Source organism: Falco biarmicus, chromosome 1 (assembly GCF_023638135.1).
Source record: "Falco biarmicus isolate bFalBia1 chromosome 1, bFalBia1.pri, whole genome shotgun sequence".
Lineage (NCBI taxonomy): Eukaryota > Metazoa > Chordata > Aves > Falconiformes > Falconidae > Falco > Falco biarmicus.
The window spans coordinates 8,814,034-9,057,826 of NC_079288.1; the positions used below are offsets into that span (position 1 = coordinate 8,814,034).

General features: G+C 46.1%; 10 protein-coding genes and 1 long non-coding RNA gene across 13 annotated transcripts in view; 1 reads left to right on the forward strand and 10 right to left on the reverse strand.

Annotated features, from left to right (window-relative positions):
• The window catches only part of LOC130143783 (myosin heavy chain, skeletal muscle, adult-like), a 17,120-nt gene extending 15,679 nt beyond the window's left edge, over positions 1 to 1,441 (reverse strand). Inside the window, exon 1 of the mRNA XM_056326679.1 lies at positions 1,064 to 1,441. The gene's annotated coding sequence lies outside the window, so the exon portion shown is untranslated. The remainder of the gene's footprint in view (positions 1 to 1,063) is intronic.
• Positions 1,442 to 40,200: 38,759 nt separating this feature from the next.
• On the reverse strand, positions 40,201 to 56,988 carry LOC130143777 (myosin heavy chain, skeletal muscle, adult). Of its 2 annotated transcripts, none has more exons than XM_056326666.1 (38): positions 56,782 to 56,988; positions 56,549 to 56,692; positions 56,299 to 56,455; positions 55,401 to 55,428; positions 55,191 to 55,302; positions 55,005 to 55,097; positions 54,818 to 54,881; positions 54,627 to 54,725; positions 54,417 to 54,520; positions 54,177 to 54,315; positions 53,421 to 53,539; positions 53,173 to 53,322; positions 52,193 to 52,363; positions 51,240 to 51,545; positions 51,007 to 51,078; positions 49,829 to 49,916; positions 49,617 to 49,734; positions 49,165 to 49,288; positions 47,684 to 47,820; positions 47,324 to 47,579; positions 46,686 to 46,928; positions 46,291 to 46,467; positions 46,062 to 46,207; positions 45,882 to 45,972; positions 45,404 to 45,793; positions 45,125 to 45,251; positions 44,827 to 44,945; positions 44,167 to 44,363; positions 43,575 to 43,758; positions 43,323 to 43,488; positions 43,026 to 43,150; positions 42,513 to 42,821; positions 42,209 to 42,412; positions 41,813 to 41,938; positions 41,547 to 41,717; positions 41,356 to 41,460; positions 41,117 to 41,212; positions 40,201 to 40,478 (listed from the first exon to the last, which is right to left on the reverse strand). In XM_056326666.1, exons 1-38 carry the CDS (start codon positions 56,986 to 56,988, stop codon positions 40,323 to 40,325), a joined length of 5,820 nt encoding a protein of 1,939 aa, XP_056182641.1. In that variant the 3' UTR covers positions 40,201 to 40,322. The 2 variants fall into 2 exon arrangements, with proteins under 2 accessions (XP_056182641.1, XP_056182640.1); XM_056326665.1 differs by having other exon boundaries at positions 51,007 to 51,080; positions 51,236 to 51,545.
• Positions 56,989 to 62,824: 5,836 nt separating this feature from the next.
• On the reverse strand, positions 62,825 to 77,111 carry LOC130143778 (myosin heavy chain, skeletal muscle, adult-like). Of its 2 annotated transcripts, none has more exons than XM_056326669.1 (38): positions 76,905 to 77,111; positions 76,672 to 76,815; positions 76,422 to 76,578; positions 75,524 to 75,551; positions 75,314 to 75,425; positions 75,128 to 75,220; positions 74,941 to 75,004; positions 74,750 to 74,848; positions 74,540 to 74,643; positions 74,300 to 74,438; positions 73,859 to 73,977; positions 73,611 to 73,760; positions 72,631 to 72,801; positions 71,678 to 71,983; positions 71,445 to 71,516; positions 71,080 to 71,167; positions 70,868 to 70,985; positions 70,430 to 70,553; positions 70,207 to 70,343; positions 69,864 to 70,119; positions 69,226 to 69,468; positions 68,831 to 69,007; positions 68,602 to 68,747; positions 68,423 to 68,513; positions 67,945 to 68,334; positions 67,666 to 67,792; positions 67,368 to 67,486; positions 66,710 to 66,906; positions 66,118 to 66,301; positions 65,866 to 66,031; positions 65,569 to 65,693; positions 65,056 to 65,364; positions 64,752 to 64,955; positions 64,356 to 64,481; positions 64,090 to 64,260; positions 63,899 to 64,003; positions 63,660 to 63,755; positions 62,825 to 63,021 (listed from the first exon to the last, which is right to left on the reverse strand). In XM_056326669.1, the coding sequence occupies exons 1-38, from the start codon at positions 77,109 to 77,111 to the stop codon at positions 62,866 to 62,868; spliced, it is 5,820 nt and encodes a 1,939-aa protein (XP_056182644.1). In that variant the 3' UTR covers positions 62,825 to 62,865. The 2 variants fall into 2 exon arrangements, with proteins under 2 accessions (XP_056182644.1, XP_056182643.1); XM_056326668.1 differs by having other exon boundaries at positions 71,445 to 71,518; positions 71,674 to 71,983.
• Positions 77,112 to 82,658: 5,547 nt separating this feature from the next.
• On the reverse strand, positions 82,659 to 98,524 carry LOC130143779 (myosin heavy chain, skeletal muscle, adult-like). Its single transcript, XM_056326670.1, has 38 exons — positions 98,318 to 98,524; positions 98,087 to 98,230; positions 97,837 to 97,993; positions 96,200 to 96,227; positions 95,990 to 96,101; positions 95,804 to 95,896; positions 95,617 to 95,680; positions 95,426 to 95,524; positions 95,216 to 95,319; positions 94,976 to 95,114; positions 94,160 to 94,278; positions 93,895 to 94,044; positions 92,908 to 93,078; positions 92,248 to 92,557; positions 92,025 to 92,095; positions 91,150 to 91,237; positions 90,938 to 91,055; positions 90,233 to 90,356; positions 90,010 to 90,146; positions 89,651 to 89,906; positions 89,013 to 89,255; positions 88,618 to 88,794; positions 88,389 to 88,534; positions 88,210 to 88,300; positions 87,732 to 88,121; positions 87,453 to 87,579; positions 87,155 to 87,273; positions 86,497 to 86,693; positions 85,905 to 86,088; positions 85,653 to 85,818; positions 85,356 to 85,480; positions 84,843 to 85,151; positions 84,539 to 84,742; positions 84,143 to 84,268; positions 83,877 to 84,047; positions 83,686 to 83,790; positions 83,447 to 83,542; positions 82,659 to 82,814 (listed from the first exon to the last, which is right to left on the reverse strand). The coding sequence occupies exons 1-38, from the start codon at positions 98,522 to 98,524 to the stop codon at positions 82,659 to 82,661; spliced, it is 5,823 nt and encodes a 1,940-aa protein (XP_056182645.1).
• A 13,738-nt stretch (positions 98,525 to 112,262) lies between these two features.
• Positions 112,263 to 116,812, reverse strand: LOC130143787 (uncharacterized). Its single transcript, XR_008819870.1, has 3 exons — positions 116,562 to 116,812; positions 115,498 to 115,655; positions 112,263 to 112,370 (listed from the first exon to the last, which is right to left on the reverse strand). It is a non-coding gene; the product is annotated as an uncharacterized LOC130143787 (long non-coding RNA).
• Positions 116,813 to 118,120: 1,308 nt separating this feature from the next.
• On the reverse strand, positions 118,121 to 154,453 carry LOC130143784 (myosin heavy chain, skeletal muscle, adult-like). Its single transcript, XM_056326680.1, has 43 exons — positions 154,233 to 154,453; positions 153,169 to 153,326; positions 149,936 to 150,043; positions 134,793 to 134,934; positions 134,538 to 134,575; positions 133,744 to 133,986; positions 133,517 to 133,660; positions 133,267 to 133,423; positions 131,924 to 131,951; positions 131,714 to 131,825; positions 131,528 to 131,620; positions 131,341 to 131,404; positions 131,159 to 131,257; positions 130,950 to 131,053; positions 130,732 to 130,870; positions 129,875 to 129,993; positions 129,628 to 129,777; positions 129,106 to 129,276; positions 128,305 to 128,614; positions 128,077 to 128,150; positions 127,321 to 127,408; positions 127,109 to 127,226; positions 126,811 to 126,934; positions 126,589 to 126,725; positions 126,232 to 126,487; positions 125,225 to 125,467; positions 124,834 to 125,010; positions 124,603 to 124,748; positions 124,423 to 124,513; positions 123,945 to 124,334; positions 123,661 to 123,787; positions 123,384 to 123,502; positions 122,648 to 122,844; positions 122,056 to 122,239; positions 121,804 to 121,969; positions 121,507 to 121,631; positions 121,039 to 121,347; positions 120,735 to 120,938; positions 120,316 to 120,441; positions 120,050 to 120,220; positions 119,859 to 119,963; positions 119,625 to 119,720; positions 118,121 to 118,394 (listed from the first exon to the last, which is right to left on the reverse strand). Exons 6-43 carry the CDS (start codon positions 133,948 to 133,950, stop codon positions 118,239 to 118,241), a joined length of 5,826 nt encoding a protein of 1,941 aa, XP_056182655.1. The 5' UTR covers positions 133,951 to 133,986; positions 134,538 to 134,575; positions 134,793 to 134,934; positions 149,936 to 150,043; positions 153,169 to 153,326; positions 154,233 to 154,453; the 3' UTR covers positions 118,121 to 118,238.
• A 1,337-nt stretch (positions 154,454 to 155,790) lies between these two features.
• LOC130143782 (myosin heavy chain, skeletal muscle, adult-like) lies at positions 155,791 to 173,684 on the reverse strand. Its single transcript, XM_056326678.1, has 38 exons — positions 173,463 to 173,684; positions 173,232 to 173,375; positions 172,982 to 173,138; positions 172,391 to 172,418; positions 172,181 to 172,292; positions 171,995 to 172,087; positions 171,808 to 171,871; positions 171,626 to 171,724; positions 171,419 to 171,522; positions 171,194 to 171,332; positions 170,103 to 170,221; positions 169,855 to 170,004; positions 169,148 to 169,318; positions 167,415 to 167,724; positions 167,235 to 167,305; positions 165,620 to 165,707; positions 165,409 to 165,526; positions 165,037 to 165,160; positions 164,446 to 164,582; positions 164,100 to 164,355; positions 162,468 to 162,710; positions 162,194 to 162,370; positions 161,963 to 162,108; positions 161,783 to 161,873; positions 161,305 to 161,694; positions 160,951 to 161,077; positions 160,737 to 160,855; positions 160,233 to 160,429; positions 159,657 to 159,840; positions 159,405 to 159,570; positions 159,108 to 159,232; positions 158,608 to 158,916; positions 158,304 to 158,507; positions 157,885 to 158,010; positions 157,619 to 157,789; positions 157,428 to 157,532; positions 157,193 to 157,288; positions 155,791 to 156,062 (listed from the first exon to the last, which is right to left on the reverse strand). The coding sequence occupies exons 1-38, from the start codon at positions 173,667 to 173,669 to the stop codon at positions 155,910 to 155,912; spliced, it is 5,820 nt and encodes a 1,939-aa protein (XP_056182653.1). The 5' UTR covers positions 173,670 to 173,684; the 3' UTR covers positions 155,791 to 155,909.
• Positions 173,685 to 188,266: 14,582 nt separating this feature from the next.
• Positions 188,267 to 224,615, reverse strand: LOC130143776 (myosin-3-like). Its single transcript, XM_056326664.1, has 41 exons — positions 218,777 to 224,615; positions 214,262 to 214,310; positions 213,506 to 213,711; positions 212,126 to 212,269; positions 211,885 to 212,041; positions 211,079 to 211,106; positions 210,889 to 210,997; positions 210,332 to 210,424; positions 209,940 to 210,003; positions 209,760 to 209,858; positions 208,289 to 208,392; positions 208,070 to 208,208; positions 207,393 to 207,511; positions 207,051 to 207,200; positions 206,433 to 206,603; positions 205,490 to 205,799; positions 205,246 to 205,322; positions 204,174 to 204,261; positions 203,965 to 204,082; positions 203,036 to 203,159; positions 202,808 to 202,944; positions 202,476 to 202,731; positions 202,061 to 202,303; positions 201,507 to 201,683; positions 201,281 to 201,426; positions 201,103 to 201,193; positions 199,642 to 200,031; positions 199,411 to 199,537; positions 197,024 to 197,142; positions 196,317 to 196,513; positions 195,929 to 196,112; positions 195,518 to 195,683; positions 194,750 to 194,874; positions 194,241 to 194,549; positions 193,952 to 194,155; positions 193,695 to 193,820; positions 192,204 to 192,374; positions 192,010 to 192,114; positions 191,842 to 191,937; positions 191,581 to 191,718; positions 188,267 to 189,903 (listed from the first exon to the last, which is right to left on the reverse strand). Exons 3-41 carry the CDS (start codon positions 213,707 to 213,709, stop codon positions 189,880 to 189,882), a joined length of 5,829 nt encoding a protein of 1,942 aa, XP_056182639.1. The 5' UTR covers positions 213,710 to 213,711; positions 214,262 to 214,310; positions 218,777 to 224,615; the 3' UTR covers positions 188,267 to 189,879.
• Positions 224,616 to 225,456: 841 nt separating this feature from the next.
• LOC130151549 (protein SCO1 homolog, mitochondrial) lies at positions 225,457 to 232,203 on the reverse strand. Its single transcript, XM_056343967.1, has 6 exons — positions 232,024 to 232,203; positions 231,847 to 231,937; positions 230,768 to 230,965; positions 229,752 to 229,844; positions 229,519 to 229,634; positions 225,457 to 226,880 (listed from the first exon to the last, which is right to left on the reverse strand). The coding sequence occupies exons 1-6, from the start codon at positions 232,171 to 232,173 to the stop codon at positions 226,752 to 226,754; spliced, it is 777 nt and encodes a 258-aa protein (XP_056199942.1). The 5' UTR covers positions 232,174 to 232,203; the 3' UTR covers positions 225,457 to 226,751.
• ADPRM (ADP-ribose/CDP-alcohol diphosphatase, manganese dependent) lies at positions 232,188 to 235,520 on the forward strand. The gene is made up of 3 exons (XM_056343955.1): positions 232,188 to 232,866; positions 233,380 to 233,496; positions 233,755 to 235,520. The coding sequence occupies exons 1-3, from the start codon at positions 232,224 to 232,226 to the stop codon at positions 234,048 to 234,050; spliced, it is 1,056 nt and encodes a 351-aa protein (XP_056199930.1). The 5' UTR covers positions 232,188 to 232,223; the 3' UTR covers positions 234,051 to 235,520.
• On the reverse strand, positions 235,461 to 240,633 carry TMEM220 (transmembrane protein 220). The gene is made up of 6 exons (XM_056343982.1): positions 240,483 to 240,633; positions 240,274 to 240,303; positions 239,476 to 239,536; positions 237,365 to 237,488; positions 236,493 to 236,552; positions 235,461 to 235,632 (listed from the first exon to the last, which is right to left on the reverse strand). Exons 1-6 carry the CDS (start codon positions 240,552 to 240,554, stop codon positions 235,500 to 235,502), a joined length of 480 nt encoding a protein of 159 aa, XP_056199957.1. The 5' UTR covers positions 240,555 to 240,633; the 3' UTR covers positions 235,461 to 235,499.
• Positions 240,634 to 243,793: the final 3,160 nt, after the last annotated feature.

The window sequence follows — 243,793 nt, forward strand, 5'->3', positions numbered from 1 at the left end:
TATTAATGATGCAAATATTTGCTAATTTTAGTGAGTTCTTTAATACAGGCATAAATAGTTACAGTGCCTGACAAAAGAAGAGTAATGCTGTTCCAAGGCATACTGACATAGCTCCATTTCTGTTATTTTCTTTTGGGTTTTTTTTTCTTCTTAATATAATTTTAAAGGAAAAAAAGGTTACATGCAAAGGTTCAAAGCTCAACTCAGGAATTTAAAAAAACAAGGATTTTTAAAGCCAGTATTAATTTATCTGAAAAATTACTTTTCCAGCTTTTTTTCCTCCAGAAAATAACAATGGGCAGCTTAGACAAAAAGACAAACATTTATGTATTTCTATCCTGTATAGAGATAGGTACCTAATATTTACACCACCTTTAATATTCTGTTATATTTGTACTAAAATGAGGGAGTAACATGATAATTCTTTATTTGTCCCTGAAGGAACAGGTGGTGGCTTACTGAGAAGGAGAGCTGCAGCTTCCTTTTTTTTTTTTTTTTAACAGGCAGAGTAGTAAGGGGAACAAATGGCAGCGTTTTACAGAGATGACAAGCAGAGTTTGTTTGCTCGTAACTGTTCTTTCTGCTCTTTAGTGACTCACAGCAAATTTTGGACAAAATAACACATCCATTCACGTGCTCTGAGACAAAATATTGAATTTTGCACTTTTTCCTACTGTGCTCATATTGGTCTAGTTCTACTGCTGTGACAGCAGAGGTGGGAAGCCAGCACGCCTCGCTCCCTCTGAGGTCCGTTACGCAGAAGTGAAGAATGTCCCCGTGGGGAATTTCTGGTCTGCCGTCAGTGGTCAGAGACCTCAAACACAGCCACTTAAAGATTGGACCAGATGGTCTTTTGATGTCCCTTCCAACCTGGTCTGTTCTGTATTTCTAAGATTCACCTGAAAGCCTTACCAGCCTTGGGCACCCCCCACCACCTACTGTAATCAGTTACACTGGGTCTGAAAATACAGGGTGAAACAGTAATCATTCACTCAGCCATCTAGAAACCCCACCCAAAAGGATCTTTCTCTTTCCTCTAAGAATTAATAAATCAGGTTCTTACCTCTCGTGACACCAGCTGGGGTCTTGCAGGCTGGCAGCTGGTCGGTACTGTGAAACAGAAATGGCAGCTCCCTACTTGCTGCTGCACAGAAATCCAGAGTGAAAAGGTGCAGGTGCCTTGAAAGCAGATTTAAACCCTAAGCTGAGAAACGGACTCCCCTCCTGGAAATGAGCATCGGAGGCAGCAGGAATGCTGCAGCACATAAGGGCACCATCCCCTTCTTGCAAGCCTGCCGACCCCATACACTTACCTTGAAGCTTTCCGTGGAGACAGGGCAGACTTGTCACAGGGACATTTTATACGATCTAGTCTGCAGATGCTACAGATGCCTACTCTTTCTTCGGTCAAAAAATTTTTGGCAAAGCATTGTCTGGCAAACTGAACTAAGGGCATAATTGTCATTTGACATGACTAGATATAATTAGAAAATTTTGCTGTCTTACTGACTATATGAATGCATCTCCTATAAATAATTTGACAAGGGTGTTAAGGAGGGAATCTGGACTAGTCAAGGCACTTAGAGAACTTGGATGCAGGACTTATGGATTCTATTGCTGGCTTTCCCACCGACTCACTGTATGACCCAGGGTGGATTGCTTGGTATGTGTGTGCTGCAGCTATCCCAGCTGTACAATGGGAATGACAACATTTATCTTCCCCATATGATGGTATGAAGCTTATAAGAAATGCCAAAGAGCAATACATTAAGCAGGCCACTAAGTGGGAAATAAGTATTACTAAAAGCATTTGGAGGTTGTGTTGGTAAAATTCTGAAAATAGAGGAGTAATCTGAGTCCTTCAGTGTGATAGTGCCGGTGCCTGAGAGTCATAGACATGGCAAGACGACCATCCAAGAGACAAAGATTGGGTCATGGCAATAGGAGGCTGTGGTCTAGCTGCACTGCTGGGTTGGAGTCTCAGAGAGAGATATGAGGTCACTTCTGATGTATAAAAGGCATAAATACACTCATGGACATATGCCCAGCCTTACACTTGAAATTTCAAAAAAGGGGGAGAATCTTCAAGAAGAGTTGTTTAATCCTGTGCATGAATTCATGCTAAGGGAGATATCGTAAGGTATGCTGTGATTTCTGCTATGTAGGTCAGTGCAGCTGAACAACAGATGCTCCTTTCTTTTCTTGATGTCATAATTCATTAGCAAATATCCATACTGGCAATTCAGGAAAGGACCTCAGTTCTTTCTTTTGCCTTTTTTTCCAGGTCTGACCTGTCAATCTGTACCATAAATAAAACAAATTGCTGAGGTAAAGATTTGGGCCTGTGGAAATCTATGCCATCTGAATGTTCATACCACTTGTCACAAGAAGTGCTTACAGGTAGTTACATAGGCTACATAACAATCAAGGCGTCTTCGATTCCTACAGAAATTTCTGCTCTTGCGGCATTCCAGAGCTCTCCCACCATCCCAGAGCTCAGCTCACACATCCAGAAGATGACCTAGTTGAAGAGACTTGCATTCCTCAGTTTACCTATCAATATGCAGCACTTCTTTCCAATTCCTCCAACATAAACCACAGTCTCAGCCAAAGCCGGTCTCCCATGTGCATGCTCCCGCTGTCAAATTCACCAACTGGGAAAAAAACAAAGGTGCCTTCAGCCTTTCCTACCCACAACTCCCAGAAAGTAGTGTGTTGCACATTTACACCTTCATACAGTTCCTGCAACAACAGTTATCAACAGGTTGCTGCCTGTATCAGAGCACTAGAGGTGGTAGACAGTCCTGATACTCTGAGAAAGGGGGATTTGCTGGTAGTCCTGGACGGTGACTCATCTGGTTTTAGGGAAAGGGCACTGTTACTTGAGCTGTGTTAAATGCTGTCAGATTGAAACACACTCTTCTGGTCGTTTACATTTGGTTATTGAAAGAGGACAGGGACACAGGACCAAGGTCAGAAAAACGAGGCATGGGATACAAAGTAATATCCAACATCAGACAGTACGCTGTGCATAAAGACCTTGCTCCAAGAAGGGGTCTGACATTGCAGCACCCAGATTTTGAGTGGCTGGGCCCCAGCCTGGAACCCAAACCCAAACCTGAGGCACTGGGGTGCTATGTGGTGTCCAGCAGCCCAGTGAGTTATTGCTCCTGGCCAAGGAGGGGACAGGAGGACCTTGGCAGATCAGAGCATGGGGTTAAGAAGACCATGGGAGGAGCAGGAGTGACTGAGACTTCTCCCAGGGTGTAAGAGCTGAGGGTTTTCTCCCATCAGACTGGGGAGGGAACTCTGGTCTTCCACTCCCAGGGAAGCTGTAACATCAAACTGTAAAGGCAGCATCCTCTGGCAGCAACAGGTGGAGTACCAAGTAGAATGACCGAATGGTCTCCATTGGAAAAGACCTTCAAAGACCATCTAGTCCAACACCCCTGCTGTGGACAAGGACATCTTTCATTAGATTACATTGCTCAAAGCCCTATCCAACCTGACCTTGAACACTTCCAATGGTGGGGCATCTGTGACTTCTCTGGGAAACCTGTTCCAGTGTCTCACCACCCTCGTCATAAAATACTTCTTAGAATCATAGAATCATTTAGGTTGGAAAAGACCTTTAAGATCAAGTCCAACCATTAACTCAGGACTGACAAGTCCACCACTAAACCCTGTCCCTAATCACTAGATCTACATGAGTTTTAAACACCTCCAGGGTTGGTGATTCCACCACCTCCCTGGGAAGCCTGTTCCAATGTGTGACCACCTTTTCAGTGAAGACATTTTTCCTACTATACAATCCAAACCTCCCCTTGTGCAGCTTGAGTCCATTTCATCTTGTCCTGTTGCTTGTTATCTGGGAGCACAGTGACCCCTGCCTGCTACAGCCCCTGTCAGGCAGCTGTAGGGAGCAGTCAGGTCCCCCCTGAGTCTCCTCCTCTCCAGGATGAACACCCCCAGTTCCCTCAGCTGTTCCTCATCAGACTAGTGCTCTAGACCTTTCACTAGCTTCATTGCCCTCCCTACAGGAGAGTGATCACTGCCCTGGTCCTGCTGGCCATGCTGTCTCAGACACAAGCCACGATGCTGTTGGCCACCTTGGCCACCTGGGCTCACTGGGGGCTCATGCCCAGCCGGCCGTCAGCCAGCCCCCCCAGGCCCTTTCCCTCCGGGCAGCTTCCCAGCCCCCTGCCCCAGCCTGCAGCGCTTCTGGGGCTGCTGTGACCCACGGGCAGGACCCGGCACAGATCCAGAGCCGTGTTGAACCACCTACAATTGGCTTTGGCCCACCAGTCCAGGCTGCCCAGATCCCTCTGTAGAGCCTTCCTACCTTCAAGAGACAAACACTCATGCCCAGCTTGAAGTTATCTGCAAATTTACTGAGGGTGCACTCAATCCCCTCATCCAGATCATCAATAAAGTTATTAAACAGAACTGGCTCAAATACTTTCAACAGAAGTACAAGTGAGCCCTATTCTTCCTTCTAGTTATTTGAAATCTACCCTCCTTCAGTTTAAAACCCTCACTTCTTGTCCTGTCACTACAGGTTTTTTTCCTGTTTACAGATGCTTTTCTCCATCTTTCTTATAAGGCCCCTTTAAGGGGTACCAAAAAGCTGCAAGGGGGTCCACTCTAACTTTTCTCCAGGCTGAACAATCCTGAATCTCTCAGACTTTCTTCATAAGAGAGGTGTTTCAGCTCTCAGATAATTTTTGTGGCCCTCCTCTGGACCTGCTCTAACAGGTCCATGTCTGTCTTGTGCTGGAGACCCCTCAGCTGGAAACAGTACTGCAGGTGGGGTCTCACAAGAGTAGACCAGAGGGGGAGTCTCACCTCTCTTGACCTGATGGCCATGCTTCTTTTGATGCAGCTCAGGATCCAATTGGCTTTCTGGGCTGCAAGTGTACATTGCTGGTTCATGTCTGTTTTTTCATCCACCAATATCCCCAAGTTCTTCTCTGAGTAGCTGCTGTTGCTTTTCTGTGGGGTCCTGCTCTCAGTGGTACGTAGCAAGCCTGTCTTCTGCAGTGTTGCCAGGCTGGGACAAAGTGCCCTCAGGATGTGCCTGGATCTCCAGAGGCTATATGGAGAGTCTAGCTGAGTGTGACTTTGGGGACTGAAAATCTTTAACTTCCCAGTGGCCAATGACAAAGCCAGTCTTCTCAGTAGAGCTCTTCTGGGGTTTTGCTGTTGTGTTGTCTCAGATGTGGACCCAGCTGCATCACAGGCAGGAGTGACGCACACGGCCAGGCAGCTCTGGGTGTGCAGTCAGCTGAGGGAAGGTCTGGTTTGAAAGGGAAGTGGACAGTGAGTAGAAGTGTCTTCAAGTGTTGACAGTTGCTAGCAGCGCTTTTAGCAAGTTTCGATGTAGCATCAGGTCTTTTCACTAGAGTTTAGAAACCAGGAGCCTTCCACGGAATTAGTCCCAGCCCCGGTAGCTTCTTAATGTGTGAGCTAGGCTGCGAGAAAGAATTCCTTACTCACTTCCTAATATCCTCTCAGTAGTGAGATGACATTTCCTCTAGCTGCAAATCATTACAATTTTTTTAGTTAAAATTCAGGTGGGTTTGGTCAGTGTTCCCAGGAGAATATAACTGTACTCTGTGTGCTATTCCGCAGTTATATAGCAGAAAATAACCGTACCTACTTTTATGACAGTATTGCATTAAAGGTTCATGAAAGATATGCCAAATTCCCCATTTTACTTAAGGAAAAATTCAGTGTTGTGTAAATCTCTTTTCTGTGTAGTATATCATGAATATCAGGGATGATAAATGAAATAATATTCATAAAAATTCTGAAAAAGTGAAAACACTCTATCCTTAAGCTTTGTATGCCACAGTCCTACAGTATCTATACGTAAGTATATATGGATATTCAGGTCTTAACTCTTACATTGCTTTACAAGTTTTCTGTACGTGAACAACATGCTGTTTGCCAATGTATTTCACAGTCCTAAATTCAGGTGACATCCTGTGTTGTTACAAGTAGAGTTACAGTGTTTTGTCTTTTCAAATACTCTGAATTCTCTGGATTTGTTTTTTTTTTTTCAGTCTTCATCTTCGCTTAAAAGTCTGCTTTACAGAACTATCTTTTTATGGAATTGTATTGTCATACTCAAGCAATGGGCAGTTTCCCCCACTGTGGCTGTCTTATATTGTCCAAAGCCAATGCAAAAAATTCAAAGTACAAAAGGATGAAAAACTTTTGGTTAGCTTATGGAGCCTCACACAGTTTCTACACACTGAAATTGATTTGGAGGGAGTAATAGCAATTTAAACTTGATCATGTGTATGTGCCCTCAAGCACAATGTCAAATTCAGTTGATTTTCTATCTGCAGAGAGAATATAAATGTCTGTGCTCTGCCAGGAGAGTTGAGGAAAATGCCTATGAACTGGGCTCATCCAAAATAAGAAAGCTTCTCATAAAAGAAACTGTCCCACGGTCTTTTCCAGAAGCCACATGGTCTAGTGCAGCACTGACCTATCCTCGCAGTATGACCTTGAAAGCCTTTTGGGGCTCTTTTCAGGTTACAGCAACAGCTGAGAAAAGAAGTAGCTGATTCCCACTGCTGCCAGGACCGAATGGAAACTCAGCAGGGTATGGCTGGAGATGTTAATTCCTTCTTATGTCCTCTCTCTGATACTCATGTGCCCCGCTCTTTGCCCCCATTCCCAGGGTGACATATAACTGAACCATTTTCCTTATCCCTCTCAAGTCTCCTTCTGTGTACAAGCACAGTTTCTGAGGGAAATAATACCACGTTAAATGGGCGCAGCTGAAATTTGTAGTGCAGCAGTCTTTGCTTCACAAGATCCAGGATCCAAGGTAATGGAGACGGCCACAAGAGGATACATTAATAAAACTGAAGCTCTCTGGTACATTTATTCTTACCCTAACTCTGGTCCTACTGAAGAGCAGCTAATTTTTGTTCACTTAAATAGATACAGCTGGGGCAGTACTATGTGTATTGAAGAATATGGGGTTACATTTGAGGCAGTTCTATCTGTCCTATAATTGAAAGAGAAAATTCAGGGCAATTAGAAGTATCTTAATGATGTTCTGGTACCAGCACCCTCTGTCCACCTGAGCAGCAAGAAAAGCCATAGTTCCCAAAGATGAGGGAAAGTGCACTACCACCTCAGTGGCCATTGCTGTTAAACATGCTGCTGCAATGCATCCAGTGTCTTGGCAGGAATGGGAAGCTCTCTTTCTTCCAAAAGCAGGTGGTAATTTAGAGGCAGATTAGCTAAGAGCTCGAGAGAAAATCAGCGTTATGTCTTGGAGGAAACTTTCAACTATTTGACCAACTCAAGGACCGATTAAACTCTGACTTCCTACAAGCTACAAGTGTTTCCTTATGTAATAAGATTTAAATAATCATGGTTTCAATGTCAGAACAAAGAAGGAGCATAACTACATAGCTGGAATGTAAAGCTAAATTAGCTGGTGCAGATTTATCTCATTCAACTTTGTGTGGTTGACACAGATGCCAAAGTCAGAAGCTCAGCCATCATCAGTTCCCTGTATGCTCCAACAAACCAAGATGACTGAAAAGGCATGGGCAGGCAGCGTATCTATCCATTCACTTTGAGCATGTTAGAGGAAAATCTCATTGTTGCATTTTTGAGTACCCTATAATTACGTCCCAAGCTACTGGAAAAACGTTCAATATAAAAAGACATTTGAATGTGTTATTGTTTAGGAGAACCTTCATTTGTCTTTGCAAATCCAGTCGCCTTGGTCTCACAGATCACAGGTGACAGCCCCATCTCAGTGACACATCACAGTTCATTTCCTGTTCTAGAGAAATCCACTTGCTGACATTACATTTGACACATTGAGAATAGAAAAAGAAACATGTTAGAATTTCTATTTTTTAATTTTCCAGTTGTCTTCTACCTTCACCTGAATAAGAATATATCAAAAGGAATAATTATTTACTTGATATTTTAGTAGCCACCTGTAAAACACCTTGCTCATTAAAAGAAAGGCCTATAGACCTTTGGAAAATGTTGCCAACATTTGACATTTCGACTAAATAAAACAACAAGTATAAAGCAAAAGAATCAAGATAAAAATTGTAGCTTAGTTACATATCTTGCTTGTAAGTGTATTGGTAAAATTATTCCCAAACAGCATGGTTTCATGAATAACTTGCATATATGTTGGAAGTTTCCCAGAACCTGCAACCCATGATACTATCACAGTGCTGCATCAGTCTTCCAAGAGTAGGTTTTTATATCATCAGAGTCTTCACAGAGGCTGGCTGGCTATTTGGCTGGCTGTCCTTGCCCGTGGGTCACAGCAGCCCCAGCAGCGCTGCAGGCTGGGGCAGGGGGCTGGGAAGCTGCCCGGAGGGAAAGGGCCTGGGGGGGCTGGCTGACGGCCGGCTGGGCATGAGCCCCCAGTGAGCCCAGGTGGCCAAGGTGGCCAACAGCATCCTGGCTTGTGTCTGAGACAGCGTGGCCAGCAGGACCAGGGCAGTGACCATCCCCCTGTGCTCAGCACTGGTGCAGCTGCACCTCAAACCCCGGGTTCAGCTCTGGGCCCCTCGCTCCAAGAGGGACGCAGAGGGGCTGGAGCGTGTCCAGGGACGGGCAGGGGGCTGGGGAAGGGGCTGGGGCACCATCTGATGGGGGGCATCTGGTAGCTGGGGGTGTTCAGCCTGGAGAGATGATGGCTCAGGGAGGACCTGATCACTCTCTACAGCTGCCTGACAGGGGCTGTAGGCAGGGTGTGTGTGTGTGGGGTCTCTTCTTCCAGGTAACAAGCGACAGGACAAGAGGAAAATGCCTCCAGCTGCACCAGGGGAAGTTTGGATTGGATGCTAAGAAAAACATCTACACTGAAAGGGCAGTCACACATTGGAACACTACCAGGGAGGTGGTGGAGTTACCGTCCTTGGAGGTGTTTAAAAATGCATAGCTGCAGTGCTTGGTAACAGGGTTTAGTGGTGGACTTGTCAATCCTGAGTTAATGGTTGGACCTGATGATCTCAAAGGTCTTTTCCAACCTGAATGATTCTATGACTGTATAATTCTATTTACAGTCTTGGTTAAAAGCACTTGGTGTCCACAACAAAAACGCATTTATCAGGAGCTTAATCAGTATTGTCATTAGTGTTTTGAACTGGGGCAACACACAAAGACAGTCGAAAGACAGAGAAGAATTATGGAAGAGTAATTTAGCTTGAAAAATTTAACTAAAATGTATGGAAACTATAGACTGAGGCATTCTTAGCTAATCTTTGCCGAAATACCAGTGATTATTTTTTTTTCTTTCTGAAGCTTTCAACCAAATGGCAGAATATTTAACTGGGGGTTTTTAATTAATTTTTTTTGGGTCCATCTCTGCTACTTGGTCACAGGCTGAGGATTTCAAGAAGTAATCTGAATGATTACTACCACGGAAAATAGGCTAAACATTAGATTCAAGTTTTCCAGGCATTAGACAGGGAAAAGTAATGTGGACTATGTTTATAGAGGTCAAACATAGAGATGAACATCAGGTGAACATAATGGAAAAACACTGGATATCCAGGGCTTCTGTGTCACTGGAACTACCAATAAAGGTAGCACTTCTTTAATTTCCTACACTTGAAAAGGCATAGTGAAGTCAAAGGATATTTGTGGGCAAACTTGAGTGTTTTTCTTTAAGAAGCAGAAATGGTAGAGACTCATGTTCAGTCGCTTGGCCGCTCACATAAGCAGACCCTGAAGGGGTTTGAGTTACTCAGCCTTTGTGGCTGCTTCGTTTTCTTCCACAAAACTGATCTTTCTTCTACCCATGATTAATTTATATTTCCTGACGTGTTGTCCTGTAAGCTTCTTGCAATTAAGTCATCTATAATCCAAATTCCTTATTTCTATTTCTTGTCTGCTCCAAGTTCACAGACATTGCTGGAGAGAAAACTCCGTCTTGTGGTATGTCTTCACTAGTATACTGCACTATGCCAGGGAACATTTGCAGATACGGGAAGCCAGTCACTTATACTGATAAAATATTGGCGGATTCCTTGTCAAGCTTTTGACCTGTGCCAGCTACCCATTTCCTAAGCAGATTCAAAGGCATAACTGGACAGCTGACATTTTCTTGGACCATTTCCAATACTGCATGTATCCAGCCTCACCATTCTTAATACAGAAATAGTTCACTCCTATAAGCATAAGGAGTCCTGTGACAGTTGGCTTAAATTCCTGGACATGTTTAATTTCCCAGTGTAGCTGTACTGCTCCTGTAGAAAGGTTTGAGGCAGCCACACAGGTATCTGTCCTTGGGAAAAGAAGAACCTGCTGGAAGAAGAAACAATACCTTGATGGAAAAAGTGAAAGGAAATGGATCTGGACTCTGTTAAGTTTCTGCCAATGCTTCCATGTCTGCAGGGCTGGACCCCACTGCAGCTGAATGCAAAGCACAGCAGAGTCAAAAAAGAAGAGGCAGAAGGAGAGCAGACCCTGGATACAGGCTGTCTTGCACAGCAATGCGACGTGGGCAAGGCCCTGCAGTGCTGACATTCCCGTGGAAGAGGGAGGAGTTTGGCATGCTGAAAATAGATCCTTCTTGAGACAGAGACCAGGCAGCTGCCTCACTCTCTGCTACCCCTTAAGATGTGGCTTCCCCTCTGCCATGTTCTGTGACTGTCTGAGAGACCAGGAGCAAGAAGGCACAAGTCAAGTGGGAAAGTGGAGACATCTCCAGACTGCTAGTCTGGATCCCATTAGGACACACAAGACCCTGCATCCGCCATCCATATTTTTTTCTTGGTGTCATTCATCTAATGAACTGGAAACTTTACTTTAGCAGAAACAAATGTGTAGATGGGAAGACAGTAGTAGAAGTAATACACCTTGCGAAATACCATGCTAAACAACTTTAGGCTTTGTGTAAAGGTGTAAGAGGGAATGGCTTTAAGCTGAAAGAGGGTAGATTGAGATTAGCGTTCAGGAAGAAATTCTTTACTGTGAGTAAAAGTTCTTTACAAGACACTGGAAGTGGTTGCCCAGAGAAGTTGTGGATGCTCCATCCCTGGAAGTGTTCAAGGTCAGGTTGGACAGAGCTTTGAACCTGACCTGGTGGAAGGTGTCCCTGCCCATTGCAGGGGGGCTAGAACAAGATGATCTTTAAGGTCCCTTCCAACTCAAACTGTTCTGTGATTTTGTGATTTTCATAGTATATCTTGCAGGTGTCTTATTTGGAAGCTGAGGTTGTATGGGCTGGACAAATGGGTTGTTGTGACATTCAAAAATTGTCTGAACTGTTCAAGGGGTAGCAATCAGCCCCTAATTAGTAGCTGACTGACAGCTGTTAATGAGAACAGTACCCTGTGGTTCACGAGGCCCTTATCTTTCAAAGTCTTCCTCAGCACCCTGAGTGATGACACAGAATGTACCTTTGGCAAATTTTCAGGTAACACTAATCTATGCGGAGTGGCTGAACATCACAAATGGCAGAGATTCAGTCCAGTGGGACCTTGATAAACCTGAGGGTGAATATGATGATTAAAAGAATATGTTAATTAAATAAACTAGTAGAAAGTCCCAGCATGAAAGAGCTTGGCTTTCTATCTCCTGCATCTTGAACAGGACCAGTTCACCAGAACGGAATGTCACCAACCTCCCTGTTGCCCTGGGACAGACAAATCATTGAAGTCTTTTTTGGAAAATGACTGGGGGTTGTGTGCTGCTTTATGAGGAAATGACAAGAGGTATGATGTAATTTTAAGCTGGCAGAGTTCTTGCAATAACACTGCTGGGACATGGGGAATACCTACCAGCCCTGTGGGAGAAGCCTCTACTACTCATTCAATCCCTTGTATCTAAAAAGAATCACAGATACACCAAACTAGCTGTAGTTCCTGGGTAATCTGCACCATAACATGAACATTCGGATTGAATTTGTTGCTGCCTTGACAAGTGAGATGGTAACTGCGTATTTGATCTGCATGTGCTGTGCAACACTGTGGTAAATACAACACTACCCTATCAGTTCAGAGGTAAGATGAGAGCACAGCAGAAAAGACTGACTGAAAATAAGAGGTCAGAGCATTACTGGAAATCATGTGTGCTGTGGGTTTCCCAAACAGGCACAGTGATGTTGAGTGCACCAGCTGTGGTACTTTGGAAACTGTTAGGGGAGCACTGATGGCACTGTATAAATGAGTGACATAAAAATATAGTGACACCTGCTCTGAAATATTCTGTACTGTCCCAGCCATACACATTCAGTGATTACTGATTCAAGCTGTACAGTGTGCAAAGAGAATTTGTGAGACCACAGGGGAACAGAGAAGCTCCCTTGAGAGAGGAGCCTTGGAACAGCTCAACTTAGCAAAGGCTTATTATTACAGGGTAAAGGGTGAGGTGGGAAGAAGCACTGTAAATAAATCTGCATAACTCTCCCAGCAGCTCTTGTTTGGGACAGCAAAACTTGGGTCCACTCCCAAGAGATCACTGCTACATTCCTGTTTGTTGTCCCACTCAGGAAAACCGAAACTGCGAGTGGGCTCCCACACTTACAAATGATGACGCCAACGTCCAAGAAAACCAGAGCTGCATGCCAGGAAAAATAGGAGAACACAAACCACCTATCTCTTCCTTCAGAAAGGACAGGTGTAAGCTTATTAAGTCAGTTGGGAGAGGACTATGGTGACTACCCTATGCCTAAAATAACAAATACCTCCTTTCTAATATGTGATTGCCAGGGCCCAGGGATCTGTGACACGTCTTGAGAGGCAATAAGACAACCTTGAGCTTCAACTGACCCATACAGGAACTGCTCACCAACTCCCTGCTCGGCTCCAGACCAGGGCGATGTGCTGCAGGGTGGCCATGTCTGTCCAGCTGCCACACATTCCTGCCACCATACTTGCTCCTGCCTCTGTCTGATATGGCACTTTGCTGGCCCCTCAACACTCCCAAAGGCAGTTGAACATATCTCAGGCCTGCCATCAGTCCCAGTAATTCAGTTCCTCCTCTCTCCATGATGTGTCAGCATACTGTCCCTCCTCCAGAGCTGCTACTCACTTCTGGGCCTTGGCCAGCGCTCAAGGGACACTGACAAGCCACCCACGTGCTTTCAGAAGGGACAGATCCTTACAGAACGATCCTATGGGGTGTTGCCTCCCAGGGCTCTTCATCTCATGCACTTCACATCAATGACTTGCCAAATTCAGAACCAACAGCAGCCTGGAGCCAGTATCACCAGGCGTGGCACCAGCTACCTTGCCCAGACAAAAAGAGGGCCTCAGCTAGCCATGGCTCCAGCAGCTTTCCACCCACTCCATGAACGCATGGAGTGCTTTCCCCCCGTGTGCACGCTCTGCCCAGTGCCACACGCAGCGGCTGCGCCTGGAGCTGCCTGTGCCCAGCCTCCTGCCCGTGCAGGGGGGCATCCTCCCTCCAGGGAGCAGAGCTGCCCTGGCACCAGAGCAGCAGCACCTGGGCTCCAGGCTCTCTGTGCCTCTTTGCCGGGTGCTGGCCCTGAGGGGACCTGCTTGTCTTGCTGCTGCACGTTGGCTGGGGGTGACGCGTGTCAGGACATGGCAGTTGCTCTGGGTCAGCCCAAAGGCCAGCCCAGAGCAGCATCTCCCTGGCAGAAACAGCCTTGCTGGTGTCCGAGGCTGACAAAGTCCAGGAACTGCGGTAACAGGCGGGTGTGCTGAGGCTCTCCCTGAACACTGCCCCGTTCCCCAGGTGCTCCTGCCTCAGGCACATCCCAATCCTGATGCGCTTGTGGTGTGTGGGGTCAGGGGTCTGCACCTGGTTCTCCTCCCATGGATTTGTGTGGCAGCTTTTTGAATGAACGGAAACATTCAGCAGCAACTTCATCAGTCGTGAGGAGCTGTGCAGATTAATTACGAGTGGTCTGAAGAATATGTGACACTAAATGGTCTCCAGAGGATTGTTCCTCTCATAGTGAAAGCACCCTCTGGGGCTGTGAACATACTTTCTGGAGCATCTGTTGTTTTCACCTTGTAGCAGGCTGAAATGAGACAGAGTTGTTCCTATTCCACCACACGTGAACTGTGCAAGTAACTTTTTCAAATTTACATTGCTGGCTTGGAAGGACCGAATGACATCTAATTTGATACGGACATCCCTAGTGTCTTGAACTGAGCAATTCTGTCAGTGATACAACCCTGAAGATCCCAGACCAGACAGTTATTTTTATGGATGTTAATATCATTGCTCCTTGGGGTTGGATTTCAGCAACATGGAGCTTATCTTTATTGACATTTTAAGATTTGAGGGGGAGGTTAGAACTCTCTAGGCAGTGAGCACAGCATTTACTGTCAGCTGCACAAAGAATATATGATCTGTGCCTATGATAAGAACATAAGGTTTTATACCATTCAAGACATCATAAATTAAGATAATTATTTTTTTCTGCATTCAGGAAAGTACACACATGGAAAAATGAATGTACATCCACATTTGTCCACACACTGTTTACAGTACTCTAATATTTTCCTTCTATGTTGGTCTTGCAATGACAGTGCAGAGCTTGGAGTCTTCCTGGGAAATCTCTGCATGAATATCCTGAGTGATGACTTTTTCCTGAGAGCACCATGATTGTTTCTGAACATGAATTCTGTGATTCCACCCTGTTTTATCTTCCCAGTCCTCACTTATTGCTGAGTAGATTCATCCAAATACAACATTTTTGGTAAGAAAACAGGTTCTTTTGTGTTCAAGGGATGAAAACCTTCCTGGGCTGATACAATGAAAGACTTCCTGGAAAAGAGATTTCTCCACTCATTTTCCTCTTTGGCAACTGGAGTGAGGCGGTAGAAATGTCCCCCATGTCTGGTGTCCATGGAATTCACATGGAGAGAGGTCTCCTACATGGCATCGGAGTTCCTCAGGGAACCAGGATCGTCATGTGTTGGGCATATCACAGGTACCCCTGGAGAAATGTCTGCAGCAGCTTCTCTTCCCGCCCTACCCCCTGCCTCCCCCCCCCCCCCCCCCTGCCCCCCCCAGTCCCCCACGAGTCTTCAGTATCAAAAGACTGTAACAAGCACTAATTCAGCAAAGTTGTCAGAGATTTTCCTAAATTTTACCATGGAAGACTTCACACAGCAGCGTGCTTCCATACTTCGGTGTGTCCTGCCCTCCCTCCATTGCAGACTTACCAAGCAGTTCCCAGAGCTTTTGGGGAAAGGAGACAGTGAGTGGGGCTGTGGTTTGGGAAAGCCGGCCCTACAGCAGCAGGAAGGAAAGAACGAACTTTTGCAGTGATGGGCTGGCTCCCCGCACTGTGGGGATGGACTCCAGTGCCCTCTTCTGCGGTCACCCCAGGCCCATTGAACAGGGAGCAGTGGGAAAGCCTGGAGACTCACTGCCACAGCCAGCCAGAGTCAGCCGGCTCCATCAGCCCTGGGGCACAACAGCATCAACACGCTTCTCCTAAGTGGGCAGGGATGGAAGGAAGGGAAAACTGGGCCAGAGAGGAGCCTTAGAGCTGCTTTGCTGCTCTGGTGCAGTGCAGCTGATGTAACACACCTGCTCCACTATAAAAGCATCGCTGAGCCTCTGTCAATCTGACAATCTTTTCCTTCCCAGAGAAAATTTCTGGTCCCCTGCCATGACAGGACAAGCCTGTTGTGGGTCTCCCCATAGCTGTAGGGAAACAGGGCTGCTGATGGTGCCTTGCATTTAGCTCACAGGAAGGTGCTGGGCTTCCATCAGTTCACCTTTTCAAGCAGCAGTTCCTACACGTGCTCAGCACCCAGGTGGCAGCCCTGTCGGTGGCAGTCCCGAAGCAAAGGGCTTGTTAACATGCCCGGGAAAAAATCCCTGCATGCAATGGCTGCTTGGATTGTTTGGGAAGAGCCTGAGTGGCATGGCATCTGCTAAACAGTAGATTATCTGCATAACAAGGAAGTTTGGCTTCTGCTTTATGCAGAGCATTCAGGGCTCTTCTGATGCAGGCCAACAAATCGTTAGGCATGTGCAGGCAGAATGTGATTCCGCTTTTAGTGTCACAATCCGCGAGTACAATGTGGCATGAATGAGCCCTTTTTGTAGCATGGTATTGTATAACCTCCAGCTAACAGAAGAGAACGCAGGTGGGTGCCAGAGAGTACAGGGAGCAGCAATCTCCTGCTGCTACTTAAACAAAGAGAAGCAAGTTAAAAAAAAAAAATAATGAAGTAATGATGTGCCACGGTATATTCTGGAAAGAAGCCATTGTATCAGTCATTGTCAAAGAACAGATGAAAAGCCACTGACAGCCAGTGCAATATTCCCACCCCTTGTTACAAATTCAGTGTTTAGAAGGCACATGGCTCTTCCCCTGGCAATTCTCTCCATAAGGGTGAGAAATGTTTTGCATGTCATTAAAGTTTTTGTTAAATTATTTTTGTGACATACAAATTGCTATTGCTGAGTGGGCATTTTGGCATATTGATTTGTCTACCTAGTAATAATACAGTTCGTGGCCAGACAGAGAAACTTGACAAGTATCCCTGTCATTCATTTGTTACCCATGACAATGTCACAACTTTTTGAGCAGGACACTTGTACTCCTGACAGTCCGGCTGGGACCAAAAAGAAGGTTGAGCTTTAAATCAAAAGCAAGAGTGCTGTCATTTGGAAAACAGAAGGATAAGAACATTGAGCTAGACACCTTCCCGGTCTGTCTGTATCAATCAACATGTCTTACAATGAATTCCATAATCTTATCATGTCCCAAATTACTGCCAGTTATAATGAAGAACATTACAAGTGTGGAAAAAAATGTATGATATAGTGCTCACCACTGCAGTGACCAGAGTTTGATGGCAACTTTCCAGTTCTCAATTTCTATAAAATGTATTTGTTTACCTCTAAAATTCTGAAAAGATGGATCTAGCATACAGATGTTTGAAAATCAGAAATGTGCCTCTAAGACTCAGAATGAATTAACATAGGGTCCTTTCGCATTCATTCATCTTACTCCTAATATTTTTTCTTCAGCATAAAGAGATTTTTTTCCTCCTTGTTTTTTTCTCCTCAGTAGTTATACGAATAAATCCATCTTGTATCATCTTTATCTTACTAGACTAAACAAGCCAATCTTTTCAAGTCAGTCATCATAAACTAGTTCATCCATTCTCATGACCATTTTAATAATTCTGAGCTGCACTTGTTCCAGATAAGTGAATCTCTCACTGTTGCATCAATACTTGTTTTATTGAGGTGACTCATTATGATGAATGCATTAGCCCTACTTTTCAGTACAGCTATTGCATTATTTTATTTTTTTTCTTTTTTTTTAATTCTTTTTTTTTTTTTCTATAGTTGACTCCCAGTTCGATTGATTCACATGATCACAAAACGGCATAGTTTCTCAGGCTGGGAATGATCAGAGCCACATTTTCTACTTCACAGGAATGCGTCTGTGTCTTCAGCGCAGGCAACAGAACTGACATACTGACAGATGTTTCTGTCTTCCAGCTGGAGCCACATGCAGCAGGAAGGCAGAAGTCACAGGCCAGAGAAGAAGGAGCCAGAGGCATCAGGGTAGAGAAGAGACACCTAGGTCTCACTTCTTGTTCTTTCAAATATGCATACATCTCATGCCTACAGCTATGGAAAAATGGAAAAAAACCCCAAACATGTAACACAGGTTTTAACATCAAAAGGCATACTGCAGGTCATTAGCCATTTTTTATTGCTTAACATTGTTTCAGAAGTTAAAGTTCTGACTTGCAATCCCTTTTCAACATTTTTCTACAGATATCCCTGCATTTGCTGTTCTATGTACCTCTTTACCACCTTTTGGAAAGGAAGACAGACTAGGTGGGTTTTTTATTGTTATTATTTTTATTCTCTCTTTTGTATTTTACTGGCCAAAGCAGCTTTATCAGACATCTCATGCCTTTTTATCAGGAAAGCTTGAAACAGGATTATGACAGCAGTGACAACACTTTTCTACATCTGCTAAAGCCACGTTCAGTCACAGAGATCAAGGCATATCTCCTTAAAGCCCCCGTTTCCCCACTGCCCTCTGGGAAGGATTCCTTGCATACTTGTTAGTGCAGGTCTAAGTCTGAATCAGCCATTATAGTCAGCTCAAGTATCATGCCTCTGTTTGCAAGAATCCAAAAGAGCTGCTTTCATAACATGATTTAATATTTTAATTCATATGGAAATCTTCTCAGACTGTTGTTTTGCTATGTCATCATTCAGACTGCAGAATTTCTTGTCCTTCTCATGTTTTCATCAGCTCTTTGTCTGAAAGCTTTATTGCTGTGCCTTTCTGCACTTGTGAAATTATAGGATCCAGTCAGTTCTGGGCTCCAGTTCTAATAATAATATTATTCTCTAGCCATTCATAAGCTTGGTGACAATGTTCCTCCCTTTGTCTGTTGAATAGTGGCCTGCACTGATCTGTCAAAACAAAACCATGCTGAAACAGTCTGTGACATTTTGAGAGGCTCTCAGGATCGAATTAGTGAAACTTCCGAGAAGTCCTGCTATTTCCTTAAAACACATGGACATACTGGGGACATAAAGATTGAGATCGAAATACTAAGGAAACCCCTCTGCTGAAACAGTAGTAACCACACCGTCAGTGTCAAAATGGAAGAAGGTCCGTGTTGTGCAGCAATGAGTCAAGATAAGCATTGCCAGTAATGTATGGATGGCAGATTACAGAGTTTTCACGGTGAATTTTCGGGTGGTCCCAACAGTTAAGAGGCTGCAAACAGACTAGAAGGCAGTGCTGAAGAAGTGACACTGGAAAAATAAACTCACACCATCCCTGCAGACAAGAGATGTAACTCCATAAGGACAAGCACAAGCTATTCAAATTACGAATAAACAATAAATTGCACTAGATGGAAAGCAACTGGCTAGGTCTCATTTTTCACAGAGGGAAGCAGAAACGCTGCTGCAGCAGGGGCCGGGCATTCCCTGGCAGAGAGCTCATCAGGGATGCCCCAGGGTGCACGGCCCAGGTTATGTCTCTAAATGGTGATTGATTGTGAAGTGCCAAGAGGCAGCGCTTAGAGCTTCGTGTTCAGGCAGAGCAATCCGTCCTTCACAGCAGAGAGAGGCAGAAGCCTCAGCAGCGCACGCTGTGACAGGAGTGTTACACTGGCAGCGCTCTCCAGCTCTCCATTGCCACACGGAGTGACTATCAGGCTTTGGTTGGAGAGCAGATAAATGGGGTGGAATAGGGAAGACAGGGAGACAGAGGTGTACAGTAGTAAGCAGGAGGCTGGAAAAACCAAAAAGCAGTGGAGAGGGGAGTGAAAGCAAAGCTGGGTGCAAGCAGTGGAAAAGCCTTTACTGCTCAGCAGGAACACTGACGCCCACTTTTCAGAGAGAAGGATTTCTTTCTTCCCAAATCAATCCCCTTAGTGACTCGACGGTCACTGACTGACAGTGTTTTCCACTCCACCCAAGACTCCCCAAAACTGATTCTGGACAGAATGGGCTCCTCCAGTGGTCAGGCTGGTGTTGTGAGGGGGACCACCATCTCCCTGCTCTGTGCTTCATGGCTGTTTGCACAAACGTCACGCTGAGACTATCTGCACCTCAGAGTTACCTGTTTGTGAAAGAGCTGCTCACTCAGTGCCCGGTGTGCACACACTTCCTCAGCTATTCCAGGAGTGTCCTCCCAGTCCCACCAGTACCTCTGCTTTCCCTTCCTTTGTTGTTTTTCAGGCCTTTGTTTTGGCACCACAGCTCACCAGGACTTGGGGTGCCAGGAGGCACCAGATGCCGCCCACCTGCCCCTCCTGCAGTGCCAGGGCAAAGCAGATATTTGGCAAATGGATCTGTTTCCCAAAGCACTCTCTCAGTACCCAGCCAGACAGGCACTGAGGTACTTACTTGAACGGGCATGAAATGGGTGGAAAAACACAGACTGTGCCTGCATCTGGTAGGTCTTCTCTTCAGACGTTTCCCAGAGATTCACCACCATTCTTTCTTTTGAAGTTATACATTTACCTTTAAAGATTGCAAACCCCCACTCGTCACTGCTTAAATAATACACATTCATACAAGTACTCTTTATTTTGAAAGAGCCCAGCAGCATGTGCAAATGGTGAACATTCCCCACTGTGAAAAATCCTGCCATTATCAAGCCTTAAATTACATCTCAGGAGTCAGATACAGTTTCTTCCTGGGCATCAGATTACTGGGGTTAAAGCAGTTTCACTGGTTAGTCTTACAGAACTAAAGTGCCTCAAGAAAAAATACTTTCTGTGGAACCGAGACATGTTCATCTAACTCTGATGGTAGGAAAGGGAACGGAGCTCATATATTCTAAGAAATACACATCACTTTCACATCAAGATTATTATGGACTTGGAAGTCTATGCAATACAAACAAGGTATCAGATTCATCTATTTTAAACTTTCTCTCAGAGATGTTAATTTATGCCTATTATGGATCCATGTTTTTCCCAAGATCAGTTACCTTTGCATCAGCACTTACCAGCTGACAGGCAGGGTGACTCCAGAAATAGTGTGTCAATGCAAAGTGACTCCTGTCATCCATGTACGGCAGCAAATCACAAAGCAAGGAGAAATTAATTTTCCATTCCACCTCTATTAATATTCCATTTTGATCCTGATAATCCTTTGTACTTTATAGGGTGTCTAGTGGAGTTCTGCACAGTGTAATGTGTGGGAATTTAGTGTTTCCTGAATGTACTGTTTATAAAAGAAAACCCAACTGATATGTATATTTTTAAAAAATTGGAGTTTTCCTATACAAAAAAAATCCACAGTCTCAATAGTTTGTGCAAAACACTGCAAGATAAGAATTTATTAATAAATGAATAAAATCTGTGATTTAAAATATTTTGTGATTGTCATAAAATAAATGTGTATTCTTTGTGACATCATCCACAATAAGCAGAATCGATTATGGCTAATTATAAAGTATATCTGCCCTTCAGTAAATAGACTTAGACTTCAACCTTTCCTACACTTCAAATACAAACGTTTTTAGAGATTCACAAGAGTAAAATGTAAACTAAAGGCTTCACGTTCTCTCCTTTATTTTACTCAGTGTTACGGAAGTCTGTGGGATGGCTACAACCATTTCAGTCCCTCTGGTGTTATAAAGGACTTGTATTGAAATACCAAATATTGTCGCTAGTGCCCAGTAACCCTTTATGGAGTTGAACTTGCCCTCTATAACCTTAAATAAAACAAAATTATATGAAATCATGGAGTCACAGAATTATGAGGTCCTAACAGGTCTCAGGGCATTATCTGTCCAGCCTTCCTGCTCAAAGCAGGGTCAACTAGAACAAGATGCTCAGCTAGGTTTTGAATATAAACCTAATTTTATAAGTATAGTATATAAGTATATATACTCTAAGTATAGACACTGCACTGGGTAAACTGTTCCAGTGTTGGAACATTCTCACAATAGAAAACCTTTTTCTTATGTTTAAGTGGAATTTCTTAGCATTTCAATCTGTGCCTATTGCTTCTTGCTCTGTCACTGCATACTGAGAAGAGTCTGGCTTTGACTTCTTTACTCCCCCCACAATCAGATATTTACAAACATCGACGTCATTCCCTTGAGGATTCTTTTGTTTGAAGCTAAATGATCCCAGCTCACTCAGCCTCTCTCCATAGTCAGATGCCCCAATTCCTTAGACATCCTTATGATCCTTCACAGGAATTGTTCAAGGATGCCCACTCCTTTCTTGCACTGGGGATCCTAGACCTGGACACAGCACTCCAGATGATGTCTGACCAGAGCTGAGTAGAGGGGGAGGGTCACCGCTCTCAGCCTGCTGGAAATGGTTTTCATAATGAAGCCCTGGGTGCTCTTGGCCTCCTTTGCCACAAAAGCACATTGCCAGCTGACATTCAGCTCGGTGTCTGCCAGGTCCTTTTCTGCCTTCTGGCCACTCAACCCCAAACCTGCAGTACTACATGGGGATATTCCCCCTCAGGTACAGGCTTTTTCATTTCCATTTGCTGAACTCACGTCAGCCTGTTTCACCATTTTGTGAAGCTCCCTCTGAATAGCAGTGCAGCTATGTGGTGTATCAACCACTCCTCCCAGTTCTGTATTATCTGCAAGTCTGCTGAGAGTGCATTCTATTCCAGCCCCTAGGTTGTTAATGAAGATGTTAAAGAATATTCACATTTGTTTTGGCCTGTGGAGTATCACGCTATCTTTCTGAGAAACCTATTTTTGCTTGTTTGTTCACAGCCAAGAAAGTCAACTCATGAAGAACATTAATACAAATCAGCTGTGAAGGACCACAAAAGTGTGACACACTGTTGTTCCAGACATTTCGAACTGACAAGCTGATTTCAGGAAGGCAAAATGGTATGTCTGCTTTTGCTGCTGTGTTGGTGACCTTGCATACCTTGCACTACTCTTCCTAGTTTTCCTACAGAAAGACAGATACAAACATTTAGAACTGGATTTCAATCTGAAGGGTTTAAGGCTCAGCTCAATCTGATATCTTGGGAGGGTATTCTTGCTGGAAGGACAGACTCCTTATTCCTTATTCAGCATCTACTGATATCCTTAAAGAACATTGTCCTCAAGACAGGATGCTCAGCAACCAGCTCCCAGGATCATACAAACTGGATCCTATATCTTTTAGCTGCAGTTATTATCTGCTGGCTATCATGACTGCCAAGATACTCAAAAATAGCACTGCAATTCAAAATAGGTGACCTCTGCCATGGAAGCATCCAACAGGGCAGCATACAAATCACAGCCTTTCAATCTGTCTGCTTGGTCAAGTACTTAAACTGGTCTTCAAACTGCCATGGAGTCAGATCATTTCAGTGTTGTAACAAAAATAATTTTTCAGGAAGTTGTTTTTTTGTTTGTTTTGGGTTGCTTTTTTTGTCGATGCTAACATGGAGAAAATTATGCTGTAAAAATGATGCTTTTATAATTCTGTAATGATCAATATGACAAAAGAGTAACCACAACCAGGCTGATTTCCTGGCACAGCAGTTCTTATCTCTGTGCAAGGTCCCACATCGATGTACATTCTCAAACCTTTGACTATTCTGTGAAAATGGAAATTGCTGTAACTCTCAGCAACAGGGTTCTTAATAGCACAGTTTATGCTTCATAGCAAGAGTTTATGCTGTATCAGCAGCAGTTCACTAGACATGGCCTGTTAGTAAATCACAGAAGAAATTTAACACCATATTTGACAGTAAAAGAGGAACAGGTGCATCACAGTAATATCTCTGCACTCCAGCACATCTTCAGGAGTATTTAATTTCATTCCACAACAAACAAAACAAATCTGAGCAATTCACAGATTATCCAGTAGCTCAGTTCTCCTTTAACAAATTTCTTTTAGTCAATTTTACCTCTGTAGTTACCCAATTAGGCACGCTAATATTTTCAGAGGGGGGTCATGAACATAATCAACTGAGACAAAGGTTGGCAAAGCACCAAAGCCATTCTAATGTGACATTTCTTCTTTTCAGTCTTGAACACAGAAGTGAGGCATAAACCTACATAATATGTTCTCATGAGTCAGAGGGACACATCCAGTTGAGACACCACTGGGCACTGGAAGGTTTCGGGCACCAGGTGGCATAATTATCAAGGAAAGATGATTCTCTGCCATCACCAGGTTCATACTCAGCTTGAGCACTGATTTATGAAAAGGATGCAAACAAAACCAGAGGAAAGACAAAACAAAAAGGACTAATGATGGTCATGATGAGTCTGAATGTAGAATTGAACAGAGAAACAAATCATGTGGTCCTGTCCAAGTCTCCTGTGAAACAGCAGGAAGGAATCTGAGTGTGGAGAAAAGCCAAAGGACCTGCTGCTGGGTGACAACAGAGGTCATAGCTCTCAGAGAACAGGTATGGACAGAGGACAGCTTGCAGGAACTCTTTTCTGACAGCTAATCCAGGAGGTAGTTCTGATTTTAGTTGTCACTTCTTCTAGGTCAGACCTAACTGTGTTTGGTTTAGCCTTGGTTTGGAGCAGCGAGTGACTGAGACATTCAGACACGTACCCTTTCCACACAGCATGACAGACTGCTGAGTATTCCAGGAGGTACCTAGATGTCACAGGAGCTCAAAAAGGAGTCAGAGAGTGAGTAGGAATAGTGTAGTGAGAATAACTATATCCTGTCCTTCCTGGTGCCCACAAAGACCTCTGATGGATATTTTACTACGTGTTCAGTAATTATATTCCTGGATACAGTTTCTTCAGATTTGGGTTCCTTAAAATAATTCTTGAAACCTTTTAAAAACACTGGTGCCTCTTTTTCCATACTTTGGGTACTAAGGCAGAACGAAAGCTTTTACAACACACCAAGTAGATCTGAAACTGCTAGCTCTCCTGGGAAACCACCCTCCAAGGTTAATGCACTGAGATCTTGGCAAGTTATCAGGTCCCAAAACGTCCTCTTTGGCTGCATCTGGAAGGAGTTTGGGACTGGATTATCTTTGAGCTTCCAGTATCTAAAATTCAGATTTCCGAGTCTGTCATTAACACGGTTCCTTGCACAGTCAAAGGAGAAAAAAACTGAGACAAGTGTCTAAGACCAGATGGACTGTCAAATTTTATAGCCTGATTAATAAGCATAAGCCTCTTAATAAATCGACAACAGCCAAATAGGGAGTCATTACAGCAGTGATAAATGAGGTAATAGTGGAAAACTCAGATTCCACTGCCTCGGTTCAAAAATTACATTTACAGTATACCATCACATGAGTTTGATATCTCATATTTGGTTTAACCACCCAGGCTAATAGGAATTGTCTAATAAGGCAACGGACCTCAGAAGACATGATGGATAAATTGCTGTTTTACTGTGCTCTACTTTTTTGACTGTCTCATTTGATATCTGAAAATGAAAGTCCTCCACCCCTGGCCTCCCATCCTCTGAGCAATATGTTACTTTTTTCTTAGGAATTAACAAAAACCCCTAACGATATGAAGAGACAATACTCCGGTATTTCCATAGAAGGCAACTTCAAATCCACCCAAGAAACACTGCAATAGCCAACTCTTATTTAGTATCAAACTTCCCACTTCTGAATCTATGAGAAGGCAGAAAAAGGCAGCCAAAAGCTATGTGAACCAGGATCATTATTCTGAAAGTAGCATGGTCTGGCTGGTGGAATGAAAACAGCTCTTTAGGGGCATTGACGGATGGTACCCTGCTGACAGTAGGCTGGTGCAGAAATACCCACGCTCCTCCTCCACAGCTTCAGCGCTGCCAGACGTGGTGGTGGTGCTCTGCTTGAAAGAACTGGCACAGGCATGCTGCAAAGTGACCTACAGACTTCCAGGGGGGAAACACAGAAAAGGCAGACAGCATATCTGCTACCAGATCCTGCTCACAGTCCCACAAGACCCAGTTCTCACAGTACATAATTAAGGCAGCAACATTAATTTTGTCTCGTGATATAGAAATACATCACATTATCTCAATGGAAAACAAATCATAGCTATATAAATTATACCTTGTAATCAACATACCCCCTTTAACCACATATAAATACATACAGTGTAATTTATGTTTCAGCTTGCTTTGGTTGCTCAAGCCACAGCCTGTTGTAAATCAATGTTATTATTATGATCCTATATTGTAAACCGGTCTCAGTGGGTCTAGAATATAGTTGTTTGATATATGACACATATGCAGGAAAACATTTATTATAAAGATAGACATACCATTTTTTTTGCCAGGTTGGAGAAGTTTTCCTGCCAGAATTGATATAGCCACCTACTCCTTTGTCTCAGATATTTTAACTATGCTCTTCTCCACTTATCCTACCTTAACTGAATGCAAACTTTGTGTGAATTGCTTTCTAATAAAGGATCATTTTCTTAGTAGCAAACAGATGTGCACCAACGTTTACTTTGAAGGTGTCGAATGCATTTAAACAAAGGTCTTTACCCTTAATTTGTGCTGAGTTCCTTACACTATTGACATGCAATGAAGTGGTTTTGAAGCTGAACTCCAACACAGATCACACAAAAATTCCTTCAGGATCCTGAAGAATGACCGAAGCTGTTCATATACACCCATGCAAGGGCAAGGGTAGGAGTCCATTGCAAATATTAAACCATCATCCAAAGGGTCAAGGGGTGAAGGCTGTAACAGATATACCTTTAAATTGTTGTAGCCCATGATTTGTGTCACATAATACAGGAACTGTTATAGCAGGAACCACACAAACCAGTGAAGGACTAGATTCACAAGAAGACATGCAAGTGCAGCAGTGAGCCAACCTGAGCTGGATTTGGTGCCAAATAACTCCAAAATACACACAGTCTTTCCTGTCCTAAGTGACCACCATAATAGATGGAACCCGAGTCATGGACTAATGAACTCAATGGACATTTTATGTGTATTTTATGGATATTTTACAGGGTGGCTCACAGACCATCCCTGTCATAGGAAGTTACGTTTGTATATATATCAAAAGATGAGGAAAGGGGTAGTGGTTAATAAGGATGTATTGGACAGTGTGAGATTAGTGCATGACTTAAATGGTATGAATAAGGGGTGGAGATAGTACTACCTTTGGCTGGGGTGGTGACGATGGAAGCTTTGACAACCTCATCATTCCAATATTCTTTTTACATTCACCAGACTTCATCTAGACAATGCAATGAAGAAAGACCTCATGGTACTAGCGAGTCTCACTTTGACAAGCCAGCAATGTGATTCTAGCATGAAGGAAGCAGAGGCTGTCTCTAGCTGTATCAGTCAAGAAGATTCACTTGATTCACTAACAGTGAATGAGCATAATGTTTCACACTATAATTACGACTACAGCCTCCTGTGAACCCCAGAAAGTATTATCCTGCTACATCTGTGCCTATGAATCCATGTTCACTGCCTGAAAGAGACAGTAGTGTGCTTTTGATAGATATAGGAAGTGGTCTTGTCTGAATAATCTAGCCAAAATTAACTCTGAATAGAGATTCTGTTTAAAAAACGGGAGAAATTTTAGAGAAAATCTCTCTCTGAGATAAATAAGAGAAATTGAACAAAAGGGCTCTGGATCAGAATACAGTTACCAAAAAGGCAGAGAACAAGATCTTTCACACACAAACTACAGTGCCTCATGGGCTCCAGTAGCTTTGCTAATGGTGTGTCCCTACTGCACCCCACAAGCAGAATCTGCTCAGCTGTGAGCAGGCCCAGCTGTGCTCATCTCAGCGTCTGAACCCAGTGAGCATCCAAGGCCATGGCTCAGCAGCCACGAGATGATGGATGCATGGAGTGCCACACGCAGCGGCTGCGCCTGGAGCTGCCTGTGCCCAGCCTCCTGCCCGTGCAGGGGGGCATCCTCCCTCCAGGGAGCAGAGCTGCCCTGGCACCAGAGCAGCAGCACCTGGGCTCCAGGCTCTCCGTGCCATGGCCTCTTCTCAGCTGATCCCAAGTGGGACCTGTAGCTGTCAGTCAGTAGTAATAATGACAACAACTCTTTTCAAAGAAAATACTGTTTCTTAGAGGCTTATGTCATGTGTTTACCGTAGGCAGAAGGCGCAAAGGACATCCTGGAAGTGCATGAAGTCACAGTAGTTTTGAGTTGGGAGCATCCAAGTTGTGCCTTTCCCTGCCACACAAGAAGCGTACAATAGCTTCTTAAAATGGACCAAGCTGAAATAGGGGCCCTGCAGGGTCTGACATGTTATGAAAATGCTTTTTCTATACTGGGCTCAAGAATCTAACAACAAGTACTCCTGTAAGGACCCCAGCCCAGACAGTTATTTTTATGGATGCTAGTGTCATTGCTCCTTGGAGTTTGGTTTCAACAGAAAGAAGCTAATGTTTCGCTGACATCTTAAGATATGAAGGAGAGCTTTGAGCTCTCTGAGGAGTGAGCGAAACATTTGGCTCTAACAGCTGCACATGGAATATGATCTGAGCCAAATATAAGAACTGAAGGATTTATAAGTTTGTTTCAGACACCCTAAGTTCATTTTAAGAAATATTCTCCTTGCACACATGCACACACATGTACTCACTTACACCCACATGTACCCACACATGACTTGTGATACTCCTAACATTTTCCTTCAGGGTTGGTCTTACTGTTGCTGTGCGGAGTCTGAAGTCTTCCTAGGAAGAAATCTCTATGTGATATACAGACCAGCTACTTTTCCCACAAACTTTTCTGAAAATGCCCATCAGAATTGCCCTCTTGTACCCTGTTCCATCACATCCTCAGCTTTCTTTGCTAGGAAAAAATGTTCTTTGATACAGGAGACTGAAGATTTTCTCATGTGATCAGATAAGAAAGTGCCTGGGAGAGAGATTTCTCCACCACTTATTTTGCCCTGAGGTGTGGATTTCCCTTCTCGACAGCAGTATTGAGGTGGTAGATATGGTCTCCAAACACACACTTTGTCCTCCCTTGAATACTGCTAGAGGGAGGTCTTGTAGGTGGCATCAGTGTTGCTTAGAGAAGCACCAGCATCATATAGTAGGCAAAGCACAGGTACAACTGTCACATGGCTGCAGCACTTTCTTTGTCCTTCAGCCTTTAATACCAAATGCCTTACAAGCCTTAATTTAGCAAAACCATGGGAGAAATGTTCCTGAACTTCACAATGCAAGATATCACTTATCAGCACGGTCTATGCTCAGAAACACTTTGCTATCCCTCCGTTAGAGGTTCTTGGGAGTACAGTTGTAGTTTTGGTTACCTGTTCCTACAGAGGAGGAAGAACAACCCTTTCCCATTGTCCGTAGCAGGAACATTATGGATGGTCTGAACAGCTATGCTTGCTGAGTTCCCAGTATCTGTCTGCAAGGATACTGTTTTCTGGTGAGCGGAAGCTGGTACTCCCTTTCCCTCAAGAGATACCAAACTCTTCAAAGTCAGGCCAACCAGCATTGTAGAGAAAGAGGAACACTGCATATCTTCTTTTAGCCTGACTTATGTTGTCATAATCAAACACCAAGAAGTACACACATTGCTTCTGGGGTGTCAGACAAGTCTAACAACACACAAGATCAAGGTTAACTCATTCACAGGCCAACAAAGAATGCTTAGTCTGCATTGAGGCAGAAAGATGTACAGACTGTTACTTACCCAGAAATACCCAGTGAGAGCAAGACAGCTCTCCCCTTGCAAGATGGGACAAAAAAAGAACCAATTTTCTTTCTATCCCAGGTCTTTTCTTCACACACGATGTATGGAGAGCAGAACAGCAGACACCCCCAGGCTAGTATTGTCTGTACTGCTGTTATGCCATCTCCATTCCAGATCTGATCCCTGGGAGAGAACACAGTTTTGTGCCATCCTTTTGTCCACACAGTAGTAACACAGCAGAAGGAAAGAATATCAAAGACCTATGGAATTATTCAGATGACACTGAATTAGAACAGAACATTTTTAGAATTATGTCACAATAATTGTCCAAAGGGGACCATTGCACGTATTTTGTGCAAAGATTTGGAGTTCATTGGCAATCATCCAGACATTGCCTCACACAGGCATCCAGGAATTTCTGTTATTCAGAAGACAAAATGCTTGAGAATTTGATGAAATTTTTGCTTAAGTTGTTTCTGAAACTCAACAACTCTTGACTAGAAAAGAGTTCTTGACTACATATGTATCTTTCATAAGCCAAATGATCTTTAGATGTCTTCTCTATCTGCACTGATACCCGAGGGAATGGGTGTCTAAATGTGTCAGAATTTGGCTTAGTAACTCAGACTGTATTAGACAAGCAGACATAAGACTCCAAAGTAGGACAATTTGCCTTTCTGAATCTTATCTATTTTGAAGAGTTCTTCTCCCTTCTTCTTTGACTGATTCACTTTTCAACAAGCTTCCTATCTGTCAACACTGACTGGTTAATTAGTGCGTTTAAAATAGATGAGAAATGCTAAGATTCATGTCTTACGAGCCAGTCAGACTGTGGAGCTTTCCAAACATGCTTGCCATTCACTAGTTATATAAGACACTGCCAAAACATCTTTAGTAGTGGTTGTTGCACTTCTTCCAGGCCAGCTAAGGCCAGCTAGAAGGTTAGCATTATCATAAGAAAACAAGCCTAGAGGGGGAGTGGCACAGGACCACTGAACAAGCAGAGAGTCGCACCCTCTGCTATTATAAACCTTGATATTACAAGTAGAGGAGATTGGCAACTGCCTAAATTCTATTAAATGCAACACTGACGGCCTTTTCTGTAGCGCTAGTTAAACCTCGTATTGCCTAAATAAGTGACAGCTGGAACTGCTCTTAGATGTTTAGCATTAGGTGTTATGTTCACCCAGAAGCAGCCTCAACCTGGCAAGACAGATGCCTTTTTGCTCACTAAATCGTTTGGGATCTAGGTCAGATGGAATGTTATCTGAAAATCTTATCGGGATTCCAGGATATGTAATCAAGTGTATGGTGCGGAAACGCCTAGCAATTGCAGCACATGCTGAGACAGTGAAATGGCTGTGTTGTGGGCTCTCCCTAGCCTGAGTGACCAGCAAATAACATACTGTGGAAGTGCTGTAATCATTAGGATACAGGCTGCTTCATGTAGACCAGTGTTCAACTTTGAAGATTTGTGGACCACAGCAGCAGACAAGAGAACAGTTAGCAGACCTGGGTCTGTTTCCTGCTAAGACGTGGCTGCTTAGCAAGGTATTGTGAAGGAGCCGAACCCTAAGGATGCCCAACAAATGTGCAGCTGCAGTACAACTGGCTGATTCTATATCTGCTTGTTTGACGGTTTGTTTGTGACAAGATCAGGGGTGTTAGAGGGTATAAAAGGGAAGCATTTAGGGATGGGAATGGTGGAAAAGGGAAGAAAGATTTTTTTATAAGGGTAAGATAGCAGGAAGTACAATGATTTCAAGCACAAAAGCAGAGTAGAGCACAACTTCACACACAGTTGCTGTAAAACAGGAAGAAACTGCTCAGTAATGAGGCTGCACAGACAAGTGGTTACAGATATGTTAGGTAGGTGTATTCAGGATCAAAGATTGCTTGAGCAAGACTCATTAGCCAAGAAATAAACTGCTTCTAGACGTTATCTAAACAGGTTTGGTATACATTCTAAGAGCAGCAGGGCAGAATGTTAATGTTATTGTTCATAGAGAAAAAAGCATTGTGATGGAAAATTCTGAAAGGGCTAATACTGACACAGATCAACGTTAACACACCATGAAGGAAGGAAGATTGGAATTGTTAATTCCAGTTCAAATCATATAAACCCAGACTGGGCAGTCATTGTCATTTCCATGTAGCTGAAAGCATTCAGCCCAGCTCACACTGAAAACAAATTTTTTTGAATAAAACCAGAATAGCAAAAGCTATAGCTGAACAAAGGCAAGATAAAGCAAAAAAAAGTACAGGATAGAACCAGAAGGAACTGAAGACATGAGGAAACCATGATCAAGCCACTTAAAGATCACCAAAGGAGATCTGAATCTTTGAAGTAAGAATTACAGGCCATTATGCCCAGAGATTTCTTCAAAGTCCAAGAAGAATGGCTGTACACCAGTTTTTGAAGCAAGCTCATGGGCCACAAATGTGGTTGGTTTTTTTTTATTATTGTCATATAAAGTTAGCTAATCTACTGGTAAAGAGGGATTCCTAAACCACCTGATCTATACTCCAGCAGAATGACCTAAAATCCACATCAAAGCCAGGTAAACATCAGGATGCTTTATTCATAAAAGGTTCAAGAGCCCAATCCTTTGCATAGAGAGAAGGGCAGATCTGAAGCAGAGTATTCTCTCAAAAAAACCTTGTGTAATAGGCATTGCAGTAAAGTTAAAAATCCAATCAACCATGGCTCTGGCAGTACTACAGTTGTAGCACTCCTGTTGGATGAAGAGACTTTTCAGTTGCTGATGAGGAACTGTATTATTCTTCCTAAATATTCAATCCAATAAGCTGTACTATGTCTAAGACAGCCAGCGGGTACGAGGTTGGTCTCTTTGTTCATGCACCAGTGAGTTTTTGCTGACCACGTGGTCAAAAGAATGCAAGGTCAGAGAGATCCACAGATCTCATTGGGAATTTATGGGAAGGCAGTCCTAAGTCATGTGGATCAAGTCATTACATACGTTCAGGTGTTATGTGATGACCTGACATTCACAATGGATCTGGAACAAGACCTGTAAGGTTCAAAAAGTGTTATATGATAAAACCACCTAAATATTTTTAAAATGTGAATGCATACATTGCAATGGAAAATGTAAAGGTTTCAGACATGAAGGGGGAGGTTGAAATGAATAATGTCACCTATGGGATTAAAAATCCTCAGAGCTAGGTCATTCAGCTGTTATGGATGAGTAGGTTAACACTTCATTGTGGCAGGGGTAAACAGAGTAGGCAGTAATGAGATACTACAGGCTATAGACATTGCTAGATCTGTGTACTGACAGTTCAGAAGAAATCACCGTAAATCTATGATTTGAGGAAAAATTAAATAGAAAGAGAAACCATAAGTTTTGGCAGAAGGATCAGAAGACAGTTTTTCCTCAAGCCCGGTTTAACTGATCAGAGGTTCACGTCATTCTCCTAAGAGACAGCCAATAGAAGTTGGAGTGTATCCAGCTGTGGTGTTTTCAAGGGTAGCTCTGTAAAGAATATTGGAACTAGAGGTTATGTCTACTTACTTCATGCTTCCTCACTAATTATCTAAGAAAAATGGGAAGCTAAGGTTTTGAGCAGACTTCAGAAAACTTAACAAGGTGACTCTGCCCAGTTAGTATCCCATAAATAAAATGACTCATCACAAGGGAGAACAGAATACTTCTTTATGTGGGGTTTAAGACTATTGACAGATCACATTGAAAAAAGAGTTTTCAGGAGATTAATCTGCATTTACTATTGACATGGGGCAATGAGTTGAGTTTAACACAGTTCTTTCTGGATAGCAAAGATAATTCCATTTCAGAGATCAGTCAGCTGAGCGTAGAGTACTTGTCCTTGCTACTCCTGGTAGTTCATCCACAAAACACAGCCTACCATTTTTCCATAAAAAGGGATCTGGAACAAAATCTGCATTATCTTGAGCTGATTGGTACCCTCATTTCAAAAAGTGTATCAAAAAGATACACCCAATCTTTGGGTGACCTGCAACTTGCAAATACCAATAGCCATGCTCTCAGAATTACAAGAGCATGTTGGAAAGATCAGTATTGCCTGTAAACCATCAGTGTATGTGGTATGATGTAGGAAGTGTAGCTTCATTCTGCTGTTCCCTGGGTAAAAGGAGAGCTCCTAGGAATGTTGGCAGATGACATACAGAAATGCCAGAACACTAATCCTTCAGAGCAAATCTTCTCATTGCTACACTTCAACTAACATGCTGCTCTGAACGGGACCTGGAAATGGTAAGGACACACTTTCTTCATTAGATTTGATAAGTATTGGATCATATTAAATTAATTACAGGAAATACCTTCTATATCCCCCATGGAACTCATCTGTTAAATATGGAGCTTAACATTCTGTATTACCTTCTTAAGATGCCCTCTAAGAATCTGTTTGAATGTTCCTGATAAAGACTTCATGTGCTGGGGCAGGGCTGGGGGAGAGATGAAATTTTGAACCTTCTTGAGATAACCCAGTAATTACCATTACTAGTGTGAGGTGTGGAGTGATTCTCTAGGAAGAAAGGTAGTTGGGACCAATAATATTTGTACATATGTAAAAGTCAATGTCTGGGGCTAAATGCAAATCTCCCAGGAATATTGTTGATGATGACTAGCTTGTGCTACAGTTCATACAAGGCAGTAACAAACACATCCATCCTATTTTCTAATCCTGGTCTTGCCCTCAAGAACTAGTATCTGCAAATGCAATACATTGTGCATTTGTAATTTAGCCTTACCACATAAAAAGGGAAGCAAACATTCTATGTCTTCACAGTGGGAATTTGGAAAATGGACTTTCATACACATGAAGTCTTCGTTTTCCAGCAATAACTCTGTCCCACGCACAGACTAAAGCAACTTAGTGCCTTGGAAAGGTCCTGAAACAGCCATCTGAGATTAGAAAGGTAGAAAAATGTGCAACCTGTGATTGGAAATGGGCAGTACTGAACGTGCAGCCAAAGTGAACAATGCACACACTCCTATTTCCACAGCAGATACTAAGTAATTCTTAGGTGACATTCAGAATGCCATTTCCTTCTCACAAAATGTGAGCAGCTGAGTGACTCCAGTTACAAAACAGGTGAATGAAGTAAAAAGGCTTAGAAGACTCTGAGTAAAGTGCAGAAAGCAGAGGGACAACAGGTGGCAAAAAAGAGTCAGAGAAGGACAGAGAGGTGGATGGAAGGGAAATTAGGGTTGCTAACATGATATTACTATTAGGATGCAAATGTCTCAGAAAAAGGTGTTAGGCGACATGTTCCTTAGCTGACCCTCTGTCTGTCACAGAATTGGAGAGGTATCATGATGCAGGCAGATTATCATAACTCTGATGTGTGACTCTCAGACACTACAAATGGAAAGTACAGCTAAATTACCCTTTGCCTGAACCTGGTGCGAGTATTTCCTATCCATCTCAAGCTGCAAAGACTGCTTCGTTCAATCACTGCTTTACCAAGCGTGCTGGTGCAACCTTTGCCTTCTGCATCCGTGTCAGCTCCCCGATGCTCCCTGAAGGATTTTTCCAGCTCGCCTGTGTCCTCCTGGAGCAGGGTGACCTCTAGAGGCCTCCGGGGAGAGCTGGCATGGAATGAGCATGTCAGTGCTCTGCCGCACGCCCTGCCTTACATATTCGCAAACCTTGGATTTTGCCTATTAGCGTCCTCATTCTGAGGCCTTTATGTATGTTGAATAGTCTGTTCATAGCAGCATTGTCGTGTCTTCCAAAGGGCTACGCGGGTACGTAGGATAAGATGCTTAAACAGACTTCTACCTTTGTCTCATTCATGAGAAAGACAGGATCTTTTTCAGCCACTAGTCTCTTCTGGAGTTTGAAGAGACTTGCAAGACATGAAGAACTGGATTGATGAATTTGGCCTGTCAGAATTCGTTGAGTAGAAGTTGGTTTCTGTGGAACAGGCATATTTTCAGCTAATCTTATTCTGCCAATGAAACAGTGCTTGTTCACTTAGAAGGCACATCACTGATGTCTGTATTATTATAGTTCCAAGAGATTTTGCAATCCATGCAACTCCACTGGAGTACACCAGCTGCATCTATTTAAAACTTTCTCTCAGAGATGTTCCTTTATGGTAATTATGGACCAGGAGCTTTTTTCAAGGTCAGTGACCTTTGCATTATTTACCAGCTAGTAAGCAGTATGACTACACAGGGTGTTTATACAAGATGATTCTAATCTTCAAGGTATGGCATCAGACTATAAATAAATGAGAAATGAAATATACTTTCATTTATATGAATGAATGAGAGGTATTTCCCCAATATAAATAAGGGCCATTTCCAGATTCAGAAGAACTAAACAAGTATATAAGACATAATGACAGTAATTAAGCTATTGCTTGACTTCTTCTGGGCATATCCAGCCTGGCAGAATACACAGGTTGAGTTGTTGCTATTGAACACCATCACCACCATAAGTGTTCAGCATGTTAATCACTAATGTAGTTTAATATTTTGCTTTTAAAAAAATAATAAGAAAACCTTTAACTATGGAGTACTCATCTTCTATTCAAAGAAATAATCAGATGTAAATTCTGTAAATTTATTTGCAAACTAATATGATGGCTCTCTGTACGAATGCTGTGAGGTCTGCTTATTGGATTCAAAACATATTTTTTATAGTCAGTGAACAAATAAAAAACAGACTGGGAACAAATAGTTTTGTAATAATAGCAACCAAATATGTTTTATTTTAGTTGCTAAAAATATAATTTCAGAGTGACAGGCACATACTTCCCCCCCAAATTATACTAACTGTACACAGATTTTAATTTACATATTCAGAAATGCTAGCATAGAAAATGCTAGCCAGGAAAGTTGTTTTTTGGTTGTTGTGTTTTTTTTTTTTTTAAACAAAAGAGAACTCAGTTGCCAATATATTTCTTCATAAACCTTTTCCTTTATCCAAGATGCTTACAGTGACCTTAAATGCTGCTTAAAAAAACAAAGATACGATCTTCCTTATGTCATGCTATTTGCTAAAACTGTCTTTTACTAGTAAATGAAATAAAAAAATCTAGTTTTAATAATGTAATAATTATGGCTGTAAAAGAAGAGACTCGAACTCTTATGGGTTACTCTAGGTTTGCAGTTTTAATCAGTCCAGCAGCGTTGGGTCACCTCTGCAGAGAGTGACAAGCTTACAAGATTTTCAGTCACATATTTATAGTATCTACCTAAACATTACATAATCTCTTGATTCCACAATAAATCTTCTATCAGTTCCTATCTTGACAGTCGGCTCCACAAGTTGTTCTGTATCTTGATCACCTCGCTATTTTGCTTCTTCTTTCAAGGATGATTGCTTCAGGTTCCGTACGTCCCAGTTCTGAGTAATCACAATAGACAATCTCCATCGTTTCAGCCTTCTAAAGGTCAGGGTCTCCTGTTCTAAAAAGCTCCTTTGAACTGTCAGGCATAATCTTATTAATATTAAACTTTTATTGTCTAGCATCTATCAGCTGACTGTGCTTGCAGTCCTGGTTTGGGCTATACAGGGGACAAAGCTGAGGTGTACAGCCTACAGTAGCACTGATCTGGCATTTTCCTCCAACAATGGCCATAGTTGCTTATACAAATCACAGTTGTGACTGTTTCACATAGTTAAAGACAGCCTCAAGCCTATCAATTATTACAATAAAGAAAAAAATCAGCAAATATTCTTGTGACTTTTTCCCACCTCTAACCTGTATTCCTTTACTTTTGGTGTCACCCTGACTTGTAGCAATCTTCCAAACCCAACATTTATCAGTTTTTCTTATTTTTCTTTCCCAAAGCAAAGTCCAATCTCCTTCTTATCGCCAAATGTCCTTGCCCCTTTTCTTATCCTTTCCTTTTACATATAACCCCAACTTTCCAGCCCATATCCCAGGTATTTGAGCCATTGCCAACTCTCCTTATCATACACCTCATCTGTGCGTGTCCAGTTCCACACAACTCTTATGGTTATTTCTGCACCATTCAGTTCTCAAGCTATATTTTTATTTCCTTCATGAGCTGCTTGGAGCCAGCTCCAGCTCATTATGCTCATATAACTAATTAATCAGGACCTAATATCTACCTAAAGGTGCCCATTGGAAAATTCTGATTGCACATAGGTTATACCAGACCTTTCTGCCTCTGGATACCCAGGTCCCTGGCAGGCTCGTGCTGCTGGGACAGCCTCAGCAGCTGGATCACAAAGGAAATGTCACATTCCAGCCACAGACTCCTCCTTGGGGAGGGGATCCACAGAGCCAAGGCCATGAAGCACAGCTCACCTCAATAAGGCAAGTATCTGTCCCCGACCTTCCAAAGTCCTCTCTTCCTGCAGTCATGGATAGCTCGTTGCCATGTGCCAGGGCAGAAGCAGAGAGGAGGCTTCACCCCTGTCAGCAAGAGGGAGGAGAGGGTCTTAAGGCACTGCAACCCGAGGGCACTTCTGCACCTGTAGCCTCGGCTGCAGAGAAGCTCCCAGGCTGGACCATCCCCTTTGGGATATTGGGGGTGGCTGTTGCCCGGCCCCTTCCTCACCTGGGGCCCACGCATGCCGCCACGATGCAATCAGCATTAATTGCACGGGGAGCCTTTGAGCATGTCTTTATTAATACCAAGTGTGAAACAGGAAAATGCTATTGAAGCAAACCTGCCTCTTGTCCCACACCTTGTGTGCCGGGACACATCTAATGTGCTCCTACCTCAGACAGGCATTCAGCTCTTGGGACTTTTGGAGCCCCACAGTGTTTGTCCCCAGCCAATGTGGGTTTTTCTTCCAGTTGCTGCTGGAACCATTGTTTCATGCAAGTGTTACACGTACTGTTAAGTTCAATAATTAACACATCCCTGGCAAAGTAATAAGCCACCCCCAGAAACATCAAAGGTTGGGATGGAGTCAGACCATCTCTCAACCGTTTCCAAAATGCTTCCGTAATGCAGAGCTGCATCTACCACTCTTCTGCTGAGGCCAGAAAGATGGAATAACATTTGTGGTTCTGGTAGATAACTTTGAAAAAGCATTCCCTGTGGGATTTGCAGCATGCCGGTGCTGTTATCAGCCATGCTCTCTGGATTAGCAGAGCATGCCTGTAGGGATCAGTGCACCCTGTGAATCGCCAGCATGCTGTGCAACATGGAACATGTAGCTTCAAGCTAGTGTGTAGCAAGGTAGACTTGGCAGAGAGCACTGGCTGCTGAAGCAGGACCTACAGCAGAGGTGACATGCCAGTGTCTCACCAAAGCATCCATAATCCCTTCCTTCCTTCCTCCCTTCCTTCCTCCCTTCCAGATTTTTAAATTTGATTCACAGAGAGTATTTCCTGCTCACAGGTTTAAGGGGACGGTGTCTCTTGTGGATGATGTTGCATGGCCCTCCTTAGCTGAGAGAACAAAGATACCGTAACCGTCCATTCAGTAGCAGGTAGGGATTGCATTTGTTCAGCACTGAACCCAAGGTGCTTAGAGGTGAAGCAAATGCGTTTCCAGCATGAGCAGAGACAAAGGATGTTTGAAAACACCCACTGTAAGAACTGCAGCTTTCAAATGGGACTGTCAGTTATACTGGAATTATTTGTTAGGCGTGCTGAGCGAGATGTTGTCAGACCAAACAGTTTGACACACAACGCCCAGCCTCCACTGCAGCAGTGCTTGTTCAGACAGCAGTCCTCCATGTAAAAGAATTTCCAGGAATGCTAGGCCAAGCTGAACAGAAATGCTGGCACCTTCATCCTTTGCAGAAAAACTTCTCTTCCCTGTCCTTCTGCTAAAACATTGCTGAGTGCTAGAGCCTGTACATGGTACGGACACACTTTCCTCATTCAGAAGCCTGTTTATGCTGCTGATGAGCATTGAGTCACATGGAACTAAATGAGGAGTGCTTTCTCCATGCCCAGCATAGCATGTCTACTCCACAAAGATGTTTGTGGGATATCTGGTTAAGATACCTCACAGGATACTCAGGATAGCCATGAAGAGATGGGGGTGTCCTTTTTCCATCTCCTCATGCTGTTTCTCCACTCAGGGACCAGTTTCTGCAAGTCTTCACTGAACTCACAGTAGGGAAAATGGAAGTGAATGCATCTTTCCTTTAGAAAGTTTGATTCACCGCTTTTTCTGCTGGTTGTGTCTTCACTTTCCAGTAATGACATTCTTACATGGCTTCCTGCAGCCTGAAAAAGACTGAGCATCTCTCAGTGAAGGACCACATTGTTCAGCTGGAATGGTAAGTGGAGTGGCTAGAAAGACAGACCTGTCATTTGAAGTTTGGCTGCACTTGAATGAATGCCCAAGTTGCACAGTTACTCAGACATCTTCTGTTCTCAGCTAACAACTCCGGAAGGAATTGCTGTTGGACAGTGGGTCCTAGCTGAGAAGGTGACCTTCTGAATGCCCTTTCCATCACCCATCAAAGCAACAGCTACAGGGCAGATGGGGTAGGGAACAGCCCTCTTGGGTAAAAACAGGGAAGGAAATGGGTCAAAAATGAATCAATGATGATGATATGCCACCAGGTAGCCAGCAGCCATAGTGTCAGGGTGCCATAACAGTGCTTGAATCTGCTGCCTGAGCTTTTGTGGACACTAGTCTGATTTACAGGAGTTAAAGGAATTATCACAGAGCTATCACCAGCTTTCTCCAGTTTTAGTCCAAAGAGATGTGATACTCTTCATGGTGCCCCTATCTAATTAAAATCATTAAGAAAACAGTGCAGACTAAAGAACCAACTTCTGTCGGCTTCCAAAAATCCACATATTCTGTTGGTTATCAGCCCTCAACAAATCTGCCTTAGACAGTGGCCAGTAAAAGAAACAGCTTACACTGAATGTGTTGCACAGCTGGAAAGTGCTAAGATACTCTATGGGTAAATATAAAGTATTATGTTCTTTGGGACAGAGCAGTAGGATGGCTAGACTGGCAGGAGTCACTGTCAGGAATTATAGTCCTTGATTTCTCTTCATTGTGAAGTTAAATTTCTATTCTTGCCCCAGTCACTAAGTAATAAAGAAGGGATAAGTATTTAGGAACTAGATGACAAAAGGCTGTGCTGTGATGTAGGGACACAAAAGGTATAACCCAAAGCTGTGCCCAAAAGCTAATGATGATATAAACCTAACCAGTAAAAACAGAAAAAAATGAAAACTGTTGCTCATGCATATGCAAAGGAAATTACGGTCTTTATTCTCTAGACACAATTACAAAGACCAATTATAGAAGAAAGCGACCAAGAGGTTCACATTTTGTGCAGTCCTCGGGTCACTTTTCTGCCTCATGACATCCTCACTCCTCCTCTGCTATCTTCTTGCCATGAAACTCGCGGCTCTTCACTCGGAGCTTGTTGACCTGCGACTCTGCAATGTCAGCCCGCTCCTCGGCTTCCTCCAGCTCGTGCTGGATCTTGCGGAACTTGGAGAGGTTGACATTGGACAGTTCCTCCTGTGTGGGGAGAGGGAGTTGGTGGTGAGGAGCCCAGGGCAGGGGTTTCACTCCACCTGTGCCTTGGCCTTCTGGGGCTGTGGCTCTTCCCTGGGGAAAGGCACAAATCTCCATCCACCACCCATCACTGCTTACACGTAAGCCTCACCGTGACCTCCTCATCCTCCCTTACTCAGGACCCCTCTGTGAAAAACATCACCGGTCCTGTGCCACTCTTGAAGAGCAATTTTGTCACTTGCATTTGTCATTTGTGTACTTATCTGTGTACCCTGTGTACTTGCTGCCCAGCCATCAGTGTGATTTTTTAAGGTGAGAAAGACCCTGAAGCCTTCTGCTGATCCTTACTAGCAGAGATTCATGACCTCCAGTTAACTTCAGCCAGTGGATATGGCACCCGGGGCTGTTCAGTCTGACCTCCTGTATACAACAGGCTGCAGACCTTCCCTCCGTTCGTCCCTGGCTGCCGCAGGGTGCCCAGAACTCAGCAAGGCCTCGTGACACCGTACTCAATGGTGTGGCCAAGACTGCTGTGTCTTGGGAGTTTCTGTCCTGCCCCTTTCCTGCTATTCATAGCCATCTCAATGAGCGTGCTGCCGTACTGGAAGGTGTCTCTGGCCCATCCTTTGAGCAATACTTACAGCCTCCTCAGCTTGTCTCTTGTAGGATTTCACCTTCATTTGCAGCTTGTCCACCAGATCCTGCAGCCTGAGAATATTCTTCCGGTCCTCCTCAGACTGGAGTGGTTGGAAAGCAGGAAAGAGCGTGAATTACTGGTTCTGCACTGGATGAGGTTAACAATTCCCCTTGGGGATGGCGTGCACAAAATCTGACTTGCTGTGAGAAAACTCTGTCAGCTGAGGGAGGCCTCCTGCCTTACCTGGTAGGTCAGCTCCTTCACCCTCCTCTCGTACTTGCGCACGCCCTTCACGGCTTCAGCGCTGCGCTTCTGCTCAGCATCAACCTCCCCTTCCAGCTCCCGCACCTGCAACGAGAAGCCCATCTTTGGAGCTTCCCTGCTGGCTGCTAACGTGGCGTGCTCACTCATGCACAAAGAAAAGCCCCACGCACTCTGGCCTCCAGCTTCTGGATTTGCTTCTTGCCTCCCTTCAGAGCCAGCTGCTCGGCCTCATCCAGACGGTGCTGCAGGTCCTTCACCGTCTGGTCCAGGTTCTTCTTCATCCTCTCCAGGTGGGCGCTGGTGTCCTGCTCCTTCTTCAGCTCTTCTGCCATCATGGCTGCCTGATGAGAGCAAAGGGTCAAAGCCATTGTGGGGCTGGAGACCATCTGAGGGAAATTACTCCCACCATCGGCACTGAAGGGAGCCCCCAACTCACATCTGTGATGGCCTTCTTGGCCTTCTCTTCAGCATTGCGGGCTTCCTGGATCGTATCCTCCATTTCACTCTGGATTTGGGTAATGTCTGTCTCCAGCTTCTTTTTGGTGTTGATCAAGCTGGTGTTCTGTGCAACAGGAAAGACGGGATTTGTACTGTCAGACCTAATGCCTCAACACCAAGAGCTAAAAGTGTGAGTATGGTTTCTTGAAAGTCTTTAACACAAAAGTCCTCTTTAGGGCCATAGCTGCAAACCAGACATGGGTGGCTGTCTGGAGCAGCCCTATGACGGCGTGGCTCTCAATGTGTTTACACAGCAAACACTCACAAGATGCGTAACAATCACATTCTGTGTTGTGCCTTATGGATGGGACTAATTTCCAGAGCAGTGCCTGACCTGGGTATGGAGGAGCTGCACTCGTTCAGTGGCATCCAGAAGCTCCTGCTCAGCCACCTTCCTTGACCGCTCCGTCTGCTCCAGGGCTGCCCGCAGCTCCTCAATTTCAGCCTGCAGCAGGTTTGCTCGGCGCTCCACCATGGCCACCTGCTCCTTCAGGTCCTCCTGCGTCCTCAGAGCATCGTCCAAGTGTATCTGGGTATCCTGTAAAAGGGACAAGAGAAATGGCAAGGTGGCAGTGCGCGCTTGTGCACCAGAATTGTAAGGGACCGCGTTTCTCTCCCTGTTGCTTTGCTGAACAGACCTTGAGCACGGCCTGTGTGTTTCTCAGGTTCTTTTGTGCCTCTGCAGCCACGCGGTTGGCATGGCTCAGCTGGATCTCCATTTCATTCAGGTCTCCCTCCATCTTCTTCTTCAGCCGCAGGGCCTCATTCCTGCTCCTGATCTCAGCGTCCAGGGTGCTCTGCATGGACTCCACAATTCTGAGGTGGTTCCTCTTCATCTGGTCAATCTCCTCATCTTTCTCTGCTATCTTCCTGTCAATCTCAGACTTCACCTGGTTGAGCTCAAGCTGGAGGCGCAGGATCTTCCCCTCTTCATGTTCAAGGGACGCCTGAGAAAGAGTGAACAGGAATACTTTTCATAAGACAAATGTTGACCCCGAAGCCCTGAGTATAAAGGAATGCCACGTTTAGATAATATTGCCACGCTTTTATACAAACACTCTTTTCCTCCTGTGCCTGGCAATGACTCCGCAGTGTTTACAACGAGACAGAGATCCAAGACATGTAAGAGAGCCATAAGTAATGCTGTGTACCTCAGCTTCCTCCAGCGAGGCCTGGATTTCAGATTTCTCCTGCTCAATCTGCTTCTTGGCTTTCTCCAGCTCATGAATGGCCTTGCCTCCCTCTGCAATCTGCTCTGTGAGGTCACCAATCTCCTCTGTGGGAGCAAAGGCCAACGGCACGGTCAGGCACGGAGCAGAACGGGAAGGGCCCTGCCGCACCAAGGTGATGGGCATCTTTGCAGACACGCAGGCACAGACCCCTGTGGAGCGGTGGGTAGTGGTGGACAGTGGGAAAGCCCAGCCAGGAGCGGAGGGCCAGGGACTTACGCTGCAAGTTCTTGTTCTCACGCTTCAGCGTTTCCAGGTGGTCCAGGGACTCCTCGTAGGCATTCTTCATCTTAAAGAGCTCCGTGCTGAGGGAGCGAGCCTCCTTCTGGGAGGCCTCCAGCTCAGCCTGCGTTTCCTCATACTTCTGCTTCCATTCTGCCAGGATCTGAAGGGAAACGGCACGTGAGCGTGGATGTGGCAATCGGGAGGGGACGCTCTGCCCAGGAACCCCAGGGCTGGAGCCCACAAGACCTTGTCAAAGTTCTTCTGCTTCTTATCCAGAGCTGCGCAGGCAGCATTTGATCGCTCCACGTCAATCATCAGGTCCTCCACTTCATTCTGCAGCCTCTGCTTTGTCTTCTCCAGGGAGGCACATTTGGCATTCACAGCTTCAACGTGTTCCTCTGCATCCTGCAGGCGCTGGGCCAGCTTCTTCCTGGGAGGAGATAAGTACAGCTCCAGGTCAGAGACCAGAGGGCAGCCCATTTTGTACTTCGGCGAGAGGGCAGCTGGCCACTGCTGGGGGCTCTGAGCCCAGTGCCTTTCACAGTGTTTTTTCTGTTCCAAGACTGCATGCTGCCTACAGGTTCTGTCACTCTGTGTCCTAGCACCTAAGGAGTATTCAGCCTGGTTCCGCATTTCTAGCCCTAAGGGCTACGTTTGTCCTTCCAGTTTGCACTTTTTCCACAGCACGCTTTCCTGTCTCTCCCTCTGACCCCTCTACCACAAAGACAACAGATCCCTGCCTTTGTCCCACCCCTGTCGTAACCCACTCCCAGAGACTCCACTTTCCCTTGACAGCCTCAGTCTTCTCCAGCCGTTTGACATCCCGCTTCCCACGTACTTGGCCTCCTCCAGCTCCTCCGTGCGCTGAATAGCGTCCGTCTCATATTTGGTTCTCCACTGGGCCACTTCACTGTTGGCCTTGGACAGGGCGCGCTGCAGCTCCCCCTTGGCTTCCTGCTCCTCCTCATATTGCTCCCGCAGCAGGTCACAGTCGTGGCGAGCAGACTGCAAGGCGTGGGCCAGCGCGTTCTTGGCCTGGGGAAACAAAGGGATCGGTAACCTGAATACTTGCCTTGAGATGCCTCTTGACAGTAAAACTGGCAGTGAAATTAGGCTGAAACTCTAACTAGGCAAATGCAAAGCTGGGAGCTGATGAAGCCTTCATCAATGGGTTCTGCAAGATCAGGATGTGTTAGTGACAGGGGCTCTGGGGTCAGTAACCTGCTGTTGCTCTAAACGCTTTGACACACGTGTCTGCATCCTGTCCTAGAGAGTATTGTCAGGATCTCGTGAAAGCCTTGTGGACTACTTCCTCCAGGGTCCAACCCATTACGCTTCCTTCCCTCTCTAGTTTAGGAGTGAGGGCATGTGTGTTACTGGTGTTCCCTCCCGTACTACATGTGTTTTGGGGAAAGAATATGAAACCAGTTTGGATTAGACAGGATTCTGCGGATGTTTTGAGGTGATGTAGGTTGCGGACAGCAGGGTGTTTCCAGACCTTTATTTCTTCCTCTAGATGTCTCTTGAGCTCCTCAATCTGCTGCGTAAATCCTTGCTTGCCCCTAGACAGCTGAGAAATCAGAGCATCTTTTTCCTCCACCTGGCGTGAATATTCACCTGGTAAGGGTAAAGAGAAAAAAGGTAGCCCGACTACTATCAATACGACGGTTCCTGCATGTAAGCCCACGTCATCAGGAGTGGCTGGGAGAGGTTATAGCAGGAATCATCTTGCACCCTGTGGGATCCTCACGGCATGCAGGTCCTCACAGTGAAGCTCAGGAATGAGGATGTCTCACCTGATTCTGTCTGCAGACGAGCTCGTTGAGTATTGAGGTCATTGATCATGCGCTGATTCTGTTCCTCCTTAGTTTTAATCTCACTCAGCTGGTCTTCCAGAGTGCGGCACATCTTCTCCAGGTTTGCCTAGAGAGCAAACGGAAGGAAGGAAAGGAGATGAACACCTGGACTCTGCCCTGTGCTGACAGCAAGGACCTTTGTAATGAGAATGTGGCTGGTAGACATAGCCTATGTGCCATACATCGGCCCCGTGAGCATGTGCCACCGCAGTTCAATACCTTGGCTTTGGAGACAGACTCCATGTTACTGGCCAAGTCGTCAATCTCCATCTTGAGCTCACTCTTCTCCTTCTCCAGCTTCTGCTTCACTCGCTGCAGGTTGTCGATCTGCTCCCCAAGCTCAGCGGTGCTGTCCGCGTGCTTCTTGCGCAGGGCCGCAGCCGTGGCTTCGTGCTGCAGCGTGGCCTCCTCCAGGTCGCGACGCATCTTCTGAAATTCTGCCTCACGCTTCTTGTTCATCTCAATCTGAGCGGCGGTAGCCCCTCCGGCTTCTTCCAGGCGCTCGCTGATCTCCTCTAGCTCCCTCGACAGGTCAGCCCGATGCTTCTCGGCTTTTGCCCGAGAGGTTCGCTCTGCCTCAATTTCCTCCTCCAGCTCCTCAATACGAGCCTGGGGAACATTAGGCACCCTTCGCACCCATGCCCTCCTCCTTCCCGACCTGAGACTGGCTGAGAGAGGGGAAGGGCCAGACACTTGCCTGCAGCTCCTTGATCTTCTTCTGTAACTGCATGCCCAGGGCTTGCTCATCCTCAATTTTGCTCTGGATCTGGCTGATTTCAAAGTCTTTCCTTTGGGCAAAGCAAACTGTGTTAGCGTCTGAGCAAAAACCCGCCAAGCGCACCAGCCCCACAGTCTGGTGCCCCACAGCCACGCTTACTTCTTCAGTTTCTCATCCAGCTGCTGCTTGTCGTTCTCCAAATCCATGATGCTGTCCTGGGCCAGCTTCAGGTCTCCTTCGAGTTTCCTCTTTGCTCTCTCAAGGTCCATGCGCAGTTTCTTCTCTTGCTCCAGGGACCCTTCCAGCTGAATAGAAGATAACCATCAGTGCTCTACCAGCCAGTTCTATAATCTGTGCCCGCCCTGTTCTTCTGGACAACCGTGCTTACATCGTCCACTTGCTGCTCCAGCTTGGTCTTGGCTTTGGTCAGCGTATTGACTTTGTCCTCTTCTACCTGCAGGTCATCCAGTGTCTGCTGATGGGCCTCTTGGAGGGCTTTCTTCTCTTTAGTCAGCTTGGCAATGGTCTCGTCCAGGGCCGCCATCTCCTCTGTGAGGTTTTTCACCTGTTGATTGGAAGAAAGTGCCAAATGTCTGTGTAGAAGACTTGACTGCTTGTGCAGTGGCATTTTCCCTTTGCAGTGCTTAGCCAGGAGCTCGTGTATTTGGGCTGCCCCACTGTGGTGCTCCTGGTATGTCCCAAACCTAGCTCTGTTCTGAGGATGCCAGGCTCATCGGGGAGGCATCTGTCCTTTGCCCTTCATGTGACTCCCCATGTTTGTACCTTGTTTTCGGTGGCATGTTTTTCCTTCTCCACTTTGGCCAACGTCAACTCCAGGTCATCAATATCTTTCTTCAGCTCTGAACATTCATCCTCCAGTTTTCTCTTCTTGGCTGTCAGCTCAGCATTGATTTCCTCCTCATCCTCAGCCCTTTCAGTCACCTCCTTAATTTTGGCTTCCAGCTGGATTTTGGTTTTGATGAGCTGGTCACACCTTTCCTCAGCATCAGCCAAGCTATCGGCTTCCTGGTGGGGAGACAGAGATTTTTATGGGTTATAATGTTTTGAAGTATCTCCACCCTGTCTTCTGCGTTACTGAGTAGGCATGTGTTAAAATGGGGGCTGAACCTGACTTCCACTCCAGCAACTGGAAGATCTTGCCTACTGGCCCACTGCAAGCCTTGTCATCTGGAATCATTATCGATTCCAAGGTTTCTGTGTCTCTTAAAAATGCCTCACAGAGAGGGTAGCTATGACAATACCTCACGCACCCACAAGCACGACAGAACAGCGGTCACTTCAGTTACTACTTTCAGCAGGAGCTAGGGCTTGGAGTCCTTTTGCCTGACAGAAACGGTATTCTGAAGCACTCTGACTGTATATTGTCCTTTTCCCAGGGACAAACGGGCGGTGACACTCACCGCCTGCACTTGGAGCTGCAGGTCATTCTTCTCCTGCAGCAGGACCACCATTTTCTCCTCCAGCTCCTTCCTCTTTGCCTCAGACTTTGCGAGCTCTTCCTTGGTTTTCTCAAACTCTTCCTTCATGTTGGCCATCTCTTTCTCAGACTCTGCACTCTTCAGCAAGGGCTTGATCTTAAAGTACAGCTTCATCCAGGGCCAGTGCTTCACATTCATGAATGCACGAACATTGTACTGGATGCAGAAGATGGACTCCCTGAAATGAAATTCACATGGTTATTACAGAGCTTCAGTGTGATGAATTTAATTTTTTTTTTAGTGAAGTACCATGAGAGCAAACTAAATATGAAAAATGTCTACCTCCTCTCCACCATTTTCCGATACTCCACTCTCATCAGGAAGCCTCTGCACCTGGCTTGTATCATGGTCATAATCTCTGCTAGTTTTTCATCTCTCATCTCCTCCAGCACACCTATCAGTCCAGCTTTGAAGAACACCTTAAGAAAATATTGCAGTATGACTTTTTCAGGTAATACAGAATAGGGGCACACACTCTGTCAGGATTCTAAGACACCTTAATTTCATGACCAGCTTTACCCTGAGCCCAAAAATCTCTGCTTTGTATAAGCTCAGCCCTAAGAATTCTGTCCCTGTCTGAGCTGTGGTATGAGTTCTGGTTTCTAGTTCAGCTGCAGCCTCAGCCACACCTCTGCCTGTTCATAGACCCCAGTGAGCTCTACTGTGACCTGAAGACTTTCTGGCTTGATGTTAGTTTGATGTCATTGCTGTGGATCAGTCCAGGAATTAATGAGTGGGCCCGGGCCTTGCAAGCCTGTTTATATCAGACCCTGGCCAATCTCAGAAACCAAGGCTTTATGGCTTCATGTCAGACCTTCCTTATTGACACAAACCTCTCTGATTATCTGGATTGTTGGTTGAACCTGACTACTGTTCAAGTGGCTTCCCCACTTAGAATCATAGAATCATTGAGGTTGAAAATAGCCTTTGAGATTATGAAGTCCAGCTATTAACTCAGGACCGACAAGTCCACCACTAAACTATGTCCCTGAGCACCACATTTATATCTTTTGTAAACACCTCCAGGGTTGGGGATTCTGCCACTTCCCTGGGCAGCCTGTTCCAAGGCCTGACCACCCTTTCAGTGTAGACGTTTATCCAACTATCCAGTCCAAACCTCCCCTGGTGCAGCTTTAGGTCATTGCCTCTTCTCCTGTCACTTGTTATCTGGGAGAAGAGACCCCCCGCACACACACACACACACCCTGCCTACAGCCCCTGTCAGGCAGCTGTGGAATGTGACCAGGTCCCCCACAAGCCTCCTCCTCTCCAGGCTGAACACACCCAGCTCTCCCAGCCTCCCCCCCAAGACTGGTGCCCCAGCCCCTTCCCCAGCTCCCTGCCCATCCCTGGACACGCTCCAGCCCCTCTGCGTCCCTCTTGGAGCGAGGGGCCCAGAGCTGAACCCGGGGTTTGAGGTGCAGCTGCACCAGTGCTGAGCACAGGGGGATGGTCACTGCCCTGGTCCTGCTGGCCACGCTGTCTCAGACACAAGCCAGGATGCTGTTGGTTTTCTTGGCCACCTGGGCACACAGGGGGTTTATGCCCAGCCGGCCATCAGCCAGCCACCCATGCCCTTTTCTGCCAGGCAGCTTCCCAGCCACACTGCCACAAGAGTGCCTTGCTTGAGTACTGTGGGGCTGAGTACCTGCTGACTGAGGACCCAATCGTACCAGTTCTGTTACTGTGCTGTGCTCCCTGCTTCTGACAGAGCAGCCTGCCCTTACCACTCCCTAACAAATTAACACAAGTATTTTCTCTACCTTGGTGTGACCAAATCTGTATTGTGTGTGGTCCACATCAATGGACCCAAGCAGCTTCTCAGAAGCCTTCTTGCTGTCCATGAACTGTCCCTCTGGGATAGCACTGGCATTAAGCACTCTGTATCTGTGAAAGTAAACAGAACATGCAGAAATTCCCATCACCAAAATGACCACTGTGATTGAACACCCTGTCTTCTCAGACTGCCTCATTGAACCAGTCTCATGCCTGAAGATAGTTCATCCTTTCAGAACATGATATAAAGACTGTTCTTACCATTGACTCTAAGTGCAAAAGAATCCTGATCTCAGCAATGTCCTATCACCATGAACTGCTTGTGAAACATTTCTACCTTACACCTCAGTACCAATTTAAAGTATAATGTTTCAGATATATTGTGACAGTCATACTCCTCATCTTGGTCTGAATGGGGAGGAAGGCGGAGCGCTGTTACCTTTGTTTGAAGTCAGCATACAGGACTCTGCTGGGGAACCCTTTCCTGCAAATTCTGATCCCTTCCAGCACGCCGTTACACCGCAGCTGATGCAGTACCAGCTCGTGCTCCATGGCACCTAACAAACGCCACCGTTAATGACGTCCCCATTGTTTGATACTCAGGGAAAGCGCTTCTGTGGCTTGAGTTTTCCTCCTATTGCATTTGCTTACCAGGTGTTTTTGTTTCATTTGGGATGATGCATCGTACAAAATGGGGGTGAGTGCTGCGAAGATTTGTCATCAGCTTGTTTAAGTTCTCCTGTGAGATCATGAAATAATGTTTATATTATTAACTATAAGCACCAGAAACTGTACAGTGGATGCATCAAACTGAGTGTTTCAGGATGCAGTCCTGGCTTCTCTAAAACACTTTAAAGAACTCCCAAAGGGAAACTTGGAAACTGAAGGCACACTGATTTTTGGTTTTGAAATTATTTTCTAGATTAATGGCTACTATTACTTTTCTGTGATCTCCTTATACAAATACAGAGCTGCCATCTCACAGGTTTCCTTCCATCTGGTATTTCTTGAGGTATTTAGTAGGGCATTTTAAGTGGATGATGCGTTCTCTTGGTTAAACGAGACTAGCATCTGATTTGACATCAAAATGGGTTCTTTTTAAATGGATGGGATATTTGTACAGCCCATATAAATTGACATACTTAGTTATAATTCAGTCTCCCAAAATGTCTCCACCTCAGCCAAATGGAAACTTTGAAAACATAACTGAAAACTGACCTCAAAAGTAATGAATTTGATGTAATGTAAAATTCACTCTCCTTCCTAAACAAAATAAATCATTGCCTTACAATTTTAAAATTTCAAGGCATTTTTTTCTATTTTGATCTTTGATCATTATTTTCACATTATTTTCAAATTCTGCAACATGTCAATACTGAACAATCTTCATCGATATGAAAATTAGGTATGGGAAATATATCTTAAGTCTCCAAAGAAAAGTCTAAGGGAGATCAGCTGATTTGTTATTGACTCTACTCTAAGTAGGTGAACTTCACCCTTATGAGTTTTTCGTAGAATATTCAGAAAGGTAACAGTAGAAAAAAAAGAAGTGGAAGAAATCAGCCAAAACATAATGACGCAATATCAGTAGTTAGTATAGAAAAAAAAAAAGTCTAAGAAAATTGTGTAGGGAGTTGCAGAAGGCTGACAATACCATTCTATCCCCTGAAACAATAGGAAGACAATGCAGGCATTGAGGTAGAGTTTTATGGTGTCCTAATAGGGTAATTCTGTAATTTCCAAGGGTGGCAATGGAAGGATTCTCAAAAATGTCAAAAGCTATTTCAGTGGGTATTTTTAATAGTGAGATAGTGACTTCTGTCACTTACCCGGAAAAGAGCTGAGACAGTCTGGAAAGAAGAACCCTTCTTCTTGCCACCCTTTTTGCCACCACCACCACCCTCTGCAAACGGAAGAAAAGAAAAAAAAGCATTAAAAGATAGATATTGCATTTTAGAGACTGCAGAACACAAAACATCTTTAAATGTTCAGTGTTTACTGCTTTAATTCTGCACCAACAGTATCCCACACTGAAAGTACAATTGTTACAGAGCTGACCTGCATCTGCTCCACCATAGTTGGCAAAGAGTAAGGCCAGCGTCTTCAGGGATGATTTCTGGTACAACCCAATGACAGTTTCATTCAGGGGGTCCTTGTTCTTCTCCAGCCAGCCGGAGATGTTATAGTCCACCGTGCCAGCATAGTGCACCAGGGAGAAGTGGGCCTCCGCCTTGCCTTTGGCAGGCTTGGGCTTCTGGAAGTTGTTGGACTTGCCCAGGTGCTGGTCGTAGAGTTTGTTCTTGAAAGAGGTGTCAGTTGCCTTGGGGAACATGCACTCCTCTTCCAGGATGGAGAAGATGCCCATGGGCTGGAAGGTACCACAAGAAGTGACAGAGAAAGATGATAATGATGTGAAACATGTGCTATGATCATCAAAGGTACCACTCTGTTGTTGGTAGCACCTCAGCCTGGGTAAGGGCCTAAGTTTCTCAGGAGCTGTTTCTCAGCCAGGGAGCTTCTTTCTGCCTTCCCTTGCCTTCCTGCAACGCCTCTTCATGGAACTGGTAAAAACAGCTGTCTGGTTCAGGTTAGAATTGGGAGTCGAGTTGGAGGGAGAAGTGGTAAACAGAAAAATAGTTGGGCAAGTAGCTACAAGAGGCCTAGCAGTTTTGGGAAACCAGGCAAGATAAAATTTATTTCCCAGGTTTGTGTGTGGAGTTCTGATTTGAGTCTTCAGTGGAAAAAGAAAGGGAGGCTGACTCCAGTTTGTTTTAAAGAAGTCTGTTGGTAGGAGTCGAGGCTATCTTCTCTGTGCTTGAAGGCCAGGTGCTGCAGGATTGATGACACAGATATGCCTTTCCTGATTTCTTTTTGCCAGACTGAACTAAATCTCAGTGCAAAGTTGTTTGTTTAACTGACACTGAATGTCTGGCTGTGAGTTCTTTCTGAGCTGAATCTGACTCAGAAACATCACAGAGTCTGAAAATACATAGTACACTTGCATGGAAAAGGTACCTTCTCAATGAGCTCAATGCAGGCAGCCAGGTCCATCCCAAAGTCAATGAACTCCCATTCAATTCCCTCCTTCTTGTACTCCTCCTGCTCCAGCACGAACATGTGGTGGTTGAAGAACTGTTGCAGTTTCTCGTTGGTGAAGTTGATGCACAGCTGCTCAAAGCTGTTGAACTGCCCAAAGCAAGGAGAGGTTTCTCAGGGTGTGGCAAACACCACAGGGTTTTGGCAGCGTTCTCCTAATGCTGTTTGAAGTTCCCCAGCTGAAACACCACTCCTAACCGTACTGCAACAGCACGTGTACCCGCAGCAGCAGGACTTGTAAAATTTACCATCCTCAAAGGATTTTATTATTATTATTATTACCTTTGGAATCCAGCTAAAAGTAACAGTCCTTTTCTTACTGTGTTACTCAAAAGCAAATCCTTTGGTAAGCTTAGCTGCAGCATTGCGTAGGCGTCTCAGCCCTCTGACCTCCCAGAGAGTGGAAACCTCCTCGGTGTCCTACCCAAGAATTTCTCTGCCCTCAGACCAACAGTCCGGGGGTTTCTCTGCTCTGACAAGAAGTCCTAGCATCAGCACTGCACTCAAAACACAGGAAACATGCTGTGAACTTTCCCATGGCACTTCCCTTCCCTTGGCAGCCCAAGAGCATCCACGGCTTCAGCCCACATCTGCGACCCTTAGCCCTGGAGCTGCCTCTTTGTTTGCCAGACCTAAGGCCTTTGCAAGCTCAAGGGCCTCTGAGAACATTTGTCAGAAAGCAGAACTTTCTTCTACATGTTGACAGCATTGAAATCAAAGTGCTTGTTAGCAAAGCCCTTTGAGGGTGCTACTGTGATGGAGGAGAGGGAAGGGTTTCTAGAAAACTGCACATGAACAGGATAAACTTCTGAATCTTCTTAGGAAGAAGTGTGTTTCTGAATCCTCATGAGCCCTCCCTGCCTCGCCCTTGGCTACGGTGCCACATCCTTGTTCCTTACATCAAAGATCTCAAAGCCAGCGATGTCCAGGACACCAATGAAGTACTGTCTGGGTTGCTTGGTATCCAGCTGTTGGTTGATGCGAACAACCATCCACAAGAACATCTTCTCAAAGACAGCTTTTGCCAGGGCGCCAACTGCGTTGTTCACCTAAAACAAAGAAGCAAGCATCAAAGTTACTTCCTAGGCTCAAAGAAGAATGCTCAAGTACTCTTTCAAGGCATGTATTTTCAAACTCCACATTTTACCTGTGACACATTTTGACCTTTGGTCACATACTCATTCCCAACCTTGACGCGGGGGTAGCAGAGGGCCTTGAGCAGGTCAGCTGAGTTCAGGCCCATCAGGTAGGCAGCCTTGTCAGCCACTAAAGAGGCACGGAGAGAGAGAGAAGCGTTTCTCCTTAGACAATGGCTAAAATTTGGCCAGCGTGAACAACTCTGCTTCTCATATTCTAGAAGTGGAAAAGCACTGGTCTGGTCTCATACAGAAGGCCTCGGTAGGAATGCAAAGTCTGGAAGCTAATGATGGCTTTCTTGGAAAGGAAGAACAGGTATGGCTTGGGCAGGAATACCTTGAATCTGGGAGTTCCCAGAGGAACCCCAAAAGCCTCTGGGAATTCACGAGGCACGCATACAGCACATTCCTTTTCTGTGGGAAGTGGATACTTTCATAGCAAACAGTGCAGGATGTATTTCACCAAACATATGATTGCACGTCAGGGTGACCAGTGGTTGAAGGTCTTACAGAGAGAGGTATCCTATGTTGAAGCTGAAGTTCCCCCTTTCAGGCTGTGTCTGTTTGGGGAGTATCCGTTGGATAAAATAGTGGCATTTCCCATGATCAGGGAAGCACCTCTGCAGTCAGACAATGACCAAAGATGCTTTTCTGCAGTGTTTGATGTGGTGACTCAGGCCAACAAAGGCCTGTCTCTGGAGGCTAACATGCCATCTCTGCAAACAAAGAAGTTCTTTGAACGAGTCAGACACTGAACTTGCTGGTACCTTCTGTGCCATCGGGCTCTGCCTGCTCCTCTCGTTGTTTCTGCTTGAACTTCAGGTTCCCGTAGTGCATGACAGCCCCTGTCAGCTTGTAGATGGCTGTCTTCTCATCAGCAGTGAAGCCCAGGATGTCAATGGCACTCTGCAGTCAAAACAATGAAGGAAAATGCATGTCCTTAGTAGGCCACCTATGTCACCATCAAAACAAGTGTACAGTAGGTACCTCTTTTCTGTGTCACTTACGTCTGTAGCCATGAGCTCCTCCTGGTCATCAATGCTGGGAACAGTGACCTCACCTTGACTCACATAGTGGAAATCAAAAGGGTTGGTGGTAATGAGGAGCATGTCTGAAAGCAGGAAGAGGCAAGGCAGACGCTTAGATTTGCCAGCCAGGTAACAGCGGGAACTGCTGCTCAGCAATCATCCCCAAAAAGTCATAAAGACCCTTCCTACCAATTAGCTCCGGCTTCTTGTTGGACATGATCTGATAGAATATGTGGTAGCTTCTTTCTGCTGGGAGCTGGAAAGTGACTCTGGACTTCTCCAGCAGGTCTGTCAAGGAGGGTAGCAAGGGTCAGGCACTGGTACTCACATGGAGCTGGGAATTTAGGAAGGAGTGGGATCAGGCCAGGAGAGCGGCTTACAAGTTTCAATGTCAGCAGAAGCCAGTTTGCCTGTGGCCCCAAAGTGGATTCTGATGAATTTGCCCTGTTAAGGAGAAGCAGCGGCATTTCAGCCTGGAGGCGTTTCATTGCTGTCTCCTTCTGTGAGAATGCCACTAGCCCATCACTACTGTTACAACAAGGAGCAATTTCTCCTAAAACAGCTTACAAAGCGTGAGGAGTTGTCGTTCCTCACGGTCTTGGCGTTTCCAAAGGCCTCCAGCAGTGGGTTGGCGCTGATGATTTGATCCTCAAGCGTTCCCTGCAGGATGAGAATTATTGCTGCTTATCCTTTCCAAAAATCACGTCAGGAACAGAGGAAAGCATTGATTCCAGCCAGCACCTGTTACTTTACCTGCATTTTGCCTGACTGCTCCTCTTTCTTCTTATCCCCGCTCGCTGCAATTGTTGCAAAGTACTGGATGACGCGCTTTGTGTTCACAGTCTTCCCGGCACCGGATTCTCCGCTGTCAAACCAAAGAGAGACGCAGAGAGCGTGTGGTCAGGCAGGAGGTCCCCTGGCACCGGGCAGCCCTGCAGGGACCCGAGCAGGGGGTGTACGTACGTGATCAGGATCGACTGGTTCTCGCGATCTGTGAAAGAGGACAGCGATGTGAAAAAATAAATGCTGAACTACTTGTTATTCATGAACCTGCTCCAGCATTAGGAGTGGAAGTGGAAAAGAAGCATAGAAACCCCGTTCAAATGACCATTCTATTTTTATTCTATAGTCAGGGACTCTTTTGAACAGTCAACATCATTACTCTGTGATGTTTGGTAATGCCCTTGTAGGATCATAGAACAACTGTAGATGTGTAATGATCAAATCAATCATTGATTCAGTTCTGCATATTGCAGTTTGGTGCACAGACTTCTAGTCCTTTCTGGTCAAGTAACTTTAATGCCTAAGAAGCAATCCCACAAGACAGGAGTATCACCTCACAGCTAATTTGGAAGGAAGGCATTTATCATCGTTTCCAAAGGGTGCATTTTCACTGGGATTCTGGCTCTGGTTATTTCCCAAGAAGTTGCAAATACCAGAATAACACTTAAAATCAGATCATATGCTTTTTCAAACAATGTCTCATGAAGCCAAATCAGCTATAAATTCACCTACACTGCTGTTTTCAAAGAGATTGATTAGATTATTCAGAGCTCTATTAATATTTTCTGTCACATCTTGAGCACATCAGATCTCAATAATAGCTAGGGAAGAATTTTTGTTTCACGTGTCTCAATTCATCCAATCAATTACGCTTCACTGTAAGTTTTTCAGTGCTCTTGTCTACATGGTCTCAATTAGAGTTTTAAAAATCAATAGGGCAGGACTGTGCTTCATGCATAACATCAGCAACTGTTAAAATAAGTTATTTATAGGCTCATGCTGAAGTTTACACATGCAAATATTAAAAAAAAAAAAACCCAAATATTTTATTGTCATGAAGATGTTGCCATTGTCTCACCGGTCAGCATGAACTGATAGGCATTGTCCGAGATGGAGAAGATGTGTGGAGGGGCCTCCTGGCGCTTCTTGCCTCGGTAGGCCAACACCACCTCCGGGTTGTACACCGGCAGCCACTTGTAGGGGTTGACAGTGACGCAGAAGAGCCCCGAGTAGGTCTGCGAGGAAGGGAGACAGCACGTTGGCTCCCACTTGGCCTGGCAGAGCAGTTCCTCCCGGCTGCCCAAAGGCAGGCTGCTGCTGGTACTTACGTAGATCATCCAGGCTGCGTAACGCTCTTTGAGGTTGTACAGCACAGCGGGCTCGTGGAGGTGGGTCATCATGGCCATGTCCTCGATCTTGTCGTACTTGGGAGGGTTCATGGAGAAGATTTGATCTTCCTTCACGGTCAGGGTCTGTCAGATGAAGAGGGAGATGTGTGCATGTCAGCTAAGAGCTGAGACTGCAAACTACATACAGTTTTCAAGCCCTGGTTTTTACTCACTTCTCCTGCTTCAGACTTGACAGTGACCTTCCCTGATTCCCTGCTCTGGATTGTTCCTTTCACAAAGGATTCTTTAGGGTGGACCACGAAGACGGATGTCTTGGCATCAAAAGGCTTGTTCTGGGCCTCAATTCTCTCCTTTTCCGATTTTCGGAGGTAAGGAGCCGCCTCCCCAAAAACAGCCATCTCAGCGTCTGCAGAGGCCATGGTTGCACTTATACAGGAGACACAGTCAGCCGAGTACTCTGTAGGAAAGAAGATGCATTGAGTTAGTGCATAAACCGCTTAATGTGGATGAGAGGAAATCTTGCTTTTTGATCTCTTCAAATATTTAAGGAGGTATAAACATTTCAAAATTTGGATTTAAACTTTTTAGTCTTAGCTGGAATACTTGTATACTTTTCTGAAATTAATCATTAGACACCTAGCTATGCAATCAAGTATAGATCAGTTTTTTAGTCTTGCAGTATTGCATTATATATAGCAGGAGTACTTCATCTTTGTGGACTCTAGTTTATTAGGATGTTGCTATAACAAAGACTTCCTATTAAATAACCCTTTGATTTTTTAAAGTGCTACCCAAGAGTCTCTTAAAGTCTTCCTTGCCTGATAGCAAATAGTGGCTTTTCACCAAAAAATTTACTTGCTATGGACTATTCATCTTGCACTATGACAGATAGAAATGTCACTTTTACCTGTTCTGCTTTCTACAAATCTTATACTGTTGAGTATCTTCCTGTTTATTAAAAGTTGGTAAATTTTGTTATTAATTCTGATGGCAGAGGCTGGAAGTCAGTCACTGCTGTTTGAAAACAGCAACTCATTTTTTTTGGCACAGATATCCAGAGCTGTTATCGAAGTTGAAGTAAAAAATGCAGCCTTCAAAACTAGAACAAAATCACTACTGATAGAGACAGTCCCTGGCAGAAATAGATATCCAAGGCTTATAGGAAGTTAAATGGAATTTAAAAGTATATGCTTTGCCAAGAAGTTCACAGGAGCCACACACTTACCTTGAAATTTTCTGTCAAGACTGGGCACAGCTCTCCAAAGAGTCTTTTATAGAGTTTGGTATGCAGATGCTCTGGATGTTTCCTTTTCCTTCAGCCAAAATATATTCTGGCAAACCATCTTTGGCAAAACATTGTCTGGCAAACGAAACTAACGGCATAATTTTCATTTGATTTGACTAGATATATTTAGAAATGTTTTACATCTTAACATTGCTGTGGATACATTTCCTATAAATAGTCTGACAGGGCTCTTAATAACGGTATCTAGACTAGTCAAGGCACTTAAAGAACTTGGTAGTGGAATTTGTAGGTTCCTCTCCTCTACTGTCTCTCCTGATATCTTGATCCTTGACCCAGACAAAAACTTTGGTATTTCTGTACTGCAACTATTCCAGATGTAAAATGGGAATAATACATTATACCTTGTGCACATGGTCCTATAAATTTAGGTATTGCCTTTAGACACTAGAAAAGAAAAATCTACAAAAGACAAATCATGACAAAGTGTAATTCAGTAATTCTTTACATGTTATATTAAAAAGGGGAAAACCAGTCACATTATGGGCCAGGACCTTGACTTCAGTAGCAGTAGGTACAGAGGGAATCCAAGACAGAGCAAGTGAGAATACAAGTTCAACTTTGGACAGGCAATTCATACCTAGAGTGTGAAAGATGACTCCTTAGCTACAAAAAGAAATCACTATCTATGCAAGCAAATCTACACTTGTTATTTTGCAGAAACTGAAAAATTCAAAATGCGAATACTAGTGGAATGTTCACGGTTGGTATAATCAATCCTAACTGATACTAGCCAAAAGCCTTACCCAGTCATAAACAAAATGCTTATGGTAACTCATACCTGAAAAGAAAATTATACTGCTTATTTTCAAAACATTTCTGGTTTCCTCATTTCACCTCACACAAAAAAAGAAGCGTTAACATGCCTTAAACAGCTTAAGCCTCTTCCTCACAGGTGAGCCCACTGTCAAGATATATCAAGCAATGTCCCCAACCAAGTCAGGAAGCAGGGCAGGTCCCTGTAGCCCTTCACTGCCTACAACTTCAAAAGAAACCACCCCTCCATCCAAACACAACTCTACACTCAACCACACAGAGCACGCAGTCTGAGATCCTCTGCACTCTGATCCATCCTCAGTCCAGCACTCCCATCGCACCCCAAATATCTTGCACACTGACACATTCACACCATTCCAGCAACAAAAGCTATCAACACAGTGCTGCCTGTATCAAGGCACTAGGGGTGGTAGGCGATCCTGTACAATGCTGATACTCTGAGAAAGGAGGAATTTCCCAATAGTTCTGGAGAGTGACTGATCTAGTGCTAGGAAAAGGGCACTGTCACTTGAGCTGCTTCAAACACTGTCAGATCTAAGCACGCTCTTCTCCTGGTCATTGGCATTTTGGTTATTAAAAGAGCTGAGCGGATAAAGCTCAGAGAATAACACAGGGGCAAGGTTGGAAAAAAGATGCCTGTGATCCAAGCCAATTTCCAGCAGCAAGTACTGGCCTGTGCATGAAGAACTTGTTCAAAGGAGGGCTCTGGCACTGCAGCACTCACTGTTTTGGAGTTCAAACCCAGAGCTCACATGTGGGCTCCCTGCGCAGGGCATGGGGATGCTGATGGAAACACCCTGTGACCTGCCCCAGAGGAGCCCAGCAGCCACCGGTAGGAAACAGTGAGCACAGGGGTGCGCCTGAAGTCCTGCCTCTCTGGGCAACCCCTGACTCCCGTGGACATGCAGAAGTTACAGGACAGAATCATAGGATGTTTTGGGTTGGAAGGGACCTGAAAAAGCTCCTTGGATGTGGCCATCTGGCCAATTCCTTAGTCCATCCATCAAAACCATAACTCTCCAGTTCCGTGGCAAGAATGTTGGGGGACACCGTATCGACGGCCTTACAGAAGTCACAAAGGCACCAGCTGCAATTCCCTTGTACGCTGATGCAGTCACCCCGTTGTAGAAGGTCACAAGGCTAGTCAGGTGTAATTTGCTCTTGGTGAAGCTGTGTCGGCTGTCTCTAATCACCTCCCTGTGTTCCAGAAACTTTGACATAACTTCCAGGAAGATATGTTCGACGGTCTTACCAGTGACTGATGTGGGACTGACTGGTTGGTAGTTCCCAGGTTCCTCCTTGTTACTCTAAACAATGAGAATAATTCCAAGGACCAAAATAATTCCAAGAGAATTCCTGTATAAATAACGTCAGCCTGACTGATTGTGGGCAGAGTCAAGGAGAGGTAATGAGCTCACTTCCATTCAGATTTAGAAGGAAGAATATTCCAAGAGAAGGCCACTTGGAGGGGAGAAGAAAGCTAGGAGATCTCTAAAGGGGAACACAGGAAACTGCAGACAGCAGCTTCTCAAAGAAAGATGCAGAAGGCTGCCCGGCTGCTCAGGCTGCAGAAGGCCTGTAGCACACAACCCGTTCTCCCACCTAACCCTGCACATAGCTGGAACGTGTTGGAGGACGTTGCCCTTTGGCAGAACATTTCTCTGGTCAAATGCTAGCAGCAGACACAAACTGACAGCGTGAATCTATGTGCTGGCTACCTCTTGAAGAAGAAACTGCAGTTGCAACGGAGCTCTATTTGGAACTTCTGTGCTCAGCATGGAAGTTGACCTCTGTCTATTAATAGCTCTGTGTCGATGCCTTAGTTCCCAGGTACACACAATGGAAGTTAACATAGAGCAGATGCAAGTGCGTGGGCTGTGTTTGGTGTGGTGGAGCAAAACATACCTTGAAAGGTGACTGTTAGGAATCAAGTAATAGTCAGGAGGATTATTGAAAGCAAGCAAAGACGACTTTGAAAAAGCATTCCCTGTGGGATTTGCAGCATGCCGGTGCTGTTATCAGCCATGCTCTCTGGATTAGCAGAGCATGCCTGTAGGGATCAGTGCACCCTGTGAATCGCCAGCGTGCTGTGCAACATGGAACATGTAGCTTCAAGCTAGTGTGTAGCAAGGTAGACTTGGCAGAGAGCACTGGCTGCTGAAGCAGGACCTACAGCAGAGGTGACATGCCAGTGTCTCACCAAAGCATCCATAATCCCTTCCTTCCTTCCTCCCTTCCTTCCTCCCTTCCAGATTTTTAAATTTGATTCACAGAGAGTATTTCCTGCTCACAGGTTTAAGGGGACGGTGTTTCCTGTGGGCTTTCAAATGGGGTTGTCAATTATGCTGGAATTATTTGTTAGGCGTGCTGAGCAAGATGTTGTCAGACCGGACAGTTTGACACACAACACCCAGCCTCCACTGCAGCAGTGTGGAGATTCCCTGCTCACCCCACTAAAGGCTGCTGGGGTGACACCTTCCTCTCAGTGAGGCTTGTATTTGGCAAGGTCTGAGCTTAACGCAAGAGATGACAACATTGTTTGAGCTCTAAGCAACAAGATTTGCGGGAAAGTATCTCATACCCTCTCCATCCTGAGCTGCCGTGGCCACTTCACTGCTTTGCCAGGCAGCACAGGTGCACATTGCCTGCCCTCCAGATCAGTCTCTTCAGCTCCCTGAGAAGTGCCTCCAGCTAGACACAGTCTTGCAGAGGGCCTCGTAGGCTCTCAGAGCAGAGCCATCCCACAACTCCACACTGCTGTCTGCTTCACTTCTCACAAAGTGGGTGCTGAGGACTCTGTGCCTGCTCCCAGGCCGAGGAAGGAGTGTGGTTCTCTTTAGGGACTAGAATGGAGCTAGGAGTCAGGAATAGTCAGTCACTCAGCAGTTCAGGCATGCATCCAGCGTGGAAGAGACCTGATTCTCTGCTCCCAGCTGCCTCCATTTTCTCCTTTTTACCCCAATACTTGCCAGTAGGCAAATGTGTTCACCGTCCAAACGCAGGGCACCACAAAGCCCAGAGCTCCTGCAGATGCTTGCCTGTGCATTTTCTTTTTCAGTTGGCTTTCTTGGGCATTGCAAGATCTTGTTAGATTTGGGGTCTCTTTTTTTGCACGTGCCCCTCTGTGAAATGAGAAAAAGTCAAGTAACACACTTAAAAGTGATGCAGGTAGATGCTGGATAGAAGGTGCTGGATCATTCTTCCTGATGAGAGTGAGCAGAGAATCAATGTTGTTACACTGGACGCTGTTTTGCATCCAGTTTGCAATGCTCAACCTGTAAAGAGGGCTATTTAAGGCAACACTTGGTTCAGACTCACTGTCTCCTCAGCCCACCCTGCCATCTCCACTCCTGTCCCTTGTGCCTTGCTAGGCCCTGTGCTCACTGCAGGAGCTAGCTCCTGCTTCAACCACCACCACACGCACAGCAGGGCTGGAAAGAAGTACACTGTCAGAAGTGCTCAGCATCAACACGTACTCCGCCCTCCACTTCATAACGTACTTCTTGCTTTCCCTTCATTGCCAGCTGCTCCTCAGTCATCATTGCTTTCTGACCTGTGTCCGGTTCAGTTAGCATTCATGCCTCACCCAAAGCTCCTTCAGTCCCTTTGGCTCCTGAGAAAATACTTCAAGGCTGTCTGGTCTTCCTGAAAACAAGGGACAGAAGTTACCTCGAGGCACAGAGCTGTTGATGTGATGAGAATACCAGCTCAGGCAGACATCTCTGCATATGTTCGTCTTCTACTATATCATGACACCATCCATGTGTCTTTCACGCAGGGGCAACACACAATGCATAAGAATAATCCAGCTGAGATGGATGATAGGCTACATGAGAATTTGCGGCTGTACATACCCAGTGTGTTTCTGTTATTCAGATTGGGGTCTGAACGCGGGAAAAAGCGTTTGCCAAGATACATTATTACTTGTACTTTTAACTGACTGTGAAATAAAAGCATGTGCTACCTATCGGACAGCCAATGGACACAAGATAAACTTCCAGCAACCGCCAAGGATTAATGGGATCCCATAGATAACTACGGGGACAAAAATAGCAAAAGAGTCTGAGAAGAAGCAGTCCTGCTTCGTATGCAAAGCAATCTGCGGTCTTTATTCTCTAGACACAATTACAAAGACCAATTATAGAAATTAAGAAAAGCGATCGAGAGGTTCACATTTTGTGCAGCCCTCGGGTCACTTTGCTGCCTCATGACATCCTCACTCCTCCTCTGCTATCTTCTTGCCATGAAACTCGCGGCTCTTCGCTCGGAGCTTGTTGACCTGCGACTCTGCAATGTCAGCCCGCTCCTCGGCTTCCTCCAGCTCGTGCTGGATCTTGCGGAACTTGGAGAGGCTGACATTGGACAGTTCCTCCTGTGTGGGGAGAAGGGGTTGGTGGTGAGGAGCCCAGGGCAGGGGTTTCACTCCACCTGTGCCTTGGCCTTCTGGGGCTGTGGCTCTTCCCTGGGGGAAGGCACAAATCTCCATCCACCACCCATCACTGCTTACACGTAAGCCTCACCGTGACCTCCTCATCCTCCCTTACTCAGGACCCCTCTGTGAAAAACATCACCGGTCCTGTGCCACTCTTGAAGAGCAATTTTGTCACTTGCATTTGTCATTTGTGTACTTATCTGTGTACCCTGTGTACTTGCTGCCCAGCCATCAGTGTGATTTTTTAAGGTGAGAAAGACCCTGAAGCCTTCTGCTGATCCTTACTAGCAGAGATTCATGACCTCCAGTTAACTTCAGCCAGTGGATATGGCACCCGGGGCTGTTCAGTCTGACCTCCTGTATACAACAGGCTGCAGACCTTCCCTCCGTTCGTCCCTGGCTGCCGCAGGGTGCCCAGAACTCAGCAAGGCCTCGTGACACCATACTCAATGGTGTGGCCAAGACTGCTGTGTCTTGGGAGTTTCTTTCCTGCCCCTTTCCTGCTATTCATAGCCATCTCAATGAGCGTGCTGCCGTACTGGAAGGTGTCTCTGGCCCATCCTCTGAGCAATACTTACAGCCTCCTCAGCTTGTCTCTTGTAGGATTTCACCTTCATTTGCAGCTTGTCCACCAGATCCTGCAGCCTGAGAATATTCTTCCGGTCCTCCTCAGACTGGAGTGGTTGGAAAGCAGGAAAGAGCGTGAATTACTGGTTCTGCACTGGATGAGGTTAACAATTCCCCTTGGGGATGGCGTGCACAAAATCTGACTTGCTGTGAGAAAACTCTGTCAGCTGAGGGAGGCCTCCTGCCTTACCTGGTAGGTCAGCTCCTTCACCCTCCTCTCGTACTTGCGCACGCCCTTCACGGCTTCAGCGCTGCGCTTCTGCTCAGCATCCACCTCCCCTTCCAGCTCCCGCACCTGCAACGAGAAGCCCATCTTTGGAGCTTCCCTGCTGGCTGCTAACGTGGCGTGCTCACTCATGCACAAAGAAAAGCCCCACGCACTCTGGCCTCCAGCTTCTGGATTTGCTTCTTGCCTCCCTTCAGAGCCAGCTGCTCGGCCTCATCCAGACGGTGCTGCAGGTCCTTCACCGTCTGGTCCAGGTTCTTCTTCATCCTCTCCAGGTGGGCGCTGGTGTCCTGCTCCTTCTTCAGCTCTTCTGCCATCATGGCTGCCTGATGAGAGCAAAGGGTCAAAGCCATTGTGGGGCTGGAGACCATCTGAGGGAAAATACACCCACCATCGGCACTGAAGGGAGCCCCCAACTCACATCTGTGATGGCCTTCTTGGCCTTCTCTTCAGCATTGCGGGCTTCCTGGATCGTATCCTCCATTTCACTCTGGATTTGGGTAATGTCTGTCTCCAGCTTCTTCTTGGTGTTGATCAAGCTGGTGTTCTGTGCAACAGGAAAGACGGGATTTGTACTGTCAGACCTAATGCCTCAACACCAAGAGCTAAAAGTGTGAGTATTGTTTCTTGAAAGTCTTTAACACAAAAGTCCTCTTTAGGGCCATAGCTGCAAACCAGACATGGGTGGCTGTCTGGAGCAGCCCTATGACGGCGTGGCTCTCAATGTGTTTACACAGCAAACACTCACAAGATGCGTAACAATCACATTCTGTGTTGTGCCTTGTGGATGGGACTAATTTCCAGAGCAGTGCCTGACCTGGGTATGGAGGAGCTGCACTCGTTCAGTGGCATCCAGAAGCTCCTGCTCAGCCACCTTCCTTGACCGCTCCGTCTGCTCCAGGGCTGCCCGCAGCTCCTCAATTTCAGCCTGCAGCAGGTTTGCTCGGCGCTCCACCATGGCCACCTGCTCCTTCAGGTCCTCCTGCGTCCTCAGAGCATCGTCCAAGTGTAGCTGGGTATCCTGTAAAAGGGACAAGAGAAATGGCAAGGTAGCAGTGCGCACTTGTGCACCAGAATTGTAAGGGACCGCGTTTCTCTCCCTGTTGCTTTGCTGAACAGACCTTGAGCACGGCCTGTGTGTTTCTCAGGTTCTTTTGTGCCTCTGCAGCCACGCGGTTGGCATGGCTCAGCTGGATCTCCATTTCATTCAGGTCTCCCTCCATCTTCTTCTTCAGCCGCAGGGCTTCGTTCCTGCTCCTGATCTCAGCGTCCAGGGTGCTCTGCATGGACTCCACAATTCTGAGGTGGTTCCTCTTCATCTGGTCAATCTCCTCATCTTTCTCTGCTATCTTCCTGTCAATCTCAGACTTCACCTGGTTGAGCTCAAGCTGGAGGCGCAGGATCTTCCCCTCTTCATGTTCAAGGGACGCCTGAGGAAGAGTGAACAGGAATACTTTTCATAAGACAAATGTTGACCCCGAGGCCCTGAGTATAAACGAATGCCACGTTTAGATAATATTGCCACGCTTTTATACAAACGCTCTTTTCCTCCTGTGCCTGGCAATGACTCCGCAGTGTTTACAACGAGACAGAGATCCAAGACATGTAAGAGAGCCATAAGTAATGCTGTGTACCTCAGCTTCCTCCAGCGAGGCCTGGATTTCAGATTTCTCCTGCTCAATCTGCTTCTTGGCTTTCTCCAGCTCATGAATGGCCTTGCCTCCCTCTGCAATCTGCTCTGTGAGGTCACCAATCTCCTCTGTGGGAGCAAAGGCCAACGGCACGGTCAGGCACGGAGCAGAACGGGAAGGGCCCTGCCGCACCAAGGTGACGGGCATCTTTGCAGACACGCAGGCACAGACCCCTGTGGAGCGGTGGGTAGTGGTGGACAGTGGGAAAGCCCAGCCAGGAGCGGAGGGCCAGGGACTTACGCTGCAAGTTCTTGTTCTCACGCTTCAGCGTTTCCAGGTGGTCCAGGGACTCCTCGTAGGCATTCTTCATCTTAAACAGCTCCGTGCTGAGGGAGCGAGCCTCCTTCTGGGAGGCCTCCAGCTCAGCCTGCGTTTCCTCATACTTCTGCTTCCATTCTGCCAGGATCTGAAGGGAAACGGCACGTGAGCGTGGATGTGGCAATCGGGAGGGGACGCTCTGCCCAGGAACCCCAGGGCTGGAGCCCACAAGACCTTGTCAAAGTTCTTCTGCTTCTTATCCAGAGCTGCGCAGGCAGCATTTGATCGCTCCACGTCAATCATCAGGTCCTCCACTTCATTCTGCAGCCTCTGCTTTGTCTTCTCCAGGGAGGCACATTTGGCATTCACAGCTTCAACGTGTTCCTCTGCATCCTGCAGGCGCTGGGCCAGCTTCTTCCTGGGAGGAGATAAGTACAGCTCCAGGTCAGAGACCAGAGGGCAGCCCATTTTGTACTTCGGTGAGAGGGCAGCTGGCCGCTTCTGGGGGCTCTGAGCCCAGTGCCTTTCACAGTGTTTTTTCTGTTCCAAGACTGCATGCTGCCTACAGGTTCTGTCACTCTGTGTCCTAGCACCTAAGGAGTATTCAGCCTGGTTCCGCATTTCTAGCCCTAAGGGCTACGTTTGTCCTTCCAGTTTGCACTTTTTCCACAGCACGCTTTCCTGTCTCTCCCTCTGACCCCTCTACCACAAAGACAACAGATCCCTGCCTTTGTCCCACCCCTGTCGTAACCCACTCCCAGAGACTCCACTTTCCCTTGACAGCCTCAGTCTTCTCCAGCCGTTTGACATCCCGCTTCCCACGTACTTGGCCTCCTCCAGCTCCTCCGTGCGCTGAATAGCGTCCGTCTCGTATTTGGTTCTCCACTGGGCCACTTCGCTGTTGGCCTTGGACAGGGCGCGCTGCAGCTCCCCCTTGGCTTCCTGCTCCTCCTCGTATTGCTCCCGCAGCAGGTCACAGTCGTGGCGAGCAGACTGCAAGGCGTGGGCCAGTGCGTTCTTGGCCTGGGGAAACAAAGGGATCGGTAACCTGAATACTTGCCTTGAGATGCCTCTTGACAGTAAAACTGGCAGTGAAATTAGGCTGAAACTCTAACTAGGCAAATGCAAAGCTGGGAGCTGATGAAGCCTTCATCAATGGGTTCTGCAAGATCAGGATGTGTTAGTGACAGGGGCTCTGGGGTCAGTAACCTGCTGTTGCTCTAAACGCTTTGACACACGTGTCTGCATCCTGTCCTAGAGTATTGTCAGGATCTCGTGAAAGCCTTGTGGACTACTTCCTCCAGGGTCCAACCCATTACGCTTCCTTCCCTCTCTAGCTTAGGAGTGAGGGCATGTGTGTTACTGGTGTTCCCTCCCGTACTACATGTGTTTTGGGGAAAGAATATGAAACCAGTTTGGATTAGACAGGATTCTGCGGATGTTTTGAGGTGATGTAGGTTGCGGACAGCAGGGTGTTTCCAGACCTTTATTTCTTCCTCTAGATGTCTCTTGAGCTCCTCAATCTGCTGCGTAAATCCTTGCTTGCCCCTAGACAGCTGAGAAATCAGAGCATCTTTTTCCTCCACCTGGCGTGAATATTCACCTGGTAAGGGTAAAGAGAAAAAAGGTAGCCCGACTACTATCAATATGACAGTTCCTGCATGTAAGCCCACGTCATCAGGAGTGGCTGGGAGAGGTTATAGCAGGAATCATCTTGCACCCTGTGGGATCCTCACGGCATGCAGGTCCTCACAGTGAAGCTCAGGAATGAGGATGTCTCACCTGATTCTGTCTGCAGACGAGCTCGTTGAGTATTGAGGTCATTGATCATGCGCTGATTCTGTTCCTCCTTAGTTTTAATCTCACTCAGCTGGTCTTCCAGAGTGCGGCACATCTTCTCCAGGTTTGCCTAGAGAGCAAACGGAAGGAAGGAAAGGAGATGAACACCTGGACTCTGCCCTGTGCTGACAGCAAGGACCTTTGTAATGAGAATGTGGCTGGTAGACATAGCCTATGTGCCATACATCGGCCCCGTGAGCATGTGCCACCGCAGTTCAATACCTTGGCTTTGGAGACAGACTCCATGTTACTGGCCAAGTCGTCAATCTCCATCTTGAGCTCACTCTTCTCCTTCTCCAGCTTCTGCTTCACTCGCTGCAGGTTGTCGATCTGCTCCCCAAGCTCAGCGGTGCTGTCCGCGTGCTTCTTGCGCAGGGCCGCAGCCGTGGCTTCGTGCTGCAGCGTGGCCTCCTCCAGGTCGCGACGCATCTTCTGAAATTCTGCCTCACGCTTCTTGTTCATCTCAATCTGAGCGGCGGTAGCCCCTCCGGCTTCTTCCAGGCGCTCGCTGATCTCCTCTAGCTCCCTCGACAGGTCAGCCCGATGCTTCTCGGCTTTTGCCCGAGAGGTTCGCTCTGCCTCAATTTCCTCCTCCAGCTCCTCAATACGAGCCTGGGGAACATTAGGCACCCTTCGCACCCATGCCCTCCTCCTTCCCGACCTGAGACTGGCTGAGAGAGGGGAAGGGCCAGACACTTGCCTGCAGCTCCTTGATCTTCTTCTGTAACTGCATGCCCAGGGCTTGCTCATCCTCAATTTTGCTCTGGATCTGGCTGATTTCAAAGTCTTTCCTTTGGGCAAAGCAAACTGTGTTAGCGTCTGAGCAAAACCCCCCAAGCGCACCAGCCCCACAGTCTGGTGCCCCACAGCCACGCTTACTTCTTCAGTTTCTCATCCAGCTGCTGCTTGTCGTTCTCCAAATCCATGATGCTGTCCTGGGCCAGCTTCAGGTCTCCTTCGAGTTTCCTCTTTGCTCTCTCAAGGTCCATGCGCAGTTTCTTCTCTTGCTCCAGGGACCCTTCCAGCTGAATAGAAGATAACCATCAGTGCTCTACCAGCCAGTTCTATAATCTGTGCCCGCCCTGTTCTTCTGGACAACCGTGCTTACATCGTCCACTTGCTGCTCCAGCTTGGTCTTGGCTTTGGTCAGCGTATTGACTTTGTCCTCTTCTACCTGCAGGTCATCCAGTGTCTGCTGATGGGCCTCTTGGAGGGCTTTCTTCTCTTTAGTCAGCTTGGCAATGGTCTCGTCCAGGGCCGCCATCTCCTCTGTGAGGTTTTTCACCTGTTGATTGGAAGAAAGTGCCAAATGTCTGTGTAGAAGACTTGACTGCTTGTGCAGTGGCATTTTCCCTTTGCAGTGCTTAGCCAGGAGCTCGTGTATTTGGGCTGCCCCACTGTGGTGCTCCTGGTATGTCCCAAACCTAGCTCTGTTCTGAGGATGCCAGGCTCATCGGGGAGGCATCTGTCCTTTGCCCTTCATGTGACTCCCCATGTTTGTACCTTGTTTTCGGTGGCATGTTTTTCCTTCTCCACTTTGGCCAACGTCAACTCCAGGTCATCAATATCTTTCTTCAGCTCTGAACATTCATCCTCCAGTTTTCTCTTCTTGGCTGTCAGCTCAGCATTGATTTCCTCCTCATCCTCAGCCCTTTCAGTCACCTCCTTAATTTTGGCTTCCAGCTGGATTTTGGTTTTGATGAGCTGGTCACACCTTTCCTCAGCATCAGCCAAGCTATCGGCTTCCTGGTGGGGAGACAGAGATTTTTATGGGTTATAATGTTTTGAAGTATCTCCACCCTGTCTTCTGCGTTACTGAGTAGGCATGTGTTAAAATGGGGGCTGAACCTGACTTCCACTCCAGCAACTGGAAGATCTTGCCTACTGGCCCACTGCAAGCCTTGTCATCTGGAATCATTATCGATTCCAAGGTTTCTGTGTCTCTTAAAAATGCCTCACAGAGAGGGTAGCTATGACAATACCTCACGCACCCACAAGCACGACAGAACAGCGGTCACTTCAGTTACTACTTTCAGCAGGAGCTAGGGCTTGGAGTCCTTTTGCCTGACAGAAACGGTATTCTGAAGCACTCTGACTGTATATTGTCCTTTTCCCAGGGACAAACGGGCGGTGACACTCACCGCCTGCACTTGGAGCTGCAGGTCATTCTTCTCCTGCAGCAGGACCACCATTTTCTCCTCCAGCTCCTTCCTCTTTGCCTCAGACTTTGCAAGCTCTTCCTTGGTTTTCTCAAACTCCTGTTTCATGTTGGCCATCTCCTTCTCAGACTCTGCACTCTTCAGCAAGGGCTTGATCTTGAAGAACAGCTTCATCCAGGGCCAGTGCTTCACGTTCATGAATGCACGAACATTGTACTGGATGCAGAAGATTGAGTCCCTAAAATATTGCATATTTCGTGGGTGGTGAATTTAGATTCAGTTAACTGAGACACAAGAGAACAATATCTGGGTGAAAAATGTCTACCTCCTCTCCACCATTTTCCGATACTCCACTCTCATCAGGAAGCCTCTGCACCTGGCTTGTGTCATGGTCATAATCTCTGCTAGTTTTTCATCTCTCATCTCCTCCAGCAGACCTATCAGTCCAGCTTTGAAGAACACCTTATGAAAGGGAGCATTGTAGCACATCAGTCTCATGTAGTGCATGACAGAGGCACATAGTGTTTGAAAGAAGGACTTGTTTCTACCTTGGTGTGACCAAATCTGTACTGAGTGTGATCCACATCAATGGACCCAAGAAGCTTCTCTGAAGCCTTCTTGCTATCCATGAACTGACCTTCTGGAATTGCACTTGCATTAAGCACTCTGTATCTGTAAATAATAGAACAATAAGAAATAGACGTTACCGAAAGCAGCACTTGAATTGAACCCCACAGCCTTCTCTGCACCAGGTAATTGTCTGACTGGGTAATGTCATGTATTAGAGATAGGCCATTATTTAAAGATAACAGAAGTTTTCATGGGATTTATTTGGAGTTCAAGAGGATCCTCAGAATCCACATAAGATGAATCATAAACTCTATGTTTTTAGATATGTTCTTTTTGAAGTATAAATTTTCAAATTTGTTTCAATACTGAGGATAGTCAGCTTGGTCTGAATGGGGAGGAAGGCGGAGCGCTGTTACCTTTGTTTGAAGTCAGCATACAGGACTCTGCTGGGGAACCCTTTCCTGCAAATTCTGATCCCTTCCAGCACGCCGTTACACCGCAGCTGATGCAGTACCAGCTCGTGCTCCATGGCACCTAACAAACGCCACCGTTAATGACGTCCCCATTGTTTGATACTCAGGGAAAGCGCTTCTGTGGCTTGAGTTTTCCTCCTATTGCATTTGCTTACCAGGTGTTTTTGTTTCATTTGGGATGATGCATCGTACAAAATGGGGGTGAGTGCTGCGAAGATTTGTCATCAGCTTGTTTAAGTTCTCCTATGAGAATATAAGGTGAAGTTTAGGTTAATGTTTGTAAGCACTGCAATGCTTATATGCGATGTGCATATAAAAAATAAATCTTTTGGTTTCTTGTCCTATCAAAAATGCCTATGTTGCAGTATATTATGCTGGTGTAAAACTGTTTCAATAAATTCTATTCAGAGACTGCTCAGAGAATTACAGGTCTATTTTATAATTAAAACTGTGAAAAGCATGCTCCTGCATTATTTCAGTGAGTATTTTTAATAGTGAGATAGTGACTTCTATCACTTACCCGGAAAAGAGCTGAGACAGTCTGGAAAGAAGAACCCTTCTTCTTGCCACCCTTTTTGCCACCACCACCACCCTCTGCAAACGGAAGAAAAGAAAAAAAAGCATTAAAAGATAGATATTGCATTTTAGAGACTGCAGAACACAAAACATCTTTAAATGTTCAGTGTTTACTGCTTTAATTCTGCACCAACAGTGTCCCACACTGAAAGTACAATTTTCACAGAGCTGACCTGCATCTGCTCCACCATAGTTGGCAAAGAGTAAGGCCAGCGTCTTCAGGGATGATTTCTGGTACAACCCAATGACAGTTTCATTCAGGGGGTCCTTGTTCTTCTCCAGCCAGCCGGTGATGTTATAGTCCACCGTGCCAGCATAATGTATCAGGGAGAAGTGGGCCTCAGCCTTGCCTTTGGTAGGCTTGGGCTTCTGGAAGTTGCTGGACTTGCCCAGGTGCTGGTCGTAGAGTTTGTTCTTGAAAGAGGTGTCAGTTGCCTTGGGGAACATGCACTCCTCTTCCAGGATGGAGAAGATGCCCATGGGCTGGAAGGTACCACAAGAAGTGACAGAGAAAGATGATAATGATGTGAAACATGTGCTATGATCATCAAAGGTACCACTCTGTTGTTGGTAGCACCTCAGCCTGGGTAAGGGCCTAAGTTTCTCAGGAGCTGTTTCTCAGCCAGGGAGCTTCTTTCTGCCTTCCCTTGCCTTCCTGCAACGCCTCTTCATGGAACTGGTAAAAACAGCTGTCTGGTTCAGGTTAGAATTGGGAGTCGAGTTGGAGGGAGAAGTGGTAAACAGAAAAATAGTTGGGCAAGTAGCTACAAGAGGCCTAGCAGTTTTGGGAAACCAGGCAAGATAAAATTTATTTCCCAGGTTTGTGTGTGGAGTTCTGATTTGAGTCTTCAGTGGAAAAAGAAAGGGAGGCTGACTCCAGTTTGTTTTAAAGAAGTCTGTTGGTAGGAGTCGAGGCTATCTTCTCTGTGCTTGAAGGCCAGGTGCTGCAGGATTGATGACACAGATATGCCTTTCCTGATTTCTTTTTGCCAGACTGAACTAAATCTCAGTGCAAAGTTGTTTGTTTAACTGACACTGAATGTCTGGCTGTGAGTTCTTTCTGAGCTGAATCTGACTCAGAAACATCACAGAGTCTGAAAATACATAGTACACTTGCATGGAAAAGGTACCTTCTCAATGAGCTCAATGCAGGCAGCCAGGTCCATCCCAAAGTCAATGAATGTCCACTCAATTCCCTCCTTCTTGTACTCCTCCTGCTCCAGCACGAACATGTGGTGGTTGAAGAACTGTTGCAGTTTCTCGTTGGTGAAGTTGATGCACAGCTGCTCAAAGCTGTTGAACTGCCCAAAGCAAGGAGAGGTTTCTCAAGGTGTGGCAAACACCACAGGGTTTTGGCAGCGTTCTCCTAATGCTGTTTGAAGTTCCCCAGCTGAAACACCACTCCTAACCGTACTGCAACAGCACGTGTACCCGCAGCAGCAGGACTTGTAAAATTTACCATCCTCAAAGGATTTTATTATTATTATTATTACCTTTGGAATCCAGCTAAAAGTAACAGTCCTTTTTTTACTGTGTTACTCAAAAGCAAATCCTTCGGTAAGCTTAGCTGCAGCATTGCGTAGGTGTCTCAGCCCTCTGACCTCCCAGAGAGTGGAAACCTCCTCGGTGTCCTACCCAAGAATTTCTCTGCCCTCAGACCAACAGTCCGGGGGTTTCTCTGCTCTGACAAGAAGTCCTAGCATCAGCACTGCACTCAAAACACAGGAAACATGCTGTGAACTTTCCCATGGCACTTCCCTTCTCTTGGCAGCCCAAGAGCATCCACGGCTTCAGCCCACATCTGTGACCTTTAGCCCTGGAGCTGCCTCTTTGTTTGCCAGACCTAAGGCCTTTGCAAGCTCAAGGGCCTCTGAGAACATTTGTCAGAAAGCAGAACTTTCTTCTACATGCTGACAGCATTGAAATCAAAGTGCTTGTTAGCAAAGCCCTTTGAGGGTGCTACTGTGATGGAGGAGAGGGAAGGGTTTCTAGAAAACTGCACATGAACAGGATAAACTTCTGAATCTTCTTAGGAAGAAGTGTGTTTCTGAATCCTCATGAGCCCTCCCTGCCTCGCCCTTGGCTACGGTGCCACATCCTTGTTCCTTACATCAAAGATCTCAAAGCCAGCGATGTCCAGGACACCAATGAAGTACTGTCTGGGTTGCTTGGTATCCAGCTGTTGGTTGATGCGAACAACCATCCACAAGAACATCTTCTCAAAGACAGCTTTTGCCAGGGCGCCAACTGCGTTGTTCACCTAAAACAAAGAAGCAAGCATCAAAGTTACTTCCTAGGCTCAAAGAAGAATGCTCAAGTACTCTTTCAAGGCATGTATTTTCAAACTCCACATTTTACCTGTGACACATTTTGACCTTTGGTCACATACTCATTCCCAACCTTGACGCGGGGGTAGCAGAGGGCCTTGAGCAGGTCAGCTGAGTTCAGGCCCATCAGGTAGGCAGCCTTGTCAGCCACTAAAGAGGCACGGAGAGAGAGAGAAGCGTTTCTCCTTAGACAATGGCTAAAATTTGGCCAGCGTGAACAACTCTGCTTCTCATATTCTAGAAGTGGAAAAGCACTGGTCTGGTCTCATACAGAAGGCCTGGGTAGGAATGCAAAGTGGCATTTCCCATGATCAGGGAAGCACCTCTGCAGTCAGACAATGACCAAAGATGCTTTTCTGCAGTGTTTGATGTGGTGACTCAGGCCAACAAAGGCCTGTCTCTGGAGGCTAACATGCCATCTCTGCAAACAAAGAAGTTCTTTGAACGAGTCAGACACTGAACTTGCTGGTACCTTCTGTGCCATCGGGCTCTGCCTGCTCCTCTCGTTGTTTCTGCTTGAACTTCAGGTTCCCGTAGTGCATGACAGCCCCTGTCAGCTTGTAGATGGCTGTCTTCTCATCAGCAGTGAAGCCCAGGATGTCAATGGCACTCTGCAGTCAAAACAATGAAGGAAAATGCATGTCCTTAGTAGGCCACCTATGTCACCATCAAAACAAGTGTACAGTAGGTACCTCTTTTCTGTGTCACTTACGTCTGTAGCCATGAGCTCCTCCTGGTCATCAATGCTGGGAACAGTGACCTCACCTTGACTCACAAAGTGGAAATCAAAAGGGTTGGTGGTAATGAGGAGCATGTCTGAAAGCAGGAAGAGGCAAGGCAGACGCTTAGATTTGCCAGCCAGGTAACAGCGGGAACTGCTGCTCAGCAATCATCCCCAAAAAGTCATAAAGACCCTTCCTACCAATTAGCTCCGGCTTCTTGTTGGACATGATCTGATAGAATATGTGGTAGCTTCTTTCTGCTGGGAGCTGGAAAGTGACTCTGGACTTCTCCAGCAGGTCTGTCAAGGAGGGTAGCAAGGGTCAGGCACTGGTACTCACATGGAGCTGGGAATTTAGGAAGGAGTGGGATCAGGCCAGGAGAGCGACTTACAAGTTTCAATGTCAGCAGAAGCCAGTTTGCCTGTGGCCCCAAAGTGGATTCTGATGAATTTGCCCTGTTAAGGAGAAGCAGCGGCATTTCAGCCTGGAGGCGTTTCATTGCTGTCTCCTTCTGTGAGAATGCCACTAGCCCATCACTACTGTTACAACAAGGAGCAATTTCTCCTAAAACAGCTTACAAAGCGTGAGGAGTTGTCGTTCCTCACGGTCTTGGCGTTTCCAAAGGCCTCCAGCAGTGGGTTGGCGCTGATGATTTGATCCTCAAGCGTTCCCTGCAGGATGAGAATTATTGCTGCTTATCCTTTCCAAAAATCACGTCAGGAACAGAGGAAAGCATTGATTCCAGCCAGCACCTGTTACTTTACCTGCATTTTGCCTGACTGCTCCTCTTTCTTCTTATCCCCGCTCGCTGCAATTGTTGCAAAGTACTGGATGACACGCTTCGTGTTCACAGTCTTCCCGGCACCGGATTCTCCGCTGTCAAACCAAAGAGAGACGCAGAGAGCGTGTGGTCAGGCAGGAGGTCCCCTGGCACCGGGCAGCCCCGCAGGGACCCGAGCAGGGGGTGTACGTACGTGATCAGGATCGACTGGTTCTCGCGATCTGTGAAAGAGGACAGCGATGTGAAAAAATAAATGCTGAACTACTTGTTATTCATGAACCTGCTCCAGCATTAGGAGTGGAAGTGGAAAAGAAGCATAGAAACCCCGTTCAAATGACCATTCTATTTTTATTCTATAGTCAGGGACTCTTTTGAACAGTCAACATCATTACTCTGTGATGTTTGGTAATGCCCTTGTAGGATCATAGAACAACTGTAGATGTGTAATGATCAAATCAATCATTGATTCAGTTCTGCATATTGCAGTTTGGTGCACAGACTTCTAGTCCTTTCTGGTCAAGTAACTTTAATGCCTAAGAAGCAATCCCACAAGACAGGAGTATCACCTAACAGCTAATTTGGAAGGAAGGCATTTATCATCGTTTCCAAAGGGTGCATTTTCACTGGGATTCTGGCTCTGGTTATTTCCCAAGAAGTTGCAAATACCAGAATAACACTTAAAATCAGATCATATGCTTTTTCAAACAATGTCTCATGAAGCCAAATCAGCTATAAATTCACCTACACTGCTGTTTTCAAAGAGATTGATTAGATTATTCAGAGCTCTATTAATATTTTCTGTCACATCTTGAGCACATCAGATCTCAATAATAGCTAGGGAAGAATTTTTGTTTCACGTGTCTCAATTCATCCAATCAATTACGCTTCACTGTAAGTTTTTCAGTGCTCTTGTCTACATGGTCTCAATTAGAGTTTTAAAAATCAATAGGGCAGGACTGTGCTTCATGCATAACATCAGCAACTGTTAAAATAAGTTATTTATAGGCTCATGCTGAAGTTTACACATGCAAATATTAAAAAAAAAAAAACCCAAATATTTTATTGTCATGAAGATGTTGCCATTGTCTCACCGGTCAGCATGAACTGATAGGCATTGTCCGAGATGGAGAAGATGTGTGGAGGGGCCTCCTGGCGCTTCTTGCCTCGGTAGGCCAACACCACCTCCGGGTTGTACACCGGCAGCCACTTGTAGGGGTTGACAGTGACGCAGAAGAGCCCCGAGTAGGTCTGCGAGGAAGGGAGACAGCACGTTGGCTCCCACTTGGCCTGGCAGAGCAGTTCCTCCCGGCTGCCCAAAGGCAGGCTGCTGCTGGTACTTACGTAGATCATCCAGGCTGCGTAACGCTCTTTGAGGTTGTACAGCACAGCGGGCTCGTGGAGGTGGGTCATCATGGCCATGTCCTCGATCTTGTCGTACTTGGGAGGGTTCATGGAGAAGATTTGATCTTCCTTCACGGTCAGGGTCTGTCAGATGAAGAGGGAGATGTGTGCATGTCAGCTAAGAGCTGAGACTGCAAACTACATACAGTTTTCAAGCCCTGGTTTTTACTCACTTCTCCTGCTTCAGACTTGACAGTGACCTTCCCTGATTCCCTGCTCTGGATTGTTCCTTTCACAAAGGATTCTTTAGGGTGGACCACGAAGACGGATGTCTTGGCATCAAAAGGCTTGTTCTGGGCCTCAATTCTCTCCTTTTCTGATTTTCGGAGGTAAGGAGCCGCCTCCCCAAAAACAGCCATCTCAGCGTCTGGAGAAGTCATGTCTGCACTTTATTGAAGACAGCTCAGCAGAGAATCTTGTGGGAGAAATAAACGTAGCACCAATAGACCATTAAAATACCTTGCTTATAAGGACACCGTTTAGAAAGTTTTAAAATTAAACATATAGTAAAATTGCTAAAACTGTCAATACTGTCCTTCTTGCTTTTAAATGATTTAATCTTAGAAGAGAAAGTTCTTGTTTTCGACCTTGAATTACACAGAAGTTTTCAAAAATCCCTTCTATGTGTCTCATCTGTTCACCGTACAGATTGTACACTGGTGTTACACATTTTATAGTGTCATATTTGAGAATATTAATTTTGTTAAATGAATCTTATTTTTATGTAAAATTAAAAACCAGTATAGGTAGAAAATAGAAAGGTGCCTTGAAAGCAGATGGAAAATCTTATCTGGAAACAGTTTCAGAAGGAACTATATACTGCATAATATGTGAAAAAGGAGGATGCCTAATTTTAACAGATCACTAGACCCAGCACACTTACCTTCAAACTTTTCTTGGAGACAGGGCAGAGAGCTGCAAAGCCTCTTTTATAGAGTCTGGTTGGCAGATGCTCTAGATTCCTCCTCTTTCTTCGGTCAAAATATTTTTTGGCAAACATTCTTTGGCAAAGCATTGTCTGGCAAACTGAACTAAGGGCATAATTGTCATTTGATTTGGCCAGATATATTTAGAAATGTTTTGTATCTTACCAATGATGTGAATGTATCTCCTATAAATAATTTGACAAGAGACTTCAGGAGAGAATCTCAATTAGTCAAGGCACGTGGAGAACTTGGATGTAGGACTTATGGATTCTATCACTCCTTTTCCAGTGATTTCCTTCTGGAAGCAAGGCAGATTTTTATTGCATTACGGTGCTTCAACTCTTCCAGTTGCATTGTGTGGATAATATTAATGTTCTAAATATGATGTTCTGAAGTTAATGAAGAAATACATTAAGGGCAGTAGATAAACCGTGTGAAAAAAAGCTATAATGTTCTTGTCAAATAATATTAACTCTTACGTTCATCTAATACTTGAAGTAAGAGAAATAAAATCTGTTACAGCCCAAATTTCTACCTACGACATTCTTAGGAGCAGAGATGCAGCCAAGACAAAGAAACAATTCATGCCTAGAGTGTGAAAGATGACTCCTTAGCTACAAAAAGAAATCACTATCTATGCAAGCAAATCTACACTTGTTATTTTGCAGAAACTGAAAAATTCAAAATGCGAATACTAGTGGAATGTTCACGGTTGGTATAATCAATCCTAACTGATACTAGCCAAAAGCCTTACCCAGTCATAAACAAAATGCTTATGGTAACTCATACCTGAAAAGAAAATTATACTGCTTATTTTCAAAACATTTCTGGTTTCCTCATTTCACCTCACACAAAAAAAGAAGCGTTAACATGCCTTAAACAGCTTAAGCCTCTTCCTCACAGGTGAGCCCACTGTCAAGATATATCAAGCAATGTCCCCAACCAAGTCAGGAAGCAGGGCAGGTCCCTGTAGCCCTTCACTGCCTACAACTTCAAAAGAAACCACCCCTCCATCCAAACACAACTCTACACTCAACCACACAGAGCACGCAGTCTGAGATCCTCTGCACTCTGATCCATCCTCAGTCCAGCACTCCCATCGCACCCCAAATATCTTGCACACTGACACATTCACACCATTCCAGCAACAAAAGCTATCAACACAGTGCTGCCTGTATCAAGGCACTAGGGGTGGTAGGCGATCCTGTACAATGCTGATACTCTGAGAAAGGAGGAATTTCCCAATAGTTCTGGAGAGTGACTGATCTAGTGCTAGGAAAAGGGCACTGTCACTTGAGCTGCTTCAAACACTGTCAGATCTAAGCACGCTCTTCTCCTGGTCATTGGCATTTTGGTTATTAAAAGAGCTGAGCGGATAAAGCTCAGAGAATAACACAGGGGCAAGGTTGGAAAAAAGATGCCTGTGATCCAAGCCAATTTCCAGCAGCAAGTACTGGCCTGTGCATGAAGAACTTGTTCAAAGGAGGGCTCTGGCACTGCAGCACTCACTGTTTTGGAGTTCAAACCCAGAGCTCACATGTGGGCTCCCTGCGCAGGGCATGGGGATGCTGATGGAAACACCCTGTGACCTGCCCCAGAGGAGCCCAGCAGCCACCGGTAGGAAACAGTGAGCACAGGGGTGCGCCTGAAGTCCTGCCTCTCTGGGCAACCCCTGACTCCCGTGGACATGCAGAAGTTACAGGACAGAATCATAGGATGTTTTGGGTTGGAAGGGACCTGAAAAAGCTCCTTGGATGTGGCCATCTGGCCAATTCCTTAGTCCATCCATCAAAACCATAACTCTCCAGTTCCGTGGCAAGAATGTTGGGGGACACCGTATCGACGGCCTTACAGAAGTCACAAAGGCACCAGCTGCAATTCCCTTGTACGCTGATGCAGTCACCCCGTTGTAGAAGGTCACAAGGCTAGTCAGGTGTAATTTGCTCTTGGTGAAGCTGTGTCGGCTGTCTCTAATCACCTCCCTGTGTTCCAGAAACTTTGACATAACTTCCAGGAAGATATGTTCGACGGTCTTACCAGTGACTGATGTGGGACTGACTGGTTGGTAGTTCCCAGGTTCCTCCTTGTTACTCTAAACAATGAGAATAATTCCAAGGACCAAAATAATTCCAAGAGAATTCCTGTATAAATAACGTCAGCCTGACTGATTGTGGGCAGAGTCAAGGAGAGGTAATGAGCTCACTTCCATTCAGATTTAGAAGGAAGAATATTCCAAGAGAAGGCCACTTGGAGGGGAGAAGAAAGCTAGGAGATCTCTAAAGGGGAACACAGGAAACTGCAGACAGCAGCTTCTCAAAGAAAGATGCAGAAGGCTGCCCGGCTGCTCAGGCTGCAGAAGGCCTGTAGCACACAACCCGTTCTCCCACCTAACCCTGCACATAGCTGGAACGTGTTGGAGGACGTTGCCCTTTGGCAGAACATTTCTCTGGTCAAATGCTAGCAGCAGACACAAACTGACAGCGTGAATCTATGTGCTGGCTACCTCTTGAAGAAGAAACTGCAGTTGCAACGGAGCTCTATTTGGAACTTCTGTGCTCAGCATGGAAGTTGACCTCTGTCTATTAATAGCTCTGTGTCGATGCCTTAGTTCCCAGGTACACACAATGGAAGTTAACATAGAGCAGATGCAAGTGCGTGGGCTGTGTTTGGTGTGGTGGAGCAAAACATACCTTGAAAGGTGACTGTTAGGAATCAAGTAATAGTCAGGAGGATTATTGAAAGCAAGCAAAGACGACTTTGAAAAAGCATTCCCTGTGGGATTTGCAGCATGCCGGTGCTGTTATCAGCCATGCTCTCTGGATTAGCAGAGCATGCCTGTAGGGATCAGTGCACCCTGTGAATCGCCAGCGTGCTGTGCAACATGGAACATGTAGCTTCAAGCTAGTGTGTAGCAAGGTAGACTTGGCAGAGAGCACTGGCTGCTGAAGCAGGACCTACAGCAGAGGTGACATGCCAGTGTCTCACCAAAGCATCCATAATCCCTTCCTTCCTTCCTCCCTTCCTTCCTCCCTTCCAGATTTTTAAATTTGATTCACAGAGAGTATTTCCTGCTCACAGGTTTAAGGGGACGGTGTTTCCTGTGGGCTTTCAAATGGGGTTGTCAATTATGCTGGAATTATTTGTTAGGCGTGCTGAGCAAGATGTTGTCAGACCGGACAGTTTGACACACAACACCCAGCCTCCACTGCAGCAGTGTGGAGATTCCCTGCTCACCCCACTAAAGGCTGCTGGGGTGACACCTTCCTCTCAGTGAGGCTTGTATTTGGCAAGGTCTGAGCTTAACGCAAGAGATGACAACATTGTTTGAGCTCTAAGCAACAAGATTTGCGGGAAAGTATCTCATACCCTCTCCATCCTGAGCTGCCGTGGCCACTTCACTGCTTTGCCAGGCAGCACAGGTGCACATTGCCTGCCCTCCAGATCAGTCTCTTCAGCTCCCTGAGAAGTGCCTCCAGCTAGACACAGTCTTGCAGAGGGCCTCGTAGGCTCTCAGAGCAGAGCCATCCCACAACTCCACACTGCTGTCTGCTTCACTTCTCACAAAGTGGGTGCTGAGGACTCTGTGCCTGCTCCCAGGCCGAGGAAGGAGTGTGGTTCTCTTTAGGGACTAGAATGGAGCTAGGAGTCAGGAATAGTCAGTCACTCAGCAGTTCAGGCATGCATCCAGCGTGGAAGAGACCTGATTCTCTGCTCCCAGCTGCCTCCATTTTCTCCTTTTTACCCCAATACTTGCCAGTAGGCAAATGTGTTCACCGTCCAAACGCAGGGCACCACAAAGCCCAGAGCTCCTGCAGATGCTTGCCTGTGCATTTTCTTTTTCAGTTGGCTTTCTTGGGCATTGCAAGATCTTGTTAGATTTGGGGTCTCTTTTTTTGCACGTGCCCCTCTGTGAAATGAGAAAAAGTCAAGTAACACACTTAAAAGTGATGCAGGTAGATGCTGGATAGAAGGTGCTGGATCATTCTTCCTGATGAGAGTGAGCAGAGAATCAATGTTGTTACACTGGACGCTGTTTTGCATCCAGTTTGCAATGCTCAACCTGTAAAGAAGGCTATTTAAGGCAACACTTGGTTCAGACTCACTGTCTCCTCAGCCCACCCTGCCATCTCCACTCCTGTCCCTTGTGCCTTGCTAGGCCCTGTGCTCACTGCAGGAGCTAGCTCCTGCTTCAACCACCACCACACGCACAGCAGGGCTGGAAAGAAGTACACTGTCAGAAGTGCTCAGCATCAACACGTACTCCGCCCTCCACTTCATAACGTACTTCTTGCTTTCCCTTCATTGCCAGCTGCTCCTCAGTCATCATTGCTTTCTGACCTGTGTCCGGTTCAGTTAGCATTCATGCCTCACCCAAAGCTCCTTCAGTCCCTTTGGCTCCTGAGAAAATACTTCAAGGCTGTCTGGTCTTCCTGAAAACAAGGGACAGAAGTTACCTCGAGGCACAGAGCTGTTGATGTGATGAGAATACCAGCTCAGGCAGACATCTCTGCATATGTTCGTCTTCTACTATATCATGACACCATCCATGTGTCTTTCACGCAGGGGCAACACACAATGCATAAGAATAATCCAGCTGAGATGGATGATAGGCTACATGAGAATTTGCGGCTGTACATACCCAGTGTGTTTCTGTTATTCAGATTGGGGTCTGAACGCGGGAAAAAGCGTTTGCCAAGATACATTATTACTTGTACTTTTAACTGACTGTGAAATAAAAGCATGTGCTACCTATCGGACAGCCAATGGACACAAGATAAACTTCCAGCAACCGCCAAGGATTAATGGGATCCCATAGATAACTACGGGGACAAAAATAGCAAAAGAGTCTGAGAAGAAGCAGTCCTGCTTCGTATGCAAAGCAATCTGCGGTCTTTATTCTCTAGACACAATTACAAAGACCAATTATAGAAATTAAGAAAAGCGATCGAGAGGTTCACATTTTGTGCAGCCCTCGGGTCACTTTGCTGCCTCATGACATCCTCACTCCTCCTCTGCTATCTTCGTACTGTGAAACTCCCGGCTCTTCACTCGGAGCTTGTTGACCTGCGACTCTGCAATGTCAGCCCGCTCCTCGGCTTCCTCCAGCTCGTGCTGGATCTTGCGGAACTTGGAGAGGCTGACATTGGACAGTTCCTCCTGTGTGGGGAGAGGGAGTTGGTGGTGAGGAGCCCAGGGCAGGGGTTTCACTCCACCTGTGCCTTGGCCTTCTGGGGCTGTGGCTCTTCCCTGGGGGAAGGCACAAATCTCCATCCACCACCCATCACTGCTTACACGTAAGCCTCACCGTGACCTCCTCATCCTCCCTTACTCAGGACCCCTCTGTGAAAAACATCACCGGTCCTGTGCCACTCTTGAAGAGCAATTTTGTCACTTGCATTTGTCATTTGTGTACTTACTCTCCCAGTACTTGCTGCCCAGCCATCAGTGTGATTTTTTAAGGTGAGAAAGACCCTGAAGCCTTCTGCTGATCCTTACTAGCAGAGATTCATGACCTCCAGTTAACTTCAGCCAGTGGATATGGCACCCGGGGCTGTTCAGTCTGACCTCCTGTATACAACAGGCTGCAGACCTTCCCTCCGTTCGTCCCTGGCTGCCGCAGGGTGCCCAGAACTCAGCAAGGCCTCGTGACACCGTACTCAATGGTGTGGCCAAGACTGCTGTGTCTTGGGAGTTTCTGTCCTGCCCCTTTCCTGCTATTCATAGCCATCTCAATGAGCGTGCTGCCGTACTGGAAGGTGTCTCTGGCCCATCCTCTGAGCAATACTTACAGCCTCCTCAGCTTGTCTCTTGTAGGATTTCACCTTCATTTGCAGCTTGTCCACCAGATCCTGCAGCCTGAGAATATTCTTCCGGTCCTCCTCAGACTGGAGTGGTTGGAAAGCAGGAAAGAGCGTGAATTACTGGTTCTGCACTGGATGAGGTTAACAATTCCCCTTGGGGATGGCGTGCACAAAATCTGACTTGCTGTGAGAAAACTCTGTCAGCTGAGGGAGGCCTCCTGCCTTACCTGGTAGGTCAGCTCCTTCACCCTCCTCTCGTACTTGCGCACGCCCTTCACGGCTTCAGCGCTGCGCTTCTGCTCAGCATCCACCTCCCCTTCCAGCTCCCGCACCTGCAACGAGAAGCCCATCTTTGGAGCTTCCCTGCTGGCTGCTAACGTGGCGTGCTCACTCATGCACAAAGAAAAGCCCCACGCACTCTGGCCTCCAGCTTCTGGATTTGCTTCTTGCCTCCCTTCAGAGCCAGCTGCTCGGCCTCATCCAGACGGTGCTGCAGGTCCTTCACCGTCTGGTCCAGGTTCTTCTTCATCCTCTCCAGGTGGGCGCTGGTGTCCTGCTCCTTCTTCAGCTCTTCTGCCATCATGGCTGCCTGATGAGAGCAAAGGGTCAAAGCCATCGTGGGGCTGGAGACCATCTGAGGGAAAATACACCCACCATCGGCACTGAAGGGAGCCCCCAACTCACATCTGTGATGGCCTTCTTGGCCTTCTCTTCAGCATTGCGGGCTTCCTGGATCGTATCCTCCATTTCACTCTGGATTTGGGTAATGTCTGTCTCCAGCTTCTTCTTGGTGTTGATCAAGCTGGTGTTCTGTGCAACAGGAAAGACGGGATTTGTACTGTCAGACCTAATGCCTCAACACCAAGAGCTAAAAGTGTGAGTATTGTTTCTTGAAAGTCTTTAACACAAAAGTCCTCTTTAGGGCCATAGCTGCAAACCAGACATGGGTGGCTGTCTGGATCAGACCTATGACGGCGTGGCTCTCAATGTGTTTACACAGCAAACACTCACAAGATGCGTAACAATCACATTCTGTGTTGTGCCTTGTGGATGGGACTAATTTCCAGAGCAGTGCCTGACCTGGGTATGGAGGAGCTGCACTCGTTCAGTGGCATCCAGAAGCTCCTGCTCAGCCACCTTCCTTGACCGCTCCGTCTGCTCCAGGGCTGCCCGCAGCTCCTCAATTTCAGCCTGCAGCAGGTTTGCTCGGCGCTCCACCATGGCCACCTGCTCCTTCAGGTCCTCCTGCGTCCTCAGAGCATCGTCCAAGTGTAGCTGGGTATCCTGTAAAAGGGACAAGAGAAATGGCAAGGTGGCAGTGCGCACTTGTGCACCAGAATTGTAAGGGAGCACATTTCTCTCCCTGTTGCTTTGCTGAACAGACCTTGAGCACAGCCTGCGTGTTTCTCAGGTTCTTTTGTGCCTCTGCAGCCACGCGGTTGGCATGGCTCAGCTGGATCTCCATTTCATTCAGGTCTCCCTCCATCTTCTTCTTCAGCCGCAGGGCCTCATTCCTGCTCCTGATCTCAGCGTCCAGGGTGCTCTGCAAGGACTCCACAACTCGGAGGTGGTTCCTCTTCATCTGGTCAATCTCCTCATCTTTCTCTGCTATCTTCCTGTCAATCTCAGACTTCACCTGGTTGAGCTCAAGCTGGAGGCGCAGGATCTTCCCCTCTTCATGTTCAAGGGACGCCTGAGGAAGAGTGAACAGGAATACTTTTCATAAGAGAAATGCTGACCCCGAAGCCCTGAGTATAAAGGAATGCCACGTTTAGATATTATTGGCACGCTTTTATACAAATGCTCTTTTCCTCCTGTGCCTGGCAATGACTCCGCAGTGTTTACAACGAGACAGAGATCCAAGACATGTAAGAGAGCCATAAGTAATGCTGTGTACCTCAGCTTCCTCCAGCGAGGCCTGGATTTCAGATTTCTCCTGCTCAATCTGCTTCTTGGCTTTCTCCAGCTCATGAATGGCCTTGCCTCCCTCTGCAATCTGCTCTGTGAGGTCACCAATCTCCTCTGTGGGAGCAAAGGCCAACGGCACGGTCAGGCACGGAGCAGAACGGGAAGGGCCCTGCCGCACCAAGGTGACGGGCATCTTTGCAGACACGCAGGCACAGACCCCTGTGGAGCGGTGGGTAGTGGTGGACAGTGGGAAAGCCCAGCCAGGAGCAGAGGGCCAGGGACTTACGCTGCAAGTTCTTGTTCTCACGCTTCAGCGTTTCCAGGTGGTCCAGGGACTCCTCGTAGGCATTCTTCATCTTAAAGAGCTCCGTGCTGAGGGAGCGAGCCTCCTTCTGGGAGGCCTCCAGCTCAGCCTGCGTTTCCTCATACTTCTGCTTCCATTCTGCCAGGATCTGAAGGGAAACGGCACGTGAGCGTGGATGTGGCAATCGGGAGGGGACGCTCTGACCAGGAACCCCAGGGCTGGAGCGCACAAGACCTTGTCAAAGTTCCTCTGCTTCTTATCCAGAGCTGCGCAGGCAGCATTTGATCGCTCCACGTCAATCATCAGGTCCTCCACTTCATTCTGCAGCCTCTGCTTTGTCTTCTCCAGGGAGGCACATTTGGCATTCACAGCTTCAACGTGTTCCTCTGCATCCTGCAGGCGCTGGGCCAGCTTCTTCCTGGGAGGAGATAAGTACAGCTCCAGGTCAGAGACCAGAGGGCAGCCCATTTTGTACTTCGGTGAGAGGGCAGCTGGCCACTTCTGGGGGCTCTGAGCCCAGTGCCTTTCACAGTGTTTTTTCTGTTCCAAGACTGCATGCTGCCTACAGGTTCTGTCACTCTGTGTCCTAGCACCTAAGGAGTATTCAGCCTGGTTCCGCATTTCTAGCCCTAAGGGCTACGTTTGTCCTTCCAGTTTGCACTTTTTCCACAGCACGCTTTCCTGTCTCTCCCTCTGACCCCTCTACCACAAAGACAACAGATCCCTGCCTTTGTCCCACCCCTGTCGTAACCCACTCCCAGAGACTCCACTTTCCCTTGACAGCCTCAGTCTTCTCCAGCCGTTTGACATCCCGCTTCCCACGTACTTGGCCTCCTCCAGCTCCTCCGTGCGCTGAATAGCATCCGTCTCGTATTTGGTTCTCCACTGGGCCACTTCGCTGTTGGCCTTGGACAGGGCGCGCTGCAGCTCCCCCTTGGCTTCCTGCTCCTCCTCGTATTGCTCCCGCAGCAGGTCACAGTCGTGGCGAGCAGACTGCAAGGCGTGGGCCAGTGCGTTCTTGGCCTGGGGAAACAAAGGGATCGGTAACCTGAATACTTGCCTTGAGACGCCTCTTGACAGTAAAACTGGCAGTGAAATTAGGCTGAAACTCTAACTAGGCAAATGCAAAGCTGGGAGCTGATGAAGCCTTCATCAATGGGTTCTGCAAGATCAGGATGTGTTAGTGACAGGGGCTCTGGGGTCAGTAACCTGCTGTTGCTCTAAACGCTTTGACACACGTGTCTGCATCCTGTCCTAGAGTATTGTCAGGATCTCGTGAAAGCCTTGTGGACTACTTCCTCCAGGGTCCAAACCATTACGCTTCCTTCCCTCTCTAGCTTAGGAGTGAGGGCATGTGTGTTACTGGTGTTCCCTCCCGTACTACATGTGTTTTGGGGAAAGAATACGAAACCAGTTTGGATTGGACAGGATTCTGCGGATGTTTTGAGGTGATGTAGGTTGCGGACAGCAGGGTGTTTCCAGACCTTTATTTCTTCCTCTAGATGTCTCTTGAGCTCCTCAATCTGCTGCGTAAATCCTTGCTTGCCCCTAGACAGCTGAGAAATCAGAGCATCTTTTTCCTCCACCTGGCGTGAATATTCACCTGGTAAGGGTAAAGAGAAAAAAGGTAGCCCGACTACTATCAATACGATGGTTCCTGCATGTAAGCCCACGTCATCAGGAGTGGCTGGGAGAGGTTATAGCAGGAATCATCTTGCACCCTGTGGGATCCTCACGGCATGCAGGTCCTCACAGTGAAGCTCAGGAATGAGGATGTCTCACCTGATTCTGTCTGCAGACGAGCTCGTTGAGTATTGAGGTCATTGATCATGCGCTGATTCTGTTCCTCCTTAGTTTTAATCTCACTCAGCTGGTCTTCCAGAGTGCGGCACATCTTCTCCAGGTTTGCCTAGAGAGCAAACGGAAGGAAGGAAAGGAGATGAACACCTGGACTCTGCCCTGTGCTGACAGCAAGGACCTTTGTAATGAGAATGTGGCTGGTAGACATAGCCTATGTGCCATACATCGGCCCCGTGAGCATGTGCCACCGCAGTTCAATACCTTGGCTTTGGAGACAGACTCCATGTTACTGGCCAAGTCGTCAATCTCCATCTTGAGCTCACTCTTCTCCTTCTCCAGCTTCTGCTTCACTCGCTGCAGGTTGTCGATCTGCTCCCCAAGCTCAGCGGTGCTGTCCGCGTGCTTCTTGCGCAGGGCCGCAGCCGTGGCTTCGTGCTGCAGCGTGGCCTCCTCCAGGTCGCGACGCATCTTCTGAAATTCTGCCTCACGCTTCTTGTTCATCTCAATCTGAGCGGCGGTAGCCCCTCCGGCTTCTTCCAGGCGCTCGCTGATCTCCTCTAGCTCCCTCGACAGGTCAGCCCGATGCTTCTCGGCTTTTGCCCGAGAGGTTCGCTCTGCCTCAATTTCCTCCTCCAGCTCCTCAATACGAGCCTGGGGAACATTAGGCACCCTTCGCACCCATGCCCTCCTCCTTCCCGACCTGAGACTGGCTGAGAGAGGGGAAGGGCCAGACACTTGCCTGCAGCTCCTTGATCTTCTTCTGTAACTGCATGCCCAGGGCTTGCTCATCCTCAATTTTGCTCTGGATCTGGCTGATTTCAAAGTCTTTCCTTTGGGCAAAGCAAACTGTGTTAGCGTCTGAGCAAAACCCGCCAAGCGCATCAGCCCCACAGTCTGGTGCCCCACAGCCACGCTTACTTCTTCAGTTTCTCATCCAGCTGCTGCTTGTCGTTCTCCAAATCCATGATGCTGTCCTGGGCCAGCTTCAGGTCTCCTTCGAGTTTCCTCTTAGCTCTCTCAAGGTCCATGCGCAGTTTCTTCTCTTGCTCCAGGGACCCTTCCAGCTGAATAGAAGATAACCATCAGTGCTCTACCAGCCAGTTCTATAATCTGTGCCCGCCCTGTTCTTCTGGACAACCGTGCTTACATCGTCCACTTGCTGCTCCAGCTTGGTCTTGGCTTTGGTCAGCGTATTGACTTTGTCCTCTTCTACCTGCAGGTCATCCAGTGTCTGCTGATGGGCCTCTTGGAGGGCTTTCTTCTCTTTAGTCAGCTTGGCAATGGTCTCGTCCAGGGCCGCCATCTCCTCTGTGAGGTTTTTCACCTGTTGATTGGAAGAAAGTGCCAAATGTCTGTGTAGAAGACTTGACTGCTTGTGCAGTGGCATTTTCCCTTTGCAGTGCTTAGCCAGGAGCTCGTGTATTTGGGCTGCCCCACTGTGGTGCTCCTGGTATGTCCCAAACCTAGCTCTGTTCTGAGGATGCCAGGCTCATCGGGGAGGCATCTGTCCTTTGCCCTTCATGTGACTCCCCATGTTTGTACCTTGTTTTCGGTGGCATGTTTTTCCTTCTCCACTTTGGCCAACGTCAACTCCAGGTCATCAATATCTTTCTTCAGCTCTGAACATTCATCCTCCAGTTTTCTCTTCTTGGCTGTCAGCTCAGCATTGATTTCCTCCTCATCCTCAGCCCTTTCAGTCACCTCCTTAATTTTGGCTTCCAGCTGGATTTTGGTTTTGATGAGCTGGTCACACCTTTCCTCAGCATCAGCCAAGCTATCGGCTTCCTGGTGGGGAGACAGAGATTTTTATGGGTTATAATGTTTTGAAGTATCTCCACCCTGTCTTCTGCGTTACTGAGTAGGCATGTGTTAAAATGGGGGCTGAACCTGACTTCCACTCCAGCAACTGGAAGATCTTGCCTACTGGCCCACTGCAAGCCTTGTCATCTGGAATCATTATCGATTCCAAGGTTTCTGTGTCTCTTAAAAATGCCTCACAGAGAGGGTAGCTATGACAATACCTCACGCACCCACAAGCACGACAGAACAGCGGTCACTTCAGTTACTACTTTCAGCAGGAGCTAGGGCTTGGAGTCCTTTTGCCTGACAGAAACAGTATTCTGAAGCACTCTGACTGTATATTGTCCTTTTCCCAGGGACAAACGGGCGGTGACACTCACCGCCTGCACTTGGAGCTGCAGGTCATTCTTCTCCTGCAGCAGGACCACCATTTTCTCCTCCAGCTCCTTCCTCTTTGCCTCAGACTTTGCGAGCTCTTCCTTGGTTTTCTCAAACTCCTGTTTCATGTTGGCCATCTCCTTCTCAGACTCTGCACTCTTCAGCAAGGGCTTGATCTTGAAGAACAGCTTCATCCAGGGCCAGTGCTTCACGTTCATGAATGCACGAACATTGTACTGGATGCAGAAGATGGCATCCCTGAAATAAAATTCACATGGCTATTGCATATTTCGTGGGTGGTGAATGTAGTCTCAATTAGCCAAGACACAAAGGACACAATATCTGGGTGAAAAATGTCTACCTCCTCTCCACCATTTTCCGATACTCCACTCTCATCAGGAAGCCTCTGCACCTGGCTTGTGTCCTGGTCATAATCTCTGCTAGTTTTTCATCTCTCATCTCCTCCAGCAGACCTATCAGTCCAGCTTTGAAGAACACCTTATGAAAGGGAGCATTGTAGCACATCAGTCTCATGTAGTGCATGACAGAGGCACATAGTGTTTGAAAGAAGGACTTGTTTCTACCTTGGTGTGACCAAATCTGTACTGAGTGTGATCCACATCAATGGACCCAAGAAGCTTCTCTGAAGCCTTCTTGCTATCCATGAACTGACCTTCTGGAATAGCGCTTATGTTAAGCACTCTGTATCTGTAGGAGAAAGTAGAACATGAAGATATCTCCATTGAGAAAACCTCCACTGCAAGTGAACCTCTCAGTCTTCTCAAGTCTGAGTGGGTACGGTCATGCATTAGAGATAGTCCATTTTTTCAAGGCAGTGTAAGTGAAGATTTCATGTTGTTACCTCAGAGCCCAAGGAAATCCTGATCATCAGCCATGTCATATCATCATGAACTGGCAGTGAAATATTTTTATATTACTGTTCATTTCCTTCTTAAAATATTTGTGTTAGGATACCCGGTGTTTTCTAAGCAACAGCTCTCGGCTGGTCATTTTCAGCAACAATTGACTACGTCATTGATAGGGACAGATCTTACTGAAGACAGTTCACAGGCATTTTTAGGACATGGGGTGGAAACATGTATTGTTCAAATATGGTGTGGATGTGTGAAGGAAATTTTTGTGGTATGTCACCGTTTACAGAGGTAAACTAATGTGATTTGATTACAGTGTATGTAGTATACTCTGTAGTAAATCTGATGTTTAAGCCGTTTAGGACATAGAAGGTATAGAACAGGAAAAGAATGGGGAGGAAGGCGGAGCACTGTTACCTTTGTTTGAAGTCAGCATACAGGACTCTGCTGGGGAACCCTTTCCTGCAAATTCTGATCCCTTCCAGCACGCCGTTACACCGCAGCTGATGCAGTACCAGCTCGTGCTCCATGGCACCTAACAAACGCCACCGTTAATGACGTCCCCATTGTTTGATACTCAGGGAAAGCGCTTCTGTGGCTTGAGTTTTCCTCCTATTGCATTCGCTTACCAGGTGTTTTTGTTTCATTTGGGATGATGCATCGTACAAAATGGGGGTGAGTGCTGCGAAGATTTGTCATCAGCTTGTTTAAGTTCTCCTATGAGAATATAAGGTGAAGTTTAGGTCAACAAATTAAAGATCTGCATCCCTGCAGCTGCAACTGCTTCATCAATGGAAAGGAATTAATTATTTGTCAGATTTAAACCAGATTACAAAATTTCCATATTAATGTAGAAAAGCTATGTCTTCATCCATTTTTCAATGTTGAATACTACTATTAAAAGGAAATACAATTTGGTTACTGTGTCATCATAATTTACTATTTACAAGAACTGGGATATAAGTCATTTGATACCCTGAGGCTCATGCTTTTGAAAATTGTGAACAATTCCCTATGCTTGCTCTCGTTATTCAGTGTCTTGGTTAGGTTTTTTTATGTGACAATCTTAAAGCCAACCTTTCTGTTTTTCAGAAATGCACTGTTACTTAAGAATCATGCATGGAGCAGTATTGAAAATATTCAGAAGTCAAAAATCTTTGTTTGGCAAAACGTTCTGAACTAGGTGCAACAGCAGAAAGAAATTTGCCTATTTCAATGTCATATTCAGCTTAAAAAATAGAAAGGTATGAAATAAAGTCTGAATGGCAACATCCTCAACCATTTCAAAGAGTTTTCGTTTTGATATATTAATAAGACAATATCATTCAATGTTGCAAAAGAGAAGAAACTTATCCATCAATTAAATGGAAATAAAATTTACCTATAGTACACAAACTTCTTCACTTTCTTGATATAGGACTTCAAGGGTCATAATATCACTTTTCATATTTTAAATTCCCTTTCTTAAAGTAAAAAGGGTCAAAGTGAGGAAACTGGTACGTACCCGGAAAAGAGCTGAGACAGTCTGGAAAGAAGAACCCTTCTTCTTGCCACCCTTTTTGCCACCACCACCCTCTATAAATGAAAGGAGGGGGAAACAATATTAAAATACTGAAGCTGAACACTGAACTAAAGAAGAGAAAACAATTTTTTAACATTCAGGTTTTCCTGTTTAATTTCCTGTCAACAGTGTCCCACACTGAAAATACAGTTTTCACAGAGCTGACCTGCATCTGCTCCACCATAGTTGGCAAAGAGTAAGGCCAGTGTCTTCACAGAGGATTTCTGGTACAACCCAATGACAGTTTCATTCAGGGGGTCCTTGTTCTTCTCCAGCCAGCCAGTGATGTTATAGTCCACCGTGCCAGCATAATGTATCAGGGAGAAGTGGGCCTCAGCCTTGCCTTTGGTAGGCTTGGGCTTCTGGAAGTTGCTGGACTTGCCCAGATGCTGGTCGTAGAGCTTGTTCTTGAAAGAGGTGTCAGTTGCCTTGGGGAACATGCACTCCTCTTCCAGGATGGAGAAGATGCCCATGGGCTGGAAAACATTAGAATAGACAAGATGGAGAAACACATTCCTGAGTTGGAAAGAGGCTTGTCTTGGGGCAGAAAGATGTGAAACAAATCATAATATAAGATTGCTTCTCTTCTTTTCTGGACAATATGTCTCAGAAAATTTACTGACGTTTCTAATTTTTTGTCGTTGGTGTTTCACCTTTACTTTTGGAACTACTTTTAACCATTTGCTGGCAACATTATAAATTACAGAAATACAGAGCACTTTAATAATTGAAATTTACCATTTTAACCCAGACATAAACAAACTCTTTTTGTATCCCTCAATAACTACAGGATTCCAGTACTAGTGCACCTGAACAGGAAGGGTACCTTCTCAATGAGCTCAATGCAGGCAGCCAGGTCCATCCCAAAGTCAATGAATGTCCACTCAATTCCTTCCTTCTTGTACTCCTCCTGCTCCAGCACGAACATGTGGTGGTTGAAGAACTGTTGCAGTTTCTCGTTGGTGAAGTTGATACACAGCTGCTCAAAGCTGTTGAACTGCCAGGCACAGAAAGACATGCAATGTTGTCAGGGTTTAGCCATCACAACAAGAATTTTCCCTGTGTATTTCTGATCCTTCTTTTGTCTTTTCAGACAAGCACAAGGCTCCTTCCCTATCTGTTCTCCCAGAAAACCCTCAGTGCGACTGTACTTGCCCTCTGAAGAGAGAAAAGACCTGTAAGTCATTGTAATGTAGAGGGTGGTTTTTTTTCATTTTTTATCATTCCATATAATATGGATACTTTAATTACGATAACTAATCCTTATCCCTTTGGAAACCCTTAATTCTAAAGCAAATTTAGTAATTTCAGCACACTATCTCCTAGAAGAACAAATTTATTACTAAACTCTGCCTCTCCAAACACCCTGATCATGAATACAGCCTCAATTTGATACTCAAATGTTTTTTGTTCTTAAGAGAGTGGCTCTAGATATTTCCATGAGCTGGTATGGAAGCTTTTGGGGTTCTTTCACAAACTGCACAAGCATTTCCTAATCTCTTTCAATAATTTTCACCAACAGTGTGAACATTTCTAATGTCTGTCACTATTTTCCACACCCTTGGCCCATATAATTTTGTCAAAGATTACTTCCTTTTTCTTTGTTTTAACTAAGTTTAATATTCTTGTATGCTGTGCTGTTAGTTTCTTTCCTGTCAAGATCTAACTTGAAAAGGCCAACTTCTTTCATAGTGAGATCTCTTGATCATTGTACCTTTTACAAAAAAAAATGACTCTTAATTAAAAGAAGTCATAATTTTCTTAACACCCACTGCCCCTTCCATGAAGCTGTTGTGAAATCCCTGCTCCTTACATCAAAGATCTCAAAGCCAGCGATGTCCAGGACACCAATGAAGTACTGTCTGGGTTGTTTGGTATCCAGTTGTTGGTTGATGCGAACAACCATCCACAAGAACATCCTCTCATAGACAGCCTTTGCCAGAGCACCAACTGCATTGTTCACCTAAAGCAAAGGGGAAACACAGAAGTTACTGCACAGAGAAATTTTAAGGAATTTTAACTGTCTGAAGAGATATTCTGAGGAAAAACCATTTATTCCTAATAACCAATTATTTTACCTGCTCCACAGTTTGACCTTTGGTCACAAATTCATTCCCAACTTTCACCCGAGGATAACAAAGAGCTTTGAGCAGGTCAGCTGAGTTCAGGCCCATCAGGTAGGCAGCCTTGTCAGCAACTGAAAGACAAGAAAGGCAAAGAAAATATTGATCATTGGATAAGGACTGGAATTTTATCAATGGGTGTATGTCCCAGAAATTACACCAATGTTCAAAATTCTTGACTGCAAGTCTTTTAATCTAGTATCACAGCAAGTATATTGAATACAGGAAAGCTGTGAAAGCCAATATTGACATTTTTTTGAAAGTAGTTACAAGTATGAAAGGTTTCCTTGAATACCTTAACTAAATTCATAAACTGTAACAACAATCTCAAAAAAGAGATTAGGAAACATAAACAACAAAAATTTAAAAATACATAAGGATTAAAACTTGGCATCTTAGACAATATCTAAGAAAGCTTACAATTTTTATTTACATATAGATAGGCCACGGTCTGAGCTGCCAATAGAAGTATGCACATACCAGAGTTGATGCTAGAGCCTATGTCTGAAACCAGGGAAGCTTCCTCTTTAAAAGAGCTTGTTAAAACCCTCTACATGATAAATGGAAAGATCCATGAAATTAGCCCAGCAAAAAGCTAACTGAAGGAGTAACAGTAAGATAGGCAGGGGTCAGAGAATTAGATTTGGAACTTCAAGGACCCTGAAAGAAACATTATTCAGTTTTCACTTGATTAAGCTATAGCTTTCATCCTGTCTACAAGCAATATTTCCCAAAACTGATTTCTTTATTAAAGAGTCAGTTGCTAAGGACCTTCTGTGCCATCGGGCTCTGCCTGCTCCTCACGCTGCTTCTGCTTGAACTTCAGGTTCCCGTAGTGCATGACAGCCCCTGTCAGCTTGTAGATGGCTGTCTTCTCATCAGCAGTGAAGCCCAGGATGTCAATGGCACTCTGCAGTCAAAACAATGAAGGAAAATGCATGTCCTTAGTAGGCCACCTATGTCACCATCAAAACAAGTGTACAGTAGGTACCTCTTTTCTGTGTCACTTACGTCTGTAGCCATGAGCTCCTCCTGGTCATCAATGCTGGGAACAGTGACCTCACCTTGACTCACAAAGTGGAAATCAAAAGGGTTGGTGGTAATGAGGAGCATGTCTGAAAGCAGGAAGAGGCAAGGCAGACGCTTAGTTTTGCCAGCCAGGTAACAGCGGGAACTGCTGCTCAGCAATCATCCCCAAAAAGTCATAAAGACCCTTCCTACCAATTAGCTCCGGCTTCTTGTTGGACGTGACCTGATAGAATATGTGGTAGCTTCTTTCTGCTGGGAGCTGGAAAGTGACTCTGGACTTCTCCAGCAGGTCTGTCAAGGAGGGTAGCAAGGGTCAGGCACTGGTACTCACATGGAGCCGGGAATTTAGGAAGGAGTGGGATCAGGCCAGGAGAGCGACTTACAAGTTTCAATGTCAGCAGAAGCCAGTTTGCCTGTGGCCCCAAAGTGGATTCTGATGAATTTGCCCTGTTAAGGAGAAGCAGCGGCATTTCAGCCTGGAGGCGTTTCATTGCTGTCTCCTTCTGTGAGAATGCCACTAGCCCATCACTACTGTTACAACAAGGAGCAATTTCTCCTAAAACAGCTTACAAAGCGTGAGGAGTTGTCGTTCCTCACGGTCTTGGCGTTTCCAAAGGCCTCCAGCAGTGGGTTGGCGCTGATGATTTGATCCTCAAGCGTTCCCTGCAGGATGAGAATTATTGCTGCTTATCCTTTCCAAAAATCACGTCAGGAACAGAGGAAAGCATTGATTCCAGCCAGCACCTGTTACTTTACCTGCATTTTGCCTGACTGCTCCTCTTTCTTCTTATCCCCGCTCGCTGCAATTGTTGCAAAGTACTGGATGACACGCTTCGTGTTCACAGTCTTCCCGGCACCGGATTCTCCGCTGTCAAACCAAAGAGAGACGCAGAGAGCGTGTGGTCAGGCAGGAGGTCCCCTGGCACCGGGCAGCCCCGCAGGGACCCGAGCAGGGGGTGTACGTACGTGATCAGGATCGACTGGTTCTCACGATCTGCAAAAAAGTGGAAAGATTTTTCTTAGTGGTGCTCAATTGCAAAGAAATCAAAATCTGTGAGCAAAACTAACTGTGTACTGAAGCTTTGTTAAGAGTTTAGGAATTCTAGATAGCCAATTTCCAGTTAAATCACCTTGAAAATGTGGCATTTAATCCATTTTGTAAATTTTTTAAGTTCCCCAAATAAAAAAAGTGAACTGTTATTTGGATATGTGTGTAAGATTAAATATGCTAGCTTCTTTTTAAGATAATTCTCTTTCAATCAAGATTGATATTTTTGTATATATGAATGAACCAAACCCAAATATCATTAATATAATTTTATAATTTCAATATGATTAAAGTGACTAAAACATGTAACGTAAAATGAATTGGCACTTTCTGGTGACTCAAGAGCCGTCTGAGATAAGACTATAGGTCCTCCTGATTTCAGGGATTTTTTGAGCCAGGCACAGTATAATTGTATGCAGTGGTCTGGGTAGACTTTGCATGAAATGGTCTCCTAATTTTAGTCATTGAAATAGACCTTTAGGACATGTGATTTCTATTAATAAAAGTATCCAGGACTTCAGTATCTTGTATGCAATTTGTGATTCCCTTTGCTTTTTAAAAAGTTTGAACTGATAGTTGTTTTGATGCATCCTAGCAGTTCAAATTTTAGGCAGAAAGTAAGAATGAATTCTGATTCTGCTTTCTGTACAACCCTTAATATCTGTGCAAATTAGATTTCACAAATTTCTGTGATATATTCCCTCAGTTTTCTCTTCTCTATCATCAGTGTCCTTACCTACTTGTTATTCGTACCAAATTTATTTCATGCCTATGCATGGTTTTTTGTCCTTTGGTGAACATTTCCATGTTCACTATATCCTTTTTTAATGTGAAAAAATAGAACTGGTGCATTAGTTAAGATGTCAGTGTTCCACTTTTTAACAAAATGTGGTATCATGGATCTACTGCACTTTTTGTTCTCTTTTTGTCCTGTCCCACCAGTCCCCCCAGTAATTACTAACATTCATTTTCTTTTCTTCTACCTTAATGAGCATTGAGCCAAAATTTCTGTAGCATTTTTCACTGTAAGTCTGAGATCTTATTCTTGAGAAGTAATACCTGTTTCTTAGCTAGCCGTTCTGCCAATCTTCCATTTTCCATTGTATCTCCTGCCTTTTAGGCTCTCTCTGCCTCATCTGACAATCCTTTATAATTTGCAGTTTTAAGGCAGTAAAAAAGCTCTGATAGTGCACTTATTTGCATTTGGAACTTCAATTTACAGTGATTTTTTTCTTACTTTCTTATATGGATGTTAAGTTAGTAAGTTTGATTCCATGCCTTTTATTAAAATAGAGCACCAACACGACTTTAGCATTGCTAACTCTGCTTTCCATCAGACCTTTTACTCAGCAATTACAAAACCTAATTTCTGGACTTCCTTCTATGACATTCTCACATGTGCTGTTTATCTCATTTCAAGATGGGCATTCTAGTTTACTCAGCTGACATATATAATGTAAATATAATTTCATCTGTTCAAAGATTACCTGCACAGAAAAGATTTTTCCTGAAGTGTACACCACAATATCATTTGAAGGGTTATCAAGCAACTCACCATTTAACATGAACTGATAGGCATTGTCCGAGATGGAGAAGATGTGTGGAGGGGCCTCCTGGCGCTTCTTGCCTCGGTAGGCCAACACCACCTCCGGGTTGTACACCGGCAGCCACTTGTAGGGGTTGACAGTGACGCAGAAGAGCCCCGAGTAGGTCTGCGAGGAAGGGAGACAGCACGTTGGCTCCCACTTGGCCTGGCAGAGCAGTTCCTCCCGGCTGCCCAAAGGCAGGCTGCTGCTGGTACTTACGTAGATCATCCAGGCTGCGTAACGCTCTTTGAGGTTGTACAGCACAGCGGGCTCGTGGAGGTGGGTCATCATGGCCATGTCCTCGATCTTGTCGTACTTGGGAGGGTTCATGGAGAAGATTTGATCTTCCTTCACGGTCAGGGTCTGTCAAGGAGACAAAAGATCTGTGTGCGTCAGCTGAAAGCTCAGAGTGGGAATCAAATGCTGATCTGAATCTTGAATTTTGCTCACCTCTCCAGCTTCAGTCTGGACAGTGACCTTCCCTGATTCCCTGCTCTGGATTGTTCCTTTCACAAAGGATTCTTTAGGGTGGACCACGAAGACGGATGTCTTGGCATCAAAAGGCTTGTTCTGGGCCTCAATTCTCTCCTTTTCCGATTTTCGGAGATAAGGAGCTGCCTCCCCAAAAACAGCCATCTCAGCGTCTGGAGAAGTCATGTCTGCGCTTTACTGAAGACAGCTCAACAAAAGTCTGAAGGGGGAAAAAATACCTTCAATCAATTAGACAATAGTTTTCTGTGCCGGTGATGAAATACCTTACCGTTTCTATCTTCCCTGTATTTAACTAATATGTCATTTTCAATAACACCTTTTGAAAGCTAGTTTTGATTTGAACACCTAAGTACTTACATCCTACTTGAGACTAAGACAGCATTCTAAATAATTTTAGTCTTTTATCTATGAACAGAGTTTTTAAGAACAATTATAATGTTGCAGTATTATCATACTGTTGGGTGTTTTTTCGTTTTATATTGGTATACTGAAGAACTAAACATAAAGCAAATCTTTCTCTTCTGTTGCCCTTAATTATCAGCAATATGTCTCCAAGAAGGCCTTTCATTACCCATGATCAGTGGAAAGTGAATTTACTTACTTTCACACTGTATACATCCTATCAGGCTCCATACAATCTTTTCTGTGAGGGGTAGGAATACAAAAAATAGGGAACAAATATGGTAAAATTACCTCAAGGTAACTGGACTAACAGTTAATAACTTGCTGTGCTGCCTGTCATGACATTAGAGGTTCTAAAGCACTCACTAGTGTATTTACAATTCGGTGACTTCCTTCTTATATTGCATAGTATTTCAGACATAAATTTTGAGTTGGAAATAAAAAGATGTCATAGAAAACAGATTGAAAATTCCCGGTATTAGAACCCTCCCTTCTGCTTATCAGAAGCAATCAGAATGCAATGAGACATGCAAAATTAAAAGAAATTGCTTAGCCTCTGCAATCCTACAGAACCCATACACTTACCTTGAAACTTTCAGGAGAGCAGGGCAAAATTGTCCCAAGGAGGTTTTATAGAGTCTGGTATGCAGATGCTCTGGATTCTTCCACTTTCTTCGGTCAAAACATTTTTGGCCAACCTTCTTTGGCAAAGCATTGTTTGGCAGACTTACCTAAAGACATAATTGTCATTTGATTTGACTAGATATAATTAGAAATTTTTTATATCTTACCAACTATGTGGCTATATAGACTATAAATAAATTGACAAGACAATTAAGGAGGGAATCTCGATCAGTTAAGGCACTTAAAGAACTTGGATGCAGGACTTACGGATTATGCTGACATATTTCTGGGTGACTTTCTGATCCATCCAAGACAGATTGTTTGGTGCACAGTGCTGCAACAATTCAAACTATACAATGCAGGTAGTAGCATTCATCTTCTTCACATGATGCTGTAAATAAATACATGAAATGCATGAAATAAATGAAATAAATATAAAGAAATACATGAAAAATAACAGTATACCGAAACCTACAACTTGTTGTGACTAAAACCAAGGTGTTTTGCTTGAAAATAGAAAACCAGAAACCTACTGTAGCTTAGATTCCTGCAGGAACAATGTATCGACTCCTGAAATGCATAAAGCACTCGAGGTGATTTCTGGGATCTTCAGATAAACCCAGAAGCTGATGGATATAAGGATACTAGAAAGAAAAAAGTGTATTATATTTAAAAGATATTAGATTTCCCAGAAAGGTGAGGTAACTAAAGACATTCTGCACATCCCTATTAACGATCAAGGAGTTGCAAATTGTTGTGCAATCTACTATTCAATATATGAGAACAACAGGCAAAAAATGCCTTCTGATTTTAACAGCTACTAATCACAGCATCCCCACGTCTGCCAAAAAGGAAGTGTTTTCAGTCGAGCAAAAAGATGAAATTCCTGATTTACAGAGTTCAACCAGGGGAAATACATAACAACTTTTACTTGAGCTGCTTTAAATTGTGTTCAGATCTAAACACATTCTTCCCCTGGTCATTGGCATTTTGGTTATTGAAAGAGCTCAGTGGGTAACAGGTGCATGGATCTGATGTTATATCCAGCATCAGGCAAAGTCCTGTGCTTGTAAAGCCCGTTCCAAGGAGCTCCTGCTTTGCTGGAGCCCAGACCCAGAGCTCGCCGCCGGGCTCCATGCTCAGGGCTTGGCGAGGCTGATGGAAACACCCTGTGCTGTGCCCAGGACGAGCCCAGAGCCAGCCACCAGGTAATGGTGAGCGCGTGGGTGCATCTGAAGCCCTGCCTCTCTGGGGTCAGTCACCAAGGGGTGCTGGTGAGGGCACCTCCCTCCAGCGGGACCCAGAGCGCAACTTGTGCCGCCAGCATGGGGCCAGCAGGCTTTGCTCTGAGGGGCTCTTGTGACCGAGTACCCAGGGTGCTGGGGTGCCACGTGGTGCCCAGCAGCCCAGTGGTTACCTGTCCTGGCTGAGGGCAGGACAGAGATGTCCCGGCAGCTCAAAGCCTGGGGTTAAGAAGACGATGCAAGAAAAGCAAGGGACGGCTGAGGGCTCTTCCAGGGCATGAGGGATGGGGCTCTTCTCCCATCATTCTGGGGACTGAAAATTTTTGACTCCCCAGTGGCCAATGACAAAGCCAGTCTTCTCAGTAGAGCTCTTCTGGGGTTTTGCTGTTGTGTTGTCTCAGATGTGGACCCAGCTGCATCACAGGCAGGAGTGACGCACACGGCCAGGCAGCTCTGGGTGTGCAGTCAGCTGAGGGAAGGTCTGGTTTGAAAGGGAAGTAGCTCATGAGTTGAAATGTCTCCAGATGCTGGCAGTCACTCAGCAGTGATTTTAGGATGGAGGACTTGGGTGTAACATCTGCTCTGCCAACACAAGCCAGTGTTATAAACTAAAATATTTTTTGAAAATGCTCCTATACTCAGATAATAGTAATATTTCCTGTGTGAATCAGCCTATAAAATGGAAGAAGAAGAACTGTTGCTCATTTGCCCATGTCCATAACTCCTCCCCTACTGCCTGAACAGCACAGTAGGTCAGCCAATGGATATTTTGATCAGCCAGTCAATAGGTCTGTGAAGTACCAAAGACAGTATAACTAGCTCCAAGATCTCTACGGGACTAAAGGACCGACCATGCAAGTAACGTGGTCTATCTGGTTAAGCAAAGAAGCCCACAGAGAATGAACAGACATGTTTTAAAGTCCAGGCTGTCAGATGGGGAATGCTGAGACTGCATGGTTGACTCTCCTGGTGGTGTGTATAAGCAGATCCAAAACTTTCAGTAGTGTCTTGGAGAATTGACTCTGTTACTGAAAGTACTACATCTTGAACCAATTAATGTTACTTTCACATCCTGCCTTAGCTTGCAGAAGAACTTCAGAAAGGCTGACCTTAAAATAAAGTAACATAGCAGAGTTCCCAAACAGACAATTAGGAATTCACAGCCATCCATCTTGGTTCCTAAGTTTCCTGTAAAAGAAGTAGTTTCTTTTCATGACTGAGCTTAATCTTGTTCACTATGAAGTATGACTATGAGTACTTCACTATGCATTTTTTAAATGAAGAGATCAAGACTGTCCATGTTTTGCCTAGATAAGAGCTGACCAGCAAAAGAAGTATAATTGAAAATGGTTACATGTGTGCCAGAGGATGAAAAACAACTGGAAATATTTGGATTTTTTTTAATACTTGAATTCTTGCTCCAAAATATCTAAGAAGTATTACTGGGGATGAAAGGAAGCACGTAGGAAGATCCCTCTGAGTCCCTCTACAAGCAAGGAAAGTATCTCTTCTCTCCTGCAAGATCTTGAGCAATGTTGGAACAATCACCAGTACTTAAGAGATTATTTTCAGGGACTGTAGCTAGCTGTGAGCAGAAGACTCATGGATTATGGTTGCTATTTTACATCATGTAGGAGCTTCACACTGTGTGCATATAAATTGTCTGGCACCTATGTGTTGCAAATAAATAAATCCATCTGATTTGTGGTTTAAACTTATGATAAGCACTAGAAGTTGAACATGCAACGAGTGAGATGGCTGTAACATCAGTGTAAGGCTAAGGAACGAACCAGACATAGGGTGGTGTAAGAGCATCTGATATCTGTTTGAATGAGTTGATATGAACACATATCAACAAATTCTTCAGCCCTTCCATCTGTGTCTTGACAGAAATTTTCAGGAATTCACTGAGATAACTGTGTTCCTGACACACACACCCATAAGGGGATATTTCCCATCTATTCTTCTTGCTCTGGGATTGAAGGTTGTGAACTCCACCTTCACAGGAAAACAAGGCCTATAATAATCTGGTTAGGAGAGAAAGAAACCTTGCTTACATGGGAGCACTGGAAGCCGGGTTGGCTTAGATGTGTGCATCCAGTAAATGGACTGCTGCCACCAGCAGATCTAGAAAGCTGTTAAAATTAAGTGTTTGAGACCCTTCATAGGTCCTGCATAGGCTGGAACCAATCTCTAGTAGCATGCAGTGTGCATATAGGTGCAGGTTACTGCTCAAAAAGGAACACATTTTTATTAAATGGCATCTCACCTTTCAGCTGAGCCCTTTTTACTGTTTGTTCTCTCAAGCTTTGCTTTGTAGCTGAGAGTTTAAAATATCATAAGAAATTGGTATTAAATCACACTTAAGGAGATTCCTAAAAGTTTACAGAAGTCATCCTATCATTGCAGTCTTAGGGGTTTGTCTTTTTCCTTTAATATTCTAATTACAAAGGTTCTTCAAAAGTGTACCTATCTTTGAGCTGTCCTTACAGACTATACCTGGTGCACTTGTCAGTTTTTTCATTAGTTGGGCTGTACAATTAAGATGATTACTAATTTATGAGGCACATCAAGGATACAGGTGTTCAACAGGGCTGAACAGGAAACGGTTCAGTGCTTGGCATTAAACAATTCAATGCCAATAAAATGAGTGACAGTGTAGTAAGTCCTGCTGGAGCAAACAGTAATCAAAACATTTTGCTAAGTGTGAAGATAAATAATACATATTTAACATTTCATTTGAAATCTAAGATAATTTTCTTTTTCCAGTTCCCATCAAGAAAAAATCCCCTGCTTTTCCACAGATGCTATTAAATAGAATATATTTTAAGCAAGCAAAAATGATTTATAGCAATGGCAGCTGTGACAGAACATGTGATGTCAATCACAAGATAGACATGAATTCCCAGTACAGGTTTAGAAAAGAAAGACCTTTGCCCCTTGGATTAGATTTGAAGATGTTGCAAAAGGAAAAGAAATCAGAAGACAATACTTGTAAAAAAAGACTAAGAGGAAAAAATGTTCTTTGCTGCTTTGCCAGTGAGAATGTGTATGATTACCATTTGTAACCATATCCTCTAATGGTTCTTTCTAGAGACTAATAATTATATTAATGAAAGTTTGCAGATAGCCTATCCTTGAAAGCACATGTTCCACAGGACAGGAAACCCCTGCAAAGAAAATCATAGTGTTTAATCTCCTAGCCACTCATATGAGCATTTGTGAAAGTTTCTGTGCTGCACAGCATCTGCTTTGCTGCCTTTCTGAAATACTTACAGTGTATCATAAAGGGCAGCTATTTCAATGATAGCTCTTGGTAAATGATCTGCTGAAAAAAGCTGCCTTAACACAAAAAGAAAAATTAAATAGGTCCTGCCTACCACTAACTTTCTCCCAGTCCTGTTACTGTCTCTGCAGGGCTGGACTCCACTGCAGCTGAAAGCAAAGCACGGCACAATCAGAAAGAGGTGAGGCAGAGCAAGAGCAGACCCTGGATACAGAATGTCCTTCTCAGCAATGCAGCATGGGCAAGGTGCTGTGGTGCTGACATTTCCCATAAAGAAGAGACTCAGGCACACTGAAAATAGAACCGTCTTCAGAAAGATCAGGCAGTTGCCTCACTCTCTGCCAGCCCTTAAGACACAACTTCACCTCCACCAGGCTCTGTGTTAGCAGACAGGGAGTGAGAATACTTACCAACACATCACAGTGAAAGAGAGAATAAGCACATAAACACAGATTTCCAGCTAGGCAGAACCTCATGAGCTTTGCTTATAGATTTGCACTGTGAACTGGAGACGAGTTTATGACATTCCAGTGTGGAAGGAAATTTCACAGCCAGGAAGTGTGATAACTTCTTCATAACTCTTATCCATGAGTTTCTATGTGATCGTTAGTGGAAGAAACCTTACGGCCCTTGTTCAGGTGTCAGAAACTCCTGCCAAAAACAAACCTAGGAAAAATGTGGTCACAGGCCCCAGACCTTTATATAGTACTCATCCATTGTGGTTTACAACTTGAAATAAATGATTGAAGAGGAACACTGCTGATTTCTTACATTTGGCTGGGAAGGCCTTTGCATTTCTTGAGGTTGAATCCTACTTTAAACAGGTTGCCATGCCCTGTGGCAGCCAGCAGATTCCAATACAGTAGAGAACAGAGTGTGAGGTCCCATTTCTTCTTTCATTACAGTGCAGCAGTGAAATTCTGTGCAATTTATGATTTTTATATGCTCATCAAATACCATTGGCAGTCTCACTGGCTTCCACATTTTCACTAGGTTTCCCAGTGTAGTCCCAACAATTTCAGACATGTCTTGGGAAGATTTGTTTATCCACTAGGCCGTCTGCTCAGGTGGGTGTAGCTGAGGAAATCCTAGTTTATAGATTCATTCCAGTCATAAAGAAACCTCTACAAATTAGGTAGCATCATGCCTTGTACTGAGAAATTGTGACTTCTGAGTTCTGTCATGCGACTTTTCCTGCAAATTGGCTGCTATGGCATTTATTTCTTACTGATTGTATCTTTGGAAAGAATTCATTCAAGTCAGTAAGCTTTAGTAGGTTCTAACATAACATTGATGGTACTTACATGATGAACATATCCTCTGATCTACACCTTGCAATATCTTACTGCTTACGCAGGGTTGTGGCATGGGAAAGATGCAGGCAGACATTCAGGGGCATAACTGGATGCATTGCAGAGTGAAATTGGGTATAGGTAAGTTCATTTCTACTGCCACTAGATGGAAGATTCAAAGCATGATTAACATTTCTTTTTCAGTTTCAAAAAGCAAAAATCCCAAGAAGAGCTGTGTCCCTTGGAGATGAAAGTTGAGAATTGTGATGAAACCCTGTCCCTTTTCACGTGGATTTGCATGACTGCTGCAGTCCCACACTTGTTACACAAACAATGCCTTTGAGTGCAGTTAGTTCCGTATTAACATCATGGGGGAGTGCAGTCTCACCTGGCACGAAATTGCTCTGTCACCTAATTTCATTGCAATGAAATCAAAAAGCTGTTCAAGGAAATGAAAAACCCTTGCTGAAGCTCAGCCTTCCTTTCTGTGAAATGCCTTTCTTCCACTGGCTTTCTGCGTAACATTTTCTCATTGCAATGTTTCTTTGTGACTCCCTCACTGTGAGGCTGGGCTCCATGAGCTTTCTGCAGAGGAAATGCAGCCAACAGCGTTTTCCTACCAGTCTATAACTACATTAATTGTCATATATGTATACAAACAGAACCATATTCAGACCGTGTTTGTGGAAGGCTGTCATCCACTTTGTGTGGTTGGAAACGTCAAGAACAAGTCAGTAAGAAACACCTCATTGCATGGTTTGATGTCATCTCATACCACTATCAGAATACACAACTTCCAGAAAATCCTGCTGAAGGTGCAAGTGGCCACCTTCTGCACTGGGCTACCCAGGTACAACTCTAGGACTCCAAGCTGTCTGCAAGTGAGATGTTGGGACATCTGTATCAAAGATGACCTCCTCTGCAGATGTCCATTGCAGGTGACAGCTGTCCCTAGGGTTAACAGACTTGCCTGTCTGGGTAGGAAGGCATCGCATCCAGGAGGAAGGAATGGAAAAGCTGAGGTAGAGCATAATGAAGGAAAACAGGCATTTTGCCTGCCTAGCTCTTTGCTCTCAAGGAGTAACCTCCTCTCCTCCCACTCCAAACAGTTTGATTTAGGCCTTGATCCTGCTGACACGTGACAGAAATCCTGCATCCCTCGTCTTGTCACAGTGGATCTGAGAGAAGCAATGTCAGAACAACCCTGACTTCTGAACAGCACAGGGCACCATCGATTGGCAGCTCACAATTCATTCTGTCCCCACTTCTCTGGAGAGCCATGCTATCATGGGCACTGTCTGGACTGTATCTCATGCTCATTCTATTCAGGTGTGCCCATTGCAGGAAACAGCTAAGTTTTCATAGCAGAAATACACAGCAAGTATAAGGTCTGTGTTAAACACTGTTAAATTCCATTGCTACAAGTGCTCAAAACATATTAGTGTTCTAATACACACATAAAAACGACACTGGAAGGTTTGTCACTACAAAATTGTAACACCTGATCTTCACAGGTGCCTTTCATGTTAAGATGTTCCTTCTTTTCACAGGTTAATTGCAGTTCTTCCCTATACATGGCATTATAAATTTATGCCACTGATTTTGTATTGTGTCCCTTTTACTAAAACAATCTAATAAAAAAATAACTTTAAGACTTTGCTGAGGTGTCAGAGCTACTCTGACACAGACTCTGTTAACAGCGGAGGAGAAAGCACCTGGGGAGCTGGAAGAAGAGCCTTGTTAGGCCAGCAGCTACAGATGAGAGGCCTAGATCTTTCATTACAAACCCCCCTCCAAAAAACAAACAAAAAAACCCAACCAACCAAACAAACCCAAACAACAACAACAAAAATTAATAAAAACGTCAGAGTGAGAAAGCACATAATAAAAAAAATCTCCTTGCCCTTTGTGTTCTACTGGAGGAGGTTTTTTTCTCCAGTGTTGGTTTTAGCTGTGGAATTTTTAATTGTCTGGGTTCAGCAAGCTCTGCAAACCTTTCCAGCCTGTTAGACATCCTTTCAGCTGATACTTTTAAGACCTGATTGTGTGCCTGCTCCCTGCTGTTCTAAGCATTCTGCTGCAAGCCCCTATGTTCCAATGTTTCTTGCACCTCTGTTCTCCCCTTCACTCTGGAAGTTACCTCTCATCTTCCGTTGTGTTTAACTGCTGTCAGGTAAGGTCCAGTCCTCCCTTCAGAGGTCTTCACCTGACCCACAGTGAAGCAGACAGCACAAGGCTTTCCCATGTCCTTCCCAGTCACAGCCTTTTAACAAAATACCACTCTGTTGATGGCAGGGTTGAAGAGAACTAATCAAACCCTACTGTTAATCTGAGGATAGCAGCATACCAGCTTTTCAATGGGAATCCCAATATTTCATCAGTTTCAAGTTTTTGGCAATAGATTAGTCACATACAGCCTGTAGCTTCCAGAAATCAAACACAGAAGTGGGCATTACAATCAGACTTCATAAGTAAAATCTTTAGACTATTCACTCTATAAGATCTTTCAAAGGCATCTAATTGAAACATCATCTGTCGCTCTTTCTTCATCATATCCTATGATTATTTTTAGACCCCAAAGTGGTCATCCTGCACTGTAGTTCTGTTAGGCAGGAACTTACCATTTGAGAAGGTTATTCGATTTCCTTTGAAGGAAACAAGAGGCCTATGAGCCAGTGTAAGACATTAACCACAGAACAATTTGAATAAATAGCAAGACAAAAGCATACAGTACTGCTCTGTTATACACAGGGGGATGATCAGCTTCCATTATGACCAGAGATCCTGGGTTACGTTTTACACGTCCCTGTTGCTTTACTCTGGATCACACTTCCTCTAAAGGTGGATAGTTAGTTCTCCACAGATCAACTAATGTTTCGTTCTCTTCTGTGAAGCGGGTAAAACACAGAGTTCAGTCACTGGCTCTTGACAAAATACTGGTCATCTGTTCAGAAAATCAAGTGATTTCCAGATGACCTGTGAATAGATTGAAATGAGATGTGTGAGATACTTCCTTGAGAAATCTGTACTTCACAGTGCAAAATACCCTTTCTCCAATCTTTTTATACAATTCCTTTGTGTCCCAAACACTTCCAGATCTGAGACCTCTCTCTGTAGAGTAAAGCAAAGACTCCCAAGATTTGAATGTTTTAAATCATTCTCTCCATTCAGGTTATAGAAAGAGCTTAGTTTCAGTACACTGTACCCAGGAAAAAAACTCACCTAACCCCAACCCTACTGCTGGAGTACATGCACATTTCTTCTTGTTGCCAAAACAGGTTATTTAACACATGGATTTAGGAAATTGACTTAACACCCACAGGGTTATTAGAATAATTTATCTTGGGAATAGGAGTGCTAGGATACGACAAGTCTTTAGCTGAAGGAATTGAATTATCAACATGCATAATGCTGAAATGCTCACAAAACACAAAGATAAGCAGCCAAGTTCTTTTTAAAAAATGAAAGATGTTCAGTATTTTTTGCTGCTTACTGTTAGTTTTTACACTAATCTTGAAGAAAATTCCTGGTGGGATTTGCAGCTTGCAAATGCTGTTCTCAGTTATGCTGTTAATATTTATAAAACATTCCAAGAGTGATCTTTGTGCCTGTGGATCCTTAATGAACAGACTGATAAGGAATGTGTAGCCTCATACTGAAGATCCCTGGGTAAAATAAGTCCTACCAGGAATGCTGGCATGAGACAAGGAGAAATGCCAGAACGCTAATTCTCTGGTGCAAAGCTGTTCATTCTGACACTTCTGCTAAGATGTGGCTGGGCACTGGATCCTGGGGATGGTAAGGGCACTTTTCACATTAAAAGTTCCTTTTATTCTACTGAAAGGTGGGTGTTGTGTTGAATTAAATGAAATATAAGAGCTTTCTTTGTTCCTGGCATAGTATATCCAGTCTGCGTAATTGTTTGTGGTTTATCAGGGTACGATGCGTCTTTCAGGGATTTCAGCTAACATTCCAGATGAGCAATGCTAAAAAGGATGGAGTAGGAAAGGAGTTGGGGATTTTTTGTAGGGAAAAGCTAATGATAAGCCTAACAGATAAAAGACTAACTATCCTGATTATATGTAAGATATGCTGGGCCAGTTTGTGGCTTGGCTATTACAAAAACAGAAGTGAGCTAGCCTTTGTCTCTGTCGCTGTTGAGAACCTCCTTGTATCTCAGGCTATCTATGAAGGGACTAAGTTGGCCTTGCTACCTTCTGAACCTTATAATTTGTTTGGAGACTAATATCTGCAATGCTTGAAACAGTTATTTGATCTCACAGCAGAGAAAAAGAAGCAACTTCTACTTGTGAAGTTTCAGTGATAGATTCTGAACCCAGGACTGTCTTTACCTTGCTATGATGGCACCTAAGTAGCTGCTGACTGAGTAAAAGTAACAGTCTTGCAAAGAAAAGTAATGAGGGAGGGCAAAATCAACTAGACATTAGAGGCAGTTAACACAAAGCACTTTTAGATGTAAAGAGCAACAGTGCTTGAGCGTGCATGAGATTTCTATGGTTACCCAAATTCCTCCTATCTCCACAGCAAATGTCAGAGAAAGATACATGAGCAGTAGGCCTGGCCAAGGAGGTGACATTCAGGATGCCCTTTCCATCACGTGTCAAAGCAGCTGAACAGCTTCAGTTACAGAACAGGTGAGTGGAGTGGACAGGCTCTGATGGCAATGGAACAGAAAGGGAAAGGCAAAAGGAGTTGGAGAATGCCACGACAGAAGAAATGAGGACAGCAATATAAACTAAAACTGCCAGATACTTGATTGATTAGCTTGTTTCTTGGTCGATAGTACACCTGAGAGAGAAGGAGGGAGAGGCTACATTATGGAGACAGATTAGTTCAGAATTTCACAACTAGATTTTTGTTGCTATAAGCAGATGTTACAATAACATCCAATTTCTTTGCCTGCTCTCTTCATAAAACAAGACAGACTTCTGAACACTAAACCTATTCAAACTACACAAGGCATTCTCAAGTGCAGAAGGAGTTTGCAGTACTGATATCATGGGAAACATTTTCTATTGGCAATTCCCACACTGGAAAAAAAGAGGTTTCTCAACATTTGCTTTCGGTTTGGAGAATGACAGGGTAACATCGCTCACGGGAAGACAGGATATATTGGTGTCAATGCAAAATTAGCTTGCTTTAATATTAGCCTAACAAGCTAAATGTGCAATGACCACTTCCTCTGGTCACTGCCATGCCAGGCAGCTCAGGTCAGTCTCTTCAGCTCCCTGACAAACCCCTCCAGCCGGTCGTATATTGCGGAAGCAGGGTGCCTCGTAGCCTCTCCCAGCAGAGCCGCCCCGTGACCCCACACTGCTGTCTGGCTCACATCTTAGCTAAGCTTCGACTTTACCTCTTTGGGTTTCCATTTCAAAGCCTTCCCGTGTGCTGGGCTGTATCTCTCCCAGCAGCACCGCGCTGATGTTGGGGCCCGGGGAGTGCCGATGCTGTGGGAGGTGTAAGAGCACTGTCATGAGACCTGAGCTGCAAAGTGCGGGAGCTGGGCAATTTCCTCCTTGCCTGGAGTGCAATGGGGAGCTCACAGTGTGAACTGTTGAATTTTACTTTATGGACAAAGAGCATCTGACAGGAAATGTTTTCAACCACTTGTGCTACTATTGCTGGAGCACTGCTTTTGAGCTCCAGAGATCCCCTGCCAGTCCTCTGCCGGCCATGTAGGACAGAAGCTCTAGCTGAGCCCATTAACTGCATCTATTTTAAACCGTTCTCCGAGAGGTCTTTCTTGATGGCCATTATGGACCAACAGGGACCTTTGCACCAGTAGTTATCAGATGACAGACAGCTTAGCTCTAAAAATAGTCCATCACTGCAAAGCAACCCCTGACCTCCACACAGAGCAGATAACCGCAAGTCAAGAAAAAGAAAACTTGTGTTTCTCACCAGTGTTCTACGTGTATCCTAATACTGTAAATATACGGGATCCTCAATAAAGCTGCACTGTAATTCAAGCACAAGACAGTATGTAGGGCTAGAATAATCTATCTAAAGATGGCTTTAGGACGAGCATAACCTCACAGAGAGGATTAGTTCAGACTGAAAGTTAGAGCAAGCTGACAGGATTCTAAAAAAAACTATGCAACAAACCATCCTATAATAGTGATGAGAGTTTAAAATCCTGAGGAATCTAATACTTTTCAAGTAAGGCAGAACATATACTTAAGGTATTTCTAATCTATGGTAAATATTTTTGTGATTTTGTTTTCCTCAAAATATATTTTACAAAGTCAAGATACTCTTTTCCTTATTCACATAATTAGCAGTCCAACCCACTGAAATGTGAATTGTTTCCTACTAGACAAACTTTCTACGTCTGCAGCCATAACATCCAAGCAACACCACAGAGGAAAAAATCGCCTAGAAACCTTCAAAAATATAAAACAGGCCCTTTTTGTCCCCAGTGTTAACTTGTGATGTGTTACAGTCCGCACTTCCTTTCCTCCTGAGTTCAACAGCCATAAACCATGCACTTTTCTGTCTCTTCTAACCTTCCCAGAAGTACTTTGTTTCTCTTCATTAAGTTTCCTTCTGACAGTTTGAGACACTTTCTCCAGTTTTCCTGAGCTACTTCTAGTCCTGATGCCATTTCGCCCTGCCAAAGTGCTTGGGTGCCCCTCTCCCACAAACTCTCAGGCCTTTCACAAAGCCTGCACTGGACCAACCATGTGAGGTAACCACATCAGGTGGTCAGGATCATCATGGTGCAGTTCAAATAGCAGCTCCTGTGACAGCTATAAGGTGCAGTTACCAAGTACGACACCGAGTATGTCTGCTTCAAAAGCCAGCAGAAATCCCAGGACAGGATGCCCAAGCATTTCTCACTGATCATCTTGTATTTTATCCCAGAGGTTCTTGGCCCTGGAGACCCAGGTCCCTGGCAGGCTCGTGCTGCTGGGACAGCCTCAGCAGCTGGGACAGCCTCAGCAGCTGGATCACAAAGGAAATGTCACATTCCAGCCGCAGACTCCTCCTTGGGGAGGGGATCCACAGAGCCAAGGCCATGAAGCACAGCTCACCTCAATAAGGCAAGTATCTGTCCCCGACCTTCCAAAGTCCTCTCTTCCTGCAGTCATGGATAGCTCGTTGCCATGTGCCAGGGCAGAAGCAGAGAGGAGGCTTCACCCCTGTCAGCAAGAGGGAGGAGAGGGTCTTAAGGCACTGCAACCCGAGGGCACTTCTGCACCTGTAGCCTCGGCTGCAGAGAAGCTCCCAGGCTGGACCATCCCCTTTGGGATATTGGGGGTGGCTGTTGCCCGGCCCCTTCCTCACCTGGGGCCCACGCATGCCGCCACGATGCAATCAGCATTAATTGCACGGGGAGCCTTTGAGCATGTCTTTATTAATACCAAGTGTGAAACAGGAAAATGCTATTGAAGCAAACCTGCCTCTTATCCCACACCTTGTGTGCCGGGGCACATCTAATGTGCTCCTACCTCAGGCAGGCATTCAGCTCTTGGGACTCCCACCACTTAGCCCACGAACCAGGTCCTCAGCGCTCACTGTCCTGCCTCAGCCATCTTCCCCTATCATGCCGCTCTACTCACTATGGGAGGTTGAGCCTGTTTCAAGTGTGTGCTGCTGACTGAACCTGCCTCTCACAGCAGCCCTGTCTCTGAGGGAGCTTGTCCTGCTGCCATACCCCAGAGGGAAAGGGGAACGTGATGTGTGACCGCTCTCGCCCCAACCCCAGGCTTCCTCTGCACGAGGGAACCTCAGGACAGGAGAGAGCAGCAAGGGAGATGAGGAGCAGGGCTTCTTCCCACTGGAGCCCCGCTCTGCTTCTGCGTTTGAACAGTGAAGGTCTAGGTGGGCTTTGCCTGGGCCCACAGGGCCATTGTCACATCCACTTCACGGGGCAGAATATTGGGGGGGGGGGGGGGGTGTCTCTTTTGAGACAGCATAAAGGTAGGCTATGGGGATGACTCCTCTACACCTCAGGCTGCAAAGGGCTTTCTTTGTCACCCTTGCTGGCCTAGAGCCTCGTCTGTGGAGGCTGGATCTCGCATGGCCATCCTGCGCTGAGTGAGGGTGGCCCAGCTCTCCTGGTACCTGCCTATGAAGCCTCAGCCAGGTCGCAGCTGTCAAAAGAGCGGCTGTATCACTCTCCTCAGGCTGCTCTACCACGCGTGTGGTGGAGTTGGCATGGCCATTGATGCTGCGTGATGTCCTCCTGGAAATCACACGCTTTGAGCACCTCTGTGGTGCCTTTGTGGGCAGAGGGCCCAGCAAAAATAGGGCCCTGCATGATGACCTGTCAAGTGTCAGGGGCTGCTTCTGTCAGCTCAGGCTCTTTTCTTTCGGCACTGGTGACCTAACATCTCCAGGCCTTCCTTGGCCCATTCCACCTGCCTTTGTTCTGTTCCAGTGGGGAACACGGGGACTGGCAGACCCGCCGGGTGGGACTCTAACTCGTTTGGTGCAATTTGATCGTAATATGTGGGCCAGGAAGTTTCAGCAGCTGCAGCAGCACCATTTTTGAGTGAGACCTAGCTGCTGGTCTGTAGCAGAGCAGCCACCCGAGGAAGGGCCGCCCTGACGGCGCCATGCTGACACCCCGTGGCAATGGGTGCCCTGAGCCGCGGGCCCAGGCAGCTGCTGCCGGGCTGAGCTCCCTGCGACTGACAGGAGCCGGCTGGAGCCCTGCGGCCTGTGCCCGCTGCACCTGACCCCTGCTAATAACGCCATCGCTGTTCTGCCAAGGGTCCCTACGAGATCTTGCCTGTCCCTTGAGAGTCAAGTGGCGAGACACAAGCGGAGGATAAGGCTGATGGGGCCTGTGTCCTCTGAACTTGTGTCCGAGTGACGCGGCAAAAGGCACAGCCGCTGTGCCGGCCGATGGCTCTGGGCCTTGCTTCCCTCTGCCTGATGTCTGTGGTGACAGAACCAGGCAGCGACGCCGGCTGCACTGAGCTCTCTGAAGGGCTAAGGGGGTCAGGCTGCAGGCAGAGATGGGTCTCCATAGCCATCGTGAGATAGCCACCAGCCTGGCCAGGGGCTCTCTTGTAGCCCCGAGGCTCCAGTGGCCCTTGAGGTGTCCGTGCTGTACAGCCCTACTATCTGCCCTCAGTGAGGGCTGTGAAAGCGCAGCCTGAGCAAAGGCCGTGGCTTCTGCAGTGCTGCTGAACCCTAGCGCAAGCCCTGCTTCTGTCTGCGTTCTCAGCCAGGCACGGACTCAAGGGGAGGCCGTTGTAAAATCAGGCGCTTTCAGAGCTGCAGCACACCCTGCCTTTTTCGTTCGCTGTTTTACAGGGGAAGTGATGCCCCACGTGCCCCAAGCTGAGCCCCAAATGGCCGCTGGAAGCACCTGGGTGGCTGCTGTGTTCCCCGGGGCACAGCACGTCCCAGGAGGGCACGGCGAGCACCCGGGTGCTGGTCTAGCACAGCCTCATTGCACCGACTGCAGAGGGGCCGCTTTGATTTATATTCTTACCGGGGAGAGCACAATCAGGCCTGCTTCTGATCTTTAGCATTGCAGCTGGGAAAGGAGCTGTGCTGGAGCAAGTCCCTCTGCGGTAAGAATAGTATCTGCCGTCTTAGGACACAACCCAGTTGTCCAGCTCCTACATGGCAGCACGTCGTGCTGAGATATAGAAGGCAACCTACCCGCTGAGGAATGTCTTCGAGTGCTATTAGTGGAAGCGTATCATCCACACCAACAGGCGTGACCCCGCACAGGAGCCTTGCAAGAGCGGGGCTATTTTGAGCTTTTGACACCGAGGATGAAGGGAGACAAATGACGGGCTGATCCTCTTGGCATGGGCCACCTCCACAGCTCTCTGTGGCCTTGTCTCCTCCTTGGGGCATGACCCTCGTGAAGGCTGGTGGGTGATTTGGTGGGACGTCAGAGCCCAGGAGGGAGCTGTGCATTTGCCGGGGGCGCAAGGCCAGGCCTCAGTCCCCTCAGCGCTGCCCAGACGTGCTTATGGCAAGTCCTGCCTGAGGGTGTGCACCTGTCCCCGAGCTTCGGGCACACGGCTGCCTGCTTTATTCGCAAGCACAGCCTCGAGAGCCAGAGCGATGCCAGGGGATGTGTAACTGCGCACAAGTGAAACACGCAGGAGGCTCGCAGAAGAAACAGTTGCCTTTGCAAACCACAGCCTAAAGAAGGCTATGGCAGGCTCGTCAGGCACAGTTATACCCGTGATGCGAGAGCTGCTTCTTCAGTGCCTTGCCTCTCCTTTCCCACCGATGCTCTGTGACGGTGGTTTTGTACAAATCATCAAAGAGACTATCCCCAGATGTCACACTCACCAGTGTGGCCAGGAGCCATCATCCTGCTTACTCTTCTTCATGCGCGCCGCCTTCTCTCTTCCTTAGGCCTGGCTTTGCTGGCTGCATTCCTTCATTCTGATGACACATCCTCAAGCTTCCATGCTGGAGGCATTGTGAGGCAAAGGATGGTGCAGGGCCTGTAAAACAGGGTTTCAGAGAGCCTCAGAGGCTTATGCATGTACAAGCCATTACAGCTAACAGGGATACTCGTGGATGTTGTGTGCCACCTAGACTTTACCCAGCCCCACCTGAAGCTTTGAAAACACCTGAAGGAAGTGGAGCCAGAGATTCTCAAGCCACCCAAGAGGAGCAGTCAGCTCCTAGGTGAGTTTGGGGAGGCAAGGTTCACTGCGAGAGACCCTGGCTGTGGTGGAACACTGTCCAGCAAGGAGAAATACTGCAGCGGGTGAGGAGGGATAAACAAGGATGGAGAGTCTGCTACGGAGCCATGGGGAAAAGTTGTGCAGTGTCATGAGAAGAGAGGACTAGTCTGGCATAACTGCAGGGTGTTGGGTGGCTTTCTTAAGGTCCTTGTGATTGAAAACTGAGGTCTGCTCCTACAGAACCCTCTCCCATTGCTCTCTTCAGACAGCACTGACAGAGGTTCTGCTTGGCAACGCTCATCAGCGACACTGGAAGCAGGCTGGACATCCTTGTGAGAGCTCGTGTGCTGGTGAGGCTGCACTTGGGAGCCAGGTAAGGTGAGAGCCCTTTGGATATTGCTGTCACAGGCGTACAGCCATGGAGCTGTCAGTTGCAACTTCCCAGCAGCGTGAGCATCTATCGGGAGACAAAGCCTCTGGCACTGACTTCTGCGAGCTTAGACCAAGCAGACAGTGCCAGTCCTTACCATTTCCCATCACCCCAAGGAGCTCCCCTTGAAAACACTGTAAGCAAACCAAAGTGGAAAGCATTCAGGGGCTCCCTGCCTCAGGCTTGGGCACAATCCTTTCCTGCAGAGCCTGTGTCCCTTCAGCCCACAACACTAGCCCCACTCCCATCCCTGTGGACTTGTGAGATTCAATGCTCTGTGGAGGACCCACCTCTCCTTTTGAATACTAGCGCTTGTACGGTAGACAGAGGTGGAAAGCTGAGGGCTGTCACGAGCTTTCAACATCAATATACACCCTGGGCTCTGCTCCTGAGTTGTCTTCTTCTGGTTTCCTTTTAGTGCCAGCTGCACATCACTCCTCAGCTGCTTCTAATGTGGTTCTCATTCACTCCACATCGATCTGCATCAAGGGCTCCTGGAGCCTGGGCTCAGCTGGGGTGACTGACAGCAAACGCTTCACACCCGGGCAGAGCTGCAACAGTGGGAGCATTTGTGTAAGTTGAAATTGCTGAGAGGATTTCCAATTAATTTAGTAGCCCCCAGTTAGCGCTAACCTGTGCCTGATTCACTGCATACACAGCCCTGCAGTATTTGAGGTGTCTGAGAAAATCCTCCAAGGCTGTGTGGTCTCCCTGAAAATACGGGACAGATGTTACTCTTGGAAGCCAAGAGATGTTGTTTCTGTGACAAAAATCAGCTTAGGCAAACATCTGCGGGTTTATCTTTAACATACCTTGGCACTGGCCACGTGTCTTTCGTCCAAACTAGAGGCAAGGCTTAACGCATCAGAATAATCCAGCTGAGGCAGCTGGTAGAGCACATGAGACTTCACAGCTGCACGTGCCCACTGTGCCTCTGCTGTTCAGATCAGGGTCTGAATGAAGGAAAAAGCGTTTGACTATTCCCCACACACACCTTCTTCCCTCATGCCCTTCCCAAAAATATATTGTCTGTTCAGGCTGTAGGTAGGCCAAAAGTGACGTGTGAGGTGCAGGTGTGTGAGGAAGGAATGGAGGGGTGCACCCATCCGTTCTCTTCTTTTCTCTTGCCTGAGGCAACACCACGTGCAGGCTCCTGTGCGAGAGGTGACAAGGCTGACCTTTGAGGTGATGTGTTGAGGAGTGTTGGTGCCACGCGGTGTGTGAGAAATGGGCTCTAAGGGGCAGCCCTTCCAGCACGTGGCCGCAGGCAGGGCTCAGCATTTGTCCACTGCAGAGAAACTAGAAGCAGGTGGTGGCAGCAGCAGCTGAGGGAATCTAGGGTGAGAGAGATGGCACAAATTAGGGTGCTATCAATGTGTCATAACTGCATTTTCTGTGCCAAAAATCATCTCTGCCAAGGAACTGACAGTCCTTCACGGTGCGGTGCACTGTAACTACTGATAACTCACTCAGAGACTTGATGTTTAGGGTTTGTGACTGCCAGGATCACAAGCAAAAGCAGGGAAAGGAAAAAGAAAAGGGATCACCCTTCCTTGCCTCTCACATGGGAACTCAACTCTGCTGAAAAGACAATGGGAGAAGCATGAAGAGGATGTGAGGGCAGGAGCAGGGCAAGGAGCTGCCAGAGATGGAAGAGGGCATAGTAGGACAATCAGGGTCTCCCCAGGAATGGCCGGCCTCTAAGCTTGTGGGATCTCAATCCAGAGTTTGCATTAGCTTCTCTCTTCCCCCAGCCAGGAAAAATAAGAAAACTTGTGCGATGTGGTATCCCAAGCTTGGTCAGAAAAAAACCCAAAGAAGGCACTGTTCATAGCATGTGTGCGAGCAATCTACGGTCTTTATTCTCTAGACATTGAGGTGGGTACAAAGACTAATTACAGAAGAAAGAGACCAAGAGGTTCACATTTTGTGCAGCCCTCGGGTCACTTTGCTGACTCATGACATCCTCACTCCTCCTCTGCTATCTTCTTGCCATGAAACTCGCGGCTCTTTGCTCGGAGCTTGTTGACCTGTGACTCTGCAATGTCAGCCCGCTCCTCGGCTTCCTCCAGCTCGTGCTGGATCTTGCGGAACTTGGAGAGGTTGACATTGGACAGTTCCTCCTGTGTGGGGAGAGGGAGTTGGTGGTGAGGAGCCCAGGGCAGGGGTTTCACTCCACCTGCACCTCTCGGCCTTGCGGGGCTGCAGCTGTTCCCCAGGGGAGGGCACAGAACTCCTATCTCCCACCTACTACTGCTGGCCCAGAAGCCTCACACAGATCTCCTCATCCTTTCATGTTTAGACTGCCATCCTAACCAACTAACAACAGCTTTTGAATTGTTATTCCTGTTCTGCCCTCTGGAATGTGCAAAAGGAGATGGACAGCACAGCAGTTTCTGATTTTAGCTGTTGAGAAAAAGCTGTTTAGGCTGTAGTGTGTTATTCCTTATACTCAAAGGCTGGGGCTAAAGAAAGAGCAGCAGCACCAAGAAAGAACATGTATACTCCCTGAAGCTGAGTTTGTGTGCTATTATCTGGGAGGAATTATCTGGCCCTTCCTGCCACTCCCCACTTGGTGAGTACAGATTCTCCTTCTTTTCTCATGTCCACTATGACAGCACTGTTAGGTAATTCCACTTCTTCTTCTTTAGCTGTACAACACCCACCACAATCCACCCTCCTCTTCCAGCCACTGTGTGCAGTCATATATATCGTAAGTTTGTCTTATGAAAAACATTGCTTTGCAGAAGAAATTGAAACATTTCCAGTTCAGCAGATGAGCTAAGTATCTCGGTATCCTCTTGTGGCTCAATGTCCTGAGTCTGCACTTTCTGATATAAGGTGAAGAAGCTAGAAGAGATGAGTCAGTCAGAACCCGTAACATGCCTCTCTCACATATCATTCACTCAACATAGGACAGCAAAACCTGACTATACTGGTCTATGCAGGAAGGACCCTGTCTCAAAATATTATCAGCAGACAGGCTTGTTGTAAGCGGTGTCAGTCCATCTGTCCTCCTATATATATAAAAAAAAAAAAAATTGCAGGACATGCCTTGGTTTATTCCTATCAGAAGCAGGACCAAAAGAAAGAAATGTCAACCATACTATCAGGAGAGTTCCTAGAGTCATTACATTTCTCATGTATAACCACTGCCTACAAGCTACAAGATTTAGAAGAACTTTGTTGCAGGCACAAGAAACCATTTCCAGATGACTAACCAATCTTTCTCTCCACTTCGAGTCCATCATTCTTCATCAGTTTCTATACTTCCCAAAACATTCATATACATTTCCCATATTTATGTCCATCCTCAGAAAGTAATGCTTGTTACCACTACAAGCAACACTTACAGCTTCTTCAGCTTGTCTCTTGTAGGATTTCACCTTCATTTGCAGCTTGTCCACCAGATCCTGCAGCCTGAGAATATTCTTCCGGTCCTCCTCAGACTGGAGTGGTTGGAAAGCAGGAAAGAGCGTGAATCAGTTTTCCCACCATGTGAGTTAACAGTTCCCCTTGACAACCAAGTGCAAAAATATTTGCTTCCTGGGAGAGGGTGTATGAGGCCAAGGAGGCCCCCTCCTTACCTGGTAGGTCAGCTCCTTCACCCTCCTCTCGTACTTGCGCATGCCCTTCACGGCTTCAGCGCTGCGCTTCTGCTCAGCATCCACCTCCCCTTCCAGCTCCCGCACCTGCAACGAGAAGCCCATCTTTGGAGCTTCCCTGCTGGCTGCTAACGTGGCGTGCTCACTCATGCACAAAGAAAAGCCCCACGCACTCTGGCCTCCAGCTTCTGGATTTGCTTCTTGCCTCCCTTCAGAGCCAGCTGCTCGGCCTCATCCAGACGGTGCTGCAGGTCCTTCACCGTCTGGTCCAGGTTCTTCTTCATCCTCTCCAGGTGGGCGCTGGTGTCCTGCTCCTTCTTCAGCTCTTCTGCCATCATGGCTGCCTGATGAGAGCAAAGGGTCAAAGCCATTGTGGGGCTGGAGACCATCTGAGGGAAATTACTCCCACCATCGGCACTGAAGGGAGCCCCCAACTCACATCTGTGATGGCCTTCTTGGCCTTCTCTTCAGCATTGCGGGCTTCCTGGATCGTATCCTCCATTTCACTCTGGATTTGGGTAATGTCTGTCTCCAGCTTCTTCTTGGTGTTGATCAAGCTGGTGTTCTGTGCAAAGAGAGATGGTGAGATTTTTATCATAGAGCCTGCGATACCAAACCTACAGCCTGAGCCAAGTTCCCCCTCTTCAAGCTTGCAGTTCAGACACTGGAATACTTTCTAAAATGGTTCTCTAGAAAGTGTCAGTAGTGGGTTCAGGGGATGGGTTCTGAGCATGCCTTGCCTTGTGGACAGCAGTACAGAGATCATTCGATCATGCTAGTACTGCCTATCCTCTGGAATATAGTAGCCTTCCATGTATGTTCAGTACCAGCACAACTGCTATTGCACCATGCCCATACCTGGGTATGGAGGAGCTGCACTCGTTCGGTGGCATCCAGAAGCTCCTGCTCAGCCACCTTCCTTGACCGCTCCGTCTGCTCCAGGGCTGCCCGCAGCTCCTCAATTTCAGCCTGCAGCAGGTTTGCTCGGCGCTCCACCATGGCCACCTGCTCCTTCAGGTCCTCCTGCGTCCTCAGAGCATCGTCCAAGTGTAGCTGGGTATCCTGTAAAAGGGACAAGAGAAATGGCAAGGTGGCAGCGTGCGCTTGTGCACCAGAATTGTAAGGGACGTCATTTCTCTCCCTGTAGCTTTGCTGAACAGACCTTGAGCACGGCCTGCGTGTTTCTCAGGTTCTTTTGTGCCTCTGCAGCCACGCGGTTGGCATGGCTCAGCTGGATCTCCATTTCATTCAGGTCTCCCTCCATCTTCTTCTTCAGCCGCAGGGCCTCATTCCTGCTCCTGATCTCAGCGTCCAGGCTGCTCTGCAAGGACTCCACAATTCTGAGGTGGTTCCTTTTCATCTGGTCGATCTCTTCATCTTTCTCTGCTATCTTCCTGTCAATCTCAGACTTCACCTGGTTGAGCTCAAGCTGGAGGCGCAGGATTTTCCCCTCTTCATGTTCAAGGGCGGCCTGGACAAATCAGCAGGAATAATGATTTAATCTACTGCTTCCTTTCAAACCTATCTCTTATGCAGTACTTCCTGAAATCTAGGCTTCTTTCCTGCTGTCTCTGCAAATCACTACTCCCACACTTACAGTCTGGACACCTTTTGTTAACACCATGTGTACCTCAGCTTCCTCCAGCGAGGCCTGGAGTTCAGATTTCTCCTGCTCAATCTGCTTCTTGGCTTTCTCCAGCTCATGAATGGCCTTGCCTCCCTCTGCAATCTGCTCTGTGAGGTCAGCGATCTCCTCTGTGGGAGCAAAGGCCAACGGCACGGTCAGGCACGGAGCAGAACGGGAAGGGCCCTGCCGCACCAAGGTGACGGGCATCTTTGCAGACACGCAGGCACAGACCCCTGTGGAGCGGTGGGTAGTGGTGGACAGTGGGAAAGCCCAGCCAGGAGCAGAGGGCCAGGGACTTACGCTGCAAGTTCTTGTTCTCACGCTTCAGCGTTTCCAGGTGGTCCAGGGACTCCTCGTAGGCATTCTTCATCTTAAAGAGCTCCGTGCTGAGGGAGCGAGCCTCCTTCTGGGAGGCCTCCAGCTCAGCCTGCGTTTCCTCATACTTCTGCTTCCATTCTGCCAGGATCTGAAGGGAAACGGCACGTGAGCGTGGATGTGGCAATCGGGAGGGGACGCTCTGCCCAGGAACCCCAGGGCTGGAGCCCACAAGACCTTGTCAAAGTTCTTCTGCTTCTTATCCAGAGCTGCGCAGGCAGCATTTGATCGCTCCACGTCAATCATCAGGTCCTCCACTTCATTCTGCAGCCTCTGCTTTGTCTTCTCCAGGGAGGCACATTTGGCATTCACAGCTTCAACGTGTTCCTCTGCTTCCTGCAGGCGCTGGGCCAGCTTCTTCCTGGGAGGAGATAAGTACAGCTCCAGGTCAGAGACCAGAGGGCAGCCCATTTTGTACTTCGGTGAGAGGGCAGCTGGCCACTTCTGGGGGCTCTGAGCCCAGTGCCTTTCACAGTGTTTTTTCTGTTCCAAGACTGCATGCTGCCTACAGGTTCTGTCACTCTGTGTCCTAGCACCTAAGGAGTATTCAGCCTGGTTCCGCATTTCTAGCCCTAAGGGCTACGTTTGTCCTTCCAGTTTGCACTTTTTCCACAGCACGCTTTCCTGTCTCTCCCTCTGACCCCTCTACCACAAAGACAACAGATCCCTGCCTTTGTCCCACCCCTGTCGTAACCCACTCCCAGAGACTCCACTTTCCCTTGACAGCCTCAGTCTTCTCCAGCCGTTTGACATCCCGCTTCCCACGTACTTGGCCTCCTCCAGCTCCTCCGTGCGCTGAATAGCGTCCGTCTCGTATTTGGTTCTCCACTGGGCCACTTCGCTGTTGGCCTTGGACAGGGCGCGCTGCAGCTCCCCCTTGGCTTCCTGCTCCTCCTCGTATTGCTCCCGCAGCAGGTCACAGTCGTGGCGAGCAGACTGCAAGGCGTGGGCCAGCGCGTTCTTGGCCTGGATGGATATTGGGATTGGGACAATGAATTACCTGTGAGACAATAGAATGTTAACTTAGGAGAAGTTGTTGAGAATTTTTTGAATCTGACGTTTAAAGTCAGTCCAAGGTAAAAAGGTACATCTATCCTAGATTCTAAGATTTCTTATTGTTTCAATCATTCAGCAAAGGTGATGGGAAAACTCTAAATGACAAGTATGAAGCTGGTATTGATTGAATCTTTGTAAATATATACTAAAGTTGCAGGTTCAATTAGAGAAAAGCACATTAAGAAAAACAGGTTTTCAGATATATCTCAAGATTTTTTTCCATGCCATCATTTATCTGAGTCTTAAAGTTGTCCTTCCCTGTCTCAACATCTACTTTGGAGTTGATGTACTCCTCAGCTTTTCTTCCAACACCGTGAAGTCAGATGGCAAAATTGTCCATCAAGTTTGGAGACCTCTCAAATTAAAATGACATGGATAACACATTCTGATTTTATGTGAAAGTAGGAATCTGAATCCAAAGTTAAACCCCTTACAGGAAGTACCTTTACCTTTATTTCCTCCTCTAAATGTCTTTTTAGTTCCTCAATCTGTTGAGTAAATGCCTGCTTGCCTCTGGATAGCTGAGATATCAAAGCATCTTTTTCTTCCACCTGGCGTGAATATTCACCTGTGAAATTTTATACATAAACTTTTATTTTAGACTTTGTAGTATTTACAACTCTGTATACCAGCTTACAGACTATAGACCAAAATGAGTAAAACATCATTCTTTTTCATCATCGGTTACATGTTCTACCATTTGAGAAAAGCGTGAGGGTGTGTTACCTGCTTCTGTCTGCAGACGGGCTCTTTGAGTATTGAGGTCATTGATCATGCGCTGATGCTCCTCTTCTCTTGTCTTAATCTCACTTAATTGATCTTCCAGAGTGCGGCACATCTTCTCCAGGTTTGCCTATATAACAAATACATGCAAGGAAACAGGACTTTCACTAAATTCTAGACTGCTGTTCTCATCATGAAAAACAAGAAAAGAGTATGTGAGAGCAAAACATAATCAGAAGGCTCAAAATCATGTATCATAGAAAAGTAACCTGACAGGAACTCTGTACCTTGGCTTTGGAGACAGACTCCATGTTACTGGCCAAGTCGTCAATCTCCATCTTGAGCTCACTCTTCTCCTTCTCCAGCTTCTGCTTCACTCGCTGCAGGTTGTCGATCTGCTCCCCAAGCTCAGCGGTGCTGTCTGCGTGCTTCTTGCGCAGGGCCGCAGCCGTGGCTTCGTGCTGCAGCGTGGCCTCCTCCAGGTCGCGACGCATCTTCTGAAATTCTGCCTCACGCTTCTTGTTCATCTCAATCTGAGCGGCGGTAGCCCCTCCGGCTTCTTCCAGGCGCTCGCTGATCTCCTCTAGCTCCCTCGACAGGTCAGCCCGATGCTTCTCGGCTTTTGCCCGAGAGGTTCGCTCTGCCTCAATTTCCTCCTCCAGCTCCTCAATACGAGCCTGGGGAACATTAGGCACCCTTCGCACCCATGCCCTCCTCCTTCCCGACCTGAGACTGGCTGAGAGAGGGGAAGGGCCAGACACTTGCCTGCAGCTCCTTGATCTTCTTCTGTAACTGCATGCCCAGGAGCTGCTCATCCTCAATTTTGCTCTGGATCTGGCTGATTTCAAAGTCTTTCCTTTGGGCAAAGCAAACTGTGTTAGCGTCTGAGCAAAACACCCCCAAGCGCACCAGCCCCACAGTCTGGTGCCCCACAGCCACCCTTACTTCTTCAGTTTCTCATCCAGCTGCTGCTTGTCGTTCTCCAAATCCATGATGCTGTCATGGGCCAGCTTCAGGTCTCCTTCGAGTTTCCTCTTAGCTCTCTCAAGGTCCATGCGCAGTTTCTTCTCTTGCTCCAGGCACCCTTCCAGCTAAGAAGAACAAGGCCATCAGTGCGCTGCCAGCCAGGTATAACTCTAAACCTGTCCTGCTCTTGCTGTATGCCTGTGTGCTTACATCGTCCACTTGCTGCTCCAGCTTGGTCTTAGCTTTGGTCAGCGTATTGACTTTGTCCTCCTCTGCCTGCAGGTCATCCAGTGTCTGCTGATGGGCCTCTTGGAGGGCTTTCTTCTCTTTAGTCAGCTTGGCAATGGTCTCGTCCAGGGCTGCCATCTCCTCTGTGAGGTTTTTCACCTACAAACATGAAGTAAGTGTCAAAACTGCTTAGAAAACATGTTCACTGGTGCAGTGATGTTTTCCCTTTGCAGTGTTTTGCCAGGTGTTTCGTTTATCCTTTCAATGCTCACACAAGGCCCAGATCAAAATTCTCCAAAGACAGCACGTCTTACAGTAGCAAGCTTGTACTCTGAGAGTCTTGTTCCATTTCCATGAAGCCCCATGTGTGTACCTTGTTTTCGGTGGCATGCTTTTCCTTCTCGACCTTGGCCAGTGTTAACTCCAGGTCATCAATATCTTTCTTGAGCTCAGAACATTCATCCTCCAGTTTCCTCTTCTTGGCTGTCAGCTCAGCATTTATTTCCTCCTCATCCTCAGCCCTTTCAGTCACCTCCTTTACTTTGGCTTCCAGCTGGATCTTGGTTTTGATGAGCTGGTCACACCTTTCCTCAGCATCAGCCAAAGCATCAGCTTCCTGGTGGGAAAATACGGGAATGGGTACTTAATGTCGAAGGAACAGATGTGCATCAGTAAGACTTTTGGGATTACTTTTTGTGAAAAGGTTACTGTTCAGTTGCAGTATGAATTATAAATTTAGAACAAGTCTTTAAATCAGTTTCTTTTTTCCTGACTTTTTTATCAATATATACAGTGTGTACCTCCACTACATTTCACCTGGCTTATTTCAGGTATGTCAGAGGGTTACTTGCATTTAATCGATGTTTTCCGTTTTGCCTTTAGAAAGTAACTGCATTTTATAATGTACCGTATTCAAATTTATGTACAAGGCCAGCTTTAGTGTCGTGGGATGTAATGGTCATCTGTATCTTCTGGGAGCAGGGCTCAGGTGAGATACACCATGAGAAATGGCACGAGGCTCCTCATTTTGACAACTGCATTAAGGCAGAGTTGTTGGTCAATGGAATCATTGTCCCTGCTCCACTAAATACATGACACTGTCTGTAATGAAGCTTTCTGTCATGAACTCATGTGGAGACATGTCCCTGCAGGCCTTTAAGACTAAAAAGTCTTTCTTTAGCTTAAACTGTACTTTGTAATAGTGCAACTGAGTGGGGAAAGTATGTGGCCTGAATTTTACCTTTAGTTACATGGTGTTCAACTTAAAATTATTTTTAAGGCAGTTCAGTGTGTAATTTGAGAGTTCTGTAGTATGCAAGAAGAGTTAGATCTTATTTAATCATTTCCCTCACGTGAAAAAAAAGTAAAGAAGTTACTCACAGCCTGCACTTGGAGCTGCAGATCGTTTTTTTCCTGCATCAGTTTCACCATTTTCTCCTCCAGCTCCTTCCTCTTTGCCTCAGACTTTGCAAGCTCTTCCTTGGTTTTCTCAAACTCTTCCTTCATGTTGGCCATCTCCTTCTCAGACTCTGCACTCTTCAGCAAGGGCTTGATCTTGAAGAACAGCTTCATCCATGGCCAGTGCTTCACGTTCATGAATGCACGAACGTTGTACTGGATGCAGAAGATGGACTCCCTGAAGCACAATTAAAGCGCACATTGAATATCTTCAGTATGATGAGTGCCAACAGTTTCCCCCAGGGACAGGGGCTTTAAGTGAAGCTGGGGAATGTCTACCTCCTCTCCACCATTCTCTGGTACTCCACTCTCATCAGGAAGCCCCTGCACCTGGCCTGTGTGCGGGTGATGAGCTGTGCCAGCTTCTCATCCCTCATCTCCTCCAGGAGTCCCAGCAGCCCAGCTTTGAAGAAGACCTTGAGAAAGGGAATGTTGCAGCCCGTCACTGTCAGGCAGAGCAAAGCACAGACATGCTGTGAGTGAGTCAAGGAGGGCTTGTACCTTGGTGTGGCCGAATTTGTACTGGGTGTGATCCACATCGATTGACCCAAGCAGCTTCTCAGAGGCCTTCTTGCTGTCAATGAACTGTCCCTCTGGGATAGCGCTGGCATTAAGCACCTTGTATCTGTGGAAGGAGAAAGGGAAAGACAAGGCTGTTTTTCCCCAAGCAACACACACCAGCTACTGGGCCCCACCAGCTCACAGGTAGCTATTTTTGACAACAGAGTCCAGCCTGCATGAACCTACATGAATGAACCAACGTTGAGTTTAATGGTGCTGAGAGGTGCAGTGCTCTTACCTCTGCTTGAAGTCAGCGTAAAGGACTCTGCTGGGGAAACCTTTCCTACAAATTCTGATGCCTTCCAGCACGCCGTTGCATCGCAGCTGGTGAAGTACCAGTTCATGCTCCATGGCACCTAGAAATTCCGAGCACAAATGAATGCCAGAGTCTCCATTGCAGAGGGGAAGGGATGTATCAGAGGGAGTTCTCCTTCTGCTTGAGCGTCTTACCAGGTGTTTTTGTTTCATTTGGGATGATGCAACGGACAAAATGGGGGTGAGTGCTCCGTAGATTCGTCATCAGCTTGTTCAAGTTTTCCTAGAGGGATCAGTCAGTGAGTTTCCTATGTCCAATGCTTATCAAGCCCATGGCAATGACTTTACCACTTCTCAAAATTAGCTGGATTTCAGAACACTTAAGTAAAGCCACAGAAACCAAATATTTCTTCTATTTGAAGATGTTGAGTACCATTTTTTAAGACTGAAATACTACTATGTTACTATTGATCCAGCGGAAACTAATACACGATTTCATGCTTTCACACAAAGTAATTAATTTTTAGGTCTTTCATGTGTTGCCTTCTAAAGCCAATCTAGTTAAGTTTAAAAAAACTGGGCTTTTCTTCAAATAAGTATGTCATTGGAGAATGTTTAAAAGGAGACTTTTACTGAATTCCTCAACACATCAACCACACAGGAATGCAGACATGCTAAATTATATTTCCAGTCTGACTCAAATCATAAAAATATGAAGATCAAATAATATCCTCTACAAACAATGAATTAGATTTTTATGATCTTTGGACACTGAATGCTTATTATGAACACAACTTATTAACAAAATTGAAGTTGATCCTGGAAAACCTGATGTGCAATTTCCAAAGAATTTTACCACTGTTACAACAATGCAAAATAGCCCTTTCAAATTTAATATTAGCTCACCCCTTTTCTTCATACGACAAAGAGATAACGAATGCAGTACTGTACCCGGAAAAGAGCTGAGACAGTCTGGAAAGAAGAACCCTTCTTCTTGCCACCCTTTTTGCCACCACCACCCCCCTCTGCAAATGGAAGAAAAGAAAAAAAGCATTAAAAGATAGATATTGCATCTTAGAGACTGCAGAACACAAAACATTTTTAAATGTTCAGTGTTTACTACTTTAATTCTGCATCAACAGTGTCCCACACTGAAAGTACAATTTTCACAGAGCTGACCTGCATCTGCTCCACCATAGTTGGCAAAGAGTAAGGCCAGTGTCTTCACAGAGGATTTCTGGTACAACCCAATGACAGTTTCATTCAGGGGGTCCTTGTTCTTCTCCAGCCAGCCGGAGATGTTATAGTCCACCGTGCCAGCATAGTGCACCAGGGAGAAGTGGGCCTCAGCCTTGCCTTTGGCAGGCTTGGGCTTCTGGAAGTTGCTGGACTTGCCCAGGTGCTGGTCGTAGAGCTTGTTCTTGAAAGAGGTGTCAGTTGCCTTGGGGAACATGCACTCCTCTTCCAGGATGGAGAAGATGCCCATGGGCTGGAAGACATTACAACAAACGAGAGAGAAACAGTTTAGAAAGAAGATATCCCTTGGCTCGAAAGTTGCTGGAGTCAGAAGAGAAAGCTGTTCCCATGCATTTCAACACAATAATTCAGAGAAAATTAACTAAAGCCCAACTTTTTTCCAGCGTTCCTGTTTCATTTGAACTTATGTAAATGCCTTTGCTGATGAAAAAATTACAAATATGACATTGCAAAACACTACCCCCCACATAAATCTTGATTACTTGCAGGTCCTTACAGAATATGACAGTCTTTTCTATAACTTCATCTTTCATGTGATCTGGAGATGAATACTGCCACCAAAACTCCTGATATCTGAGTATGACCTCCAAAACCACTTCCCCCCATTGCCACTTTTACAGGGCATATACTTGAAAAAAACAGAATATTCTCAAATATTCTTAAGTACATCTCTTGGCAAATAGGGAAGATTCAACAAATAACAGACTTGAACAGGAAGGGTACCTTCTCAATGAGCTCAATGCAGGCAGCCAGGTCCATCCCAAAGTCAATGAATGTCCACTCAATTCCTTCCTTCTTATACTCCTCCTGCTCCAGCACGAACATGTGGTGGTTGAAGAACTGTTGCAGCTTCTCGTTGGTGAAGTTGATACACAGCTGCTCAAAGCTATTGAACTGCCAGACACGAAAAGACATGCAATGTTGTCAAGGTTCAGCAATAATAGCAAAGTGTTTTCTTGTGCAATCCTAATTCATCATGGGTGATAGTTAAAATAAAAGGCCTCTTCCTATGTAGTTTTTCTATGCTATCTCTCTAGGATAGGCTTTGCATTTAGAAAAAATACAGTGTTTCAAAATCAGTGTAATTAGGAGATTAGGATTCTATAATTATTTTTCAGGATAAAATGGTGAATCCAAAAGTCCTGCAAATAAGAATAGAAAGATACTAACTTCTATTAAAAATGCGTCTTCAATTTACTCTTAATTGTCCTTGTATGAAAACACTAGGGAAACAGTGTTCCTTACATCAAAGATCTCAAAGCCAGCGATGTCCAGGACACCGATGAAGTACTGTCTGGGTTGTTTGGTATCCAGCTGTTGGTTGATACGAACAACCATCCACAAGAACATCTTCTCATAGACAGCCTTTGCCAGAGCACCCACTGAATTGTTCACCTAAAGCAAGGAGAAAGGTTTGGAGGTTACTATACTCAGCAGAGGAGAGTCAATGGGGACCATCAAAGCATGTCCCAGGCTACCACATTTGTCCTACCTGCTGCACAGTTTGACCCTTGGTCACATACTCATTCCCAACCTTGACTCGGGGGTAGCAGAGGGCCTTGAGAAGGTCAGCTGAGTTCAGACCCATCAGGTAGGCAGCCTTGTCAGCCACTAAACACCGAAAAAGAGAGACAAATATATATTTCTAAATGTTGGTCCTTGAGGGACTGTCTAAAATGTAACAGCAATGTTCGCTATCACACAAAAAAATTTGTATTGCACAAAAAAAAATTAGTGAAAGCTACAAAGTTAATTTCTCTGTTGTATTCAGAGTCTACACCACTTTCTGAACTTTGTTTCTACAAGTGTTCTTCAAAAGAACACATTCTTTTCACCTTTTCTCAGGCAGGACTATGGGAAGTCACCCATTCTTTCTAGTTGTATAGCAAGAGGATTCATCACTCAGAGAGCTCGGAGGCATGGATTGAACTTCCTACTGTAACAGTGACTAGTGAAACACGCATCTCACATCAGACTTCCCCCCGGTAGGTGAGGATTAATAGGAGCACAGCCACCCATCCTGTTAGGGCTGAACCATTTCCCTACTCCACAGTACAGCAGAAATTACAAGATGTGTTCCAACTAAAGTATAACTAATAATGTTACAGGAATTGACATCCATGCCTCCTGGCTTCCTGGCAGTGTACCCCAGGTCTCTTATTTAAGTCATCACAGAATAGAATTACAGGTATAATCAGAAGAGATACATGTCTCAACTGTCATACCGACATTGAAAAAATACTTTTTTCAGTTTACACTTTTGTATATTTAAAGCCTGAAAACTGCCTAAGTCCTCCTTTTGGTGAGAAAGCCAATGTCTTTTGGAAAGTTTGCTGAATCTGCTGGTACCTTCTGTGCCATCGGGCTCTGCCTGCTCCTCTCTCTGTTTCTGCTTGAACTTCAAGTTCCCATAGTGCATGACAGCCCCTGTCAGCTTGTAAATGGCTGTCTTCTCATCAGCAGTGAAGCCCAGGATGTCAATGGCACTCTACAACAGCAACAGTAAAGTAGATGTATATGTACCAGGGCTCATATCAACCAAATGACCTGTTTTGTAAGTTACTTACATCTGTAGCCATCAGTTCCTCTTGGTCATCAATGCTTGGAACAGTGATTTCACCTTGACTCACGAAATGGAAATCGTAAGGGTTGGTGGTAATGAGGAGCATGTCTGAAAGCAATAAAAAAGGAAAAACAAGTTTACTTTAGCTTTCCAGATGACACAATAAGATATTGCTCAGTGGTCTTTCTCAAAAAAATCTAGTAATCTTCCTACCAATTAGCTCTGGCTTCTTGTTGGACATGATCTGATAGAATATGTGGTAGCTTCTTTCTGCTTTAAGCTGGAAAGTGACTCTGGACTTCTCCAGCAGGTCTGTCAAGGAGGGTAGGACAGAGTGAGTACAAGAACTGGGAAGTGAATAGAAGGAGTGGGATCAGGCCAGGAGAGCGACTTACAAGTTTCAATGTCAGCAGAAGCCAGTTTGCCTGTGGCCCCAAAGTGGATTCTGATGAATTTGCCCTGTTAAGGAGAAGCAGCAGCATTTCAGCCTGGAGGCGTTTCATTGCTGTCTCCTTCTGTGAGAATGCCACTAGCCCATCACTACTGTTACAACAAGGAGCAATTTCTCCTAAAACAGCTTACAAAGCGTGAGGAGTTGTCGTTCCTCACGGTCTTGGCGTTTCCAAAGGCCTCCAGCAGTGGGTTGGCGCTGATGATTTGATCCTCAAGCGTTCCCTGCAGGATGAGAATTATTGCTGCTTATCCTTTCCAAAAATCACGTCAGGAACAGAGGAAAGCATTGATTCCAGCCAGCACCTGTTACTTTACCTGCATTTTGCCTGACTGCTCCTCTTTCTTCTTCTCCCCGCTCGCTGCAATTGTTGCAAAGTACTGGATGACGCGCTTTGTGTTCACAGTCTTCCCGGCACCAGATTCTCCGCTGTCAACCCAAAGAGAGACACAGAGAGCGTGTGGTCAGGCAGGAGGTCCCCTGGCACCGGGCAGCCCTGCAGGGACCCGAGCAGGGGGTGTACGTACGTGATCAGGATCGACTGGTTCTCGCGATCTGTGAAAAGAAGGATGTAAGAAAGGTTTGTATAGTGTTCATGAATAAGAAAGAACTAAAAAACTAGGAGAAAAATATGAACTGAGCTTCCAGAGAATACAGGGCTAGAAGACAGTGAAAAGCCCTGTGAATTCTAGTGGGTACTTCTGGTGTTCCCAGCAGTGCTTTAGGTATTATCAACTAGATCAGTAAAGACTTTCATTTCACAGAAACTTTTGTAGACTTACACCATTCAAGACATTGTCTTCTCATCAGGCTACTTTTTTCTGTCTTATTAAGTAAGTACATGTAACAAAAATATTGAGGCTGGGCTTTGACAGCATGTAAATTCTTCTGAAGTTACAATTTTCCTGAGTAATGTTATAGAAATTTGGAGGTGCCATGAACAACAGAAACATCAGACCAATCCTTTAAACTATTTTTCATACTTTTTTTTTTAACCCCTATGTATATGTAGGAATTATTTATTCCCGAGATCATAAATAGATGAGGTTAATTTTTCATTTTTCTGTTCTGGATCTATTTCCCAGTTTGTAACAAGAAGAAAAAAAAAAAAAAAAGAAAAAAAGAAAAGAAAAGCAGATCTAAAATCCTTCACATCTGTGATTTTAATGTACAGTTAGGGAAGAGGAAATAAAAGGCTGAAGGAAGAGGAGAAAGGAGATAGAACTTTTTAAAAGCCATTCCATTTAAGTGCTAAAAGCTTTATTTTTTCCTTGACATTATTTTCTGAGGTTAACTTTTCGCTATAAGGTACAATCGATTTACAGATGCATAGATCAGTGTAGGGGTTACATAGATCATTAAGGCTGTATGTACTTTGGACCACCTGGTCATCTTTTCTATCATGAATACCATTTGCTTAATAATCAAGTGCAGTTTATGTACCTGTTCAACACAGATACTCTGTTTTACTTGTTATCATTTATGATTGCAAATTTGAATTAACTGTATGCACATTGTTTACAGGGTATGCATGATACTATTGTAGACTCTTTGGCTAAGACTAGTTTAGTGATTAAGATACATAAATCTATGCATCTATGTAAGATCCCACTACAGGCAGTGAAGTCTACACCAGAAAATAGGTGTCTTCTTTCTAGTGAATTTATTCTCATTAGGTCCAGGTCTTTCTAATTTTTAATGGGAACAGAGGAACAGCTCACACAGACCATTATAGTTAAGCACAGTAATCTTCAATTAATTTCACAGACATAATATTTTAAGTGTTGCACCATATTTCCACAGGACACCCTACATTTCCCTCTACAGATAGCTTATTGCAAGAGCAGTTCAAAGGAAGTCAAGCACTCACCAGTCAGCATGAACTGATAGGCATTGTCCGAGATGGAGAAGATGTGTGGAGGGGCCTCCTGGCGCTTCTTGCCTCGGTAGGCCAACACCACCTCCGGGTTGTACACCGGCAGCCACTTGTAGGGGTTGACAGTGACGCAGAAGAGCCCCGAGTAGGTCTGCGAGGAAGGGAGACAGCACGTTGGCTCCCACTTGGCCTGGCAGAGCAGTTCCTCCCGGCTGCCCAAAGGCAGGCTGCTGCTGGTACTTACGTAGATCATCCAGGCTGCGTAACGCTCTTTGAGGTTGTACAGCACAGCGGGCTCGTGGAGGTGGGTCATCATGGCCATGTCCTCGATCTTGTCGTACTTGGGAGGGTTCATGGAGAAGACCTGATCTTCCTTCACGGTCAGGGTCTACCAAGGAAGAGAGACTGATATGTAAGCTAAGAGCCCAGAGTAGGAATTAAATCCTGTTCTCAAGCCTGCATTTTACTCACCTCTCCAGCTTCAGTCTTGACAGTGACCTTCCCTGATTCCCTGCTCTGGATTGTTCCTTTCACAAAGGATTCTTTAGGGTGGGCCACAAAGACGGATGTCTTGGCATCAAAAGGCTTGTTCTGGGCCTCAATTCTCTCCTTTTCTGACTTTCGGAGGTAGGGAGCTGCCTCCCCAAAAACAGCCATCTCAGCATCTGAAGAGGCCATTCCTGCACTTTACTGGAAGCACGTCAGCAGAGGTGTCTGGTGGAGAAAAAAAAAAAGTTTGTAGATTACTGAGAAAAATAATATAATCTACATTAGTAAGAAAACTCCCTGCTCTTTAGCTAACAAATTGCTAGCCAGCCTCCCAGAAAATCTCTGGGATCACTTTGATTTGAACTTAAATATACTCTAGTCCCACCCAAGAGTGGGACTTAGTCCTCTAAAGCACGTAGGCCTTGTAACAGTAAATAGAACATCTGAATATTGACTAGAGTTTGATAACTCACCTTAATGAATTTGACTAGATTTGAGGTCTTCACATAAAAGAATCTACAACCAGAGACAATCACTGTTTGTTCTAGTCCTTAAATATGCGTGATGAGTCTTCAAGGGTACTTTCTCATTAAAAGTATTACCTTGTGTGCTAAAAATGAAACTTTACTTCATTTTTTAGATCTTCTCTATTTTCAACGGTCTAGCCTAAGCAAAAGTCAGCAGAAATATGAGGGTTTACAAAAATAATTCATGCAGCTGTGTATAAAAGTCCTGTCTTACACTGTAGTCTAGGAGTGCATTATTCAGAGTATTACCTTTGGAGACAAGCTTGTATCCTGGAAAATGACCAACCCTGTAAAACAGGAATCACAGTTGTTTCTTATTGCTGCACAGAATTCCAGAGATAGATTATAGATTGAAGACACAGACATGCACTGAGATTATATTGAAAATTTCTGTTCACATGGGCATTCCCTCACGGAAATGATTGCCAGAGGCAAGAGAAATGAAATGGGATATTGCAAGGGCATTGTCCTCTTTCTTCAAGCTCCCAAAATGCATGCACTTACCTTGAAGCCTTCTGTGGAGACAGGCCAGTCTTGTCTCTGGGAGATTTTATAGTCTGTCGTCTGCAGATGCTGCAGATGCTCCCCCTTTCTTCGGTCAAAACATTTCTGGCAAACCCTTTTTGGCAAAGCATTGTCTGGCAAACTAAGGACATAATTGTCATTTGATTTGAATGATATAATTAGAACATTTTTATATCTTACTAACTACGTGAATACATCTATAAATAATTTGTCAAGAGTGTTAAGGAGAGAATCTAGACTACTCAAGGCACTTAGAGAACTTGGATGCAGGGACTTATGGTTCCTATTGCTGGCTTCCCCAGTGATTTGCTGCTTGACCCATGGTACTTTCCTTGGTATGTTTATACTGCAACTTTTCAGTCACGCAATGGGGATGATAACATCTATGATGCTTTAGGAACACATGCATTGAGAGGAACAGGAAAAGTATGTCAAAAACCAGCACATAATTGTTGTTAAGAGACACTTTTCAGTGGTATTTTCTAAAAAGCAGGAAGTCAAAATGTATTACAGCTGAGGTTTCTGTATAGGACACTTTCAATGGCTGAGAGGGTTTAAAATACAGGGAGCTGGAAGCCAGAACCTGAGTAATTGGAGACTCTATGAAATGCAGCTCTTGCATAGATTCTTGAGCTGACTTTAGCGGTATCAAATTAGAATGGTTTTGTGCATATTTCATCTAAAAAGTGATTCCCCAAGAAACTCTGCTTTCTCACTGTTCACGCTCTTATACTTTTTACTTGCATTTGATGTTTGCTTGCTCCTATTATTGTCTGCATAAATAACCGGTTGCTTCTGTCAAATCTGAAGTTCCAGTAGCTTCCACAGCCCCTCTCTACCTACAACTCCCCAAAATAACATGCCTTAACCTACGATGCGTGTACACATAATCACATGTATCACTTCAGCATATAGTTCCAGATATTATGCATTCTGATAACTCCTCAGTCTAGCACTGCCATGCCATAAAAATACGCATTTTCAAACATTCACAGTCCCAGAAAAATCTAACAACACAGTACTGCCTGTACCAGAGCATTAGAGGTAGCAGGTAGTCTTGTATAATGCTGATAGTATGGGAAAAGGAAATTTTCTGGTAGTCCAGGAGACTAAGTGATCTAGTTTTAGGAAAGGGTGTAATCACTTAAATTTCTTCGTATCTTCCAGAGCTAAACATATTCTTTCCCTGGTAATTTGCATTTCAATCATTAAAGTATCCCAGTGAATACATGGGGAAGAAGTTAGGAACACAATGTCTGGGGTCCAGTGTGATACAAAGCATCAGATGATGCACTGTGCTGTAAGAGCCCTTTCTAAGAGTGCTCTGGCATTGCGGAACCCATATTTTGGGCTCCAGACTGGAACCCAATTGCAGAGCTGAACCCAGAGCTCCCTACACAAGTTACAGGGACAGTTGAATATATCAGAAGTCTAATCTTTTCACATGGATTAGGAAGAAGAGCTGCCCATTACCAGAGGACTAGCGTGGTAATTTTGGATTCTAGTGTAGTGCAATACATTAATGTGGGAAGCATTTAATATTTGATTTGATCATGTAACCTTCACAAAGTAATTATTCATATAGGAATAGAGGTCTGACAAATTTCCCTGTATGTTCAGCTGCCACTGAGCTACCACTCAGATCCCTGGGAAAAGATAAGACATTCTGTTATTGGGTACATATACTGACAATGGCCTCGTCTTTTTTGGTTGAAACAGTAGACTCATACCAAACAGATTGCGCTCAAAAGAGGTGGAAATTATGAAGCTGAATTCCTTTCAGTTTTTGCCATGTTCAGCACTGAAGTTCTGTGTTAATATTTCTCCATGCTCATACTGTTCAGGGAATTCAGGTCCCTCAGACTCCTGCTTCAGGCCTTTCACCAAGTCTCTCCTCATCTCTTGGCAGCTTTCCTCTCAGGACAGTAATACCAACTGCAATTAAGAGAGAACTACCAGACTGCTAGAGCAATGAATGTAACACCAATAGGAGACAACTACTCCATACAAAATGCCAAATGTTATTTTGGGTTGTAGTACCACAAGTACACTTGTGGACACTGTCAGCAAGAACTTCATGAAACCACCAGTTAGGGTATGAAGGAAGAGCAGTCTTGACTTAACTGGTTCAAATACAGCCATGGACATAGTTGAAAATAAAGCTGTTAAAGAACTCATCTATGGTAATCCATGTAATATAACATCCTTGGAGGAGTTAAAATATCCCCCAAAATTCAATGTGATTGTGTTTACAAAGCACATAAAAATAAGGAAACAAAGGGAAGTTCAGTTTTAGTAGACTGAAAGGGCAAAGACATACTAATTAATTATCAGAAAAGAACTGATAAAAGGCAACAGTTGCTTCATCACTGAAGCCAATGAGGTTGGTCCAGCATGGTTACTTTCCCTGGTAAATACATGCTGGCTGCTCTCAGTTGTCTTCTTGTCCTTCACATCTTGAGCAATAAACACCAAGAGGACATATTCTGTGATCTTTTGAATAACTAAAGTGAAACTGAGAAGCTTACCGTTTCACTGATCCTTCTTTCTGCCTTTTTTTAAAGTTGAGTATAACATTAGCCTTTTCCCAGTCATACAAGACCTTCCCTGCACATCATGATTTTCCACCAATGATAAACACGGGTCTTGCAATTACATAGGTGAACTCCTTCAGCATCCTTTGATCAGTCACACTCAACCCCATGGATACGAATACCTCCAGCTTCTCTTAGTAATTCCAGCTTCACTTAGTAAGGTTAGGACTTCACCACTGTTGGTTATCCCTTCTCAAACTCATCGGAAGATGCAGATGCTTGGGGACAATCTTTGCTTATGAAGACTGATGCAGAAAAGGTGACGCATACTTAAGTGCTTTTTGTATCATCTCTCACTAGATGGCCTTTCACATTCAGTGATAGACACCTATTTTCTCTGAACTGCATTCTACATCCATGCAGAACTGTTACGCTTAATGCCCCTAAGTACCCAAGCAGTGTTTTATATTCCTATTTTGTTGCCAGTCTTTGCGTCCACCTCTTACATACTTTTGTGGTTTAGTTCATCAAGAGGTTTGCTGCTTAGCTAACCTGAAATTCCTGATCTTCTTGCAGGATAAGGTACTTCGTTCCTGAGTTCTCCATATTTTCTTTTAAAGCCTACCTATCTCTCCTGAACAGTCTTCTCCTTCACAGATGCTGCCAAGTGTGTTGTAACTAGCGGTTCCCTGAATACAATTAATTCTGGTCTTATGAAGCCAGAGTGCTAATTGTGTTGCTCACCTCCCCAGCTTTCTGCTAGATCCTTCACTCAGTCATCATGTGGTTGCTGCAGCCTGAGCTGCCATCTGGGATCATACTGATCACTACTTCATCCCTGCTTCCAATACTCAGCTTTGCCCATCAAGTATTTACATTAGGATATTGTTACTAGCACAGTCTAGGAACTTCTGGCATTGCTTGCCCAGTGCTGTTGCCCTCCAAACAGATGTCCACATGGCTGAAATCTTCCCTAAGGCAGAGGAGACTTCTACCTTTCTACTAGTTGTAGAAATCCTCCTTTATTACTTTGTCTTGGTCGAGTGGTCTGTAACAGACCCCATCACAATATTCTTCATTTTCCTCCTGTCTTTGATGGGATATCTACAGGTTCACACTGGAGCTTTGCACAATCAAGAAGCACTTTAACAAAAAGCATAAACTCTCTGCATTTTCTCTATCTATTCTTCCTGAACAGTCCCTATCCTCCCATGACCATGTCCCAGCAGTGCATATATTCCCACCATATCTCCATGATTCTGACCATGTGTCCCTTGCAAAATTCCTGCACTTGCAGGTGTTCCTCTGTCACTTCTGGGCTTAAGTCCTGTGCCCATGATGAAGCTGATTTCACACCCTTGTCAGCAGGTTAGCAGTCTCACTGCAAAGACCTCTTTCCTTATTGGTCATCAAGTACAGATGTCAAAAAAATCTAAAGGAATTCAAAGACGAAGTTGCTAAGCTTCCAAACATGGTGTGAAGCTCCTACTTGAAAATCTATTTGAGTATCACAGGACTACCAGGTGACTAATGTAATCCCATGGTATTAAAAGAGCTTACGGGAAAATGAAGGGAACTCCAGTGTGGTGTAGCTGATGACTATACTGCACGAATCAGCAGAAATTATAATATGGAACAAAATTAATGGACACAGGGGAAAGCGACAGTCTTACATGTGCATTTGTAAAGGGAAGTCTTACTTCACAAATCTGCTGGCTTCTTTGAAGTCCAGATAAATGATGTAGATTTAACTATCAAGACTGTATCTGTAATGCAGTCTCTGCATCTAGATAAATCTGCTCCTGAGTGCAGTCTCTGGTATCAGGAAAGGCTGGCCTTGTGGTGCTTGTCACCACCAGAATTGACTGACTGTATCAACACCACATAACTTTTGGCTTGGGTCTCTGCTTTTTAGCAAATGCCTGCATTCTCTTTCACACCAAATAAATATAGTATAAAGCCATAGCTTCTCCCTTGAAGCTTTAGGTATGGAAGGAAAATTGTAGACTGCAGCACTGGTGTCTGTGTGCACGGAATTCACAAAAATAGAGCATTAGCTGTCAGAGCAGTTTTCAAAGGGAAAACCCCTTACCTTTTGGACTAGATTTGGAGGGATTAGAAACTGAAAAGGGAACTGTAAGAAAACAGGACAACAGTGAGAGGCCAACATGGGAAGTTCAAGGGAACTTTCAGGAGAAAACAAGACCTAAACTTTTACCCTTTCCTCCAGATGTTCTTTCTGGAAGATAAAAATTATATTCATTCATATTTGCAGGCAAATTAAAATAATTTTTTCCCCACAGATTTAAAAAAACTGGTCATATAAACACTTAGATAGGTATCTTGTAGAAAGCTCTGGGATACACACCAGCTGCTTTGGATTCATTTTAATTTACAGTTTGTCAATCACACTCAAGTGATCAATTTCTGTGACATGGCCTATTGGCCGTTCCAGCCCCTTGCAGAGGAGTACTCTAATTTGAATTATCAGATACAGACTCCATACAGATCATACAGATTTAGCTCCACAGTTCTCAGTGTACTAGGCCACAGAAAACTAGCCATTTTTCCTCTGTCCAAACATGGGGCAGCCAAGATGACACCTGTCCTCGGGAAGAAGGATCTGCTGAAAGAGGTAGCAATTCCTGATGCAAAACAAAGAGGAAATAGATCCTGCCAGCCATTGACTTTCTGCTACTTCTGTTTCTGTCCCTACAGGGTCTGGACTTCACTGGGACTAGAAGCAAACTAGAATGCAATCAGAAGAGGCAGAATGAGAGAAATCCCTGGACACAGAGGGTCCTGCACAGACATACAACATGGGCAAAATGCTGGAGTGATGACATCCAGGCATGCTACAAACAGATCCTATCCTACTTCCTGTAAGTTCCTGCAATATGATTTCCCTCCCCTTGCATTCAGTGAGAATGAGCTGGGGAGAAAGGCAGCAGTTATGAGCACAGGTGAAGTGTGAAAGTGGAGCACTGTCAAAGGCTCTCCAGGTCATGGCCCAATGCAAACCTCACTCAGCTCTGCTTCTTAGAGCAGCGTTGTCAGCCTTATAACTTGTCTAGTTATTCCAAGACCAGTATCTCTGTGTCATTGTCATGGAAGCACCTTCAGATCTCCTGCTTAGGTCCTCCACTCCTCCCAACCTGACCTCCTGGTCATTTGCAATAAGAAAAGGAGCAGTGTTGCAAGCCTCAGGCCCCAATTTCAGGCCCGTTGGTCTTCTTTTCTGCCCAGAGAGAAACAACTAAAGCAAATCCAGTTGGACTATGTAGGAATCAACGAGAAAAGTTCAAGAGGGCATCTTCTTGGGGATCAGTATGTATGGCGTAAAATTTGACCTTGGCAGCAGTGAATTTCAGTATAGAAAGGTAGTGGAGTTGGTGAGCTCCCATCTAAGTCTCATCATTCAGAGCAGATCCAGGAAGGAAGTTTGAAGGGATCCACAGAATCAAAGTAACTGCCACAGCCAAGAAACCACACAAGAAACCACTGTCTTCCAGTACTTCACAGGCGATTACCCAAATGTTCCTGCATCCCTTAGGTTGTCATTGTCCTCAGTAACTTGCAGGCCCTGTGCTACCTTGCCAAGGAGATTTCAAGAACTGTTCCAGGAAATTATGTTATTAGGATCTTTGCACCATGAAACAAGGAGTGGGGCAACCAGGCAGCTGACAATACATTCTCACTCATTAATGTGGAGATTGAGCACTTGTCAACTAACTTTTGTAGGAATTGCACTTCACTCTTCTGCAATATCTTAGCTGTGAGGAAACCCAGGGATTCTGGAGTCTGCACGTGGACTGACAAGTTGGGTTGTCAGAGAAGATTTTGAATGCCCCAATACCAACTATAGAGTAAGCAGACTTTCTGCCTCACAGAATGTATGGCTTTCTGGAATTTGGGTTTAGCTTTGCAGCATTGTGCTCTTGCTGTTTCTGAGAATGACTGCGAAGTGGGAAGACTGAGACCCAGGCCAAAGAACAATGAGTTCCGGGTAGAGCACAGAAGCACTAGTTACCTCGTCTCCAAAACAAAGCTAGTCCTACCATCAGCTACCTTCTCCTGAGCAGCCCCATGGATAGAACATTTGACTATTAAGCGAGAGGTCTGTGTTCTTCACCCTCCTCAGAATGGGAGGCATGTAAGTACTCAGCATCCTTTCCTTGTCTCTGGGATCTTGGTCCTTTAGCAGTAAGAATGTCTTCTGGGTGGATGCACTGCCCACAGCCCTGCCTTGAAGCTTGGCCACTGTGCAGGCAGGCACACTGACCCTCTTTTGAGGGTGTGTTGCTGGCTGTCTACAAACACATGTGATACACATTATTAACCAAGATAGTAGGTTGAGAAGATAAAATTGAAAAGGTGTTTTGCTGGGATACATTAGTGAAAGTATGCTTTTTTACCTTAGGCTGCTCTGTTGTTTTGGTTAGGTCATTTTTAGTTCTCTAGTATGCTATGAGAATTTTGGTCAGCTTTAACAGCCTTTTCTGCTGAATCATACCTCCGGCAGCATATTAAAGATTTCTTTTATCATCCTGAGAATTTTAGCTGACAAACTAAATATTCAAAATTTGTGACTTTTTCCATATTGTCTACATTGTAGCTTATGGTGAGATGCACAATCAACTCTCATCAGACAGGGTGCGAGACCCAGGTGGAGAGAGATATCAGATTTGTGTTCTGCAGAAGCCACAGGGAGCACTATGCAATCTGAGTTACGTGAACAAGGTGTCTGTTCTGTGGATACTACCACTGAATAACTGCATGCATTTGAAAGTGCTTCAGGTTTTAGGTGGGCTGTTGTTCAGGAGGAAAAGATCTAATTCAACCCATATTTGTAGATCTGCATAGACCAGGCCCTGAGCAAATAATGCAAACTGAAACCCAGGCAGCAGACTACAACATGATGCAGATACTTATAAGGTATTTCAGACTGAAAGCTGATTTTGAACCAGGGTTACTCACCCTAGTTGATTGCTGATGAGGCCACCAGCTGTTTCTGCAGGGACCTTCCAAGGTCGACCTTCCAAGGTCTTCCCATTTCTGAGAGTACAGGCAGTAGGGAAGAAAGTATTCGGCTTGAAGAGTGGTTGTTCCGATTTCTTTCCTTGCTTTTATTTCTGCAGGCTCTTTCTCTTTAGGATGCTGAGACACTGCCTTCATCCTTTTCATATCCCCTGTGTCTGCTAAACTGTTTGGTATTATGCCCAGAATAGTGAACGGCAACCACTGCCTAAGCCCTCCTCTTAGGTATCAGTTAGCATCTGCAGGAATCTTTCAAAAAGGATGTTGTTTCAGCATGGATTGCCTAAATTCACTTCCATCAGGAAATGAGCATTTCATATCAGTGTCCTTATATTCTAGAAAAAAATATTTTGCTTAATGCATTGATTCTGCCTTAAAAACATTTATGGCAATGTGAGACCTAGGTACTAAAAGACCACTTTCTGGTCTAATGCTTTTTCTTGCCAGATTCTGTAACTCATACAGAGTGGAATAGTATTTACCCCCCACCCCTGTCTGCCCAAATAAATGGCATCACTTCTATTCTAGAATCAGGGTATTAGCATACAGCGCTTTCCAGATAAAGTGACCATCACCCCAAAACAGCAGAGGGTGAGATAGTGACAGACCCTTTCCCAGAAGACACAAAAAACACATGGAATAGAACTAACTTATGACTCTTCTAGAAACAGCAATGATATAGGATGGAGTCTGAAGTTCCCCAATTTACTCATGATTTTCCCATAAAAAAAGAGCTCAAGTTGCTCCTTGCAGGATTTTCAGCTTGCAAGTGCTGTTGTTGGCCATACTGTCAATGTGGTAGGGCCTGCCTAGACAGATCAGTTTGCTCTGTAGTCTGTGAGGGACAGTCTGAGAGAGGATGCCCAGCTTCTGCTATAGCAGCATTTCTGCTGTCCTCTGTGTAAAATGAGAGCTCACAGGAATGTTAGCACAGGACAAGCAGAAATGTCAGAGCACTGCTCTGTAGCAAAACTGCTCATCCTTACACTTCTGCTAGGATGTGGCTGGACACTGAACCCTGGAGATGGTAAGAGTACATTTTCCATATTAAAAGGTTAATTAACAATTCAGCATAGTCTGCTAAGGTGCATGTTTTCAATGTTATGTGCAGGAAGTGTTCAGTCCATATTTTTTATGTGTCATCTGGTTAGGAAATGTGCCATTAAACTAACATTTTTGATAAATGTGGCTGAAGGAATGAGCTGAGAGAATTGCTGGAAGCAATAAATGATTTCCCAGGAAGAACTACTAAGGATCATTAACTAATAAGACTAAAACCTGCAGGTTGACAAGCAGTGTAGGCCATCTGTTACTTTACCATGGCAAATGTAAGCAAAAATTTCTGGGTCTCCATGTGAGCACTTGCAAAGACAAGCTGCTGTCACAGGTTGACCACGAACGGGCTCTGATGGCCTTGCTATTCCCTGTCCTTTCTGCTCTGTTCAGAAACTATTTTCTGCAGGTTGTAATGTAGGTCTGATTTACCTTCACTACACGTCAAAGACAGTGAATGAGTCTGTCCTAGGGGGACTTTGATGACAATTTTTTTGCTAAGTAGCTTCCTACAGCATGGTATTCTTGGAAGTCCTCAGAATGAGTTAACTGAACATGAGAGGCAAATGAAACCCACAATCTGGTATTAGAGGATGGGCACCTTTCAAATGTGCACCACAGGTGCACCATTACACACACTCCACCTGTCTCAACAGCTAACATCAGCGGAAGAGATCTGGGCAGTAGATTCTGGCCAAGGAGATGACATTCAGAATGCCCTTTCTATGACCCACCAAAGCAGCTGAGGGGCTCCTGTTACAGAGCAGGTGAGTCAAGGGGCAAATCTGGGAGACCACTGAGTAGAAAAAGGTAATTGAAACAGCAAGTAGCCAGAAAAGGAGCAAAGAAGGGGAAGGAAAAGAAAATAAGGAAGAAGCATGGTATTAACCGCTGCAGCCAGCTAGAGCATAGCCTAAAGTAAGCTGTACTTGTGATATCAAAGCTCCATGGAGCCCACCTTTCTCTCTTTAAAAGTGATGCCCAGGAAGGAGCAGCATCTTGCTAAAGGCAACACAGAGTGGCACTTCTCCAAAATTCTCCTAACTCACAGTAATCTGTATTTATGAAATCCCTGAACAGGACACAATGTCTGGGTATTTAACAGATCATGGTGGATTTTTAACTCATTAATTTGTCCAAACATTTTTGAACCCATGAACTGGTCTCTGAATATGTGGCATGTTACTCTGATCCTCTGCTGAGGCTAACTCACAGAAAGCAGACATCCATTTATGCAGTTCAATTCATCTGGTTATTAGCTTTGACTGAGTGTTACAAATATGTAGCTTCTTTGCACTTCATCCAGATTCCAAAATGAAGTCACATATTTGAGGAGGTAAAAATAACGATTAAACTGCAGAGAACATCTCCCAGGTGCCAAGGTAGACTATGCTATAGTTAATCTGCATATTTATACTACAGCAGGATATTTTTCTTGTGGTTCTTTCAAGGGAATGTTTTTCTGAACACTAAGGCTCCTGTCACTTCAGAGTCCTTATATTCTAGAGATATGACTTCAGAGACTCCCCCACAGCCTCCTGTGTAATGTTAGCAGGCAGATTTCCTTGGTGGTCAGCCTAAACTTTCTTGAATTGCTCTCTGCATCCACCTGAGAAGTCGAGGGAAGGATACAAATCCCTGCTCCTCCTGGAGGGCAAATCAGTTGTGTAAAGAGAACAGCTCCAGCAGAAGACAATGAGAGCAACATGTCACGAGACAGCCAGTAACCAGGGTGTAAGGGTGCTGGTGGCCCAGATTAGAAGCTGGGGATAGTAACAGTGCTTGCATTCCCTGTCCTGAGACTATTTCGTACTCACCCCACTAAAGTCTGCCAGGGACAGATCTTTCTTTCCATGTGGCTTCTCACAGAGTACTTGGAAAGATCTGAGTTTATCTTGAAGGACAGGTGAACACTGAGTCAAAAGGAGAAGGCGATGTTATTTTACATCTTGATCAGGACTGTGGCCTGAGAAAACATATCCCAAATCTGCTTCAGCTCAGGATGCCAGCTTTACTGCACCACTGCCTTCCCAGGTGTACATCGCCTTCCTTCCAAATCAGTCCCTCAGGTCCCTCAAAGTGCCCACTGCTCCCCGAGAAATGCTTCCAGGTGGCCAGTGACCTGCAGGGTGCAAGGTCTCATAGCAAAGCCATCCCATGGCCCCACACCACTGTCTGCCTCCTGTATTTGCTAAGCCTGGATTTAACCCCTAGTGCCCTGAGGTGTGTGTGTTGTCTTGAATTCAGAAGTTCAGCACAGGACTGCAGACAACTAATACATGTAGAAACGGGAGAAAGAAAGAGCCTCTTTGTAGGCTGTTTTCCTGGATGTATGGCAGATTCATTGGTAAATTCATGGATAATTCAGCTGCTGAATTGAGTTTTATTTCCTCTAAGTCTTTGTCAAGAAGTTTCTTTAATACAGAATACTTGCAAAGACTTCTATAATTGGAATAATTAGTTCAGGAGATACAGAAGTCCCTCTAGTCCAGGAGTTCACAGATCTGAGATACCCTGCAGTGGGACAGCAGTTCTGTTAGACCATACGCACTGGATCTATTTTAAACTTTCTCTGCAAGACAGCCCTTTATAGCCACTTTGCAGGAGTGTTCTTCCCATGATCAGGTAGCACTTTTCAGCTGACAGGCAGACCAACTCCACAAACAGTGTGTGAATACAAAAGGCTATCATTCTGCAGTTTGGCTATAAAAATTGGTTGCCCTTGGTATGCTATTTGGGTCTTGGTAATTTATCATAATTTATGGCCTCTTCAAGTGAATACTACAGATAGGTTTTCTTTCATGCTGAACTGAGAATGTAATTTTTCCTGTATGTGTAGCCAAATGTGATTTATCTTGTTTAGGCTAGCACATTGCTATAGTTTATATTGTACAACCAGGGGTACTTTTTTACAAGTTAAAGAACTCCAAAAAAAACAGTCTTATAATAGGTCAAAAAAAGTAATGAGAGTTGTCATTTTTAAAGGGCATTTACAGTGTTTCTTGAATTAAAGGCAAATGATTTATTTATCAGTTTTGAAAAATCAGTGGTTTTAATATACTTTAGAATGTATTCCCCAAACTAGTGTTGTTGTTCAGGGAAGCAAATAAACAGAACCCTAAAATGGGAACTCTTTCAAACTGGAAGCTTTTACTAGATAAAAATCATATTTCAAATATTAACACATCTACACAATTTTGCTGGGAATTATGAGGCAAAGTGGAATATATCCACCTACTCAGAAATTATATCACCTTTTTCAGACAGTATCAGTACCTGACTATGAAATGTAAACATAAAAATAAATATGATGTTCATCACAGTTTCATTTGCAAGAAAGCTTTTGATACACTTGCTGTTTTTCTGTATGAGTGCATATGATACCATCCACATCTAGACAGTCTTTGGGAGATGCTTGTCTGAAACAGACATCCTTAAAAGCACAGGCTAAAAGAGATCGTGCAATATTATAGATATTCTGGTCTATCATAACAGTTTTTCTCATTCAAATATTCCCTTAATATTTGCCCAAAACGTTTTCACTTCAAATTAAACAATTATTCTCCTGGTAATACAATCCTATATGTCTCTTAATGAAAATCTTTTTCATTTCACAAAATTATTTTCACACTTCCACACACAGTCTTTACTTATCTCATCTCTTGATTTGAAAAATCCAGTTCTATCCATACCTTTTATAAGTTATATTCTTTATACTTGTCATTATGGCTCCTGTCCTCCTTACTCTAAAAATGATCTTTCTTTTTTCAGAAGTCTACAAAATGTGCTCTGTTCATAGTATAGACTATCATTAAGATAACCTCTTGCTGAAGAAAGAAAACATTCACATTCTGTACCATAGAAAGAGTACTTATACTAATATTTTCAATAATTAGGTATACCATTTTTGCAACTATTCAACATTGTTGAATGTGTGTAGACTTGTCCCCCAGTTTCTTTTCTCTCTGGCTCAGATGACCAACCCCATACATTTCTGTCTGATTTCATCCTCCCAGGGCAATTTTCTATCTCTTTCTATTTTCTCCAATTTTCCGAAGTGCCTAAAGTCTGATACAATTCTGCCCTGCCAAAATGCTTAGATGCCCCACTTGCAAAAAGGCACACCAACAGCTGCTTCTGTCAGCTCAGGGTCTTTTCTTTCAGCACTGGTGACCTAACATTTCCAGGCCTTCCTTGGCAATATAAGATAAAATTAAAAAAATATAAATGGAAATTAGAAGACACTTCATTGACTGGCTTGTTTCAGGGACAGGCTACATTATGGAGACAGATTAGTTCAGAATTTCACAACTAGATTTTTATTGCTATAAGCAGATGTTACAATAACATCCAATTTCTTTGCCTGCTCTCTTCATAAAACAAGACAGACTTCTGAACACTAAACCTATTCAAACTACACAAGGCATTCTCAAGTGCAGAAGGAGTTTGCAGTACTGATATCATGGGAAACATTTTCTATTGGCAATTCCCACACTGGAAAAAAAGAGGTTTCTCAACATTTGCTTTCGGTTTGGAGAATGACAGGGTAACATCGCTCACGGGAAGACAGGATATATTGGTGTCAATGCAAAATTAGCTTGCTTTAATATTAGCCTAACAAGCTAAATGTGCAATGACCACTTCCTCTGGTCACTGCCATGCCAGGCAGCTCAGGTCAGTCTCTTCAGCTCCCTGACAAACCCCTCCAGCCGGTCGTATATTGCGGAAGCAGGGTGCCTCGTAGCCTCTCCCAGCAGAGCCGCCCCGTGACCCCACACTGCTGTCTGGCTCACATCTTAGCTAAGCTTCGACTTTACCTCTTTGGGTTTCCATTTCAAAGCCTTCCCGTGTGCTGGGCTGTATCTCTCCCAGCAGCACCGCGCTGATGTTGGGGCCCGGGGAGTGCCGATGCTGTGGGAGGTGTAAGAGCACTGTCATGAGACCTGAGCTGCAAAGTGCGGGAGCTGGGCAATTTCCTCCTTGCCTGGAGTGCAATGGGGAGCTCACAGTGTGAACTGTTGAATTTTACTTTATGGACAAAGAGCATCTGACAGGAAATGTTTTCAACCACTTGTGCTACTATTGCTGGAGCACTGCTTTTGAGCTCCAGAGATCCCCTGCCAGTCCTCTGCCGGCCATGTAGGACAGAAGCTCTAGCTGAGCCCATTAACCGCATCTATTTTAAACCGTTCTCCGAGAGGTCTTTCTTGATGGCCATTATGGACCAACAGGGACCTTTGCACCAGTAGTTATCAGATGACAGACAGCTTAGCTCTAAAAATAGTCCATCACTGCAAAGCAACCCCTGACCTCCACACAGAGCAGATAACCGCAAGTCAAGAAAAAGAAAACTTGTGTTTCTCACCAGTGTTCTACGTGTATCCTAATACTGTAAATATACGGGATCCTCAATAAAGCTGCACTGTAATTCAAGCACAAGACAGTATGTAGGGCTAGAATAATCTATCTAAAGATGGCTTTAGGACGAGCATAACCTCACAGAGAGGATTAGTTCAGACTGAAAGTTAGAGCAAGCTGACAGGATTCTAAAAAAAACTATGCAACAAACCATCCTATAATAGTGGTGAGAGTTTAAAATCCTGAGGAATATAATACTTTTCAAGTAAGGCAGAACATATACTTAAGGTATTTCTAATCTATGGTAAATATTTTTATGATTTTGTTTCCCTCAAAATATATTTTACAAAGTCAAGATACTCTTTTCCTTATTCACATAATTAGCAGTCCAACCCACTGAAATGTGAATTGTTTCCTACTAGACAAACTTTCTACGTCTGCAGCCATAACATCCAAACAACACCACAGAGGAAAAAATCGCCTAGAAACCTTCAAAAATATAAAACAGGCCCTTTTTGTCCCCAGTGTTAACTTGTGATGTGTTACAGTCCGCACTTCCTTTCCTCCTGAGTTCAACAGCCATAAACCATGCACTTTTCTGTCTCTTCTAACCTTCCCAGAAGTACTTTGTTTCTCTTCATTAAGTTTCCTTCTGACAGTTTGAGACACTTTCTCCAGTTTTCCTGAGCTACTTCTAGTCCTGATGCCATTTCGCCCTGCCAAAGTGCTTGGGTGCCCCTCTCCCACAAACTCTCAGGCCTTTCACAAAGCCTGCACTGGACCAACCATGTGAGGTAACCACATCAGGTGGTCAGGATCATCATGGTGCAGTTCAAATAGCAGCTCCTGTGACAGCTATAAGGTGCAGTTACCAAGTACGACACCGAGTATGTCTGCTTCAAAAGCCAGCAGAAATCCCAGGACAGGATGCCCAAGCATTTCTCACTGATCATCTTGTATTTTATCCCAGAGGTTCTTGGCCCTGGAGACCCAGGTCCCTGGCAGGCTCGTGCTGCTGGGACAGCCTCAGCAGCTGGGACAGCCTCAGCAGCTGGATCACAAAGGAAATGTCACATTCCAGCCACAGACTCCTCCTTGGGGAGGGGATCCACAGAGCCAAGGCCATGAAGCACAGCTCACCTCAATAAGGCAAGTATCTGTCCCCGACCTTCCAAAGTCCTCTCTTCCTGCAGTCATGGATAGCTCGTTGCCATGTGCCAGGGCAGAAGCAGAGAGGAGGCTTCACCCCTGTCAGCAAGAGGGAGGAGAGGGTCTTAAGGCACTGCAACCCGAGGGCACTTCTGCACCTGTAGCCTCGGCTGCAGAGAAGCTCCCAGGCTGGACCATCCCCTTTGGGATATTGGGGGTGGCTGTTGCCCGGCCCCTTCCTCACCTGGGGCCCACGCATGCCGCCACGATGCAATCAGCATTAATTGCACGGGGAGCCTTCGAGCATGTCTTTATTAATACCAAGTGTGAAACAGGAAAATGCTATTGAAGCAAACCTGCCTCTTGTCCCACACCTTGTGTGCCGGGGCACATCTAATGTGCTCCTACCTCAGGCAGGCATTCAGCTCTTGGGACTCCCACCACTTAGCCCACGAACCAGGTCCTCAGCGCTCACTGTCCTGCCTCAGCCATCTTCCCCTATCATGCCGCTCTACTCACTATGGGAGGTTGAGCCTGTTTCAAGTGTGTGCTGCTGACTGAACCTGCCTCTCACAGCAGCCCTGTCTCTGAGGGAGCTTGTCCTGCTGCCATACCCCAGAGGGAAAGGGGAACGTGATGTGTGACCGCTCTCGCCCCAACCCCAGGCTTCCTCTGCACGAGGGAACCGCAGGACAGGAGAGAGCAGCAAGGGAGATGAGGAGCAGGGCTTCTTCCCACTGGAGCCCCGCTCTGCTTCTGCGTTTGAACAGTGAAGGTCTAGGTGGGCTTTGCCTGGGCCCACAGGGCCATTGTCACATCCACTTCACGGGGCAGAATATTGGGGCGGGGGGTGGTGTCTCTTTTGAGACAGCATAAAGGTAGGCTATGGGGATGACTCCTCTACACCTCAGGCTGCAAAGGGCTTTCTTTGTCACCCTTGCTGGCCTAGAGCCTCGTCTGTGGAGGCTGGATCTCGCATGGCCATCCTGCGCTGAGTGAGGGTGGCCCAGCTCTCCTGGTACCTGCCTATGAAGCCTCAGCCAGGTCACAGCTGTCAAAAGAGCAGCTGTATCACTCTCCTCAGGCTGCTCTACCACGCGTGTGGTGGAGTTGGCATGGCCATTGATGCTGCGTGATGTCCTCCTGGAAATCACACGCTTTGAGCACCTCTGTGGTGCCTTTGTGGGCAGAGGGCCCAGCAAAAATAGGGCCCTGCATGATGACCTGTCAAGTGTCAGGGGCTGCTTCTGTCAGCTCAGGCTCTTTTCTTTCGGCACTGGTGACCTAACATCTCCAGGCCTTCCTTGGCCCATTCCACCTGCCTTTGTTCTGTTCCAGTGGGGAACACGGGGACTGGCAGACCCGCCGGGTGGGACTCTAACTCGTTTGGTGCAATTTGATCGTAATATGTGGGCCAGGAAGTTTCAGCAGCTGCAGCAGCACCATTTTTGAGTGAGACCTAGCTGCTGGTCTGTAGCAGAGCAGCCACCCGAGGAAGGGCCGCCCTGACGGCGCCATGCTGACACCCCGTGGCAATGGGTGCCCTGAGCCGCGGGCCCAGGCAGCTGCTGCTGGGCTGAGCTCCCTGCGACTGACAGGAGCCGGCTGGAGCCCTGCGGCCTGTGCCCGCTGCACCTGACCCCTGCTAATAACGCCATCGCTGTTCTGCCAAGGGTCCCTACGAGATCTTGCCTGTCCCTTGAGAGTCAAGTGGCGAGACACAAGCGGAGGATAAGGCTGATGGGGCCTGTGTCCTCTGAACTTGTGTCCGAGTGACGCGGCAAAAGGCACAGCCGCTGTGCCGGCCGATGGCTCTGGGCCTTGCTTCCCTCTGCCTGATGTCTGTGGTGACAGAACCAGGCAGCGACGCCGGCTGCACTGAGCTCTCTGAAGGGCTAGGGGGGTCAGGCTGCAGGCAGAGATGGGTCTCCATAGCCATCGTGAGATAGCCACCAGCCTGGCCAGGGGCTCTCTTGTAGCCCCGAGGCTCCAGTGGCCCTTGAGGTGTCCGTGCTGTACAGCCCTACTATCTGCCCTCAGTGAGGGCTGTGAAAGCGCAGCCTGAGCAAAGGCCGTGGCTTCTGCAGTGCTGCTGAACCCTAGCGCAAGCCCTGCTTCTGTCTGCGTTCTCAGCCAGGCACGGACTCAAGGGGAGGCCGTTGTAAAATCAGGCGCTTTCAGAGCTGCAGCACACCCTGCCTTTTTCGTTCGCTGTTTTACAGGGGAAGTGATGCCCCACGTGCCCCAAGCTGAGCCCCAAATGGCCGCTGGAAGCACCTGGGTGGCTGCTGTGTTCCCCGGGGCACAGCACGTCCCAGGAGGGCACGGCGAGCACCCGGGTGCTGGTCTAGCACAGCCTCATTGCACCGACTGCAGAGGGGCCGCTTTGATTTATATTCTTACCGGGGAGAGCACAATCAGGCCTGCTTCTGATCTTTAGCATTGCAGCTGGGAAAGGAGCTGTGCTGGAGCAAGTCCCTCTGCGGTAAGAATAGTATCTGCCGTCTTAGGACACAACCCAGTTGTCCAGCTCCTACATGGCAGCACGTCGTGCTGAGATATAGAAGGCAACCTACCCGCTGAGGAATGTCTTCGAGTGCTATTAGTGGAAGCGTATCATCCACACCAACAGGCGTGACCCCGCACAGGAGCCTTGCAAGAGCGGGGCTATTTTGAGCTTTTGACACCGAGGATGAAGGGAGACAAATGACGGGCTGATCCTCTTGGCATGGGCCACCTCCACAGCTCTCTGTGGCCTTGTCTCCTCCTTGGGGCATGACCCTCGTGAAGGCTGGTGGGTGATTTGGTGGGACGTCAGAGCCCAGGAGGGAGCTGTGCATTTGCCGGGGGCGCAAGGCCAGGCCTCAGTCCCCTCAGCGCTGCCCAGACGTGCTTATGGCAAGTCCTGCCTGAGGGTGTGCACCTGTCCCCGAGCTTCGGGCACACGGCTGCCTGCTTTATTCGCAAGCACAGCCTCGAGAGCCAGAGCGATGCCAGGGGATGTGTAACTGCGCACAAGTGAAACACGCAGGAGGCTCGCAGAAGAAACAGTTGCCTTTGCAAACCACAGCCTAAAGAAGGCTATGGCAGGCTCGTCAGGCACAGTTATACCCGTGATGCGAGAGCTGCTTCTTCAGTGCCTTGCCTCTCCTTTCCCACCGATGCTCTGTGACGGTGGTTTTGTACAAATCATCAAAGAGACTATCCCCAGATGTCACACTCACCAGTGTGGCCAGGAGCCATCATCCTGCTTACTCTTCTTCATGCGCGCCGCCTTCTCTCTTCCTTAGGCCTGGCTTTGCTGGCTGCATTCCTTCATTCTGATGACACATCCTCAAGCTTCCATGCTGGAGGCATTGTGAGGCAAAGGATGGTGCAGGGCCTGTAAAACAGGGTTTCAGAGAGCCTCAGAGGCTTATGCATGTACAAGCCATTACAGCTAACAGGGATACTCGTGGATGTTGTGTGCCACCTAGACTTTACCCAGCCCCACCTGAAGCTTTGAAAACACCTGAAGGAAGTGGAGCCAGAGATTCTCAAGCCACCCAAGAGGAGCAGTCAGCTCCTAGGTGAGTTTGGGGAGGCAAGGTTCACTGCGAGAGACCCTGGCTGTGGTGGAACACTGTCCAGCAAGGAGAAATACTGCAGCGGGTGAGGAGGGATAAACAAGGATGGAGAGTCTGCTACGGAGCCATGGGGAAAAGTTGTGCAGTGTCATGAGAAGAGAGGACTAGTCTGGCATAACTGCAGGGTGTTGGGTGGCTTTCTTAAGGTCCTTGTGATTGAAAACTGAGGTCTGCTCCTACAGAACCCTCTCCCATTGCTCTCTTCAGACAGCACTGACAGAGGTTCTGCTTGGCAACGCTCATCAGCGACACTGGAAGCAGGCTGGACATCCTTGTGAGAGCTCGTGTGCTGGTGAGGCTGCACTTGGGAGCCAGGTAAGGTGAGAGCCCTTTGGATATTGCTGTCATAGGCGTACAGCCATGGAGCTGTCAGTTGCAACTTCCCAGCAGCGTGAGCATCTATCGGGAGACAAAGCCTCTGGCACTGACTTCTGCAAGCTTAGACCAAGCAGACAGTGCCAGTCCTTACCATTTCCCATCACCCCAAGGAGCTCCCCTTGAAAACACTGTAAGCAAACCAAAGTGGAAAGCATTCAGGGGCTCCCTGCCTCAGGCTTGGGCACAATCCTTTCCTGCAGAGCCTGTGTCCCTTCAGCCCACAACACTAGCCCCACTCCCATCCCTGTGGACTTGTGAGATTCAATGCTCTGTGGAGGACCCACCTCTCCTTTTGAATACTAGCGCTTGTACGGTAGACAGAGGTGGAAAGCTGAGGGCTGTCACGAGCTTTCAACATCAATATACACCCTGGGCTCTGCTCCTGAGTTGTCTTCTTCTGGTTTCCTTTTAGTGCCAGCTGCACATCACTCCTCAGCTGCTTCTAATGTGGTTCTCATTCACTCCACATCGATCTGCATCAAGGGCTCCTGGAGCCTGGGCTCAGCTGGGGTGACTGACAGCAAACGCTTCACACCCGGGCAGAGCTGCAACAGTGGGAGCATTTGTGTAAGTTGAAATTGCTGAGAGGATTTCCAATTAATTTAGTAGCCCCCAGTTAGCGCTAACCTGTGCCTGATTCACTGCATACACAGCCCTGCAGTATTTGAGGTGTCTGAGAAAATCCTCCAAGGCTGTGTGGTCTCCCTGAAAATACGGGACAGATGTTACTCTTGGAAGCCAAGAGATGTTGTTTCTGTGACAAAAATCAGCTTAGGCAAACATCTGCGGGTTTATCTTTAACATACCTTGGCACTGGCCACGTGTCTTTCGTCCAAACTAGAGGCAAGGCTTAACGCATCAGAATAATCCAGCTGAGGCAGCTGGTAGAGCACATGAGACTTCACAGCTGCACGTGCCCACTGTGCCTCTGCTGTTCAGATCAGGGTCTGAATGAAGGAAAAAGCGTTTGACTATTCCCCACACACACCTTCTTCCCTCATGCCCTTCCCAAAAATATATTGTCTGTTCAGGCTGTAGGTAGGCCAAAAGTGACGTGTGAGGTGCAGGTGTGTGAGGAAGGAATGGAGGGGTGCACCCATCCGTTCTCTTCTTTTCTCTTGCCTGAGGCAACACCACGTGCAGGCTCCTGTGCGAGAGGTGACAAGGCTGACCTTTGAGGTGATGTGTTGAGGAGTGTTGGTGCCACGCGGTGTGTGAGAAATGGGCTCTAAGGGGCAGCCCTTCCAGCACGTGGCCGCAGGCAGGGCTCAGCATTTGTCCACTGCAGAGAAACTAGAAGCAGGTGGTGGCAGCAGCAGCTGAGGGAATCTAGGGTGAGAGAGATGGCACAAATTAGGGTGCTATCAATGTGTCATAACTGCATTTTCTGTGCCAAAAATCATCTCTGCCAAGGAACTGACAGTCCTTCGCGGTGCGGTGCACTGTAACTACTGATAACTCACTCAGAGACTTGATGTTTAGGGTTTGTGACTGCCAGGATCACAAGCAAAAGCAGGGAAAGGAAAAAGAAAAGGGATCACCCTCCCTTGCCTCTCACATGGGAACTCAACTCTGCTGAAAAGACAATGGGAGAAGCATGAAGAGGATGTGAGGGCAGGAGCAGGGCAAGGAGCTGCCAGAGATGGAAGAGGGCACAGTAGGACAATCAGGGTCTCCCCAGGAATGGCCGGCCTCTAAGCTTGTGGGATCTCAATCCAGAGTTTGCATTAGCTTCTCTCTTCCCCCAGCCAGGAAAAATAAGAAAACTTGTGCGATGTGGTATCCCAAGCTTGGTCAGAAAAAAACCCAAAGAAGGCACTGTTCATAGCATGTGTGCGAGCAATCTACGGTCTTTATTCTCTAGACATTGAGGTGGGTACAAAGACTAATTACAGAAGAAAGAGACCAAGAGGTTCACATTTTGTGCAGCCCTCGGGTCACTTTGCTGACTCATGACATCCTCACTCCTCCTCTTCTATCTTCCTATGAAACTCACGGCTCTTTGCTCGGAGCTTGTTGACCTGTGACTCTGCAATGTCAGCCCGCTCCTCGGCTTCCTCCAGCTCGTGCTGGATCTTGCGGAACTTGGAGAGGTTGACATTGGACAATTCCTCCTGTGTGGGGAGAGGGAGTTGGTGGTGAGGAGCCCAGGGCAGGGGTTTCACTCCACCTGCACCTCTCGGCCTTGCGGGGCTGCAGCTGTTCCCCAAGGGAAGGCACAGAACTCCTATCTCCCACCTACTACTGCTGGCCCAGAAGCCTCACACAGATCTCCTCATCCTCCCCTTTTTAGAAGATCCATTGTAGACAGAGCACAACAGGGTTTGAATATAATTCTGCTCTGGATGTGGGAAGGAAACAAACATGGCATCTGCCAATCAAGTTTTGTTAGCTCTAGAATTAAGTGTTCAACTATTCTTGCAGACCATGAGACAAGGTTGGGAATTTTTAAGAGATGGTGAGTCCATGAGATCTCTTCATTGCCTATTTTGCAGATTCCCTTATCTGAGTCCAGAACTCTTGTCTGTACTGGGCTTTTGCAGTAGCAAAGAAGCCAGGCTCAGACATCCATAAATTCAGGGGCTGCAAGACTTCCATCACTTCACTCCTGATTGCTGCATGCCCAGAGAAAGGCAAACACTCCTCGCACAATTCTCACTGCAGCACACAGTGTAGCTTAGGAGTGTATTTCCAACACCTTCTCTATCTGCTGAAATTTCCCTGGGTGTATCCAAAATGTGGAATTCCCTGTAGTAGATGAGCATATGCCAGAATGGACTTCTAATGCAACATTTTCTGTGTTCCTGGCAAAGAATTCTGAAGGTTTGGCGAGCTGTTTTCTTCCATAGAACTTCCAAGCTCTTGCACACACCAAACAAGGGTGTCATGGTCATAGGCATCTTTCATTAAGATAGCTATATGGATGTCAAAACTCTGAAAATATGCTTTTTTCAAAAATTCAGGACATATTTTACTGACAGTATCATTAATAAGACTTTTTACAGACAACTTAGTTTTTCTAATGCAAAAAAGTGTTATGTGAACATGCCTTTCTCATTAGAATTTCATTCATTCATTGATTTTATACTCAAAGCCTGGGTTAATTTAAAAAAAAAAAATTAAAAACTTGAAGAACACTATTACTGACCAGTGGCAATTCCCAAGATTCTTATATTCATCTCCTCAATGACCGTGCTACCCACTTGGAAAGTGTTTCTTGACAAGCACTCAGAGTGATACTTACAGCTTCTTCAGATTGTCTCTTGTAGGATTTCACCTTCATTTGCAGCTTGTCCACCAGATCCTGCAGCCTGAGAATATTCTTCCGGTCCTCCTCAGACTGGAGTGGTTGGAAAGCAGGAAAGAGCGTGAATCAGTTTTCCCACCATGTGAGTTAACAATTCCCCTTGACAACCAAGTGCAAAAATATTTGCTTCCTGGGAGAGGGTGTGTGAGGCCAAGGAGGCCTCCTGCCTTACCTGGTAGGTCAGCTCCTTCACCCTCCTCTCGTACTTGCGCATGCCCTTCACGGCTTCAGCGCTGCGCTTCTGCTCAGCATCAACCTCCCCTTCCAGCTCCCGCACCTGCAACGAGAAGCCCATCTTTGGAGCTTCCCTGCTGGCTGCTAACGTGGCGTGCTCACTCATGCACAAAGAAAAGCCCCACGCACTCTGGCCTCCAGCTTCTGGATTTGCTTCTTGCCTCCCTTCAGAGCCAGCTGCTCGGCCTCATCCAGACGGTGCTGCAGGTCCTTCACCGTCTGGTCCAGGTTCTTCTTCATCCTCTCCAGGTGGGCGCTGGTGTCCTGCTCCTTCTTCAGCTCTTCTGCCATCATGGCTGCCTGATGAGAGCAAAGGGTCAAAGCCATTGTGGGGCTGGAGACCATCTGAGGGAAATTACTCCCACCATCGGCACTGAAGGGAGCCCCCAACTCACATCTGTGATGGCCTTCTTGGCCTTCTCTTCAGCATTGCGGGCTTCCTGGATCGTATCCTCCATTTCACTCTGGATTTGGGCAATGTCTGTCTCCAGCTTCTTCTTGGTGTTGATCAAGCTGGTGTTCTGTGCAAAGAGAGATGGTGAGATTTTTATCATAGAGCCTGCGATACCAAACCTACAGCCTGAGCCAAGTTTCCCCTCTTCAAGCTTGCAGTTCAGACACTGGAATACTTTCTAAAATGGTTCTCTAGAAAGTGTCAGTAGTGGGTTCAGGGGATGGGTTCTGAGCATGCCTTGCCTTGTGGACAGCAGTACAGAGATCATTCGATCATGCTAGTACTGCCTATCCTCTGGAATATAGTAGCCTTCCATGTATGTTCAGTACCAGCACAACTGCTATTGCACCATGCCCATACCTGGGTATGGAGGAGCTGCACTCGTTCGGTGGCATCCAGAAGCTCCTGCTCAGCCACCTTCCTTGACCGCTCCGTCTGCTCCAGGGCTGCCCGCAGCTCCTCAATTTCAGCCTGCAGCAGGTTTGCTCGGCGCTCCACCATGGCCACCTGCTCCTTCAGGTCCTCCTGTGTCCTCAGAGCATCATCCAAATGTATCTGGGTATCCTGCAAAAAGGACAAGAGAAATGGCAAGGTGGCAGCGTGCGCTTGGGCACCAGAATTGTCAGGGACGTCATTTCTCTCCCTGTTGCTTTGCTGAACAGACCTTGAGCACAGCCTGCGTGTTTCTCAGGTTCTTTTGTGCCTCTGCAGCCACGCGGTTGGCATGGCTCAGCTGGATCTCCATTTCATTCAGGTCTCCCTCCATCTTCTTCTTCAGCCGCAGGGCCTCATTCCTGCTCCTGATCTCAGCGTCCAGGCTGCTCTGCAAGGACTCCACAATCCTGAGGTGGTTCCTCTTCATCTGGTCAATCTCCTCATCTTTCTCTGCTATCTTCCTGTCAATCTCAGACTTCACTTGGTTGAGCTCAAGCTGGAGGCGCAGGATCTTCCCCTCTTCATGTTCTAGGGAAGCCTGGACAAGTGGACACAAATATTGGTAATGTAGATAAGGCCACTGCTCATTTCTATGTAATTGTAGAATATTGCAGGAAGTCTCAGCTGTTTACACTCCCCAGCCAAAACAGAGGGGAACAAGCATTTTTCAGCCACATTTCCCCATTGCTCATTTCTTTAGTGCAGACCCCAGGGATTATGGGCGTGTACCTCAGCTTCCTCCAGAGCAGCCTGGATTTCAGATTTCTCCTGCTCAATCTGCTTCTTGACTTTCTCCAGCTCATGAATGGCCTTGCCTCCCTCTGCAATCTGCTCTGTGAGGTCAGCGATCTCCTCTGTGGGAGCAAAGGCCAACGGCATGGTCAGGCACGGAGCAGAACGGGAAGGGCCCTGCCGCACCAAGGTGACGGGCATCTTTGCAGACACGCAGGCACAGACCCCTGTGGAGCGGTGGGTAGTGGTGGACAGTGGGAAAGCCCAGCCAGGAGCAGAGGGCCAGGGACTTACGCTGCAAGTTCTTGTTCTCACGCTTCAGCGTTTCCAGGTGGTCCAGGGACTCCTCGTAGGCATTCTTCATCTTAAAGAGCTCCGTGCTGAGGGAGCGAGCCTCCTTCTGGGAGGCCTCCAGCTCAGCCTGCGTTTCCTCATACTTCTGCTTCCATTCTGCCAGGATCTGAAGGGAAACGGCACGTGAGCGTGGATGTGGCAATCGGGAGGGGACGCTCTGCCCAGGAACCCCAGGGCTGGAGCCCACAAGACCTTGTCAAAGTTCTTCTGCTTCTTATCCAGAGCTGCGCAGGCAGCATTCGCTCGCTCCACGTCAATCATCAGGTCCTCCACTTCATTCTGCAGCCTCTGCTTTGTCTTCTCCAGGGAGGCACATTTGGCATTCACAGCTTCAACGTGTTCCTCTGCTTCCTGCAGGCGCTGTGCCAGCTTCTTCCTGAGAGGTTTTAAGTACTGCTCATATTTGGGAACTAAAATGGATGTTATTTTTTCATTTTCAGCACAGTCCTGAGGCACTTTGCAGTATCTGGTCCTAATGCACATGGCACAGAACCTATCCCACCCTGACATTTTTCCTCTTTTTTTCTTTCCGCAGAGTCTAGCTATCCTTCTGCCCTCCGCACACACCACACATTGCCTTTCTTCTGCATTCTAGGTCACATAGCTTATTTTCCTTGTGTTTTTCAAAACCACACCTTTATAGTACATATTTCTGTTTCATATAACTCATCTTCAACCTTTTAACAGGCTTTTGCTTTTCAGTATCTCAATGGCCTCTTCAAATTTCTGTTAGTGGTTTCTGCCAGCCTTCCCCACATTTTTACATACTTGGCCTCCTCCAGCTCCTCCGTGCGCTGAATAGCGTCCGTCTCGTATTTAGTTCTCCACTGGGCCACTTCGCTGTTGGCCTTGGACAGGGCGCGCTGCAGCTCCCCCTTGGCTTCCTGCTCCTCCTCGTATTGCTCCCGCAGCAGGTCACAGTCGTGGCGAGCAGACTGCAAGGCGTGGGCCAGCGCGTTCTTGGCCTGGGGGTAAAAAGATTGCAATAAGTACTAGAGGTATCCTGGGAAATTTTTTGTTAGTGGCACTTAGACACTGGAAAAGACACTGTCTATCCCAGAGCAACAGTGATTAAGTGACTGCATGAAAAGAAAATCCAAGGTCTGATATACCACAAAAAGCTAGGAGTTCTGCACAGATAGTGCCTAGATTACATGACCTAACGGAATGTTTTGAACTTTTAATTAGCTCACTTTTTGAACTATTGCACACTGCACCAAAAATAATGTGATGTAAAATATTTATTTCATATGTAACATTAAATATCTTCACCTTTATCTCTTCCTCTAGTTGCCGCTTCAGTTCTTCAATCTGCTGGGTGAAAGCCTGTTTCCCTCTTGACAGCTGAGAAATTAAAGCATCTTTTTCCTCTACCTGGCGTGAATATTCACCTGAAAAAGTTTGTAATTAAGAAAGTACTTTTAACACCCAAGGGAGTCTTTTAGAGTGTTCTCCCACTTCCAAACTAGAGATGGAAGTGCCATACCAGATTCTGTCTGCAGACGGGCTCTTTGAGCACTAAGATCGCTGATCATGCGCTGGTTCTGCTCGTCCTTTGTTTTATATTCACTTAGCTGGTCTTCCAGAGTGCGACACATTTTCTCTAGATTTGCCTATATGTCAAGCACATATAAGAAAATAGTTAGTACCTTGGTTCTGCCATAATTACAGCAGGAAAATGTGTCCAGAGCATGCATTTTAACATCTGGGGACTATGTGTATACACCCACAGTTCTGTGCATTATATTTGGAGAAAACAGTTACAACCTGATCATAGTTAAATAAGATTTAAAACACATACTACATTCTACTCAAAATAATAATAAAAATATTTCTGTACCTTGGCTTTGGAGACAGACTCCATGTTACTGGCCAAGTCGTCAATCTCCATCTTGAGCTCACTCTTCTCCTTCTCCAGCTTCTGCTTCACTCGCTGCAGGTTGTCAATCTGCTCCCCAAGCTCAGCGGTGCTGTCTGCGTGCTTCTTGCGCAGGGCCGCAGCCGTGGCTTCGTGCTGCAGCGTGGCCTCCTCCAGGTCGCGACGCATCTTCTGAAATTCTGCCTCACGCTTCTTGTTCATCTCAATCTGAGCGGCGGTAGCCCCTCCGGCTTCTTCCAGGCGCTCGCTGATCTCCTCTAGCTCCCTCGACAGGTCAGTCCGATGCTTCTCGGCTTTTGCCCGAGAGGTTCGCTCTGCCTCAATTTCCTCCTCCAGCTCCTCAATACGAGCCTGGGGAACATTAGGCACCCTTCGCACCCATGCCCTCCTCCTTCCCGACCTGAGACTGGCTGAGAGAGGGGAAGGGCCAGACACTTGCCTGCAGCTCCTTGATCTTCTTCTGTAACTGCATGCCCAGGAGCTGCTCATCCTCAATTTTGCTCTGGATCTGGCTGATTTCAAAGTCTTTCCTTTGGGCAAAGCAAACTGTGTTAGCGTCTGAGCAAAACACCCCCAAGCGCACCAGCCCCACAGTCTGGTGCCCCACAGCCACGCTTACTTCTTCAGTTTCTCATCCAGCTGCTGCTTATCATTTTCCAAATCCATGATGCTGTCATGGGCCAGCTTCAGGTCTCCTTCGAGTTTCCTCTTAGCTCTCTCAAGGTCCATGCGCAGTTTCTTCTCTTGCTCCAGGCACCCTTCCAGCTAAGAAGAACAAGGCCATCAGTGCGCTGCCAGCCAGGTATAACTCTAAACCTGTCCTGCTCTTGCTGTATGCCTGTGTGCTTACATCGTCCACTTGCTGCTCCAGCTTGGTCTTAGCTTTGGTCAGCGTATTGACTTTGTCCTCCTCTGCCTGCAGGTCATCCAGTGTCTGCTGATGGGCCTCTTGGAGGGCTTTCTTCTCTTTAGTCAGCTTGGCAATGGTCTCGTCCAGGGCTGCCATCTCCTCTGTGAGGTTTTTCACCTTTGAGAAGAAAAGAGTAAGTGCAGATAAAAAATGGCTACTGTATAACAAAGCAGAGGTCTTTTCTGAAGTGGAAGTAGCATCTTCTGCCTCATACCTTGTTTTCAGTGGCATGCTTTTCCTTCTCAACCTTGGCCAGTGTTAACTCCAGGTCATCAATATCTTTCTTGAGCTCAGAACATTCATCCTCCAGTTTCCTCTTCTTGGCTGTCAGCTCAGCATTGATTTCCTCCTCATCCTCAGCCCTTTCAGTCACCTCCTTTACTTTGGCTTCCAGCTGGATCTTGGTTTTGATGAGCTGGTCACACCTTTCCTCAGCATCAGCCAAAGCATCAGCTTCCTGGTGGGAAAATACTGGGTTTAGGGATTTGGTTTTTTGAAGGAAAATGAAGATGTTTACCTTCATAGTTTTTAGAGTCCTGGAGAGCAATTTTGTAGTTAAAAATTTGCTTAATCCAACAGAATGAAATCCAATATAGAATAGATTTTATATTGTTGGTTTCGAAACAGCCAGTTTTGAAAGCTAAAACCAAGTAAGATTCTTTTCTGTGTACATGAAGGCCCAAGTATTTACATATTTGTTCCAGATATACAATTCAATATTATCCCATAATATCAAACATTAGAATAAAACATATAAATTTTTTTATTAATCAGAGGAATACCTCGCACATTTATGAAGTGCCAAGTGATAACCATATGCCAAGATACACATAAATAAATACAAAAGTCACAGTTATGCTAACATCATTCCTGCATCTCTATTTTTTTCACCCTACTGTCTTTCTGGAGCAACTGTTTCTGATTTAGATTTTCATTACCACAGCCCGAAAATATCTAGCAGCTTTGGCTCTTCTCTGTGAGACCCTCATCAGCTAAGAAGAAAAGGAGCTGCTGGAATATTTATCCCTAGGCTTTTTTTGCAACAGATGTCCTGTGTTGTTTGTTATATTTTGTCTCAAGTTTCAGTCTAGCAGAAACAATGAGAAAGAAAAATGATAATTTTAGCAGTGAGTGATTTTTTTTCATCATTTTACATTTAAAGATGCTTTAAAAAGTGGGGACATGTAAATTTTCCTGTCATATATGCTGCATAGTATTACTTTGAGGATACAGTCTTTTCTATTCTGTGCATTATTTAATTTAGAAACCACAGCATTACAACACTACAGATGTATCACACCATTGTATATAATGATTCTGAGTGATTTAGAAGGGCAAGTGAGAATATTAAATTCTGTTTCCTCTGTTAGTTCGGTATTACAACATAGTAATGTTTGTAACAGCTAAGCTGCCATCTACACCAGAAAGAAACAAGTTACCTTGTTTAATTGGAGAATAAAGAAAGGAAAGAAATGTCCTCTTAACTTGTCCTAAAAACTCCTAATCATGTTTGTATAAGGATAGGCATTCTCAGTTTTGGAGAAGTAGGAAAAATGACTAGAACAAACATTATACTAATACAAGTAAAGTTTCTGGATTGCTGATACAGCTTAACTGAATGTTAATGATAGAGGCCTCAGCATACACCATAGGAAACTCTCACATACAGCATCTGGACTCCTGACAGTCATTATTGAAGCTGCTTGTATTTTTAAGAGCACCACTTCATAAAACACAATTGAATGGACTTAATATGTAGTTTACAGGTATCTTTTCAAAATGTAGTTGTAAATATCAGCCTGATAGTCACAGTTCAGTTAGGATGAGGCACACTGGTAGTACTCACAGCCTGTACTTGGAGCTGGAGATCATTTTTCTCCTGCACCAGTTTCACCATTTTCTCTTCCAGCTCCTTCCTCTTTGCCTCAGACTTTGCAAGCTCTTCCTTGGTTTTCTCAAACTCCTGTTTCATGTTGGCCATCTCCTTCTCAGACTCTGCACTCTTCAGCAAGGGCTTGATCTTGAAGAACAGCTTCATCCAGGGCCAGTGCTTCACGTTCATGAATGCACGAATATTGTACTGGATGCAGAAGATGGACTCTCTGAAAGGTAAGTCAAATTAATATTAAATATTTAGACCATGATGATACAATAAGCCAGATACAGTGCACTTAATTTGAAGAAATGTCTACCTCCTCTCCACCATTCTCTGGTACTCCACTCTCATCAGGAAGCCCCTGCACCTGGCCTGTGTGCGGGTGATGAGCTGTGCCAGCTTCTCATCCCTCATCTCCTCCAAGAGGCCTACCAGCCCAGCTTTGAAGAACACCTTAGTAAGAGCATGAAAATAGGTGCAGTGTATATGGTTGTTCAGTGTAGCCCAGTACCCTGTACCCCATGGTGTACAATATGGGAATCTAACAGAAAGAGCAAAAGCACAAAGAAGGTATGTAGTGATAGACCCCCTCTTATATCTCCAAGCTTCCTGTTACCTGCAATTGAGGAACTATAACAGTCACACATTTTGCCTTTGTTTCTATTAACCCTTGATTCTTTTATTCTACAACTTCACCTTAAATTAGGAACCCTTAATTGGCCTTTAATTAAATCATCCTATGGCAAAGAATTTCAGTTTTATTGAAGTGTTGAGTCAATAAGTACTTAGCTGATTTCTTTTAAGTATGCTATTTGATTATTTCACATGCTATCTGGAGAATCTGAGTATCATTCTCAAGCCATGTAAATCAAAATCACAGAGTACTTGAAACAAACAGTTCTTGTACCTTGGTATGACCAAATTTGTATTGAGTGTGGTCTATATCAATTGATCCAAGAAGTTTCTCACAAGCCTTCTTGCTGTCAATGAACTGTCCCTCTGGGATAGCACTGGCATTTAATACTTTGTATCTGGGGGAGAAAATGAAGGAATTGCATTGGACTCAATGATCTTAAGGGTCTTTTCCAACCTAAATGATTCTATGAATATAGAGACCAATAGGCTGGTACACGGCAAGAAATAGTCTCGGAACTGTTGAGAACATAATAGTGTTGCTAAACATAAGCTTAGAGAAGGCTTTAGTCACCAGAGGTGAAACTTTAATTTCACAAGCTACTCAAGATGGACAAAACGATCCATTAAGGGGAAGAAGTCTGACCTCTGTTTAAAATCTGCATACAACACTCTGTTGGGAAATCCTTTCCTGCAAATTCTGATCCCTTCCAGCACACCGTTACACCGCAGCTGGTGAAGCACCAGTTCATGCTCCATGGCACCTAGAAATTCAGAGCACAAATACATGCTATATTCTCTAATACAGAGGGGAAGAGCTGACCATACTGAAAACCTTCTACATGTGAGTCTCTTACCAGGTGTTTTTGTTTCATTTGGGATGATGCAGCGTACAAAATGTGGGTGGGTACTTCGCAGATTGGTCATCAGCTTGTTTAAATTCTCCTGGGAGAGTCATTAACAAAAGTTTATATTAGCAAATGTAATTTCCACTACAAGCATCAAGCCCTCTAAAATGAAATAACGAAGTATCAGACAAAAATTAGCTTGCAGAATCCTGAACTAAAGCCCCCCACAAGTTTTTCTGACTTTCCACGGATCTTTGCTGTTACTAAGTTAACATATAAAGTTCTTCTGATTAATCCATAGGAAATATTGTACTCTTAAACATAGTTTTAACACATTTCACTGACTCTAGTGGAATGTCCTTATTAGAAATAACAGCCATCTTCCACTGGATGTACCCAGAGAGATAAATTGGTGCCTCTGTGGCAGTTTGAAAAGATGGGACATATGGAGCAGAATACATAGAACCTTCCTGGTTTCCCCACTGAAAGCAAAAGGAACAAAAATGACAAGCTGAGTTTTGTATGTCTAGATGACATGTTTATCTTGTAAGGTAAGATGAGAATAAGGTGAGATAAATCCCAACCTTGTTTTGTAATTAATATCTGTATACTTTTTTATAAATATTTATTGCTTATAATTAGTGGAGGGAAGTAGGTGCCTCCAGAGGACACCTCAGAGTACATAAATTAAGCAGCCAAAACATTAAGATGTCTAAACACTAACATGTCTAAACAAGAGGGATAGAAGTTTGAAAACATAACAGAAATGCAACCCAAATCCAGAAAACAATATATCTACTATAACATTTCTCTTAAAGTCTTATGACCTTTCAACATAGGCTTATTGCATTATTTTTGAATGATACATTCTGGCAATAATTTCCCACTTGCAAGGCCAAGGCACTACAGCCATGATTATTTTTCTTGGGGCATATACACACATGCCCATGTTCTGTTTCAGAGCACTGGCTAGAGGCTGTCAGGTGATCACGAATCATATGATACCGGATCTGTAGAAGAAATTAGGCTATATCAACAAGGGAGACCTAAATGAAGGATGAATATGGTAATAAATAACCTCAGGAGAGACTAGACATTGCACCTGGTGGAACTGTATGAAGCAGCTAGGCAGCAAGACTTGGTTATGACAAAGAACTGTCAAGTATCTGACATCCTAGAAATCTATAACCCAGGGACTGGTGGTATTTCAACTATAAGAAATTGATCCCTTAATCAAGGAGAAAAATTAGAGCTATAAATGGAGCAAATAAGTTATTCTCCAGACCAGTGGGCAGAATGTTGTTAAAAGGCAATAAAAGGTTCCGAAGCCAGAGGTGGACATCTGAAGAAATCTGTTATATTTTAGGTGTATATATATAGAGAGAGAGGTTTTCTGTATGACATTCTGCTGTCTGAAACTGTCATCCTGGGACAAGTGGACAAAAAGAAAATTTGTGCCTTCCGTGGAATGGAGCATAAATAGATTACAGTGGCTTTATTCCTAACAAAAGATTGCCCAAGAACTTCAGGGTCTTTTAACACAACTAAGCCAAAGAAAGACTAGACATTTTAAATGATAGGTTTAGTTCTTATTTTAGGATGAATAGTGAACTCTCTACTGTACCCGGAAAAGAGCTGAGACAGTCTGGAAGGAAGAACCCTTCTTCTTGCCACCTTTCTTGCCAGCACTAGCCTCTGCAAAATTGAAAATAAATAAAACAGATTTAAGATTTTTCCTTTTGCCTTTTATAATTCCTTTTTGTAAGCTGCACATCAGTGAAAATATGGGATTCATAGAACCAACCTGCATCTGCTCCACCATAGTTGGCAAAGAGTAAGGCCAGTGTCTTCACAGAGGATTTCTGGTACAACCCAATGACAGTTTCATTCAGGGGGTCCTTGTTCTTCTCCAGCCAGCCAGTGATGTTGTAGTCCACTGTGCCAGCATAGTGTATCAGGGAGAAGTGTGCCTCAACCTTCCCTTTGGTAGGCTTGGGCTTCTGGAAGTTGCTGGACTTGCCCAGATGCTGGTCATAGAGCTTGTTCTTGAAAGAGGTGTCAGTTGCCTTGGGGAACATGCACTCCTCTTCCAGGATGGAGAAGATGCCCATGGGCTAGGAGAAATGAGCATGGGAGACAGACTGTAATTTAGTTTTCAGGGCAATAATGACCTTCACCTAGGCAGAGCAGTGGAACACAGACTGAAATACACATCAGAAAATATTATTATTCAATTACATCTTCTGCTAGAAAGTGAAATTAAATATATTGATACTTACGTTTTTAACACCAAATTAATCATAAAGATTAATGGACATTCATTTAGTTTGTGTGGAGAACATGCTTTATAAAATCAGAGCACTATTTTCTTATCCAGAGGGACTCAAAGCACACACAGATGTCTTAGACAAATTGAACATGAGCTAACAGTACACCCTTGCAGCAAAGGCAGCCAACTCATCCTGGGCTGCATTAAGAGTGTTACTAGCAGCTCAAGGGGAGTGATCCTTACCCTCTATTCAGCTCTGCTGAGAAACATCTGGAGTGCTGTGTCTAGTTCTTGGCTTCCCAGTACAAGAGAAATGTGGACCTAATAGAGTGAACCCGGTGACTGGCCACAAAGATACTTAAATGACTGGAACATCTGACATACAAAGAGAAGCTGATAGAGATGGGACTGTTCAGCCTAGAAAAGAGAAGGTTCTGGGGGATCTTACCAATGTGTATAAATACCTAATGGGAAGGGATAAAGAAAACAGCTAGAGGCTTCTAGTAACTTGTCCAGTGACAGGACAAGATGGAACAGTCATGAATTGAAATACACAAAATTCCATTTAAACAGAAGAAAAAAGCTTCTTTACTGTGAAAGTGGTCAGAAGTTGGAACACTTCCCCCAGAGTATCTGTGGAGTCTCCACCATTGGCAACATTCAAAATCCAGCTGAAAATGGTCCCGAGCAACCTGCTCTGGTGGACCTTGTCTTGACCAAAGGGGTTGGACTAAGTGATCTCCAGAGCTTCCTTCAAACCTCAGCAGCTCTGTGAAGCTGTGATTCAAACTACTTATCCTCCTGCCAGCCACTGAACTTTTCATCTCATGTGCAGTGTGATGTCTTCTCATAGTCAGTCAAGGGATGCACATGTAAGTGTGATTGTGCACTGACAGTTATGTATGTCTCTCTTTTATGTTAATTTTACAAAGATAAAGATATTCTTCTGTACTAGCACAAGTCTCTTAGAGCTGAAAGATGAGGAGGACATGTTGATCTGTAAATTGACTCTAACTGTTTTGGAAAAACACTCTTATTGGGAGTTTAACAACCTTTGGCACTTGAAAAGAGATGTACAGACTTGCTCTCATAAAGCTGTGTGAAATCGCCTTCACATCTCACTTGACAGAAGAAATAAACACAGGGCAAGGTATTTTGAATAATGAAAGTTGAATACTTGGACATGAACATAGAAGATCCCTTTTAAAAATGAGGCCAAGTAATACTAGAATTTGCACGCATGTAGTGCATTTGAACAGGAAGGGTACCTTCTCAATGAGCTCAATGCAGGCAGCCAGGTCCATCCCAAAGTCAATGAATGTCCACTCAATTCCTTCCTTCTTGTACTCCTCCTGCTCCAGCACGAACATGTGGTGGTTGAAGAACTGTTGCAGTTTCTCATTGGTGAAGTTGATGCACAGCTGCTCAAAGCTGTTAAACTGCAAATAAAATAAGAAGACATATCTGCAAGATGCAGCAATAATTGCAAAAACTCATTTGTTTAAAATTTGAGTGCAGTTATCTTGGCTTCATTGTCAAGTCAGGCATTTAGTCAGTCTGCTTTATATCTACGTAACGAAACAGAGAAATGCATCAAATTAATTGTCCACAAGGAATTTTTTTTGCATTGATAAAATTGTGATGATAAAATATATTACCTGTATAATCTGAGACCAAATTACAGGAAGAAAAAACTCAATCTTAGGCCTCTCATGATATATATGTTTTTATACTATATTGTCCTTGATCATTTAAAGCAAGGATTTTTTCTGATTGGACCATTCTGTACTTTTGAGTTGGTGCATCTTGAAATAAGACAAGTCCTTTGAAAGATCATTTTTTACTTTATGAAAAGAAAGGCAAATAGCTACAAATAATTATGTGAAGATATTACACCTTTAAAAACACATCTCAGAGTGAGCATGACATCCAGTTGTCACTTCCAAATAGCTCTTACCAAAACTTTGTTACTTACATCAAAGATCTCAAAGCCAGCAATGTCCAGGACACCAATGAAGTACTGTCTGGGTTGTTTGGTATCCAGCTGTTGGTTGATACGAACAACCATCCACAAGAACATCCTCTCATAGACAGCCTTTGCCAGAGCACCAACAGCATTGTGCACCTATAAGAAAAATAAATGCATAGAGTTAACATATAGAGCAGAGGAGAATCAGAAGGATCTTAATTCAAAACATGGTTCCAGGTTACTACGTTTCTTACCTGCTGTGCAGTTTGACCTTTGGTCACATACTCATTCCCAACCTTGACTCGGGGGTAGCAGAGGGCCTTGAGCATGTCAGCTGAATTCAGACCCATAAGGTAGGCAGCCTTGTCAGCCACTAAAAAGGGAAAAAGAAAGAATTTAGTGTTATGTACATTCTGAATCCCGGAGTGTTCTCTAAAGGCTGAAGGATTCAGCCTTCTGTTCTTGGAAATTTTTCAGTAGACTCTCATATGGGGAATTTTGCTAACATCAAAGTCATCATTATGCATACTAAGCTTTTCTGAAAGAATTTATGTTTGAAAAACTTCACCGAAGGATGTAGAAAGTAACGATGTTTTCAAAAATCTCTTGGCACAAAACTGAAAGCTGCAGATTGCAAGGCTGAATATTTGTAATACATGTGTAGCTCAGGAGATGCAGTGGCAACAGCCAGGTACTGATCTACATCCAGGTAGTCAAAACCACCCAATATTTCAGGTAGAACACAAAGAAGGTATCTCTGTTCTCTTTCAGATCCAGAATCTACAACCCCTTATGATCTTTGGTTTCTGACAGTAACACTCACTGGGTTTCATCCTTTTACCTATGATATTTCCCACCTTCTGCCTTATGCTTTAGCAAGATGGGCCATTGCTCAGAGAGATGGAGACATGGGTTGTAGGTCCTGTGCCAACAAAGGAGAGGAATCAAACACACCTCTCACACCAGAGGAATTCTTAATAACTGACGGGTAAGGGTGAATGGGAACACTGTCCCCCACCCTGTTACAGCTGAAGCACTTGGCTGCTTCACAATTGCAAACCATATTCCAACAAAAGTACCACTAATGATGTTAAAGGAAGAACATCCATTGCTCCTAACTTCTGGAAGTGTACAAAAAACAGTTTAAACTATTAATTGTTCATAGCATGAGACACCAAAAATCCTAAGGTCAGGGAACATGATATACTGAGAAGAGGACAAGCAACACATTTTTTCTGGCTTATTGTTTTCCCTTGGGATCCTAAAGCCCAACAAAGAACAAGTTTTAGTGTCTTCCACATCCATAGTGGCTTGTAGAAAGGTTAATTATTAAGTTTGATAATACCTTCTGTGCCATCTGGCTCTGCTTGCTCCTCTCTTGGTTTCTGCTTGAACTTCAGGTTCCCATAGTGCATAACAGCCCCTGTCAGCTTGTAGATGGCTGTCTTCTCATCAGCAGTGAAGCCCAGGATGTCAATGGCACTCTGGCAATTCAATCAGCAAAGTGAAATATTTACATGTTATGTGATGTATGACCTATGCCTGTTGACCTGTTCCATAAGTTACTTACATCTGTAGCCATCAGTTCCTCCTTGTCATCAATACTTGGAACAGTGATTTCACCTTGACTCACAAAAGGGTAGTCATAGGGGTTGGTGGTAATGAGGAGCATTTCTGAAAACGAATGGGTTCATGGATTAAATTTCATTGGTTTTGTGTAATGTAGTTAAATGCTGCTCAGGGATATTTCTCCAAAAAGATCAGTGATGCCTCCTACCAATTAGCTCCGGCTTCTTGTTGGAAGTGATCTGATAGAATATGTGGTAGCTTCTTTCTGCTTTAAGCTGGAAAGTGACTCTGGACTTCTCCAGCAGGTCTGTCAAGGAGGGTAGGACAGAGTGAGTACAAGAACTGGGAAGTGAATAGAAGGAGTGGGATCAGGCCAGGAGAGCGACTTACAAGTTTCAATGTCAGCAGAAGCCAGTTTGCCTGTGGCCCCAAAGTGGATTCTGATGAATTTGCCCTGTTAAGGAGAAGCAGCGGCATTTCAGCCTGGAGGCGTTTCATTGCTGTCTCCTTCTGTGAGAATGCCACTAGCCCATCACTACTGTTACAACAAGGAGCAATTTCTCCTAAAACAGCTTACAAAGCGTGAGGAGTTGTCGTTCCTCACGGTCTTGGCGTTTCCAAAGGCCTCCAGCAGTGGGTTGGCGCTGATGATTTGATCCTCAAGCGTTCCCTGCAGGATGAGAATTATTGCTGCTTATCCTTTCCAAAAATCACGTCAGGAACAGAGGAAAGCATTGATTCCAGCCAGCACCTGTTACTTTACCTGCATTTTGCCTGACTGCTCCTCTTTCTTCTTCTCCCCACTCGCTGCAATTGTTGCAAAGTACTGGATGACACGCTTCGTGTTCACAGTCTTCCCGGCACCGGATTCTCCGCTGTCAAACCAAAGAGAGACGCAGAGAGCGTGTGGTCAGGCAGGAGGTCCCCTGGCACCGGGCAGCCCCGCAGGGACCCGAGCAGGGGGTGTACGTACGTGATCAGGATCGACTGGTTCTCGCGATCTGTGAAAGAGGCAGAATGAAAGACAGTGTTTGCAGTTGACCTGGGTAACACTGACTTGAATGATAAGTAAAGCTGTAAGTGGAAGCTGGGGCTTCCCTAGGAAGTCCAAGAGTACCCAATTCCCTTCCAGGTCCTAATGGTACTAAATATAATCCAGAATGGATGCATAGAGCTGTCAGAGCCTGTGACAGGTCCTGAGACAAGTTGGGTACCACCCTTCATACAGTTCCTGTCAAGGAAACTAATCAAACTGCCTGCATGTGTTCAAAATAGTGGATTATATGGAATAATAACTTACTTTCCTATCAGTGAAAAAAAGTAGAAAACTAAGTCAAGTACTATTTCTGCAGCGGGAGAGGGTACAATCTCATACAATACGGTGCAAATAATACACTGACTCCATGCATGCTTCTTGGTCAGTTTCACTTGAAAGTAGTTCCTGCATAACTCGACCAAGTTCTCAAACATCTCTGTGGTGTCTTAAGCTGGCTTGTCACATACCGCAGTGAGATCACTGGGCCTTCTTGGTTTAGATTGCTGTGAGGGAGGTCAAGCAACTCACCAGTCAGCATGAACTGATAGGCGTTGTCCGAGATGGAGAAGATGTGTGGAGGGGCCTCCTGGCGCTTCTTGCCTCGGTAGGCCAACACCACCTCCGGGTTGTACACCGGCAGCCACTTGTAGGGGTTGACAGTGACGCAGAAGAGCCCCGAGTAGGTCTGCGAGGAAGGGAGACAGCACGTTGGCTCCCACTTGGCCTGGCAGAGCAGTTCCTCCCGGCTGCCCAAAGGCAGGCTGCTGCTGGTACTTACGTAGATCATCCAGGCTGCGTAACGCTCTTTGAGGTTGTACAGCACAGCGGGCTCGTGGAGGTGGGTCATCATGGCCATGTCCTCGATCTTGTCGTACTTGGGAGGGTTCATGGAGAAGACCTGATCTTCCTTCACGGTCAGGGTCTGTCAAGGAGACAAAAGATCTGTGTGCGTCAGCTGAAAGCTCAGAGTGGGAATCAAATGCTGATCTGAATCTTGAATTTTGCTCACCTCTCCAGCTTCAGTCTTGACAGTGACCTTCCCTGATTCCCTGCTCTGGATTGTTCCTTTCACAAAGGATTCTTTAGGGTGGGCCACAAAGACGGATGTCTTGGCATCAAAAGGCTTGTTCTGGGCCGCAATTCTCTCCTTTTCCGATTTTCGGAGATAAGGAGCCGCCTCCCCAAAAACAGCCATCTCAGCATCTCCAGAGGCCATGTCTGCACTTCACTGAAGGTATGTCAGCAGAAGGCTCTAATGGGGAGGAAGGATATGATACTGATTGTTCACATCTGTTCTGTTAGAGTGTGAAAAATTTTATATGCCTTGGTTTCTCTTCATAAACTTGAGTATTTTGGAACAGCTAACATGAGCTCACTAGAGAACTAAGTTTTAGGTCAACTTCAAAAAAAAAAAAAGAGTTTTTCATTGCTGTAGTCTGGTCTTCAGACATTTAGAACAACTTTTAATGACCTTTCAGAACTGTGGGTCTGGTACTTTAAGAATACTATGTGAGATAAAGAGTGAATTTGCTAAGCAAGTTTCACTAAGGCATCACTATGAGGAATGGAAATGGAGTTAGGACATTGTGTTAAAAGGATGAACAATGAAGTAACATTTCTGAAAAACTGTAGTTTAGGTGACCTACAGTCTTGGATAGCATTGAACCTATGGGACATTTACCTGTTAGATATAATAGTAACAGAAAAGCAGGGAGAAATTAATGAATTTTGCTAATTAAATTGTCAACTGAAAGAAAAGGGCAGGCTTTGTGACATTTTAACATTCTGCCATAATTTATTTTGTTATATGCATTTGTCATTCTTCAATACGTCTAAATAATTTCAGCCCCAAAGTTCTGACTTGGGTGAAATAAAATTCAAGTGCTGAAATCGGAATCGTGAAGCCTGTACTGGGATCCAAAATTAATACTTATGGAAAAAAATCTAGGAACAGGTGAGTTCTCAAAACCTTAAATTATAGGAGTATTTCTTCATATGCTTTATTAAACCTGTAGGTAGCTAAATTTAGCCAACTGCACTTGAAAATTCTAGAGCTACATTAACAAAATTTATTCCCTCTATTTATTAGGTTTTTTTTTTTCTTAGAGTAAGAAAATGGGTATCTAAGAGAACCCTGGCATTTTACAAAGGTGGTGCTCAAATGTTTTATTAATTCATACATTCTCAGGTAGAATGCAGAACTTTCGACTTTTTCTTGCTGTGCTCCTCTTGGTCTGGTTCTACTGCTGCCATTGCAAAGATGGGAAGCCAGCACACCTTGATCCCTGTTAGGTCAGTTAAGCAGAAGTAAAGAATTTCCCCATGGGAATTTTCTGTTCTGCCACCAGTGGTCAGAGACTTCAAACACAGCCACTGGAAAACCTGTGGCACCCCACCACCTTCTACTGTAATCACACTAGGTTTGAATATAGGGTGAAACAATGGCCCTTTCAGAAACCCCACCCAAAAGGATCTTTCTCTTTCCTCTAAGAATTAATAAATCAGGTTCTTACCTCTCGTGACACCAGCTGGGGTCTTGCAGGCTGGCAGCTGGTCGGTACTGTGAAACAGAAATGGCAGCTCCCTACTTGCTGCTGCACAGAAATCCAGAGTGAAAAGGTGCAGGTGCCTTGAAAGCAGATTTAAACCCTAAGCTGAGAAACGGACTCCCCTCCTGGAAATGAGCATCGGAGGCAGCAGGAATGCTGCAGCACATAAGGGCACCATCCCCTTCTTGCAAGCCTGCCGACCCCATACACTTACCTTGAAGCTTTCCGTGGAGACAGGGCAGACTTGTCACAGGGACATTTTATACGATCTAGTCTGCAGATGCTACAGATGCCTACTCTTTCTTCGGTCAAAAAATTTTTGGCAAACCTTCTTTGGTAAAGCATTGTCTGGCAAACTGAACTAAGGGCATAATTGTCATTTGACATGACTAGATATAATTAGAAAATTTTGCTGTCTTACTGACTATATGAATGCATCTCCTATAAACAATCTGACAAGGGTGTTAAGGAGGGAATCTGGACTAGTCAAGGCACTTAGAGAACTTGGATGCAGGACTTACGGATTCTATTGCTGGCTTTCCCACCGACTCACTGTATGACCCAGGGTGGATTGCTTGGTACGTCTGCACTGTAGATATTCCAGCTGTACAACAGAAAAAAACAGGATGTTAAAAGATAAATTAGCATTATTAAAAGCTTTTGGCAGTTATGATGGTAAAATCCTGAAAGCAGTCTAATAGTTCATGGAATTTACAGGCACAACAGAATGGTCAGCCAAACACCACATCCGCGAGAGGCTGGGTTCTACCTGGGATTTTAAGCTGGTGCCTCTGACAGAGATGTGAGGCAGCTTCAGGGATATCAAGAATAGTGCATGCACACACACACACAGAGGCATGTGCACATGTGCATGTGTGTCTCTCTGTACACACTTGATTGCAAATAAGTGGGAAATTCTCCAAAAAATGTTGTTGTGACCTTGTGCACCACCTTGTTCTATGGGAGGGGTTGTACCTGCTAAGACTTATGCACGTCAGTGCCAGTAAGAGGTGCTTCCTTCTTTTCAGGCAACTTCTTAGCTTATCTAGGTGTTCCCATGTTTATAACCCTAGGAAAGCTAACTTTGATCTAGGAAGAGCCCCCACAGGGTATTTTCTAACCTACAATTGATAGAGAAATCCTCTAGTCAGCCATACCTATAAAAATAATTTGACCTATGCGCAAACAACCCACCTCAGTATGCAGACCCAGATGCTCTGCAGCCAACAGATGCTCAGTCCAGCTCTTCCATTGCATCACAAATATCTTGCACACTTACATGCTCACACAGTTCCAAAAAACACAGTGATACCTTTACCAGAGCATTGGGGGTGGCAGGCATGCTTTTGCAATGCTGATAGAATGGAGGGAAGCGGGATTTTCTGGTAGTCCTGGAGAGACACAGATTTAGTTTTAGGAAGGGGACACTGTCATGTGAGCTGCTTTAAATCTTGTCAGGTTTAAATACATTCTTCCCCTGGTCATTGGCATTTTGGTTATTGAAAGAGCTCAGTGGATAACACATGGGCAACATTAGGAAAATGGTGCATGGATCTGATGTTATATCCAGCATCAGGCAAAGTCCTGTGCTTGTAAAGCCTGTTCCAAGGAGCTCCTGCTTTGCTGGAGCCCAGACCCAGAGCTCGCCGCCGGGCTCCATGCTCAGGGCTTGGCGAGGCTGATGGAAACACCCTGTGCTGTGCCCAGGACGAGCCCAGAGCCAGCCACCAGGTAATGGTGAGCGCGTGGGTGCATCTGAAGCCCTGCCTCTCTGGGGTCAGTCACCAAGGGGTGCTGGTGAGGGCACCTCCCTCCAGCGGGACCCAGAGCGCAACTTGTGCCGCCAGCATGGGGTCAGCAGGCTTTGCTCTGAGGGGCTCTTGTGACCGAGTACCCAGGGTGCTGGGGTGCCACGTGGTGCCCAGCAGCCCAGTGGTTACCTGTCCTGGCTGAGGGCAGGACAGAGATGTCCCGGCAGCTCAAAGCCTGGGGTTAAGAAGACGATGCAAGAAAAGCAAGGGACGGCTGAGGGCTCTTCCAGGGCACGAGGGAAGGGGCTCTTCTCCCATCAGGTTGGGGAGGGAGCTCTAGTCTCCCATTCCCAGGGAAGCTCTAACATGTGCACTGTAAAGGCAGCATCCTGTAAAGGCTGCCGCAGCTACTGTTGCTTTTTTGTGGGGCCCTATTCTCAGCAGTACATAACAAGCCTGTCTTGCGCAGTGCTGTCAGGCTGGGACAGTGCCCTCAGGATGTGCCAGTGCTCAGTTACTCTCACAGTAAAGAAAATCTTTCCTGGTTTTCAAAGGAAACCTCCTATGTTTCGTATTTTGCCCACTGCCTCTTGTCTTGTCACTGGTCACCACTGAAAAGAGCCTGGCTCCATCCTCCACCCTCCCCTCAGGTATTAATATAAATTGCTGGGATCTCCCTGAGCCTGCTCTTCTCCAGGCTGAACAGTCCCAGCTCTCTCAGCCTTTACCCATAGGAGAGGTGCTCCAGGCCCTCAGTCATCTTAGTGGTCCTTTGCTGGATACTCTCCAGTAGCTCTACATCTTTGTCATATCGAGGAGCCCAGGATTGGACACAGCACTCCAGATGTGGCCTCACCAGATCAAGGGGAAGGTTCACCTCCCTCGACCTTCTGGAAAAACTCCTCCTAATGCAGCCCAGGACACCATACACCTTCTTTGCAGCAAAGGCACACTACTGGTTCATGTTCAGCTTGGTGTCCACAGGATCCCCAGGTCATTTTTTTTGCAAAGCTGCTTTCCAGCTCGTCAGCACCCAGCATATGATCTTAAAGGTCTTTTCCAACCTAAATGATCCTTTGATTCTGTATACCGATGCATGGAGGTGTTCCTCCCCAGGTGCAGGGCTTTGCACTCCTTTTGCACTATTGGACCCAGTACTGACCTCTGGGTTTCACCCAACAGGTACCCAGTTGCACACTATCCTTAACACAGAAAACACTTTATGTTAAATGGGCCCTAGAAATGGCAGAGTCACAAAGACTTCAAGTCTTACTACCATGTTTACCAGTATTGATAATTGGGTTAACTAAATCATGTGTGGATTTCCAGCTCAAAACCCTTTGTGACCTTAAAGCAAAGCAAGCAAAGTGCACAGGCACCTCTGCATTCCCCCAGTAAACTCCATGCTTTGCATACATATACGGTAAGATGTCTGTAGGTTCAATATAATGTCCACAGAAGCAAGAATACATACGCTGGCCTAAGGGATCAAACCATTTGCCAACTACTTCAGGGACTTGGCCCTCACTTCACGGCTTCAGGTGGTATATAAATTCTCGGTGAATGTCTACAGGGAAAACACACCTGACAATTGGACTAAGTTTGTGGAGGTTGGAAGACGAGGCAGGAGAAAGTGCAAAAAAGTTTGGGAGAATAACCCAGTGTTCAGTGTTCTAGCGTATGACATAAAGCTCACAAAAAGAAGTGTTTGGTCAGCTGCCATAAGCATCTCTGAAATGGATTCTAAGCTACTGAGCACCTGCTTTGGATTTGTTTTAATCTATAAAGCTCATCTATCCCACCCAGATATCACTTATATGACACTGGCATAGCGGCTTCTTACACGCTTCTTACAAAGAAGCAGTCTCTAATCTGAGGTAGATGATCCAGATTCCACTGTAGTTTAACTCTGTAGATCTCAGTAAATTACATCAGGGAAAACTCTTCCCTGTTTCCTGCATCCAGGCACAGCCAAGGAGAAATCTGTACAGGAAGAAAACTGTTGTAAGAAGTGCAAGCGCCTCAATGCAAAAAGAAAAATGCAACATTCCCTGTCAGCCATTAATTTTCTGTCAGTCCTATTTTCATCTCTTCATGCTGGACTCCACTGGGGCCAGAAGCAAACCACAGCACAGATAAAAGAGAAGAGGCAGACTGAAAGCCACGTCTGGATACAGGCTGTTCTGCAGAGCAATGCAGTGCCGGCAAGGCTCACATTCCCCACGGAGGAGAAAGGATTCAATCATGCTGAAAATAGATCCTTCTTGAGACAGAGTTCAGGCAACGGTCTCACTTTCCGCCAGCCCTTAAGATGTGTATTTTCTTATCCTGATCCCCATGGTTAGCTGAGAGACAAGGAGTGAGAAGGTATTTTTTAGCTAGGCAGCAGACTGAGGAGGGGAAAGGTGCCTACAGACTGCTGTATGTTGGCTAGCAGGAACCTCCCCGTCACGTCCATTCAGGGTCATCAAGCTGAGGTTGTGGAGCCTTTCCCCAAAAAGTGTGGCTAATCTAAGCCATGACTGATCTGACCAACATTGGCAACAGATCCATTTGAAGTGGGAGACTGAACTAAAGACCTCCAGATGTTCCTTTGCAACAGCATCTTTGTGGCTTTAATGTAGAGGTTCCCTTTATCCATCCAAAATAGACAATTGCTCAAAGCTAAGCAGAGAAGGTATCTGCAGCTTCATGTCTTGTGTTAAGAAACAAAATTTTTCCTGGAATCCTGAAAAACAGTTTTTCTTGAGCAGACCACTGGGCATGAACCTTGGATCTCACTGCATTGTTGGAGACAGTTAATTCCATGGAAATGGTTAAAGCACATCCCTCCAGAAAAACAATTCCAGAACACTGCTTCAAGTATGTCATCTAGAAACGTCCTCAGCAGCAGCAGGCTTCAGTAGCTTTCAGTCCTTGAAGAACAGCATGACATGCAGGCAGTCAGAGAACTGTGGTGCTCACTGGGACAGCAAAGCACATCACATCACATCAGAAAGAAGTTCCACCAAGTGAGGAACAACAGGGCAGGAAGAATACAAGAGGATCCTTTTGTTACCAGAGGCTGGACACATTCATGGAGGTAATTGTATGTTGGTAAGTATTTCCCCAGTCCTGTTACAGGAATTTAGGGACCTGGTACAAACCTTTTTCATTCTGAGTCCCTAGGTAACATTTATCAGAAAAAGTCTGTATGATACAGTGAACAGCAGCTAACATCGCCACTGTGTTATTTCTGACCATATCATAACATTGAAGGAAATAAGATTATACAATGTCTATTTGTAGTGGGAGTGGACTAGATGAGATGGTCTTTATAGGTTCCTTCCAACCCGAGCCATTCTGTGATTCTGTGTGATTCTCTGAATGGCTGTGCTGGGTGAGACCAAAGGAAAATGTAGGCTTTCTCACACCTGAGACATTTTCATCATCCCAGTCTCCCCAAATACCCACTCTCTGCATGTCCCGCCCACGTGGTGAAGCCTTCTAGAGCACAAACGACCGAAAGGTGGTGAAAAAAGTCACGTGACTAGAGCAAAACCAAGGAAGGCACACATGGGAAACAGCAATGTATTTTCTGTGTCATTGCTAATAACAGGACACAGAAGCATAAGCATGTTCTTACTATCTTTCTGTGTAGCCTGAGAAGTCTCTGGCCGTCTCAGTGGCCTACTTGTCCCCCCACATGGAGGCTGTGTCTGAGCACACATCAGAGCTAAAGTGAAATGAAATCATCCCTGCGCAGGTAATTACTGGGGATTATTCCGTCCTGCTCCAACCTAATCAGCTTGCTGAGTGACTGGTCTGCAGACCCTCTTAAAACACTGTACATATTCCATAACATAGAATTTATATATATCTGTTCAGTGCTTATATACACATCTATGCTTGATGTGTTAGCAACTGTCTCTAAACACTGTGTCACATAGATGACAGACTTGGTGACAAGCAGCTTTGCTTGGAGATCCTTCTAAAGTCAGGTTCCTCTCATAACAACCAAATATGAGCTGGTATTGTGAAACTCAAGGATTTTTGTCCGTCTGCTGCATCTGTTACTTGTTTTCAGAGAAATTAGTATATATTCCCTCAAAATCTCCAGACGAACCCCCTGCCTAGTCACTGGTACGAAAGAAACTGATTGCAGGACAAACATCTTCAGAACAAACACCAGTTTCACTTTCTTTTCTTTTGTTCAACAAAACTCCCTCAGGCAAGTGCTATAGCTCTAGGATGCTTCCTAATTAAAGACAGCCTGATGCTGTTTCAAGCTATCTTCTCCCTTCCATTACTAGTGTTATCTGATAAACAGCGCTTGAGGAAAGGGGGTTTTATAGCAATTTCAGTGCCAAGCATTGGGATCAGCCTGCTCCTGCGGAGGGAGGTAGAAGTAGCTGAGCTTGAACAGGTAAGTGTAGGAAGATTGTTGACTTTCCAGGCTTGCTGCTGCTGCGATAGGTGCGGAAAAGCTGTGGCTGTGGCTTCTGGGAACAGCTGTTTAGCACTACCCACTGCTCCAGTGTGCCTTCCCATGGTGGGCATCTGGGAAGATGCTCTGCATCTTGCAGAGCTCTGGCATAGGCAAAGCCATTTTGCTGTGACCATTATGTGAATACATCCCCTGCTTCCGAAAATTGCTGCCTAAAGAAGACTTTTCTTAAACAGTAGGGTTTTTTTTTTAACCTCCCTTCTTTCCCTTTTCCCAGGTCTTCAGAGACTTTTACTCCCATATAATATGCTTTTCCAGCTGCCACACAGAACTTACCTTCAGCCCATTTGAGAGGGTATGAAACAGCAGCTGTGCATCCATATTCCAGCTGAAAACAATCAAGATCTGTGAGGCTTGCTCAGCTGTGAGAAAGCCAGAGCAGAAAAAAAAAAAAACAACCAAACCCTGTCATGCACAGATAGTCTCATAGATTTGAGAACAAGCAGCCAGCCATATCAGCCTAGAGCAAAGGACCAGCTGGTATTATGTGCATGAGTATACGCTGGATACTTGGTGAAAATCCAATTTAACTTTTTCCATATTATTTAAAATATTATGTAAGCATATCGTCTTCCCACCTGGTTGTTCCTTTTCCAAAGTGAAAGGTCACAGTCTGGACAGCTTGTCTCTCCAGTGCTCCCATCAATTTTGTTGTCTTTCTCTGTGCACTTCCTAATTGCACAGGCCAAAACTGCAGACAGCATGTGGTTTGTGGGCCTGGTAGAATGATTTCTGTTTTTGTTCTTAGCTGATCCTAATAATTCCTAATATTCTGTTTGCCTTTTGTGGCCACCAGTGAGCACCGACTGATGTTTGGAGGCAACTATTATTTACTATTCTGGTGGCCTTCCTATCTCCTAATCCTGGTCATTTTGAGAGACAGAATTCCTATAGGGTTTGGTCTATGTATGGTTCAGAGTAATTGTATGGACAGAGAAGTTGATATTCTATTTCATCTGCACAAAGAGGTTTTACAACTGATGATCAGACAGCCTGCCTTACAAGGGTGACATCTTTCAGCAAAATAACAGTGGGTGAGACTCAAGAGCAGCACAGCCCTTCTAACAGAGCAGCAGAGAGACAGGTAAATTAGCCAACTTGTACGTGGAGGTGAGCAGCTCTTCACTGAGTGTCAGACTTGTGCCATTACTCGGACTCCTCACACTCGCAGAAAACACCAGCGAAAGAGGTGACATTCAGGATGCCTTTTCTATCACCCACCAAAAGCAGCTGAGGGGCTCCTGTTACAGAGCAGGGGAGTGGGGTGGGCAGGCTAAGATGCCTCTGGGTAAGACAAAGAAAAAAGAGAGCAAGTGGCAAAAGGGGGAGGGAAGGAAAATCAGGATTAGGTGCATAATATTAGCACTAGCAACAACTGTACCCTAAAAAAGAGACCAATGAGTTGATATGTTCTTAGGCTGACACTCATCTGTGACAGATGCACAAATTCCACTTCTGGGCAGATTTCAGTGCTGTAAATGGAAATATACTGGTGTGGAATTTGTATTAACTTGTTTACTTTAAGCATTAGACTCCTCAAGGGTAAAACAGCCCACCGGGTTACCATAGGATTTTCTGAGTGCCAGAGTCACTGCAATGAAGTTACCAACAGGATACATAGAAGAATTTTCTAGTGACATTTTCCGAACTAACTTTTTACATTACAGAAAAGTTCCTTTTGCATCCACAGGAAATTTGTCAACAGTCTCATTATTTTATGTTGGCGGACAGATTTCCTTGGTGGTCAGCCTAAACATTTCCTGAATTTCTCTCTGCATCCATCTGAGAAGCGGAGGGAAGGCTATAAGTCCCTGCTCCCCCTGATTTGAAAGGCAAATCAGTTGTGTAAACAGCTCCAGCAGAAGACAAGAGCAATGTGCCACCAGACAGCCAGCAACCAGGGTGTTTCACATCTCAATCGGGACAGTGGCCTGAGAAAACATATACTAAGTTTTCTGCAGCTCAAGATGCAGTGCCAACTTCACGCCACTGCTTTGCTGAGCAACGCAGGCCTATGTTGCCTTCCTTCCAAATCAGTCCCTCAGGTCCCTCAAAGCACCCGCTGCTCCCTGAGAAGTGCCTCCAGGTGGCCAGTGACCTGTGGGGTGCAAGGTCTCAGAGCAGAGCCATCCCGTGACCCCACACCGCTGTCTGCCTCACACGTTGGTTAAGCTTGGACTGTACCACTCCGGGCTGCACTCCCAAAGTCTTCCTCTGTGCTGAACTGCATTTCTCCACCAGTACCGTGCTGCCACTGGGGCTCTGCTGCTGGCAAGGGGGTAGGGGGAGGCAGACCACAGCCATGAGACCCTAACAGCAAGGCTCAGGTGGTTCCTCCTCTCCTGGGGCTCCTGACAGGAACTAACAGCGTGAACTCTTGAATTTGACTTCACTTACAAAAAGTTTCTGAAGGGGAATGTTTTAGCTATTTGCTCTACTATTACTTGAAAGCTGCATTTGTGCTCAGGAGCTCCCTGGCCATCCATACGGGACAGCAGTTCTATATGAGCCCATCAGCTGCATCTATTTTAAACTTTCTCTCCGAGATGTTCGTTTATGGCCACTACGGACTGATGTTTTTCTCAAGACCTTTGCACAAGCCCTTATCAGGTGACAGGCAGCAGCACTCCACAGATAGAGTGTCAATGCAAAATGACCCTCATTCTCCATAAAGCAGTGAGCAATTCATCTTCCTCACATCAGTGTTCCACTTTGATCCTGATAATCCAGCAAGCTTTATAGCAGTGGCTGTCAGTGGGGATATTTTTCCCCAGCCTCTGCTCCTCCTGCACACATCCCTCCCCAGCTCAGAACCACTAATCCATTCCTTTCCTTGTTACGTATCTACCACCTCCTCCCAGGATAGGCAGGAGCACTTAGCACTGCTCAAAGATACTTGGGTTCTGCTCCCATCTTCTCCTCCACTTCAAGGCTGGTTGTTGGTTTTTTCTCTTGGAAGATTTTTCAAAAAAACTTGTGCACAAGATAGGTCCCTGTGGAGTGGGCCACAGCAGCAACTCAAAACTTGAGGCGCTCTGCGCCATCCCTATCCACTTACCCCCTGCCAGAGAGAGCTCCTGTTGGCGATGGACATCAACCCAGGCTGCCTCCCCTGCCTGGGGAGCCGGCTGGGGCAGCTGAGCTCTGGCTGTGCTTGGGCGTTCCAGGCTCCAGCTGAGGACTACAAGTAGTCCCTCAAGTCTTCAAATGCCTGGGAAGGCACAGCTGCTCACTGCCTCCTCCCAATACAGCTAGTGCTCCTGGGTTTGGGAGATGTTGCCCGAGGATGCTTCCTTCTCTGAAGTGCAGCGAGCTCCCCACAGCTTGGTGCATTGGCTTGAGCGATGAGACATGTATGTGCCATGTGCAGTAGCAATGAAACAACATGCCACTTTACAGATAAATAGAGTAAATAATTTCTTAAAAAGTAAAATTCAGCTTTACAAAGGTCTCACAAGGTGGGTTTCGAGTTAGGTTGTCATTTACAGATTAACATTATAGTGTTTCCCAGCAGTTTCCCCTCAGATTTTTCCTGGCCTTTCCTCCCCAAACCTGATGCTGAGTTGTCATTTCTTCCACCCCTGCATCCTGCACTACCATACCACTCAGCACTTTTCCTCACATATGTCTCACGCTCTTCCTCCCAGACTCCTCCCTACATGCCTCAGCACCATTTCATAGGATCACAGAATCATTCAGGTTGGAAAAGACCTTTAAGGTCATCAAGTCCAACCATTAACCCAGCACTGCCAAGTCCATCACTAAACCATGTCCCTAAGCACCACATCTATGCATTTTTTTAACACCTCCAGGGATGACAATTCCACCACTTCCCTGGGCAGCCTTTTCCAATACCTGACCACCCTTTCAGTGAAGAAGTTTTTTTCCTAATGTCCAATCTAAACCTCCCCAGCGCAACCTGTGGCCATTTCTTCTTGTCCTGTCGCTTGTTCTCTGGGAGAAGAGACTGACCCCCACTTGCCTACAGTCAAGCAGCTGTAAAGATCAAGAAAGTGCCCCCTGAACCTCAGCCATCAACCCTACCTTAGCACTTAGCACTGTGATTACTCCTACTTCCACCTTCTCTCACTTACCAACTTATTAATTTTTTCTGCAACAAGAGTCACCTGAAGGTGAGTTCAGCTGATTGCAATCACACTTAATGCACTGGGGCCTCAGCCTTCTATTCGATCTGAACAAGTTCATGAGCTGCTACTGCTCCACTTGGCTGAGAGGGGGGATGTGGCTTTCTGCAACACTGCTGGTCCTGGTGCAAGCTTAGAGCAAGCCCTGCCTCTGCCTTCCTCGCCAGGGAAGGGATTCGTGGACTGCAGCCTCTTCCTGATCAGCAATAAACAGGTTTTCAGGTCCACAAGCATTTCTTTAATTCGCTGCTTTACAGGGGAAGCGATGCCCCCATCCACCCCAAGCTGAGCCCCAAATGGCCGCTGGAAGCACCTGGGTGGCTGCTGTGTTCCCCGGGGCACAGCACGTCCCAGGAGGGCACGGCGAGCACCCGGGTGCTGGTCTAGCACAGCCTCATTGCACCGACTGCAGAGGGGCCGCTTTGATTTATATTCTTACCGGGGAGAGCACAATCAGGCCTGCTTCTGATCTTTAGCATTGCAGCTGGGAAAGGAGCTGTGCTGGAGCAAGTCCCTCTGCGGTAAGAATAGTATCTGCCGTCTTAGGACACAACCCAGTTGTCCAGCTCCTACATGGCAGCACGTCGTGCTGAGATATAGAAGGCAACCTACCCGCTGAGGAATGTCTTCGAGTGCTATTAGTGGAAGCGTATCATCCACACCAACAGGCGTGACCCCGCACAGGAGCCTTGCAAGAGCGGGGCTATTTTGAGCTTTTGACACCGAGGATGAAGGGAGACAAATGACGGGCTGATCCTCTTGGCATGGGCCACCTCCACAGCTCTCTGTGGCCTTGTCTCCTCCTTGGGGCATGACCCTCGTGAAGGCTGGTGGGTGATTTGGTGGGACGTCAGAGCCCAGGAGGGAGCTGTGCATTTGCCGGGGGCGCAAGGCCAGGCCTCAGTCCCCTCAGCGCTGCCCAGACGTGCTTATGGCAAGTCCTGCCTGAGGGTGTGCACCTGTCCCCGAGCTTCGGGCACACGGCTGCCTGCTTTATTCGCAAGCACAGCCTCGAGAGCCAGAGCGATGCCAGGGGATGTGTAACTGCGCACAAGTGAAACACAAATCTGTTGCATCCAAGAGCGTATTCACCTCCTACCACCTGAAGCACTCTACCTCTGCATGGCTCTTTGGCATCTTGGATGTTTGAGAGGCCTCTTTCCCTCTTTCTAGCTGTCAGAAATCCCCTCCCCATTTTATTCCCGTCCCTTTAACATTCTCTTTCTTTTTCTGGTATGGGTTTCTTTCAGTCCAATTTATTTTTTACTTCTGTTTCATTTTTGTCACTTTGTGAAAACTGGACGTGCACATTAAGCTTTCTGGGGTAAAACAAACCATTCTCTCAGAGAGAAGTTTTCCAGCTGGATCAACTGGCCAAGTCAGTCTCCTTTGGGACTCCACATTCAGCCAGACTAATGCACAGTAGCATTAGCAGGCAGGAACAAGTGGCCAGGGGAATGAATGTATATTAAGTAGTTTACAAAGTGCTGCCACTAAATGCAACCCCACACACCCTTAGGGGATGGATCTGAGGCTAGCTTTTGGAAGAAGGCTCCTTGGCACAGTCCCAGCCTTCTCAGCCATTCTCAGGCATGTCCAGCCCTCCTGCAGATGAAGACTTAGTTGATTCAGCTGGCAGACCAGAGCACAACTGGTCGTTCATGGGCAAGTTATTTTTCCAGCAGCCTAATGAGTTAAACTGACTCCTCCTACAATCCCCAGCAATCTGGCTTTTCCAGGCATCTCTGTGCTCGTTGGGCATCTTCCTGTGTCTATCACAAGCTAGTACAGCTTGGTATGGGCAATGTGAACAGCCCCTCCTCAGCTGCTCACCTGACAATCAGGCTGGCGATAAAGAGAAAGGCTTTGCCTGCACATCTTGGTGCCATGTATGAGGCTCAGGTTCTGAAAAATTAACATTTGATTCTAGTTCCCCACAATCTCAGACCCAGAACAATGGATAGAGGCCCCTTTTGAAAGGATCATGGTGTGGGGACAGTTTTTGAGGAAACTAATGCCTAGTCTGAGAAGGTTTATCAAAGTTACAGGTTTCTCAGACAATCTGAAGATCTTGCAGCTCATCAACTCAGTATTTAATGAGGTTATTTTTTGGACAGAGTGATAGGATAGGAAAGCTTGGGCCATTGCATAACAATCATTATCAAATATTCCTAAAGAAATGTGAAAATCCCTTTGTAACTAGAGCAGTCGTTCACAGACCTCTGGAGAACAAGGTGAGAGGAGAAATCGGTAACCCCAAACCCTGCTCAACCTGGCAATAGTTCTATCTCAGGCTGGGAATCTGAGGGCAAAAGTTAAATGTTTGAGCAAATCGGAATCCCTGTGCTGGTGTTTCCAGATGATCTGCTTCCCAGGTCTTGGGACAGAGTGAGCAACTTGACTGATGACAACAGAGTTGGTCTGCAAGCTCTCTGGTTTGAGGACCCAAGTAAGGAAGTGCCACAGGCTTTACAGCATCTTGGCATTTGACTCATTCATAATGAGCAGTTGTGAAGGTTGAGAATAATAATCAAAGCATTAAACATGATTGTCCCAGTGGGCTCAGAGAAATACTGCACAAGTGTGATGCTTGCACAGACTTGCTAACTCAGGAACATGGCAACTCCTCAGTGTCCTGGAGTGTGGATTTGAGACAGGACACAAGAAGATATGCCTGAATGCAGGAGATAAAAATGAGATGCCCAACTTTCTTGATCTCACCTGCAATCCTGTAATGCCCCAGCTATTAAAGGATGCCAAGGAAATTTTCAGTAACTGAGACACCTTCTACCAATATCATATGCTCTAAATCTTACAACTGGAAAAAAAAAAGAAAGAAAAAAAAGAGAAAAAAAAAAAAGAAAATGCCACTGGTGGCCTAAACTACCTAGAAAGGGATGCTCTGCGGTACACTCTGACAACAACCCCAGCAGCAACAACCAGACCTAGATTTAGCAAGGAACCCCTGAGAGACTCCTCTTTGTGACACTAAACTACTGTGCGAAGCTAATGAAACAGCATGTCCAACCAGAAGCTGTGAGGTCAGAACCCAGACAACACGTGGAAGCAATGCAGACACTGTCCCAATGATTCTGAGACTTACTCCCACACTTGGGGAGCCCAGCCTGCAGTACCAGTCAATCCAGTCAGTGATCACAAGTTCATTAGCAGCCACATAAAGGAAGAAGCAATGGGTAGGGTCCTGTGAGACCCATCCTAGAGTGCAGACTAAAGAGCTCAAACAAACTGAGCTTGTGTTTGTGAATAACAGAAGGGCCCAGGCAGCAGGGAGAACGGACGGTGCCGAGTAAAACATCTCTGCTAGAAAATACATTGCAATCAGCTTTTACTAGAATAAATGAAAGATCAGACACTTCTAAAGCATGTGTACATTGTGTTTTCACTGGGGCCAGAGTGGAGTGATGGGGGTGTGGAGGGGGTTTTGGACGTGATGACCTCCAGAGATTCTTTCCAACCTCAACCATTGTGTAATATGTGGAAAAAAAGAGAAACATCAGAGGCCTTCAAACTCCTGGAGTCCAAGCAGTGATAGGGTGATAGACTGCTCTGTCAGTTGGCTTTGCTGTGCTCTGCAGGCATGGCAGTGCCTTTGCCAACGTGGGAAGCCATGCCACACCACCTTAGTTTACGTAGTGGTTCCTAGGTGGTACCTCCGGTACTGAGCTCTCGAGGTTTTGCTCTCAAACTGAGATACCATTCATAGTTCATGCAACCTGGACTGGAGATGTGAATCTCCAGGTTATCTGATGCAAGGAAGTGATGTACTAATAGGCTGCAACAGGGGGCTGTTTGTTTGGACAAGGCTGTGTTCAGCAGTGGGTCCTACCTACAGTACAGCTCTACCCCCGCTTTCTGCACACCGAAGTAAGACCGCAGGTCAGGTGGGCCAGATGTGCCTGGCATGTAGGATCTCAGCGGTGCTGCACATGAGGGAACTGTTGACCTGGTGTGGTGCCAGCTAAGTGACTAAGGCTCCTGATTATTTTGTGGTAATGGAAGAAACAGGTCCGCCGTCCAACAGGAGCAGTGAAGCTAGGCATGAATGCTGTAATTTTGTTCGCACTGCATTTTTAACATACCACATCTGCTCATACAGTAGTTTATCCTCTGCTTCATTTAACAAGGTCTGGATATCTGCTTTCAAGCAGGAGGTATGGAGGAAGCCTGTAGAACACCTAGATTTTAAGGCCAGGACAAAATTGCTCAAACACGATCATAGCAGCAGTAAGACTTGAACCCACAGTTTTGACTATGCTTAACTTACAAAGAAAATTACTCTCATTCCTGAGCACCAACATTTGGAGCATCTAAAGTTGCAGATATCTACTTTATTGACACTGGTAGAGCAAAGTGACAGAAAATGTTTTTGTTCATCAGTAAATGGAAGAGTACTTCCTACCAGTGTAGCTCTAGCTACTGCAAATCCACAGCTGGAAAGGCACTTTATTTAAGTTCCAGTTATCCCAGACGAAGCTCATTTTTCACTTCCTAACACCACCTGGAATGGAGAGACTTTGTTTAGTCCACACATGTCCAGATGAGTCTTTTGATCCCTAAAATCACCTGTCTCAATGCACCATCCAGCCAGGACGTGCAAGTGAAGCCCAGGTCAAGGTAGCGGTGTCTGTAACTCTTAAGACCACACATCACCAAATGTCATGCTGTCGGACTGATGGACCGAAATGGAGAACCTGTTGGTTCTTCTGAAGTGCACTGCTCAAACAACCTGCACCCCTGTCCTCTGGGACTAGAAGTATCCCAGCATTTCCAGAAATGAATGTAAAGCATGGAAGGGAGTAAAAGGATGCATTGACCCACTGGGCAGAAAGTTGCCCATAGTCAGTATGTTCAACCCGCCTTTACCTGGGGGTGCCCAATAGGATATATCTGAAATCTCCCTCCTGTCTGGGCTTTCAATTCAATTAGATACTCAGTGTTCCCTCTATAAAGTAGTCTCATGTCTTTGCTCAGGAACCTGGACTCAGCCTTCCAGGTGCTTCCCCTGGGGTCTTGGCAAGATGTCCTGACAAGCACTGAGGAGTCCAAAGCCTTTTACTGCTGCATGGCACGAAGTGACACACTGCAAGCCACACACTAGCCTCTGACAAAATCAACATTGTCCATTGAGTTTCAGGTCAGAGCCTTCAGGAGAAAGCACGTTCTCCACAGTGTCTCTTCCAGAATTAAAATGCTGTATGAGTAAGAGGATGCTGTGGGTAAGCAGAAGGCAGCCTGGAGCCAAGGTTCGCCATTTCCTGGATACATGCTCTAGGCGCTAGTAATTTTTCCAAAATGTGGACTGAGGGTATTTTATCTCCAACCATAAACTGAGCTAGACCAGTGAAGTCAAAAGGTGTTACACCTGCTCAGGTCACACTAAGGAAAAGGCTCTAGATCTTGTACCAAACAGTCTTGGGTTGGAGACAGACAACTGCCTGGGAAGTTCAGCTAGGGACACAGTGCTGCTGCGTATTTCTCCATCAGAATGTTAATTCTGCCTGAGTCACAGGAAGGTTGGGTTAAGAATTTTTTGGAGTTAGGTTGGCTCTCGCTACTTTCACTTTATGAGGCAGTTTCTTAAACCTGAAACCAATGTGATGAAACTAGCCAAAAGGCTCATGCTTGGCACCAGAGCCTGAAAAGCCACATTCATAGAATCATAGTATCACAGCATGGTTTGAGCTGGAAGGGATCTTTGAAGATCATCGAGTCCAACCCCCCTGCCATAGGCAGGGACATATTTCACTAGACCAGGCTGCCCAAAGCCCTGTCCAACCTGATCTGAAACACTGCTAAGGATGGGGCATCCACAATTTCACTGGGAAACCTGTGTCAGTGCCTCACCACCCTCATCGTAAACAATTTCTTCCCTATGTTCCATCTAAATCTACCCTCTTTCAGTTTAAAATCATCACCCCTTGTCCTGTTACTACAGGACGGGTAAAATGTCTTTCTTATAAGCTCCCTTTATGTATTGAAAGGCTGGAATAAGGTCTTGGAGCCTTCTCCGCGCTGAACAGCCCTAACCCTCTCAGCCTTCCTTCAAAGTCCCCTCCTTCCAGAACTGTCCTTTCTGAAAGATGGCTAGACCCACTGGCAAGGCACAAATCTACTGCTTGACTTGCTCGAGTAAACAGTACAAACTGCATGCCTGCCTCCTGCAACAAAGGCTTACCTTTGTAGTGGGGACTTCTCGGGTTTTAGCTCTCAGCTTGTTTATTTGACTCTCAGCAATACCTGCCCTTTCCTCAGCCTCTTCTAGCTTATGCTGTGCTTTTCTGAATTTGGAGAGATTAGTGTTGGATTGTTCATCCTGAAACGGCAAATCAAAAAGAAATAAAAATGATCTGGCAACATGCTGGGGCACAGAGACAACGTTTAAAATGACAGTCCTAGAAAACAGTAGATAAGGATTCACTTCAGTTTAGTGACTCACAGCTTCCTCAGCTTGTCTCCTGTAGGATTTGATTTTCATCTGCAGTTTATCTACCAGATCTTGTAGCCTCATCATGTTCTTCCTGTGTTCTTCATTCTGTGGAAACGGAATGTGTATATGTCCTTGGGAGACCAAGCATCACAAGACTTGCTTTCTATTTATGCTCACCTGGAAATTAAGTTCCTTGAGACGCCGTTCATATTTGTGGGTGATTTTCACAGCCTCTGCAGATTGTTTGTGTTCTTCTTCCAGCTCAGCTTCTAACTCACGGATCTGATGAATCAATCAATTGGCTTGAGCCCTCACACATGACTCAGAGAAGAAAAGTATCTTTGACACCCATGTTCAGTGCAGGTACCCACCCTTGTCTCCACCTTCAAGAGCTGTTTCTTGCCTCCCTTCAGAGCCAGCTGCTCAGCCTCATCCAGACGGTGCTGCAGGTCCTTCACTGTCTGGTCCAGGTTCTTCTTCATCCTCTCCAGGTGGGCACTGGTGTCCTGCTCCTTCTTCAGCATTTCTGCCATCACGGCTGCCTTGGAAGGGAGATGACACAACAAACTGGAAGAATGTGGAAGAACAATGCATGCTGTGTACCATCTGAGGATTGAGTCCTCGTGCCTGCTGACCATTCCTGCCACCACCTGTCCTACTTTGGGGGGGGGGTGTTTCTGCGATGTGATAGTGGTAGGCACATGATAGGAAAGAGTAGGAAAAAGGATGGGAAAAAATCTGCCTTGCTGCACACGCAGAGCATAGAATGACAGAACGGGTAAATGCTCTGTCTCACTGTGTGGTCATTACTGTGACCTTCATTGACACCCAGGTGCCGTGGCGTAGAGCAGGAACCACCGCAAAGCTGGGGGCAGGGCATGGCACAGTTGAGAGGCTTCTCTGCATAACACACGTGGAGCATGATGGAGCCTGTGTGCTGCACCTCAGAGCATGCCCTGTTGTTGCCACAATAGCTTGGGTGGGTAGTGTTGCAAGGCAGATTGTTTTCAGCTGTTTCCTATGTTATTTAAGACAAAACTAGAATATACTTTGCTCTCACACATTTGATTTCTACACAATCAAATTAAGCATTTTGGTGAAATACTGAGTGACTTTAAAGTAATGTAAAATTCAACAAATTGTGTTGGCAGCAAAATACCTGAAAAGGTCTAAATTGAAAACTGTGAGAATAAAATAATGGCATTAGAAATTGTATGCGTATATATAAATATATATGTGTGTGTGTAATTCATTGTAATGCTCTACTTCTGTTTTATTCAAACAGAACACAAATTACCTAATTTTATTTTTTTTCATGAGCAAGTGGGGAAGTTCTCCTTCTATTTCAACTCTAATGTTTTTAAGTGTCAAGGTTTTGGTTTGATCCTATGCATCGCAAATCATTAGCAGGTTGGGTCCCATAATACACAAACCCTATTGCCTGGCTGAGTTTCACTGGCCTTGCACAGGAGGATATAGCACCAATTTTAAATGAAAATTCACAATTCTCATTTGAAAAGTTCTCAAATAGGATTTTGGAAAGATAAATACATTAGACACTTCACAGGTTTCAATACTGCAGGAATTTTTTGTGGTTTACATCTTCAAGCAGCACTGGAGAAAGTTGTTTTAGACCAAATAAATGTGGGTTTAGTTCATTACGATGACAACAGCCCCAGTAACTCCTCTGTCAGTCGGACAAGCTCCCTGTTGCTGTAATCCTCCTCTGACATGTAGCCTCTTCAGTCAGGCCCACAGACTGGTTCTTTGTCCAGAGACAAGAGTATTTACATTAACTCCCAGCAGCAATGCCATTGGGAAGCCCTGAAAATCTGAAGAGAAAAACACAGTAATATCCTCACATCTGCGATTGCCTTCTTTGCTCTTTCTTCAGCATTTTTCGCTGCATCAGTAATATCTTCCATCTCAGTTTGCATTCGCGCCATATCAGTTTCAAGCTTCTTCTTTGTATTAAAAAGGCTGGTGTTCTGTGAAAGAGAACAAGGGAGGCTTTGAGTTCTGCCTTACGTCTCTCACACATGGAGACCATGCACTACTATTCGTTTTTACTCTGAATTTATGTACCCAAAATTATGTCTGTCTTCGCAAAGCAAACTACCTGGGTATGGAGGAGCTGCACTCGTTCGGTGGCATCCAGAAGCTCCTGCTCAGCCACCTTCCTTGACCGCTCCGTCTGCTCCAGGGCTGCCCGCAGCTCCTCAATTTCAGCCTGCAGCAGGTCTGTTCGGCGCTCCACCATGGCCACCTGCTCCTTCAGGTCCTCCTGCGTCCTCAGAGCGTCGTCCAAGTGCAGCTGCGAGTCCTAAATACGAGGAGCCAATTTTGTCCTAATGAATTGCTCAGACACTGTGCTGAAAAGTAAATCAAGCAGAAAGGTAAAACAAGACCTTGAGAGCTCCCTGGATGCCCTGCAGGTGTTTCTGTGCCTCTGCAGCCACGCGGTTGGCATGGCTCAGCTGGATCTCCATTTCATTCAGGTCTCCCTCCATCTTCTTCTTCAGCCTTAAGGAATCACTTCTGCTCCTGATCTCAGCATCCAAAACACCCTGCATTGTCTCCACAGTTCTCTGATGGTTCTTTTTTAACTGGCCGATCTCCTCATCTTTCTCAGCAATCTTTCTGTTGATTTCTGATTTAATCTGAGCCAGTTCTTGGTTGACATCAAGGATTTTGACCTCTTCATGCTCAAGAGCTGCCTTTAAAAGAAAAAGGGGGAAAACAAATACAAAAGTAACATTTTAGAGAACATAGCCATTGTGATGTTACTCAGCAATTTCACACAAACTCCTAAACTTCATGGCAATCAGCCTTGCACACAGCCACTTCCCAGGAGAGAGAACAGAAAGCTGTTCAGACTGTTCTCTACTTTTTCCAGTAAATATTTACACTCACTCACCTCTGCCCCTTTCAGAGCTAACCACAGCTCAGATTTTTCTGCTTCAGCTTGTTTTTTGTTTTTCTCCAGCTCTCCCATCATTTTGCCATTTTCAGTAATTTGTTCAGTCAGATCAACTATTTCCTCTGAGAGATAAGAATGACATAAGCCTGTTGTAGTCAGAGAAGCTGAACTCTATGCTTTGTGACTGTGTTCAACAACTCTTTTGTATACCTCTATATTTACATGTATACACACACGTACATGCCTACACCATTGTATGTGTACATATATGTATGTACAGATAAAAACATAAAGCCAGATCATGCAGGATGACATAAACACAGGGGCATCAGTGTGGTTTCACAGCCCTTCTTACAGACAGCCTGGAAGATACCTGCCTGTGTTTATGTCTCTGGATAGGCCATCGGGGTAACATTACAGGTCTCGTCATTATACGTTCACTGTGCATCTACAAAATTCACTTTCTTGAGCTGCACAGCCTCTTAAGGGCACCAGCTTTATCTGGGAGTGGCATCTAAATGCCCTTGACCACACCTCTGCAGCAGAAAATGGAGAGCCAGGACGTTTGCTTTATTAGCTTAGTCACTTTACAGGCTTGCTTGGCCACTTTGGGTGAGACATTTGTATTCTCCATTAAACTGACAGAACAGTAGTGACAGAGCCCTGTAACTTACTGCACATCTTGCAGACATGAGCGAGCTTGTAGAGCGTGCTGTCGTGGTAGGACTGCAAACAGCTAACGGGAAACCACAGCCAAAAACTTACGCTTGAGAGCCTTGTTTTCCTGCTTAATTGTTTCAAGCTGATCTAAGATTTCCTCATAGGCATTTTTCACTTTGAAAAGCTCTGTGGTCATCAAGTGTGATTCTTTACAGACAGCTTCCCGCTCCAACTGGCTCTCCTCATACTTTCCCTTCCATTCTGTCACAACCTGAAAGACATCAATTTCATTTCCTGCTAGTACTGAAAAGGGGTTTTTATTTATTTTACTTGTGGCTGTTTTCTGTACTAGATAAATACCGCAGTCTCTGAAAACAGGACACATTCTTATTGCCATGCTCTAGAGGAGCTTTTAACTGTGAGACTTGACTTGATTTCAGTTTTGACTTATGTAGGGAGTGTTAGTTTGGCCTTCTAAGAAGGCTAGATTGAAAATATACTGTGCTTATTTATCACCTTATCAAAGTCCTGCTGTTTCTTGCTAAGGGTAGTTGCCAACATGTTTGCTCTCTCTATGTCCACTTTCAGATCCTCCACCTCCCTCTGCAACTTCAACTTTGTTTTCTCCAAGGAGGCACACTTGGAATTCACAGCCTCTGCCTGCTGTCCTGCTTCCTGGAGACGCTGAGAGAGTTTTTTCCTTAAGAAATACAAATATAACAAGCACGTGATTAAAAAAATCATTGTATTACGTACATAGTTTAATGAGTGCAATATCAGAAGTTTTTTAATGAAGTGTGCATGCAAACCCCAATAAAATAATTTAGGTCAGGCTACTAAAAGTAGGTCTACGTTCTACACAGTGTAGATAACATCTGGACAGTTCATCTCATCTACTATGTACTTGGCCTCCTCCAGCTCCTCCGTGCGCTGAATAGCGTCCGTCTCGTATTTGGTTCTCCACTGGGCCACTTCGCTGTTGGCCTTGGACAGGGCGCGCTGCAGCTCCCCCTTGGCTTCCTGCTCCTCCTCGTACTGCTCCCGCAGCAGGTCACAGTCGTGGCGAGCAGACTGCAAGGCGTGGGCCAGCGCGTTCTTGGCCTAAAAATTACCCATAATATCAAGTATTTATGTTAACTGCAACCTGTAGGTAACCCCATGACCTTGCACACTAAAAATATAGTCACTGCAGCTTGGGCAAAAGACAAAGGACCAGAGGTTTATAAGTGTCCAGGCCGCTACCTTCAGCTGCAACAAACTTTTCTCAGCTCTACCACTAGAAAAGACCAAGAGTGATGCTTTCACCTTGGCACATTCTGTAGCTTTTCTTCCCTGGGGCTATAGAAGCAAATGAAATCACATAGACTAGAGCTTTAAAGTTAAAAAACATGCAAAAAACGTCAGCAAAAGGGAAACTACTTTTAACAGGTCAGAGACCTCCTTAGCAAAGCACTTAAACCCCAAGGTTACTGTACACATCCTGCCCAGTAGTAATTTTATTGTGTTGGACTGTAGGCAACAATATTTACAAACTTCCAAAAATGTTTTATAAACAAACTGAGGACCTGGTATATTTCAAAGCCTTAGCATGTGCTCAGGAGTCAGCACTACCTTGATCTCTTCCTCTAGCTGTCTTTTAAGTTCTTTATTTTGGTACGTAATTGCCTGCTTGCTTCTGGACAGTTGCAATGTTATGGTTTCTTTCTCTTCAAGTTGACGAGTTAGTGCACCTGTGACAAGAGAAGACAAGTTTCCAGAACCTTCTGGTCCAGATTAACCATCTTGAAAACATTCATATATAAATAATAATAAGTTACAGACGAGTGAAATCACACAGTGTTGTTTATCTTATCAGTTGTTACCTTTATGTAAACACTTCTACCACTCTTATTTTACCATTCTCCTTGCATGTATGTTTTTATCATGTCATCTTTACTTTTAGAATAATGCAGGGGTTAGTAATGAAACTATGAGACAGGTATGTCTCCTTCAACACTTACCTATTTATCTCCTTCGGTGTTACTCCTATTCTGATTTAATCACTGTTCATTCAGACCTCCATATACACATGCTTAACCCACAATTCTCTCAGCTTTAACTCCTTCAGTGCATAGCACTTGGTTTCTCTGTGGTTTCAGACCCTCCTTTCTCTTCCCTTTCTTGTTTGTCATCCCTCCTAAACTTCTTCTACACTGACATCCTTTTTTAAAAGAACATTAGGGAAACTGGAAATCCTGTCTTTAGGTGTCGACATTTCTCTTTAAGTTGTATCACTCTCTCTAGCTTATTCTGCATTTTCTTCACAGCCCATTTTACCGTGTCTTCTACTAAAAACTTCAATGCTCTCTACCACTTTGCACAGGTTTAGGCAGTTTCTTCTGCTTTCCTACTCCTGTTATCAATAGTTACTTGACTGGAAAACATTTATTCTACATCAGCCTCTATCCTGTGGGCTGAAGTAACACATCTCTCCTTTCTTGGAGAGGTGCCTATAGCCCATACTGTCACCTCTAGAATTCTTGGGTATTGGCCCTCCAATATCATCACCTTCAGATTTTTCCTGAGCTACTTCAGATTTTTTTCTCAAGTTTTCAGTTTCATCCTAAGAATTCCCTTAAGCACTATGCACAGTGACATTAAAAGTAACTGGTCAGACTTACAGAATCATCTTGCAAGCATGATCACTTCAAAAAGATCACTCCAAAGAAAAGAAGAAAGAATTTGATTATGGTCTGTGTGTTCCCACACGACATTTTCCATCAAAAGTTATTGTAAATTCCCTTTTCCCTGATAAGGGATGGAAAAGGGGGAGTCACAGATCACAACCAGTATTTATTTGAACACCTTTCATTAATAAAGTTGCTACAGTTATTAGCCTCAAGCTGTTATTAATGCCAGGAAACCTTGAACACAGCACATTCGCTTATTTCTTCTCAGCTCACTCACACACACACTCACCCATCTAGCCCTAGCAGGAGCAACACCTGGATGGCCAACCCCAGCTCCCTGCTCAGAAGCAGAGGATTGTACTGACGGGCCAGCGCTCGGTCAGAAAACCCCTCAGGGGCTCCTGGTTTCATCAGGTGGCACGTATAATCCTGCAGTCTTTGTGTAGGGCAGTCACCGCCCTCTCGGATGCGGACCCAGTTACACAGCCCATTGTCGATGCTGGTGTTTGCCAGTGGCCTTGGGCTGATCTGGCAGGTCTTGGTGTTCTGAGGTTGGCAGTTCTTGTGGATTCATCAGGACTATTAGCCTCTAAAGGTTAGCAGATTTTGGGAGACTTTCATATGCTGGGCCCTCTTTGGTCTGCTGTTCCCTTGTAACTGTATCACCATCCACATACAGATGTGCCTATAGAGCTCATTCATATAAGTTCATATAAATTCACATTAAAAGGGTTTTCATGGCAGGTGTAGCCCTATGGCTTAGCTGCTAGAACAGCATGTGTCAGCACTCCCTGATCTGCTATTGCATAAAATCCCTAAAATTCAGAAGGTTAAAGTCAATTCAGTGACATTTGAATTTGAGATGTCTGACCTTGCAGTTGGTCAGACCGAGCAGCATTCACACTCATCATTCACACTGTTCCAAGAAGTCTGTGTGGGAGCACGAACAAGCTTCATGAGAGTAACACACACAGAGATACTGTACACGCAGTGAATACGTACACTCTTGGATGAGAAAGTGCAGTTCTAACAAGTTGATCAAATCATTTGGGACTGTCCCAAATTCCCAGTCCCCCTGCACAGACTCAGCGAGCTATATCACATCATTTTGGGAATTATTTACCTAAGCAAACGATGCTTACAATTGGCTTATGAACTTTAAAGTGTCACTCATCAACTCATTTCCTTTGATTTATTTCTAACGTTGTCTCTGCCTGTACCAATGAGTCTGGAAGGAGAATACGCACCTTGGTTACAGCTAGGTCTCACATGCGGTACCACCTGAGAAGGGAAAAACTTCCCCTCAGCAGAGCTTTGTGCCTTCCTTACCGGACTCTGTCTGGAGCTGGGCTTTCTGTATCACCATCTCATTTGTATTTCTCTGGTTTTCCTCAAATTTAGCTTTTATCTCTCTCATCTGGTCTTCCAGGGTGCGGTGCATTTTTTCCAGATTAGCCTTAAAGAGAAGAAGAAAGTAGAAACTGCGTACGTGTGTGTGTATTGCGTTATGGCCCCACCAGACAGAAATATTGCCAGTTCATGTATTTCGCTTATAAACACCTTGGACTTAGTAATGGTCTCTGTACTACTGGCCAAGTCGTCAATCTCCATCTTGAGCTCACTCTTCTCCTTCTCCAGCTTCTGCTTCACTCGCTGCAGGTTGTCGATCTGCTCCCCAAGCTCAGCGGTGCTGTCTGCGTGCTTCTTGCGCAGGGCCGCAGCCGTGGCTTCGTGCTGCAGCGTGGCCTCCTCCAGGTCGCGACGCATCTTCTGAAATTCTGCCTCACGCTTCTTGTTAAGTTCAGTTTGAGCCGTGGTGGCTCCTCCAGCCTCTTCAAGTCTTTCACTGATTTCCTCGAGTTCATTAGCCAGCTCATCACAATGCTTCTCTGCTTTTGCCCGCGTTGCTTTCTCACTCATAATCTCCTCTTCCAGCTCTGCAACACGGGCCTATGTAATGAGGAGACATCACATCAGTAATTAATAAGGGACCAGATAATTCAATGCTTAGGCTAATGCATTACTCTCATAGTAGAACACAAAGCCCATTGTTTTGGAGATTATAAGCAAAACAAAGTCCCTTTGAATTTTACTGTTTTGCCAATGTAGGCAAAGGCTTACCAATGGGAAAAGACCTATACGGACCAATGCACGCTGCCTTCAGATCACAGCTTTCTGTTGTTGTATCGGGTTTGCGTGGCAAGGCTTTGGTGGCGGGGGGCTACAGGAGTGCTGCCTGTGAGAAGCTGCGAGAAGCCCCCCGTGGCCGATGGAGCCCAGGCCAGCCAGCTCCCAGCCGGACCCGCCACTGGCCACAGCCCAGCCCAGCACCGATGGCAGAACCTTGGGGAGAGCGGGTTGAAGAAGGGGAAAAACCCTGCACAACACCAGCAGCAGTCAGAAGAGAGGAGTGAGAACAGTGAGAGCAGCCGCCCTGCAGCCCCCCGGGGCAGGGCAGGAGGAGGCAGGAGGGGCTCCAGGTGTGGAGCAGAGGTTCCCGGGCATCCCGCGGGAAGGCCCTGGCCGGGCAGGCTGTGCTCCCACCCATGGAACCCACAGGGGAGCAGGTGCCCCCCCGCAGCCCGTGTGGGACCCCTCGCTGGGCAAGGGGTGCCCGAAGGAGGCCGTGATCTGTGGGCAGCCTTTTATTCCTCATTACCCTCCTCTGCTCTGGTTGGTCATAAATTAAATTCATTTTCCTGAGTTGAGTCTGTTTTGCCTGTGACAGTAATTGGCGAGTGATCTCCCCATCCTTACTTCAACCCATGAGCCTTTTGTCGTATTTTTCTCCCCCCATCCAGCTGAGGGGGGGAGCAACAGAGCAGCTCGGTGGGTAGCTGGTGGTCAGCCAGGGTCAACCCACTGCAGTTGCGTGGAGAAAATTATTACAACCTATCAAGTTAATTACTGTGACTAGGTCAGAGATTTTACTAGTTACCAACTCTGGACAAGCATTATTCATGCTACTACAGTTTAAAGAAGCAAACAGTAATAATGAAGTACTTATATAAATTCTCTTGCCTGCAATTCTCTGATCTTCTTCTGCAATCGAGTACCTGAATTCTGCTGTTCCTCCATCTTGTTTTGCATCTGGTTAAACTGAAAGTCTTTCCTGTGAAGGAAATGTTATTTTAATAAAAAGAAAGTAAGTCCAGTTAAAATCAAATAGTAAATTTGACACAGATCTTTTTTCTCATACTTCCTTAATTTTTCATCTAAATGTTGTTTAGAATTCTCCAGATCCATTATGGTTTCCTGGGAAAGTTTCAAGTCTCCCTCAAGCTTTCTCTTTGCTCGTTCAAGATCCATACAAACTTTTCTTTCCTGTTCTAAAGATCCTTCAACCTGTAACATAAACATATATAAAGATGACTGATGGAACAACTGAACAATCTGCCCCTTCTTCTTGTGTTGAACATGCTCACATGGTTCACTTGTTGCTCCAGCTTGATCCTGGCTTTGGTGAGGGAATTAACTTTGTCCTCCTCAATTTGCAGGTCATCCAGTGCCTGCTGGTGGGCTTCTTGCAGGGCCGCCTTCTCCTTGTCTAACTTCTCAATAGTCTCACCCAAACCTGTCATTTCTTCATTTAGATTTTTAACCTATTGTAAGGCAAAATACTTGAAGATCATTAACAATTTTGTCTTTGATATAGGCTAGCGATCACACAAAGGAAATAAACTCTTTGCCAGGCTACCAAAGAGACTTCATTAGTTGCATTATATGGTCAAGCTATATAATCTCTGTTATCTATCAACCCTTCTGAAGTCACAAAGCAACCCTGAACTTTCATCTTAAAGCATTTTTGTATGCTTACGGGTTGGTTGTCCTGCACAATAGAGGTGAGCAAATTTAACATCAAACCTATAGGTTTCCTTATACAGCATCACGTTATTGTTCAAGTTGACTGCACCTTTACATCTTATGTATAGATAGCGCAACTATTATTAAACACGCAAAAAGCAGAAATAAAAAATACCTTGTTTTCTGTGGCATGCTTTTCCTTTTCAGCCTTGGCCAATGTTAACTCAAGGTCATCAATATCTTTCTTCAGCTCAGAGCATTCGTCCTCCAGTTTCCTCTTTCTGGCTGCCAGATCAGCATTTATCTCCTCTTTATCCTCCAGTTTTTCCACTAACTCCTTTAATCTTGCTTCCAGCTGGAATTTTGATTTGATCAGCTGGTCACATCTCTCTTCAGCATCAGCCAAATTTTCATTTTCCTTTTTAAAGAAAACAGAAATGTGTTTTGTTATCACGCATTGACACGTGCAGAAATCACCTGCCCATTATGCAACAGGAACATGAAATAACAGAATTTCCATTCAGACCTTTCCTGAACACTCTTACAAAACTGATGTAATCTCAGGAGCCAGAATATTTTAAATTACGTACAGTCTGTATTTGCAGCTGCAGGTGCTTTTTCTCTTGCACCAGAGTCACCAGTTTTTCTTCCAGTTCTTTCCTCTGGGTTTCTGATTTAGCCAGTTCTTCTTTTGTTCTCTCAAACTCTTCCTTCATCATGGCCATCTCTTTCTCAGTTTCCACGTTTTTTAAGAGGGGTTTTATCTTGAAGAACAACTTCATCCAGGGCCAGTGCTTGACATTCATGAACGCACGGATGTTGTACTGAATGCAGAAGATGGAATCCCTGAAATCGAAGTGATCCATCAGTACTGTGAAAAAAGCACAGCTTTGAGACATCAGACCTCACAGAAGACACACACCTTCGCTTTAGCATTATTTTAAATTCAAGTCTCCTGAGGTATCCCCTGCATAAAGCCTGTGTCTGTGTGATCAGTTGTCCTAAACAATCATCTCTCATCTCTTCCAGGACAGCTAGCAAACCTACTTTGAAGAACACCTGCAACCAAAGAACAGAGATCAGTCATTGCTGGGCTTATATTTCAATGCAATGGATGATTTCTCATTGTGTGGAAAAACTAAGTGTTTACCTTAGTGTGTCCAAATTTGTACTGAGTATGATCTATTTCAATGGAAGACAGCAACTTTTCACATGCCTTCTTGCTATCAACAAACTGTCCTTCTGGAATGACACCAGCATTCAGAAGGCGGTATCTGACAAAATAAAGGAAAAAGCTTAACCATCGGCATCATTTTAGTGCACAGGATGCTACAAGAACAGCTGTCACTCTGAAGGTACAGGGGGAGGCTGAGTCTGACTCACACCTCCAGCCTTAAACAGCAAAGCAGTAAGAAGCTGGTCAGTTCCGTAGGCTCCCAGCATGTCTTACATCCCTCAGAGAGTGAAGGCACGGACGGTCTGTTCTCTGGATCTGAGAGACTCTGCTCATCTGTGTCACAGTCATTTACACTAATCAAGGGGCCAGTTCACTAGGTTAGCTGTGAACTCAAAAAATTAATGCGTTTTAAGAATAGGGGGCCTGCTAAAATTATGTCTCTGACCTCTTCTATAACACAGGCACACCATCCTCCCAACGCCATGTTCATCCAGCCCCCTTCTTGTGATTAATATAGTAAATTTTTTTTTAAAGACATTTCAATCTTATTCGAAGCCTTCAAACCTTGAGAGTGTCCCAGGTAAGCTGTTCACCCTCACTGCAGGAAAGGTATACTTCACTTCTACCTTGACAACATCCTTTTTCAGGCCCCTTGCTCTCTTGCTTTAAGCCTATCTTTCAGACGACAAGTTCCTGCATTTTCAGAAATCTTTACACCTGCATTTACACTGGCATTTGGGTGGACACTGCCCCCACAGACCCTGCTATTAGATATGTCTTCATACTTTCCATGGTTGTTAAATATTAAAATAGTACTTTCCTAAGAACTGTATCACTGACTTGTTTAGCAAGACTCTCCTCTCAAATGAATTGGGCTCAAACACAAGAACGTTATCACAGACCTCTGGTTAAAATCCCCATATAATATCTTGCTGGGAAATCCTTTTCTGCAGATTCGAATGCCTTCCAGAACACCATTACATCTCAGCTGGTGCAGAACAAGCTTGTGATTCATCAGCCCTATGACAGAGCAACATGGGGATATATTGATTTTTCTAGCACTGGTCAATTGGTCTTTCTGCCAGTTTCTAATCTATGTTTTATGAATTACCTGGGGTCTTTGTTTCGTTAGGAATGATACAACGCACAAAATGAGGATGAGTTGCTCGCAAGTTGGACATCAGCTTATTTAGATTTTCCTGTAAAAAAGAGATCATTTGCAAAGTCTGTATTAATTCAAGACATAATGCTAATATTCTCCATATTGTTTGACTCTAATGAAAAATACAAATTCAGAATCTTTTCCTTACTCTTCTAGTGAATATTCTACAACCCTGTGTAGGCATCAAAGTAAATAGCTACTAACAGTAGACACAATTGATAAGCTTTCCTCCTGTCTTAAAATGAAAATGTGTCCTTACCAGCTAGAATCATGAAGACATATTAATCAGGACACAGATGGAAAGAAAGCAACAATATTCCAGGATACCAACAGTGGTCTTCCTTGATCAAACAAACTTTTGATCGAATGAATGAATGGGTTGATTTTTTTGGTTTTATTACTTAAGTATATTCGTTATGTATAATTAAAAGAGACTTGAGCCACAAAATCAATGTTTGTCTATGACATCAGAGATCATCTGCTCTGCAGGACAGCTTTTGTTAGCATTGCAGTTCTTCAATCACCTCATGCAATGCTGACATTACCCACGTCACAGCCAGGTGAAGGCTGCGTTCCTCGTTCTGTCAGGCAGGGCTGAGCCTGCTCCTGGCCCCAGGATACAGATGTGTCACACTAGCATTGGGGGGCTGCAACATGTAATTCGTGTTGCCCACAGTGACTGCAAGGCACCGGGGGCCACACAGAGACCCACCCTGGAGGAAGCCAGTTTACAGCCAAAGAAGGGAAGGATGCTGTTAGCACCAAAGGTCAAAGCCAAGACAATCTTTGGGCTGTCTTGGAACTCTGTAACCTGTTCAAAGCACATGAACATCATCCCATTGAACCTCATCAGCAAAGGAGAATTCAAATTAAGCTTTACCAGATCCCAAAGGTAACTTTCCACAGTATCATATGGCAACAGGGAAAGTGGGAATGGTGAGCCAGTGCAGACAGGTCTGACAGGACTGCCTTCTCGGCGGTCCCTGCAGCTGGCCCGTGCTGTGCCAGAGAACGCACCTACCCGAAAGAGTACAGAGACAGTTTGGAAGGAAGAGCCCTTTTTCTTGGTTCCTTTCTTCTTAATACCACCATTTTCAACTGGAAAATGAGATGACAGTCCAACTGAGGTATTGTTGTAGATCCCTTTGACAGCATTATAATTGTGCATCTAATACATAGAGCACAAATACTGACAACACCGATTCAAGTCAGGTGATAGCTACAGCTGGAAACACCAGACAGGAGACATGGTCCTCTGATCTTACCTTCATCTATGGAAGCAAAGGTGGCATAAAGACTGCATAAAATTTTCATTGATGATTTCTGATACAGCCCCACAACACTTTCATTCAGGGAGTCCTTGTTCTTCTCCAGCCAGCCAGTGATGTTGTAGTCCACCGTGCCAGCATAGTGCACCAGGGAGAAGTGGGCCTCAGCCTTGCCTTTGGCAGGCTTGGGCTTCTGGAAGTTGTTGGACTTGCCCAGGTGCTGGTCATAGAGCTTGTTCTTGAAAGAGGTGTCAGTTGCCTTGGGGAACATGCACTCCTCTTCCAGGATGGAGAAGATGCCCATGGGCTGAATAGAAAAAAGGTCTTTTCAAATAAGATGAATTCAAGTTATAATAATATGGAGTGAAAGAAATGCTAAAAGTAAAGTATTGGAGGTATTTTACAGAGAATTAGCTTGGGAGGAGCAGGTAAGCAAGATTTTTTCTGAAAAAAAGCTGGCAAGATATTCAAAAGCACCAGATTTTCATAGAGATTTGAGCTACCCAGCCATCAGCCAGAAAACAAAGTGAGCCAAGCAAAAACTGCGCAGTATTTTCTTGGAATACAGTAGTGTCTTCTCCTTATCCAGAACGAGATAAAAGCAAGAAGACATGAGGCTTTCTTATATTTCAGTTTAACTGAGAGGAAAACTTGAGAAGGACGCAAAGACAGAAGACAACTGGGGTATGAAATGACATGACAACTGACAATATAATTTTGTGGCAGAAAAAAAGACAGAACGGAGAAATAAAAGCAATTTCTTCTCAGAAGGCAGAATACATCTCTAGTCAGTCACCAGGGTCACATTTCAAGGAAAGGAAGAGGTAAGGAGACCCGGAAGCTTCACACAGGTTGTATTGAAGGCACTCAGTGCAAACACTCTCAAGAACTCCTTCCAGATATGATTTGTGTGATTGCACAAGCTGCCTAAGAAACTCACCTTCTCAATGAGCTCAATGCAGGCAGCCAGGTCCATCCCAAAGTCAATGAACTCCCACTCAATTCCCTCCTTCTTGTACTCCTCCTGCTCCAGCACGAACATGTGGCGGTTGAAGAACTGTTGCAGCTTCTCATTGGTGAAGTTGATGCACAGCTGCTCCAGGCTGTTGAACTAATATTTGAGCGAATGTGTTAATATTGTTAAACTGACTCTATTCAATTCATTTCATAGTGATGTCAGGGCAAGGTCAGCAAGACTACCCCTGAAAGGTTTTGGTAATAGCATAAAGAATATATCATGGGTGGTCCAGTCTTACAGAAAAGCTGTGCTGTGCAGCACATGGTTGATGTAGCCTAAATTGGCAATTTTTTGGGGAGACACTAACGTCACTAAATAGAGATTTTGTGGGGAGGGACTCAGCAGCTTCACAACTATGCTTCAGCTGTTTCTTTTCTCTTGCAAAGTGGCTGGTGGATCTACAATGGCAGAAGCAGCTTCAGCCTTGTTCTCCAGGGCTGCATTGGGATGAGGATAAGGAGAAGTCAGAAAAGTCAAAGAAAAGGATAAATAAGTGTTTAAAGATAGCCAGAAGTCTGAGAGTGCTATATAAAACCAAACCTCAAAAATCTCAAAGCCAGCAATGTCTAAGATGCCAATAAAGTGCTGTCTTGGCAGCTTTGTATCCAGTTGTTGGTTGATGCGCATCACCATCCACAGGAAGAGTTTTTCATAGACTGACCTGGAAATTACATTCACAGCCTGCTGCACCTGCAAGGAGATGGTTCACACAGCTGTGTCAGAGCACCGCTAGTGCATCACCAGAATAAAGCCATGCACACGTGCCATCAGCCCACAGAGTGCACCAATAGGCCTTAATGGTCCTGACGATACCCAGCTGTGACCCGCACCCACTCCAGCCCCTCAGGGAGAGGATGGTCCCTGCTGCTCCCTGACACTCACCTGATCCACTGTTTGACCCTTCATGACATATTCATTTCCCACTTTCACCCGGGGATAGCACAAAGCTTTCAGCAAGTCTGCTGAGTTCAGGCCCATCAGGTACGCTGCTTTGTCAGCCTCTGTAAAACAAACAAACAAACAAAAAAAAAAGCTGAAAAACTTTCTTCTTAGCTGGGACAGGCCGAATTCCTTGGAACCAGCCAGAGCTCACTCTGAAACTTGGCAGACTGGTTGGCTTTACTCTACCCACAAAGCTTCATTGGCATTCTTATTTACTTTTCCAAAAAGGCTTGTTGGGCTCACCCTCGTGATTGAGTGGCTACAACAGCACCAACAGGCACGGTAAAACCAGTGCATGCATCGGTGATGGGGCAACAGAGTGGTTTTCCCTTCAAGCCACTTCTCCACAACATCACCCAAGCAGAACCCATCCGGATCTGCTATCAGAAACTGGTGCACGCCACAGCAAGGTGTCCCACACGCAGGGTCCTTCAGCAGGAATAAAGTGGATGCAGAAAGCAACTCTACAGGGTGTGGTAAGCTGAAGGCTGAACCTTTTTTTTTCTTACATTCATCAAGGAACAACTGGTTCTTTCCTGGAAGACTCCGTGCATTTCTAGTGAAAAATGGTATGAAGACAGTTGGAAATACATCTCTCCAAGCCATGAAGGTACTACCTTCCGTGCCATCCGGCTCTGCCTGCTCTTCACGTGGCTTCTGCTTGAATTTCATGTTCCCGTAGTGCAGGATTGCCCCTGTCAGTTTGTAAATCCCCATTCTCTCATCGGAGCTGAAGCCCAAAATGTCAATGGCTGCCTGCACACCGGATAGATCAGCTGATTAGAACAGTGGTGATGGTAAAAGTGATACTGCCTCTCCTTGCTAAATGTACTCACATCTGTGGCAACAAGCTCCTCCCGGTCATCAATGCTGGCCACAGAAATGTCCCCTTGGCTGATGAATGGGTAATCATACGGGTTGGCTGTGATGAGGAGCATCTCTGAAAGGCAAACAAAGGAGTGAGAGCCAAACTGGCAGCGAAAATGGAACAACGGCTCAGCAAGGTTTCACAGGCTCTTTTTCCTTTTGCATCCCCAATTTTTTCTATTAAGAGACAGGAAAGACAGAGTAAAGCCATTCATCTGCCTTCCACTGGATGAGCAGAAAGTCCCAGGTGAGTTCTCAGTCCTACCAGTTTAATATGCTGTGAACTGGGAACTGAACATTCAGCTCTGGCAAACAAGGAACAAGGGCCATCCAAATAAATTATTTTTAAGAAAGATATTTTTAGGTAAGACTCGTACAGGCTTGTCCTCATATGTGACATATACTAATCCATCCTGAATGCCCCTTGCACCTGCTGGTGTTGTGTGCTGATGCACATAAGTAATACAAGCATGTGTGTTTATCGCCATCTAATTGAGATCAAAATTCTAACTTGTTTTCAGTCCTGAATCCTAGAGCAGAGTAAGAGCAGAACTGAAGGTGTGCAGGTGTGCAGCGGTGCTGTGCAGCACGCCAGAGAGAAGTCCTCCATACATTGAAGATAAATCTGTCTGTGTCCTTGTACAGACATGCAGTCCTCTGGGGCACGGCAGTCGGGAAGAAGGGAAGAAGGAGGTGGTAAACGTCGGCAAGGCACGTAGTGGGAGGATGCAGGGAGAAACTCCACCTTGGGAAATGTTCTGTGGAGAGCTGGGAGGGATGGGCAGCGTGGAGTGAGGGTGCAGTAGTTGAGCGTGTGGCAGAAGGGTCTGGGAGAGATGCGGGGCATGGGTAGGGTATGCCACGGCAGTGGGAAGGGGGAAAAGGCTGGAGGGGCTGTACTGGAAATGGGGAAGAACTTTTGCCTATGTGATAAAGAGTTTAGATAGATGGTTTGTAGATCACAATATCTGGCCATCCTGCACCCAGGGAACTTCTTACCTTTCTGTTGAAGATTATTCACAGGATCTGGCCCATATTAGTTGGAATTTCCACACAAGCAAGAACAGCAAGGTGTAAGGCAGAGTAAATTAGCCACCCCCACACCTCACCTGCACACAGTTTATGTTAGAACTTACCCAGGGAAGATAAATTGGAGGTGGAGTAACCCCTAATGTGACACTGTTATACAGAGATAAAAGTGCCATGTACAGCTTTGGTAACCCAGGCATTGTTGATGCTGGATTACATGAATAAGCACGTGGCCAAAGCTTCAATGCACGGTCTGAGGCACCTGCCAAAAAGGGAAGCTGGGTGCTTGTGACATGTGGCCCTAGGCCAGCAGGTGCCACAGTACCCTCTGTCACTGAGCTGGCACATTTGGGGAAAAATTTCCCATACTGACTTTACTGTAAAGCATCACCAGGTGATGGCTGTCCTTACCAAGCAGTTCAGGCTTCTTGTTGGAGAGGATCTGGTAGAAGATGTGGTAGCTTCTCTCAGCTTTCAGCTGGAAAGTGACTCTTGACTTTTCCAGCAAGTCTGTAATATGTATGCACATATAAATTTTTCAAGCTCTTCTTTACTTTATAATAAAGCAGTAAGGCCCCATCATGTACTCACAGGTCTCAATGTCAGCAGAGGACAGTTTTCCAGAGGTACCAAAATGAATACGAATGAATTTGCCCTGGCAAGCAGACAAAAGTAGTGGTCAGTGCAGCATTCTCAGGGTAACAGGCCAGGCTGTTTTCCTTCCTTTCCTGAATCTCAGTGACAGCATTTCAAACCTGTCTGACCTATCTTAGATATTCAAACACAGATAACAGGGAACAATTTGTTGCAGCCCACGCAGCTGTGAGCATGAAATAGCTGTAAACACATCAGCGTCTGACAAACAAACCAGAAGTTTGCACCAAGAACATTTATCCCACAGACCAGTGGCTCCCAGTTGCGAGGAACAAGCAGACAACTAGGATTAACAATGCAGGAGAGCAGAGAGAAACACGATGACTCACAAAGCGTGAGGAGTTGTCATTTCTCACAGTCTTGGCATTCCCAAAGGCCTCCAGCAGTGGGTTAGCGCTGATGATTTGATCTTTCAGCGTACCCTGCAAGAATATTTGAATAATTATTGAAAAACACCATGGGCTATGTGGCAGGAAAGAGTGACTATATTGTGGCTTGCCTGATTACATGTGCAGCCACGTGCCCTCCATTTCAGCTGTACAGTGTTACCACAGCACCAAGAACCAGCATGGTGTGTAAATGGTAGACAATTCATTTTTCTCTTATACAAAATTTCTCCCATGGTCAGAGCTCTCATCTCTCGGCCACAGGGACAGAGTGCTCTGTGTGAAGACACTGAAGCTTCTGATTCTTCCAGGACACCAGTGGCAGCTCTGGTGCCTTGTATTTGTTGTGGTCCTAACCACATATCAGCCCCTGGTCTTACTGCCTCTTGAGAGTGGCTGAAGCTAATAAATGATATTTCATATTTTGAAGTAAATGTTTTTGCAGCCATAAGTCGATAACGTCCCAAACTGCCCCTCTGCCAAGCCTTTCTTCCTCAAACCTTCATCCAGGACTCCTCCTTCTTGGCTAGGTCCCCGCTCGCTGCAATTGTTGCAAAGTACTGGATGACACACTTCGTGTTCACAGTCTTCCCGGCACCGGATTCTCCGCTGTCAAAAGTAAGCACAGAGCAAAGAATTATCCACCCACTTTTTGTAGAAGACAAAGTTCAAAGTGACAGATGTACTTACGTGATTAGGATAGACTGATTTTCATCATCTGTCAAAGGGAAAAGTAACTGCAGTCAGAGAAGCTGTACAGAAAAGTGCAAGTTCTCATGTAACCCATGACCCAGTGTCCCTCAAAGGGAAAAAACCACAATCTCTGCAAACAAAACTGAAAGGATGCATGGTTATCTTCTTCTCCTCTCTTCCCCAACCTGTGCTCCACTTTTCATCTTCTCTCTTCTGCCTATGTTCCATCCTGCACTCTCCTCTTTGCTTCTATCTTTACCATTCTTTACCTTTATTACTATTTAACACAGGACAGGAAACAATCAAACTAAGCCCATGTATTTTGGTGAAAATATTTCTTCCAGCTCTGTTGAAACCACCTGCTGTTGCCTGAAGCTACATGCTGGTGTGCTGACTGGGGACTTCCCAGGTAGCGTGTCCTATCCAACCGCACCTGCCCCTTGCAGTGCTTCCTGCTATGGTGCTTAGCTTGGTACTTAGACCAGAAATACAGATAATGTACAGTACAACAGTGCAGCACTTCAAAAATAGAAAACCTATTTCGGGATTCAGGGAAAAATGTCTGGAGCTGGTTTTATATCACCTAGCGATAAAAAAAGACACATCTAATTCCACAGTACAATAGTTGTGAACCCAAGGAGATAATCTGCAAGGTGATGCAAAACAAAGAATTCGGGTAGCACACCCGTGCAGGAGATGGGAAAGGCAACCGAGCCCATGGCAGACAAGGGAAGGTATTTGGCAGAAGCAGTGTTTCTGACACAGTTGTTTTCTATGAGTCTGGTCAAAACAGAAAATCTCACCGGTCAGCATGAACTGATAGGCGTTGTCCGAGATGGAGAAGATGTGTGGAGGGGCCTCCTGGCGCTTCTTGCCTCGGTAGGCCAACACCACCTCCGGGTTGTACACCGGCAGCCACTTGTAGGGGTTGACAGTGATGCAGAAGAGCCCCGAGTAGGTCTGCATGAAAAAAAAAACAAAAGAGTCAGTGAAGTCCATCTCCTGGCACCTGGATTTTCTCCTTTGCCATGAGAGGGAACTAACATAGATCATCCAGGAGCTGTAGCGGTCCTTGAGGTTGTAGAGGATGGCAGGTTCATGCAGGTGGGTCAACATGGCCACATCCTCAGTTCTGTCAAATTTAGGTGGGTTCATGGCATATACATCATCAGGTTTGACAGCAACCATCTATAATTCAGAAAGAGTTCACCTTGATTTAGCAACTCTTGATGCTCCTTCCATGTGTACACACAGAGACACAAACACAGAGAGGTAATAATATCTGGAAGGCTGCTCTAATTCGTATTTTGCTTTCTGTTTAACTGTGCAAAAGAAGATATGGCTATTACAGGACAGACACTACTGCTGGCCAGGAACTCTACCACACTGGCAAATTTACAGGATGTTTGTTTACTGTCCTGGAATTGCTACATCCACACAGACCTATGAACTTCAGGTCACGGCTGTAATAGCCAGGGGCACAGCTGCTGCCAGCCTGCCTTTCAGCCTCCAAGACTAATGCTGCACACTGCCCAAGAGACAGGACAGTAGCAGCGTCAGATTCATCAACAGCAAATCCTTCCTCAGAACATATTTGTTCCAGTCATGCCTGTTGCTATTCCTAATTGAACAAAGGCTCCAGCTCTACCAAATAGCACCGTCTACTGGGCTCACATTGTGGGTGACCATCCTGTCGCACAGCCAGAGCCTGTGGCTGTGCTGTCAGGGGCCGGGGGCAGATGTGCAGGAAAGCAGATGCACACACGGATGGCAGCTGCACGCCTGCTGCAGCCTCTGCTCAGTCACATGCCTGCGATTGCTGGAGGCTGGGAGCGAACCAAGGGATGACAGCTTTATCCTTTATTTGCTTTCTTAAAAACCTTGTACCACCTACTTGCCAAGAGGTTGGTTGAAGTGGTTCTTTGAGCTGCAGCTATTCTTGCAAATGTTACCAGGACATGAGCTGCTAAGACATTTCAGCATTTTTGCAAGATTAACACCTTGGAGGCATCTCTAGGAAACTGTTTGCAGCCAGTGACACTGTTAATAATTCCACATGCCAAGGGCACTTTCAAAGTAGCTGCCTGCTCTACTACCACTAAAAGAAGGAATTTATCAGTGGATATGACAGTGTTAGGTGAGAAAAGGTTAAAAGCAGCAGCTGAGGAATGCTAAGACAGGGAAGACTACAACCAAAACTGTTTCAGGGCACTGCCTGATCTTCAAAGCCTAAACCGAGAATGACCATCCCAGTGCCCAGAGCAATACTTCCCTCTGGAGACTGTGGCTGGTCCCAGTCAGAGGGGAGGGCAGGGCAGGGCACATTTTTTTGCCTGAGCCAGTCTATGCAGCATTCCTTGTCCTCTTCAGCAGTCCTAGGGCCCTCAGCAGGGCGGGGAGGAGGGCCAGGAGGAATGCACTTACCCTGCCATCCTCTGTCTCAACAGTTATCTTCCCACCCTGTGCAGCCTTGATCTTCCCTTTGGTGTACTCCACCTCGGGGTCAGCCACAAAGCAGTAGGTCTTGGCATCAAACGGCTGGTTCTGAGCTTCTATCCTCTCCCTGTCCGACTTGCGCAGGTATGGTGCAGCCTCCCCAAACACCTCCATATCAGCATCTCTGCTCATGGCTGAAGCAGAAAGACAGACCCTGCAGCGGCAGTCACCTCTGCAGTCCTTAAGGTTGAGCAGAGTGGAGCTGAACACCCACCAGCCCCCCCAGGCTGGCTGCTCTCAGCACCCTTCCCACATCTCAGATGTGTGCTGCAAGGTCTTCAGGGATGTATTTGCCTTTCAAAGCTGAAATGTACAAAAGCTGTGAAGGAGAGCTGCCACCCTTCGTGGCCCCAGGGAGAGGGGATCCATGTCTTAAGGAGCAGGAGGGCTCCCTGGGGAAGTGCAGCAAAGGGGAGGGATCTCTTGAGGGTTCACATAATCTTTAGTAAGAAAGCCTGTTTTATTTCCAGTTCTTCATTTATGATTCCCCCCTTCCCTTTTAACATGGAGCCTGTCCTGGTGCTCTGGTGGGCAGCCACAGCGGGCAGGAGCGGACACGTGCCATGGCCGGTTAGAGCTGCTTGTGCAGGGGAACAACCGAGACCTGCCTGCAGCGAGCGCAAGGGGAAAGCCAGCTCATGCCAATCTGGGCAAGCCACTGGTTTTCATGGCTTAAATTCTCACCTTGTCAGTTGACAGAAAGAAGGAAGGAACGGGCTCACATCTCTGATCTCTGAAAGAGAAAAAGTGGAAGGTCAGACTCCAGCTAAGCTACAGCCTCTCTGAAGGTCCTCTACCTCTCACTGCAAGCAACCACCCCAGCTGAGGACCAGCGAAGTAAACTGCAGATACCGGTCCTTCCCTACCCAATGAACGGCCCAGCTTGGAATCTACAGCAGATTTCCCACCACAGTGCTACAGCTTGCAAAGCTCCAAGCACGGGCAACAGCAGCTGCAGCAGGAGCCCTCCACAAAGCACAGGCACTGTCAGGAGACTGGGAGCCACCGACAAGAGCTTTCTCCCTGATAGGTTTTATAGGCTCAGCCAGTTCCCTTAACTCAGCCCCTTCCCTATATTTGGAAGGAAGGGATCAACACTCCTGCCTGCTCACCAATTCACGTTAAGTTTCTGCCATATACAGTACGTAAAGAAAGGAGCTGCTCTTTTTTTCCAATTTTAGTAACCCCAGGACCTAACTGTGGTTTATAGACTCTTTGTTGTGAGAATTTCCTCTACTGGGAACCTGCTCTCCTGCCAGCTATGACCATGGCCAGCACTTCACTCACACCTGCTCTCACCTATATGTTAAAGAAATACTAGTCCAGAAGGGACCTGCCCCACTGCTCCTGCTCACAGGATAGGCAGAGTTGCACAGTGGCAAGGGAACACCCGTGGGGTGGAGGGAAAAGGGGAAGGGAAAGGTGGTGAGGAAAGGAAAGGAAGGGGAAAAGGTGATGAGGATTTATGTAGGAGCAGTTATGGCAATTCTTGTGGCTTCCCATCACTGCATGGGTCAGGGAGGATGGGAAGACAGGCCATGACTGAAGTATGATGTGACAAACCATGGCAAAATAGAGGTTAATCAAAGAGCAAAACCCAAATCTAGCCAGGGATGAACATTTCAGTGCTACAGAAATTTAGCTTTGAATACAGTTTTGGCTGCCTAGAACGTTCACTGCCCTTGCTGCCCAAAAGAGCTGCAGAAGCCACATCACAACGTGCTACCAGGTTCTTAGACACAGCTGACAGCAATTCCCAGGTAAGCAGGATATTGGTAAGGGGACACAGCAGCCACCAAAACACTGGGCACCTGCCACCTTTGCATGCTAGCTAGGTCAGCGCAGCTCTGCACAATCCTGAGCACTTGTGACCCAGAGCACCACTTTCACATGAATCCCTGGGGCTGTAGGCTCAGCCACACCTGGGGAAAGGCAGAGATGTGTCTGAGGAGAAGGAGGCTCTGCAAGGATACACTGCACCTATGCAGCTCTGGGCTGGGCAGCACAGACCAAGGACTGGTGGAAAGGCACGGCCAGCACAGGCTCAGACACCCTTCTCCCTTCCCCAGAGCAGGGCTGTGCTGCAGGCTTCCAGGACCACACTGCCAAACCACCATTAAATCCATTTTAGCCTATGTGCGTGCACCCTGAAAAGCATAAGAAACCAGTGGGAATTAGCATGGAGAAAAATAAAAATGCAGCAAAATTCTCCAGCTCTGCAGGAGCGATTGGGGGTCCAGCAGGACCCCAGGCTGAGCTTTCCCATTTCAGGGCAGCACACCACGACCAGCAGGCAGCACAGTCAGGCAGAAGCTGGGTTGCTATCTTTGGCCCAACCACCTCTGTTCTTGGTTGCACATTTTCAACAAGATAAACCCCTCGCTGACTCCTGCAAAACTTCCAAAGCTGACTCATAAACTCTTGCAAAGGAGGTACGACGCCTCTTCGGGCCAGCGTGGGCTCTGAATGGAGGCCCTCCAGCCCCAAATGCTCTGCGTGGTTGGTACAGGGCAGACAGGCAGTGGCTGCACGTTGAGCTCAGCTGGCAGGGCAGGCGAGGACAGCAGCTGGCAGGAGCAATGGGAGCCTTCATGCCTGCATGGACAGAGGTCACTCTGCTGCAGGGGTGGAAGGATCTCCTCTGCCCCAAGTCACCCTGCCTGTTTTAGTCATCTTCTGTCACTGTTCACCCTCCACATTGCATGGACACGCTGCAGCACCAGCCCTCCTCACCAGAATGAAGCCTACAGGACCTCTGCGAAGCCAGAAACCTACCCCAGATGACTCCTGCCACCACCCAAAGCACCACGCCCACTGGAGCCCACCAGGACCGCTGCTTCTCAGTATGGAGGATGTCACCTCATCTTTCAGTCTGCCAGAGGAAAACTGACCCCATGGTCTTGCAGGAGCATCACTGTCATTAGTGTTTTGACAAACATGTTCCACGTTGCCCTTAATTTCATTCAAGGTCACTAAAAATGGACACCACAGCCACATATCTCATGAACCATGAATTCCTAGAATCCTCCTAAGCCTAGAGGATGAGGGAAAGCTTTTTTTAGCAAGCATCCCTGTGATCGGTCCTTTGAACTCAGCACAGTGCCTGAGTTTACTGTCTGCAAAAATTTGAGACACAGCAGACAAACTATCAGTTTGGGGCTTTGTCCTGATACTGAATTGACAGTGTGATTCAGACAGAGCTTTTTCCCGCTCCCAGGCATATCCAAAAGCAAGGGGGCTGGACCCTCTTCCCTATATCCAGCTGTAGGATCAGAGCAAAGAGCACACGCTGGCAGTGAGAGCCACTCTCCCCATTTTCTCTCACTGATCCAGGTGCCCAGCTGGGAGCAGAGTGCAGGAAATGTGCTCAGCACTGGTGGGGCCGCCCCTCAAACCCTGGGTTCAACTTTGGGCCCCTCACTCCAAGAGGGACGCAGAGGGGCTGGAGCGTGTCCTGAGCCAGGAAGGGGCTGGGGCACCAGTCTGGTGGGGGGCGGCTGGGGTTGCTGGGGGGTTCAGCCTGGGGAGGAGGAGGCTCAGGGGGGACCTGGTCGCTCCCTACAGCTGCCTGGCAGGGGCTGTAGGCAGGCAGGAGTCAGTCTCTGCTCTCACGTAACAAGTGACAGGACAAGAAGTAACAGCCTCAAGCTGCATCAGGGGAGGTTTAGATTGGATGGTAGGAAAAACATCTTCACTGAGGGTGGTCACACATGGGAACAGGCTGCCCAGGGAGGTGGTAGAATCTCCATCCCTGGAAACATTCAAAAACCATGTAGATGCAGCACTTGGGGACATGGTTTAGTGATGGACTTGTCAGTCCTGGGTTAACTGTTGGACTTGATCTTAAAGGTCTTTTCCAACCTGAACGATTCCATGGTTCTATGAAAACAATTAGCAACGAGCAAGGACCCACAGGTAGCCCCTGCAGCCAGCTAGTGACAGGCACCTGCTGAGCACTGCACCGAGAACACTGTTTAAAACCATTTGCACGCAGCCGTTGTCTCAAATGTGCTAATCACAGCCTTCCAGTACAGCCACAAGCTGCAGAATCATTTCATGTTCTCCCCAAGCCAGCAAGGGTTAGTAGCTTAAAAAGTACACATTAATGACTGTCACATCTCTCAGTAACTGATCCATGAACTACACAACCAGCTACAACAGCCATTGCTACCACATGACTGCTATTCGAAAAGGCCTCACTTTTCATTACAACAGTCACACTCTCTATTTCTAGCAGTTCTTCATCATTATACAAAAACATTTCTCAAGATAATAGTTGCTATAAAAATCTTAGCAGAGGGTAGCCTGGAGCAAGCGCTAAGATATAAAAATGTACCTGTAACACTACAAAGCAGGAGTGCTGAGACTCAGGGAGTGCAGGTGAATCTGCACATACAGATTTTTGGGGGTCTTTTTCTTCCATCTTAAGGACATGCATTAGATATTTCTGGCTCAAGAAATAAGTATACAAGCCTTTCTATGTTTAGACGTACTGCTTTGGAGCCTCTGAATGTTTGACAAGCTGTACGAATACGGAAGACAGAGCTTCACGCAAACGAAAATCACAAAGCACCATGATAAATCTAGATCTCTTTTTATAAATCATATTTGGAGTTGAATGAGTGGGACACTGCAGACCCTTCAACCCAACCAAGGAAATTCCAAAATTTCAGCAAGCTGAAGATTACTGCTTTTATTCCGTGTGTCTGGACTTTTCCAGAGAGCAACTGTTTTATAAATACTCGATATTTCACTCTGGCAAGGTGGCTGTTCTTCCCATTCTGCAGGGATCACAGAGGAATTATTTGCCTCCTCCAACGGAAAGAGGCTGGGCTGGACTCAAAGCAGACTGCGGACATCCGGGTACCAGCCTGTGAGCAGTGGATTTCAGGGTGAAATCCAGACCCCAGGGGCCTGCCACGAAGCTCCTTGCGCTGTCCATGGAATCATTGAGCACCTCAGAAGGACAATTCACAAACTGCTAAAAAAATGCAGATCTGCTTGGCCTGAGCTGAGTGATGGTGCTGAGCACCCAACCCTTTAGTGCTGGTCGCAGAGCCTGTCACTGCTTTTGGAAGGCTTGAGCAGAGCTCAGCCCCTCTGACCAGGCTGGTTCCAGTCACTCCCAGCATGCAGGAAACAGGAGACCTGAAATCAAATCTTTTTCTAGCCTGCGGATTTTTACCTGATGTCTCTCACCTTCCCAGAAGCAGAGACAGATATTGAAGAGTCAGTGTCAGAAGCAGAGGCAGCAGAAGGAAACCTGGCTGCAGCCTGGAGGCTCCAGGGCTCAGCTGGTGGACACCTCACTCCCAGTATAACATCTGGGGTTTGGTCCCATTCCTGTAGAGAGAGACTTCTTATTGCACTCCCAGGACTGGAGGACATCCCAACCACTTCACCTAAACCCCAGGGTTGTGCAGGATTAGCCTCCTACCCACAAAGCCATTACCTACGACAGGCCACACACAAGCGCCACCTCTGCACTTGTGGAGGACCCTGCCAGCCCCCAGGGAAACCCAAAGCCACCTGTGCTGGGGCTGAGCGGTCCAAGCAAGGTGAGCACAGGCCTTGGGCTTGCTGCTGTGAACCCAGGTCACCACGGTCCACCACACCTCCATGAGGGTGCCTGTGGGCGAGGAGCAAGGGCTCAGCCACACACCTGTGTTCAGAGCAATGGCCCCCTTCAACAGACATCTTTTCAAATGTGAACAAAGTGCACTAAAAATATAAACTAAATTAAGAAATGGTGTGGTGCAAAGGGAGAGATCAGGTGGTGAGGAGGGATTTCTTAACTTCTCAAGAGCCTGTATCTAATACACAGATGCTCAGGAGCCACTGTTGCTGCTGCGAACCAGCATGCACATTCAGTCCCAGTATTTTCTTGTAAAAGCAAAGGATGCTTACTTCTTGGCCTCACAAGTGCTGGATAGGGAAAAGCAGCCTTTTTGTTTTACTTCTTGAGTGCCTGGATCTCCTTTCTTAGCTCAGAGCTCTGGACTCCTTGCTCCTCTGGACTCAGAGCTACTAGTGCCCAGGGCCGTCCTGCCTCCCCCCCCACACCACGCAGCCAAAGGCAGTGCCAGGGGATTGCTCTGCAAACGGGCCAACTGCACACCCGGCTGGGACAAGGGGGCTGCTGCCCCACAACAGGGTACAACATTGCTCCTTGTGAAGAAGCAGTGACACCTCCCTACCACAGCCAGGACTGCCACAAGCTGTGCTGCTTGGTGTCTGGGCAGGCATGAAATGATGTCCCAGCAAAAAAGGAGATTTAGGGTGCATCCCAGGCAACAATACCCTGCTCCAGCTTCTCACAAGCCGAGGACAGTGAAGCAGCTTCCTTTACCCCCAAAACCTTCCTACAGCACTGCCGAAAGGCTCCAGGGCACACGTGTAGGTGCACATCTACATGCAGACAGCCCTGGGGAACAGCAGCTTCAGATACATCTGTTGCTCCATGCTGCCAACATCATTTGCAGACACAAAGCTGTCCTGAGGTGAAGGTCACAAGGGTGCTATCGCAGCAAGCTGCATTGCCTTGCAAGGCTCTCTAGCCCTGGTGTTGCCAGGGAGCTTTCATTACTGCCCTTCATTCAGATAAGGGCGCCCATGGCTCAATATACCCCCACAAATTAAAGGTGGATTTACTGGTTGGTGTCTATCTATTTTTGCACAAAGAACTTTGGGAGAACAAGGAGGTTTAGAAAGCTGTAGCTGAGTAAGTTCCCTGGCATGCTGAAGAAACCTACTTTATTAAACTAGTAATACACAGCTTAAAACATGGAATGAGCTGGCTCTTGCACAGAGACAGATGCAACCATTCCTGCTCAGGTCTCCCCAGCACAGATCCTCACACTCCCAGGGACATGTACAGCTGATGTAGAACTGCTAGAAGTTAGGGGCTAGATATTGCATGAGCAGCATAGCTTGCTTAAAAGAAAAAAAAAAATCAGTTTCCATTTTAACCAAACCACCCTTTTAAACTCTCTTCTAGAGGGGAAATAAGTTAGCTTTTTGCTTTTCTTTGTAGGCCACCAAACCTAAGAGCAATCCAGTAAAAACCGGCCTACTTATCAGTTCACATCTAGGAGCAAGGACTGTGGCCATTCCCCCATATCCAGCCCAGAGTGTCTGCTTCACTAAGGACACGGCCACTGACACAGGGCTGGAGAGGTCCTGAGCAGCCCCAGCATGGTGCTGGAGCCACAGCTCCCAGGTCTTCCAGGGGAGCACCCCACGTCAGCAGCAAGGACTGGAAAGTGTTGGCTGCAACCAGAAACCTCAGTGCATCATGGCAGGCTGTTCCTAGCCGTTTCACCCTCAGCATCCCGCACATCGCTTGCTTTACCTGACTGAAGATACATACTGATTTGCAGGTAGGTGGTAAAAGAGCCCAACTCAGTGCTCAGCCTTCAGCTCCATCCGGTATCTCACTGAAGAGCACATGGGACACCTCACCCATCCCACAGTCCTGGCTATGGGCTGATGGCAGCACATCTTCCGAACACAGGTTCAGTGCTTGGACAACGCATCTGATGAAGAGAGAAATGGCTCAGAAAATACAGATATCTACAAAGTTACTGGAGAAAGGGGAAAAGAGCTGCGGTATCTCAAACCATACATAGTCCTGGCCCCAGACAGGGATGAGGAAGACTTGCTTTCTTCTTCAGGCTGCTAATAGCCAACAAGCAGCAAAGATTCTGGGCGGGTGCAGGAGGACACGAAGTTTCAGCCGGCTTTCTTCAATGGCCAGACACCTTTGCCACTGAAGCTCAGTGTCCCTGGGTGCAGTTTCTGCCGCCCACCCCCTCACCAGCATTGCGGCTCACTCCCAAGTCAAGCTGGCTGGGTCATCCTTTAGGGTGGCTCGGGAGCACTCCTGAGGTTGTCTCTCTCTCAGAAAGGGTGCTGGTACAGATCTGCGCCGAGCGAATGATGCCGGGTGACTGCTCAGTCAGCAAGCCAGGATCACCCTGCAGGCCTCAGGCCAGCAGCTCCTTGTCAAGAGACTCATCAAGGCCTGGAAGCATGGAGGCCCAGCTGGCACCATCAGGAAGCATTTGCTGAATGTAACTGGTCAAGAAAGATAACAGATGTCTGTGGATCTGGCACCTACCAGGACACCGTACCTTGTTTCCAAACAGCAGAAGCATCTATTTTCCCTCCCTCATGTGACTTACACCATCAGATGGGGAGTTCGTTTGAAGGCAGCATGTAAATCCAGTGCTGTGGGAAATACCTGCCCTGGAATTGTCCTGGACAGTCCCTCCAGGGCACAGCAGGCTGCTCTGGTTGGAGGTAGTCACAAGCAATTAAAGATGCTACCATCACTCAGATACACCCAAGGACTGCAGCCAAAGCACTGCGTGAACATGTGTGACCCAGGCAGTCCTCACCACCCCAACACACAGCACAGGCTGAAGCAGGACATCTGCTCCAAAAGCATCTGGCCCCATGCTAGAGCACAGCTCAAGGTCAACACAAGTGAAGAGCAGAGCTGCTCAGCAGCTCCTGGTCAAAACAAGCTTCTTGAAAATGAATGCTAAGGACCAGGCACTGACTGGATGAGGCCAGGGACCCACGTCCTCTCTGCTGCTCTTGCCTGCTCTGTGCACGAGTGAGCTCGTCAGCTGCAGCGTTCGCAGTTTTGGAGCTGGGAAGGCAGATGAATTCCCATGTCGCAGGTCATTTGATCCAGGCCAATTCTTCTTAAGATCAAAACCGGATTTGGACCGAGTCCTTTTGGCTATCACGACAGGCACATGGAGTATTTTCACACTGGCAGTACGCATGTGACAGAGTATGGAAAAATAAAACCTGATTTGGATTTTGCCCTGATGACTGTGGACTGATGCCCAGTCTGGCTCCCACATCCTCTCAAGAGACACTAGCCAAGATAAGGGCTTGCTTTCCTGATAGGTTTCTTTTTCAAGAGCAGAAAAGAAAAAAAAAAAAAACAACACAACAATGAAGAGGGGATAAAAACCACAGACATGTGTTTGGAGCACATTTCTGGGTACAGAAAAGACAACGCAACTGGGAACAGTCAGCACGGATTTACTAAGAGGTAAATCCCATCTGACCATCCCAATTGCCTTTTATGATAAAATAAATCCGTGGATGTGGGGAGAGCAGTGAATGCTGCCCAACCTCAGCTCCCAAAACTATCTGCCACAACATTATTGTGTCCGAGCTAGGAGTCTGTGGTCTGCATGGGTAGGCAACTAGATGGGTAAAGAACCTTGCTGGGCAGTAAGACTCAGAGGACAGTTGTTAATGGGTCACACGCATGGGTCAGTGCTGGGAGTATTCCTGTTTAACACCTCTACCAATGATCTGGCAGAGGCAACAATATAAGTTGCTTATGAAGTTCACAGACTGCAACACAGCAGGGAGAGCAGCTGATACCCTCTAGGTCAGAGCTGCCATCCAGAGGGACCCTGACAGGCACCTTACAAAGTTCCACAACGACCAATGCAATGTCCCGCGCCCAGTAAGGAAAATATCCTTGCAAAAACACATGCTGGGAACTAACTGGCCAGGGGGCAGTTTGGGGAGAAGAATCTGAGGTCAAGATGGTCAGGGTCCTGGAGCCAGCCATTCACATACAACGCAAGGAGAGGCTGAGGGAACCAGGCTTGCTCAGCCTGGGAAGGAAAAGGCTTCAGGAGGACCTAACAGCCTTCCAATACCTACAAGGAGGTTATCACGAAGATGGAGTCAGGCTCTTCACCCTGGTGCACAGTGAAAGAACAAGAGTTAAAATGCTGAGTGAAATGAGAAGTTCAGAATGGATAAAATGACAAAGATTTGCACTAGTAGGAAACGTTTTTTTACCCATCTAGAGAGGTTGTGCAGCCTCCATCCTTGGAGGTTTTCAAGCCCTAGCAGTTTAAAACCTTGAGTGACATGGTCTGGTCACAAAGCTGCCCTCGCTTTGAGCAGGAGGTTGGACTACAGACCTCCTGAGGTTCCTTCCCATCTGAATTATTGCATGATTTGGACTGCATGTGTAAACACCGGGCTTTGCAGACATTTGAAGCCACAGTCTTTGTACCTCTTCTCACCTGTGCTGGTGGTAAAAACATTCTTAAAACAGGGCTTTGCCCATGTGATTTAAGTATTATCACTCATTAGTCCAGCTCCTCCATGGGCTACATGTGCAGCATATGAGGAATGCGTTCCCTTCCTTAGGTAGACAATGGAGCCATCCCTCATTCCTCAGACGTCTTGTCACTAGTCCCCAGCCTGGGATGGCATCAGCTCTGCAGTTGGTTTCATAGATGCCAGCCGCTCTGAAAAGATGCTATTTTCTGCTGGTATTTTATGGGACAAGTAGACTGGGGTGAGGTGGGGGCGGGGGGGCACAGACAGCAATGCTCTGCAGACTGACCTCTGCCAGGATTGTACTGGATCGCCCATCTGTCCACAGGGTACCCAGGGGTCCCCGTCTGCCCAAGGTAACAGAGGTGTGCCTTCACAGCACCAGACTCCAACAAACTCAGTTCCCAAGTGAAACCTGTAGTCCCGTAAAGTTTCCACAGTGGAGACCCACTTAGGGAGCCAGGCACCCCTCAGTCCAGTGCTCAGCACAGCCACAGACAAGGAGTCCCATCATAAACTCTCCCCTGTCAGACCTGAGCTCCCTCTGTGAGGGCCAGGCACTGCACTCTGGGCTACAGGTCATTTGGGTACGATGAGTACAGGGGCAGTTTGCTCTATTTCTAACACTGAAGAAATACTGGACATCCACTGACAGAGCCTCCCCAGCATATTCCCCTACCCCCACTAGATATCCATCCCTTGAACAGCTCCGTCTCCTCCTGGTGAGCACTCAGCAGCGCCCTTGGTCCTCCCAAACATGCAGGGAACAGACCTGTGCTCCCAGCTGTCACCAAGGCAGGGCAGTGAAAGCCTAACAGTTGCCTAAACAATAGATCTATTTTTTCAAACACACACACACCCCCCACACCAAAAAAAACAACAGAAAAAACCTCACCTCACTTCCAAAGAAAGTTTCCCCACGTGAGACAAAAAAACCAAAAAAACCCAAAAAACACCCCCCCAAAAACACCCCCCCAAAAAAAACCCCCCCCAACAAAAAACCCAAAAAAAGAAAAGAGATAGCCAGGGTCAATCTGAGAGGCAGAAAGAAGCAGGACACCAGCTGCTCCCACTGCCAGCAGGCAAGGTGCACGTGAGTGCAATGACACAGCTCACCGGCCAGTCCCTCCATCCTAACACTCTGTCCTTCCTACAGGACCCCAGTCTGCCACAACATTCCCGTGTCAGCTGGTTCTGCCTTTCAAAGCACGTAAAAACAAGTTAAACAAGATGACATTTAGGCCAAATTATTTGGGAGAAGACAGAAATCTTGTGTTTGTCTCTATGGCGGGAACCAGCTGCAAATTAGCTTTAGTGAAATAAAGATATCCTTGACATGCTGCAACCTACAGGCTTTGTATGAAGTTTGCAAAGTCTAGGGACTGAGGCTCGGCAGGCTTGCCTCGTCTGAATTTCTACTGGCTTGTACTTTGTTTTAACTTAGCTTAGCTGTAATAGCAATCTTTTTCTTCTGAGCGGGTGGTTCCGGCTAATTTGTTTAATTTCCATTTATCACTGCTTCATATAACCCTGGTTTTACACAGACTGTACTCCATGCAAAATCAGGTATTTGTCACCAACATACTGATGCAATATAAAGAAATGCAAGCCTGATATGACAGCAGAGACCTTGAGAAGTGCAGCCAAAGGATGCTGTGTAGAAACGCACAGCCACGGGATGGTGAGAGATGGGGCAGAGACTTGGTCCTGGAGACTCCACAGCCACAAACAACTCACAAGTGGTCAAATAAAGAAATACAGACCTGAAGGTGTCACCCATGAAAACCAGTTTTGTCCATAGACCATGTATCAAAGACACGTAAAAATGCATCAGAGGTAACGTGGAGTTACACAATGGAAAAAGGGGAGCATCTTGTGGTATGACTGACTTCATTACAGAGACATCTTTTGTTGCACAAATATGAGAGGTAAGCAATAGGTGTTTAATGGCAATTTCCCGTTATCCAGCAATCCTTCAGGAACAGGAGTCGATTTTTCTCTGTATCCTTCCTACTGTGAACCTACCAAAGACCACTGTGCCAAGCAGCTCATCTGCCTAGCCCCTCCCATGACACTTCTCTACATCAGTTAAACTCACTCCCTTTAAACCATCTCCTGCTGCAGAGCGTGTACGTGCCCCTTCTGCGCTTCCATAACATACAAAACACCACTAGCACAGTGACTTAGGGGAAGACTCAAGGCAACTGCCATGCTTTTCACACATGCTCCCCTGTGAAGAGACCCCAAACACAAAGGAGGTCTCAGTCCCAGGAGGCTGCACTGCATAAAATTTATCTGATTGACAGCCCTATGCATGGGCACAGACCATCTTCATCCTCTCCACTATCCAGCGTAGCATAATCAGGCCAACTATGCATAAAATAATTTAGACCAGAAAAAAAAATATCTATTTAAAACCTATTACTAATTTCCTTACAAGTTAACAGCGTTCACCTGGAAAAATCATCAAGAAAAACACGTTTTTGCATTCAAATGAAGAAAAGATCAGGCACACTACAGGGCTGGTCCCATATGTAGAAGCTGCTGTTTTCAGTGCTCTTCACCTTCTTAAGGATTCCTAAGGCTCTCCTGCTTACAACATTGTAACTGCCTCTCCCAGAAGGCAAAACAGTGCAATAAAAGAGAGGGCAGGGGTCCTCTGAGCATCTCATGGGCCCCATCGCTTTCCATCAAGTAACCACCCTCCTGCAGTGACCATCCTTTGCTGACGTCTTGCTACAAGACACCAATTAATTTTACCAGTTATACACACATTCTTCCCAAATGAAAAGTGTTTTCCATTTTTTGCTCCCAACAATGTCTCAGGGAAGTCCCAGACTTTATCCTGTAGCCTAGATCTTGCTGCAAATAATATCCACAGCGAAGGCTCTATAGACATTTTTTTATAATGGTATTTTGCGGAAGTATGGTTGCCTTCCTCCTTTGGAAGAAAGGAGGCACGTGGTGACAGGATGTTACACTTGTATGCTTCTGCTTTAACTCCAATGCCCAAATTACAGCCAAACCTACAGGTGACGTTCACATCAACCTTCAAAGACGTTGTGTTTTAGGATCTGTATTTTCTCATGTGTGCAGCAATAGAAGCAGAAATCTCAGCGCTCCTCTTATTCTGGCCATAATAGTCCACAAAGTCACCATCTGGCCCAAGGAGGTACATTATTATTGTGTGATCCACCTGCAAGAGAGCATATCGTGGCTTGTTAAAAAAGATCACAGAATACCAGGTTGGAAGGGACCTCAAGGATCACCTGGTCCAACCTTTCCTGGCAAGGTCTACACAAGATGGCCCAGCACCCTGTCCAGCCAATCCACCACTTCCCTGGGGAGACTATTCCAGTGGCTGGGTGTTCTCGTTGTAAAATATTTCCTCAAGTGTCCAGTCAGAATCTCCCCAGGAGTAACTTGTACCCTGTTACCCCTCATCTTTTCCATGTGACTCCTTGTAAAAAGGGACTCTCCATTTTCTTTGTAGTCACCCATTAAATACTGGAATATCCTGCACATGTCTCAAAGTCAGCAGCAACAGCATCCTGTCCAGCCTTTGGTTCAGCTGTCTGACAAGACTTCTCACCAAGAAGCAAGATAAAAAAAACCCCTCAGCATCACCTCGGTGACCTCTTCTTGTTTTACTCAAGAAAATAAATAAAGAAAACTAGTTGCGTACTTGGAATCCATGAAGGAATACTTTAAGCAGACAAGTCTTCAGGAAGCTGCTGGCACCTTTCCTGCAGCACAGACAAGGCTAGGGCAAACCTGCAGGCTAATGGTCCCTCCCCCTCACTTTTCCAAGTTTCCCTCTACTTCTCATGATGGTCCGTGACCCCCATAAGGTATTCAGGCTCCTGCTGTTGCTAACGTGATGTAAATCCAATATAAACAACAGCATTCCATTAAACCAAGTTGATCATCAGTGCAAACAATGGGACCAAGAGCATCACTGGGATACAGGAGCTGCACACAGAGGAGCCAGTGCAGAGGAAAAGAGATGTGCTGGGAGGGGGCCCCCTCTACTGTCCGAACTGAAATAACCCTTAAAAAAATGTTCAAAGTAACAACTGCATAAGTGTTCCAAGGTATTCTGATTTGATTTATATAAAAATTAACTCCATGGCAAACTTATTTAGAATGTCACCAGAAGTACTGTCTGCATCTAACTGTGACAACATCTTTACAAGCAAAGACAGAGAATACTGAAAATGAAGGCCATGAATCTGTGATTGCTCAAGAGACTACATCATCTCACCGTCACTGGAGAGAAAAGAGCTGAAACATACTTATACATAGAGAGTACAACTGTGTTTGAAATCAAGATACCACATAAACATGTCCAGTACCACAAGCTAAAAGGATGCATTAAACTTAATGGCATTTCTGACATTGAAAGAATGTTTCTCAAGATTTTACTAAGGCAGGTTTAATTCAAATATTTTACTCTAGTTTCAAATTTTCTAGTTTTTCAACTACTGAGTTGACACTTCCAGTGAAAACAAATTCTTGATCTCCCACTTTACACCCCTTTTAGTAATGTAGAGCAGTGCAGATCACTAGTGTGATTCCATCTTCTCTTTACTGAGCTTATGTGCTGCTCTTGCTGTTTATTTCTATGCACCACTTTTTTGTTCCACCAATCTTTTTGTCCACGTGGATAATTTACTTGCTGCAGTCAGGTGGTTTTAAAAAACAGATTAAGAATAGACAATACTGGATTAGACCCAAAGCAATCTGCCTCAGTATACAACCTCAAATAGTGGCCAAAAGTGGTTGCTTTAAAGAAGAGTATAAAACCAGCACCAAAAATATGCTATCTTCCTCTAGCACCTCTCAAACATTTTTAGCTCTCACGCTTCCTGAACTAGGCGAGATTTCTGTGCATTTCATAATCCTCAACAGCCTGGTTTTTGCAAAGACTGTCAACAGGTCTCTCTGTGGACTCCCATAAACTCCTACCATTTGCATCTGTAGCAAGGGATTCCACTTCCCACGTGCCCACTGCAAAAAGAACCATCACCACCTTTCCTTTTGAACCTGTTTTTAGCTTCCTCTGATGCCCTTAGTTACCAAAGATCATATAATGTGTATCCTCATTTGCTGTATCACTTGTACCTACTCTGTCAATCTGCTCAGGATGTGGCAGGTCAGGAAGGCCTGGGCAGCAGCTCTGAGCCCTATAACCAGTCCTATTTACTTCCAGGGAGAGTAAGATTTTGACTACCCGGTTTAGCCTCACTTAAACCTCAGTTTCCCCTTTCACACTATCACTCTATTTTGTTCCCACTCAGTTTAGCATTGTTATGCTCTCTCTACCAGGTCATTTACCACAGCAGGAAGATCTTCATAGTATCTGCAGGCAAACTTTGCATCATTCAAGTTTCTTGCCAGGAAGACCCCACCTCCTTGGTGTCAGTTTGGCAGGGAATAGGTATTACTTGTTTTACCTCTCATTTCCCCCTCTTCCTCTTGCCTTAATTTCCCACTCCATTTTCACTTCAGAGCACATAGAAAAAACAGCCAGACAAAAACATTACACAACAGAAAAAAGTTCAAATTACTGCCAGGCTTGCTAGCTCATATGCTAGTCTGTATGCAGGCTTGGGATGGTACATTTTTAGAATATGCTTCAGCGAGGTTCTGAGCTTGTAAGAGGGCACCTTGATTCTGACTGATACCTCTAAAATACAGCTTAACACATCAGTGCAACAGGCTCTGTCACGTATGACTTCAGCAGAGATTGCAAAGCTGCCTTCTGATTTTAAAATCTATATCCTGCTCTTAACCAAAGCCTTTCATTAGGCAAAAGCCCTACATTTACTTACTATGTAATCACTGTCTTCATCTTTGGGACCTTCGCTGTAATACACACGGTAAGCTTTGGCCACTTGGTCAATCTGTGCCCTGGTACCAGTCAATCCGATCAGCTTTGGAGAAAATTCTAGACAGAAAGAAGACATTTAGATATCTTAGTGAAAAGAATCCCATCAAGAGCCTCCTTTTCAGTGCTCTATATTACATGCTATAAGACATTGAGGAAGACGACAGTAATTAATACCTTTAACATATCTGGCAATGGCTTCTTCGTTGTCCCTCTCAGGATCAATAGTGATGAAGAGTGGAGTCAGATTAGGCAAAGATGGAATTCTATCTGTGACATTAACGATTATTATTTTTCTTAGAGAACCAAAAATCCTTCCTCACCTCCCTTCAAACAAGCTCACACCCAAGCTACTGTAACATCAATCCAAGCCCACCCTAAGAGTCAAAAAAAGCCCATTTTGTGCAGCTTAATGCAAGTCATTTGTGAATGAAGCAAATGCTGTGAAATCCAAAGCTCTGTGCTCGTGCTGGGCACAGCTGCACCCCCAGCCTCTCAGCTGGAGGCCCTGCCCTGCTCAGGAGAGATGACAAACTCGCTCTGATGCAGGAAATGCCATGGTGTGATGCACGTATCAAGGCACAATGGCAGATACAACAAAAGCATGTCCATAACGGTGAAGCAGGAGGATAGGTGAAGACACCATTCAGGCTCTTTCCCTCATGTTCCTGCCATAGCCTTCACTGTATTTTCTTCACTTTAGTCCACCCTCCCGCTTGCTTGCTTACTTTTACCCCTACTCCATAATGCTTCAGGGCCCGCAGGCTCAGAAAACCACCTCCATCACACAGCCTTCCCCCAACCTCCATTCCAAAGCACAGTCATTCTCAGAAGAGACCCTCACAGAGATCTGTTCTCAGAATGAATAAAAGAGAGGGGAAAAAACCCTAATACACGCCACAACTACTTCTTGGCAAAAATACAATGCAATGGCACCATTCCCTGTAACCTGCCACCACCACATTTTATTACCAAGAAGTTCCCCACTGCAGAAAAATCAGTGCTGTCATGCTCTCAATATCAGATCCTAGTGACGGGCAGATATGTATCACTTGGCAATTAATTCAACTACTCAATAGTAGTCAACACCATATTTTTAAAAAGATCATCAATTATTACTATTTGTGACATTTCACCACAACAAACCTGGCCCTCCCATAAAAAGGACCACTATGCCAACCAAATTCCCATACCAATTTCATCTACCACTTCAATCATTTTCTCCAGTTCATCAGGACAGATGTCAGGGCAGTGTGTGAAGCCAAAGTAGATCAGCACCCACTGGCCAATGTAGTCCTTGCTGCTCCTGGGCTGCCCCTCGTGGCTGACGAGCGAGAAGGGCCCTCCTAGCAGCGGTTTCCCAATGCCTCGGTTTCGTTCCTTCTCCAGCGCTACAAAAAGAAAACAAGCAGGGGATCCAACACACCCACGCCACCACCCACGCTACCTCCCGGGGAGCCGCAGCAGCAGCCGCCGGGAGTCAGGCAGCCTTGCACAGTCGTGGCCCAGGGCACTGAAGTGCCAACATCTACCCATGCCCGTCGTACAGAATCCCAACGCAGACAAAACTTCCAAAAAGTATTCAGTTTGGGCAAAACTAAATTTATCTCTAAACTCCTTTGAAACTTAATGATCTCTCTCATTTTCATCTGATTGTATTTTAACAAAGAACAAGAAAAAAAGGGCAAGACAGAGACCTGGCATGGTGCAAAACAAAAACCCGCACCTTTTGCAAAAAACACACCCTGAAAGCTGTGACCGCTCTGACCTCCAACGTGATGAATGGGAAAATGAGACGCACGGGCAGCAGCTGCAGCAGGAACCGGGCTGTGTGGCCACGGGCCACCGCTCCGGCGGGCAAAGGTGCAGGTGGGAGTTTGCACCACTCAAGCGCAAAGGCTTGGGGAACGGGTGACAACCCTCTGTGGCGCTTACGCACACGCGGGCCCAAAGCAGCAATGGACGAAGCACAACATGGTGCAGCAGGACGCTGAGGTGGGACGAACAGCCCCCTACAGCCGCCCCACAGCCGCCCCCCTACAGCCGCCCCACAGTCCCCGAACAGACCCACACACACAAAGACCCCCTCACAGCCGCCCCACAGAAACCCCCCACAGCCGCCCCCCCTACAGCCGCCCCACAGTCCCCGTACAGACCCACACACACAGACACACACACACCCCACAGCTGCCCCCCAGCCGCCCCCCCTCACACAGACGGCCCCCCCTCACACAGACGGCCCGCGGGAACAGCCCGGCCCGGCCGCACTCACCCTCCTCCTTCCACCGCTTCACCTTCTTCATGGCGGCCAGCAGCCCCCCGCACAGCACGGCGGTGGCCGCCAGCGACCGCCACGACACCAGCTGCCGGGGAGAAGCCGTTAGTGCCCGAGGAGCGGGCCCCGGCCCGCCCCGCCGCCGCCAGCCGCCCGCTCCCCCCCCGCGCTCACCCTCCTCTGCGCGCCTGGCCGGGGGCCGCCGCCTGGCGGGAGGCGGGAGAGCGGGCGGCGGGCGGGAACAGGCGGCCCCCCCAGCCCCGCGCCCGGCAGCCGCCAGCACCGCACCGCCCGGCCGCCCCGCAGCGCCGCCGCCGCCGCCATGTTGCCGCCCGCCCTTCCGGGGCCGCCTCTTCCGCCCCGCCCCGCCCGCGATGGCGGCGGCGCCGCCGCTCCTCTGCTTCGGGGTCATCGCCGACATCCAGTACGCGGACGCGGAGGACGGCTACGACTTCGGCGGGTGCCGGCGGCGGTATTACCGGCAGAGCCTCGGCCTGCTGCGGGACGCCGTGGAAGCGTGGGCCGCCGAGAGGCCGCCGCTCGCCTTCGTGCTGCAGCTGGGCGACAGCATCGACGGCCTCAACGCGCGGCACGGCGCGGCCGAGGCCGCCCTGGAGCGGGTGCTGGCGGTGCTGGGGCGGCTGCCGGTGCCGGTGCACCACGCCTGGGGCAACCACGAGCTCTACAACTTCAGCCGGGCCCGCCTAGCGCGCAGCGGCCTCTCGGCGGCGGTGGCCAGGCCGCCGGGCAGGGACTGCCAGGCCTGTCACTGCAGCCCGGCCGGGGACAACCAGGCCTGTCACTGCAGCCCAGTCGGGGACAACCAGGCCTGTCACTTCAGCCCGGCCGGGGACTGCCAGGCCTATCACTTCAGCCCGGCCGTGCGGGTCCGCGTTGTCGTGCTCGACGCCTACGACCTGAGCATCCTGGGCAGGGAGCCGGACAGCCCCCGGTACCAGGAGTCCCTGCGGCTGCTGCGGGAGAAGAACCCCAACGACAACCTCAACAGCCCTGCAGGTACCCCCAGCATGGCCCTTGACAGGCAGCTGAACCCCAGCTCCCCATGATGCCCGGGGGCCCAGCATGCACCCAGTCCCTGTCCACCTCCCTGCCACCCTGCTGCTGGCTGAGCACCACTCGGGGGGCTCCAGGTGGGCCTCCCCCCTACCTGCCATGCCACCCTGCTGCCTTTGGGATGGGCTGACATTGTGCTGTGCGCTCCGCAGCATCAGAACCAAAGGCAGTTGTTGGTGCAGAGTGTGGAGTGATGCCCACCCCACCCCACGCTGGGGGCAGGGGGACACCCAAGAGTGGAAATCCCATGCATGCAGTGTGACCAAAATACTCCCAAAATGCTGACAAATATTTTTTTCTTGGTTGTCCAAGGAAGCTGGACTTTTGATCAAAGAGATTTAAAAAAAAAAGTTATAAGACTAAACCATCTATGGTAATGTGACTTGCACAAGGCGAGCCAACATGGGAGCCACAAGAGGTGTATGCACCTATGCCTAACCTTCTTTTTCACTGCAGGACTCGAAGAACCTCAGTTTGTGGAGTTTAATGGAGGATTTAGCCAAGCCCAGCTGGACTGGTTCAATGAAGTCCTCAAGTTCTCTGATGAAAACCAAGAAAAAGTTGTAGTTATGGGTAGGTGGATATGGGGGATGTATGGCGATATATGCAAAAAAAGGTTACATAGCCAATGCGTATTAGCTCAGGAAAACATGTAGCAGCTTTGTTGCTGCACTGAGTTACACATGTAACCTGTGAAGTAGGAAAATAGTAATCATGACTCACAGTGGAGTGAGCTTTCGGTGTAGTTAGGTGTCTGAATTTCCGAGGAATGAATGCAGAGTTTGATTACAGTTAAAGTAACTCTCCTGCTTCTTTCCCTCTCAACTGCAGGTCATCTGCCCATTCACCCAGATGCTTCAGACAGAGTTTGCCTAGCCTGGAATTACAAAGATGCCCTTTCGGTCATCTACTCTCATCGGTGCGTGGTCTGCTTTCTTGCAGGGCACCTGCACGATGGTGGATATTGTTTAGACTCTCACGGAGTTCATCATCTAACTTTGGAGGGGGTTATTGAAACTCCACCAGAAAGCAATGCCTTTGGAACCATTTATGTCTACGAAGATAAAATGATACTAAAGGGAAGGGGCAGAATTTCAGGCAGAGTTATGCATTTCCGAAAATGGTAACAAAACACAAATCGCTCTTCTTCAGGAAGTACTTGGACAAAAAAGCAGGGGATTCAGCTTCTTTGCTTGTAGAAACATGTGCATGGCTGATCCTTATAGCTTTAACGGAAACTTTTCTCCTGGATACAGAATTTTAGGAATTATATTTCTGTAAAAAAGCAGACCTAGTTTCTTTGTGGAGAACAGAGGCGGCCAGCAGCTGTATTTGAAATAAATATACGTGAATGCAGAATATTGACTTGAAACACCCAATCCTGACCTTACTGTGACTTTCACAGCAAGTATTACTTTACATGAAAAAATGCAAGCCATATTATGAATATTGTCCAATAAAGCCCCTTTTTTATATCAGTCAGAATTAAAGCATGCAGAATTGTAGCTGCCCAGCCGCATTTCAATATTTTTTTGTTGTTTAACATCATAGTCAGTAATGTCTCGTGTCTGGCAGAATTAGTCCACCCTGTAGCCTAATGCAGTCATTTTAACATTGCTTTAAAAGACTGAAGTAATCCTTAAGAAAAGCTAAGCCCAAGGAAAAACGAGACCATCTGTGCTACATTGCATAATGCTGCAGATACACCCGCTAGGATCTATGTGTGCACAGCTGTATTAGCCTGTAGCAGTACTGAGTGAAGAAGCCCTGACATGGAAGGATCTAAAGCATCTTGCTGTGCTGCATCTGGACCCGTCTGTCTCCCGGCTAGCTTGTGTGTCCAGTGTATTTACCTTCCTTCTCCAGGATTAGTAGCAGTGGAACACGCTTACTGTTGCTGGGCTGCTGTGTGTAATTCTGTGAGAAGTGGAGTTGTGATACTGACCACATCTGCTGGTGGCAGTCTTGAGTACTCATCTCGCAGAACGATGATGTAAGATACAGAAGCTTTCACTGAGTTTTCTTTAGAAAAAATAGTGTTTATTACTCTAAAGCCAGAAATTTTCAGTTAAAGATAATAGCAAAAATACTTCTTCAAATATATTCTACATATGATTTTAACATAGGAACATAAATACAGACTGCTCAGTTTTTCAGTTAGTCTCAATGGTCTATCCAGGCAGACATCGGAGAGTTTTATGGCTGTAAATAGTCATGTATTGCAACAAAGTGTTTGCTTTGCTTTCCCCTTACATTAGACAACAGTAGCTTTCCTGAAGTATGAGGTGGTTGGAGAGTGATCCAGGGATGCCATTGAATATACCGTTTGAACACACAGTAGTTCAATGGTGTTTTGAAAATGTGTGAAGCAGCCAGCTGAAGAACAGTTCCCGTAGAAAAATTTTTCCACTCAGATTTGACAGTGTTCCTCAATTTTTTAAACAAATCTCAGACTGCACTGCTGGAAGCAGCTAGGCATTCTTGGGTTCTATCAAACTGATAGTAACCTTTCATTAAGAACCAAAAGCAAAGGCAGGTAAGGTCAGAATATTTATTCTGTACTTTCTCTCACCCAATTAAATCACCGTTTTACAGTGTGTTGGCCAAGACGCTCGCATCTCTTTGTTCACATAAATGTACAGCCATGAAACAAAGGGAAAGAGGGTGACCACGATTGCAATGATCAAGCGAACTCCACCCAGTGGACTCCTATGAAGAAGCAAATACAAAAGAGCTAGTTCAAATCAGTCAGCTTTGAAACATTCACACCTGGCTGTGGTTGGAAGGACAGCAGAGAGCCTTTGACCATTTAAATGTAGCTTCTGTGGATGCATCACCAGTCTTGTACTGGAGAGGCACCACCTGCCAGCAGAAAAAAACTTTTCTGCCACCTCAGGCTACATAACCAGGTTAAAAAAAAAAAAAAAAAAAAAAAAAAAGCACACCTAGTTTTCCCAGAGCATCTGTGATGTTTTCTCAGGCAAAGGTAACTGTTTGGCAGACTGGGATTCTTCATGCTCCCAGCTAATGGGAATTTAGGAAAACTGCTGTAGCACAGTCCTCTGAAGAGGCTGGAGGGGAAAAGTGTGGAGCCACTGCAGCCAGGCAACCACCCAGAGCCTTCTGCCAGCTCTGCCTGTATCACCTGCTGGCTCCAGTGGTGGACACAGCAGACACCAGTATAGAGACCCTCACTGGAAAGTTCTGTAAATTGAGAGCAGTGGCAAAAACGGCTTTGCAGTTCATTAGCAGTTGTGGCCAACACTCACTAGCCAGTTCCACAGAAAGGGCACACTGTCCTTACGCAAAGGGAGAAGGTCCCCTGCCCATTATGGCAGAGGGAGCAGAAAAAATCTTTTCTGTAGCTTTACCTTCCCCCCACCGACTTTTATTTATGCAAGATCCTCCAGGCTGTAGCAGCAGCTACTACTGCTTAGGTATCTGAGAAGGTTCAGACAGTGACATAAGCAGAAAAACAAGCAGGCGAAATCGACTAAGTGTTTTCAAGAAGCTAGTCACTAAATGTAAACATATGAATGGATTAAAAGAAAAAAGGAAACAAAACTTACTTTGCTGAACTGCGACAAAGACTCATCCATACTGTAATAATCACCAGACCAAACAACTCTCTAAAAAGCCAAACAAAAAACAGATCAGAAAATAATATAAGCAGGTGTTTACTTTTAAAAAATAGAAATTTTGTCTCTGAAACAGTAGTGTCTGCTTCCTTGGAGAAGTTCAGTACATTTTACTAGGATTAGCATTATAAAGGCATTTACAGTGAGTAGCTTTGCTTCCCACCACAAGCCTACAAACACATGTGACCTAGCTATACAGCTGCAGAAATTTCTGCTTCCACCTTTTGTTCCATTCCTAAACTTGTATTCCACAGCACGTTTCCCTCAGTAACACAGAGCAAAGCAGCATCTCAGTATTCCAGACCGTCTACAGCCCCAGGAGCTGCCAGGACTTCACCTCAATACTGTGCAAGCACCTACTTCAGGCAACCGAATGTCCAGGTGATAAATCCTCTCTCTGCCTCACAATCCCTGACAGTTCAGAGGACTCACGCAGTCCATGCCAGATAACATGCATACGGTGTCACCTTGAGTTTTTAAAATGTTAATTCCCATTCCTACAGCTCCAGCAAGAGAACACAAAGCTATTTCACTGTACTAGTGCTGTGGTCTTTGAAAGCCTGTACTGCCCCCGATTAAATCTCACTGCCACCAATCAGGCAAGTAATCCCGACTGTTCACTCTCTCCTCCCTTTGTCCAACACAGTGCTGGTCTGGAGCACTGTGGTCCCTCCTTAATTTGATTCCCCTGGACCAACAGCACTTACTGCAACAGCCCAGCAAATAAAGTTTAGCAAAGTGACCAGCAGAAGGTGGCCTGGCATGCTGAATGCATGCAGGAGAAAATAGAAATGACTTCTTACCTGCCTTCCTCTTCGTGCAAAATATTTCCTTGAGTGTAAGCAAACAAAGAGCAAGCCAAAGCAATGGTTCCAACAATGCAACAAGCAGAATGAAGGTCACAGAGGCTCCTCCAAACACCATGATCTGAGAAAAAAACCTGCAATGTAGCATGAAGTAAACCCTGTATATCAAAAAGCAACTGAGCTGCTAAAAAAGATGCCTCCATCAAACATACACTTCTTAGGCAGGAAGATGGAATTAATACCAGCATCTTTCATGACCAGGGAAATCTGCTAAAAAGTGCTGTTGAAAATAAACACTAGAGGTCTTGGTGCTTGCTTTCCCAGGAATGCAACTTCTTGGCAGCAGCACCCCAACGAAAATGGTTTCCTATTCTATCTAGCAAACAAAACAGGCTCCAGCATTCAACATGCATAGAAATAAATCACAAGGCAGATTACAAATCAAAGTTCTCTTAAGCAGGAGGAAGGTCCTTCCCAGAGCACACAGCCATAACCAGATGCTCAGCATGACCCCAGGGGACCTGAAGAGGCCAGGGGAGCAAGCCTCAGATTCCCAACAGCTGGCAGGGGTACAGGTGACCACCATGCTTCAGGGAGCATCTTCCCTCACTCTCCGTGATAAACCTCTGCCTGAGGTTTTCCCTGTGATGATGAGCAACACTGATGACATCTTTGCCTGGGGACTGACATTTTTGAACAGAAATACAGATGATGTGCAATGTCTGAATGGGCCCACAGATTCTTGTGGTTTTTCCATGTCCATTCGCATGGGCTTAAGGGGGAAAAGCAACACAGGCGGTTCTCGCTGATCTCAGCAATGTCAGCAGCAAAAAATGTAAAGTTAAAAGTAGTCTTTTCTGGGCACTGACTCCTCCACGCAAGCATTAAAGATGATGAACTGCCAAAATTCAAGAGTTCAGCATGACCCAATGTTGTAATTGATTCCCCATTTGGCTGAACTTACTGCAGCTCAGCAGAGGCAGAATCTGGGTCTTCCACAGACCTGAATGGCAAATGTCCCTTGGTGAATGTCCAGTTATACAATAGTCGTGCTATTTTAGTGTTTATTTTCCACAGATCTTGGCACAAGTAACAAAAACCTACTTGCGAGTTTAACATGCAGATTCTCTTGGCCAGCCAAATGCCGTAACGTTGAAGCTACACCTATCGCACAAATAAACCTCCCCTGAAGTGTGCAAGGCCACTGGCAACCAATAGTCATGGGTTCTGGCTCTATGAATGCTTCCACTTTATATGCTTAAGGTAGCCAGAATGCTGAGAGATTGCAATGACAGGTGTGATCTGTGACAACAGCATACATTCTTGAAGATTTTATTTTTTGGCATAAGCATGGTTTTGGTTTATTCAGAGTTAGTATTCATTCAGAAAAGATACAGTCACTGCGTGTATAGAAAATGTTGGTATTTTAAAATTATTTCTACTGGGTGAAACTACAAAAAAATGAAGGTGAAACTACAAAAAAATGAAGTTTTCTGGAGTCCTGGACCAAATCTTATCCAACTGATTCTCTCAACATGGGGAATGGTATTAGTTCCCTTAGTGTACGCCCTTGGAAATTCAGCCACTGCACCGAAGCCTCTGAACGCTCCCATCACTGCCCGTGTGCTCCATGGGGTGGTAGCTGCAATGCTAGATAATGAGATCTGCAGCTCTTTCAAAGGACTGTGCAGAGCTCAGCTGCTATTCTATGAGGTAGATAAGCAAACCTGCAGATTTACAACAAGTAAACAGAGTGAATTACTGCACTAATGTCAACAGCAGAGCCGGGTTCAGAGTATGCTCCCAGGCTTGTGCTCTACTCCAGCTCTAAGCACAGGGACTGGGGTGCAAAGGCCAGACCATCCCAGCCACAGGCCTCTCCGCAGGGCACCCCGATTGTCTGCAGCACACCCTACCACGAGCACTAAACCAATGACCAGCTTTTGCAGGAGAAGGTTCCGCAGCTTTTTGCCCTCAAAAGGTAGCAGCACATGTTTCCACATGGCCTGATCTTGATCTGTGATTCAATTAAAAAAAACAAAAACAAAACCAAAAAACTTTTGGGGGCCAAATTTGAGCAGACACTGTTTTGCACACCAATATCATACCTGTTATGGAGGGGTTAATGCTGACAAGCATCGTCAGGGCAGCTGGCACTAAGTACACAGCCTGTTAATGAAACATAAACCTACTCTGTAGCAAAACTTAGCAAGGTAAGGAAGCACGAGCAGGGGTCCATGCCAAGGCTTCCCCCCTTCCCCAGGCAACGTGCAGCCCACCTGCCATCCCTCTCCTCCGGTGCGCCCTGGCACTGCCAGTGCTCATGCTCGCCATCACCACCCAAACCCTGGACCACCAGCGGAGCGCCAGCCCTTCCTCCCCAGCCCCGGGGTCACCGCTGCCCAGCCATCCCGCTGCAGACCCCCCTGCACTGCACCCTGACCCCCCCGGAAAGCCGCTAGGGGACACCCCCGAGCCCCCCACCTGCGCCGGCGGCTCCCCCGGAGCGGGAGCTCCCTTTGCCACCGCAGCCCCGCCGCTGTCAGCCGGGTTCACCCACCCCAAGGGGGGGGCCCGCGCCCCCAGTCCCGGCCCTGCCTGCGCCCGAGGAAGAGCTGCCGAAGCCGACCGAGGAGGGGGGATCCCCCTGGGGACCGAGGACGCCCAGCCGAGCTGGGGGGGCGGTCCAGCTGGTGGCGGCGGTGGGGACAGGCGGGTGCCCGGCCAGGATTCGAAGATCCTGGAAGCGCGGCGGGATTCCGGCCGGGGCGCTGCCTGGGGCGCCCGCTCGCTCCTCAGCTAAAGGCAGGCGGCCGGGGTCCCCTGGCGGCCCCGGGGTCCCGCAGCGCGGCGCGGCCGGGACCCCCGCGGGGCCGGGGCGGCGGGGGGGGGGTGGCCGTACTCACCGTCCACAGCCCGGCGTCGGGGTCGTTCACCTGCAGCGGGAGGCGCACACTGAGACCCTGCAGCCGCCGCCCCAGCCGAGGCCGCGCTCCGCGGGGGGCGCCGGAGCGGGGGGCGCCGGAGCGGGGGGTGCCGGAGCGGGGGGTGCCGGAGCGGGGGGCGCCGGAGCGGGGGGTGCCGCTGCCCCCAGCCCGGGCGGCCCCGCCCTCACCTGCACGGCGGCCGCCAGCCCGAAGAAGGCGGCCATGAGGAGGTTGCAGAGCCGCCACAGCCGGTCCGCCATGGCCGGCACAGCCTCCGCCGCTGCCGGGGCGGGACGAGGCCACCGGGGCGGGTCCGGCAGGGCCCGGCCGCCCTCGCGAAGGGCCGGGCCGGGGGCTGCAGGGGCGGGCGGAGAGGCTCGCTGGTGGCGGCTGGTTGCTCGGGGCGGAAGGACAGCGGCTGCTGGTCGGCCGGGGCCGCTGGAACGGCTGGGGCGCCTGCCCGTGGCGCCGGGGGAGCGCGTCCCTGCCGTTGCCGCTGGGCTCCAGCCCGGGCCCGCAGCCCGCCCGCCCCCGCGGCGAGCTGGTCCCGGCCGCCCTCCGTTACGCTCTGACCCGGCGCTAGTGCACCTGCAGCCTTCGGTTCCGGGCAGGGTCCCCCGTGAGAAACACCGCGGAGGACCTGGTTCGGGATCCTGTGGATGGCAGCCAGGGGGGTCAGGGGTCCAGAGAATGTGGCCTTTGAGCAGGAGCGGGCCAAGAGGAAGCCAATTCCAGTAATAATGTGGAACTGTCTGTGGGGTGGCTGCAGAGGGGACAGGGCCACATGCTCCTTGCTGTTGTCAGATGATGTACCAAGTGGTGGTGGCTGCAAATGGTGGCCTGGGAGGTTTTGACTGGACGTTAGGGAAAGAACCTCTTCAGGAGGGTCATGCAGCCTGCAACGGGTGACCCAGACACGCTGTGTGATCTTCGTCCTTGGAGATTTCCAAGAGAAAGCCATGGCTCGCCTGATCTGGTGGTGTGACAATCTTGCTTCAAGGGGGCTGTTGGACTAGAGACCTCCAGCTGTGCCTTCGTAGTGACACTTCCATGCTTCTGTGATAACTCATGTACCTGAAAGAGAATTAGATCCTTGTCTTGGTGAAGACATGTGAACAAACATGTACAGTCAAACTGGCAAGTCATTACACAAAAGTTTAAAGGCCTCTGCAGGGGCCCTGCCTGAGGTGCAGGAGCCCCCACCTGCAGCCCAGCCACAGCCTTGCCTGCGCTTGCCTGCGGAGCCTGCTGATCCCATCCTTCCTTCCTAGCCTGACCTCAGACCTGCTGCATCGCTGTGGATCTTGCTGGCCAGCACGGTGTTAGGTCTGATGCTGGTCACCTCCACTGGGCCTGACCCTGACTCACAGGCTGACTTCCCAGCTTGACCTCAGGCTTGCCTTGTCTCCATGACTTTGGCTAGTGACCTGGGGTCCTGGTTGGATTTGGCTGCAGTCTCTGGGTCTGCCCTGCTTGCCCCACAGCAGGGCGGTGAGGTGGGTGCTGCCCATGCCCCGTTGGCCGTGGTGACCCTGCTGCTCCCTGATGAGCTGCTTGACCCAGTTCAGTACATGTGTGCTGGGGGCCAGGCAGGGCAGGAAGGTGCTGTCAGCATAGCAGGGGAGGCGGGAGTGCAGAGCTCTGGTGCGACCTGGTTGACTTTGAGATGGCAGTGGAGCTGCACCGTCAGTCACCACAGTGGGCCGATGGGTGCTGGGGCACGACTAAGCTTGGAGAGCTCTTGAGAAAGGGCTGGGAACAGCAGTGGCTGCCGTTGCAGCTATGGATCAAACCACTAATGGTGACGCTGCTGAGCAGGTACCAACTATTGCTGCTATGTTGAGGGATACCTCCAAGGTCAGGCAAGACTACACAAGGCTAGATATTCATTTTTCAGCACAGGTAAGGCAAAATAAGGAACTACTGCAAATCCTGCAGTCTGTGTCAAAACAAAATATGAACGCTGAGATTTCCAGAGTTTCTGTCCACTCTGTCCTCATCATCAAGAACCATCCTGTTTAGTTGGAAAGGATGGTGTGAGCCCACCTCTACATCCCATTTACGAGTGAGAGAGATTAGTGTTTATTACAGTTAACTTTGGCAGCAGGTATCTGAAAGGTTTTTTTCTCTACCATAGAAATAACTAAGCCGACTGAGAGCTGACATGGCAGAACAGAAGGAAGCGTCTCCAGAAAGGCCTCCTGTTACACAGCAAGAGTGAGCAGCAGCTCCAACAAGCCCCAGTGAGCTTGTCACAAGCATCTTCTGTCTCCCAAGGGCTATGAACAGATGTGGCACTGGGTGTCACAGCTATGCCAGGGCTCAGAAATATGGTGATGTTGAAGAACCATGGGTGTAGGGGGAAATCAGTGAGTCAGGGAAAAGAGGAGACTTCTTTCTTTTCCTTGCCAAGAGATTGGGATTTAAATGGACATTTTTGTAATGACTCTGTGGTCTAGGATTAGTTTTGCATTTAAGAGGAGATTCAGTCTTTTTGTGTTGTCTGGAGAGCAGGAAGGATACTGCTCAGAAAAATAGTACTGCCTCATAGTTCACTGATCATTTATGACCAAAAGTTATAATCAGTGATGAATGAAGGTGGGCCCATTAGAATTGTTATATCTACCATATCCATCTACCAAACTTGAGTCTCTGTCAGATCATTTCTCCCACTGACTTCAGCAACAGTGTAATGCAGCCCCCTCAGCCCCCAGCAGAATCAGGTCTTGTTGAACCTTTATGTGGAGGATGTGTGAATGTGTCCACATTTGTGGAGAGGTTTAATGCCCATCTTCTCCTGTTATTTTTAACTGAATCTTTCCTTGAACAGGTTATGGGAGATGAAATTACCACAGAGAAAGTCACAGGGAAGTAAGAGCCTTCTTTGTAAATGGGTGCCATTGTTACAGCTCCACTGAGTAGGCATTATGGTTCATAACAATTGTGTTATTCTATACATCGAACAACTGCTAGCAGCTGCAGGCAGAAGAGCAGGCCATGTTCACTGCAACTAAATCTCTCCTGATGTTTAAATTGATTCACATCCCCATCCCACAGCCCAGGAAAATTAAACCACTCTCTACAGGCACCCTTAAGAGCATGACTTTCCTATTCACAAGCACCCTGGGGAGGAACTACAAATGCTTAAAGGAAAGCCGGTGAGATACACTCCATGTCTTGTTCTCCTCTTGCCAAATGCAGCCTGACACATGGATGAGCAAAAGCAACCGTCCAAACGTCCCTGCAGTTTCTCAATAGGTCCCTGTGGAGCTACACTCTCTTGCTAAGGTACCGTGAATTACACCATTTTTTAAGGAGGTGGGATGTCACTGTGGAGCACTCAGTGATGTCTGTCTTTGTGGTCTAACCTCTGTCCCTATATCTTCAGTCACTTCCCCTCACCTTGGAAGGAGCAGTGCTCTAGTAATGAGTCTAGTAATCTGCTCTAGTAATGAATCTCTTTCCTGCTTTGTTTCCAGGAGGCTTTTGAATGTATTTT

Excerpts from the sequence above, each read along its gene's own strand:
- LOC130143777 (XM_056326665.1), bottom strand. The coding sequence starts at position 56,988 with ATGGCCTCTGCAGACGCTGAGATGGCTGTTTTTGGGGAGGCGGCTCCT. Across the intron at positions 55,429-56,298 it reads CTATCAGTTCATGCTGACCG|ATCGCGAGAACCAGTCGATC; the intron begins GTGAGACAATGG and ends CCTCTTTCACAG. Across the intron at positions 46,929-47,323 it reads TGCAGCTCCAAGTGCAGGCG|GAAGCCGATAGCTTGGCTGA; the intron begins GTGAGTGTCACC and ends TCTCCCCACCAG.
- LOC130143778 (XM_056326668.1), bottom strand. The coding sequence starts at position 77,111 with ATGACTTCTCCAGACGCTGAGATGGCTGTTTTTGGGGAGGCGGCTCCT. Across the intron at positions 76,579-76,671 it reads ACGCAGCCTGGATGATCTAC|ACCTACTCGGGGCTCTTCTG; the intron begins GTAAGTACCAGC and ends CCTTCCTCGCAG. Across the intron at positions 74,644-74,749 it reads CAAGAAGCCGGAGCTAATTG|ACATGCTCCTCATTACCACC; the intron begins GTAGGAAGGGTC and ends TCCTGCTTTCAG.
- LOC130143779 (XM_056326670.1), bottom strand. The coding sequence starts at position 98,524 with ATGACTTCTCCAGACGCTGAGATGGCTGTTTTTGGGGAGGCAGCTCCT. Across the intron at positions 88,122-88,209 it reads AGAAGATCAAGGAGCTGCAG|GCTCGTATTGAGGAGCTGGA; the intron begins GCAAGTGTCTGG and ends AATGTTCCCCAG. Across the intron at positions 84,269-84,538 it reads TGCAGCTCCTCCATACCCAG|AACACCAGCTTGATCAACAC; the intron begins GTCAGGCACTGC and ends CCTGTTGCACAG.
- LOC130143784 (XM_056326680.1), bottom strand. The coding sequence starts at position 133,950 with ATGGCCTCTTCAGATGCTGAGATGGCTGTTTTTGGGGAGGCAGCTCCC. Across the intron at positions 133,661-133,743 it reads TCAAGACTGAAGCTGGAGAG|ACCCTGACCGTGAAGGAAGA; the intron begins GTGAGTAAAATG and ends CTTCCTTGGTAG. Across the intron at positions 119,721-119,858 it reads TGAAGGAGCTGACCTACCAG|TCTGAGGAGGACCGGAAGAA; the intron begins GTAAGGAGGGGG and ends CAACCACTCCAG.
- LOC130143782 (XM_056326678.1), bottom strand. The coding sequence starts at position 173,669 with ATGGCCTCTGGAGATGCTGAGATGGCTGTTTTTGGGGAGGCGGCTCCT. Across the intron at positions 171,872-171,994 it reads ACGACAACTCCTCACGCTTT|GGCAAATTCATCAGAATCCA; the intron begins GTAAGCTGTTTT and ends TCTCCTTAACAG. Across the intron at positions 158,917-159,107 it reads CTGCTCTGGAGGAAGCTGAG|GCTTCCCTAGAACATGAAGA; the intron begins GTACACGCCCAT and ends CCACTTGTCCAG.
- LOC130143776 (XM_056326664.1), bottom strand. The coding sequence starts at position 213,709 with ATGAGCAGAGATGCTGATATGGAGGTGTTTGGGGAGGCTGCACCATAC. Across the intron at positions 194,156-194,240 it reads GCATCCAGGGAGCTCTCAAG|GACTCGCAGCTGCACTTGGA; the intron begins GTCTTGTTTTAC and ends CCTCGTATTTAG. Across the intron at positions 191,938-192,009 it reads TCAAGGAACTTAATTTCCAG|AATGAAGAACACAGGAAGAA; the intron begins GTGAGCATAAAT and ends CCGTTTCCACAG.
- LOC130151549 (XM_056343967.1), bottom strand. The coding sequence starts at position 232,173 with ATGGCGGCGGCGGCGGCGCTGCGGGGCGGCCGGGCGGTGCGGTGCTGG. Across the intron at positions 231,938-232,023 it reads GGCCAGGCGCGCAGAGGAGG|CTGGTGTCGTGGCGGTCGCT; the intron begins GTGAGCGCGGGG and ends TCTCCCCGGCAG. Across the intron at positions 230,966-231,846 it reads GAAGCGGTGGAAGGAGGAGG|CGCTGGAGAAGGAACGAAAC; the intron begins GTGAGTGCGGCC and ends TTCTTTTTGTAG.
- ADPRM (XM_056343955.1), top strand. The coding sequence starts at position 232,224 with ATGGCGGCGGCGCCGCCGCTCCTCTGCTTCGGGGTCATCGCCGACATC. Across the intron at positions 232,867-233,379 it reads CAACCTCAACAGCCCTGCAG|GACTCGAAGAACCTCAGTTT; the intron begins GTACCCCCAGCA and ends TTTTCACTGCAG. Across the intron at positions 233,497-233,754 it reads AGAAAAAGTTGTAGTTATGG|GTCATCTGCCCATTCACCCA; the intron begins GTAGGTGGATAT and ends TCTCAACTGCAG.
- TMEM220 (XM_056343982.1), bottom strand. The coding sequence starts at position 240,554 with ATGGCGGACCGGCTGTGGCGGCTCTGCAACCTCCTCATGGCCGCCTTC. Across the intron at positions 239,537-240,273 it reads CCGACGCCGGGCTGTGGACG|GCTGTGTACTTAGTGCCAGC; the intron begins GTGAGTACGGCC and ends TTTCATTAACAG. Across the intron at positions 235,633-236,492 it reads CTTTGTCGCAGTTCAGCAAA|GAGTCCACTGGGTGGAGTTC; the intron begins GTAAGTTTTGTT and ends GCTTCTTCATAG.